The 223,917-nt window shown below is 45.5% G+C and overlaps 2 protein-coding genes across 5 annotated transcripts; one reads left to right on the plus strand and one right to left on the minus strand.

Moving 5' to 3' along the window:
• Positions 1 to 46,383: 46,383 nt before the first annotated feature.
• LOC119951298 (prospero homeobox protein 1-like) lies at positions 46,384 to 121,388 on the minus strand. 2 transcript variants are annotated; one of them, XM_038774377.1, is made up of 5 exons: positions 121,294 to 121,388; positions 82,778 to 84,534; positions 74,216 to 74,323; positions 62,492 to 62,686; positions 46,384 to 50,414 (listed from the first exon to the last, which is right to left on the minus strand). In XM_038774377.1, the coding sequence occupies exons 2-5, from the start codon at positions 84,371 to 84,373 to the stop codon at positions 50,229 to 50,231; spliced, it is 2,085 nt and encodes a 694-aa protein (XP_038630305.1). In that variant the 5' UTR covers positions 84,374 to 84,534; positions 121,294 to 121,388; the 3' UTR covers positions 46,384 to 50,228. The 2 variants fall into 2 exon arrangements, with proteins under 2 accessions (XP_038630305.1, XP_038630315.1); XM_038774387.1 differs by lacking the exon at positions 121,294 to 121,388 and having other exon boundaries at positions 82,778 to 84,575.
• A 441-nt stretch (positions 121,389 to 121,829) lies between these two features.
• Positions 121,830 to 185,377, plus strand: dlst (dihydrolipoamide S-succinyltransferase). 3 transcript variants are annotated; one of them, XM_038774418.1, is made up of 16 exons: positions 121,871 to 121,988; positions 124,334 to 124,400; positions 138,922 to 138,955; positions 141,982 to 142,030; positions 156,594 to 156,655; positions 157,676 to 157,750; positions 164,085 to 164,140; positions 165,966 to 166,077; positions 166,936 to 167,085; positions 167,852 to 167,931; positions 169,237 to 169,334; positions 176,995 to 177,125; positions 178,912 to 178,985; positions 179,370 to 179,453; positions 181,083 to 181,250; positions 182,870 to 185,377. In XM_038774418.1, the coding sequence occupies exons 4-16, from the start codon at positions 142,005 to 142,007 to the stop codon at positions 183,002 to 183,004; spliced, it is 1,251 nt and encodes a 416-aa protein (XP_038630346.1). In that variant the 5' UTR covers positions 121,871 to 121,988; positions 124,334 to 124,400; positions 138,922 to 138,955; positions 141,982 to 142,004; the 3' UTR covers positions 183,005 to 185,377. The 3 variants fall into 3 exon arrangements, with proteins under 3 accessions (XP_038630327.1, XP_038630346.1, XP_038630336.1); XM_038774408.1 differs by lacking the exon at positions 124,334 to 124,400 and adding an exon at positions 128,811 to 128,892 and having other exon boundaries at positions 121,887 to 121,988; XM_038774399.1 differs by lacking the exon at positions 124,334 to 124,400 and having other exon boundaries at positions 121,830 to 121,988.
• The last annotated feature ends 38,540 nt before the right edge of the window (positions 185,378 to 223,917 follow it).

A 223,917-nucleotide genomic window follows, 5' to 3' on the forward strand; every position in this document is an offset into this window, starting at 1 on the left:
TTTGGTTTCACCCCTCATATACCCCCATTAGCTTCTAATTCTCAGCTGAGACCTCCTGGTTTGGTCAAATGAATGTCTGTTACTTAGTAGATGATTTGTTAATCAAACATTGGACATTACTTAAGATTGACTGGTGCTGATCAAAACTAGCTCAGTGTCAGCTTGTGCAGCGTTAGGAAAATTACTGGCTATGTTTCTCATGCCACAGCTTGGCCCAGAGACCTTGCTGTAACTGATTAGTTGATTAGACCGAGAACAATACATTCTCAGCGCTGAATACAGTGGCTAATTCATTATGTGAAACATTGACTGAAACAATGACTGGATTCCCACAGTCACGACACTTTTAATAATTTTACCTCTCAGCTACACGCATTCAGTTAGCACCTAAAATTGTGAATAAATCAATACTCTTATCAGGAATCGGCCTTCTTCCCTGCTCTGGCCTACATGTGACTCCAGACACACAGCAACGTGATTGACTCTTAACTGGCTTCTGCAATGCAAGCCACTCAGTTCAAGGACTATTTAGAATGAGCAACAAATGCTGGCCTTTCCAACGATGCCCACATTCTATAAAAGAATAATGAAGTAGATAAATACTTTTGGATCTGAAAAGACATTAACGGGAAAATATATATTTTTTTAATTTGGGTGCGACCAACTGAGCAGGGCTGAAATAAAGGGGATGCCATTCAACCAGTTGTAACAATTTCCACCTCAGCAGCTTTACCCGCACCAATGCATTCAGCTACCAAGATCCTGAGCTCTGGAATTCCCTTCCAAAATGGCGTCTCCTCTTGACTTCGCTTTCATCCTTGAAGACATTCTTAAATATTTACCTCCTTGACCAAACCTTTGGTCACGGCGCAGTGGTTAGCAATGTTGCCTTAGAGCATCAGGGACCCAGGCTCAATTCCACACTTGGTTGACTGGAGTTTGAACGTTCTCCCCGTGCCTGCAAGAGTTTCTTCTGGGTACCCCGGTTGCCTCGCATAGTTCAAAGATGTGCAAGTTGGGTGGATTGGCCATGTGAAAGAATATCACCATGCCTAAATTTTGTGATGCTATGACACACGCAGATACTGGGAGAATGTGCAAACTCCTCACGGACAGTGACCCGGGGCCAGGATCGAACCTGAGTCCTTGATGCGGTGAGGCAACAGTGCTAACCACTGCACCATTGTGTTGCCCTCCCATCAGCATGCCTAACTAACTGGCATTATTGGCCCGTAACTTCCTCAGAGTGGAATCACCAGCAGATTGCCACTCTGTAGGGGCTTACCCTTGTTGAAATTCCAAAGTTCCTATCTCGTCCAATCTTTCTTTCTCACACTGGGTGAGAGAGGCACAGCAAAATGCTCCGGCTCCACCAACACCGGGAGATTTAAACCATCCTCCACCAAGGAAGCACTATCAGCGGGTAGAAGAAGAGACAACTGGACGTCTCTGGGGGGGTAAGATCCTGTCCCCTCCATCCCGGGCAATGAGAGGGGAGTTCTGACTCGCAATGGTCTGAGCAGAGTTGGGAAGGGAGTTCAGAACTGGGGGGAGGACCCGAGAGGGAGGGTTTGGGATCAGGAAAGGTGGGAGTAGAGGGGAGTTCCAGAGTGTGTGAGGAGGTGGTCGAGTTTTGGACTGGGGAAGAGGACAGGGAGGGAGCAGGTTTTGGACCGGCAAAGTTAGGGGTGGTCAGACTGGGAAGAAGGGGTGGGATCGGGAGATGGAGCCAGGAGGTCCGGCAGGGAGAAAGGTGGGATCTGACCGGAAGAGAGGGAGGTCGGACCTGAGGGAGGGATTGTCAGACCAGGGTGTGTGGTTGGTTGGAATTATGTTAGCATCCACTGGGGTGGGGAGGGGTGTCCCATACGTTTGTTTTTGTTCTAAATAGTTAGTCTGGAGTTAGAGGTAGTAACTGTGAGGGTAAAACTGGCAGAACCATCCAGAGTTAATGATTTAAATCGCTCTTTCAGATGATTCCTAATCCAGCTCAATTTCAGGGGAAGTTAGTCCTTCTGGACAATTGCTGGGTAAACCCCTACGTGCGATTCCCCAGCGCATCATTAGGGTACCCGCCAAATGCAGTATTGGGGAACTAGGAAGTTATGAACCATTATCTACCCTCTGATCAGGCCCATCCAATTGTTGCTGCATGCTACTGTGATTGTTTTGATGTAATTCCTGAAGGTTTCCTTTGCAGTCCGAAACAAAGTCTTACAGGCACTCACGATGCAAAATTATGAAAACTAGCCATTTCCTTTCCCATATTACAAGCTATCCAAGTTACTTGCTTTCTCCTTACTTTGCAAAACCATGAACCCCTTCTTCCATCTCCCTAATTTATCTTTTACCACACCACACTTTTTTTCCGGGGACCCATTTTTACCAACCGGCCGACCTTCAGGACCCATGCCGGCTGACCTTCGGGACCCACGCTGATCGACCTTTGCGGTCCATGCCGGCCGACCTACGCGACCCACCATTTTCTCTTGCCATGTTTGCTGCTGACAAAATGGATGAATCGCATTGCGCCCAAAGCATGTGACAATGACGTTCGGGAGGCTTGACCTCTCTGCCTCCCTTCAGGCAGGAAGGTTACATTGCATTTTTTTTTTTAAATTATGTTTCTCCGATTTGTGCAAACCTATCTTGGCCAATAAATGGAAGGGTTCCTGATGCCTTCTTAACCACCTTAGCAACCTGTCCTGTTACCTTCAGGCATCTGTGGACATTCACTCCAAGGTTCCTCCCTTCCTCTGTACTTCTCAGTATCCTCCCATTTATTGTGTAATTCTTTGCCTTGTTTGACCTCCCCAAATGCATCACCTCACACTCCCCTGAGTTGTTTTTCATTTGCTACCTTTCTGTCCACCTGGCCAGACCAGTAGCTGCTTCATATTTTGAAAGACACAAGGGATAAAGTATTTGCTCCTGTATCTATTTGCATTTCATTCAATTCCAATGTGTGGGCTGATTGGCTGGCCAGAATGTTCTTTTGGTTCTCTACTTGTTTTCTCTCATTAATGAATAGTGCCTTATGCTCAATTGTGTTCCGAATCAAGCAAAAATGTTGACATGGGCTAGTTGGCCGAATGTGGTGGTATATGCAATGCAATTAAGTGTAACACAGGATTTGGCTACTTAGGTGCTGGTATCTCGGTCGGTTTTGGGATCAGAAATAGAAAATAAATTCTTGACAGAATTAGTAAAAAAAGTACCTTCACATTTTCGGTGAAATCTTGCCTTTAAATGCTAGCTGATCAGTGTTCTTTATTGGAGCTTACAGAACCACGCCGTTCTGCGCATGAGCGGGCACTCATGCGCAGTGTGCCCACATATTTTTTGTATGGTCGCGGCCGTCATTTTGAAGCCGCACGCAGTCGGCATTGTTAAACGCCGGCTGCTGCGGCTATTGCTCACGGATTTGCACAATCAGGGGCTCCACGATGGACAACTTCTCGACCCTCCCGACACCCACCCACCCACGACCCACCAGCGGATCGCAACCCCCACTCTGAAAATGCCTGCTAGAGAGCAAGCAAGTAATGTGGTTCTTCAACACTTGCTCGATAGACTTGTGAGAGGTATGCATGAGAACATATAAAGGTAAATCTTCCACGTTTTGATCTCCACTCTTGTTCCACTCCACCATACTCCCTGCGGGAATATAGTTAAGATCTTGTTCTTTCTACCACTTCATGGTGTCAACTCTTTGCATGCTATCGTACATTATCTGATTTGATTTATTATTGTCACATGTATTAGTATACAGTGAAAAGTGTTGTTTCTTGCATGCTGTACAAACAATGCATACCGTACATAGGGAAGAAAGGAGAGACTGCAGAATATAATGTTACAGTTATAGCAAGGTGTAGAGAAAAGATCAGCTTAATACGTGGTAGGTCCATTCAAAAGTCTGATGGCAGCATGGAAGAAGCTGTTGAGTCGGTTGGTACGTGATCTCAAACTTTGGTACATTACCTAACTTCAAATAGCAACTTCAACCTTAGTAATAGTGTCAGAAAAGATAGAATGGGAAAAGCTCATACCACCCAGCATGTCCATTGTTTGCATGCTGTTATTACTGATTGGAGTCAATCCAGTTGACGCCCTGAGGAAATGTCTTTGAAAAATAAGTTAAGTAGAACAACAGGAATATCCCTCTGGCCTTATGTCCTACCTAACTTGTACTTTACTAGTTTCCATTCCTAATATTAACAAGAAATCTATTCCATGCAGTTGGTTCTAATTTCAAATCTAATTTAAGATTTCTTTTAAAACTTGATACTTGCACATCCTTTAGTCCTGCACTCATTAACCAGTTAAAATTGCCCCATTTGTACCAGTATTTTATGACAAAATATAGTGCTTTTTTGAGCGGGGGGTATGGAACAGTAGAACAAGCAGAAGAATAATAGACAGGACAGTACATCAGGATAAATATTACTACAATTAAAAGTCTTTCTTGGTGTCTTGAAACTAAGCTTTATCTAATTAAAATGAGTGTGATTTAATTCATGGAGAACAAGCTTTGAGTGTGACTTTATTTAGTCAATGGGGCTCACTATCAGAAGTAGATCACAATTTGTGTATCATATGTGCAAGTTTATATTTATAAAATACCAGATTCTTAATGCAGAAATCACCTAATAATTTGTCTTATTAGTCTGAATTATCAGATTATTGTATTACTCCGAGATCATTATTTTTTTACATAGAATTTACAGTGCAGAAGGAGGCCATTTGGCCCATCGAGTCTGGACCGGCTCTTGGAAAGAGCACCCTACCCAAGGTCAACACCTCCCCCTATCCCAATAACCCAGTAACCCCACCCAACACTAAGGGCAATTTTGGACACTAAGGGCAATTTATCATGGCCAATCCACCTCACCTGCACATCTTTGGACTGTGGGAGGAAACCGGAGCACCCGGAGGAAACCCACGCACACATGGGGAGGATGTGCAGACTCCACACAGACAGTGACCCAAGCCGGAATCAAACCTGGGACCCTGGAGCTGTGAAGCCATTGTGCTATCCACAATGCTACCGTGCTGCCCTTATGTGCCAGGTTTACTATCTTGGCATTTACTGTAAAGTCTTCTTATTATCCAGCCTGTGCAGGGCATGGATGTTGCCAATTTACCAAAAATGGTGGTTAATGGAGATTAATACTTGTTGTATGAATTCAAATACAAGTCTCAAAAAGTTAGTAACAGTATTATTTTTACTTTTAATGACCAAGGAAGCCAGTGGGAGGAAGAAAAATATTTATTTTATTCATAGCAATGGTCTGCCCACGGCAGTAACTATTTACAATAGTCCCCGTTGGGATGACCCTGACCTGGACAGCTTTTATGTTCAGTTCTAACAAGCCCCAGCTGGGTGGCCTGCACCACCCCTACCTGGGAAGCTCGTATTCCTCGAGCCCCACGGGGAGATCAATAATGATTTCCCTGTGGACCTGGTGGGGGTTATGACATTTCTAATCTTCAACAGCACATGAAAACATAAACTGAAGCATAAAATAATATATTTTACAGGTACGGGTCCTGGATAGCTTTGTAATTGTTTCCGGTTGACAATTTGCATTAGGGAAACATCAGAAATTACGGTGAGTAGAGAATTCCAGTTCATAGAGTTCTGGATAACACAGGTTTACTGTACCATTCCAGTAATTAAATGACTGCGTTCGTTTCATATGACTGTTCGAGGTGAAAATGGAAGGAGGTTGCTAATGTCCTGAAATAAGTTCAGGAAATAAATGAAAGCACAGTTTCTGCACCAACTAAACCTCTGGTATATATGTGCACAAGCTTTTGGGAATCCCAGAGGTGCGATTTGTTTTCTTTTATTTCAGTGTTTGAACTTTCAAAATTCACTATTCAAAATCTGAGTTGCAACAAATTCCAGACTAATTTGTTTACAGACTCCTGTCTGAAGTGGTTGCTTTCAGCCCTCCACTGTGATGTAGTATAACTCTCTTTCAGTACCCTTTGTAATTATGTACCTGATCCTCAATTTTGTGTTCCTGAGCTAGGATGCAATGGTAGAGCTTAATACAAATGATCTGTGAAAGTGACATGATAACCATCTTCTATTGCTCTTTACACCACAAATTAGCAAAAGAAGCTCTATTGTGGTTTTATGTGTTGATGTGTCAGATATGGGTTTCCATTTCCCCCAATACGTTCCTTGCCAACATCCACCCTAGCATTCAAAACCAGACTTCCCAGGTAAAAGATGATCTGATGTTGAAAGGGAAAGAAATCAACAAATCATGGAAGTCATTAGGTTGTTGAATGCCCATTTGCCCTGTATCCCCACAGTCCAAGATACGCAGACTTCAAGATTCCAGAAAAAAGGAAATAGAAATATTTTTACCCACATAAACAGTACACCTACTTTAGCAGAAAGGACGAGTCAATGATCTTTCCACCCCTGTTTCTACCAATGCTGCTATGATCAGTTGTTATGACTTGTCAGATGTCAAGACAATGGATCATAGCCCCAACTTATTTTCAGGCCTGTTGAATTTTAAGACCTATGATTTTTTTTTTAAATGCATACAAGCAAAAGATGGCTGAGAATGTAAATTCTGAGAATGTAATTCAGTGACTGTCAAATAATTCCCTGTGTGGATTATACTCAGTCCCGAGAGAGAGACCATGGAATATTGAAACTGGAGGGTGTCCAGGAGATAATGAAGGTTGATTACCATCTCAGCAAAAACCATCCCTTGTGAGCTATATCCCATACTGTGCACACGATGTGAGTTGAAAGAAAGTGGTTTCTGGATGAAAGACATGTTTGTGTTTTCACCTTTCAGGAATACACAAGAAAAATGATTTTTAAAAGAACTAGCCTGGTGTTGTAGTTCTGGTATGCTAGTGTGTGCTGTGAAGGTCACAGCTGAAGAACATCCCCACATTTACAGATAAAGCCTCTCATTCTGATTCCTGGAAGCAAGTTAGAAAAACCACAAAAAGGAAACCAGACAACCCTTATGAGCTTTACAGAACCAAGAATCTCCAAACCAACTGCTGAATTGCCAAATTCAGGGATCGCCCAAATTAATGGCTGCAACATCTCACCATCTTCTCCTCCTGGACAAGCCAAAGATTGATTGGCATATAATATTTAACTTTTAATTTTGTCCTGCTTCTCATTTCTAAACTCTGCATGTGTGTTGCGTCCCCCGTCCCGTCGTCCTCCCCGTCCCGTCGTCCTCCTCCCCCACACACCCCCCCCCCCCACACCCCCCCCCCCCCCCCCCCCCGACCCCGTGTTTTAATAACTAATAAACTCATTCTAACTCCAGAAAAAACTGGTTACGCTGGACACTTTTGGAGCATAGGCATATTTGGACTGGGAAAAGGTGACCACGAGGGAAGGGATCCTTTTTGAACTAACCTTGTCGTGACCAACCAAGGGGGTTGAATAAAGGAGGGGAGCTAGTTCATCCCTCCTCACCCAGGAACAATATGGGAGTATCTCGACGGGAATCGTACTGAACTAGGGGGCCTCGCCAATGTGACAAAAGTGTATTCTGATAATGAGCTTCCATTCCCGTTGGGTGGCATTTGATTCCTTTCTGTCATAGCCTGACTGGAAATGTAATTCACTTTACTGAAGAACAAAGTTGCACCTCAGTTTGTCATGACTGCCAGAATTGACAAGTTGCATCTCTGGTTCGTCACTTGGTTAATTAGATCAGCTACAGTCTGCTATCTTTTATATTTTCTTAATATTGTTCACATTGGGAATCTACCTTCAATGCACACCCATCTATAGCATCATATATATTTGATGGAATTTACCTTTTATAATTGGCATCCAAAGTACAGTAACCTCGGGTTATCGGTCAGGGATTTAAATGTTGAGAGAATTTCTGTTTGCTCCTGTCATAGAATTAAGACATATTTTGAGAAACACTGTCATGGGCTGAATTTATTAATGTTTTAGAAATGCGGTGGCAGTAAATTTTAATAATTTGATTTGAAAGTTAAAGTGTTATTAAAAACAAATCACAGAACAAAGATTGAGGGCAATCTGGCTTTAAACCATTCCTTTTATTTTATCAAAGGCAACAAAGAATTAACAAAAATTTTCATCTTTTTTGTGTCTGTATGTAATGTATGTAATTTATGGTGATCAAGCTGAGGGAAGGTGATATTGGGGAATGGTATTAGACACTAATCACACTGAGCAACTTCTGACAGCATTAGGAACTCCAGATTTGTTATGGCTGGGTAAGAAACAAGACCGAACCTCTACAGAATCCCTCTACGCGAGCAGTGCGCCATTTTTACCATTACTGAGTCAGATTCATGACAATTGATGCTGTGGGCCTATGTCCACTAAAAGCTGTTGACATCGTCCAAACCTATTTCACTTAGGATTTATATCCCTGTCAGAGGAAGCAAACATCTTACCAATCTGAACTGCAATTCTGTTTTCTTGCCTCGACGGTGCCATGGAAACACAATGGAAGCAATGTTACGAATTGCTGCAGCAGTGGAAAAGCACCACTTTGACTTTCAATGTAACATTAAAGTTTGTCTTACTCATTCAACGTGATGATTCATGTGGAACCAACATTACTGAAATCCCATTTTGTTCCAATATAATTCCGCTTGCTCCATGAGTTGTATCGCTGTAAATTTAGTCCTAATCTCATGTCGCATGTGTAACTTTTTTTTACAGGAGTCAGTTGGTAAAAGATAATAATCCAATGTAAATGGATAATGGGGTGGCATGGTAGGACTGTGGGGCGGCACTAGCACAGTGGTTAGCACTGTTGCTTCACAGGGCCAGGGACCCAGGTTCGATTCCCAGCTTGGGTCACTGCTGAGTCTGCCTGTTCTCCATGTGTCTGCGTGGGTGCTCCGGTTTCCTCCCACAAGTTCCGAAAGACGTGCTTGTTAGGTGAATCGGACATTTTGAACTCTCCCTCAGTGTAACCAAACAAGCGCCGGAATGTGGCAACTAGGGGAATTTCACAGTAACTTCATTGCAGCGTAATGTAAGCCTATTTGTGACACTAATAAAGATTATTATTATTATTACTAAAAACAAGAGTACTTCAGTGTTTGGAATGAGGGCATTGCACTGGTGGGCACTCTGCAGCTGTGGTGATTGTGTTCCAACTTGCCATATTTTTCCATATCGAAATCAGACCTGCCCTATCCTCTGCCACCTCAGCTATTCACAATTGCTCCACATCTCTTAAACGTCTCTCTTAATTGATTTTATCATTCTATTATCTATCATCTCATATTAGTATCAGTTCAGTTATTTAATCACACCCCGTCTTCCTTTTAAGAACCTTACATATTATTCTACATCATCCTTGCCTTTTTCTGTCCCTATGATGTGCCATTCATTTAATGTTTTCCAATCTGATGAAGAGTCTACACCTGAAAGTAACTTCTCTATTCTCTCCACAGATGCTGGCTGACCTGCCTGCCAAGTGTCCTGAAGTTTCTGTCTTTCTTCCAGTTTCCCCAACATTTGCTGATCTTTGTTTTTGCTTTTTGTTCAATGTACTTTTGTCTGCTGTGTTAAGTTCCAAAATACACTTTGCAAGCTATAATGGTGTATTTCACTCCCCAACGACCTTGAATATTGTTGGAAAAATTGAGCCGTTCTGAAGTTTCAAATTCTAAACCGGAAATCGTGTAAAAACTCCCTGTTTTGCCAACACTCAGGAGCCAGCCAATTTGTAAAGGTTTCAGTGCTTGTAACTCACATGAAAAATGTAAATACAACATTTTAAATTAGAATTTCCCCTGTGAAGCATATGCATTACAAAAGTGTTCGCAAATTATGGGACTGGCAAGTAATGACAGTGCTGTGAAGTTCTTTGTAAAACCTGTGAATTACTGTATAATTTAATCAAAGTAAAATACTTTTGAATGTTCACTTCACAAGTTGAACATTGCAGCTTTTGTTCTGCATTTTATGAAGATGAAAAGTGATGAAGTCAGAGACATTGCAAAGTTTTTCAGAGCGTTGGCTGGCCATGTTGTACAGAGGGTGCAAAGACGGGGCAGTGGGAGATGTAAACCTTATGATTATATATTTTTTAATAACACTACTTTAGCCAGTGCAGACAGTGAATTGTGACAACGAAACTATGTAAAATCATATAGCATTTAAAAATCTGTTTCCTTAGGTAATTTGGAGTCAGGGACTGGACATCGTGGAACATGGAAGATGAAACAGGTATGTGGTAAAGCCAGATATATTCCAGGAAAGAGCGACACGGGTTTTGAAAGTGAATAAAATTTATTACATGGCTTTACACTCTCACCCTCACAATTGGAGTGAAATTGACAGTGATAGACTGCATCATGTAAATTTGTTTCATTTGAAAGAAAATGCATAGTTAGGTACAGATCCTGTTTAGTGGAAATATTCCAACACAAACTGAACCAAACTGGCACACCCATTCTACTAAACAACACACGCACACATTTATGTCAATAAATTAATACCAAAGTTAATAACTCCATTGTACACTTGTCTTTCCTTTTGAAAAGCAATTGGTTTATGGGGACCATTAGCACATACCAGTGTTAGGTCACAAATAGCAGAGAGACACTGGATCATACCTCAGCCCACTCCTGAACTTCCAATCTCACTGCACAGAAGACTACAGGAAAAGCAGATAAGGTGACCCCACCTAAGCTGCTATTGCATATGTTTCAGCATCCAACTAAAAGCATCAGTGGTTTGGGAGGTCTTGTCTGCTCTGTCCTCATTGTTACAGAGAAACTGCAGAGGAGGGAGGCTGCCTGCTGTTGGGTAAAGAGTGAAGGAAATATATGCTCTTTGTTGCAGTAAAAGATTGCCTCAAGATAGTTAAAACACCAATGTCCAGTGGCAGAGAATGATGGAATGTGGGAAAATACCCATGGCCCCTTCCCTTACCCATATATCACAGAGTTCCTGACCTTGGATAAAATAATGTAATGGAGGGATGTTTAAAATAATGAAGGACTTTGAGAGAAAAGGTAAGGAGAAACTAGGCTCCAGTAGCAGAAAGGTCAATAACCAAAGGTTACAGATTTAAGGTGATAACCAGATGCAACATAATCAAAACATTTTTTAAAATCAAAATTCTGATCTAAAATGCACTGCCTGAAAGAGTGGTGGAAGCTGTTTCAACAGAGAATTGTATGAAAACTTGAAGAGGAAAATAAACGTATGGCTATGGGGAATGAGCAAGGAAATGGTTAATTGGATAGACCTTCCATAGAATGATGGACCTAATGGCCTCCTTATGTGCTGTTTCACTCCATGATTGTATGAAGCTGCCAGGTGAAATCCAGGAACTTTTCCACAGCAAGAGTTAGAAAATTGCACACGCTGCTCTCTCGTACCTCAAAAAGACCAGAGCAGTATTGGCAGAGATGAGAGCAGAATGCTTCCCAATCCTTTCGTTAACACAGTGCATAACTTGGGATGGTAAAGACCAAAGTATTAAAATCCTACGCAATGAATAACCGTTTTACTGCTGTCTGTGAAATACCGTAATAGACAAATCTTAGTGATCTCAAAGGGGATTAGTTGGTTAATATGCGGCCCTCAACAAGAGCCAACTTCTTAATGGAGATTGAACAGGCAGCATTCATCCTATTTAACAGGATCTACTTTATGGCCCTTGTAATGGATACTGCACCCCAGAGGATAGAAACATGCACATATGCAGATTATAAATATTTTTTATAAGACTAATTAAATGCAAATAGTTTCTTTATAAGATCACAGTAATATGTGTAGTTGTAAACTCAGCCCCCGCTCCCTGCCGAATGTGATCATGAACTAGCAATACAAGGCACACGGTCCTCAATGACAAAAAACAGTAGCAGATACAAAATGCTAAGAGAAGTGCTCAAATTTGCGATTGGTGGGTTTTTATTCGTCATGAGTCATTATTAAGGATCATGCAAGCAAGGTGGGTAGATGGGCTTAAGATACATGGCAAGGTACGACATGTTCGAATTGAACATGGAACAGGCTCAAGAGGCTAAGTGGTCCCTGTCCCACGTTCCTCACCTGGATATCCACGGAATTATTCTCTGTAACTTGCACTGAATGTTGGACATTGTTCTGTCATTCATCTATTGAATTTGAGATCGGACCTGGGCTGTAAACGTTCCAAGTTTTAATAACAATTTGCATATTGTGTTTCAAAGAAGTCCAGATTTTTTTTTTGAACTTTGAAAGCACAGTGTAAAAGTTAATTCTGTATTCTGCAATATGAAATTAAAAAATTCTACAAGAAGCTTAGCCTGTCTTTTCTTTATCTGCAAATATTAAGTTCTGTGATGCCTCAATGACCTTGAAGGATTAATGTCATTCAGAGTGACGAGTACCAAATTTTTGAGGCCAGTTACAGGTACACATTGAGCCTGTGCAAGACATTTCGATGATATTCTTGCAAAAAATAAGAATGTTTCTAATTTACATCTGTGAAGACTTAACACTGCCACAGACCTCTAAATATAGTTTGTTGTAATTCTCTTGAAGTTGCTACAGCAGTACATTGCCATCTGGAGGACATGGCAAGGAATGGCCAAACATTTCTGCTCCACAACACGTGTCAAAAAAGGAACCGAAAAGTGGGGCCATTTCCACTGTCCTTTCACAACTTCCAAAAGAGTTGCCCATGGAATGTGGTTACTAGGTTCTGATATGGGGTGTGGTGCGGTCAGAAACTGCAATGGTATTTTTTTTAATTGCGTGAAGCACCAGTTTGCCGTCGATTTTACAGTAATTGTTTTGTAAAAAAAGAAACTCTTGGCAGAATTCACCCTGTGTGAGAGTGGCTGAGTGGGGCCTGTTTGTCAATTCAAGAGTGACATTCACCTGAGAAAGGTTGCCTTTCCCACCTCCGCATGGACTTTGGGGGAGCACCTCAGTTATACACCAACCCCCTTGAACCACCACGGGATCCACCGTGTCAGGGTCACGCTTGGGAAAACTTTGCACCAAATCTCGCCGGGAGGATTCCCCACTGTGGGGTGGGTGCACAACTTGAGGGGGCTTCCAGCCCATTAATCAGATGCAAATGGGTGCAAATCACTGATTTGCGACCTCTTGCCGGCACAGGGCGTGTAGCTCGCTGCTACCTTCGGCGTGAGACTGGAGCATCAGAATTGGTGCCCCGCGCAGATCCCGTTTTTCGGCTGACGATCCATTCTCCCTCAGATCAGGGACACCCGTTACTGGTGTCAGGCAATGGAAAATCCACCCAAGAATATCTTGACACAGTTAACAGTACTTGTTAGATCTTTCCAAGCAGATCTTGGCTTAAATAACTTCCCCTCTCTCCCCCCCCCCCCCCCCCCACCCTCCATTAAATGGCAACAGCTCTTGTAGATTTTCTAACCTATAAAATTCCAGTACCTTTACTACACAATGCCCTGCGATTCTTTGGTATTCTCTGAGGGTGACAGAAAACTCATTCTCCGGGTCTGGCCTTGTCCACTCTCTGTCCTGAATGAGATTTTCCCAGCCAATATAGAATCCCTCCAGTGCAGAAGGAGATTATTCGGCCCATCGAGTCCACACTGACCATCTGAAAGAGCACTCTACCTAGGCCCATATCCCCAGCCTATCCCTGTAACCCCACATAACATTTGGACACTTAAGGGCCAATTTAGTATGGCCAATCCACCTAACCTGCATACCTTTGGACTGTTTGAGGAAACCAGAGCATCCAGAGGAAACCCACGCAGACATGGGGAGAAAGTACAAACTCCACACAGTCACCCAAGGCTGCAATTGAACCCAGGTCCCTGGCGCTGTGAGGCAGCAGTGCTAACAACTGTGTCACCGTGCCACCACACAGTCTCCAGGTTTTTTGCTTTAGGGCTACTATATTTAAAAAGTAAACTTGGGCAGCACGGTGGCACAGTGGGTTAGCCCTGCAGCCTCACGGCGCCGAGGTCCCAGGTTCGATCCCAGCTCTGGGTCACTGTCCGTGTGGAGTTTGCACATTCTCCCTGTGTTTGCGTGGGTTTCGCCCCCACAACCCAAAGATGTACAGGGAAAAATGCCATGCTAAATTGTCCCTTAATTGGAAAAAATAAATTGGGTACTCTAAATTTATAAAAAAAAAGTAAACTTACCCTATCTTTCCTCCTCTGTTTACAATCTTCCAAATATACGTTCCCTTTTGAAATACAATAGCCACTTCAAACCACCTCTTTCTTTGTCTTATGTAAATTCTTCCCTGTTCACTCACCTGATGAAGGAGCTACGCTCCGAAAACTCATGATCCCAAATAAACCTGTTGGACTTTAACCTGGTGATGTAAGACTTTTTACTGTGCCCACCCCAGTCCAATGCTGGCATCTCCATATCGTAAATTCTTATGTACGTTCTCCTTGCACTCTCGGTTCATCAACCTATCAGACCACTTGCCTTCACACCTTTCTTATTGATGTTTGTCTTGCTAGGCTTTCTGACTCTAACCCCATTGAACCAGTCAACCCCCCCCCCCCCCCCCATATAAATTTGTATAATATGACCGTGATATTCCAAAAGCAAGAAATATTAAAACTCCTTTTTCCTGACATTACCATCACTGAATCCCCCACTATCAATTTCCTGGCAGTTGTTATTGTTCAGAAGCTGAACTGGCCCCGCCATATAAACACTGCAGCTACAAGAGCAAATCAGAGGCTGGAAATTCTGTGGCACATAATTCACTTCCTGACTCCCCAAAGCCTGTCCACCATCTACAAGGCACAAGTCAGGAGTGTGATGGAATATTCTCCACAAGCCTGAATGAGTGCAGCTTCAGCAACACTCAAGAGGTTCGACACCATCTAGTCCAAAACAGCCCACCTGACTGGCATCCTATCACTACCTTAAACTTCCAATCTCGCCACCATTGATGTACAGTGGCAGCAGTATGTATTACAGAAATCCAGAAAAAAAATAAAAGCAGGAGGAGGCCATTTGGCCCTTCGAGCCTGCTGCACCATTTGTTGTGATTATGGCTGATCACCTGACTCAGTAACCTGTTCCCACAATCCCCCACACCCTTTACCCCCAAGAGGCTTTTTGAAACATACAGGGTGAGATTCTCCGCCCCCCACGACGGGTCGGAGAATAGCGGGAGGACCTTCCCGACATTTTTCCCGCCCTCCCGCTATTCTCCCCCCCCCCCCCCAAATCCCGACACGAATCGCTGCCGCCGTTTTTTTACGGCCGGCAGCGATTCACAGCTGATAGATGGGCCGAAGTTCCAGCCCTTTACGCTGTTTTTACGAACGGCAAACACACCTGGTCTGGCCGTTCGTAAAAACGGCAGGAACAACTCGCTTTATATAAGCATGGCACCGATTGGCACGGCAGTACCACGGCCGTGCCAAGGGTGCCATGGGCCCGCGATCGGTGCCCACCGATCACGGGCAGCGGGCCCGATGCCCGCGCACTATTTCTCCTTCCGCCGCCCCGCAGTATCCATTCGCGGGGCGGCTGAGGGGCATCCTGGCCCGCGCATGCGCGGGTTTCGTGCAAATACGCGATGACGTCATCCGCGCATGCGCGGGTTGGAGTCTTCCAATCCGCGCATGCGCGGCTGACGTCATATGACGCGTCAGCCGGCGCTAACTCCAGCAAGCGGGCTTAACGAAATTCGTTAAGCCCGTGATGCCGGAGCTTACGGCGTCGGGCTGCTAGCCCCGACCGGGGACCAGAATCGGTTCCCGGTCGGGAAGGGGCGCGCTGGCGTCAAACCCGCCCGGGTTTGACGCCAGCCTTACGATTTCTCCCGTTTTGGGAGAATCGCGCCCACAATGCTTTGGTCTCAACTTCTTTCTGTGGTAGAGAATTCCACAGGCTCACCACTCTTTGGGTGAAGAAATTTCTTCTCATCTCGGTCTACCCCGTATCCTTAGACTGTACCCCCTGGTTCTGGACTTCCCCCACCATCGGATACATCTTTCTTGCATCCAGCCTATCTAGCTAGTCCTGTTAGAATTTTATAGGTTTCTATGGGACCTCCCTCATTCTCCTAAATTTGAGATCCCCCTCATTCTTCTAAACTCCAGCAAATATAACCCTAACCGTCTCAATCTCTCCTCGTACATCAGTCCCGCCATCCCAGGAATCAGTCTGGAATCTACAAGATACAGTGCAACAATTTATCAAGGCTCCTGCCACAGGATCTTCCAAACCTGTGATCTGTACCACCTAGAAGGACATGCACAGCAAATCCATGGGAGCACCATCTCCTGCAAGTTTCGCTCTAGGTCACACACTATGCTGACTTGGAAATACATTGCTATTCCTCCAAGGTGGCTAAGTTTAAAATCCTGGAACTGCCACTCTTCACAACACTGTGGGTGTACCTACACCACATAGACTGTTACGATTCAACAAGCCAGCTCACCACAACCTTCTGAAGGGCAATCGGGGATGGGCAATACATGTTGACTTAGCCAGCGATGCCCACCTGTGAAAGAATACCAAGAAAATTATCAAAGGAATTCACATGTGATCTTCATGAATATATGAAATATTTCACTGGAATTACATCATCTATTTGGAATCCTAACTTTATTTTCTACGTAGGATAGTGATGATGTACTTGCTCCTGTAGAGTTTGAGTTAATCTAGTTCTCTGGTTAAAGAATATGGGTGTGTGGTTAGCCCACATCTATTGATTGCAATGCATGCAAGGCACCAACGTTTTGCTGCCTACATATTTCCATGACTTCTGCATGCAGCAGCACTGCCCACATTATTAATTGCATCAGCAGGAAGCCCAATATCGTGAGTGACTGGCACTACTTGGATAATAACATGTACCTCTTAAAGAAAAAGTACATTGCGACTGTTGGAGGTGTTGAGATCATTGAGAACAGTGTGCTGTGCAAAAATCTACATTGACTGACCATCGAGAGGGCAAGCACTAAGATACTGGACTGGATTTTTTTTTCAGAGATGGGGCAATGGCCCTGTATTCTCAGGCCCTCGCACGTCAATGGTAGTTGATGTTTACCAGGGGTATAGATCCCCAGAACAGGGATGGAGTGAAGGAAGCTTAATGACCTTATGAGTGGTCAAGGTTAGTGAATGCATCTCGAGAGACCAAATGGCCAACTCCTGCTACTAATTTTTGTATGTTGCGATATCTTATGAACTATACTTATAGTCTCAGCCACTGCTTCATTCACCAACCCCCATTCCATTTTAACCAAGCCCTACCATTAAGAACTTTTATCTAACACCTTACTCTTCCAGACTTAGCATTTTTGCAAGTTGCAAACCCACATGTCATAGCTTGTACGCACTGGCAGCTGCTCAACCGTGACAGTCACATCTTCCAAACAAATTTCACAACACTTGTAGATGAGCTTCCCTCTCTCTTGCAGGACAAAGTCACCAACAAGCGGAGGCAGCAGGAGTAACTGAATGTTCTAACCCCATGAAGTAATCAATGTTGGCATTCTGAAAAGGGCTGAAACTCTGGCCCCGGCAGGGCTGAAACCATTGAAAATTACTGAATCATCCTTCTCTCATCCCACTTCTCTCTCATCTCACAACCTCTCCTGACTGCACAGCTGGCGATGGTGTTAAGTGTGCACTTCTTACTTTCTCCCCTCACCATAACTCTACACTTGTTCCTTTTTCATTTCAAATAAGCAAGAACCGCAACCTGTCCAGGCAGTGGAGAAAAAATAAGACAGTGAGAATGAAGGCACACTGATATTACATTTCACAATCACAACTATGAGCCCAAATACTGACCCATCGTTTAGAGAATAGCGCAGAGGTGGAATCTGCACATGATGAGACACTGGAAACAAGGGTACTACAGCCAGAGGGTATCAGGTAAAGGTAGCACAGGTACCAGCTAGTCAGAGGGTGAGATCTCACACTGAAGACGACTTTGACAGCCCATATTCAGAAGAAACCTGATCAGGTTTGCAAGTGCACTGGAAAGCATGCATTCAGTGTTAAGGAGCGTGGAGGAGTTAAGCACCAACCTAGCCCAGCATTTTGCAAGAGATTGGAGAACATCCTTTCCAACATACAATGGATTGTTACCTCCAGTGCACACCTCTAAAATCAATCACAATGAAGCGTCTGATAACCAATGTCTTAACTCTCACTGCAGCACAAACAGTTTCCATCAAAAGTCTTGAATGCTGCAAAGGAATCTCAGTCTGCTGACGTGCAAGCTTAAAAACTGCTGCCATTATGGCTCTGGAAACCACTGCTCCAAAGGACTTCCAGTGTGTCAAGGCATGCCAGCCGTATGCCCTCCTACAACAGACTTAAGATTGCTGAGGTGCCACCCTGGGAGAATGGCAGTGAATCCAAGGAGTACATGCTTCCTTTCCTCCCTTAGGATGACAGCATGTTAGCTCCGTTACCATGCCACTCCTGCACCATGCCACTCCAACAGTGCTCTTGCTTCTGCCTGTCAGCCAACCAACCTGATTGCTATTCTGAGATGACACCGTCTGCAGTCTGGGCTCCTGGGGCCCAGATTATATCAAAGACATCTGTAGCCTTCTCCAAGTAAAGACAACAGCTTTCCACCAGCCATGGTGTAGTCATTGGGCGTTGTACCTCACAGTAGCACTCGGAAAGGCACAGGCACAAGGAAGAGACACGAGGAAATAAACAGAGGTAATTGTTTTACTTTTGTGTAATTTAGTGTATCGACTTGGGATTGGAATGTGTTTTTTGTTACAAATTTAAGTTAACTTTGTGGGAAGGTAAGGCGCGTGGGACTGCTGGTGAACAGGAAATTGTGGTTGAGGTTACTGGTATCACTTACTAGTTATTCACTGACCTAGAGTCCAGGTGGAAAAGGGATATTCAGGTTGTAACCTCCATTCCTGCTCCTCCCCACATGCTACCGCTTCTCAGCTACTCACCTGCTAGCCATTTGCAAAGACCTTTCCCTCATAATGTGCAGCAAGCAGAATACCAAATCTTGAGATCCCCTAGGGTTTCCGTAGAGTGGGCCTGGTGGTGGGATTGTTGGTATAGGAAGCCAGTGGTCTCATCTATAAGATGCCTTGTGGTAGCATGGCTCTCGTATGCATCCTGTGCACTTCTGTGTGGATTATGGACTGGAGTTGTAATCCAAGATATCGTCAAGCAATCTTCTGGTCCGGTCGCCACCCTTTGGTTTGCTGTAGCGGTTGAAATGGAGTTTGCATAAAGCACTGATAGAGAAGGAAGGCACCATAACTGCTGCCAGGATACCAGGTCCTGACTTGCATGATTCCCTGCTTGTGATCTCACACCAGCTGCACTGATATCACAATCCCAGACCAGACCCCAACAGTGCTAAGGATACTGGACTGAAATCTCAATATTTAGGTTTATTTAAAAGACTGTGTGGAAAGCATGATTCACTCCAGGAGTGATTGCATAAAGAAATAGAGATTTGGTATTTTTAAACCAAAACTTTATTATGAATACAATATTGAACTCTTCAACTTCACACCCACAAAGAACAGCTCACAATTACCCCTTAAACACTACCACTCAATTCCTAGTAAACAACAGCTCTCAATCCATCTTAAAGTCAGCATAACTTAGAGTAATACTTGCTTCGCAAACTCCTGTTAGAACCCCTTCAGACTCTGGCTGAATATATTCAAAAAATTTGGTTCACCTGGCGTGTATCAGCTTCTTCCTTGTTCTCAGACAAGATGGCTCTGCTTTAAATATTATTACACTTTTTGCAACTATCCTACTGTGAGAGAATTGTGGACTCGAGTGTCAGACAGATCAGACTTCAACCCTTCTCCAAAGTTTTCTCCAAAAGTGCCTCTGCATTCCTTAGCTCCATCCAGCAATGACCTCATCTCCCCAAGCTGAAAAACAAATTAACTGCCTTGGTAGGTCACGCCCCCGAATCCTAGGGCTGGTCTTGGTGCCATTATTGCGAGCTGGCTGGGGTTGGCTGAGCAAGTGCAGCTTAAGTGCTGTTCCGACTTGTTAGCGGGGAGCTGACAAGCACGGTCCCGGCAAATCAGCTGGCAAGCCGTCATTTGCGGCAAAAAGCCCATGAGGCCTCGTTAAGTGGACCAATTAACGTTGAATTGCGTTGCTGCCTCGTTGGGCCGGGAAGCTCGCGGCAATTTCCACTCGCTACCACACTTAGAGAATCGGGCCCCAGATATATGCTGTGCGACTAAAAAAAAATGTGATAACTATTTGCCAACTTCAATTCAGAGCTTGTGCAAAGGTATAACACCCACTAGGTGGCAGATTGAACCACCAAATTGTTCATTGTTTCCCATTTTTCTTTGATACCAGCCCCACATTGAAGGAAGTAGATGTGTCAATAGTACTGAGGTATTAACTTTTAATGCTAACTAGTTTTTTCTTCTCTACCTACACAGAAAGGGGAAGGGAGGTTCTACTGAGCAGTTTGCCAGTGTATCTGATCCGGTAATGCCAGATGCTGCAACAGATTGCAAAATTTAGAACTAGTATTCTTCAATTTGATTAAAACAAATGTTAACCTACAAACGAGCCAGAAACTTAACGTTAGATAGGTGGAGAGTCAGAACATTTTGAAAGACATTCTATCGAAGGCCCTCTTACTGGTGGGCCCCTCCCCTGAAGGCCTAGTGACCTGCGGAACTCTCTTCCCCTCCCTCCCTTCCCCCATTCCCACCCTGGCCTATCTCGTGACCCCTAAGGCTTTCCCTACCTTCCCTATCCCAGGATCCCTGACACATAGAATCATATCTGGGTCTCCGGTTTCCAGGGAGTAGGCTGGAAGTTCCCAGTCGTTACCACCCAGCAAGCGCCGGCGGCGGCGACCCCCCCCCCCCCCCCCCTCTCTTGGGTGGTACTCCACCCAGTGCTTTGGCTTGTTTTGGTGACATCATGTCTTTCTTTCATTTGGAGAAGGTTAAGTAGACCATTAGAGAGTCGTTAGAAGGGCTCTCCCTAAGATGGCAGCCAATCATTTCCTTTTTTAAGGAGTCAGTCACCGTCAGGTGTTAAGGGGTGTAGTTAAAAAAAAAAATTGGGGGGGGGGGGGGTTAAGCTAATATGTGCTTTTGCTTGTTAATCTCATTATTTTATTGTGTAACTTTGGTGAATAGTTTAGTATGATTTTGTTGATTATGAAAAATTTTAATCGACAATTTTTTTAAAAAAACATCCTGCGAGCTACCATTGACTAAACTGAACTGGGCCGGCCGTATAAATACTGTGGTTAAAAGACCAGGTCAGAAATTAGGAATTATGTGGTTAGTGACTCGCCTCCTGTCTCCCTGAAGCCTGACTATGATCTACAAGTCATATTTAAGGAGTGTAATGGAATGCTCTTCACTTGCCTGGGTGAGTGCAGCTCCAAGAGCACTCAAGAAGCTTGATCCCATTCAGTCCAAAGCACCCCATTTGACTTGCACCCTGTCCACCACCGTAAACTGGTTTACGTAAACTGTAAACTGGGTTACGGGTATAGGGTAGATACGTGGGCTTGAGTAGGGTGATCTTTGCTCGGCACAACATCGAGGGTGGAAGGGCTTGTTCTGTGCTGTACTGTTCTATGCTAAACATTCACTCCCTCCAGCACTGACACAGTGGCAGCAGTGTGTACCATCCACAAGATGCAGTGCAGCAACTCACAAAGGCTTCTTTGAGAGCACCTTCCAAACCTGTGACCTCTATCACCTAAGTATAAGGGTATCAGATGCATGGGAACACCACTACCTGCGAGTTCCCCTCCAAGACACATGCCATCCTGACTTGGAACTATATTGTTATTCCTTCACAGTCACTGGGTCAAAGTCCTGGAACTCCCTACTACAATGTGTGCCCCTGCACTACATGAACTGCAGCGAATCAAGAAGGCGGCTCACCACCAGAATCTCAACAGGAATTCGGAATGGGTAATAAATGGTGGCTTGGCCAGTGATGCACCCATGAAAAGAATGAAAAAGCAACATAGGCACATTAAGAGTGTGGATTTTCATTCCTCAATTGTTTTTGAGTCAGAGGCTTGTGAGCTCAAGTTCCCCTCCAGGGATTTGAGCACAAAATCTAAGCTAGCACTTCATCAAAATCATCATCATCTTTATTAGTGTCACAAATAGGCTTACATTAACACTACAATGAAGTTACTGTGAAAATCCCCTAACCGCCACACTCCAGCGCCTGTTCGGGTACACAGAGGGAGAATTCAGAATATCCAATTCACCTAATAAGCATGTCTTTCGGGACTTAGGGGAAACCAGAGCACCCAGAGGAAACCACGTGGACACGGAGAACGTGCAGACTCCACACAGACAGTGACCCAAGAGGGAATTGAACCCGGGACCCTGGCGCTGTGAAACAACAGTGCTAACCACTATGCTACCGTGCCACACAAATACTTCAGTGCTGCACTGAAGGAGCACTAAACTGTCAGAAATACGCCTCATGGATAAGATATGAACCGTGACCTCTCCATCCTTTCAGATATATGTAAGAGATCCAACGGCAAGAACAGGGAGGTTTTCATTGATTTTCTGACCAATATTGATCCCTGAATCAACTAGAGTACCTAAAACAGATTAGCTAATTCTCAATTTAATTCATCCTAGCTTTGAGACCTTGCTGTGGTGGTATTGGCTGCCACATCTCCTTCATTATAGTAATGACTTGACTTGTGAAAGTAATTAATTAGTTGGCAAAAACTTGGGGATGGCCAGATTTGTGAAAGATGCGATTAGAAATGAAAGTCTTTCTTTAGGTGTGGGAAACATCCAAGCAGGTTTCATAAACCAGATAAACCTTTGACGGCTAATGTTCACCCAGTGGCTGAAACTCTGGACTGCCCCTAAGAAGTGCTGACAGTAAACCATGCTGTGGTCACAAACCAGTTGCATGTTCAGAGGATAGAACAATTGTACCTTTGGATCATTTAATGATTGGATGTAGATTGCTAGGTAGGCAGACTGGGACCTCAAGTAATTCAGCAGCATAAAAACACAAATAATTCTACCCCTGGGGGCCATTTTGCAGTAAAGGACAAATTCAGGGATAGAGGTAATCCAGACGCTTCCATTGTGAAGTGCAAACCTCTCGCAGACAATTCTTGGCTGGACAGTTAATAGGTGTGATATGTCTTTATGCTCTGTATCTGTTTTTCAAACTTTTTTTTCTTGGACCCATGCCGTCCGACCTTGGCGGCACACATCACTCTCACTTACCTTTAACGCGACAGACGAGCCTGCTTGGTCCTCAGTATGATTTCACTACAGTTAGGTTCACGGGTGGAGAGGGCAATGCGTATATCAGGTGCAGAGTTCAGGGGTTCCTTTGTGCCATCTTTATCTTTGCGAGAACGGATAATCTAATCCCGTACATGTAGGTCATCATGAAGGTCAATAGCAACAAAATGTTTGTTTTATTAAGCCCTGGATACATCGCGGAGATGCTACTCCAGAATGCTGACAACCTCATGGACTTCTGACGTGTTTTAATGTGCTGTCGGATATCCGGCACAGAAGTTCAATCTCCACATTTGGAGTCAGTTGTAAGTTAATAATGGACTCTGGGGTCTTAAACTTAAAGGGATCTTTCACCCACCTCTTTCAAAATCTGAAACTTCTCTTCTGGAAAGTAGCTACAAAAGCAGTTGATCAGCACAGCCAGATGCAACTGAATAAGGCTTGCCAGTCTATTGAGAGTTCCCTTACTAATACTCTTTTCTTTGATATGTCGGAGCAGTGTGGAGAACATGTAGTAGTTTTGATTTTGTACTCGCACTTGCCAAACTTGACCTTTTGAAAAACATCTATTTCCTCATCATGCAGAAAGAAATCATCATTCTTCCCTTGAAATTTGAGGTTCAGTTCATTAGAATTGAAAAGATGTTTCCAAGGTATGACATAGTTAACATCTAAGGGCACGATTCCAGTGGCCACGCTCTACCAGAAAAGTAGCTCACCACGGCACTATGTGGCCGATGAAAGCTGAGACACCCCCCTCCCGGGATCTGCCCAGCTCAACACGCCTCACAAGATCCATATGTGATCTCGTGAGACGTTGCAATGTAAACCCTGCCCATTGTGGCCGGGATCACTTGTTGGAAAATCTGCATATTAGAGCGAGGCAGTTAGCCTCATTCTAATGTGCAGATTGCCAAGGTACCTGAGGCTTTGGGATTCATCCCCTTCACCTCCGAGACCTCTGACAATTGCCATTCAACACTGGTCCCCACAAACGGGGACCAGACAGAACAGCATTCGTGGAGGTTTCCCCAGGGGATTGGAGGTGAAGATATGTATCCTCGGCCACATGTTCTCTGTTCAGGCCCTTAAAAACTCAAGTCGCGTTGAATAGCCATATGTTTCTCGGCACTACGAGCGCTCACTAGAGGACTTTGTTCCCTTTTTGGAGAATCGTACCTCCAGTTTCATCACCAAATGAATCAGCCAGAGGAAATATTTCTCAAGGAGGAAAGTGTTGATTTCAGACCTCAATTCACAAACTCTGCCAAGCATCCAACCCCTTGACACCAAAGTGCCTTGTGTGGAACAATGAATATTTGTGAGCGGCCCCCGTATCAGAACACAGAGCTTCGAAAAGCCTGGTGTTGAGTGCGCTGCATTCAATGAAATTCACAATTCCTTTCAACACCGCTTCAAGATCTTAAGGAATTTCTTTTAATACCAATGCCTCATGGGTGAATAAAGCAATGATTCCAAACAATGACCTGACCAGCTTCATCCTTAATCCTTATTATAACTCAGCTGGTTTTCCAAGTTACGATTGCTGCCCCGTTGTTTGTGATTCCGCAGCAACGAACCAAGTCGAGCCTGCACTTTCCAACCACATAACTATTGAATGCTTCAAAAATCTGTGCGCCAGTCATGCTGGTTGGTAATGTCAAGCAGCACATCAAATTTTCAACAAATTAATTGTGCCAAATATACATACCTTTTTAAAAGAGTACCCAATTAATTTTTCCAATTAAGGGGCAATTTAGCATGGCCAATCCACCTATCTGGACATCTTTGGGTTATGGGGGCGAAACCCATGCAACCACGGGGAGAATGTGCAAACTCCACCCGGACAGTGACCCAGAGAAGGGAGCAAACCTGGGACCTCGGCGCCATGAGGCAGAGTGCTAACCACTGCACCACCGTGCTGCCCCGTCCAAACATACATACCTAATGTAAACTAGCAACTAGCAAACTGGAATAGATAGGATAGATGCAGGCAGGTTGTTTCCACTGGCGCGTGAAAGCAGAACTAGGGGGCATAACCTCAAAATAAGGGGAAGTAGATTTAGGACTGAGCTTAGGAGAAACGTCTTCACCCAAAGGGTTGTGAATCTATGGAATTCCCTGCCCAGTGTAGCAGTTGAAGCTCCTTCATTAAATGAAGTGGGATGCATTTCAGTTTTTCCATTAACCTTTTATCTAGGACCATGCAAGCCATGTCTAATGCTGCAGGGAGAATTAATCTCTCTGGTATAGTGCGGAACATTTTCTCTTTAGCTACACAGTAAGCTACCATGTAAGAGGCTAATTGTGCTTATTCAATGTTATGTTTCTGCTAAGGACGTCAGTTGATTATTTAAGGTTAAGTTCTCACTGCATCCTTTGGTGAACAGCCTACAAAAACTTAAATTGGGAGCAAAGCAGTACAAAGATGATTTCTTGAGGTATGGTTTTGTTAATTGTGCCAATGCAAATCAGGATGCAAAGCCCATGTGTGTTGTGTGCAGGAAGTACTGGAAAGTCAGTTTAAAACCCTAAAATTTCAATGGCATTTCTGGGCAACATGGTGGCACAGTGGTTAGCACTGCTGCCTCACAGCACCAGGGACTTGGGTTCAATTCCAGCCTTGGGTCGATGTCTGTGTGAAGTCGGTACGTTCTCCCCAAGTCTGCGTGGGTTTCCTCTGTGTGCTCCGGTTTCCTCCAAGTCTGCAAGGGTTTCCTCTGTGAGCTCTGGTTTCCTCCCAGAGTCCAAAGATGTTCAGGTTGGGTGGATTGGCCATGCTAAGTTGCCCCTTAGTGTCCAAAAGGATTAGGTCAGGTTATGGGCATAGGGGAGGGCGAATGGGCCTAGTTAAGGTGTTCTTTTAGAGGATTGGTTATATAACCCGCAAATTGCTTGACCAAGGATCAAATGGATTTGGGATTTGATTTTGCAGCATGCAGGCAGTCCTGTATCAGGGAAAGGGTTAAGGAGCTTATGAGAAGGTTTGAAATTAAGAAAACAATGTTGACTCTATATGAAGTCTGTTGTCCTGGGAGCTACTGAGTCTATTTGCTTACCTTATGCAATTTAATGTGACTTATGCAAATTCAGTAAAATTGACTCCAGCTCACAGCTCCTGGTTACTTCTTTGCAGTTCGGAAGTTTTCTGTTGAGGTGGGGGAAGATTGGTAGAGTGTATACTGGAAATTGAAATTTCCCTTTATGTTATCCTCTTAAGTAAGCCAAAGTAAGCTCCTGGAGGCTAAAAATCAAGCCATTTAGCACTCCTGTTTTCGGATCTATGCAAACAACTAAGATTTGAAAATGGGTCCCAACATGCACTCCACATAAGCAGGAAACCATATTGTGAAGAGCTTTATGTGTGCGCCTATTGACTGCCATGCTACCTAGAGCCACAAGGTCATAACATGGATGAATGTGCAATGCTAATTTAAAGCCCGTGCCACTATTTTGCAACTACAAACTCCAGCTAATGTCCTGTCTTAACCTCCCACATCTGAACACTGCATTAAATGAAAGACCCACCCCCACTCACCGTTACCTTTTAAAGGAATTATGAAGTACTCACAGGTTAGTTTCCGCTTTATGTATTTTGGAGGTTTCTTATATTCACATATTCAGCCATTCTTCAGTACCTCACTGTACGTATGCAGCCCACAAAGGAAATTGGTAATTTACTATAGCCACATTGCACTTGTCACCCATGATATTGGGTTCCCTGCTGATGTGTGCAGCTATACAAAAAACAGCACAGGTGGCACTAGCTTGATATAGTAATCGTATAAAGCAGAAAGCAACACAAATTTAACATGCTGCCTGCTGTGTAATACGCACGCTCAATTGTCTAATTAGATATCGGGCAGTAGAGGCACATCCGCAATCATGAGATGCTGGGTCCATGTAGGTACGTAGGGCTGAATTTGACTCACTGCTACATTATCATTTCAGCACGTCGAATCGAGTGTCAGCCAGCCAATTAGAAGACAGCCAACAGGTGGCACGGTAGCACAGTGGTTAGCACTGTAGTTTCACAGTGCCAGGGCCCAAGTTCGATTCCCAGCTTGGGTCACTGTCGGTGTGCAGTCTGCACATTCTCCCGTGTCTGCATGGGTTTCCTCCGGGTGCTCCGGTTTCCTCCCACAAGTCCTGAAAGGCGTGCAGGTTAGGTGAATTAGACATTCTGAATTCTCCCTGTGTACCCGAACAGGCGCCAGAATGTGGTGACTAGGGGCTTTTCACAGTAATTTAATTGCAGTGTAAATGCAAGCCTACTTGTGACAATAAAGATTATAATATCAAACGTTTAGCATTGTGAGGGGAGGGGGTGGGGGGGGGGGTGGGGGGGCCCAATCGAACATCTAGATCAGGATATCCAGCGGGAGAGGTTCAGGCCGTGAATCAGAAGTCGGTCCTTGGCCACCAATTTAAAGACTTTCTTCCCTCACACTGTCTCCTCAAATGCTACGTCAGCTTATAAAAACTTAACAAAGTCTACTTACAGCCAAATACTCCCACCTTCAGCACCAGACTATGCTGCTAAATACAGCCATGATCCTGTTTGCAGGCATTTTTACCCACCCTGTGCCACTTCCTTGTACCTGGCGCAACTCACTCCCAACATTTTTTCCTTGTGACTTCCAAACCATGGAGTGGGCAACAAAAAATGGTCTCAATTCGCCTTTTGGTTTTTGCATAAGGATGGAACGGCTTCTGATTTCGGCACCTGCTCGCCTTGCACATTATTGTAGATTAGCGGGATGATTTTGGATTGCCGACCCAATAACATCATGTCATATTTTATATAGGTGCGACAGGGTGACTTGTTTGATTTGTAACCATAAAGTCAAGCCCACAGAAGCAGGAGTCAACCAATAGGCTCCACAAGTCTATTCTGCCATTTAATTTTATCATTGGGGACCTGCGTGTTAATTGCATTTATCCATCTTTTCTCAATATCGCTTGATATATCCCCAACAAAAATCAATCGATCTCAGTCCACAAACATTTGGAAAAGGTGACTTCCAGACTTCGACCATGTGTGATAAAGTGCTTCCTGATCTCACTCCTTAGCTCCTTGTTTTAGATTCCTCCACAATGTGAAATAGCTCTTCAGATCTATTTCTCAAATCCTTAAAAACATTTTACAGATCTTGTTTGGCTCACCCTTCAACCTTCTAAATTCAAAAGTTTAGGAAAGATGTTCTCATAGTTTAACCTTTTAAATTTCAGTGTCACTCTTGTGCATCTGTTCTATATTTATTCCGAGGCCAGTCATCATTTCTGAGGTTTTTGTGTCCAATGGGACTAATGGGACTAATCCCAGTCCCTGAGATAGAGGCTGACCAAGGTTCTTTAAAACTAAAGCATCACTTCTTCAGTTTTGAGTCCAAACCCAGTGAGATGAAAGTTAACATTACATTTGCCCTTTCTGATTACTTGTTGTGCCTATGCACTGACTTTTAGCAATTTGAGGAGATAGACACATACATTTTTCTATTTTTCCGCAGCTGCTGGTCTTTTCCCATTGTGACTTTGTCTTTCTTAGATCCAAAGTGGTTGACTTCTCACATTCCACACATTCAACTCATTGTTTTGCCTGCTCAATTAATCTATGTCCATTTTTAACTTTCTGTTCCCATCAGTACAACTGGCTCTGCCCCATAATGTAGGGTCATCTGTAAATTTGGATATCCAATTCTCCAATCCAAGTCATTTATTATATATGTTGAAAACCTGAAATCCTAGTGCAGATGGGGTGGCACAGTGGTTAGAACTACTGCCTCACAGCTCCAGGTTCAATTCCAGCCTTGGGTCATTGTCTGTGTGGAGTTTGTATGTTCTCCCAGTATCTGCGTGGGTTTCCTCCGATGCTCCGGTTTCCTCCCACACTCCAAAGATGTGTGGGTTAGGTGGATTTCCCATGATAAGCTACAGGGCTATGGATAGGGTGCAGGAAGGTGGGAATAGAAAGGGCACCTGGTTGTCCTCGGGCTAGCATGGACAAGATCGGCCAAATGGCCTCCTTCGGTGCTGTAACTTTTCTATTTCTAGACTTTAAAAAAGGGAGAGAGACAGTCGCCGAGGTTAACCTACCAACGGTCGGTGAAGCTTGCTTAGGAAGAACAGTCAGTTTAGCGAGGTACCAGAGGGTCTCTAGCTCTAATAAATACTTATTTAAGAATGCGTCTGACGGAACTTCCGTTGGAGACCATGGAGTGAGTGGTCGCATGTGTGGTAGCTCCCGCTTGTGGTGGTCTTTTCATGCCCTTCACTCCGGTTTGCAGCAGGAATTTTGGAGGAAAAAGTTGTAGAAGTGAGAGCAGAAGAGATCGGCCACTTAGTTTATGGAGCAACGGACCAGAAGTGCCCGAAAAAGAGCAAACCAGTTGATTGAGACGGGTGAGATGCTAGCAACACACGCGGTGATGGCGGAGGGCAGGGCTTACCCTGCCGGCTCAGTGGTCGATGGAGCAGTTGGTGAACTTCTTGAATGAGAAATTCACCCAACAGCGGAAGGAAAGTCTGGAGGACCTGGCCTGGGCGGTGGACTCGATCAAGATGGTGGTTGACCGCATTGAGACTAGACTGGCAACCCAGGGACAGGCAATCCAGAGGTTGGAGGAGATGGCAGGGGAGCACAAAGAACAGTCCACCTTGATGGCAACAGAGATGGGACTGATGGGAATCAGCAGAAGCGACTGTTGGAGAAAATGGAGGACCTGGAGAACCGATCTCGCAGGCAGAACATTCGGATTGTGGGTCTGCAGGAGGGGAGCGAAGGAACAGGTGTTGGTGCATACGTTGGGAAAATGATGGAGAACCTGCTGGGGGAAGGTGCATTCAACTGGCGATTTAGAGGTGGGTCGAGCCCACAGGGCACTGATGCGCAAGCCCCAGGGGGGCAGGCTGCCGAGGGCGATGGTGGTGCAGTTCCTTGATAAGGAGCATATCATGAGGTGGACCAGGCAGATGAGGCGTTGCACCTGGGAAGGTGGCGAGATCAGTGTGTACCAGGACCTAGGGGCAAAGCTGGCAAAGAGGAGGGCGAGCTTTAATAAGGTCAAGTCGGCCCTGTACAAGAAGGGTGTAAAGTTTGGACTTCTGTACCTGGCTCGCTTATGGGTGACCTATGGGGGCCGGGTGTTATACTTCGGCTCGGCAGAGGAGGCAGTGAACTTAATGAAAGAGCATGGACTGGCAGGAGAAGGAGGACATTGAACTTTGATGGAGGAGAATTGGAAATAATGTACTGTATTGTGAAAAACCTTGTTTCTGGTGTTCGTTTTTCTTTTTTCTGTTTTTCTTTGGCTTCAGGCTTGTTTACTGTTCTTTATTAAGGGTTATGGGGTGGGTCTCTGTGTTCGGGCCTTGGAAGGGATTGTTTGTTTGTTCTTACTTCGTGCGTTTGTCTTGATTGATTGCACTAATGTTAAAGTGGGGGGACGGGGAACCAATGGGGGTAGGATACGAGGCACCTTGGGCAGGGGCTGCCAGGCTAGCTGGGCAGGCTAGTTCACGGAAGCGCAGTGGGGGTGAGCTGAAGATCAGTTGGGGGGGGGGGTTCGGAGTGGGAGTTGGTGGGGGGGGGGGTCAGTATTGCTGATGGGGAGGAGACTACCAAAGTGGAGGAGAAGGAGGGTGGATGACGATAGTTGCCCATTGATGAGACCATCAATTCACGCGACACGTGGTTAGAAGTGAACAGTGGTTTTAATCGTCTTACAACAGAGCCTGCCTGTGGCAAGATGAACTCCAGATGAACTGGCAGGCAGTCTCTCAGCATCAACCTTTATACTTCCAGTTAGGGGGAGGAGCCGTGGGTGGAGCCCAGTACAAACTCCTGTACACTCCCAGTGCATCTCCCCCTAGTGACAGAGCAGCGCACTGCTCGTGTGCCGAGCTTACAGAGACATAGTACAACATGTGTAATACAGTGTGAATTACACTACTGTGATTCACCACACCGTGGGCGGGCCAGGGGAGGTATGGGACATGGGCGAAGATTGGCCTAGGAGAGGTGATGGCTGATTGGCAGGGGAGGGGGGGGGGCGGGGTGCCCCGACCAGGCTGGTCACATGGAACGTTCGGTAAGTGAATAGGCCAGTCAAAAGGGCCCGCGTGACCGCACACTTGAGGCAACTGAAGGCGAGTGGCCATGCTGCAGGAGACACATTTGAAGGTGGGGGACCAGATTAGCTTGAGGAAGAGATGAGTTGGGCAAGGCTATTAGGATGCTGGTGTATCAGTTGAGGAAATAGGAGGCGGCGAAAGAGATAGGGAAAGTGAGGGACACAGGGGTGAAGGTGGTTCTGGATCCGGCATGGGTGAATGATGGGTTTCGGGAGTTTTACAGTAAGTTGTTTAAGTCAGAACCCCAGCCAGGGCGAAGAGGATGAAACAATTTTTTTGGGGGGGGCTGGAGTTCCCGAGGGTAGATGAGGAATTGGTGGACGGTATGGGCACCCCACTCGGGGAGGTAATAGAGGGGTTGGGGGTGATGCAACCAGGCAAAGACCCGGGACTGGACAGATAACCGGTGGAATTCTATGAGACATTTTCCAGGTTGTTGGGGCCGCTTTTGGTAAAGGCTTTCAATAAGTCAAAGGTGTTGGGAGTGCTCCCCCCAACGTTATCGCAGGCATCGATTTCCCTTTTCTTGAAACAAGATAAATATCCGGACAGCTGTGGATTGTATCAGCCAATCTCCCTGCTAAATGTGGATGCAAAATTGTTGGCAAAGGTCCCAGCTACACTGATCAAGGACTGCGTCCCAGGGGTGATAGGGGAGGACCGGACGAGGTTTGTTAAGGGGCTACACCTAGTGACCGACATTAGACTGCTCCTTAATGTAATAATGATGCCTGCAGGGCATGTTGAGGTGGTGGTGGCCATGGATGCAGAAAAGGCCTTTGACCGGGTGGAGTGGAAATATTTGTCGGAGGTCCTGGGATGATTTGGGTTTGGACAGGTATTTGTGTATTGGGTCAGGTTGCTATATCAGGCACCAGTGGCAAATGTAAGGACAAATCGGGTGTGGTCGGAATATTTTGGCCTGTGTTGAGGGACGAGACAGGAATGTCCACTCCCCACTACTGTTTGTCCTGGCCATAGAGCCTTTGGCAATGGCACTGCGAACATTTGGCGGGGGATAGTGCGAGGGGGTGTGGAACACAGGGTCTCGCTTCATGCGGACGATTTGCTACTTTATATAATGGGCCCGTTGGGGGGGATTGCAGGATTATGGGGATACTGGAGGAATTTGGCTGGTTCTCAGGTTATAAACTGAATATGGGTATCGGAGAGAGAGCAAGGTTTTTGCGATCCTGGCAAGGGGGAAGGAGAAGAGATGCTGTTCAAGGTGGTGGGAGGGAGCTTTAGGCACCTGGGTATTCAAGTGGCATGGGACGGGTCAGTTTCACAAATTAAATTTGGGCAGATTAATAGAGCAGATGAAAGGGGACTTCCGAAGGCGGGACGTGCTCCCGCTGTCTCTGGCGGGGAAGGTACAGACTGAAAATGACAGTCCTCCCGAGATTGCTGTTTGTTCTTCAGTGTTTCCCAGTTTTCATCCGAAAGGCGTATTTTCAGATGAATGCGGCATCTTGCAAGGGTATGAGTCTGAAGGCTGTGTTGATGGCACTCTGCCATTTTCGCCGGCTCAGTACTCCACAAGTCTGGTGGTAGTGGCAACCCTGAGGGGACAATGGAGGCAGGACATGGGACAGGAAGGGGCGTCGGTGTGGGCACCGATATGTGACAACCATCGGTTCGCTCCGGTGGGACTGGATGGGGGCTTCAGGAATTGAGGGATTCGGAGATCTTTTGATTGAGGAGGGCTTCCCGAGTTTGGAGGAGCTAAAGGAGGAGTTTGAGTTGCCAGTTCTTGAAAGCTTCCAGCCTGCTGCAGAAACATGTCCGCCTTCCTGGCCTGCACAGAGTGTCTCCATGGTGGCATCACTAAAACAGGAAACTTTTCCTATCCAGCGTGTCTTCCTCCTCAACACAGAAATGGGATTATCCAGCAGGCATTATAGTGCATTGCTCCAATTTCCCTACAATGCCATTGTAAACTTAAAGCTACCTGAAGCACATGGTTTATTTGCAATTCCCCTCATCCACTTGTGGTACACCAGCAGTGAATCCAGGACAGCATAGAGTTGCTCAAGGCTATGTGTTCAAAAGGCAAAGGTAGTTTTAAGGGATTTATATTTGTATTGGTAACCATTAGAAATGAGGTGTAGGTTTAATTTATGTTTCTGTGCCTGGAAGGGTAAAACCCTTAGTTAGATTCAAGCTGCACAAAGATATTAGTGTGGGGGTTTGTTAAGTTCCAACTGTGTTTCTGTTGTGCTTAAAGAGGACAATGGTGTGAAAAATAAATAAAATGCATAAGCATGTGAAGGTTGCTTAGCATCTGGAAGACATTGTAAGGATTAAAAAAAAGTGTTAGTTTTACCTGAATTTGTGGACAATTGGAGACGGAGTGAACATTTCCCAAATCTGCCAGAGTAAAGACTGCAGAGGACGGGAGCTGCAAAGAATCAGGCTTCGTAAGGCACAAGTTACAGTCCAGATAACTAGGGAATTGGGACAGAACTAGGGAATTGGGACAGAAATAGTGTCTAAGTTGACTGCAGTTAAGAGAACAGAGACCAAAGCATTGCTCAAAAGAATTCAAGGAAGAGTAAACAAAATGTTCTGAGTTAAACAGACAATCGCAGTAACTAGATTTAAAGTGGGACAGCAGACTTCAGAGGTAGTTGAAACGATTGATAGAATTTTAATACAGTCTGGTAATCTATAGTTTTTAAAAATAAATTTAGAGTACCCAGTTCTTTTTTTTCCCCAATTAAGGGACAATTTAGCGCAGCCAATCTACCTAGCCTGCACATCTTTCAGTTGTGGGATGAGATCCATGCAAACACAGGGAGAATGTGCAAACTCCACACGGACAGTGACCCGGGGCCGGGATCGAACATCATCAGCATCACGAGGTAGCAATGCTTAATGAGAATCTAGAGTTAAAGCAATTGTGAGCAGTTTGCACAGCAGTCAAAACAAATACATTATTTTGAGTTGAGTTGAGTTCAGTCTGCAGTTTGAAAGAGAGAAGGCAAAATCGGATGTAATGGTGTTACAGTTAAATAAAGGTAATTACGAGGGCATGAGAGAGGAACTGGCGAAAATCGACTGGAAGCAGACCCTAGTGGGGAAGACAGCAGAGCAAAAACGGCAGGAGTTTGTATGCATAATTGAGGACACTGTACAGAGGTTCATCCCCAAGAAAAGAAAGATTATCCGGGGAGGGATTAGACAGCCATGGCTGACAAAGGAGGTCAGGAACTGTATCAAAGAAAAAGAGAGATCCTATAAAGTGGCCAAAAGCACTGGGAAATCAGAAGATTGGGAAGGCTACAAAAACAAACAGAGGTTAACAAAGAGACAAATAAGGAAGGAGAGGATCAAATATGAAGGCAGGCTAGCCAGTAATATAAGAAATGATAGTAAAAGTTTCTTTCAATACATAAGAAACAAACGACAGGCCAAAGTAGACATTGGGCCAATTCAAACTGATTCCGGAAGGCTAGTGATGGGAGACGAGGAAATGGCTGGAGAACTTAATAAGTACTTTGCGTCTGTCTTCACAGTGGAAGACATGAGTAATATCCCAAAAATTATAGAGGGTCAGGGGGCTGAGTTGAGTATGGTTGCCATTAAAAAGAGATGGTGCTAAAAAAGCTAAAAGGTCTTAAAATTGACAAATCTCCTGGCCCCGATGGGCTACACCCTAGAGTTCTGAGAGAGGTGGCTGAAGAAATAGCGGAAGCGTTGGTTGAGATCTTTCAAAAATCACTGGAGTCAGGGAAAGTCCCGGACGATTGGAAGATCGCTGTTGTAACCCCCTTGTTCAAGAAAGGATCAAGCCAAAAGATGGAAAATTATAGGCCAATTAGCCTAACCTCGGTTGTTGGTAAAATTCTAGAATCGATCGTTAAGGATGAGATTTCTAAATTCTTGGAAGAGCAGGGTCGGATTAGAACAAGTCAACATGGATTTAGTAAGGGGAGGTCGTGCCTGACGAACCTGTTAGAATTCTTTGAGGAGGTGACAAGTAGGTTAGACCAGGGAAACCCAGTGGATGTGGTCTATCTGGATTTCCAAAAGGCCTTTGATAAGGTGCCACACAGGAGGCTGCTGAGTAAGGTGAGGGCCCATGGTGTTCGAGGTGAGCTACTGGCATGGGTTGAGGATTGGCTGTCTGACAGAAGGCAGAGAGTTGGGATAAAAGGTTCTTTTTCGGAATGGCAGCCGGTGACCAGCGGTGTCCCACAGGGTTCAGTGTTGGGGCCACAGCTGTTCACCATATATATTAATGATCTGGATGAAGGGACTGGGGGCATTCTAGCGAAGTTTGCCGATGATACGAAGTTAGGTGGTCAGGCAGGTAGTGCTGAGGAAGTGGGGAGGCTGCAGAAGGATCTAGACAGTTTGGGAGAGTGGTGCAGGAAATGGCTGATGCAATTCAACGTGAGAAAATGTGAGGTCTTGCACTTTGGAAAAAAGAATCCAAGCATAGACTACTTTCTAAACGGTGAGAAAATTCATAATGCCAAAGTACAAAGGGATCTGGGAGTGCTAGTCGAGGATTCCCTAAAGGTAAACATGCAGGTTGAATCTGTGATTAAGAAAGCGAATGCAATGTTGTCATTTATCTCAAGAGGGTTGGAATATAAAAGCAGCGATGTGCTATTGAGCCTTTATAAGGCTCTGGTTAGGCCCCATTTGGAGTACTGTGTCCAGTTTTGGGCCCCACATCTCAGGAAGGACATACTGGCACTGGAGCGTGTCCAGCGGAGATTCACACGGATGATCCCTGGAATGGTGGGTCTAACATATGATGAACGGCTGAGGATCCTGGGATTGTATTCATTGGAGTTTAGAAGGTTAAGGGGAGATCTAATAGAAACTTACAAGATAATACATGGCTTAGAAAGGGTGGACGCAAATAAACTGTTTCCGTTAGGCGAGGAGACGAGGACCCGTGGGCACAGCCTTAGAATTAGAGGGGGTAAATTCAGAACAGAAATGCGGAGACATTTCTTCAGCCAGAGAGTGGTGGGCCTGTGGAATTCATTGCCGCGGAGTGCAGTGGAGGCCGGGACGCTAAATGGCTTCAAGGCAGAGATAGATAAATTCTTGATGTCGCGAGGAATTAAGGGCTACGGGGAGAATGCTGGTAGGTGGAGTTGAAATGTCCATCAGCCATGATTGAATGGCGGAGTGGACTCGATGGGCCGAATGGCCTTACTTCCACTCCTATGTCTTATGGTCTTATTATAAAGGGGTTGGTGTGAAATCCAGGACTGAATTCGCTGTTCAAAGTGGAATCAAAGCTTTGTTTAAAAGTGTCTGGGTTTCGGAATTCAAATCATTAAGGGGAAGCATAATTCTGACAGGAGATTTTAAAGCATATTTTTGGGAGTAGCATTTGGAAACTCGCATGTGCCGGTCATCAGAGGGGGGGGGGGGGGGGGGGGGGGGGGGGGGTGTCTGAGGAGGTACCCCGTAACAGTCATTTGGCGTTCAGAGTGGAGAGTGTATTTGCCCACAGTCATCTGATATGCTTAAAAGGGGCTTTGTGTGTTAATGAGACATTGTAGCTTAAAATGCACTTTGTAATCCGTTCATCTTAAAAACTGTGTGTCATTATTAAGATAAAGGGGGAGTAATAGTTTTTTTTAAAATATTTTTTATTCTCCTTTTTCACATTTTCTCCCAAATTTACACCCAACAATAATCAGTAACAAATGTAATGCCAATCCCCATATCAATAACAACAATCCCATCCTCCCACCAAACCCCAGACATTGGCCCGCATGTTAACATAAACAAATGACAAAAAGGAATCAGGAATCACCCATAGTCACCATTAACACATACAATCCCCCTCCCCGCAACCCTCTCAGCCCCCAACCCCCCTAATATTCGATGTGATCCAATTCTCGAAAGTGCATAATGAATAACGCTCATGAATTGTAGAACCGCTCCATCCCTCCCCGAGTTCAAATTTGACCTTTTCAAGCGTTAAGAATTCCAGCAGGTCCCACCGCCATGCCAGGGCACAGAGTGGAGAGGTTGATCTCCATCCTAACAGGATTTGCCTTTGGGCGATAAACGAGACGAACACTACAACATCTGCCTCCGCACCCGTTTCCAACCCCAACTGGTCCGACACCCCGAATATGGACTCCTGGGAGTCCGGGTCCAGTTTCACGTGCACCAATTTAGAGATTACCCTAAACACATCCTTCCAGTAATCCTCCAGCTTTGGTCAGGACCAAAATATATGAACATTGTTTGCGGAGCACCCCACCCCCGGCAACGTTGGCGGGGGAGGGGGGAGGATTAATAATAATCCAATCTTTTCATATTTAATAAATGCTTTTTTCTTTGTTGTTAAAACTAAATAGCGGTCCTGTGACTCTATTTCCCACGGTTTATTAAAAAAAGTAAAAGGTGCGGTCTTTTGAGCCAGGTTTCCACTCTGGATCTTCAGGATCAGGCAGCACGGTGACACAGTGGATAGCAGGGACGTGGATTTAATTTCGGTCTTAGGTGGTGGTCAAAGTGTAATTTGCACTTTCTCCCCGTGTCTGCGTGGGTTTCCTCCGGGTGCTCTGGTTTCCCTTCACAATCCAAAGATGGGCAGGTTAGGTGGATCAGCCATGCCAAATTGCCCTTTACTGTCCAAAAGGGTAGGTGAGGTTACTGGATAATGGGGATAGGGATATGGTGGGGGCCTGACCCCAGGTAGGGTGCTCTTTCAGAGGGTCGGTGCAGACTCGATGAGCCAAATGGCCTCCTTCTGCACTGTAGAATCAAAGAATTTATAGTGCAGAAGGAGGCCATTTGGCCCATCGAGTCTGCACCAACCCTGAAAAGAGTACCCTACTTAAGCCTACACGTCCACCCTATCCCTGTAACCGAGTACCCCACCAACCTTTTTTTGGACACTAACGGCAATTTAGCATGGTCAATCTGCCTAATGTGCACATCTTTGGACTGTGGGAAGAAACCAGTTGCTGAAGACAAGCAGGCAGTAAAGAAGGCAAATAGTATAGAATTTACAGTGCAGAAGGAGGCCACTCAGCCCATCGAGTCCGAACCGGCCCCTGGAAAGAGCACCCTACCTTAGCCAACACCTCCACCCTATCCCTGTAACCCAGTAACCCACCTAAACGTTTGGACACTAAGGGCAATTTAGCATGATCAATCTGCCTAACCTGCACATCTTTGGACTGTGGGAGGAACCCAGAGCACCCTGGAGTGGTGAAGGAACTGTGCTAACCACTGTGCTGCCCCATAGGGATTCTATGTTCGATGTAACATATGTTGCTGTTCATATGTTACATAGAACATAGAATCCATATGGGGCAGCATGGTAGCACAGTGGCTAGCACAGTTGCCTCACAGCTCCAAGGTCTCAGGTTCGATTCTCGGCTTGGGTCACTCTATGTGTGGAGTCTGCACGTTCTCCCCGTGTCTGCATGGGTTTCTGCCAGGTGCTCCGGTTTCCTCCCAGTGAAGTGAGGTGGGTTACACAAAGTGTACATGCTGCCCACTTTGTTTTCAGCGGGCAGAGGCAGTTCGTGAGTTACAACCCTGCAGCCGAAAATTGGGACACATGCACTTTGTGTCCATTATGTCTGAATTTTCACAGATCAGTGCCCCTATCTCAGTCATTTGCCTGTTGAGCCAGTTGCTTTGAGGCATGTAACAAGTTTTCTTCCCGTTTCTCCTGTTCTATTAGTATGTTGCTGCCCTTATAATAACACTGCAACAGCCACATGTAAATAGTAGTGCACACAGTCATATTACTGGATTAAATACAGAGATCTGGATAACTAATAAACTAAAGAGCTTGAGATCAATTCCCACCATGGCACTTTGCGAATTTGATTTCTGCTTGTAAGAAAGTTAGTTGAAATAAACCGCTGGCACCTGTATCCATGAAGTTCGCCAGTTAAACCTGCTGTCTGGCCTTTGTGACTCCAGCCATTGTAGTTGACTCTTAACCCCTCAGTTGTAAAAAATAGAAGAAGGCCTGCCTCACCCTTCTCAGGGCAACTAGCATTGGGCAGCAAATGCTGGCTTCCTTAGCGAAATCCACACCCTGTGAATCAATAATAAAGGAAAGTTGTTCAAAGTATTTTCCATTTCTCACCACTTCACCCTGATTAGTACAATTATTCTTGTTATAGTGAGAACATTTTCACTGTGTAGTAAATCGGGGGAGGGGTTACTTATTTTCGATGTAACTCCACTTCTCTTGACAGGACAGGCGACCAGAAACGTTATCAATGGATAGACTCAGATACTGGTGAGTGACCTTTTAATACCTCCCCCAAGTGTTTCCAGAACAGCATGTCCTTACTGCAGTGTCACACTCCATCTAGACAGTGTAGGCTGCCCATTGCCAACTGTTTGATTTTCATGAGTTGATCAAGTAGTGGCTGGATGGCGAAATGTGCGTTTGTTGTTTTATCTGATCATAGTTTTAAATCAAAATGCATCAAGCTTCTTTATTGAGCACAAAAATTACTTTCAGATGGAGTGGAACTACCAGGTGCTTGGAATGCACAGGTGTGGCAATAGAGCCTGCCCTGTCTGTGTCTCTCATTGTTTCCCAAATTTGCAATCCAAATATACAGTCAGTCTTGTCAAAATACAATCCAGTTGTTCCGGATCTGTTTCAAATTCAATTCTACTCTCTTACTTAAGACGTATCACAAGATAAATTTTCAGTGCATCCCCTGGAAAAGAAAAGATGAATTCTCCCATTTAACACTCTCATGTGTAGACCAATTGCAGGCCACTGACCTGTGTCCATCAACAGGAGCAGTGTAGAATACTGCTTACACTGCTTTTTTTATACATTGCAGTTTTAAGGTCATGCTCGATCGTGTGTTAGTTCTGTAGAGTGGGAACACTTTCCAGTTTCAGCATGCAGAGTTAAACATCAAATACGCAGGTCAAATGTCACACAAGTCAGATACAGAATAAAGGCCCTTCTAAGCAGGGGTGCCCAATTTATTTTCTATGGTGGTTTAGGCACTCCGGATGGGCCATCTGCAAAAGTTATTCGGACACACAGGAATAGAAATTGGTATGCTTTTTGCCTGTCTTTTTGCGTGTAAAACAGGGCATTGTGTTCCAATTTATGGCCATATGGATTCAGCACTTGCGCTGGAGGCATAACCACAATCATATTACTTCCAACTCTTCATTAGACATCCCTGGCACCTGCCAGAAATCAGCATTACATCAATTTAAATCAACAAAGAAGAGGACCATTCTGCAAATGTGTGAAACATAAGGAGCAGCGTGCTATGCAAGTCCTGACTAGTTTTTTTTTCAGTTCTACTGTAGCCTAAGTAGCATTCCTTAAAGGGCCCATTGGAAGTTGCTGAGTGGATGATGGGGGAAAAAGTGGAGTTCCTTATGTCATAGCATCACTGTGGGTGATATTGCTGAGCTCAGCTCTCCTAAATGGCCATTTTCCAGGACAAATCTGATTCCTACCACCTAGTGGGAAGCGGCAGTGTGAAGGGTTCTATTATATAAATGAGGCCTAAGAGGTCTAATTTTGGATGAGCTTCTGGCTTGGAGTTAAATAGCCACCCTATTTACTAGGTTTTGGCATGCAGCTCGTTAAAAATTCTCACTCTGAAAATGACTGATGGCACAGCGATTTCAGGACCAGTCATTCCTGGTGCACCGGTTTCCTCCCGCAAGTCCCAAAATACGTGCCGTTAGGTGATTTGAACATTCTGAATTCTCCCTCTGTGTACCCAGACAGGTGCCGGAATGTGGCAACTAGGGGCCTTTCACAGTGGCTTCATTGCAGTGTTAATGTAGACCTACTTGTGACAATAAAGATTACTATTATAGCTACTTCACAACAGAATCACGTGGTTGGTTTAGCAAACATTTATTGCTGATTTTTAAGCAATGATATTAATTAACTTTACATAATTTTCCTGCATACTTTTAAATTTCTCACCTTGGTCTGTTGTTTTTTTTCTCCTATTTCTTTCCTATCTCCTCTCATGCCCTCTGAGCTCATCTTGTCCATGAGACACATTTCCTGCTCTCCTGTGCCAAACTACTGACTACCCAACTTCCCTTCTTGGATCCCACGTTAGCTGACAGTGTTAATGGTTCTCTCTCCTGAGGTGTTGTCCTTCTTGATGTGTTATCTATGTTGGTCTAACATCGACTGCAACTGGATGCAGTAAAACGAGAAATAGGCTTCCGACACAGGAGATGGTCCAACACTGTTTTATTGAACCTGTTGATTGCTGTACATAATCTCCTGCGGGTTTACACTTTATTAACCTAACTGATAACCTCCTACTGGCTTGACCAGACTAGCTCTCTATCACATGGTGATGATGTTCATTGGCCTGTGCACTGCAACTATCTGCCTGGCCGTGTCCTGTGAGAGAGGGAGAGCCTTAATGCCCTGTGGGCTTTATAGTGGTGGTGTCCTGTCTGGTGATTGGTTGTTGTGTGTTCATTGGTTATCCTGTGTGTCAATCACTGCCTGTCTGCATCGCATGAGATACATGAGTGGATATTATGACACTTCTCTCCTTCATATCTACTATCAGCACCCCTCCATCTTCCATTTTCTCTCCAAAGTTCTTGAAAATGTTTTCACTTGCCAAATTCATGCCCATCTTTCTCCGAACTCCAGGTTAAAAGATCGCCCATTAGGTTCCACCCTACCAAGAGGTCTCTTATCAAAGCCACAAATAACAAAGGCAAGTAAACCCTCCTTGACCTTTCAGCCGCCTTTCACATGATTATTCAAACACCCCCCTCCAACACCTCCACCATTGTGAAGCTGGGTGGAACTGCACTCACCTGGCACCACTCTTATCTATCGAGTAACAAAAGCAAAATACGGCAGAGTCTGTAAATCTGAAATAGAAACAGAAAATGCTGGAAAGGCTCAGCAGGTTTGGTAGCTTTTGTGCACAGAGAGAGACTGAGTTAATGTTTTGATATGTCCCTTCTGTTAATGTTTCAATATGACTCCTCTTCGTTGTGCTTTTGACTCATTTGTAACAAAGGAACTGAAGCTGGAATTTTCATAATTGTTTTTCTCAAGTGAATTAGTAATGTGGTTTAGTTGAGGGTAAATTATGTACTTTATTTTTGAACTAAATAATTACATTTAGATTTACCCTCGGCATCAGTAAAATTAATAGACTGAAGAATAGAGACGTCTTCCTCTTCAAGGTGAATTGATTTATATCATTAGAATGACAACAACCATGACCATCTCCCCCTTCAACTTTATTTCCACTCTGCATTGTTATGATGAAGCCATTATAATCGTACTTTTGTAACAAAATCACCAACAAATTAGTATTTTTTCCTCGTCAAACTCTTCAACTCCAGTATTATGTAAATTAATCATTTGTTGAGGTTTCCACTTTGACCTCTGGGTTCTCTTTTAAAAGATGCATTTTTTTTGCTTACTTGTCTCCAGTTATTTCTACCCAGACTATCCTGGGCATCCTTAACCTTGCTCTACAAATTCACCTTTTCCTTTTCATACTTATCCAAATCAGGAGAGGAGGAAATTGCTTGGGAGTGTCATATGCTGCCTTGCTGATATACTGCGTAATAATGTGCTCCCTTACTGTATTGTTGGATTCAGATTTTTATCATCTATTACAGAAATAATTTACATCTGGAGCCAACAAGATAACACCAGAGAACTAAGGCTAATTTGATTTTGTAAGCAGGGTATGCAAGATTGCTGCACCCCAAGAGATAAAAACCAAATCCATTCACGTTAAGATTGCAAAAAAGATATTCAATACATTTTGCTATCATTCCAAACATTTAAAACCAGAAGAGTGCAGATACTCCTCAAAAAGCAGATTGCAAATGTGTTTTATGCCAAGACGTCCGCCCTGATTCCATAGTAGCCCTCCAGTCAACTGTTGTCAGTTCAAAACTGATTCCAAGATTTGGAACACATAACCATTGCTGCATTGCTTTGTGAATAAGGCATTGTTTGCCCTCTGAAGTGAATGTAAGGGCATGATGAAATGGCAGTATTTGAAAGAGAGTAGGGGAGTTATCCCTCATGCCCTGATTAACACTTAACATCTTACCCAATGCCACTAAAGTAGTGTAATTGATCATTTATCTTGTTACTGTCTGTGGGATCCTGCTGCACACAAAATGATCATGTTTCCTAGCATGGCAACAGAGACCATGCTTTGGAAAGTAATATTGGCTGTAAAGCACCTTGGGATGCCCCGAGTATATGAATGATGCTATATAAATTAAGTTCTTTCTTCATGTACAGATCGAGTAATTCCCCAGATTGTGCAATAATATGTAAACAAAAGTATTACAGTTACTCTTCACAGAAGTTATAGTTCTTGATAGATAATAATAATCTTTATGAGTGTCACAAGTAGGCTTACATTAACAATGCAATGAAGTTACTATGAAATTCCCCTAGTCGCCACACTCCGGCGCCTGTTCGGGTACACTGAGGGAGAATTCAGAATGTCCAATTCACCTAACGAGCACATCTTTCAGGACTTGTGGGAGGAAATTGGAGCACCCGGAGGAAAGCCATGCAGACACGGGGAGAACGTGCAGACTCTGCACAAACAGTGACCCAAGCTGGGAATACATTGGCCCTTGAGGAACTTTCCCGTTTAACCAGTAACTGACTTTCTAGTGTGTGCATATTAAAGTTTAGCACACACTGTAAATCCTAAGTGAGGTTACAAGTCTGAATACTGCGTGGACTTTAAATTCTGATAGGTACAATAGAAGTGTTGGTTTGAAACTGGAGTCAAGGCACAGTTTTGGGGGTGGTGTAGAAATTTTATCCAACCTGCTGTAGAAAATCTGAAACGAGCAGGCTTGCCCATGCTACACTGAACCCAGAAAGTAAAGGTGAAAGAATTACTCAACCACAACATCCTGCAAGTGTTGATAGGGGAATGAGAACATGGATATTTCACTAGAATTTGCCTATTCCATTCTTGGGTGACAGAGAAGTATACACCTATTGTGCTTTCTTTAACACAAGCTATATTGGGAGCTAAAACAAATACTGTGTGCTGAAATCTAGATGAATACACACCTTGATTTGTGCAGTCATTATTTATTAAAAAGAGAACGTGGGTCAAGATGATTTTGCTGAATATTTCTGCAATCTTTGTAAAGACTCGTTGATCTATCCGGTGTGATGTGAGTTACAAATGAGAAGATCCCAACTTTGAAATGAAAAAGTAAAGGCTTGCATTTATGTAGCAACCTTTCCCACCCTACTGGACATTTCAAAATGCTTTCCAGCCATGAAGTACTTTTTTATAAAAAGTGTAGTCACTTCATATAGGAAATGTGGCAGCCAATTTGTTGATTCCGCTAATAAAAATACAATAATGACAAGATAAGTTTTTCTGATGTTGACGGAGATACAAATATTGGCCAGGACATTATGCTTCTTTTATGTCTACCCGACAGGAACATCCCATCTGAAAGACAGCACCTCTGACAGGGCAGTGCTCCCTCAATATCGCACTGGAGTGCCAGCCTAGATTGTCATGCTCAAGTCCTGGAGTGGGATTCAAACTCACATCCTTCTGACCAACTGAGCCACAGCTGACATCCAAATTTGATTTCTGTTTTTTTTGGTGAGTTGGCCAATCCTATTAGTCACTGGTAAATTGAGAAATTTGATTAGTTTCTGATGAACAGATCAATCTTATTTGTCTCTGGTAACGTTTTCAAATCTCATTGGTTATTGGTGAGTTAGACAGTCAGACTGACTTCTGGTTAGTTGGCCGATTCTATTGAGAGAATATGGAGATTTTTTGTTTTGAAAAAAGATTGGAACAATTCCATTGCAGCAGGACCCTAACGCCTACAAACCATTCAACACTCAATAAGCAGTCACAAAGGCACAACTGTGATAACCAGTGGAACTCAGAAATGGCTCACTGATGCAGTGGTCATTTCTAGAGGTGATGGGTTGCAGTATATTATTGGAAAAATAAAGGGGAAGATTTCTTATGCTTCTATCATATCTGAAACGGTGTGCCTATCTTCATCACTGACATCAAACATAGTCATCAAATTATGTACACCTCTTTCAGATAAAATCAAAGCAATTGGCTCACCATTCCTCTTTCAGATAAATAATCAACAAAAATAATATCCCCCAACAGTAAGCAAGGACAAAAAGATAATGAGTTTGGTTAAATTCACTTTATTTTGCTTGGTACTCTAAATTCATCTGTACATTGACTTACTAGCTGCAAAAAGGTAAATTCACTCAAGGCATGTTTAAAAATACAAAATAACCATGTAAAAAAACACAAGCATTTTGGAGAGGGGGGTTAACTTGGTGCTGTGTGTATATAGAAAAAATAAACCTCAGTGACTAGCCAGGTACAAATAATCAAAGTCAAATATTTATGACTTCCTAGAATATTGTAATTCCTTGATTCTGACCTTCCCTGACTTTTATTTCAGGAATTTGTGAACTGTTCCTAGTATGAGATGTAAATCATGAAATTATTACGCGCTCACTCAATTTCAAGGTGCAGCTCTCCCACAACCGTCAGCTCACGAGAAAAGCAACAGTAGTTTGCAAACCAAAAGAATAAATATGTCGAAGAAATCTGTAAGGAGTTGCATCCAACTTGAATCTAAAGTTTTTTTCTTTCATGGGCTGTGGGCATCGCTGGCGAGGCCAGCATTTATTGCCCATCCATAATTGCCCTTGAGAAGGTGGTGGTAAGCCACCTTTGAACCACTGCAGTCCTTGTGTTGGAGGTACAATCACAGTGCTATTAGGAAGGTCACTCCAGTTTTTTTGATCCAGCAACTAAAGGAATGTCAATAGGTTTCCAAGTTTGATGGGACTGGTAGGTGGTTGTTTTCCTTGATTTTCTAGGCACGTTAAAAGGTGCTGTCAAAGGAGCCTGAAGGGGCAGCACGGTGACGCAGTGGTTAGCATCGCTGCCTTACGACGCCGAGGTCCAGGTTCGATCCCGGCTCTGGGTCACTCTCTGTGTGGAGTTTGCACATTCTCCCCCTGTATGTGTGGGTTTCGCCCCCATTACCCAAAGATGTGCAGGGTAGGTGGATTGGCCAGGCTAAATTGCCCCTCAATTGGAAAACATGAATTGGGTACTCTTAAATTTATTTATTTTTAAATCAAAGGAGCCTCAGCGCGCTGTTGCTTTACACTTGGATAGTACACATTGCAGTCACGTGCGCATGTGGCAAAATAAATTAATGTTTACGATGATGGTTGCAGGGCAGCACGGTGGCCCAATGGTTAGCACTGCTGCCTATGGCACTGAGAACCCGGATTCGATCCCGATCCCAGGTCACTGTCTATGCAGAGATTGCATATTCTCCCCGTGTCTGCCTGTGTTTCGCTCCCACAACCCAAAGATTTGCAGGTTAGGTGGATTGGCCATGCTAGATTGCCCCTGAATTGAAAAAAATACCATCTGCTGCCAGAGATCAGAATGATGGTAAGGAGGAAGTCAAGAAGAGGTTTAAACAGTAACTTACCATCACCCTCGATGGCCTCAGTAATGTCAGGTGTCATACACTTTGTCACAACCGGACTTATAATTTGCAGCACCATCTTCTCAGGCTCAATGGATGGAGCAATGCCTTGCTGTTATTGGCAACCTTGTCCTTGAAGGATAGAATGTTAAAGATTGGGTGGCTCTGTGTTTGGGTGATGGAACTGCCATAGCTGAATAATTATGTGGAGGCAGCAAGACGTAGGTGTGAGGGTGGCATCATTGGTGGACGTGTGTGCGGGTGTGATGTAGTATGTGAATATTAGGTGTGAGCCTTGAGCGTTAGTGAGTGTTAGTAATGGGGGTCTGGTGCAATGTGTAACATGAGACCAGATGGTTTGATCAAGATGCATTCACTGATCTTGACTATGAATGGGAGGTCATTAAACTTCGTTTGGCACTGGTCCTCGAGGTCAGACACCAGGCTTTGACCTCCTTTGTTACCTGCTCTCATTCCCTTCGGATGGTCTGCCAAGGGCCACCTGGTTCCCCATGGAAACTTGGTAACTCTTCTTCTGTCCTATTCTCTAATGGCTCCTGTCCCTGGCCTGGTGATCCATATTCCTTGCTCAATATTCCACAAACATAAATCTGCAACAGCATTCTGTTATCCAATACACAGTCACTTTCAGATGGATAACTCTTAAATAGTTGAAATCCAGCAGGAGCACATAGTATCCTCCTGTTGAGTGTGCAGCCAGCCTACAAGGTGGGCCTCTCTGGGTTGCATGCTCCAATCATTTCACCGAGGAGATACCATGCAATTTGCAGATGGTGGGCAGGTCACAAACAACACATTTGCAAATACTCCAAGTAAACTTTGTGAGGTTGGGGATGGGGTGGTCAGAGAGGACAAATGAGATCTCCTTTTCCTTCTTCAAGTGAAAATGTTATGTGTTTATAAGGTAAATAATAAATCCAATAAGGAATTCAGGTGAAACTTCTTAAGTGGTGACTATGTAGAACTTGTTACCTTAGAGTAGTTGAGAGGAATAATAGGATAAATTGAATAGAAAGCTAGATACATAAAGAAGAAAGATATAGATGGATAGGTTTATTTGCTGAGATGAATGGAGCTTCCTTTAGTTTGTGTGGAACATAAACACAACAATGATCATTTGTACTTATACAGCGCCTTTAACATCGTAAACCATCCCAAGGTGCCTCATAGGAGCCTTGTCAAACAACGCCATGCCACAGAAGATGTTAGTGCAGGTGACCAAAAGCGTGGTCAAAGAGTTAAGTTTTAAGGAGAGAAAAGTAGAGAATCATAGTATCTGTACAGTGCAGGAGGAGGCATTTTGTCCCTTTGAGTCTGCACCGATCTTTCGAATGAACACTCTACTCTATCCCCATCACCTGATAACCTAACCTGCACATCCCTGGTCACTAAGGGGCAATTTAGCATGGCCAATCCACCTAACCCACACATCTTTCGACTGTGGGAAGAAACCGGAGCACCCGGAGACACGGGGAGAATGTGCAAACTCCACAAGGACAGTGTCCCAAGGCTGGAATTGAACCTGGGTCCCTGGTGCTGTGATGCAGCAGTGCTACCCACTGTGTCACCATGCTGCCCCTGTAGGACCTTGGTGGTGAAGATATGGCCATCAATTGTGAAGAAATTAAAACAGGAACGGTGAGCTGAGTGGCCTGTTTCTGTGCTATAAAATTCTATAGAATAAAGCATGAGTTTTAAATTTTGCTACACAAAATGCATACAGAAAATCTTCATTATGTAACGAAAACGCAGCTGAGACATTTTAACAGAAAAAGTAAACAAGCAAAAAATGATGATGCCTCTACCTTTTGACCTCTCATGTGCCATCAAATGAGCGACAGCCAGAAGTGGTTGATCATGTGCCACAAACTATCTGCATCTAATCAATTTAAGTAATGAATCTTACTGCCCAGCAATAACAACAGAAATCAATAAGTAAATGTCAAAAGCGGTCCAAAGTGCAATGTTCCATCAGGGAGTTTGATGAGACAGTATGTAGCTGAACACCTCTGATTACATTCTCCAACACCCAGTGCAGCCAACATGATTACAGCCAGTGCAATCAGAAAATCCCATGCATGATGCATGCTATTTCCTGACATCGATAATGCAGACTTCTTTGTAAGAAGTTGGTCAAGAACATGTTCACCCCTTTTGTTTAACCAGCTCTATAACATGCCATCAAGTTGCAGATAAGAGCGGTACAGTGGGAGCCAGGGGTTTATTATCGAACTCAGCTGTGATCGTTCCATCCCTATTGGGAAAGTTTGTCCTCCGAGTCTTACTTTGCTATATTTTTACAACATCACTTCTTTTTAAAACTATTAATATTGCTGAGCATAGCTCTCTACCCTCTCACTTGTTTTATATCTTCACACACTATTTAATTTCCCTTTGGGGAGAAATGTCGGAAGATTTAGCAGGCTAATTATCCTCCTGTTTAACTGAATCATGAACGCTTCTTCCATGGTCATCAAGTTCTGGAGTGTGACTTGAACCAAGAGCTTCTGACTCGGAGGTGGGGGGGGGGGGGGGGGGGAGGTGCACTACCTATTGAGTCATAAGACCTCTTGCCGAGCCACTGCTGAAAAGGCATGTAATCTTGGATTTCCTCCCTTTGTGTCTGGAGAGCCCCTGCTTGGCCCCCAGTTTCTGAACCACAGAGTTTGGTGAATAGGCAACCTGCTTCAAGACTTCTGGAGCACCCCCTTTGGTTGATGATGATATTCATGTTGAATTTCTTGCCCCCCTCCAACTCCTCCAATCTCACTCAGCAGGGCTCCGATTTGGAAAGCAGTGGGATGGGGTTTGAGTTGATGTCCTTCCATTTTGTGGTACCGTACACCAATTCTTGAGGGCACAGCACCCTCCAACAAAAGGATTGCATTTTCTTTAGCAAAGAGGTTGCCAATGTTAATCATTATCAACTGCGGCAGGTTCATATCTATAATGTCTGACCTGAATGAGACCACTAAATTATTCTTTCCACAACCAGGAATTCTCATCCCATGTAAGAAGAGGAATTCCGATTGATGTAATCTTCAACATGCAAAAAGCTTAAATGACGCAGTGGGTGAGAGGCAATGGAACCCACTATTGTACCTTTGAACATAGCAATAGCAGCAGGCCATTCATCCCCTTGAATCTGCTTCACCATTCAATTTGATCATGGCTGACATGCACCTCAACTCCTACACCTGCCTTAACTCACACTGCTGGTACCCTTAAGAAAAATCTATTGATCTCAATTCTGAAGGTTCCAATTGTCGGCCAGTATCAGAATGTTCAAGTGCTGCAGATTGTTGCCCCTCTCGCTCTTTCAGCGCCAGAGGCTGGTGCAGCCCATAATCCTAATTGTACAGGGCATCTTGGAGGCTCCCCTGAGAATTAAATGCCTCGGGGACCTCGCTGTCCAGTTTACAGATCACCTTATAAATGCTTTTCTTCCAGGAAGGGTCCGAGTCTTTCCCGGAATAGATTGCGTTAAAAAATTCTCGAAGTGTCACCTCCGCAACTTCCAAAAACTGCTTGGGAATCTGAGGGAATAAAAAAAAGAATAGCAAATGCAAGTATGATGATTCAGTCAGTGACAGTGAGCCCTACAAAACAACAGCCACTTTCCTGCCAGCAAAATGTGGAATAGAATGTATCTTCAACCCCCTTTCATTTGTTAGATAATTTCTTTATTTCCCTTGTGGGGCAATCTAGAATGAGAGGCCACGGATATAGATTGAAAGGCAGTAGATTTAGAACTGGGATGAGAAGGAACTACTTCTTGCCGAGGGCGGTGAATTTGTAGAACTCACTGCCCCATAGCGTGAGGGAATCGGAATCATTAAATGGTTTCAAGAAAGAGATAGTTATATTTTTGATTTAAAACAGGTTAAAGGGATATGGGCGACAGTTGGGAAGGTGGATTTGAGACCAGGAAGAGATCAGTCATGATCTGATTGAATGGCGGAGCAGGCTCAAAGGGCTGAAATGCCCACTTGTCCTCCTAATTCCTATGTTTATCTCCCTCTAGGCTCTCAATGGTTCATAGTGTGTTACCAATGCAGTCCTACACCACAAGGCAGGGAGGTCACAGGACTGATACTCAGCCTAAGCAAAGATAGATGGAATAGCATTAAAGGTGCTAAAATGTGTCCTTCCTCTCTGCCATTCTCCATTAACTTGAGCTCATCCAAAACTCCGCTGCTTGTATCACAGCAGGTCCCACTCACCCAATACCCCTGTGATTGCTGACCAGTGTTTGCGCCCGGCCTATCAACACCTTGATTTTTCAATTTTTCATCCACATCTCAAATCCAGATTAATAACATTGAAACTCCACCTGATCTACAATCCTCTGAGATCACTACCCCCGACCAAGCCTGGTCACTTGAACAACCCCAATTTTTATCCCCACCATTAGTGGCCATGACTCGAGCTTCCTGAACCCTAAGCTTTAGAATTCCTTTCCTAAACCTCTTCACATATTTATGTCGCTTCCTTTCAGATTCCCCTTAAAACCCAACTCTTTGACCAAGCTTTTAACCTGATATTTTCTTATGTAGCTCAGAGTCAAATCTTGATAGCTATCCTATGGAACACCTTTGGACATTTTGCCCTGTCAAAGGTGTTATAGAAATGTGTTGTTGCTGTTAGTTTGTTGAGCTAAGAAGATGGGGAGGAGGGCAGCACGGTGGCCTAGTGGTTAGCACAACCGCCTCATGGCGCTGAGGTCCCAGGTTCGATCCCGGCTCTGGGTACTGTCCGTGTGGAGTTTGCACATTCTCCCCGTGTCTGCGTGGGTTTCGCCCCCACAACCCAAAAATGTGCAGAGTAGGTGGATTGGCCACGCTAAATTGCCCCTTAATTGGAAAAAATAATTGGGTAATCTAAATTTATTTTTTAAAAAAGAAGATGGGGAGGAACAAAATCAGCAAATGTTTCTGCTCCCAGTCACTATCCAGTGACAGATGCCAGAGAGGCCTGTTTGGATGTTGCAGAGAACAGGGTTACAATTGGTGGTGGTGATTTGGAAATTATGATGGAAAAGTGGGGCTGTATTTGAGAGGGGAGCAGGTCAAATAGGACAGGTGCCCACTCCATCACATACCCGCCCACCCAAACATATCCCCCAAAATAGGCAACCTACCCACCACATTCAAATAAGTAATCAAATGTCAATTAGCCTTGTTACCATGCCAATTGACCCCGATTAATAAAAGCAAAATACTGTAGATGCTGGAAATATGAAATAAAAACAGAAAATGCTGGGTAATCTCAGCAGATCTAGCAGCATCTGTGAGAGAAAGAGAGTTAATATCCTGGGGGGGGAGATTTGTTAGTGCTCTTTGGGGGGGGTTTAAACTAATTCAGCAGGGGCATGGGAATCTGGGTTGTAGTTTTGGGGTACGGGAGATTGAGAGTATAGAGGTCAGGAGCACAGATTTGACTTCGCAGGAGGGTGCCAGTGTTCAGGTAGGTGGTTTGAAGTGTGTCTACTTCAATGCCAGGAGTATACGAAATAAGGTAGGGGAACTGGCAGCATGGGTTGGTACCTGGGACTTCGATGTTGTGGCCATTTCAGAGACATGGATAGAGCAGGGACAGGAATGGTTGTTGCAGGTTCCGGGGTTTAGGTGTTTTAGTAAGCTCAGAGAAGGGGCAAAAAAGGGGGAGGTGTGGCGCTGCTAGTCAAGGACAGTATTACGGTGGCGGAAAGGATGCTAGATGGGGACTCTTCTTCCGAGGTAGTATGGGCTGAGGTTAGAAACAGGAAAGGAGAGGTCACCCTGTTGGGAGTTTTCTATAGGCCACCTAATAGTTCTAGGGATGTAGAGGAAAGGATGGCGAAGATGATTCTGGAAAAGAGCGAAAGTAACAGGGTAGTTGTTATGGGAGACTTTAACTTTCCAAATATTGACTGGAAAAGATATAGTTCGAGTACATTAGATGGGTCGTTCTTTGTACAATGTGTGCAGGAGGGTTTCCTGACACAATATGCTGACAGGCCAACAAGAGGCGAGGCCACATTGGATTTGGTTTTGGGTAATGAACCAGGCCAGGTGTTAGATCTGGAGGTAGGTGAGCACTTTGGAAACAGTGTCCACAATTCGGTGACCTTTACGTTAGTGATGGAAAGGGATAAGTATACCCCACAGGGCAAGAGTTATAGCTGGGGGAAGGGCAATTATGATGCCATTAGACATGACTTAGGATGTGTAGGTTGGAGAAGTAGGCTGCAAGGGTTGGGCACACTGGATATGTGGAGCTTGTTCAAGGAACAGCTATTGCATGTTCTTGATAAGTACGTACCAGTCAGGCAGGGAGGAAGGGGTCGAGCGAGGGAACCGTGGTTTACCAAAGAAGTGGAATCTCTTGTTAAGAGGAAGGAGGAGGCCTATGTGAAGATGAGGCGTGAAGTTTCAGTTGGGGCGCTTGATAGTTACAAGGAAGCGAGGAAGGATCTAAAGAGAGAGCTGAGACGAGCAAGGAGGGGACATGAGAAGTTTTTGGCAGGTAGGATCAAGGAAAACCCAAAAGCTTTCTATAGGTATGTCAGGAATAAAAGAATGACTAGGGTAAGAGTAGGGCCAGTCAAGGACAGTGGTGGGAAGTTGTGTGTGGAGGCTGAGGAGATAAGCGAGATACTAAATGAATACTTTTCGTCAGTATTCACTCAAGAAAAAGATAATATTGTGGAGGAGAATGCTGAGACCCAGGCTATTAGAATAGATGGCATTGAGGTGCGTAGGGAAGAAGTGTTGGCAATTCTGGACAAGATGAAAATAGATAAGTCCCCGGGGCCGGATGGGATTTATCCTAGGATTCTCTGGGAAGAGATTGCTGAGCCTTTGGCTTTGATTTTTAGGTCATCATTGGCTGCAGGAATAGTGCCAGAGGACTGGAGGATAGCAAATGTGGTCCCTTTGTTCAAGAAGGGGAGTATAGATAACCCCGGTAACTATAGGCCGGTGAGCCTAACGTCTGTGGTGGGTAAAGTCTTGGAGAGGATTATAAAAGATACGATTTATAATCATCTAGATAGGAATAATATGATTAGGGATAGTCAGCATGGTTTTGTGAAGGGTAGGTCATGCCTCACAAACCTTATCGAGTTCTTTGAGAAGGTGACTGAACAGGTAGACGAGGGTAGAGCAGTTGATGTGGTGTATATGGATTTCAGTAAAGCGTTTGATAAGGTTCCCCACGGTCGGCTATTGCAGAAACTACGGAGGCTGGGGATTGAGGGTGATTTAGAGATGTGGATCAGAAATTGGCTGGTTGAAAGAAGACAGAGAGTGGTAGTTGATGGGAAATGTTCAGAATGGAGTTCAGTTACGAGTGGCGTACCACAAGGATCTGTTCTGGGGCCGTTGCTGTTTGTCATTTTTATAAATGACCTAGAGGAGGGCGCAGAAGGATGGGTGAGTAAATTTGCAGACGACACTAAAGTCGGTGGAGTTGTAGACAGTGCGGAAGGATGTTGCAGGTTACAGAGGGACATAGATAAGCTGCAGAGCTGGGCTGAGAGGTGGCAAATGGAGTTTAATGTGGAGAAGTGTGAGGTGATCCACTTTGGAAAGAATAACAGGAATGCGGAATATTTGGCTAATGGTAAAATTCCTGGTAGTGTGGATGAGCAGAGGGATCTCGGTGTCCATGTACATAGATCCCTGAAAGTTGCCACCCAGGTTGATAGGGTTGTGAAGAAGGCCTATGGTGTGTTGGCCTTTATTGGTAGAGGGATTGAGTTCCGGAGCCATGAGGTCATGTTGCAGTTGTACAAAACTCTAGTACGGCCACATTTGGAGTATTGCGTACAGTTCTGGTCGCCTCATTATAGGAAGGACGTGGAAGCTTTGGAACGGGTGCAAAGGAGATTTACCAGGATGTTGCCTGGTATGGAGGGAAAATCTTATGAGGAAAGGCTGATGGACTTGAGGTTGTTTTCGTTAGAGAGAAGAAGGTTAAGAGGTGACTTAATAGAGGCATACAAAATGATCAGAGGGTTAGATAGGGTGGACAGCGAGAGCCTTCTCCCGCGGATGGAGGTGGCTAGCACGAGGGGACATAGCCTTAAATTGAGGGGTAATAGATATAGGACAGAGGTCAGAGGTGGGTTTTTTACGCAAAGAGTGGTGAGGCCGTGGAATGCCCTTCCTGCAACAGTAGTGAACTCGCCAACATTGAGGGCATTTAAAAGTTTATTGGATAAGCATATGGATGATAAGGGCATACTGTAGGTTAGATGGCCTTTAGTTTTTTTCCATGTCGGTGCAACATCGAGGGCCGAAGGGCCTGTACTGCGCTGTATCGTTCTATGTTCTATGTTAACGTTACGAGTCCATATACCCCTTCTGTAGACTGGTTTGCTCCAAGAATCCAGGGGCTGCCTTTTCTTGCAGTCCCGGCAGCTGCCATTGACGCAGTCTGAACTGATGGAGCTATCGACCAATCGGATTGGCTGGCAGTTCCAGAAGGTAGGACTTCCTCCCCGCTGCACTGCATTGCATTATGGTTGTGGGAAGAGATGATGTGGAGTATGTCATCTCCATGTTGACTCTACTTCTGGGGTTAGTGTATGGGGGGGGGGGGGGGGGGGGGGGGGGCGGGAGGGTTCGAACCAATCGTTCCCCCCTCACCCCCATATTATTCAGTGAGTGATTTTTGTTAGGCTGGATTGCTAAATATTTCCATAATTTCCTCCCCTCCCATATCTCAATCTGTGTTTGCACGTTGAGAGCCAGTGCAGCCAATAGTCCCACTATTCCTCTACATCCAGCCACTGAGCAGTAGAAGCTCCACGGCAAGCTCATAATTAAACCTCTTGTCTCTCACTCTCTCTGTGCAGGGAGGTGCATGTGGGCAGGTAATAACAAGATAGTTCGGGTGTGACACAAATCAGTATCTCAACATCAAACCATAGATCCAATATTCCTTGCCAACAGGCCCTCTTTCACAGAATGCATCCCAATGCAAATGCTAACAATCAGAACAAAACAATTAAATGCTGGGAATATGTGACAAGTCAGCCTCTGAAAGAGAAAGACTAACTAAAGTGTCTGACATCACCCTGGATAACATCCATACTGATGATTAAAGATTCCATCCAGAACGTGAACCTTGACTGTCAACTGATCATCTTTATATCACCAGAAGTTTTGATTACACATGCTGGAGGTAAGGTTGCCAAATCTCTACTATGTCATCCCCACTCTCACCAGGTCACAGAAACATAGTAAATAGGAGCACGATGAGGCCATTCAGCCCTTCGTGCCTGCTCCACCATTCATTATGATCATGGCTGATCATCCAACTCAAGGAAAAAGCATACAAAGTGGCAAAGATTAGTGGGAGACTAGAGGACTGGGAAATCTTTAGGGGCAACAGAAAGCTACTAAAAAAGCTATAAAGAAGAGTAAGATAGATTATGAGTGTAAACTTGCTCAGAATATAAAAACAGATAGTAAAAGTTTCTACAAATATATAAAACAAAACAAAAAAAGAGTGGCTAAGATAAATATTGGTCCTTTAGAGGATGAGAAGGGAGATTTAATAATGGGAGATGAGGAAATGGCTGAGGAACTGAACAGGTTTTTTGGGTCGGTCTTCACAGTGGAAGACACAAATAACATGCCAGTGACTGATGGAAATGAGACTATGACAGGTGAGGACCTTGAGATGATTGTTATCACTAAAGAGGTAGTGATAGGCAAGCTAATGGGGTTAAAGGTAGACAAGTCTCCTGGCCCTGATAGAATGCATCCCAGAGTGCTAAAAGAGATGGCTGGGGAAAATTGCAAATGCACTAGTGATAATTTACCAAAAAATCACTACAGTCTGGGGTGGTCCCGACGGATTGGAAATTGGCAAATATGACACCACTGTTTAAAAAAGGAGGTAGGCAGAAAGCGGGTAATTATAGGCCAGTTAGCTTAACTTCGGTAGTAGAGAGGATGCTGGAATGCATCATCGAGGAAGAAATAGCGAGGCATCTGGATGGAAATTGTCCCATTGGGCAGGCGCAGCATGGGTTCATAAAGGGCAGGTCGTGCCTAACTAATTTAGTGGAATTTTTTTAGGACATTACCAGTGCGGTAGATAATGGGGAGACAATGGATGTGGTATATCTGGATTTCCAGAAAGCTTTTGACAAGGTGCCACACAAAAGGTTGCTGCATAAGATAAAGATGCATGGCATTAAGGTAAAATAGTAGCATGGATAGAGGATTAGTTAATTAATAGAAAGCAAAGAGTGGGGATTAATGGGTGTTTCTCTGGTTGGCAATCAGTAGCTAGTGGTGTCCCTTGGGGATCAGTGTTGGTCCCAGAATTGTTCACAATTTACATAGATGATTTGAAAATGAAAATCACTTATTGTCACAAGTAGGATTCAAATGAAGTTACTGTGAAAAGCCCCTAGTTGGAGTTGGGGACCAAGTGCAATGTGTCCAAGTTTGCAGACGACACGAAGATGAGTGGTAAAGCAAAAAGTGCAGAGGATACCAGAAGTCTGCAGAGGGATTTGGATAGGTTAAGTGAATGGGCTAGGGTCCGGCAGATGGAATACAATGTTGCCAAATGTGAGGTTATCCGTTTTGGTAGAAATACAGCAAAAGGGATTATTATTTAAATGATAAAATGTTAAAACATGCTGCTGTGCAGAGAGACCTGGGTGTGCTAGTGCATGAGTCGCAAAAAGTTGGTTTACAGGTGCAACAGGTGATTAAGAAGGCGAATGGAGTTTTGTCCTTCATTGCTAGAGGGATGGAGCTTAAGACTAGGGAGGTTATGCTGCAATTGTATACAGTGTTAGTGAGGCCACACCTGGAGTATCGTGTTCGGTTTTGGTCTCCTTACCTGAGAAAGGACATACTGCCGCTGGAGTGTGCAGAGGGGATTCACTAGGTTAATCCCAGAGCTGAAGGGGTTGGATTACAAGGAGAGGTTGAGTAGACTGGGACTGCACTCGTTGGAATTTAGAAGGATGCGGGAGGGATCTTATAGAAACTTATAAAATTATGAAGGGAATAGATAGGATAGATGCGGGCAGGTTGTTTCCACTGGCGAGTGAAAGCAGAACTAGGGGGCATAGCCTCAAAATAAACGGCAATAGATTTAGGACTGAGTTTAGGAGGAACTTCTTCACCCAAAGGGTTGTGAATCTATGGAATTCCTTGCCCAGTGAAACAGTTGAGGCTCCTTCATTAAATATTTTTAAGATAAAGATAGTTTTTTGAAGAATAAAAGGGATTAAGGATTATGGTGTTCGGGCCGGAAAGTGGAGCTGAGTCCATGAAAGATCAGCCATGATCGCATTGAATGGCGGAGCAGGCTCGAGAGGCCATATGGCCTACTCCTGCTCCTAGTTATGTTCTTGTGTTCAATAGCTTAATCCCCTTTCGAAGTTCCAACATATTAATTGCTTGAAGTGTTACTGGGGATTGAAATGAAGAGCCCAAAAATGGGCATGGTGATTGTGATGTGCAATTAACCCATGCCCATTGATTGAAATGCAGGCTGTCTGATTGTTTGAAACATTTCTGCTTGTAGCAAGTGTTGAATTGTTGATTGGCCACATGCTTCTGAAGGGGAGTCAAAATCATAAAACCTTAGCACCATTTAAAACTTGCCTCACCTTTATTTAGGAAAACGCATGTGGTTGCTGCAGGTGCCAGGAGTTGTGTCGGAAATGAATCAGTCTTGGGAAACAGTGCAGAAAAGGAGAGATTGGTCTCCAAGAAATTTAGGTGCTATACTGGTGGCCTTGATGGAGAGGAAGAGAGATGTTCTGTATTTGCAAAGGGCCCTCCAGACAGGATCAATAGGCAGGGGCAGCAAGTAGCCATAGAGATCAATGTCGTGTCAAGCCACAAGTACTTGGGACACAGTACCGCAATAAGTCCTACAACCTCATACAAGTGATCAAAGGCAGTGAATCCATCTTCAAATGCCATGTTCCACCAACTGTACCAGTAGCCTCAGATACTGTTGAATTCATCAAACCACTTGCTAATTCCACTTCAAGTCACAAATCGTGTTATCTTGGAACTATATCACAGTTCCTTCACTGTCGATGTCACTGGGTGAAAATCCTGAACTCCCTCCCTAATGGCACTGCAGATATACCTAACCCACATGGACTGCAGCAGTTCAAGAAGGCAGCTCACCACTATCACCTACTTAAAAACAATTAAGAGTGGACAATAAATGCTTGCCTTACCAATGACACTCACATCCCAAGAATATATATTTTTTTAAAACGTGATTCATTTACCAACAGTCCCGAACAAAGAAAAGTACAGCACAGGACTAATGTCTAACATTCATATCTTCACCTTACCATCACACACTTCACACTGTGGAAACCTCAGATCCACACCTCACAACTTGCACGCCCTGCCAACTATTCAGCTATGACAGCCATATCACTCAGATTGTCTGACACACTCTCCTCTCCCCTGCAGGAAGAAATGGTGCACAAGCACACAACCAGGCACAGGAAACATTCCGAAAGTGGCAGTTGTCTGAAGTCCTAACCCAGAAGTGTTTTCCATTATTGGTATGGTCGTTACTGAGCCGAGAGCTGATGATATTGAGACCAAAGATGACAGTATCCTCATTACTAATCTTCCTTTTCACACCCCATTTCCTCTTCATCTCACAAACCCTTCCGATTTACAAGCTGCAGACAATGTAAGCATGCATTTCTTATCCACACGGAGAGTCACCCGGGGCCGGGATCGAACCTGGGTCTTCACGTCTTGAAACAACAGCGCTAACCGCTGCACCATGGTGGCGGCCCTTCAGTGTTTTTTTAAAAATAAATTTAGAGTACCCAATTCATTTTTTCCAATTAAGGGGCAATTTAGCCTGGCCAATCCACCTACTCTGCCTATCTTTGGGTTGTGGGGGCGAAACCTTCGCAAACACGGGGAGAATGTGCAAACTCCACACGGACAGTGACCCAGAGCCAGGATCGAACCTGTGACTTCGGCGCCGTGAGGCAGCAGTGCTAACCACTGTGCTACTATGCTGCCCACCCCTTCAGTGTTAAGGAACTTGGAGATAGTGAGCAACAACTTGGTACAAGGCTTTGCGCCGACCTTTGGGCCATCCTTTCCAGCATCTAGCGGTGGCTTACTCCATTCATACCTTGCGGACCCAGCCATGATACAACATCTGATGGCTGATGTCTCAGCTTCCACAAGCACCAATCAGTCAATACCTGGGGACTGTCGTTGAAGTACAGATTGATGTCCGGTAGGGTTAACTTATTGCTCTGCAAGCTCTCACAAAATGAAATGCGATAATAATCTGTATTTGTGATATTGATTAAGAGATAAATATGGCGTAGGAAAACTCCCCTGCTCTTCTTCAGAACAGTGCTGATGGGCTTTTTCCTGACTACAAGACTCGTGTACAAACCACTACCACTACAGAACTGAGCTGCCACGTGTCATTAAATGTAATAACTGCTCCTTCAACAGAGCCTCAGTGACTACCCTTACAGAACAGTGGACAACAGACGGCAAAGTGTAACAAATATCTCCAGTTTCAACCCTGGAAGGATCCCCAGACTCATAAAAATTAATTGCCATAGACACCCCAGCCACTGGCAATGCCGTCCTCACTGCGCCCTGAGGCTGTAATTGGGGCAAATTTTAGTGAAGGCATCTTTCTTAATGTTTTGGTGTCTCACACATTGTTCCTCACTTAGGTTCAGGTGGAGAATTCCTCCCTGCACACCCTAACCGATATTTGCCTCCTGCTGAGAACCGTGCGTCCCACCACCTCCTCCACCTTCCAGCAGCTTGTCCCAATCTGTGCAGTTTCTGTCATTCTCCATGTCAGGATATATTCCAAAAGAAATGCTGACTACTGAACCCATGTCTCAGAACAATGGTTTGTACACGAGTCTTGTAGTCAGGAAAAAGCCCATCAGCGCCTGCCACTCAACTCCCTATAGAGATTGCCAAACACAAACAATTGTAGCACCAGTTAGAATAAATCAACTAGTAATGATGCATATAGTTGATGATCTCTTTAAACAGGAGCGGTGGGGTGGGGAAGTCCTGCTACTTCATTCACCCTCAGCTGTTTAGGTTAAGTGATTATGTTGGCTGGTGTATTGAGCTCCAAAATGGCACAGCTGGTGTCAAATCAGCATTGCACGCTCACTGATTTAATGATCTGTGTGCTCTGCATCGTAGCATCACACTAAACCTCTCACCAAGATGTCACCCAGCAAAGTGTGTGCATGCTCATCAGATGCCATTTTAGTCCCCAAGCGCAGTGTCCAAACAACTGGTGCTATGAAGTCCAGTTTTATACCCAGTCTCTGTTCTTTACAAAGCAGTGCCTGGGAATGGAATGTCTTAGCGTCGAGTTAAAGCAAACACTGCTAATCTCTGCCTGCAATCTTCCCACTGTAAGAATGCACAGAATCATTTCTCAGCATCCTGCGCCAATCCAAATTTCAGTCTCACTCAGGCGTGTACATCACTTAATCCCCAGTTGTTTTAGTGTGATCGCGTGACTTCCGATTCCCACACTTGCTTGATGAGTATATCATAGTGAGTGAGTTACCTTTGATAGGCCTGATACCAGAGAAAAGCACAACGAACGCAAGTCTAGCAATGGACAATGAGATTTGGGGGAGGAGGGATGCCTTGCAATTGGACACTTGACTTGAAAAGTGGAGAGGAGGGGTGGAGCGATAACTTTTCCGTTTGCCTGTCCGAGGGGGGGGAGAAAAGGAGTGGGAAATCATACAAAGTGCCATTGTTAAACCAATGCTGTATGCTTGCTGGAGACTGACCAAACTTTCCTGTGCTCTTAACTACCTAGCACCAGAGGTATTGGAAGGATTTGCAGGCTGAAAATCAACCTGTTAGCCATGCTATGAACACACCTTCTGTGGCTATCAAGTCCTGAAGGGGGTCTTGGGTCTTGAACGTAGAGCTTCTGATCCATAGGTGGGGACACTACCACTACATCACAAGACCTCCACCATGCCATTTTAGGTTGGTTTTTTAAAAAAAGGTGCAGGGCAGACTCGCCAGATTACCAGGGAGGAGTGGCCACAGTGATGGAGAATTTATCAGATGAGAAGATTAATTCAGTGGCCGAATAAAGATTCTCAGGATTATTAGATGTTATAGTAAGGTCAACAGTGATAACTGGTTGGGGAGATGGTAACACATTTAACGTAATCATAAAAAAAATGAGAAAAAAAAATCTTGCACTCAACTTGATTAGAAATAGAAAGTCCGTTCGGCCAGATATTCGTTGATACAGAATCCTCAAGTTCTTAAAAGAGAGGGTTAGATAGTCGCTTGAAAATAAGTATGAAGTGAATGAAGAGGGGAAGTGGGATTGCAGCCACACGGGGAAGCATTAGTGAAAAGCTAAAGCCAAATGGCCTGTTCCTTTGCTCAGACATCAAGTAACCTTGTTAATAAAATTATTATCCTTTACCAATGAATTACTGGGTTTCTATGATGGCTCTGTGGGTAAATGCATTGTGTGCTCGCGAACTTGAGCCAGTAGAATGTAACACAATCTTCAAATAAATATAAATATACACAGATGTCTTCAAAGTGGGATGCAAATGACTGACCTGAAAATCATTGGCTTTGTTATAGTGCACATTGAGTGCACGGTAAAGTTCAGAGTCTCTCGTGACTTTAAGGTCATTAGCGTTGGTTGTGCCATCGTTGACTGCCTGTCGGGCAAACTTCTCCATCTGGATGTAGTAAAACTCTCGAAAATTGCTGAACCATTTGATGAGTTGAGATGTGATGCATCTGTTAAACTGGAGGTGGAACAGATTACAAGGGAACTGGTTATTATATCTGGGTCTGCCTCTGCATCACACAATACATTTTTAATTTTTAAAAGTTATTGAATTTATAAAAGAAATATATGAGATGATGGCACAGTGGTTAGTACTGTTGCTTCACAGCTCCAGGGTCCCAGATTCAATTCTCGGCTTGGGTCACTATCTGTGCAGAGTCTGCACGTTCTCCCCATGTCTGCGTGGGTTTCTACCGGGTGCTCCGGTTTCCTCCCACAAATCCCAAAAGACGTGCTGTTAGGTGAATTGGACATTCTGAATTCTCCTTCAGTGTACCCGAACATTCGCCGGAGTGTGGCGACGAGGGGCTTTTCACAGTAACTTCATTGCAGTGTTAATGTAAGCCTACTTGTGACAATAAAGATTATTATTACAAAATACAGTATCAAATAAACTTTCTTGAATTGTACATCTAGGTAATGATCTCATACATGATGAATTATATATTATCCATCTGAAATATATTTAAGGCCTTTTTCATATCCAGCACACCCTATGTTGCACTGCCTGTAACACTTTGTTTGAAATATTGTGATCAATATCATATTCTCTGACTCACCTTACCAATGTCACATGAGATTTTCAACTAATGCAATTGTATTTTAATATATCATTGTATTGCAGCATGTACGTAGATGCTACATGTAGTCTCGGATTACAATCCTCCTCCCATTTGTTGCTTGGTTTCCATACAGATTCTGTGGGTAAATGCACAGTGCGGGAATCAAGTAGATCTGCTTGGACTCTGAGCTGAGGGTGAGCAGCTTTGGAGGGCAGTCTAAACTCCAATAGGTTAAAATCAGCACAAATTAATGTTGCATCAGAGCTTTAGAGAGGCGACTTGGGCACTTCTATAGTGATATTGTGCCATCAGTCACACCCAGTACACTTGTCACCACTGGCACACTGGTATATAAAAGAGGAAACTGTTACAACCCCAAAGTGTCAGGTATTGAATTTCTCCTAGGTTTCAAGAACAGTCACTGGAGATGTGGAAAGCAAATGCTTGTTTTCTGATGGCCCCATTTAAGTATCTGAGACCATTCGCACAAGGACAAAGTTCAAGGGGGAGAGCAATGTTCAGAGTTCACATAATTTTGCATCTCTGCCTCTTTCCTGGTACACCAGTTCGCAATGTGAAATTCCTTTTCATCGCACTGATTTAGAACTACCAATTGACGCAGACTGAAGTTACAGCCTCATTTATCTCTACACTCCCAAAGGTACATTGAGTAAACTAATAATAAATTAAATTCTCTTGGGTTCAGTGCCTCTCGCATCGCCATTCACAGACTCCACATTCCCTATGAGCAGGAGTTAACCTTTACTGTCTGATATTTATACAATAGTGTAACACGCGATTTCATAAGAATGAAACCCTCTGAATCCCGAGTGTTGTAATCTCACAAGCGTTATCACAGGTGTCCCTCCAGTTTTCCAGAAAGTAGATTGATGAACCCTCTATTGACGTGAGTGGTAAACCAACAAGCTGGCTTGTTTTTACACACAACACTTTAGCACGGAATCAAATTTTACGAAGTGTGTTATAACATAATTGTAACATTTTAAAAAAGCAAAACACACCACCCTTAGTCCTCTTCATATAATAGTCATTCTCAGGGTGTGGGCAAGGCCAGCATTTATTGTCCATCCCTCATTGTCCTGAGAAGGTCGTAAAGGGCTGCCTTCTTGAGCCTCTGCAGTCCATGGGGTTCGGCAGTTTGGTATAACTGATACTTGCTCAGACACGCAAGGAAGTAGTTAAGAGCCAAATATGCATAGGCCAGATCAGGTAAGGACACCAAGTTTCCTGCCCTGAAGGTACGGTACTGTTCGTCGTTATGCAACTAGTAGGTGTGGATGAATAATTTATGAATGACAGGCAGGTTGAGCATTTTAACTCTGTTTATAAAAGGGTCTCAAAATAAAATAGTGGCATTAGTAAAAGGAAATATGGCCATGATTACTGGTTGAAAGTTTCCTACAAGGAAACAAATTTGGTGTCTACTCAATCTGGCCTATATGAAACTTTACTCCCAGATCAACATGGATGACTATGAACCTGCCTTTGAATTGGCTTAGAAGGATTCCAAGTTTAGGATATCAATACAGCTTTAACTATTTCCTTTTCTCCGGACAAGAAGCTAGAGAATTACCCTTTTAAGCTGTGAACCTTCCAGTTCTGCATCTGATCATATTGGTGTATTAGCCAGTGAGCAGGCAATCAAATTGATTACCGCTGTCCAAAATGTGGCTACCCAGTCAGCTACCCATTTCTTTTTCCTCCACCCACCCCATTACCATTGGACTCCTGTGGATAAAGTTATTCCAACACATCAATGCTACTGTTACTGTGAATGCTTCTGGAAAGCCTCAGAAAACCTCGCTGCCGCAAATAATTGTGGCGTGTGAAAAATACCAATTCTCCAGCTGCTTTGTGTGGATTTGAACTAAACAGCATTCTCTGGGCTGGTTTAGCACAGGGCTAAAGAGCTGGCTTTGAAAGCAGACCAAGCAGGCCAGCAGCACGGGTTCAATTCCCGTACCAGCCTCCCCGGACAGGCGCCGGAATGTGGCGACTAGGGGCTTTTCACAGTAACTTCATTCGAAGCCTACTTGTGACAATAAGCGATTTTCATTTCATTTCATTTCATGAACAGTGCGTTAAGTGGATTTAATTCATTGTGAATTGCATTTACCCCCATAGGGGCATCATCTTAACATAAATTAATTGTTTACTATTAATACCGTGGAAACAGCCTAACTTCAGGCTCTTTGCAAGATATCAAAAAAAGCACACATATAAATCCAAAGGCACAAGATGACAACTTAATTCTGAACAACTTCCCACCTGCAACACAGGTTGTGGGTATTACACCCACCTCATCAGCATTACTCGTTTCAGAAAGCAACACAAATATCTCTAGTCTGGGGCCCACAAAAATGTGAGTGCTGATGGTTGAGGGCTTCATAGGCAAAAGATATTGGTGCTGCTGCCTGAAATAACTTGACAGAGAACGGTGGCTGTCTGAGAACTTCAGAATCAAAAGGCACAAAATCACTTTGTTTTTAGTTAAATCTCGGGTTAGGATGAATTGTAAACATTCTTTGCTTTTTGGTGATTTCCCTCCATTTTGTTTTCAAATATAAGCAGAACTTAATTGACATTTTCCAATTGCAAAAGGTTCTTCTCACACTTTGTAATCTGCATGTGATTCGGGACACTGATTGTAGCCTGCTACCAAACTGTGGAAGGCATCACAGACAAGTCCAATCCTGCTTGTTTCCTGGAACCCTGACTTCTCTCACCCTGCCTTACACAGTGGTACGCTGGCCAGTTGTAGCATTGCTAGTGATATCAGCTGTAGCTCAGTTGGTAGCATTCTTGTCTCAGAGTTAGAAGATTGCGAGTTAAACTCCAACTCCAGAGACTTGAACATAAAAACTTGAGCATAAAAAATGATGCAGCATCATACTGAGGGAGAGCTGTACTGTCAGCGGTGATATCTTTTAGCCAAGGCATTAAAGTGAAGTCAAGTCTGCCCTCTCAAGTGGAGTATATGAGATAGAAAGAGAAGGATATTCAGATAGGACGAGATTAGGTAAAGTGCGAGGAGGCTCATGTGGAGCATAAATATCAGCACTGACGATTTGGGCTGAATGGTCAGTATCTGTGCTGTAAATACCATGTAATTCTAAGAGCAAAGGAGTGACCCTCAGTGTCCTGGTAAACAATCGTCTCTCAACCAACATCAGTGAAACAGATTATCCGATTGTTATCACATTGCTGTTTGTGGGTCCTTGCTGTGGTCATATTGGCTGACACATTTCCTACAATGCAACAGTAACTACAAAACAATTTAATTGGCTTGTAAAGCACTTTATTACACGCTGAAATTGTGAAAGGTGCAATATAAATGCAGGACTTTCTAATGTTACTTGGACTAATTCAGAAAATTAATCTATTAGTTTCCTCATCTGAAACATTTGGTGTCACGTCAAGTAGCGCATCAAAAAGAAAGACTTTCATTTCTCAAGAGCTCTTTCATGACCTCAGGATGGTCCAAAGGTGCTTTACAATCGGTGAAGGGCTTTTGAAGTAAAGTCACTTTGTAATGTCAGAAATGCAACAGCCAATTTACACACAAACAGCAAAGTGGAAATGACCAAATAGACTACGTTAATGATATTGTTTTGGATTAAATATTGACGAGAACAGAGGGGAGAACTTCAAAATAGTTGGTTGGGATCGTTTATGTCCAATTGAGTGAGCAGACAGGACCTCAGTTTAATGTTTCATCCGGGCACTGGAATATCAGCGTAGATTCTTTTTGCTCAGGTTCTGAATTGATGCAGCAGAGAGAGTTCTCAGAGGAAAATTATGGCACAGAAACATCTTGATCCACTTCATGTGCAGTTCTGACCGATGTTCAATAAGCAAACAGGGCAGTCATTTTGCTCCCAGCAAGATCCACCAATGTGATATCTGTGGTGGTGGTGATAGTCAAGAGAATAATTCCTCACTCTTCTTTCGTGTTTAATCCCCAATTACCATTACCCTATCCCAGCTGAATGATGGGTAGGGGCAGGTTTCAGGGGGAGGTGGTGGTGTAGTAGTATTGTCGCTGGACTAGTAATCCAGAGATCCAGGTAATGATTTTGGGATCCTGGTTCGAAACCCATCATGGCAGGTAATGAAATGTAAACTCAATTAAGTATCTGGAATTAAAAGTCTGAAGACGAGCATGAAACCATTGCTGATTGTCGTAAAAACCATCTGGTTTGCAAATGTCCTTTCGGGAAGGAAATCTGCCATCCTTACATGGTCCGGCCTACATGTGAATCCAGACCCACAGCAATGTGGTTGACTCAGTTGTACAAGGACAACAAAGGAATGAAACTGGACGGACCACCCAGCATCGACGCAGGAACCGGAAACGACAATAGCAAACCTAACAAAGTCCTCCTTACTAACTCTAACATCTGGGGCTTGTGCCAAAGTTGGGAGAGCTATCTCGGACAAGTCAAGCAACAGCCTGATGGAAGCAATCCATGTCATACTCACAGAATCATACCTTACAGACAATCAACATTCCTGGGTATGTCCTGTCTCACTGACAGACAGACCCAGGAGAGGTAGCAATTACCGTCCTATCAGTCTACTCTCCATCATCAGCCAAGTGATGGAAGGAGTCATCAACAGTGCTATTATAGATCATGGAATTTACAGTGCAGAAGGAGGCCATTTGGCCCATAGGGTCTGCACTGGCCCTTGGAAAGGGCACCCTACTTAAACCCATGCAGGATAATATGCTAGGCCCAACCATTTTCAGCTGCTTCGTCAATGACCTTCCATCATAAAGTCAGAAGTGGGGATGTTTGCATATGACTGCACAATGTTCAGCACCATTCGCGATTCCTCAGATAATGATGCAGTCCATGTCTAAATGCAGCAAAACCTGGACAATATCCAGGTTTGGCTGACAAGTGGCAAGTTACATTTGTGCCACACAAGTGCCAGGCAATGAGCATTTCCTACAAGAGAGTATCTAACCATCGCCCCTTGATATTCAATGGCATTCCCATCATTGAATCCCTCACAATCAACATCTGGGGGTTACCATTGGTCAGAAACTGAACTGGACTAGCCACATTAATACGGTGGCTACCAGAGCAGGTCAAAGGTTAGGAATCCTACAGCGTGTGACTCACCTCCTGACCCTCCCATAGCCTGTACACCATCTACAAGGCACAAGTCAGGAGTGTAATGGAATACTCTCCACTTGCCTGGATGAGTGCTGCTCCAACAACATTCAAGAAGCTTGACACCATCCAGGATAAAGCAGCCTGCTGGATTGCTCCTCCTTCTGCAAACATTCAAACCCTCTACCACTGACGAACAGTGGCAACTGTGTGTACCATCTACAAAATGCACTGCAGTAACTCGTCAAGGTTCCTCAGACAGCACCTTCCAAACCCACAACCAGTACCATCTAGAAGGACAAGTGCTCTTTGTCTACTATGGACGTACTGTGTCCGTTCCCTCGGCCACAGAAAAATACTTTTCACTGTACTTCGGTGCATGTGACAAAAAATCAAATCAAATCAGCAGATACATGGAAACACCACCTGGCATTTCCCCTCCAAGTCACTCTCTATCCATACTTGGAAATATAGTGCCGTTCCTTGACTGTCGCTGGGTCAAAATCCTAGAACTCCCTACCTAACAGCACGGTGGGTGCACCTACACCTCATGGGACTGCAGCGTTTCAAGGCAACTCACCACCACCTTCTGAGGGCAACTAAGGATGGGTAATAAATGCTGGCCTAACCAGCAACGCCCACATCCCATAAATGATTTTTAAAAAATAACAAAAACTCTGAATCTAAGGAATGCTATACCCGAGTTTTTCATAGGATGCTATTTTTTTTTTTAAATTAAATTTAAAGTGCCTGTGGTGATATGCATCAGTGTAAATACACAAGGGGTTAATGTAAATACACTATGACTAAGTAAACACTAGAGGGAGCACCAGAGACGTCATGACATGCAGACATACAGCTAATGAACACATAGAATAGGACACGGCCAATGGGCAGTCAAGATAACCAGAGGTGACACTACCACAAGGGGGCATTACACAACCCATATAGAACAGGGCACACATGCTCTGTCTCTTTCCATAGGCGACACTTAGAGAGTAGGACACGGGCTGATTAGACGCATCACACCCACCACGTGGCTTAGAGCAGACTGGTTAGTTAGACTGAGTTACTATAGCAAGATTAGCAGGAGAGTCAAACTCATAAAGAACTGTGCTAATGATTCAATAAATCACATTGAACTTACTTCAAAGTCTGGAGTATCTTTTGGTCACAGCTGCATCGAGTTGCAACCTGTGTCATCCCAAAGTACATAATACAACAGTGCCCAATTCTTTTTTTCTTCCCCCAATAAAGGAGTGTGGCCAATCCACCTACCCTGCAAATCTTTGGGTGGTGGGGTGAGACCCATGTAGACACTGGGAGAATGTACAAACTCAACACGAATAGTGACCCAGGGCCAGGATCGAACCTGGGTCCTTGGCGCCGCAGCAGTGCTAACCACTCTGACACCACGCTGCCCTGTTATTAGGATGCTATGACAGGAATCTATAGTCTAGAATTGAAGGGGCTGCATGCCTGTTGAGTGGGTTGCATTGACTGCTGCTGTGTAGTTCTCCCAATATCAACTGCTGCTCATCAAAGTAACAACTTGTAACTGTGCTGGCAGTGTGGACTGGCAATTCTCGGGTGTCTTGCACTTTTCCGTCAGAGCAACTGGTTCCTTTATGGCCTGCTAATCCGTTTCAGAGAGTCAGCAAGCTTGTGATGTGAAGCCAAAATACCTTCATAAGCGCTACAATGCTGACACATGGGGCTGACTCACCAGCAAATTGTAATTAAAACAATTCAACGAACAAAAGAAATCTCACCCGGTTATCTCTAATGACTTTTCAAGTTTAGTTTGGAAAATGTAACAGGTAGCGAATTCAGAATCTCTGCTCATGCGATGTTATTGAAGAGCCAGTTCCTGAGCGGCTGGCAGGCTATAGGAAACTGGTGGTATCAAAAAATTTATATTGATATAGCTCACTTTTTAAAACGCAGTCACTGTTGTAGAAAACATGCAGTTAACTTTCACAAAAAGTCCCACCAATAGTAACAGATAACTGACTGGATCATCTATTTTAATGATAAAAAGCAAATTACTGTGGATGCTGGAATCTGAAACAAAAACAGAAAACACTGGACAATTTTAGCAGATCTGACAGCATCTGTGGAGAGAGAAGGGAGCTAATGTTTCGACTGGTTGAAGGATAAATAGTGGCCAGTGCATTCTGCCCTGCTTATTTTTGAAATAGTGGCACAGAATCTTTTATGCCAAAGTGGGAGTCCAGATGATGCCTCGGTTTAACATCTTATCTTTGATAGCACAGCACTCCCTCAGTACTGGCACTGGAGTGGCAGCCTAGATTATATAATTGGTCTTCTGACACTGACGCACTGAACTACAAGTGCCTGAAGTTCTACCAAACTAGGAGCGTTTGAATCGGATTCTGGGCAGATATGGATGAATTGGGGAACTTTCAGCTCTGGTGCTCCTGGTATTGGCATCATTCGCCTTGATTGATGAACAATTTCACCCAAGATACGAAGAAATTAAAACCGAATCAAGGTGGTTAGTCCGCTGGAGCAGGCCTGATTGGCTTTAGTCGTTATTCCTCAGACTGCTGACATGTAGGGATGCTCCAACCAGAGACAGGACTATTCAACACACAGGTTAAGGGGAAGAGAAAGAAATGTAAGAGGGAGAGTCTCCAGGCTTTGATCTTGTGTATTTGTAAAGATACCGTCACCCTGAGAAGAGGTTGGCTGTCTGACCTCTCACACAGGATTAAATAATAGCTGAAGAGTGCGAATACAGCCATACACTTCAGAGAAAACATCATATTCATGGGTGAGTGAGCAGGTCTGTGTCTTTCCTGGGAGATACTCTCAGGAGATTAAGGGATGAGTTTTGCTCGGGTCACTGATCACCCTCTGATTTGATTGCCCGTTCAGCTGTCAGCTCCTGTCCTCTCAACTGAAGCCTTTGCTATTTAAAACTTCAACCCTTTACCACTCAGCGCAATTCCCAAATTAAAATTTCAGCTATCCTGTTGATTGTAGATTACCCTGATGGGGTTAAATGAAGAGAGTTGGGAAGAGGCTTCTGTGGAGCAGAAGCACTGTCATAGACCAGCTGGGCCGAATGACCCGTTTCTGTGTTCGATGTGAGAATTTATCATCCTGTCATTACCTTTACAAAACCCTGGAGCTGCAAATTGTATGAGACTCTAGTTCGGCCTCATCCGGAGTACTGCGTCCAGTTCTAGGTGCAAAACTTGAGGAAGGATGTGAAGACACTAGAGAGAAAATTCACAAGACTGATTCTGATGATTATGAAGATAGATTGGAGAGTTTGGGACTGTTCCCTGGAAAAAAGAAGGCTGAACGGTGACTTGATGGAGATAATTAAAATCCTGAGGTGTATTGTCAGGGTAAATAGTGAGGAACTGTTCTCACTGAAGAGATCATCAAGAACTAGAGGGCACAGGTTCAAATTATTTGGGAAAAGTGATGACATGGGCATCACGGTAGAATTGTGGATAGCACAATTGCTTCACAGCTCCAGGGTCCCAGGTTCGATTCCGGCTTGGGTGACTGTGCGGAGTCTGCACATCCTCCCCGTGTGTGCGTGGGTTTCCTCCGGGTACTCCAGTTTCCTCCCACAGTCCAAAGATGTGCAGGTTAGGTGGATTGGCCATGATAAATTTCCCTTAGTGTCCAAAATTGCCCTTAGTGTTGGGTGGGATTACTGGGTTATGGGGATACGGTGGAGATGTTAACCTTGGGTAGGGTGCTCTTTCCAAGAGCCGGTGCAGACTCGATGGGCCGAATGGCCTCCTTCACTGTAAAAATCTATGATGAATCATCACCCAGAGAATGTTTGGAGTCTGGGACAAACTTCCTGAGAGGGTGGGGGAGGCTGTTCGATCGAGGTAATCAAAAAAGAATTGGATTGCTATCTGAAAAGAAAGAATGTGCAAGGATCCGGGGACAAGGCAGGAGAGTGGAACAAGATAGGAAGCTCTTTTAGTCTCTACATGTGGAACCCAGCTCTTTTTTCTTGTTTTTTCTGTAACTGTTACTTGAAATACCAATAAAAATATTTTGAAATAAAAGAATGTTCTTTTGGAGAGCCGGTGCAGACTTGATGGGCTGAATGGCCTTCTTCACTGTAGAGATTCTGTGCAATGGGATATGAAACCAAGGTAGGGTCCATAGAGCAAGGATACAGCTCAGTCATGATCTAATTTAATGAAACAACAAGCTCAAGTGACTGAATGATATCCTGTTCCTATGCTGAGAACTCTGATCCGCGATGCTAAAGCAGCTTAGTTTAGATCCCTCAGCGAGCACTCTCTAGGTTGGACAATTGTATCAGAATATATAGTGAGAATGGGAAAGCAGGGAGGTACGGCGGCGCAGTGGTTAGCACTTCTGCCTCACGGCACTGAGGACATTGGTTCGATCCCGGCCCTGTGTCACTGTCAGTGTGGAGTTTGCATGTTCTCAGTGTCTGCGTCGGTCTCACCCCCACAATCCCAAAAAGTTCGGATTATGTGGATTGGCCATGCTAAATTGCCCCTTAATTGGAAAAAAAGAATTGGGTACTCTAAATTTATTTTTAAAATCCAACTCCCCATCCCCTTCCGATGTAACCTTTGTTTGCAATCACGAGGGAGTAACACCTGCCTCTTTAAAAAAAAAAGAGAGAGAATGGGAAAGCAGTGATTCAGACTTCAAAAACTTCTTTAAGTAAAGTGTTCCTATAGACACTGAAATATTCTTCATGATATAAAGAAGTAGAGAAGTAAACAGCCATGATGGAATTCAGTCAGACACCCGGGATTAGTTTCCCATTGTTCTTGAAGATTCTCTCACGCTGAATTGCAGGAATCAGGAAGGGAAGTGAGTTCACTAAATGACCTAGCAGTGACCTCGGGGATCAGTGATGCAGGAAAAGAGGGTTCACAATCACAAACAGGAAGCAAAAAGGAAAAGACCAACAAGATCAAATAGTTGGTGCAGTTATTTTGTTAAAAAATAATTTCTAATATTTAGTCACGAAATTCAAGGCTGTTCTCAATGATCCATAGGACTGCCCATTTCCTGTCATAGTCATAGAATTTACAGTGCAGAAGGAGGCCATTCAGCCCATCGAGTCTGCACCGGCCCCTGAAAGAGCACCATACCCAAGCCCACACTTCCACCCTATCCCCGTAACCCAGCAACCCCACCTAACATTTGGACTGAGGGGCAATTTAGCGTGACCAATCCACCTAATCCACACATATTTGGACTGTGGGAGGAAACCGGAGCAGCCGGAGGAAACACACGCAGACACAGGGAGAACGTGCAGACTCCGCACAGACAGTGACCCAAGCGGGGAATCGATCCCGGGTCCCTGGCGCTGTGAAGCAACAGTGCTGACTCTCATACCTTTCTCATAACTTCTCCTTTATCCAAATCCTTTGGGGGGGGGGGGGGGGGGGACCCTGTTCTCACGAAGCCCCATCACTGCTGCCTTTTGCCATTTGTCAGTGTGAGAATAGTAGCAATGTCCCTGTCAATTTCCTGCCAGTCTCCAGCCAATAGGTTTCAACCTGGGTTGCAAACCATCAAAAAACCATACATGGATGCTCCAGTCTATTGCACCACTTTACGTGCATTCCCTAACATGCATCCACATGTACCCTTTCTGTGAAACATCCTTTCTCCACAATACACTCCTCGTGTTTCTTAACACTTTAACAGTCACACAAGTCTATAAGACACACTTGCTGTGTGTCCCACACCTGTTATTGACCAGAGAATAAGTTGTAATTTTATTTTGCTTACCTTAATATCAGGGAAGTATGTTTTCAGCGTGGCTGAGCTGGGGTAACGGGTATAAAAGAACATCAATTTGGCTTTCTTCAGGTGATTTGGTGTTAGTCCCTCCTGAATGTGAAGACTGGTTAAGGAAGGACATACCAGGATGGTCAACTCTGCTGTGAAACATTAAATGACCCTGATCCATGACAGCCAAACCAGAGAATAACATTTAGTAATTAACTATTTTACCACTTAAATAAATGCCACATTAGATGAATTTTTAAGATACATTGTCAAGGTAATACATTATAAAATGTGTTTTTATACATAACCCATTTTCTTCGCAATGTGAGAATAAAAAGAAAATTATATACCTCCTTAATGTGCCGGGAGTGTCCAGAGAGTAATATGTGGCGCCCGGAAATTGAACAGTCTGGACCAAGAAACTCAGTTTTGCGTGGAATTATATATTTTTTATGTGTTGCCTTGTCCTGTTCAAATGGCAATGGTCTGGAAGTTTAGAAAGAGCTATTCTTGATTTGCTGGGTTGGGTGGTGGGCAGGTATGGGAAATCAGGTGCGAACTTAAAAAAAATCAAACTCGCCAGCACAAACCAACATTGAAAGTCTCCCAATGGCGGGTTGGTCATCCCGCTGGCAGGTAGCGCAAATACTATTTCCATTAATTTACATCTCATGAATTCTCATTAAAACAGCTGCCTGCCGGTGTCCTGTTAGGCCTTCCAATCGTGCGTCACGCCAGCAGGAAATCACGTCAGCATCAAACCCGATTGCTAACAATTTACATGGACAGGACGGTTCCCAGTTGGCAAGAGCCTTTGAGGTGAGGAGGGTTGCCGTGAAGGTGCTGGCCTGATAAAGACAAGGGGGCAAAGTGGAAGGAGGGCTGTGCAAAGAGGAGGAATAGGGCGAGGGTTCATGATAGTAGGCAGTGGGTCAAGGAAGTGGATGAAAAAGATGAACAGTGGAAGGCAGAGGGAAGACTGAGGCGAGGAACACTGGACCCCGACAAGCCTGCATGAGAAGCTCACAAACAAGAAGATCAAAGGGACTACCTCATTGTTTACCAGAAGGGGATGGATGAAGAGCGCAATCCAATGACCAAAAAGCAGCTTGCTGTGGCACAGCATGGCCGATAAAAGCCGGGAGACCCCACTCCCAGGAGCTACCCGGTTCACAATGCCTACTGAGATTTAACGCGATGACGCGAGGCATTGCAATATAAATCTCACTCATTGTGAGCAGGATTGCTCTTTAGCAACTGTGCACATTAAAGCAACCAGCTAGTCTCACTTTAATGTGCAGATTCCCGAGGTGACCAAGGTGCTGGGATCTATCCCCTTCGCCTTGGAGACCTCAGCTGAGCGCTGTTCAGCACTGGTCCCCACAAATGGTCACCAGAATGAATGGCACTCATGGAAGTCTCCCAATGGATTGGAGGCCCCAGGTTCATATACTTTTAGATTTTTTTAGAACAGTACAGCACAGAACAGGCCTTTCGGCCCTCGATGTTGTGCCGAGCAATGATCACCCTACTCAAACTCACATATCCACCCTATACCCGTAACCCAACAACTCCCCCTTAACCTTACTTTTTTGGACACTACGGGCAATTTTATCATGGCCAATCCACCTAACCCGCACATCTTTGGACTGTGGGAGGAAACCGGAGCACCCGGAGGAAACCCACGCACACACTTTGGGCAGAGTTCCAGCCCGGCACTGCCCAGGTGGCACTACCAGCACGCATGGGCACTAAGGTGCCAGGCTGGCATTTGTTTTTTTTTTCATGTTTTTTTTTTTTAAATTTAGATTAGCCAATTATTTTTTCCAATTAAGGGGCAATTTAGCGTGGCCAATCCACCTACTCTGCACATTTTTGGGTTGTGGGGGCGAAACCCACGCAGACACGGGGAGAACGTGCAAACTCCACACGGACAGTGACCCAGAGCCGGGATCGAACCTGGGACCTCAGCGCCGTGAGGCGGTTGTGCTAACCACTAGGCCACCGTGCTGCCCCTCTGGCATTTGTATGCTGGCGATTGGGCCAGGGGTGCCCAGGGTAGGTGTTGGAAGGGTGCGGCAAAGCCATGTACGTTGGGACTGGCGGGGATGTCGAGTATTGCGTTGGGGGCCTCAGAGATCGGGACATGTCCCTATCTCTCTCTAAACTGAGGGGTTAATGTAGAAAATGGGGCTATGTGCAGCCTCCCCACTGAGGCCCCTTATTTAACCTGAGTAGCACTGTACAGCCGGGAAACATGTAGCTATGCGTGCATGCTATGAGACTTTGTTCCCTTTTAGTTGAATCATGCCCAAAGACTCCATCGGCAAGGTAGAGGCCCAAGTGAAGCATGGGCACCTCGTAGGTGATGGGCTCGGGGGAAGGTGGTTGAATTGAGGAATAGCCTTCTGCTTGAGGCTGCTAGATTTTTCCCTTTGCATTCCTGATATCCTGCATGGTCTGCCGAAGACAGATGGCTGGAGAAAGTGATAGGAGTGTGCTGGACTGGTATTTAAATATGGCGCCAGGATCTTCATATTCAGCAGCTGAGGGTGCAAGGACAATTCAGCTTCTAGCCCACCAGGAAAGTCAAAGGGCTTTGACTTAAGGGTATAATTAATGAGGTTCCCACCATTCTGGTCAGAGGGACAGGCACCTTGGGGGCCACCCGTCACCACATTTAATCTCAAAATGGGGAATTCTGCCCAAAGAGATTGCAAAGGGATAGACAGGAGTTAAATGGGTGGCCAAAAAAACTGGAAGATGGAGTATAATGTGGAAAAATGTGAGATGAAGAATAAAAGCAGAAGATGATTTAAATGGAGAGATACTGCAGAATGTTGCTGTACAGAAGGATCTGAATATCCTTGTACATGAATCGCAAAAACATTTACACCCAGGTACATCAAGTCATTAGGAAGACAAATGGATCTTTTGCCTTCATTGCAACGGTTGATGAATATAAAAGTTAGGAAGTCTTACTACAACTAAACAGGGTGTTGGTGAGTGAGACTGCACCTAGAGTATAGCACACTGTTTTGATTTACTTATTTAAGGAAGGATATGCTCTTCTTACTTTGGAGGTAATTCTGAGGAGGTTCACTCAATTGATTTCTGGGATGAAGGGGTTGTTTTAAGAGAACAGGTTGTGTAGGTTGGGCTTATAATCATTGGAGCTTAAAAGAATAAGAGATGATCTTATTTAAGATTTAACATTTAAGATTCTGAGGGGGCTTGACAGAATATGCAATATAAGAAATGGAAGCAGAAGAAGGCCATTCAGCCCCTTGAGCCTGCTCTGCCAGTCATTAAGCTCTTATGGTGTAGCCTTAGCTCCACTCTCTTGTCTCATTTGACCTCACCAAAGTTCTAAGGCTGTATTCCCCTCATTTCTCATAGATGGAAGGATGCCAATCTTAATCATATGCACAAGCAAGTTTGTGGAACAGCAAAAAGAGTTTGGCACGGTGCCCAGTGTTTAACTTAATACATGTTTTGGCTGGGAACCTTAACATTCAAGCTCGCTCAGGTGTTGTATTTTCCCTCTTCTTCCAAAAGAATATTTTTGCTAAGTTCTTTTCTCATCGTACTTTCAAACGCGAGACACAATAGTGGCTGGAAAATGGAAAACTGTCAGATTTCTTTACTTTCCATTGGACCCTCGGTAGCCATCTTTAGGCTCTCTTGGGTGCGAGTGCTAAAACTTAGAGTCTGGTGTCGAACTCAAGGCCGCTGTTTTGCACTCTAGTTTGAAGATTCATTTCCATTTAGAAGCTTTCGACAGAGCCATCAAACCAGGGAAATTCTAGGGGTGAGGTTTTCAACGGTGATGGGTGACACAGGCTGAGAACCCATTCAAGATGTGGGCCAATTTTCTGAATGAGTGTTTCCCCCCCCCCCATAAAAATGAGCCTGGTCATGCTAGGAAAACAGGCTGGACAAATTCCATCACATCCATTAAAATCAACGGACAGAAACTTGGGGAACTCAATTGTCTGCCCTGGATCTGTTGGGCAGATCTCCAGAGCTGGAGCAGTTTGAAATAAAGATGTTCACCTATTGATGCTGTTTTTATTTTTAGGGGTAAGAAATAACTTGTGTTTATTACATTTTTAAAAATATGCAGCATAGGGACAGGCCCTTTGGACCAACTGATCTATGCTGGCGTTTATGCTCCACAAAAGCCTCCTGCTAATCTCCGCCTATCAGGATAACCTTCTATTCCTTTCTGCGTCATGTGTTTAGCCAAATTCCTCTTGAACGCATCCGGTTTATTCGCCTTATGTTGACTTAATTCACAGCCTCAGGACGTCGCAAAGCATTTTGCAGTTGGAGTAATTGTGAAGTGTGGTAATGCAAGAAGTGTTGCATCAAATTAGGGTCACATCTTTAAAAAAAAGAGTAACCCTCACTCCAAATAGTGATAGCCACGAAGTTTGCACTTACTGCCAGCTATGAGAGGGCACTTTCACTTCTTCATACGGAGCTAAATGGCTGCCCCACCCAGATGCTGCAGACTTCTATCACAATATTATAAAACTTGCAGCTTAGTCAAAGGACAGCTGGTGCTAATTTTTTGGGTCAAGAGGAAGGAAGTATGGAGGACACTGTAAACATCAGACAATTAAGGGAGTTGGGCACAAGCTGTTTTGTGTCATATCGAGATCTCACGTGGCGGGTGCATTTTACTCGTTTCTGCAAATCGATATTAGAAATGCTCAAATGTTCACATGCTGGTGATGTCAGAAGGGTGTCATGCCAATAAGCAGTAAGCACTGCTAACGCTTTGCAACAGTAAACTCTTAATAGAGGATTCTCAATGACAGTCAATTGGAGTGCTCTGCACCACAAAATGCTGACAAATCAGCAGTTTAAATTGCAGTGCTCGGAGCTTGTAAAAGATGTTCTGCCAGTATGTGTTCTCTCTCTCACACATACATACACATATAGGGCTGAATTTGATGGCCCCGTCATGGAGGGACTGGGCTGGAAAATGTGGTGAGCCATTCAAAACTCCCATTACTTCGGCGGGAACGGAAAATGCAGTCGGTGGGAAATTCCCCCCATAGTATATATGTGTGCTGTACATCAGGAAAAATGCTCCTTGTCCATTTTGCATATTTCATCATCTGCAGTGTCTGCCTTTATCAAGTCTTAATTTCTCTGCACTTGCTTCTCCACTACCCATCTATTTCACTTTTGACTGCATATTGGAACTTTACCTGAAAAACGCTAAAGGATGCTCTAGTGTTTGCTGGTTACACCTGTGACCACCGCAGTCACACTCCCTGTGCACCTTACTTGCTGAACACTCAAGTAAACTGGCTGCTCTCACATCATTTGAATAACATAAGATAGGCATGTCAGATTGCAACCTACCCAACCAGTTTGTGGCCCTTAGTATAAACGCTGCAGACTACAACTGAAATTATAATTTGAAAGGCATACTTGCCTTTTAAAATGAAGAGACATTCACTTTATTGTGATCAAGCATGTAAGAGGATGTTTGCAGCTGGGAGGTAGTGGATATTGCATGCATTAACATCAGAAACTCTCTGGAACAGTGGGCCTGGCGCAGCGAGTGGCAATGAAAGGCTCGCAGGTACTCAGCTTTCCTGGAGTATTATTAAGCCTTATTTAAATCAATGCACTCCAATCATTTACAATTCCCCAGCCCGCCTTAATTAAAAAGACCTCTTTACATATTAAGCAAGCAAGAAAACAAAAGACAGTCCAATTTTGTTTGAGGACATAATTCACTTAATGGGTTTCTGTATCAAGTTGCACTTCTTTCCCATCTCTTCATGTTTCATTGCCTTTGTTTTCTGTCCGCAACACTTGGGATGGAGAGTGGTAGATGGCTGTGGTAGGGAACAATGTTGGTGGAAGTGGAGATCAAGGTGGATGAGAAGAATCTATAAAGGGCACTGTCCCATTGAAAGAAAAGTTTGTTCACCCCAATAGTTGTGTTCTCCTGGAAGCACATCAAGTAATTTGGTATGTGCATCGTGAAATGTCATAATTAGTTGACGGAACAGGAGTTTGCTGGGAGTTGTTTTAGCAGCATGGAATTTGCTCCACCCCAGCTCCATCATGACTGATAAGTTGCCACTGGACTCGTGAGTAGTGCCCTCAGTGCACTGCACTATCCGAGAGAGGTCACGGAACCAAATGACCATGATGCTGTCACCAGCCTCGATAGTGTTGCAATGGATCATCTAATTTCTGGACTGTTATGGACCAACATAACCAGCTCTTGTATTAAATTTCCCTCAAGTACAAGGCTAAAATTTAACTGGATGTTCCATCTGAAACCTGCTGCCCTATTTCTCTGACCGTTTACAATTTCATTTTCACCCCACTGGTGAAACCCCATTGCATGCATGAACAAACCTTTTTTTTTTACACTTGAGGGTAATAAAAAAGCCAAATGGGCATAATTTTTATCATAATCTAAGCACGAGTATTGTGGCCAGGTATTTTCTTTGATTCACATGGTCTTTCAAGATCAAATGACATATCTCCAGCCCAGAAATTTTTGCCCATTCATTTTCAAGAGTCACGGACTGAGATAAACAATTTGCAAGGAACACTAAAATTGGAGAGCCTCTGCTATAAAGGCTTGGAGATGTGCTACAGAGGATTGAGATATCAATACATATCTGCCACCCTCTGTGTTGAGCTGTTCTCTGCCTTGCTGTGGTAAGCTGGTCTCAGAAACATCCGTCTTCCCACAGAGGATGGAAGGACAATCTTGGCTGCCTGGCCACATGGAGCCATGGCATTGGCGGCTGTGCCTTCAGCAGTCTCAATCTGGAGTTCTGGAATGCCCTCCCTCAATCTCTTCAGCTAGCTACCACCCTCTCACAGAAATCATATAAATCTACAAGGTCATTCAGCCCACTGTGCCTGTCAGTTGACAAGTAGCCACCCAGTCTGATCCCACTTTTAGCTCTTGGTCCATAGTTATTTAGGTTACGGTACTTCAAGCGCATAACCAAGTACTTATTAAATGTTCAAGGGTTTCTGCTTTGACCACCCTGTCAGGTAGTAAGTTCCAGATCCCTCAATTTCCCCTTGAATCTCCTCTAAGCCTCTCACATCTAACCCTAAAATGATGTCCCCTGCTTACAGACCGCCTAAGTAACGGGTAAGTAACTATTCACTCTATCTGAACCACTCATAATTTTATACACCTCAACTAGGTCTACTATCTCCTTTCCGACATTTCTTAAAACTTACCTCTTTGAATAAGCTTTTTCTACTCTGTTAATATTTGCTTATTTGGCTTGATGTCAATTTGTTTTGTCTGATAACACACTTGTGATAGGCTTTGTGGCAGTTTGCAATGTTAGAAGGTTACAGGTGTGCTCTCCTCCATTCCATCGGCCAAGAAACTTACACCCAAGACCGACAGACACTACCTAGAGAGTCAGTTGAGGTAGAGAGGGAGAGAGACAAACTTCTACATCCTGCCAACTTTGCCAGAACCTTACAACATGGGAAGTATTACTGGGAAGGTCTCGGACAGATGGACAAAAGTATTGAAGTCAATGTTAAATGAATTTACATGCTTCAGCTATTTGATTAATAAAGTAGCTGATATTTCATCGGGAAAAAAAAGATTACAAATGCAAGTTATTGTTTTTGAGTCAGTTTCCGACCACTGGCAGTGATGCAAAGCTGAATCTGGTGCTTGAGACATTGTATAAAGTTTCAATGAGGAGGGAGATGGTGGTGTAATGGTAACATCATTGGACTAGTCATCCAGATGCCCAGGTGATCCTCTGGGCTGGGGGGGGCATGGGTTCGAATCCCACCATGGAAGCTGGTGGAATTAAATTCAATGAATAAAGTCCAGAATTGAAAGCTTCAATAATGGTGACCATGAAACTATCATCAATTGTAAAAATGTATTTGGTTCACTCATACTCTTCAGGGAATGAAATCTGGCCTTTAGTCACCCCAGACCCACAGCAATCTAGTTGCCTATCATCTTCCCTCAGAAATAACCTAGAAAGGCTCTCAGTTGAGGGGCAATTAGGGATGGGCAACATATGGTGACCGTGTCAGCGACGCCCACATCGCATGAAATAATAGGTTTGTAAAAATGCGATACAGTGATATACCAAAGTGTAATTATTTATGCAGCCCAGCAGAGGATTATGATAGGTTGTCTCAAGAGAGTGGTAGATTGGCCAGATTATATAATCTAAAATCTAGTTCCTGAGCTTGAATATACACAGCTGATGAGATGAAAGTCTCCTCTTATTGCACCGTTTATGACAAGTAGTCTAATTCAGTTGCTGTCTGTTTGGGAGGCCAAAGATATTTTGGAACTATTAGTACTGAACATGCACTACAATTCAGAGACACCCCTCCCCCTCAGGGATGTGTGGAGGCAGTGGAAAAGGAATGGAAATCTTGTACAAGTGCAGAAGAAGATGGTTTTCTGAGGAGGTGCTTTACTCTGTGGGTGATGTGTTATATTTGGCTTTGCAACACAACAGAAGGTTTTTGCAATATTCAGCAAGTTTACAAAGAATTACTTCGAAAGGATATGTGAATTGTCTTGTATGGAGTGACATCTGCCATGGAATGCAAGTCTCCACATTCAGACTTGATGCGAGAAAGACAGAGATTCTCTGCTGGATTCTGACGGAAGTGTGAGTACTGCTGACTTGCTGTATGATGTGAGGTAACCTTTGATCTCTGTTTGACTGTGTCCCATGAAAGGTGTGTTGATTCAGAAGACGCAGTGTCATTCTCGGAGAGGCTATGTCCCCTATCATTTTGCATTCCATATCTCAATAGAGGTGCAGGCAATTCCATCAGAGGCATCTGCGAACCTAGAGCTAATGTTAAAGGTGTCTTGATATTAGGCATGTGGCAAGCTTGTGTAATAACTGGGCTCACAATGTTGGGTTGGTTTTGGGATGATTTCCTCACTACCAGTGGTATTGCCTCTGTCTGATCCTGAATGTCAAAGGTGTGGGAGTTTCGAGAGTTGTCAAAATATCTGTGCATCATCACTGAATCTTCAGGGCACTGAAACTCATGATCGGCAGTCCTTAAGTTTGTGTTGGGGTCATTGGGTGTATCAGTCTTGGGGCGAGAGACTGGCAGGCCTTGAAATGATTGAGAAGAGATGCTTGAAGGTTTAACAGAGAACAACTGCACAGCTGAGTCTACAATGTGAGCCACTGCATTGGTTAATTCATATTTAAGGGCCTCTGCAAGATATCCACCCTTGACAAGAGAGAGAGAAAAATGATTATGATTGTTAAATTTTCTGTCCATATCTTGATATTTGTTCACATCCTTGCCAGTTACCAGATTTTCCTTTTGGCCAAATGATTGAACACGGTCACCAGAGAAACCTTGGTCCATATCTGAAAGGAATCTTTTCGGAGTATTTTCTCCATTCTCTGCACTGCAGTTGGGGCCATCCAAGTGGAAGCTAGAATCAGATACGTCCTCCAGGTCTTCATGTTCTGATTCACTGGCATCATATACCTGGAAGAATTTTTCCTGCAGTTCAAGAAGTTTCCCCTGCATATCTTGCAGCTGCTGCTTCAACCTATAGCACTCATCTCGCCTGTGCTCCTTGAGGGATGAAGTTAATTTGGGAAGTTTCCTGGGATTCGCCTCCTGCCTCTGCTGCTGTTGAGGAAGCCTCTGCTTCCGTTTGTTCTCTTTGTATTTGTCTCCCAGACCTGCATGCTGTTGGCCGCACTCCCTCTCAAACTCACTGTTGAGGAGGATGGCATTTGGAGAACTGCTCATCCCTCTAATGATGCTCTCTACTCGTGCCCTCTTCGCTTGCAAGTGTTTGTCGAGCAGACGATCCCCTTCACTGTTGTTCATGGCGAGGTGTTGACTGAAAGGTGAGCCCAGTTCCTGTGTACTGTCTCTGGAGCTGCTATCCTCCTGATAAGATTCTGCGGTGGAATGGGGCAGATTCCTTGAAGAAAAGAAAAACTCTTGATCTGTTGGATTATTTTTCTTGGTAGCTTTGTCCAGAAATTGAGAGACGATGGCCCTACTGGAGTAGGATGACACCGAGTCTTCAAAGAAGTTTTTTTTCAGGCGCATGGGGGGCTGATTTGTTTTGTCGCCTTCTCTGTAACAGCTCTTGTGAATATCCTGCTCAGACATATTCACTGAGCAGACCGAGGGTGCCTGGGCACACAGGAATCAAAGGGGTTTCTGACTTTTGAATAAAGTTTAAAGGACAAAAATGTAACAATACCAGTGATCAGGCATTCCCACGGACTCAAAATCCTACTGCCGCATCCTTTCAAAAGCAGCAAGAAGACCTGGGTAGTAAAAGAGGAGAATGGCGTTACTTTTCTCAGAGAATTTATTTTGCATTCACATCAGGGTATGTGAAGTGTACAGCACGGGAACATGCCATTCCACACAACAGATCCACTGCCTTTATGCTTCATAAAAGTCACCTTCCATTTTACTTTATCTCACTCGATCAATATATCCCACAATTCCTTTCTTTAAAAAACAATTTTTATTCAAATTTTTAACATTTGAAAAACATTACAAAACAAACCCCCCCCCCGGCCCTCCCAATGCACCCCACTCACCCCAACAGTTGCCAGTAATTAGCTCTCCAAAATGCAGAATAAGCAAACCCCATCTTTTGTGGAACCCCTCATTCACGACTCTCAGGGAAAATTTCACTTTCTCAAAATGCAGGAACTCCATCAGATCCCCGAGCCACACCAAGGCAAGGGTGGAGAAGCTGATCTGCGAGCGATCAGAGAGGTGAAAGCTAACTCCGCCCCTGTAACCGCCTGCAACTCCGACAGGTCTGACACCTCAAATATGGCCCTAGGGGTCGAGGCTCCAAGTCCATGTGCAAGATTGCTGACATGGTGCTGAAAAACAACCTCCAAAATTTATCTTCAGGCAGGCCCGGAACATATATACACATGATTAGCTGGCCCCGCCCACACCTTTCACAAATATCCTCTTTCGCCCGCAAACAACCGGCTCATCCTCTGCTTCGTCAGGTGGGCCTGCGTATCACCTTTAGCTGCATCAGTCCCAGCCTCGCACAAGAGATTGTGGCATTCACTCTTCGCAGCACCTCCTACCACAATCCCTCCTCTAGCACCATCCCCAGCTCCTCCTCCCGCTTGATCTTAACCCCCTCCGGAGACACTTGGGCGGGATTTTCCGTTGGCTAATGCCAAAATCGAGAAACGCAATTGGGCGGAGAATAGGTTCCGACGCGAATATTGCGACAGCCGCCGATTTGATGCCAAATCACGATTCTCCGTCACCTTGACAGAGGCATCAATGCGGTCCGGAACGCACGTACAGTAAACACCGTTTGCATATCATTAGTGGGCCAGTCCCGGTATTCTCCAGGGCCTCCGCGACGCTCTGCCTCCAATGGGCCAAGTTCCCAACGGCAGGGTTCACTTGTGTTTTTAAAAATCGTGAAACCGGCTGTGGTGATCTACCACTTGCATTATGGGATGTAACAGTACCTATATTACAGGTTTTCCGGTAAGCGCCTGCCGGCTAGCTCCGCCCACAGGGAGCTGCAGCCGAAGGAATAGCATCTCATTAATAAAGCCTCTCTTGTACCGATTCGAGTCTTTGTGTGCAATTGTTAGCGCCACAATTTATTACAGTGAGATTTTCCAACATCATGGACATCAGAATTAAGCCTGATCGCCTGCAGCTGGATCCGCAGTCGCCGCACGCCAGGAAAGACTTTAACCACTGGCTGGCTGTTTTCGAGGTCTACATCACCTCATCGGAGGCTCAGAAGGTACAACTCCTATACTCACGGTTGAGCTCCAGCGTGTTCCCGCTGATTCAGGACGTGCCTAACTACGCCCGGGCCATGGAACTTCTCAAAAAGAATTACGCCCAGTCGACGAAAACTCTGTTTGCGAGACATGTACTCGCCACTCGCGTTCAGCAACCGGGTGAGTCGATTGAGGACTTCTGGCGGGCCCTTAACCCTCTAGTACGGGGCTGCGACTGCCAGGCCGTCTCGGCCGCGGAACATTCGAATCTCCTCATGTGGGATGCCTTTGTGACGGGTATTGCATCGGACCCCATCTGGCAACGACTGCTGGAAGGGGCCGCTCTCGACCTTGCAGCAACAAAGACTTTAGCGCTCTCAATGATGGCCGCTTCCCGTAATGTGCAATCCTACCCCGCCCACCCATCAAACTGCGCGGCCCACCCATCCTACCCCTCGTGGACCCCAAAACCGACCCCCCCCCGACTGGGGCCGCTCCCGTGCAGTATGCCTGCGCTGCTCGCCTCACCGCGCACCCTAGGGGTCGCCGCTGCTACTTCTGCGCTCAGCAGAAGCACCCCAGCCAGCGCTGCCCGGCCCGCACCGTGACCTGCAAATCCTGTGGCAAGAAAGGCCACTTTGCAGCGGTGTGTCAGTCCCGCGCAGTTGCCGCTATCGCGCCCTGCCGTTGGGAACTTGGCCCATTGGAGGCAGAGCATCGCGGACTCTTCGGTCGATCGCCCGCTACTCGCCTCCATGACGCTCGACCAATCCCGTCCTCGCAACCTGGCCACCGCTTCTACGGCGGTGCTTGTCAACGGCCATGCGACCTCCTGCCTCATCGACTCCGGGAGCACGCACAGTTTCATCCATTCGGACACGGTAAGACGCTGCTCCCTCGCGGTCCATCCCGCCGACCTGTGGATCTCCCTGGCCTCCGGATCCCACTCTGTCCTGATCCAGGGCTTCTGTCTCGTCAGACTCACCGTACAGGGCGTTGAATTCAACCGTTTCCTCCTGTACGTTCTCCCCAACCTCTGTGCGACACTTTTACTGGGCCTGGACTTCCAACGTAACCTCCAGAGCCTCACCCTCAATTTCGTAGGACCCCTATCTCCCCTCACCGTTTGTGGCCTCACGACCCTCAAGGTTGACCCTCCCTCCCTCTTTGCCAATTTGACTGCAGACCCATCGCCACCAGGAGCAGACGGTACAACACCCAGGACAAGACCTTCATCAGGTCCGAAGTCCAGCGGCTGCTTCGGGAGGGTATTATCGAGGCCAGCAACAGTCCCTGGAGAGCCCAAGTGGTGGTGGTTAAAACTGGGGAGAAACACAGAATGGTCGTGGACTACAGCCAGACCATCAACCGGTACACGCAGCTCGACGCGTACCCTCTCCCTCGCATATCTGATATGGTCAATCAGATTGCACAGTACCGGATCTTCTCAACAATTGACCTGAAATCCACCTACCACCAGCTCCCCATCCATAAATCGGACCGTCCCTACACTGCCTTCGAGGCAGACGGTCGACTGTATCAATTTCTTAGGGTTCCCTTTGGCGTCACTAACGGGGTCTCGGTAATTCAGCGAGAAATGGACCGAATGGTTGACCAGTACGGACTGCGGGCCACGTTTCCGTACTTAGACAATGTCACCATCTGCGGCCACGACCAGCAGGACCATGACGCCAACCTTGCAAAATTTCTCCACACCGCATCTCTCCTCAACCTCACAAGGAGAAGTGAGTGTTCAGCACAGACCGCTTAGCCATCCTCGGCTACGTTGTCCAAAACGGACTACTGGGGCCCGATCCCGACCGCATGCGCCCCCTCATGGAGCTCCCCTTCCACCACTGCCCCAAGGCTCTCAAACGATGCCTGGGGTTCTTTTCTTACTACGCTCAGTAGGTCCCACAATACCAAAGACAAGGCCCGCCCACTGATCTAGTCCACACAATTTCCCCTCACGGCCGAGGCACAACAGGCATTCGCTCGTATTCGCTCAGACATAGCCAAGACCGGGATGCACGCAGTAGATGAGACACTGCCCTTCCAGGTAGAGAGCGACACTTCAGATGTCGCCCTTGTCGCCACTCTAAACCAAGCTGGCAGACCCGTGGCATTCCTTTCCCGCACCCTCCATGCCTCCGACATTCCTCTGTTGAGAAGGAGGCCCAGGCAATCATTGAAGCGGTGCGGCACTGGAGGCATTACCTGGCCGGCAGGAGATTCACTCTCCTCACTGACCAATGGTCGGTAGCCTTCATGTTTAACAACACGCAGCGGGGCAAGATCAAAAACGACAAAACCTTGCGGTGGAGAATCGAGCTCTCCACCTATAATTACGAGATCTTGTATCGCCCCGGCAAGCTCAACGAGCCCCCAGACGCCCTATCCCGAGGTACATGTGCCAGCGCACAAGTGAACCAGCTCCGTGCCTTACACGAGAGCCTTTGCCATCCGGGGGTCACTCGATTGTACCATCTGGTCAAAGCCTGCAATCTGCCCTACTCCGTCGAGGAAGTACGGACAGTCACCAGAGACTGGCAGGTCTGTGCGGAGTGCAAGCCGCACTTCTACTGGCCAGACCGCGCGCGCCTGGTGAAAGTGTCCTGCCCGTTTGAACGCCTCAGCGTGGATTTCAAAGGGCCGCTTCCCTCCACCGACCGCAACACCTACATCCTTAGTGTGGTCGATGAAATCTCTAGGTTCCCCTTCGCCATCCCATGCCCGGATATGACGTTTGCCACCGTCATCAAGGCCCTTCATTCCATATTCGCTCTGTTCGGTTTCCCCGACTATATCCACAGTGACAGGGGATCTTCGTTCATGAGTGATGAGCTGCGTCAGTTCCTGCTCAGCAGGGGTATCGCCTCCAGCAGGACGACCAGCTACAACCCCCGGGGAAACGGGCAGGTAGAGAGGGAGAACAGGACGGTATGGAGGGCCGTCCAGCTGGCCCTACGGTCCAAGAACCTCCCAGCCGCTCGCTGGCAGCAGGTCCTCCCTGACGCGCTCCATTCCATTCGGTCACTGCTGTGCACCGCAACAAACAACACACCCCATGAACGTGTTTTTGCCTTCCCTAGGAAGTCTACATCCGGGGTGTCGCTCCCGACGTGGCTCGCAGCTCCAGGGCCGGTCCTTCTTCGTAGGCATGTCAGGCTCCACAAAGCAGACCCTCTGGTGGACAAGGTATGCCTGCTCCACATGAACCCCCAATATGCCTACGTGGAGTTCCCCGACGGCCGCCAGGATGCAGTCTCGCTCAGGGACCTGGCTCCCTCGGGTGCCGATCCCATGCCCACACTCCTCCCTACCCATGCGCCACCCTCCTTTTCCCCGGCGCCCCCGATTTCAGCCCCACCAGGTCCATCACTTGTTCCCCTGCCCACACTAGAGGACATGGAAGATTTTGGCTCGCTACCGGAGTCATCCAGCCACTGGCCAGCACCAACACCGCCAGCACCAAACCGCCAGCACCTACGCCGTCGACGCCGGCACCGCCTGTGCAGACGTCGCCACCACTGCTGCGTCGCTCACAACGGACCGTACGACCGCCGGTCCGACTCAACCTGCGACGGGCACCGGGTTGCCCGATGGACACTTGGTTCTTTTTTTTTCTCCCCCCTCTGTAAATAGATCACGTTTATGTATTATAGTTTCACGTCACCCCCGCCGGACTCATTTTTTACAGGGGGTGAATGTGGTGATCTACCACTGTATATATATGTGTGTGCTTGCATTAGGGGATGTACGACAGTACCTGTATTACAGGTTTTCCGGTAAGCCCCTGCCGTCTAGCTCCGCCCACAGGGAGCAGTATAAATATTCGTAAGTTTCCCTGAGATGCCATTCTACAGCTGCAGCTGAAGGAAGGAATAGCATCTCACTGTAATAAAGCCTCTCTTGTACCCATTCGAGTCTTTGTGTGCAATTGTTAGCGCCACACCAGCGTCGTGGCTGCTGAGGGAGTACGGAAAATGTCCAACATCGCCATAGTTTGCTGACAGTTGTGCTGCTCATTGGGGGTTTCTGCCAGGGCCAGGGGGAGGGCGGAGGAGTAGCAGGGGATGGCCAGGAGGTGGGCTGTAGGGTTGGGATGGACGGACATGGAACACCATTGCCACAACCGGAAAGGCAGCCATGCCGCTGACAGCCCACTATGAACCTAGAGCCACTGGTCATATAGGTGTCCCTCTAGGTGATCTCTGCCTCCAGCTGGCTCATCAGCTGTATGGGCATGCTCCAGCACAACCAGTGCCAGCTTGTTGGCTGGGATGAATGTGTCTGCGGATTGTAATGTGTATCTGCAGCTGCAACTTGTCATCCTCCTGAGTGTCGATCACAGACCCGGCGAATCCAACCATCGTTTTTCATTGGAATCGATTGTGTTCCAGGTAGTGCCAGTGCTAGCCCCTCCACAGTTGCTGAATCGATCCAGTTTCACCACTAGTTCTGCTGTCATGGAAGTCCATGAATTCTGCTCCAGCGTCAGAAACGGAGAGTACTCTCCTCATCTTTCTCCAAAATCCTCCCATAAATTTCTGAGATGGCCCATCCCCCAACTTATCACCAACGACACCTACTCCAGCAGCAAGGAGAAGGAGCTACCTGAAAGGACGGAAAGACCTTTTTCGCAAAGTCCCGCACCAGCATGCACCTAAAACCCTCCCCACACAGGAACCCAAACTTCACCCCCACCTCCTCCAAACTTGTGAACCGCCCTTCCAAAAACAGATCCTTCATCTCCATCACCCCTCTTTCCTCCCATCCACAAAACCGCACATCCATCCTCCCAGGATTGAACCCATGGTTCCCTCGGATCAGCATCAACCTCGACCCCGCCCCTAACCTAAAGTGCTGCCAAAATTGCCTCCATATTTTCAGCATTGCCACCACTGAAGGACTCTTGGGGTAAACGGGAGCAGCGCAGTTGCCAGCGCCCGCAACCCCGACCCCCTACAAGAACCTAGCTCCATCCTCACCCAGAAAGCTTCCATCTCCCTACTCCAACCCCACACCTTCTCCGTCTTTGCCACCCAGTAATAGTACAAGTTTGGAAAGCCCAACCACCCCTTACTGCCACCCCCTGACTGCCACCCTCTCTGAAGTACCATCTTCCTAATCCTAGCCACCTTACCTGCCCAGGCAAACAACAAAACCAACCTGTCCACCTCCTTAAAGAACGACTTCGGCAAAAAGATCGGCAGGCACTGAAATTGAAATAAAAATAAAAACCGCGGCAAAATATTCCTCTTCTGGAGTTTGTACATTCTCCCCGTTTGCGTGAGCCTTACCCCCACAACTTGAAAGATAAGCAGGGTAGGTGGATTGGCCGCGCTAAATTGCCCCTTAATTGGAGAAAATGCATTGGGTACGCTAAATTTATTTTATTTTTTTTAAATATTCATCTTCACGCCTGCACCCGACAGGCCAACAACAGGGGAAGACTATCCCACCCTGCAGACCTGTCTTAACCATACATATCAATGATTACCTCATTCATATGGGGAGGGAAGGTGGCCAGAATTAGAAGTTTCTACAACAGAGAGGTAGGCAGGCAGGGGACATGGGTCTTCCGAACCTGATGTATTATTACTGGGCAGCGAATGTGGAGAAGATACAGAGCTGGGTCAGAGGGGTTGACTCCCAATGGGTCAGAATGGAGGAGAGTTTGTGTAGGGGGTTGGGATTGAAGGCGCTAGCAACAGCGCCGCTCCCAACGGCCCCGGGGAGATACTCAGTGAGTTCAGTAGTAATAGCTTCGTTGAGAATCTGGAGGCAGTTTCGCCAGCACTTCGGGTTGGGGGCAGAGTCAAGGGAAATGCCGATTCGGGTGAACCATAGATTTGAGCCAGGGAACTGGGATGGAAAGTTTCAGAGAAGGGAGGAGAAAGGAATTAGGACACTAAAAGATTTGTTTCTTGGGGGTCAGTTTGCAGGATTGAAGGAGCTGGGAGCGAAGTATGGGCTGGAGCAGGGGGAAATATTTAGATACATGCAGGTTCAAGACTTTGCCAGAAAGGAGATACAGAGCTTTCCAGTAGAGCCGGCTTGCACAATGCTGGAGGAGGTGCTGACGACAGGGGCACTAGAGAAGAGGGTAGTATCGGCGGTTTCCGGGGCTATTTTGGAAGAGGAGAAGGCGCCGCTGGAAGGGATGAAGGCAAAGTGGGAGGAAGAGTTGGGAACGGGTATGGAGGAGAGGTTCTGGTGTGAGGTGCTCCGGAGGGTGAACGCCTCCACCTCGTGTGCGAGGTTGGGGCTGATACAGCTGAAGGTGGTGTATAGCGCGCACCTTACAAGGGTGAGGATGAGCCGGCTCTTTGAGGGGGTAGAAGATGTGTGTGAACGTTGCGGAGGCGGCCCAGCAATCCACAATTATATGTTTTGGTCCTGTCCAAAGCTGGAGGATTACTGGAAGGAGGTTTTTAGGATAATCTCTAAAGTAGTGCATGTGAAACTGGACCCGGGCCCTCGGCAGGCTATATTTGGGGTGTCAGACCAGCCGGGGTTGGAAACGGTTGCGGAGGCAGATGTTGTAGCCTTCGCCTTGTTGATCGCCCGAAGGAGATTCCTGTCCCCTGGCGTGGCGGGGAGACCTGCTGGAATTCTTGACTCTTGCGAAGGTCAAATTTGAACTGAGGGGAAGGATTGAGGGGTTCTACAATTCATGGGCGTTATTCACTATGTATTTTCGAGAATTGGATTACATCGAACATTGGGGGGGGGGGGGGGGGGGGGGGTCCTGTGTGTGTTAATGGTGACTATGGATGATTCCGGATTCCTTTTTGTCATTTGCTTATATATATATATATTTTTTTTTTTAATTTAGATTACCCAATTATTTTTTCCAATTAAGGGGCAATTTAGCGTGTCCAATCCACCTACTCTGCACATTTTTGGGTTGTGGGGGCGAAACCCACGCAGACATCATTTGCTTATGTTAACATGCAGGTTAATGTTTGGGGGTTTGGTGGGAGGATGGCATTGTTGTTATTGATATGGGGATTGACATTGCATTCGTTACTGATTATTGTTTGGTGTAAATTTGGGAGAAAATGTGAAAAAAGGAGAGAATAAATATATTTTATAAAAACCCTACCTATCAGACTCGAAGTTCAATTTACGAAGCCGGGCCCAATCTCAGACCATGCACACACCCAAGTACCTGAAGTGGGTTGTTGCCACCCAAAATACCAAACCCCCCCCCCCCCCCCACCTCCTCTCCCCACTCCGACTCCCGCCCCTGGAGAAGACACCATAAAACTCACTTTTACCCAAGTTCAGCTTGTAGCTTGAGAATGCCCCAAATCTCCCCAACAGTTCCATTGTATCCTTGTCTTATATTTATGACTTCTAGTTTTGAACTCTTCCCTCATCTGTAAACATCTTTTCTACATCAAACTTTTTCATCATCTTAAAAGAACAATACCTGGTCACCCATCATCCTCCTCTTTTTCGAGTAGAGCCCCAGCCTTTGGCAATAAATATATATTTGCTGTACTGATATCATCCTTATGATTATTACTTTACATCATCTTTAATCCTTTTTGTTTGATATTCTGGAGATCAAAACAATCCACAGTAACCCATTACAGTCTGCAATATAGGTTTTGCATAACTTCTGCGTCTTTCTATTCAATTCCTCTCGGAATGAGCCTTGTAATGTTAGGTGTTTTTTTATGGCCTTATTAACCTACACCACTTGTTTCAGGGATTTGTTGATTTATAAACCCAGATACCTCTGTTCCATAACCCCATTGGAGTGTATTATTATTGAAGCTGTCTGTAGCCTCAATCTTCTAACTAAAAAGACCGCCTCACGCTTATCCATACAGAAATTCATTTCCCAATTATATGATCATTTTACAATTTATTAATGTCTTCTTTTATTAGTAAAGTTAACCTTCTTTCTTCATTTGTTACCAGGTGGCTGAAACAAGGAGGTCTGAATGTACGGAAACAAGTGGAGATATACATCCAGGAACAGTCACAACTACCCCCTCCGTCCTCCACCCCCTCAGCAACAGGCAGCAGGAACCTTCTGCAAGAGTGTGAACACATAGATTCATATGTTCCCCTCTGCAGTGATGGTAGATCGAAAGCTCCTTTCCTCACTCATTCTGCCAACTCTAGCAGACTCACCAGAGTACTGTTGAACTCCAGGATATTCCCTCCCCCATTTCTCACATACTCCCATGGCCATTTACCAATGTTTGCAACCTTGGTGACTCTTGAGATGAGTTTCTGACCATATATCCATCACGGAGACCAAAAAGAAAATACTGGGCAATCTTAGCAGGTCTGACACCATCTGGGGAGAGAAAAGAGAGCTAATGTTTCGAGTCTGGATGATTCTTTGTCAAAGCCATCCAGACTCTAAACGTTAGCTCCCTTTTGTCCCCATAGATGCTGTCAGACCTGCTGAGATTGTGCAGTATTTCCTGTTTTTGTTTCAGATTCCAGCATCCACAGTAATTTGCTTTTACCATCACTGAAACCACCTATTTCCACCTCCGTAACATTGGCTGTGATGTGGAGATGCCGGCGTTGGACTGGGGTGAGCACAGTAAGAAGTCTTGCAACACCAAGTTAAAGTCCAACAGGTTTGTTTCAAACACTAGCTTTCGGAGCACTGCTCCTTCCTCAGGTGAATGAAGAGGTATGTTCCAGAAACATATATATAGACAAATTCAAAGATGCAAGACAATGCTTAGAATGCGAGCATTTGCAGATAATTAAGTCTTTACAGATCCAGAGATAGGGGTAACCCCAGGTTAAAGAGGTGTGAATTGTCTCAAACCAGGACAGTTGGTAGGATTTCACAAGTCCAGGCCAGATGGTGGGGGATGAATGTAATGCAACATGAATCCCAGGTCCCGGTTGAGGCCGCACTCATGTGTACGGAACTTGGCTATAGGTTTCTGCTCAGCGATTCTGCGATGTCGCGCGTCCTGAAGACCGCCTTGGAGAACGCTTACCCGGAGATCAGAGGCTGAATGCCCTTGACTGCTGAAGTGTTCCCCAACTGGAAGGGAACATTTCTGCCTGGTGATTGTCGCGCGATGTCCGTTCATTTGTTGTCGCAGCACCTGCATGGTCTCGCCAATGTACCACGCTTCGGGACATCCTTTCCTGCAGCGTATGAGGTAGACAATGTTGGTCGAGTCGCACGGGTTGTCGCGCGAGACCATGTAAACGCTGCGACAACGAATGAACGGACATTGCGCGACAATCACCAGGCAGGAATGTTCCGTTCCAGTCGGGGAACACTTCAGCAGTCAAAGGCATTCAGCCTCTGACCTACGGGTAAGTGTTCTCCAAGGCGGCCTTCAGGATGTGTGATAACGCAGAATAACTGAGCAGAAACTTATTGCCAAGTTCCGCACACATGAGTGCGGCCTCAACCGGGATCTGGGATTCATGTCGCATTACATTCATCCCCCACCATCTGGCCTGGGTTTGTGAAATCCTACCAACTGTCCTGGCTTGAGACAATTCACACCTCTTTAACCTGGGATTACCCCTATCTCTGGATCTGTAAAGATTTAATTAGCTGCAAATGCTCGCATTCTAAGCATTGTCTTGTATCTTTGACTTTGTCCATATATATATGTTTCTGGAACATACCTCTTCAGTCATCTGAGGAAGGAGCAGTGCTCCGAAAGCTAGTGTTTGAAACAAACCTGTTGGACTTTAACCTGGTGTTGTAAAATTCTTACTGTAACATTGGCTGACTCGGTCCCTGACTCAAATATTTATCTGTGCCTTTGTTCCCCTCTACATTTGGCAATTTCAATGCACCCCTGGTTGGCTCTCACATTCCAATGCCGTAAACCTGAGGTCATCCAAAACTTTGCCTCACTTTCCTAATTTGTCCTTTTCGTCTTCCCAACCAAAATTGGCTCCTGGGATTAAGCAGTAACTGGATTTTAAAATTCTCATCCATGTTATCAGATCCTTCCAGGGCTCACCCCTCCTTTTCAAAGTAATCTGCTCCAGCCCTGCAACCTCCCAGATCTCTGCGCTTCTCCAGTTCTCACATCTTGTGAATCTTGACTTCAATCACCTCCATCTTCAACTGCCAAGAGCCCAAGCTCTGAAACTCCCAGTCACCCCTCTTCAAGGATGATCCTTACAACCTACCTCTAGGGAGACTACTGGTCACCTGCCCCAATAACTGCTTATGTGGCTTGGTGTCAAATTTAGTTTGATACCACTCCTATGAAGGGCTTTGGGACATAGAGGCAAGATATAAATGCAACTTGTTATTGTTACTAAGGTACGGGAGCATCCCAGTTTCTACCAGATCACAGGACTGTCTCCAGGTGCATCCCATTCTCCCTCTGGTTCCACTCTCTCACCTTTACCCCGAATTCACGCAACTTGCAAGATGCAACTTGCAACTCTAAAGATCCAACTGGTATTTCCTGTTGAAAGTTGAAGTAACATTAAATGAAGGAAGACACACACACTCACTCCCCCTTTCTCTTCAATCCTCGCCCTTCTCTCCCTCAAATTAATATACTTCCTAAAGTTTACAGAACTCATTAAAACTATAATAAGTTATGGGCAGCACGGTGGCGCAGTGGGTTAGCACTGCTGCCTCATGGCGCCGAGGTCCCAGGTTCGATCTTGGCTCTGGGTCACTGTCCGTGTGGAGTTTTCACATTCTCCCAGTGTTTGTGTGGGTTTCACCCCCACATCCCAAAAGATGTGCAGGCTAGGTGGATTGGCCACGCTAAATTGTTGCTTAATTGGAAAAAAATTAATTGGGTACTCTAAATTAATTTTAAAACACTATAATAAGTGTATAATAAAAACACTGTCATTGTTTCCGAGCACCCAAAACATAGATGCGCAAATGTGTCTTTTTTAAAAAAAAGATGTTAACGTTTATTTTACCCTAGCAAACCTTTTGAAATATATCAGTTCCCTTGGCTCCAAGCTCTGTAATACTGTACCTGACCTCTTCATCTCTACTCTACAATCAAGCTTTTGTCATCTGCCCTGATATCTCCTTATGTGCCTCGGTTTCATATTTTGTATTAGTATGTTCCTGTGAACCTTCATTATGATAATTCATAAGTTATAGGGGCGGCACGGTGACGCAGTGGTTAACACTGCTCCTCACGGCGCTCAGGACCGAGGTTCGATCCCGGGTCACTGCCCGTGTGGAGTTTGCACATTCTCCCCGTGTCTTCATGGGTCTCACCCCCACAACCCAAAAGATCTGAAGGGTAGGTGAATTGGCCACGCTAAATTGCCCTTTAATTAGAAAAAAAAAGAATTGGATACTCCAAATAGAAAATAAATAAACATAAGTTATTGCACCTTCTTATTTTAAAACATTAGCTGGAATCAAAGCTACTGAATAGAAGTTTGGGAAGTTAATGTAAAGCATTCCATCAATACAACTCATTGACTGATACCGGTGCATACGATGCAATTAGATACATTTGGCTGGGTTCTCCATTTCTAAGTGTTGACGTCAACGGAGAGTCCGTGGACTTCCAGGACAGAAAAATCGGTGCCACACCTGCACCGAATCCATTACCACTAATGGGGTAGCACCGGTGCCACGTGGAACACAATCAATTCTAATGAAAAACAGTGCCGGATTCACGATCTCCTCTGTGTAGTCAGGGTGAGTTGGCAGCACTGTGCCCCTGGCACTGACCCCCACCCCACACACACCTGTAACCCACCCCCTCCTCCCCCCCGGATGGACGGCCGAATCTCAACCCTGCCCCACATGCCAGCACCCATTTCAGCCGCCATGGCCGGGTGCCCTGGCCACTGAGGCCATCAGCTACCCACCCCAGGGCTGCATGGGTCAGACTGTCCAACAGTGTTGTTGTATGACCCCTCCAGAAGGCCGCGCACAACCGCCGGGAGCTGGAGAAGACGGGAGAGGAACCACCAGACCTGCGGTCCCTCACCATGGCCGAGCAGTGGGCCCTGGACATGGCTGGCGGCTCGTAGGAACGGGAGGTCGCCGTGGTGGAGTGCGGTCACTGGCGAGGAAGTGAGACCCCGCTGAATTGCGGTTCCCCATGACACGTGTGTGGATACCTGTCCCTCACCCACAACTGACAACAACCCCACTTTGGCCCGCGGTCTAATCATGCATGCTGTCTTGTGTCTTGCAGGACTTGCCGGAAATGGGGCGGGTCCAACTGGTGGCCCCAGCCAGCGGCACCTGGTGAGCCAAGCAGTGACGAGGAGAGCAGTTCGGACACCAGTCCTCCGCCAAGACTCTGGACACCCCGGAGCTCGGGTCAGAGGTTGACAGTGAATTTCCATCACAGCTGTCTCCAACATCCTCCACCATCCCAGAGACATACATTTTGGTTGGGCACTTTAGTGAAGAGGCTCCTGGGACACTATCTGGTGCTCACCACACAGTTGATCTGGTACAGCAGGTGGAGGTAGGAGTCCTCGAGGAGCCAGGCAGTCGGTGGGCAGGCCGACCCCAGGAACTAGCTTCTGTCCAGACGGATCCCTGGCTTCTCAAACATCCAGTCCCAACAACCATGAAGATACGGTGAATACACGAGGGGATGTCAGCGAGCATCCAGCACCTGCCGGCGCACCGGCACAGCGCAGGGGCGTCTGCGGTGGAGGCATTGGGGCGACAGTTTCGGCTATGGGTCAGCATGGCCAAAGCCTGGGGCACTCAGTGCAGGCACTGGCCGATGCCCAGGCCAGAGCCAGCTGGACATTGTAGCGGCACTCCTCAGCGTGGCCCAGTCACAGCAGGCCATGGCTGGAACTGTCGGCGGCATTGTCCAGGCGCTGGCCGGCGTGGCGCAGACACTGAGGGAGGTGGCCCAGTCCCAGAGGGAGGTGGTGCAGTCACTGGCTTATGTAACACCGACCCAGAAGATGGTGGCACAGTCGCAGCGTGATGTGGCGCAGCCCCAAACGGAGGTGGTCCACTCCCTGTACTCCATAGCCGCGAGCGTGCAGACGCTGGTCGAGACCAGAGCGTGTCTCCAGGTGGAGGGGGAGTAGTGCAGGCCGTGTGGGTGGCCAGTGCTCCCCCACCACCTCTCGCCCGCCCCACGACTGTCGAACACTGCCACCCCAGGGATACTGTGCAACCGTGCAAAGGAATGGCCAGCCCGCCTGCAGGGATTATCAAGGTGGATGGTAAAGCCATGGGCACGAGTCAGATATTGTCACATGATGCGGAGCACCAGGGCTCATCGCATAGGGGTTGTTATCGCCCCCCCCCCCCCCCCCCCCATCCCATGGACCAGACCTGCTGTTACTGCCAACCCAAGGCCCCCACCCCGTAGTGCTACAGGTATGTATCACGGAATGGGTGCAGGTGGGGGGGGGGGGGGGGGGGGGTTGGGATGTGGAATCCGTGCGTCTGGTCAACTCCGCTAGCGTCAGTCTGTGGCTGCTGGATAGGTGTCATCAGCCATGGCTGCAACGGGTAACCCCTGTCACCCAAAAGCCAACCCTCACCCAGGGCTCTCAAACATGTCAGGAATCGCCGACAGGGCAGCACGGTGGCCTCGTGGTTAGCACTGCTGCCTCACAGCGCCGAGGTCCCAGGTTCGATCCCAGCTCTGGGTCACTGTCCATGTGGAGTTTGCACATTCTCCCCGTGTCTGCGTGGGTTTCGCCCCCACATCCCAAAAATGGGCAGAGTAGGTGGATTGGCCACGCTAAATTGCCCCTTAATTGGAAAAAATAATTGGGTAATCCAAATTTATTAAAAAAAAGGAATCGCCGAGTGTGCCAGGATGAAGGCATCATGCACACGGCCCAGGTATCGGGCACAGACGTGTACGATATGCAGCTGATGGTTACAGACCAGCTGAACGTTCATTGAGTGGTTCTCCCTTGCGGCCGGTTACCACAGGTACCCATGGGACGACTTGCATCCTGTCGATCACCCTCTGGACCCAAGGCATCAAGGCGATACCGTCAAACCCCGCTGAGCAGGCATCCTGGTGGGCTCGGTCCACGTCAAAATGGATGTATTGATCCGCCTGGGCATATAGGGCCTCCGTGACGCCGTGGATGCATCTGTGCACCGAGTGATGTGAGACCCCGGACAGTTCCCCACTCGATGCCTGGAAGGGCCCCGTCGCATAACATTCAGGGTGGGAATCGCACTCCACCTCGGCGACCTCCCGTCCTTACAAGGGTGCGAATGGGTGACCTCCCCCATTCCCCCGAGGTGCCAGGTGTGCCATCATCTGGCAGATATGTCACATTGTCTCTCTGCTCAGCCAGAGTCTTCAAAGGCATGCCCGGTCCAGCAGGTCCTTGAATGTCAGGCCTCAAGGACCTTGGTACCTCCACCCCCTCGGCCTTTTACCAACCGGCTCTCCAGCCTGGGAGGCTGCCCCTCTGCTGCATGCTCTGCTGCTGCCCGCTCCGCCGCTGCCCGCTCCGCCGCTGCCCGCTCCGCCGCTGCAGCTTCCACCTCCTCTTTGAGCGGCTCCGGCTCATACGGTCGCAGGGCATCTCGCAGAGCAGCAGTGACCACCAGGGCAGCCACCATTGCTGATCGAACTCTGAAATCCATTGTCTGCAGGGAGTGAAAGGCCAACATGTTAGCATGGTGAGTACTCCCGTGCCCAACCAGGTTCAACGGGCTTCACGGTGGCCTCGGTGGATGGCGGCCAGTTGGCTGGAGCGTTTGAGCTGTGGGGGGGGGGGGGGGGGGGGGAGGCACACCCATATAGCCAGTGTCACTATGCAGGGGGGGGAGGCACACCCATATAGCCAGTGTCACTATGCAGGGGGGGGGGGGGCACACCCATATAGCCAGTGTCACTATGCAGGACCAGGAGCCAAGGTGGGTGGTCAGTCGATGCGCAGAAAGATAGGCGCCGTAATGGCAGCCATTGCCTGAGCACTGCGCCACTCCAATGGGGGGGGGGGGGGGGGGGGGTTTAAACCTCGGATGCCAGGCCTATTCCCAATCCCCTGGTAGGGCCCCCCCAGCCAGCATGGCCAGTGTCCAGGCCAGCAGCCCGTGGTCGCTCCTTTCTGTGTCCTCCCTCCTCTCTCTCTCAGCAGCCACCAGGTCTCGTTCACAATTTTTGAGAGCACACGTGGACCGCGCCGTCGGTTACTCGACCCATCGGAGGCAAAGAATCGTGAGTGGGCCCATTAATGAGATGCGAACGCATTTAAATTCCGCGCAGTATATTTACGCCATTTTCGGGCTAACGGAGAATTGCGATTTGGCATCAAACCATCGCCTGCCGCGATTTTGGCGTCGGAAGCTATTCTCTGCCCAGTCGCATTTCCCGATTTCGGCATCGCCCGACAGAGGATCCCTCCCATTATATCTGGTCAGATTGTATAAACCAAATACAACTCAGAGCCACAGCTCTGGGAAAAAATATTAAGTTCAAGCTCAGGCTTTTGGTGGAGGCTGACATTTTAAAATATAGAAGAGAACTCGAGTTGCTAAATCTATTCATGTCATCTTCATGAAACAGTCATTTTCTAATTTATTTTTTTTTTAACTTTGTTGATCCCCTAATTTTGGCATTAAAATTTTAGTTATTGAGAAAAAAATGGCAATTGAAAAAAATATTCAGAAACCATTGAGTGATTTGTTGGAATGCAGTCGCTAAATTGTACAATAGTAGCTGCGAGTGTACTTTGGCAAAGTTTATTATAAATCTGAACATACAAATTTTGCAATGGTAGTTCTTAAAAAGTGTGATAAAACAAGATAGGGGAAATGGCATAAACATTTTAAAATACTGAAACACACCCGGAACGCCCTGGACATGCACACTCGGCCGCAGTGGACACCACTCCCCCTACAGACCCCAGACTCTATACCCCAGACACAACTTCACCTGGACCGGGAGCTGGTCCCCTCTCAGTGGCACTTTACACACCCGTTGGCCGTGGACATGTTTTTGGAACTATGTCCCAGCCTCTGGGTATTCAGATGTTGGCTGCTGTGTGTGTGGTGTTGCCTCCCGCAGTGTTCAGGCACGGTGTCCAGACATTGCGGTCTTATTCGGATGCTGGGCAATTATTCCCACATGCTACATGACCCACGGGAATCCACTTGGGTTGTGTGAAGTGCTTACTTAACCACGATTGCCAATTCTCTAAAAGCAATAGCCTTCAGCCACATGGCCAGAGGCCACAGCAGTCGATGGGCATTATGGGTGGTTGGTGGAGGGCAGCACGGTGGCACAATGGTTAACATTGCTGCCTCATGGCGCCGAGGTCCCAGGTTCGATCCCAGCTCTGGGTCACTGCGTGTGGAGTTTGCACATTCTCCCCGTGTTTGCGTGGGTTTCACCCCCACAACTCAAAGATGTGCAGGTTAGGTGGGTTAGCCACGCTAAATTCCCCCTTAATTGGAAAACATGAATTGGGTACTCTAATTTTTAAAAAGAAAAATGGGTGGATGGTGGGCAGACGGGCAGGGAAAAGGCTTACCTCCGGAATGAGTACATGATCCAGGGGTTGCCCGCCACAGCGTCTCCTCACCCCTACGGAGGGCCCCGACCCAGCCGAGGGTCTTCCAACCCTGCTGAGCACTGGGGCGGCAAGTCCAACACCACCGGGCTCATTGCCTGTGAGCAAGGATGGCTATTCACCGCCTTGGCTCCCTGCAGCAACCCTTCCGCCAGTTTCACCTTTTTAAAACGGAGTACTCATCGGCGCTATTATATTACCTTGTGTAATATAGCATATTACTCTTTTGAACCAGCCGAGTTGATGAAATGAATAATAGTCTTAGATAAACTAATTTATTGAGTAATATAAATAATATTTGTGAGTCCTTTTTATTTAATACACAACTAGTAAAGAAATAAAATATAGTAACGATAGCCAACTAACTATACAATGTAATAATGAAATAACTTATAATTTCTCTCTCCAGCTATTCTATGTCTTGTCTGTTCACTCTCCTGAAGCACACACTCCCCCAGAAAGAGCGGGAAAGACCTTTTTATATCACCTGATAGTGAAACATCTAGTGTTGAATTGACTGTACTAGTTTTACATACATTGATCATGTATATTGATATACAGAGATCACTCGAGGCTCCAGCGTGACCACTTGCTGGGGAGGCGGTTGGATCATGGGAGGCCTTTTGATATGGGGCAGCTCCCGGTAATGGTATGGAAATAGGGCTTAAATGGTGATAATTGGTTTCTCGCCACACTGCGGCGAGATCCTGATTTCTCCAACAAGAGCGGGCCGGTTGCATCACAAATCTGTTTAGCACCTGGAGCAGTTCTTGTTTTCGGCCTCACTGTTATTCACCGGCCTCGTTTAGTTCGAGCAAGAGCACAATGAAGTTGGAGAATCGCGCCCAGAGTTAGGTTGATAATCTTTCATCAGACAAAAGTCATGGTGCTGTGCAGGCAGATAACACAAAGACAGCACAGAAGGGGAGATGGAGGGAGTAATGGATGACCAGAGGGAGGGACTAATTGCTATATTAATCAGGATCTATAACTGCCCACAATCCCTGATTGGGAGTGCAGTTAATCTGTTCCCGTACTTTTTTTTAAAAATTGAAAATTGTGCCCTCTCTCGAGCAGCAGAGAGAGAGCCAACTCAGTGCCTTCTGGCAACAGTATGGTTCTAATTGTTTGGAATGAACCAAACTTGTTGACACTAAATAATATCATCTCACTTTGTGAAGCTCTTTTGTTACAACCATCAGTAGTGTTTAATTTCTCTTTTAGAGTGCCTGTTTAGATCAGTCAAAAAGGATTAGGAATCCATTTTACAACTGTTATTTTGTGCTACTCATAACTGTTGCTTTTGTTTTGTAAATGTGATCGTCTGTTGCACTATGTCTGTTTGAGGGTAAAAAAAGAAAAAGCTCATTTGTCCCATTGACACTCACTTTCCTGTCTCTCCTGGTCTGGCTCTAACTGCATTAATCAGGGCCAAATGTGCTTATTTTTATTAGTTTGACAGACAGATTATTTCAATCATTTAATTACATTTTGACTAAAGAAACTCTTCCTAATACATACAGATTTCAAATTTATTTTATGATGATTTACATTTGCAGCCTTTGGTCCCACCAGTCTAGCTGATTTTCAAATAATATTAGGGTTTACTCTAATCTATGCCATGTGGTGAGTTATATATCTAAATGAGATCCTTCCCTTATTATGTCTCAAATATGTTTTCCACATGTGCCTCTCACAAGTTCACATTTCCTATTATCCAAATTGAAGTTTTAAACACAAAGTAATAATCTTTATTAATAATATTTTTTAGTAACACAAATAGGCTTACATTAACACTGCAATGAAGTTACTGTGAAAAGTCCCTCGTCGCCGTACTCCGGCCCCCGTTCGGGTACACTGAGGGAGAATTCAGAATGTCCAATTCACCCAACAAGCATGTCTTTCGGGACTAGTGGGAGGAAACCGGAGCACCCGGAGGAAAGCCACGTAGACACGGGGAGAACGTGCAGACTCCACCCAGACAGTGACCCAAGCTGGGAATTGAACCTGGGTCCCTGGCGCTGTGAAGCAACACCGCTAACCGAATAATGTGGAACATAGCAGCAAAGCTGACCAATAAAGCATGTTTATTGCTGATAAATGCATTGATAATAATATGTGCTGCCTTGTACTCGGAATCGTTTGGATGGACAAATATTTCAGCATGCCATCTATAAATGATGTTTATTACAAATATTAATTAGAAGAATTAACTAAAATGGAAGATTTTGCTCCATTACACGACCTCATATAATCCCCAATGTCTCTTTTCAAACCATAACAATTAGGACTACTTTAACAGTCCTCTGCAGTGCTTTACACAGTATATTTCCTTGCTAAAATATTTTAGGATGAGAGAGAGACAAGCTCACATTTGCCCTCACTTCAGTGGTGATACAGCAAATAGGTGAAAGTGGTGTGACTATATCCTTCAATGGTAGGCGCAATAAAAAAATATATTTTTGGATGGTCAGAAACTGGCAAATGCTTGCTTTTAGAGCCCCCCCCCCCGGTGTCCTCATATACGAATCACAGAAAGTTAACATGGGAGGAAGCTACAGCAAGAAATGAAGAAGACAAATGATATGTTCGATTTTGTTACAGAGGAGTTGGAGTATAAAAGTAAAGAAGTCTCACTATAACTATGCAGTGCATCGGTGAGGTCACATCTGGAATACTGAGCACAGTATCCTTACACAAGAAAGGAAATAATTCCCTTAAGAGGGAGTGCAACGAATATTCCTCGGATAGTTCTAAGATGAGGGGATTGTCCATTGAGCAGAGATTGCATAGAATAGACCAATATTTCCTGGAGCTTAGATAATGGGAGAAGTTCTAATTGAAACATAAGGAATTTTTAAGTGGTTCGACACGGTAGATGTTTCCTCTGACCGAGGAATCTAAAACACGGGGTCACAGTCTCGGAATAAAGTGTCAGCCACTTAGGACTGAGGTGAGGAGAAATTCCTTCACTCGAAGAGTTTCGTGTATTTGGAATTCCCAGAGGACTTTTGATGCTCGGTCACTGAGTATAATTAAGAAAGAGGCTCATAGACTTTTGGATAGTCGGGGATTTATGGGATTTGGGGCACGGCAGGAAGGTAGAGTAGCAGCAGAAGATCAGCCATGATCTTGTTGAATGGTGGAGCAGGTTCAAAGAGCCAAATGGTCCACTCCAGCTCCAGTTCAGGGTGGGAGATATAGGAGGGATGTCCGAGGTAGGTTCTTTACTCACAGAGTGGTTAGGGTGTGGCATGGACTCCCTGCTGTGATAGTGGAGTTGGACGCTTTAGGAACTTTCAAGCAGTTATTGGATAGGCACATGGAACACACCAGAATGACAGAGAATGGGATAGCTTGATCTTGGTTTCGGACAATGCTCGGCACAACATCGATGGCCGAAGGGCCTGTTCCGTGCTGTACTGTTCTACGTTCTATGTCCTTCATTAACTTCCGGCACTGAACACGTTCTGCATCTAATAAACAGAATGCCTACTGAGATAGCCACCTTTGCCAGACTTGACGCAATAACTCAAAATAGATTTAGAACCAGATGCAGGTCCAAATTACTTGTATCAACTGTGTGAATTTTAATTGCTGTTTCACATAGAACATACAGTGCAGATGGAGGCCATTCAGCCCATTGAGTCTGCACCAACCCACTTCAGCCCTCACTTCCACCCTATCCCAGTAACCAAATAACCCCTCCTAACCTTTTTTGGTCACTAAGGGCAATTTATCATGGCCAATCCACCTAACCTGCATGTCTTTGGACTGTGGGAGGAAACTGGAGCACCCGGAGGAAACCCACGCAGACACGGGGAGAACGTGCAGACTCCATACAGTGGCCCAGCGGGGAATTGAAACTGGGACCCTGGCGCTGTGAAGCCACAGTGCTATCCACTTGTGCTATCATGCTGCACATATTGAAGAACAAAGTGATTTTTAAAAGTCCAATTCTAACTGTGTCCAGTTTACATTTTTTTATGTATAACTGATAATTTTAGAGAAGAAAAGCCCAGAATCCCTCGGAGACCTTTTCCAAATTTACATAACAATGTTCTTATGTTTTCTTATTTCCTAATGATATCGACCTCAAGTTTTCTTATATACACTCAGCAATACCCATTAGAAACTGGGGTTTTCTCTGTATACAGTTTCCTGGTGGCTGAAAATTGATGTGCAGAAACATCCAAATTTCTAATTGATATACTTATTGGGCAAGGCTCCTTCAGATAGCACAAAGTTGAAAAATTACTCCTTATATTAGACACAAGATATCAACCTTGCCCCTCACCGGAGGTGTGGTGACCCTCAGGTGAAATCACCACCCGTCAGCCTTCAAAGGGGAGAGCAGCTTATGGTCCTCTGCGACTGTGGCAACATTTACAAGACACAGGTCTGTATGCTTAACCGACCAGCCTAGTTGATTCCATACTTAATCAATTAACATGTTAATGTAAATAAAGTGAACACAGCTATAAGCTTCCCCAGAGAAACATCAAAAATGGGGCCTCCAGCAAAAATGAAAAATACCACATCAAGATCTGTCACACTTCATCCTTAATTATCTTTCCCTCTCTGAGGATCTCGAGCTCTCCAATTTTCTTCTCTGGTTCATTCATTTTCCACTTATGATCATTCTATTTTCTGCACCCACCCAATCTCAGGAAGACCCTTTTTGTGTGATTGTGACAGATTTAAACACACTACTTCAAGTATGATTTGATTACAATAATTCTTTAGCCTAATCCTCTGTCAACATTTACTTTGTTCTGATGATATATCCCAGAATTCTATTTCCTTTTTAAAAATAAATTGCTTCATCACATTATCATCGACATTGGAAGTGTTGGGTTAATGGTTACTGCCATTACACCCACCTTCCTTTGAGTTCTGTCTCGTGAAAGCATGTCTTTATTGCAATCTCCTGGCTCCCACCAATCACTGAATTTCTACCTGCTCCCGCTGTTGCGCCCCCTCTACTCCGTATAGAATCCATCACCTTTCTATCTCTCCATAGCTCTGAAGACGAGTCATATGGGACCGAAACTGTCCACAGATGCTGCCAGACCTGCTGAGTTTTTCCAGCATTTTTTTTCAGAAAGGGCCAAAGGATAACTGAGGAAACTATAGAACTGTCAGCTTGACATCAATAGTGGGAAAACTGATGGAGGCCATAATATAGGACAAAATAAATATACACTTAGAGAAAAGTAAGTTAATACTAGACAGTCAACATGGCTTTGTCAAGGGCAGGTCATGTCTGACTAATTTAATTGGGTTCTTTCATGAGGTGACATAGGTAGTGGATGAAGGAAGTACCGTGGATGTTGTGTATTTGGATTTTCAGAAAGCATTTCATACTGTGCCACATGGCAGGTTGGATAGCAAATTCAAAATGTTTGGGATTGAAGGGTCCTTGGCAGCAGGGATTAGAAGTTGGCCAAGAGAAAGGAAATAGAGGGTGTATAGATGGGAATTTCTCAGACTGGAGACGAGTTGAATGTGGTGTTCCCCAGGGCTCAGTGTTGGGACCCTTGCTCTTTCTGATTTATATAAATGTTTTAGAAGTGGGTTTTGAGGGCAAAATCTCTAAATGTTCAGGTAATACTAAGCTATGGAGAATAGTGAATTGTGGGGATGATGCTGAGCGACTTCAGAGGGACATTGACAAGTTTGGGCAAATGGACAGACAGCTGGCAGATGAACTTCAATGCAGTAAAATATGAGGGAATGCATTTTGGTAGAGGAAACATGGGGAGACAATACAGACTCAATGGTACAACTTTGAGGAAGGTATAGAAGCAGAAGGATCTTGGAGCTCAAGTGCATAATTCTCTGAAAGTGGCCAGGCAAGTTGAAATAGTTGTTAAGGTGTCTTATAGCTTCCTTGGGTTTATAAATAGAGGCATAGAGTGTAAAAGCAAGGAAGTGATGCTACACCTCGACAAATCATTGGTCAGACCACATTTGGAGTATTGTATGCAGTTCTGGGCATCTTATTTAAGGAAGGATGTCAAAGCCCTGCAGAGAGTGCAGAGGAGATTTATTAGAAGGATACCAGGAATGAAGAATTTTAAATACAAGGAAAGATCGGAGAAATTGGGCTTGTTCTGCTTGGAGCAGAGAAGATTAAGAGACAACCTTATTGAGGTGTACAAAATTCTGAACAATTTTATTGTTCATGCAACATTATTTCTTCTCTATTTTTACAACATTGTTTCAGTTCTCTGGCTGAGTGTTGGAACCAACAATTCTACAGACACGTGCTTGTAGGATTAGAATAGCGGTTTTAATATACTTACAACAGAGCCAGCCTGTTAGCCGTTGAACTTTGGGTGAACTGGCAGGCTGACCCTGTGGCACTGATCTTTATACAGCAGCTCCTGGGGGAGGAGTCCTGGGCGGAGCCAAGGGAGAAGCCCCGTACAACTCTCAAGCATTCCCAGAGCTACTCCCCCTGGAGGTCGGATAGTGCTACTGCACTTACAATATAGACACATGGATATACAGGTTATAATCCGGTGTGAACCACATTCACCCCCTGTGAAAAAAATCGAGTCCAGCGGGGGTGGTGGCTCAGAGAGTTAGTCTGTCCGGTGGACGAATTGTTCTATTTGATCTGCGGAGCACCGGGGTTGCAGCCTCTTGCAGTGGCTGGGTGGGTGTTGAGAGCTGGGGTACGATGGCAGACTCCGGGGCGGGTCTCGTCTGAACTTTATACACCTCTGGCTCGACCGGAGACTGGGGGCGGGCTGGTTCTGGCGCGTGGAACCGTTGGGGTGAGCTTGCGGGATCGGGGGCGCGAGGGGGTGGCAGCATTGGGAACGGGGTAAGGGGTTCCTCAGGGGGGGCTGGATCCAGCGGGTGCCAGGTCCTGAAGGGATACTGTGTCCTGGTGACCGTCCGGGAACTCCACGAATGCATACTGGGGGTTGGAATGGAGGAGGCGCACCTTTTCAACAAGGGGGTCAGTTTTGTGCCCCCTGACGTGCTTCCTCAGGAGGACCGGGCCTGGTGTCCTCAGCCACGCTGGAAGTGAGACTCCCGTGGTAGTGCCCCTAAAACAAATGAATTGATTTGTAGCTGTACAGAGGAGGGATCTGATAGTGTGGAGCGCGTCTGGGAGGACATCTTGCCATTGGGAAACTTGGAGTTTTCTAGACCGGAGGGTCAGCAGGACGGTCTTCCAGACCGTCGCATTCTCCCTCTCCACCTGTCCGTTCCCCTGGGGTTGTAGCTGGAAGTCCTGCTCGAGGCGATGCCCTTGTCGAGCAGGTACTGACGCAGCTCGTCGCTCATAAAGGACGAACCCCAGTTGCTGTGCACGTAGCTGGGGAAACCGAACAGAGTGAAGACACTATGCAGGGCCCTAATGACTGTGTGGGAGGTCATATCAGGGCATGGAATGGCAAAAGGGAATCAGGAGAACTCGTCGATGATGTTGAGGAAATAGATGTTTTCGTTAGTGGAGGGGAGTGGCCCTTTGAAATTGATCGCAAGACGTTCAAAGGGCCTAGAAGCCTTGACCAGGTGGGCCCTGTCTGGTCTATAGAAGTGCCATTTGCACTCCGCACAGATCGGGCAGTCCCTGGTGACCGCTTTTACCTCCTCGTTGGAGAAAGGCAGGTTTCGGGCTCTGATTTAGTGGGCGAGCCGGGTGACCCCTGGATGGCAGAGGTCCACGTGGATGGCTTTCAGACGGCTGATCTGCGCGCTGGAGCATGTCTCGCGGGATAGGTCATCCGAGGGCTCGTTGAGCTTCCCCGGTCGATATTTAATATCGTAACTATAGGTGGAGAGTTCGATCCTCCACCGAAGGATCTTATCATTGTTTATTTTGCCCCTTTGCGAGTTGTCAAACAAAGGCAACCGATCGTTGGTCGGTGATGAGGGTGAACCTCCTACCTGCGAAGTAGTGCCTCCAGTGACGAACAGCCTCCACGATGGCTTGCACTTCCTTCTCGACAGAGGAGTGTCGGAGTTCTGAAGCGGATAGAGTACGGGAGAAAAATGCAACGGGCCTCCCTGCCTGATTTAAAGTGGCTGCTAGAGCTACCTGAGGCGTCGCTCTCAACCTGAAAGGGAGTGCATTCATCCACCGCCCGCATGGCTGCTTTGGCGATCTCCTCCTTGATGCAGCTGAAGGCCTCAGCAGACAGGAGAAATCGTGTGGCCTTAAAGAGTGGGTGGGCTTTATCCGCATATTGAGGGACCCACTGGCCGTAGTATGAAAAGAACCCCAAGCACCGTTTGAGGGCCTTGGGGCAATGAGGGAGGGGGAGTTCTAAGAGGGAGCATGCGGGCCGGGTCTGGGCCCAGGACTCCGTTCTCCACGACGTAGCCGAGGATGGCCAGTTTGTTTGTGCAGAAAACGCATTTCTCCTTGTTATAAGTGAGATTTAATTTCTGTGCCGTTTGGAGAAAACGGTGGAGGTTGGCGTCGTGGTCCTGCTGATCATAACCGCAGATGGTAACATTGTCCAGATACGGAAACGTGGCCCGCAGCCCGTACTGGTCTACCATTCGGTCCATTGCTCGTTGGAACACCGAAACCCCGTTGGTGACGCCGAAAGGAACCCGGAGGAAGTGGAAGAGGCGGCCATCGGCCTCGAACGCCGTGTAGTGGCGGTCCTCTGGGCGGATTGGGAGCTGGTGGTATGCAGACTTCAGATCCACCGTGGAAAATAGCCGATATTGGGCGATCTGATTAACCATGTCTGCAATTCTGGGGAGGGGATACGCATCTAGGAGCATAAAGCGATTTATGGTCTGGCTATAGTCGACGACCATGCAAAATTTTTCCCCGGTCTTGACGACCACCACCTGAGCTCTCCAGGGACTATTACTGGCTTCTATGATCCCCTCACTGAGCAGCCGTCGGACCTCCGAACAGATAAAGACCCTATCCTGTAGGCTGTATCGCCTGCTGCGAGTAGCTACTGGCTTGCAATCTGGAGTGAGATTGGCGAAGAGGGAAGGGGGGGGGGGGGAGATGCGCAGCGTGGCTGGGCTGCAGATGGAGAGAGGGGGCAGGGGCCCGCCGAAGCCGAGGGTGAGGCTCTTGAGGTTGCCTGGAAATCCAGGCCTAATAAGAGTGGCGCGCAGAGGTCGGGCAGGATGTAAAGCTTAAATTTAGAATAACTAGCGCCTCGAATTGTGAGCGTAGCGACGGTGCATCCTTGGATTTGGACTGAGTGGGAGCCCAAAGCGAGGGCGATAGTTTGGCTCACCGGGAAAATAGAAAGCGAACAGCGTCTTACCAGTTCTGGATGTATAAAGCTCTCGGTGCTCCCGGAGTCAAAGAGGCATGGCGTGCTGTACCCGTTGATCTGGACCTCCGCCATCGAACTTCGTAGGTGCTTGGGGCGGGATTGATCCAGGGTGACCGCGTTGAGTTGCGGGCCGCGTGGTGAGTGCCCGAGGAAGTCGTATTCTTCAGATGAGCTTTCTGAGCATGCCGATGCAGATGGGGCCCGCGGATCGCATGTGGTGAGCGGCGAGGAAGATGGCGGCCCCCATGAGTCGCACGTGGCCGGCCGCAGGGTGGGGGTTTGCCAAGATGGTGGCCCCCATGGATTGCACGTGGCGGGAGGGGGCGGAGTCGGGGCGTAGGCCGCAGCGTTTCGGGCCCCGTGGGCCCGCTGGTGTTGGGAGCGATTTGTTCTCTCTGCAGGGGAGTTAAGAACTGGGGCCCTTTTCACGAGGCACACTCTGGCATAGTGGCCTTTCTTCCCGCAGCTGCTGCAGGTCACGGATCGGGCTGGGCAGTGCTGCCACGGGTGCTGGCTTTGGCCACAGAAATGGCAGGCTGGGGCAGCTGAGTAGCTGGCTGGAGCAGCTGAGTAGCTTGCTGGGGCAGCAGAGTAACTGGCTTTGGCAGCGTGGTAGCTGGGGGGCCGTGCGGCACAGGCCTGGGGGGACTGTTGGTCGGGGGTCCACGATGGGGACGCGGGGTCCGCGGGAAACGACATGAGGCTGCGTAAGGAAACCTCCATAGTGGTAGCAGCCTCCACAGTAGTGTCTAAGTCTTGGGCCCCCTTTTCTAGCAGTCTTTGGCGCACATAGTTAGACCTAAGGCCCGCTATGAAAACGTCCCGCACAGCAAGCTCCCTATGTTTAGCCGCGGTAACGGCTTGATAATTACAGTCATTGGAAAGGTTGTTCAATTCCCTTACAAATTCGGCGAGCGTTTCTGTAGGCCGCTGTCGGCGAGTTGTAAACAAGTGGTGTGCATAGACCTCGTTAATGGGCATAACGTACATTTTTGTCCAGTATTGCCAGCGCTGCAGTGTAAGAACCAGCCGGATTCAGCTGTGTGGAGATTCTGTGGCTTACCCTCGCGTGCAGTAGGCTGAGTTTTTGTTCCTCCGTTCCAGCGGTGCTGGCTTCTGCCAGGCAGGCAATGGGAAAACATTTCCTTAGCCTCTGCATCCTGTGGGTCGAGTTCTAGGCGTCCGGGCTTGAGGGCTGCTTCCATGATTTCTTCGACTGTTTCCTAAGTATATTAAATTGTTGGAACCAACAATTCTACGGACATGTGCTTGTAGGATTAGAATAGCGGTTTTAATATACTTACAACAGAGCCAGCCTGTTAGCCGTTGAACTTTCGGTGAACTGGCCGGCTGACCCTGTGGCACTGATCTTTATACAGCAGTTCCCAGGGGAGGAGTCCTGGGCGGAGCCAAGGGAGAAGCCCCGTACAACTCTCAAGCATTCCCAGAGCTACTCCCCCTGGAGGTCAGATAGTGCTACTGCACTTACAATATAGACACATGGATATACAGGTTATAATCCGGTGTGAATCACATTCACCACACTGAGGTACATGAAACTGCCTACCCATTTATTTTACAGTACATTGTCATTTTGGTACAATCGTAACTTTCCCTCCATTTCTCAGTCAACTTTCTCCCTGTTCTGTGACCCTTAAGACCATACCTACTGACACCCAGAGCCGTTGAACAGGCCTAGCCTGGTGCAAAATATTGGTCAACACATGGCCTCCTCACTAATGGATCCTATTGAGAGTTAAATGGTGGGCAGGATTCTCCGTTAGCCAACGGCGAAATCGGGAAACATGTTTTGGCAGAGAATCGGTTCCAACGCCAAAATCGTGGGGGCATCGATTTGACGGCAAGTGGCAATTCTCCGTAGCCTCGACATTGGTGTCAATGTATTCCGGAATGCACATACAGTAAACACTATTTGCATATCATTAGCGGGCCTCCGTGATTCTTCCAAGGGCTGAACTCCCAACAGCGAGGTTCACTTGTGCTTCTAAAAATCGTGGAACCAGCATTGTGGCTGATGAGGGAGGGAGAGGGAGAGAGAGAGAGAGAGAGAGGGGATACGGAAAGTGTCCAACATCACCATAGTTTGCTGACAGTCGTGCAGCTGACTGGGGAGCTTCTGCAAGGCTGGGCCCTGGGGGGGGGGGGGGGGGCTGGACAGAACACCATTACCACAATCTTCAAGGCAGCCATGCAGCTGCGCAAGCTGCTGACTGCCCACTTTGAACGTGCCAGGAGTCGTATGGGTCTCCCCCAGGGCACCCCCCCTAGGTGCCCTCTGGCCCCAGCCAACCCAACAGCAGGATGGGTGCACTCCAGCACAACCAGTGCCATCTTGTTGGCTGGGATGTGTGTGTGTGGGGATTTTAATGCGTATGTGCGGCTGCAGCTGGTCAGCCTCCCAACAATCACGGACCCGGCGAATCCACACCGTTTCTCATTGGAATTGATTGTGTTCCATGTGGCACCAGTGTCGGGAAAACATGACAACATTTTTGAATGCCGTTGTCTGCATTGAATTTAAGTATAATATGCAACTAAAAGACATGTGCGAGTTTTGTAGTTGCTGCTGAGTAAGTATTGCACTTTATTTATTCACGCATCTACTAAACACATTGAATGTGAGTGAGGCCCAAGGAGATTCACAGTCAAAACATGACACTGAGCTGCATAAGGAAATAATAGGGCTAGTGGTCAAAAAGTTGATAAAAGAGGTAGGCTTTATGAATGCCTTAAAAAGGAGTGAGATGTGGAATTCCGTGCCTAGACTACTAATGATGTGGAGATGCCGGTGTTGGACTGGGTTGAGCACAGTAATAAGTCTTACAACACAGGTCAAAGTCTTGTTTGTTTGTTTCAAACACTAGCTTTCCGTGCTCCGAAAGCTAGTGATTTGAAACAAACCTGTTGGACTTTGACCTGGTGTTGTAAGACTTCTTACTACTAATGGTACAGCTGTCAAAATGGTGGTGATGAAAATTGGGGATGTGCAAGAGGTCAGAGTTGGAAGGGCACTGAGATTTCTGAAGGTTTGGGTGAGGTTACAGGGAAAACGGTGGGAGGGCGGTGAGGCTATGCTGAGATTTGAACACAACAATGAGAATTTTAAATTAATTTCCTCTCACTACTAATAAAAATCTTTATTAGCACCACAAGTAGGTTTACATTAACACTGCAATGAAGTTACTATGAAAATCCCCTAGTCACCACACTATGTTCGGGTACACCGAGGGAGAATACAGAATATCCAAATCACCACGCCTTTCGGGATTTGTGGGAGGAAACCGGAGAACCCGGATGAAACCCAAGCAGGGATGGGGAGAACATGCAGACTCCGCACAGACAGTGGCCCAGGCCGGAAATCGAACCTGGGTCCCTGACCCTGTGAAGCAACAGTGCTAACCACCGTGCTACCATGCCACCCATACTGTAGCAAGCTAAATTCAATGGAAACGCATTTAGCAATAACTTTGCACTTGTATGAGTATTCTGGTGAGCTTATTGATGAGGCAGGAAAATGATTCTGATAAAGGGACCAATGTTAAATAAACCCTTTTATATTATTGCTCCAGAAGACTTTATTCTCTGTGTAAACTATGCAGGTTATATTCTGAGACACTCCTTAGAACCTACCTTTTTGATCACGACTTAGTCCTCTGCCTTAATATCTCCTTATGTGGCTTACTCAAATTTTATTTGATAATGCTCCAGTGTAGCATCTAGGAATATTTTACTTTGTTAAAGGTGTGATATGTTGTTAACAATATATTAAAGGTGTGATATGTTGTTAACAATATATTTGGCATATGACTTCTTGCTGTAGTTTTCCCTGGTCTTTTTTAGGATCCTAATATGCAGACTCCCAACAAAGTAATGTTTATGTCTGTCTCAATCCCTCTCAAATCACTCCACAGTTAATGGCTCATCCTCTGACACGTTATTATTACCTTAGTGGTTACACCAGCCCCTGAACTGTTTCCATTCTGTTCATGCTTAACATCAATGATCTCCTCAGACCATCATCTAACGCAGTCTGTTGCTGATGACTCCATTCTAGATGCCTCAATATCCAGCTGGCTCATATTTGAACATAATTTGAATACTGCTCACATAACTCAGGAGGTTTTCCCAATCCATCACTGTCACTCCTGGAATAATCGAATGGCTGTTGCCTCTTTTGCTCTCACTCACAGTGCAGTACTGAGGGAGTGTTGCACTGCTGGAATTGTGTTGGATGAAACATTAAAGCAAGGCTCTGTTTACTCTCTGCTGGATGTCAAAGGTTTCACGGCACTATATTGAAAAGGATCAGGGGAGTTATTTTGGATGTCTTGGCCAATAATTATCTCTCAATCAACATCACAAATATAGATCATCTGGTCATTATCATTTTCTGATTTTGGGAGATTACTATGAGTAAATTTGCTGCCATATTTCTGACATTACAACCCAATGTACCCACACAATGGGTTTATTCTCATAAATCATTTCTGCACCTTCTCTAAAGCCTACACATCCTTCTTAAAGTGTGGTACCTGTAATTTGGATGCAATACTCCAATTGAGGCTGAACCAATCTTTATAGAATCAGAGAATGTACAGTGCAGAAGGAGGCCATTCGGCCTATTGAGTCTGCATCAGCCCTTACAAAGAGCACCCTACTGAAGCCCACGTATCTACCCTATCCCCGTAACCGAGCAACCCCTATTTAACATTTTTTGGACTAAGGGCAATTTAACATGACCAATCCACCTAACCCGCACATCTTTAGATGGTGGGAGGAAACCAGAGCACCCGGAGGAAACCCATGCAGACTTGGGGAGAATATGCAGACTTCACACAGACAGTGACCCAGCCGGGAATCGAACCTGGGACCCTGGAGCTGTGAAGCAACAATGCTTACCACTATGATACCATGCTGCCATTCAAGGTTCTTCTTTCAAGGTTCGCCATAACTTTCTTTGTTTTTGCAATTATATCCCCCCCTACACAGTTCACAGCACTTCCAAGTTCACATCATCTGCAAATTTTGAAATTGGGGCTGTACACTCAAGTCTAGATCATTAACATAGATCAAAAAAGCAGTGGTCATAATACCAACCCATGGGAATATTTTCTTCCAGTCTGAAAAGCAACCATTCACCAGGACTGGCTATTTCCTATCACTCAGTCAGCTTTGTATCCATACCATCTTGGTCTCTTTTATTCGATGGACCTTATGCTTGCTGACCACCTGCAATGTGGCACATTATCAAACATCTTTTGGTAGTCCATGTCAGAACATAAACAATCTTACCCTCATCAACTCTCTCTCTCTGTTGCTTCATCAAAAAATTCAAGGGTGGCATGGTGGCACAGTGGTTAGCACTGCAGCCTGAGGAACCGGGTTCAAATCCCGGCCCTGGGACACTGTCTGTGTGGAGTTTGCACATTCTCCCCGTGTCTGTGTGGGTTTCACCCCCACAACCCAAAGAAGTGTAGGTTAGGTGAATTGGCCATGCTAAAGTGCCCCTTAATTGGGAAAAAAAACTATATATAAATAATTGGTTACTCTAAATTTTTTTATTTTTTTATTCAATTGAATTATTTTAACAAGTGCCCTTAATAAACCCATGCTAGATTTCCTTTAGTAAGCCCACACCGGTCCAAGTGACCATTCATTTTATCCCGGATTATCATTGGTAAAAGATTTCATAGAAACAGAAAATAGGAGCAGTAGGCCATCCGGCCCTTTGAGCCTGTTCTGCCATTATCATCATGGCTGATCATTCAACTCAATAACTTGTGCCCATCCTTTCCCTCATATAATTTGATCCCTTTAGCCCCATGAGCTATATCTAACTCCTCCTTTAAAACATAATGTTTTGGTCTCAACTACTTTGTGGCAGTGAATTCCACAGGCTCACTGCTCTCTGGGTGAAGAAATTTCTCCTCATCTCAATCCCAAGTGGTTTACCCATATCCTTAGACTGTGACCCCTGGTTCTGGATTTCCACACCACTGGGAACATACTTCCTGCATCCACTCTGTCAAGTCCTGTTCGAATATTATATGGTTTCCATGAGATTCCCCCCTCATTCTTCCAAACTCCAGAGAATATAATCCTAACCAACTCAATCTCTCCTCATACGTCAGTCCCACTATCCCAGAAATCAGTCTGGTAAACCATCACTGCCCGCACTCCCTCTATAGCAAGAACATTCTTCATCAGATAAGGAGACCAAAACTGAACACAATATTCCAGGCGTGGTCTCACTGTGGCTCTGTATTACTGTAAAGACCTATTCCCACTTCTGACTGGCTGCTGATTTATCTTTACACCTCCTTTAAACAAGGGTTTGAAACGTGTAATTCCCCAGTTCTCGGAGTCTACCCTCTATCCAAAAGTTGTTGTTAAGGGCTTTGGGTCACCCAGTGAAAGACGCTGGTAAAACACCTTTGTTCTTTTTTGTTGCAATCTTCCTTCCAAACAGGAGACTGAAAGTTGCTCAGGTTTTATTTTTTTTTGATCCTATCCTTAAAGTTACTAAGTCAATGTGCAAAGTGGACAGGGCAAACCCTTAATCAATCTCATTGCTTGCTCCAAAAAGCAATAAAAATTGAATTCAATTCATGGTCTCCACAAGAGAGATATGCAAGTTGACAAGAAAAAGCAATTAATCTTGGACTTGATCTTCCAGTTGCATTGTGAAGCAGATACTGAACTATTATACCAGCGTTATAGTCAATTAAAACACAAGGTTTTGTTACTTTGTTCAGGTTTTAGCTCATTATTTGGAAATATTTCTTTCTGAAATAATCGTCTGTAGGGAGTGTGGCTGGGCTCGCGTGTTAGAAATAGGATACAGGAAAAGTCTAAGATAATGCAAAGGGAAAAAAAACGACACTTTTAACAAAGTGGGTGATGGGACCATTCTCTCAACTTCAAAGTCCAATGTAAAATGGGGCGCCAGATAAAATAATCGGAAAACTTTACAAACAATTGCCTCCACCTAAAAAAAAGTAATTTAGATTAGAAAGCCAATGCAAGAGAGCAGCCCTTTGGCTGATGGAGTTTCTCCCGGCCAGGTGTTGAGCAATGCAAAGTAGGAAGGTTTCAGTCACAGGAAAGCAAAATACTGCAGATGCTGGAAATCTGAAATGAATACAGAAAATGCTGGACAAACTCAGCAGGTTTGGCAGCACCTGTGGAGAAAGAAACAGGATTAACTTTGAGTCCCATAGGACTCTTCAGGTTTGATCCTTTGGCTTTTTTTTGCCATTACGTTGGGCAGCACGGTAGCACAGTGGTTAGCACAGTTGCTTCACAGCTCCAGGGTCCCAGGTTTGATTCCCAGCTTGGATCACTGTCTGTGTGGAGTCTGCACGTTCTCCCGGTGTCTGCGTGGGTTTCCTCTGGGTGTTTCGGTTTCCTTCCACAGTCCAAAGACGTGCAGGTTAGGAGGCTTGGCCATGCTAAATTGCCCTTAGTGCCCAGAGAGGTTAGGTGGGGTTACGAGGATAGGGTGGAAGTGTGGCGCTCCTTCCTGGGGTCGGTGCAGACTCGATGGGCTGAATGGCCTCCTTCTGCACTTGAAATTCTATGATTCTATTATATCATTCTATGATGGGAGTTGGGAACATTACAATTGATCTTCTGCACTGTTAGGTTTGAAGGCACAGGCTGACCCCTATATTGAACCTCGCTGCAAAGTGCTCCTCTGTCCAGTGGCCAGCTTTGCAATTGCGCTCCTCCAGCTCCTCCAGGCTGAAGTCGTCTGCAGACACCCATTATCAAAGGCTGACACACATGAAGAAACATTGCGGTAATACACCCGAAAACCCATACTGCAGGAGGCGACTCAGTGGTAGAGAGGAGGGGAGAAGAAGAGAGCAAAAGGTTGGTGGAAAATAATAAATAATCTAGACTGGAGGCTTGTCCTGTATCCTGTTTAAACTCGAAGTTCGAACTCGCGCACCCAGCCGCAATCCCTATTTGAACAGAGAATTCCATGAAGAAATATTTGCAAATAATGAAATAAAACCTGAATAAAGTAATACAATCTTATATTTTAATTGATAATATATAACGCTGGGATAAAAGTTAATCCCGCATTTCGAACCCCATTCTGCAGTGCAGCCTTAAACTTAATCCAAATGTTAATTTCAAATTACATGAAGATCGCAGCACATCCCATGCGTTTATTGGCGAAAATACAATACTTTAAAACAGAAATATAATATGTAATTGAATTCTTTATAGGGGAAAGGGAATGTAATATATAGTTATGCAAACGTTTACTAGATTAGATTAATTATTTAAAATAAGGAAATAATATATTTGCACGCCTCTCCACGCGGACTGTCTTTACATTAAAGGGTTTGGTTTAATTTCTGACACTCTTCTTCTTAGTGTCTGATTACACTGTCACTGTACCCAACTTGCGGGATAACATCAGAGTTCTGTATTTTAAAAAAACACATCGATTGTTGTCAAAAACCTACTCTTGATGTCTTTGCTAAATTCAAGAAACATCTCCAGACGTGAAAGCAAGTAACAAAGTGTGCATCACATTAGCAATTTAAACCTGCAACAGCCAAACGAGATTTCGAACCAGTTGAAATAATCGCCTTCCCACACTGGCCAGTTAACTATATTGATCCCATAAAAAAATAATTATTCCCGTTTAAAAAAATATCAACTGGATGACAATTAGAAACGACTTTGTTCAATAGGAGGTACCAAAGGTGCATATTTCGAAACAGGTAAAATCCAAGTGCTGGAAAATGGGATTAGAATAGATAGGTGTTGGATGTCCAGTACTTACACGATGGGCGAAGGGCCTCTTTCTGTGCTGTAAGACTATGAAAAATGTGCGAACAAAAAAAAAACATTCCTGGCCAGGAATGTTGCTTTGCATTTTCTCTATTACCAATGGACGAAATTTTAAGCATCCGAGGTTTACTTTTAAGAACATCAAATATGGAGTTAAATACCATCGAACAAAATCATTTCATTGCTGTATAAAAGGAAACAACTTTCTGGTCATTCCTCATTTGCCATTGATACACTCGCACAAATCTGGTATGATGATACCTACGCCAAAGAAGAACTTTTTCCTCATAACCGCAATTCAGAAAACTCAACACTCCCAGGAACAATCTGACTTTTAACACCGCTTCAAAACGAGATAGCCCACCAGCTGAGCCCACCCTAAATCCTGCCTAAAAACGAAAGCAGGACGATACCTGAGAAATTAGGAAGGAGGACAAGCACATCAAGATATCTTCATGATCGCGAACACAGAAAGTCGGTCAATAAAGCGCACTTCAATTTCCTTTATAAGATATTAGAAATAAGGCGAAAATCTCACGGTCATCCTGATTCTCACACACACACAAACAAACCTGCCAGATATATGAGGTGGAGATTCCCACCCCCGGGGCATACAAACGCGCGCTATTTCCCAGAATTAGAAGTATTTCAGCAATAATTAACACGAGATATTGATAGTGAGGATGTTCACACTCACGTTGCTGCTGCTGACCTGTTGGCTACACACTGTGGCTCAGCACCTGCCAGCCCTGCCTCCACCTGTCCTCAGTCAGCCCCATACCTTAAAAGGAGAAAGGGGGCGGGCCGCCTCCAGCCAATCCCAAACAGCGAACCCACCGTGATTAACATATATGCAAATAACAGCACCGGTGCAAACCACTCAGGTGAGGAGGAGACAAATTTTCAAATCGTCAGAATCTAAAGGATGCCGCAGAACTATTACAAATGAACACATAATTGTTAATGTACTTCATACATATTTTTATTTCCTTTAAAATTGTTTCCAAACCATCGTTACAGATAGGATTTTGAAATTATGATTTAATTTAAGCCCATCCCTCTAAATGTGAACATTCGCACAGTCCAGCGGTACAATGGACCAAACCATTCTTGCAAGATAGGTGAAACATGACGGTTCAACTCAAACATGACGGCGATGCTTCCTGTCGAGTGTGATGTGGCCTGAATCTCTACCCCCCCCCCCCCCCCCCCCCCATTTCTCCACACTCTCATTCCCCCCGCTCCTCTGCCGGGTTGGTGTGACCCAGTTGGTTTCCGCTCTGGGCTTCACTCGCCGCCCGAGCCGCCGCTGCTGCCATGTTTTCCCGTTCCCGGTGCCTGGGCCGGAGCCTGAGGCGCTTCACCGTCAGCTGCAACCCCGGGGGCCGGCAGGTAAGGGAGCCGGAGAGAGAATCCCTACCCGGCGGTGATTGGAGCTCCTCCTGGGGTGGGGGAGAGGGCAGGCAGAAAGCCCGTAGGAGGCCCGAGGCCTTGGCCAAGGACAAGCTGTCACCCCAAGCTACAGGGGAGGGAGGCCGCACAGCTCGGAGCCCCGGGTGTGTGTGTGTGCAATGCCCCCGAGCTCTCACTCACCACCACCTCCCCATAGAAAAGTTATAGCACAGAAAGAGGCCATTCAGCCCATCTTGTCTATGCCAGCCCGTGGACATCCAGGTGCCCTTTCTAATCCCACCTTCCTGCACCACACCCATAGCCCTGCATATTGCAGCACTTAAAGTGCAGATCCAGGAACTTTTTAAAGAAGAGTTTAGGGTCCACCACCAACTCGGACAGCGAATTCCAGACTCCCACTACCCTCTGTGTAAAAAGAAAGTTCTTCCTCGTGTCCCCTCTACACCTTCTGCCACTTTTCTTGAATCTATGTCCCCTGGTTCTAGAATTCACCACCAAGTGAAAGAATTTTATCCTTTTTAAGTTTAAAAAAAATAAATTTAGTGTACCCAATTTATTTTTGTTCCAATTGAGGGGCAATTTAGCGCAGCCAATCCACCTACCCTGCACATCTTTGGGTTGTGGGGGCGAAACCCACCCCAAACATTGGAATAATATGCAAATTCCACACGGACAGTGACCCAGAGCTGGGATCGAACCTGGACCTTGGCGGTGAGGCAGCAGTGCTAACCACTGTGCCACCACAGTGCCTCCCACCCGGCTTACTCACTTTTCCAACTTCTTCCATCGGGCAGGAGATTCAGAAGTCTAAGAACACGGACGAACAGACTCAAAAACAGCTTCTTCCCCACTGTCACCAGACTCCTAAATGACCCTTTTATGGACTGTCCTCATTAACACTACACCCTGTATGCTTCATCCGATGCCAATGCTTATGTAGTACATTGTATATATTGTGTTGCCCTATTATGTATTCTCATGTATTTTCTTGAATTCTGTTCAATTCCCTTTTCTTCCCATGTATTGAATGATCTGTTGAGCTGTTTGCAGAAAAATACTTTTCACTGTACCTCGGTACACGTGACAATAAACAAATCCAATCCAATCCAACCATGCTGCCCCAGAACAATTTTATTCTGTCCACCCTATCTCTTCACCTCATAATTTTATACACCTCAATTAAGTCACCCCCTCAGTCTTTGTTACAAGGACAATAGCCCTAACCTATCCAATCTCTCCTCATAGCTAGACTTTTCTATCCCTGGAGGTTTCTTCTAAACCTCCTCTGCACTCTCCAGACCAGTTACATCCTTCCTGTAATGTAGTGATCAGAACTGCACACACTACTCCAGTTGTGGCCTGACCAGTGTGTTATCCAATTCCATCATTACATCCTTACTTTTATATTCTATACCCCCCCCACCAATGATGGAGCGTATTCCATATGCTTTCTTTGCAACCTTGTCTACTTGAACTGATGCCTTTAGGGACCTGTGTACTTGTACGCCAAAATCTCTCACTTCATCTACTCCTCTTAGTATATTCCCATTTATTGTGTACTCCCTATAACTCTTTGACCTCATTAAATGCATGACCTCACCTTCCTGTCCTAAATTCCATCGCCCACCCCAGCAAGACATATCATTTTTGAGATTATAGCTATCCTCTGCACTGTCCACTACTTGGCCAATCTTTGTATCATCTAAATTTCCAAATTGTATCCCCCATGTTAACATCCAAGTTGTTAATATATGAAACAAACTGGTACATGATGTGAGGGGCGGGCTAGCACACATACACTGGGGGGGGGGGGGGGGGGAAGAGTACACACACTGATCTGGGGGTGGAAATGGGGAGAGTACACACCGACCTTTGGGGGTAGGGGGTTGGATGGGGAGAGAGTACACAGACTGGCGGGGGAGAGCGCTGAATGACGGGGTGAGTATACACAGACTGGGTTTGGGGGGGGGGGGGGATGAGGAGAGTACACACACCGAGGTGGGGGGTGCCAGTACACACACACCTTGTGGCGGTGGGTGGTCACCCCATATCCCCTGGATGTGTGCAAAGTGCCCCCATTCCCTTAGTGTGTGCAAAGTGCTCCTGTCATTCCTTGGGTGTGTGTGAAGTGCTCTCATCCCCTGGGTGTGTGAAAAGTGTGTTGCATATTGGACAAAAGCTGTTGAATACTCCAACAAATGGTGTCAAGCACCCTCTAGTTATAAATTGCTGTCATGCCTGATTCCACTCGCTTTTCATCGAGGTTATGTTCCTAATCCCACTTGTCCCTCCCTGTTCTAAAATGAGGATGTTTGTATTTGCAGTTGCAAGCCATGTTTTTGTAGCTCTTGAGGATAAATACTTGAACAGTCAGATACCGAGGGGGAGGAGGTTAGTTGGATTTATTTTTGCATTGCTCCAGAAACTCGTTATCAAAGACCTGTCAGCCCACAATGTCTTTCTGTGCAATCATTCTGTATTTTAGTAAAATCGTAAGCTGGAGCAGCCCCTGATCGCGTTTTCTTTAGCTTTTTGTTGGACACCGTTTCATTTTCAATTTGACTTATTTGTTGAAATAAAGTACTTGAATGATCACAGGATTTTAAGTATTTTTGGCCTTTGTAGTCTTCTGTTAAAAATCATTGATTTTAGAAGTGGTTAAAGAACATAAGCTACTATGTACGTATGTCTTAATTATGATGGATGCTGCTTTCTTGCATTGCAAAATAGTTTGTGTGATTGTAATATATCACGCAGACATAATCTCAAAATTCTATTCCCAAAATACAGATCGGAAAGTATACCGGTTCAAATTAGCCAAGTGTTAGTTGGCTAGTAAGTTTTAATTGTAGATTTTATTTTGATAGTGCCATTTTGATTTCAGTGCTGCATGCTGTGTATGTTGAGAATGCGGTGGTCTGCCGTGAGGCTATTACAGATGCTGCTGTGAAATCTTCTCTATAATCTCCAAATTAGTTCTGGGACTGACTTTATTTGCCTATTGGTGTGATAATAATAGCTTATTGTCACAAGAAGGCTTCAATTAAGTTACTGTGAAAAGCCCCTAGTTGCCACATTCCGGCTGTGAAACGCCCCTAGTCGCCACATTCCAGCACCTGTTCGGGGAGGCTAGCGCGGGAATTGAACCCGCGCTGCTGGCATTGTTCTGCATTACAAGCCAGCTGTTTAGACCACTGTGCTAAACCAGCCCCTGATAGTCTGCCCTCTGGCAATTTGTCTAGAAGCACAGCTGAGAGAATGAACGATGTCTGGAGGGGTAATACTTGGGCAATAGATAAAGCACCGGGGCTGGTTATACTCTTTCTGTGCCCTCTCTTTCTTGAATTGATTAGGTGTAGAGTAAGCCACTGCTTCCCTGTCACTAATTGATGTAATCAATGCCACTGTACATTTTGTTAGCATTATTGCATAGGTAAATAGCACTATGGACCACTATTTCCAACAGCTGACATTGTAGGTGGTGTGCTTTCGTTAACTCCTCAAGGCACTTAATTTTGATTCTGATGCTTCTAAGGGTTATTGCCAACATTGTGGAATAATTTTTAAACTGCTTGGTTTATATTTTCTGTGGCTCAGATAGTGAGCACAACTTGCCGGATCATCTCTCATGTTATTTTCCATCAGTGAAGAATGCCTTTACATTGTTTTTTTTTGTGTTTATTCACAATGGGAGTGGATGATTATAGGCGGTGAATGAAAATCAACCTTCATAGCTTGGTTAGATCTTTCAGTAGTATAAAATATGCAGTAGTGTAACATGCGCTAAAGGTTGAAGGTTGTTTAGACATGCAGGCTTTATAAAATGCACGGGAAGTTTAGAAGTGGAAGGGTCTTGTGCTATGTTGGAAAATCGGTCAGTTTTAAAGTTTTTTTTAAACTCACTTCAGCGGGCTTGGCTGGGGCTGAAGAGGCCTCCGATGGTAAACATGACATAGGTGATGGTAGGAGAGTTGAAAATACAAGTAGTTTCTTCGTTCAGATTTGTGCCATTTGTTTGAAGGTAGTCACACTTTTGAGGAAAGTAATTTTCAGCTATACCAAGCAAGAAATCAGAAATGATCACTACCGGTTAAGCTCAATAGAAAGAAAATTGGAGGAATTTCATTTGTATCACTTATTGCACAACTGTAGGATGTTCCAAGTGCTTCGCAGCCAATTAAGTATTTATAGAAATGGAGTCACTATTGAAATTTGGGCACAGTGCTGTCCAACAGATAGCAGTGAGCAAAATGGTCATACTCGTTTTGTGATATTGGAAGGATAAGTGTTCGTGAGGATATTGGGGAGTACTCCCCTCTGCTTCAAAAATCTTCTGCGTTGGTTTAATGCATCATCTGAAAGGGACTAACTAAAGGAAGCTTTTGTCCATATCTAGAGATACCTGTGGTTCGGCAATGTGGTTTGATCAGCTTGATCAAATATTCACCTCACCAAAAATATTTCCACTTGCAACCCTCATCAGAAAGAACTTGCTTTTAGTGCTTTTATGACTACCATATGCCTCAGCACTTTTGCAGCTAATGTATTTTTGAAGTGTTCATTTGACCAGATAATCTGCTTAGTGATTTTATTTAGGGGATAAAAATTGCCAGCAGAATTGGGAAGAACTCCTTTGCCCTTCTTCAAAAGAGTGCCATGGGATTTTCTGCAGATGCGGCCTCAATTTATAATGTCTCATTCGAAAGACAGCGAACAGTGAAGCATTCCTTCATTACAGTACTATGCTGGTGTTTGAGCCCCAATACTTTGACAGAGCCTTGGGAGTGCGACTTGAAACTTCTGACCTAGATGCTACCACTAAGCCACAGCTGACAGACCGTAGTCTATGTGATCTGATTCAGAGTCAGCAGCTGCTCAGGAAGAACATTTTTTGTTTATTGAAATTCTGGTGTTTTGAGGAATCCTCATTGAGTTAATTCAGTGAATAGTTGAGCTATACAGACTAGAAAGGTGTTGGGTTCAATCTCCAGCCTCTGCTGAGTAAGCTACCTTTAGAGAGGGAAGCCTTTACAGTAAGTTTTCTGGCCTCGGTGCTCCATCGCTGAGTAGTAGATAAATCAGTCAGGATTCAAGTAGGTTTGTGAACCTTAAATGCGAACCAGAGCAAATTGGCTGTGAACCTTCTCCGATTGAATAAGCTTGAGTGTGCATATGCTTGTTAAAGTTACAAATACATAGGGTGTGGTGCTGAAACTTTCCTGGCGTTTGTGAAAAGTGGAAGAACAACTTTCATTTCTATGGTACCTTTATTGAGTCTGCCGATCACACATTGAACTTGGTCACTCAAACCAAGGTGGCAGCAAGTCATCCTCAATCGCGAGGGTCTGACTTAAGAGCTGACCTTCAACATAAAAGTCAGAATGGACTTCACAAATGGGTATAAGGAAAATGGATACCAAACTCAGAAGAGAGAGGTGAGGACGGTACTGGATGGTTCTTCAGAGATGAGTCTCGGAAGATTTTAAAGGTGGTAAAGGAATTCCCCTAGAGCTGAAAGCTCTAACAGCAAGTGAGGGAAGGAGAATGATGGCAGAATGCACTCAGAGCAGCGAAAGAGCACAGAAAAACCCTATGGCATTATTGATTGAGGAATTCAGGGTCCCAGGTTCGATTCCAGGCTGGGTCACTGACTGCACGTTCTCCCCGTGTCTGCGCAGGTTTCCTCCGGGTGCTCCGGTTTCCTCCCACAGTCCAAAGACATGTATGTTAGGTGGTTTGGCCATGCTAAATTGCCCTTAGCATCCAAAACGTTGAGATGGGGTTATTGGATTATGGGGATAGGGTGGAAGTGAGGGCTTAAGTGGGTCGGTGCAGACGCGATGGGCCGAATGGCCACCTTCTGCACTGTATGTTCTACGTAATCTATGTAATTCCCTATTCCCTGTACTTAGTGAGTCAGAGCGGCTGAGGGACTTGGTTTCAGCAGAGTGGGTGTAGCAGTGTTTTGGACAAGTTGCAGTTTATGAAGGGTGAATTATGGGAGGGCAGGAAGGAGAAAGCTAACAGAAATAGTCTGGAAAATATAACGCAGCAGGAGTAGACCATTCAGCCCTAAGCCTGCTTCTCCATTCAATAAGGTCATGGCTGATTCTTGGCTTCAAATCCACTTTCCTGCCTTTTCCCCATTTCTGCTGGGTGTGCGCGATGGTCATTACTTGGCACCTGTTTGACACCTCCATTGATTCCTGCAGGTGTCCATTCAAGGCTCACTGTTCCTTTCAATGTCTAGGGATGTGTCTTTGTCTTTTAATGCTACGGTCGTTTTGTTCAGATTGGTCAGATGCAGCACTAAAACGTGGTCCTCATCAGAGGCTAAGCAGGCAGTGTCATGAAGTTGAAAGTAAAGTAAGTTTGGTGAATGATGAGCTCAAGGTCAAAAAAGTTGTTAAAATGGCAAACGGCCTTTTTATTGTGAATAGGGAAGGGGAACTAAATTCTTGGGAAATGAGCATAGTTTAGGGTAGTGGCTATTGATGATGAACTTCCTAACAGTAGTATCTGAGCATAAAATAAATACATCCGAGGTGGCCAGGTATTTTCTGGAGCCATTTTTTAATCAAGTCTGCGTGTGATGCTTGTGTGAGCAGAATGCAGTGAGCATGCATTAAATGTGTTGATTTGTAACACTCCCACTTAGCCTGGCAAACATGCCAATCAAGTTAAACAGAGTAAACCAAGACTCAAGTTTTCTTCTGCATTCGGAAATTACTTGTGGCCAAGTTTAGGGTCAGACTTGATTGACAGGGAATCCCCTGTGATGCTGTACTAATCTAATTTCAGGGAACCAAGGAAAGGAGTACTGGATCTTTAACCCTCTCATTGTGAATGCTGGATAAAGATCCCCATATATTACTCTAAGGAGGTGGGTATCAGCACATCTATATTACCAGTTTTGGTTAGCAGAAACTACATCCTTCTTTCAAGGTTATGGTAAGCAGAGCTTGTCGCAATGGTTAGTTGAAATGTTTAACTGACTCAAAAGCATGAAAAGTCCTGTAAAGATAATGAGGTATATTTATATTGTCACCAAATATTTTAGCTCTCCTAATTGTTGGCTGCCAGTTCTGATTGGTCGAATAGGCATCTGAAGAAATTATCGCCGATTGCGGGTAAAAGTGTGAGGTTGGATGCACAAGAGGGCCAGAATTGGCCAAATGCAGAATTGAAGGAATGTTGTGGGTCTGGAGGAGGTTATAGAGATGCGGCGGGCAAGGCCCTGAGAGACTTCACCATTTTCAATTTGAAGCATTGCATTGGAAGGAATTGTTACAATTTTGGACCAGATCCCCAGGTTTTGGTATGATCTGGTTATGGGCGATTAATTTTTTTGTTGTTGAAAGTAAACACAAGCTTGTGATCGAAGATATTTGCTCAGAGAATAAAGCCACAAGATTGCACGATTTCTGAACAAATGCACTAAACTTTACTATACAAAATCAGAAAAGTATACAATTCACAACATCTGTTTTATACATCAGTCCAACATTCAGAATTAACACGAGGTACATGTGAATTAACAGGCAAACTGTGGTGAAACGCACCTTACTGCACAATAAAATTGGGGCGACACAGTAGCAGAAGGGGCGGCACGGTATTGCAGTGGTTAGCTCTGTTACTTCACGCGCCAGTGTCCCAGGTTTGATTCCCAGCTTGGGTCACTCTGCACATTCTTCCCGTGTCTGCTTGGGTTTCCTCCCACAAGTCCCGAAGGATGTGCTTGTTAGGTGAATTGGACATTATGAATTCTCCCTCAGTGTACCTGAACAGGTGCCAGGGTGTGGCGACTAGGGAATTTTCACAGTAACTTCATTGCAGTGTTAATGGAAGCCTACTGGTGATGATAAAGATTATTATTGTTAAAAGGCAGATACGACCAGGATAAACTCACCCCAATGTCAACACCCACTGGGAGTTACGCAGTCTAATAAATAATCTTTATTGTCACAAGAAGGCTTACATTAACACTGCAATGAAGTTACTGTGAAATGCCCCTAGTCGCCACATTCCAGCGCCTTTTCGGGTACACGGAGGGAGAATTCCTAATGTCCAAATTATCTAACAAGCACACCTTTTCAGGACTTGTGGGAGGAAACCGGAGCACCCGGAGGAATCCCACATAGACGCAGGGAGAACGTGCAGACTCCACACAGACAGTGACCCAAGCTGAGAATTGAATCGAACCTGGGACCCTGGTGCTGTGAAGCAACAGTATCTTGTTAACTCTTCTGCTAATGTGATTAACCTAATCTTAGTTAATTGTTGCAAATCACACAGGGAGAAATCGTCCCTCTGTAATGACAGACAAAGTGGTTCTGCTTTTCAATAAGTATTGAAAAATTCATCATGTAAATCTTACCAACCTGAACCTTAGCAACACCCAGCACTCATTTATCTGTGGATTCAAAATTCTGCAAGAGTCCCCATTTGTTATGATTCTGGACCAGACTCCTGAGCTTTTGGTACGATCGAGGTGGGACCAGTGACCTTTTGTTTAAAGTAGGTAAAGTTTGAGTTCCAAGGTATTTGCTAAGAGAATTAAAACACAAGATTGCATAATGTTTGAAGAAACAGAATAAACTTCACTATACAAAGTCAGAAAGGAAAACAATTTACAAAATCCATCTTCAGAATTAACAGGCAAATTGTAGTTGAACACACCTCACTACACAATAAATGGCAGATGCGAGCAAGACACATCCCACAAATTTCTCAGCAACTCACCCAAATGTCAGCACCCACTGCAAGTTACGCGAATTCATTAAAGCTCTTGTCGCCTTTGCAAGGGAATCCAAATTTTTCATGTTTGACAACAAGTCTCTGAATCCCCTCAAAGCTGCTCTGGCGTGGACTGCATCAACTGCTTACTTCCCAGGGTTCCTCCAGATCCCGACTCTTTCTCTGGGATCTCTCCTTGTCCCGGGACTGCCCTGGTTATGGTGCCCAATTCCGGGGTCCAATGATTGGGCGTTTGTGCCTTTTTCCCCCTACACAGGCACGCTGGGTACTTGTCCCTGATGCAAAGATCACTGAAACCGTGGATCGCGCATGTGCAGCCTGATTCCGACATGCTCATGTGGAAACTCCAGAAGCAGTGCTGGGACTTGCAGTTCCTGGCCTCCACTCAGGAATCCGTTAAATGGAGATTCTTAAATCAGATGAGGGTTCAGTTGAGATCACAATCGGGTATGACCATTACACCCCAGATTAAACTATTGTATAACTACATACTAGGCCATTCAGTCACATCCCTCAAGTCAAGATCCTCATTGCTTACATATTTGACTGCCACTGGCGCAGCGGAGAAAATATGTAGAGCAATACTATAGAATTGTAATTGAGGCTGTATTTCCTTATGGTATTGAAAGCACATGACTGCATGTACCATGATAGCAGAAACCAGGTCCGGCTAGGTGCAGAAACTCCTGGAGCATGTTTCCCAAGTAGAATTGTGCCTGTCTCGTATGATTGTTGTGCTGAGAATGCACTTGTTATGCTACTGATTACACCAATTTCCATTGGTTCATTGTATGAAATAATTAAACGCAATAACGTTAACTTCATAAATAATGAATTAGTTATTCAGGGGATGAGGTTTTCAATGAGTTGCATAGAACATACAGTGCAGGAGGAGGCCATTCGGCCCATCGAGTCTGCACTGACCCACTTAAGCCCTCACTTCCACCCTATCCCCGTAACCCAATAACCCCATCTAACCTTTTTTTGGACACTAAGGGCAATTTAGCATGGTAAATCCACCTAACCTGCACATCTTTGGACTGTGGGAGGTAACCGGAGCACCCGGAGGAAACCCACGCAGACACTGGGAGAACGTGCTGACTCCGCACAGACAGTGACCCCCAGCGGGGAATTGAACCTGGTACCCTGGCGCTGTGAAGCCACAGTGCTATTCACTTGTGCTGCCCGCATAGGAGGGGAGGCCAATTTAAACTGCCCTGATTTCCCCCATTCCACCCGACAGTAAACAGGAAGGTGTTTTTATTATTCTGATTTCCCTCTTTATACATGATGTATTTTCCTCAACACTTAAATGTGGAATGTCCCAATCCTCTGTTAATAATGTGCCCAGCAAACTTAAGGTAAAACTGAATTAAAAAGGTTAGTTTATTTTTATGCGCACGTGCAAGATGGGTTTTGAAATATCTACCTCTTTTGCACTCTCAATAAATGGGGTATAGGGAAAAAGGATGAGGGTTCAGGGCACACCCACAATAAAACACAAGTTGGGGTTTTATGTGTCCAGAATCCGAAGTTAACTGAATCTTCCTTCCGAAGGTAGGTTGACTCATTGTAGAGGGATCCGTTTTTCCAGAGTGAGCCTTCCATGATGTAAGAAGGCACGTAGAGTGAGTTAGTCTGGAGCACAAGTTTCAAAGTTGCAGAAGTTGTCAGGTTTGATGAGTTCTTTCTGCTGCCACCAGTTTGACGGTAGACAGCATAGGCTGTTGCCTGGAGGTCAACATATTCCACCGTACAATATCACTGTGCAGCTTGGGAGAGGTCATGTGACATATCTCTGTTCGACAAAGGATGGCGGGAATCTTTTTTCGTTTAAAGAAACATTCCAATTAAGGGGCAATTTAGCATGGCCAATCCACCTACCCTGCACGTCTTTAGGTTGTGGGGGTGAGACCCACGCAGTCTTGTGGAGAATGCACAAACCCCACACGGGCAGTGACCCGTGGTTGGGATCTAACCCGTGGCGCTGTGAGAACATAGAACATACAGTGCAGAAGGAGGCCATTGTGCCCATTGAGTCTGCACCGATCCACTTAAGCCCTCACTTCCACCCTAACCCAGTAACGCCTCCTAACCTTTTTGGACACTAAGGGCAATTTAGCATGGCTAATCCACCTAACCTGCACATCTTTGGACTGTGGGAGGAAACCGGAGCACCCGGAGGAAACCCACGCAGACACTGGGAGAATGTGCAGACGCTGCACAGTGAGGCAGCAATGCTAACCACTGCACCAGAGTACCACCATGAATGGAATCTTAAGGTGTTTAATTGGAGTCAGAATTTACTTTGTTCTTGGAGACACTGGTTTCAGTTTAACTAAATGAAGCCCTTTTGTTGAAACCATTGCATCAGAACAGTTAATATTTAGGCAATTAGCACCATTATGGGAGATTAAGACCTGCAAAAGATTACCTTTGTTTGAAGTTGGCTGGAACAGAACAATCATCCACGGGTCGTTGTTACTTTGAAACTGATGGAAAACATCATGTAATAATAATAATCTTTATTAGTATCACAAATAGGCTTCCATTAACACTGCAATGAAGTTACTGTGAAAATCCCCGAGTTGCCACACTCCGGCGCCTGTTCGGATACACTGAGGGAGAATTCAAAATGTTCAATTCACCTAACAAGCACGCCTTTCGGGACTTGTGGGAGGAAACCAGATCACCCGGAGGAAACCCACACAGGCACGGGGAGAAGGTGCAGACTCCACACAAACAGTGACCCAAGTCGAGAAGCAAACCTGGGACCCTGGTTTTGTGAAGCAACAGTGCTAACTACTGCTGCTGTGCCGCTCCCATGGTGCTACCGTGACCAGCTGGAGACATAATTTCAGCTTGGCAATTGTCTATTTTGAAAAGCACAAAAAATTACTTTATAAAGTAATTCAGCTAATGGAATTCATATGATATATTTTTTCTTCTTTCACTCCTTGACCAAGCAATTTGAAGCTGTCAGCCATCTCCACCTTGGCACCATTGATGCAGACAGGCGTGTGGGATACTTTGCTTAAGTCAATGACCAGCTCTTTAGTTTTGCTGACATTGATAGAGAGATGTTACACCACCCCACTCTAGAATCCAATTCCTAACCAATGGAAAAAAGAATTGGTGAAAATATATATATTTTCTTCTTTCACGTCTCGACCTTGACATTTATGAACTTGCTATTTCGCTTCTTTCCATCTTGGAAATAAATGAAAACTTGCAACATTTTTTGACAGTTCTGCTTGAATAATTGCTCCAAATTCTTTTCCTTTGGGTATGAATTGGATTCTAGATGGAGATATGTAACGACAACAATCTCTCCCTCAATGTCAGCAGAACTAAAGAGCTGGTCATTTACTTCAGGAAGCAAAGTATCATACACACCCCTGTCTGCATCACTGGTGCTGAGGTGGAGATGATTGACACGTTCAAATTCCTAGGTGTGCACATCACCAACAAGGTATCCTGGTCCACCACATTGACGCTACGACCAAGAAAGCAAAACAGCGCCTATACTTGCTCAGGAAACTAAGGAAATTCGGCATGTCCACATTGACTCTGAGCAACCTTTACAGATGCACCATAGAAAGCATCCTATCTGAATGCATCACAGTCTGGTATGCCAACTGCTTGGCCCAATGCCGTAAAAAGCAAGAGAGTCGTGAACACCGCCCAGTCCATCGCACAAACCTGCCTCCCATCCATTGACTCAGTCTACACCTCCCACTGCCATGGGAAAGCAGGCAGCATACTCAAAGACCCTCCCACCCCACCCGACTTACTCACTCTTCCAACTTCTTCCATCGGGCAGGAGATACAAAAGTCTGAGAACACGCTCTAGCAGGTTCAAAAACAGCATCCCCGCTTTTGCCAGATTCCTGAATAACTCTCTCATGGACTGAATTGATCTCTTCACACATCTTCTCTACTGAGTAATACTATACTCCGTATGCTCACCCGTTGCCTGTGCCTATGTATTTACATTTTGTATTTATGTATGCCCTATGTTTTCTTTATGTGTGGAATGATCTGTCTGGACTGTACACAGAATACTTTTCACTGTACCTCGGTACATGTGACAAAACAAATCCAATCCAATTGTGTGGAAGCAACTTGGGGAAGATATGCCATCCAAATCTTTCTTTTTTATAGGATATAAGTACAGATTTACTTCATGGTTTAGCCTCCAGATGCCTAAATTAAGAATGGAAACTTGCTATGTTTGGAGTTATGGTTGAAGCTGGTACTTTGATATTTTGGTCAGCGTTGAGCAACACCAGTAATAATTTGATTTTTTATAATTCCATCAATGGGATGTACTTTACAGAAGAAAAATTGAATAATCACTAAGTTGTAGTGGGAGAGTTCTGAGATAGATGATTGAGTATTTAGTTGCAAAGATCGATTTTGTTTTTTATGAAGATTTTTAAAGATGGAGAAAGAAATAGTGGAATATTTGTGGAGGAAGTCGAAGGGTTCTAACTAGTGGTTCAGCCGAGTGAGGAAGATGCACAGAAGGCTAGAGTTGGTACGAAGGATCTGTTGTTACCTTCTGCCTCATAAGATGATGGTTAGTGCAATGGTGGTCAACTCTGTCTTAGTAAGAAGTCTTACAACACCAGGTTAAAGTCCAACAGGTCCCTGGTGTTGTAAGACTTCTTACTGTGCTCACCCCAGTCCAACGCCGGCATCTCCACATCATAACTCTGTCTTAAGCATTGCCCAGCGTGATTCAGAAGCCCCACTCCAACATAGCTTTGTTTACACTGTAGAGGACATGGATAGTTTGTAAGGCTATGTGCAGATATCTGCCCTACCTTCTCAACCTTGCCTCTCGCATGAGGTGTGGTGACCTTTGGCTTAAATCACCACCAGTCAGCTCTCCCCCTCAAAAAGGGAAAGCAGCCTATGGTCATCTGGCACTATGGCAACTTTACCTAGCTATTTGTCAAATGCAATTTAATATAGATCATTTTCTAGTGAACACAAATGCAAGGAAATGTTGACATACAGGGCAACGTTAAGGGCACACTTGCTGTATTGTGTGCTGTTCTGGGGACCCCATTATTAAGAGGATTTTAGATCCATGAAAGTATCATTGCTAGGTTAAGAGAACGGATAAGAGGCTGACGTTATAATGATATTTTATATTTAAAACAAAATAGGGTTGTATTTAGAGAAGATTAAAGCAAAGGCAGCACGGGGGTACAGTGTTTTGCACTGCTGCCTCACAGCTCCTGGGATTCAGGTTCAATTCTGGCCTCGGGTGACTCTGTGGAGTTTGCACTTTCTCCCCGTGTCTGCATGGGTTTCCTCCATGTTTTCCGATTTCCTCCCATAGTCCAGATGTGCAGGTCAGGTGGATTGGCCATGATAAATTGCCTCTTAATGTCAAAAGGTTAGGTGTAGTTACTAGGTTATGGGGATACGGTGGAGGTGCGGGCTTAAGTAGGGTGCTCATTCCACGGCCGGTGCAGACTCGATGGGCCGAATGGCCTCCTTCTGCACAGTAGGGATTCTATGAACTAATTAGTTTCAAAATTACAAATAGGGTTGAGCACTTGCAAAAGATGATTTCCACTGATCATAAATTGATGAGCACAAGTTCAAGATTAACAATACAAGAAAAAAGGAAGAAAAATATTTTACTTCAGTGCTTTTCACAACCATCATGTCACAAAGCACAGCTAATTAAGTACTTTTGAAGTGTATGTGCTGTTATAGTGTAGCAAATATAACTGCCAATTTGCACATAGAAGCTCCCAAAAACAGCAGGACCAGATGATCTAATCAAAGGAAGCTCAATCCTATTTGTATCACCTATGCTCCTCTTCAAAATATTGCCATGGGATCATTTACATTCGTTTTCATAGAATCCCTACAGTGCAGAAGGAGGCCATTTGACCCATCGAGTCCGAACCAACCCTCTGACAAAGCACCCTACCTAGACACACACTCCTACCCTATCTCCACCTGGCCTTTTAGACACTAAGGGGCAGTTTGTCATCGGCAATCCACCTAACCTGCGCATCTTTGGATTGTGAGAGGAAACTGGAGCATCAGGAGGAAACCCACGCAGACATGAGAAGGACGCACACACAGTCAACCCAGGCTGGAATTGAACCTGGGTCTCTGCCGCTGTGAGGCAGCAGTGCTAACCATTGTGCCACCGTGCCGCCCTTTTGACAGCAGGTCAGGTCCAGCTTAATGTCTCATCTGAGAACCATGAACTCTGACAGTGCAACACTCTCGCAATACAGTGCTACAGCATCAGCTTTGATTTTTGTGCTCATGCCCTAGAATGGGACTTGAACCTGGAACCTTCTGACTCAAGTGTAAGTTCTGCCAACTGAACCAGGCTGACAGTTGAGATTGAGGGGAAAAAAACTTGTATCTTTCACAGTCTCAGAATGTGCCAAAACACTTCACATCCAATTAAGCACTTTGAAACAAAGCAAATTACTGAAAATGGCTGGAAATCTGAAATAAAAACAAAACAAATGCTGGACATATTCAAATCTGGCAGCATTTATGGAAAGAGAAACAGTTCGTGTTTTAGGCCAGTGTCCTTTCATCAGAAGTACATTTGAAATTTTCACTGCGTTTGCTTTAGTGACAAAACATACTAGAGTATGTCGTTGATTACCACAATAGATTGCTGAAGCTGAATCAACTGTGACTTTAAGAATGAAATACATATTCAAGAAAAGATGTGAAGGAATCAAAGGGAATTGCTGAATTTGATGTGGCAATGGCACAGTCTGCCTCGTTTTCCATAGTAAGAAGTCTTACAACACCAGGTTAAAGTCCAACAGGTTTGTTTCAAACACGAGCTTTCGGAGCACAGCTCCTTCCTCAGGTGAATGGAGAGGTATGTTCCAGAAACATTTATATAGACAAAGTCAGAGATGCCAGACAATGCTTGGAACGCGAGCATTTGCGGGTAATTAAATCATTACAGATCCAGAGATAGGGCGTAATCCTAGGTTAAAGAGGTGTGAATTGTCTCAGGCCAGAACAGTTGGTAGGATTTTGCAAGTCCAGGCCAGATGGTGGAGGGTGAATGTAATGCGACATGAATCCAAGATCCCGGTTGAAGCCCCACTCATGCGTGCGGAACTTAGTTATAAATTTTTGCTCGGCATTCTGCGTTGTCGCGTGTCCTGAAGACCACCTTGGAGAATGCTTACCCGGAGATCAGAGGCTGAATGCCCTTGACTGCTGAAGTGTTCCCCGACTGGAAGGGAACATTCCTGCCTGGTGACTGTCGCACGATGCCCGTTCATTCGTTGTCGCAGTGTCTACATGGTCTCGCCAATGTACCACGCTTCGGGACATCCTTTCCTGCTCATGGACCTCTATCAGGTCGCCCCTCAACCTCCGTCGTTCCAGTGAGAACAAACCGAGTTTATTCAACCGCTCCTCATAGCTAATGCCCTCCATACCAGGCAACATCCTAGTAAATCTGTTCTGTACTCTCTCTATAGCCTCCACATCCTTCTGGTAGTATGGCGACCAGAATTGAACACTATACTCCAAATGTGGCCTAACTAAGGTTCTATACAGCTACAACATGACTTGCCAATTCTTTAACTCAATTCCCCAGCCAATAAAGGCAAGCATGCTGTATGCCTTCTTGACTACCTTCTCCACCTGTTTTGCCCCTTTCAGTGACCTGTGGACCTGTACACCTACATCTCTCTGACTTTCAATACTCTTGAGGGTTCTGCCATTCACTGTATATTCCCTACCTGCATTAGACCTTCCGAAATGCATTACCTCACAATGTCCGGATTAAACTCCATCTGCCATCTCTCCACCCAAGTCTCCAAACAATCTAAATCCTGCTGTATCCTCTGACAGTCAGAATTTCCAACTCATGGAGAGTTGGAAATTTCAAGACCGAGTTAACTCTGACACCTTCAGACATAATAGTAGTATGGATGCAGTGTAGATTACACTTTGCACAATTGTTTGCTTCAAGATTGATTGAAATGATGCACAAAGGACTAATAAACATTAATTTGCAAATTTCAGCCTTGTAAATCATGTATTGGCATTTAGTTGTTGGTTTAGCAATGATGTGAAAAGAATCTGATCTGAGAATAAAATGTTTTCTCTTTCCATTTCTCCCTCACTGCAGAATAATGGCTCACAAGGGTGCAGAGGTATCTCTGGTGAGTTTGTTTTTCAACTATAAAGCTTTACTGTCTTCTCCTGTTTTTATAGTGTCGCAAATGAATTTCACTCTGCTTGCTCTTGAGAATCCTGCACCAGTGTTTATGATCAGCTGAGATCTTAAAGGCAGAAAGATTATTTTTAAATGAAAAATATTTTGCATTTCTGGAAAAGGTGCAAGTTAAAGGGAAAAGATTTTAAAAAATATATATTTTTATTAAAGTTTTTACATTTTATACACGGTACACTCATTAAAGATAGATGCAACAGTTAAAATTTAAAAGTCATTTTTTGGTACCTCCTTTCTTTCGCTGTTTCAGGGCCCTTTACTTCACAGTGGTTAGTTGTTTGGTTTTTATATGTGCACAGTGCCCCCTGCCTGTTTCTGAGGGTTGTCTATCACGTGATCTTGTGTTGGGCCCTCTGGTCTTTGACTCCGCCACTTTCTCGCCTCTCCCTTATTGTTTCCTCTGGTCTCTCATTTATTCTCCACCTCCAGAAATAACTTGCTCATTCGCTCTCTTGTCCAGTGTTCTGTGCGCCACTTTTAGCTGCATGAGGCTTAGCATTGTGCAGGAGAAGGTGGAGTTGGCCCTGTTCAGTGCTTCGCTCCGGAGTCCCCACTCTATTTCCGCCCCTAGCTCTTTTTCCAATTTTTCCTTTGTTTTGTCCAATGGGGAGCGTGTCCTTTCTAAGAGTCGTCCATGCAGGTCCTCCGCGCCCAGTAACCTCTCTAGCATTGTCTCTCTCTGGGTGCTTGGGTACGTTGTCGTCTCCTTGTGGAGAAAGTGTTTGACCTGCAAATGTCAGAGTTCGTTCCCGTTCAGTAGTTCCATCAGCTTTACTAAGGTCGTTAGTGTATCTCCTGTGTAAAAGTCCCTAATCATCAGAGTCCTCCCCATCCTGTCTCCACCTCTGAAAGGTGGGATTGAGCATGGCTGGTGGAACCTTGTGCTTGCTGCAGATGGGGGTCCATGTTGGATATCTCGGTTAGATCGAAGTGCTGCATCATCTGGTTCCAGGTTCTCAGGGTTGCTACCATCACTGGGTTTGTAGGTGGGTTTGGAAGTGCTGCCGAGGGCCCAGAGAGTCGTTCCTGTACAGGAGGTCTCCTCCACCCTCACCCATTCTGTGTTTGGTTCCTTCACCCATCCCCTCGCTCTTTCAACCGTGGATGCACAGTGGTAGTATTGCAAGTTCGGGAGGGCCAGGCGAGTGCTTTTTCTCCTTTTGTAGTACTACTTTGGAGAGGGGTTTTAAGGTACGTTCGAAAAGCCTGTTATGAAGATGCTGAGTAGACAACTGACAGTATGATTTCTCCAGTTTGTGTAGCTCAATGTGGCTTTTAGGTGAAGTCAAAATGGTACTTTTCACTGCACTTAATAGCGGTCATCTGGGATGCCATCAACCTCACCGTGTGGTCTAATAGAGCTGATCAGAAAACCTTTCTCGTAAACAGGTTCTATTTAAAACAAAACTCTGAAGTGGTTAAGGAGTTTTATTGACACCAAGAATTAGACATTGTATTGAATTCCTTGTGTGGAGAGGTAAACATCAAACTGAAATGGGTGGTGGAGGTTGAAGCATGGCAGATAGTGGGCAAATCTGGTAGGTTGAACTGGTTGGTTTGGTACTACTTGTTCATTGTTTGAGAAGAGCCAAGATGAATGTTTCAGCATGTAATCGTATCTAACATATTTGATATTGTCTATACTCCATGTAACTAGCTCTGAAATAGATTCACATTGATCAAAGTGGTGATTGAATTATCTTAAGTATGAAATTCCTCCGTTTTCAGGATAAATGTATGATTTGTGATGCAATATTTCTTTAAAATAGTTGTATTCCTAGCACTGATTATTGGGTAACATAATGAATTGCAGCTTCAACTTACTTTGGTACTAAGAAAATACAGGTTCATGCTCACTGAGAGATTCATCTGTGCTCTGTGCTGGGGTAACCTTTCCAGTTCAGTGGAAGTGACTAGAGGCCATGAGGACAGAGCACTTGCCATATTAGCATATAGTGCATTGTCTCCATGATTCTGAAATGTTCCCCATCCACAATGAGTACTTTGAGTTTGCACATTGTTTTGTTTTTGATTCGTGCATAAAGATTTTCTTGCATCTTGCTACACCATAACCATTTTGATTTCATGTAATAACGTTGTGGAGATGTTTCCACTTGTGGGATAATCTAAAACTAGGAGCCATAAATAGAAGATAGTCTCTCATAAATCTGATGAAAAACTCAAGAAACATCTTGATGGAGTTCTTGGAATAGGAACTTGCGGTCACATGGAGTAGTTGAGCAGAATAGGATGGATGCCGTTTCTTTTTTTAAAATTTAGAGTACCCAATTCATTTTTTCCAATTAAGGGGCAATTTAGCGTGGCCAATCCACCTACCCTGCACATCTTTGGATTGTGGGGGCGAAACTCGCGCAAACAGGGAGAATGTGCAAATTCCACACAGACAGTGACCCAGAGCCGGGATCGAATCTGGGACCTCGGTGCCGTGAGACAGAAGTGCTAACCACTGTACCACCATGCTGCCCTATGGATATCTTTTCAGAGCAAGCTAGATAAGTATGTGAGGAAGAAAGGAATAGAAGAAAATGCAGATAGGATTGAATGAAATAGTGTAAGAGTACCCTCTTGTAAAGCATAAACAATGCCAAAGACCATTTAGGTCCAGGGCCAGCTCTGGGCTGTAAATTCAATGAAAATGTGGCAGCATCTTAGCAGCATTAGTCGTATTTATTTTCAGATCCCTTACATTATCTGTTCCAATTATCAGGTTGTATTCACATTTCGATGTATTGTAAAGCATGTCTTATAGCAAGTCAGAAATCTACATGGCATTCCACATTATTCTAAAATGAAGTAATGCTTGAAATAATTACTGCCTGAATGTTTAACTTGATGAAATTAATGGCTGAATGTTCTCTCAACAGTGCCTCCTCCATTTTGTTTTGTGTTTTATTACATGTGAAATCTGACAGTAACCAAATATGTCTTTTCTAGGTCTTTTGGTGTACTATAGATCAATGTATGATAGAAGCAGGCAGCTTCCGTAAGTACTGAGATTTATGGAGTTTATAAATTGAAAATATGAGCAGTAAATTCCGGAGCGCAGTGATTTTAAAAATTTCTTGGTACCATTTTTTACCGGGACCCTTTACCTCACCTTAAGATTGTACAAGGTAGGAAAAAAAAGCTAAAATCATTTAAGACCCAAATACTTTCACCCATTTTCTTAATTCATATCTTGTACCGTTTATAATTTTATTGTTTTTACATAGAATTTACAGTGCAGAAGGAGGCCATTCGGCCCATCGAGTCTGCACCGGCTCCTGGAAAGAGCACCCTACCCAAGGTTAACACCTCCACCCTATCCCCATAACCCAGTAACCTCACCCAATACTAAGGGGAATTTTGGACACTAAGGGCAATTTATCATGGCCAATCCACCTAACCTGCACATCTTTGGACTGTGGGAGGAAACCGGAACACCCGGAGGAAACCCACGCACACACGGGGAGGATGTGCAGACTCCGCACAGACAGTGACCCAAGCCGGAATCGAACCTGGGACCCTGGAGCTGTGAAGCGATTGTGCTATCCACAATGCTACCATGCTGCCTCAGATAATATGTCCTTCCCAAAAGCCTTTTACCCGTTGCTTAGGTTTTTGAATAAAAGAATGGAAATATAGGGACGCTTTGTCCCGATAACGTGGATGCTTTAGGATGCTATTCCTCAACAATATAGCAAAGAGGTATGATTCCCAGAACAGTATAGTAAAATAAAGCAAATGGTTATGCACTGTCATTCACATGTTCACTGTCACCGGTTGTTCATTGTCATGTTTCTTTTTTTATTCGTTCATTTTTAATTTGTTCATGGGATGTGGGTATTGCTGCCTGGGCCATCATTTATTGCCCATTCCTGAGGATATTTAAGAGTCAACCACATTGCTATGGGTCTGAGCCACATTTAGGCCAGATCAGGTAAGGATGACAAATTTCCTTTCCTAAAGGGCATTTGTGAACCAGGTGGGTTTTTATGACGATCAACAAAGGTTTAATGGTCACCGTTAGACTTTTAATTCCAGATTTCATTCATTGAATTCAAATTTCACCATCTGCCATTGTGTGATTTGAACGCAATCCCCAGAGCATGACTCTGGGTCTTGGGAATACTAGTCTAGTGGCAATATCACTACGCCACTGCATTAGCAAAAGAGTAAATGTGTTCAAAAAGAGGGTGAGGTGGGGTTAAGAAAGATAGTCTGCTCTTAAACGTAAACTGTTTAAGAATCGGAGGCTGCATCATGTTTCGTGGTTACCGTTCTGATTGAAAGCACCATTTTTTAAAAAAAATAATTTTTATTGAAATTTTTTACAGAAAATATAAAATATAACAACAAACAATAAAATGCAACAAAATAACCCATAACAACTGTAACCCCCCCTAGACCGCCTCAACGCATGTATCATATCCCCCCCCACCCCCCCAACCCCAACAAAAGAACTTAAAAATAAATTTAAATTAAATAAACAAACATAGTCATCGTCCCCCTCCCCCCCCCCCCCCCCTCCCCCCCGGGTTGCTGCTGCTACTGTCCCAGTACCCTATCGTTGAGCCAGAAAGTCGAGGAAAGGTTGCCACCGCCTAAAGAACTCTTGTACCGATCCTCTCAGGGCGAATTTGACCTTCTCTAGCTTAATAAAACCCGCCATGTCATTGATCCAGGTCTCCACGCTTGGGGGCCTCGCATCCTTCCATTGTAGCAAAATCCTTCGCCGGGCTACTAGGGACGCAGAGGCCAGAACACCGGCCTCTTTCGCCTCCTGCACTCCCGGCTCCACCCCAACCCCAAAAATCGCGAGTCCCCAGCCTGGCTTGACCCTGGATCCTACCACCCTCGACACCGTCCTCGCCACCCCCTTCCAGAACTCCTCCAGTGCCGGGCATGCGCAGAACATATGGGCATGGTTCGCTGGACTCCCCGAGCACCTGACACACCTGTCTTCACCCCCAAAGAACCTACTCATCCTCGTCCCCGTCATGTGGGCCCGGTGCAGCACCTTAAATTGGATGAGGCTAAGCCGCGCACACGAGGAGGGAGAATTAACCCCCTCCAGGGCATCAGCCCATGTCCCGTCTTCAATCTGTTCCCCCAGTTTCCCCTCCCACTTAGTTTTCAGCTCCTTTACTGACGCCTCCTCCACCTCCTGCATAACCTTGTAGATATCAGATATCTTCCCCTCTCTGACCCACACCCCCGAAAGCACCCTGTCACTCACTCCCCTCGTGGGAAGCGAAGGGAATCCCTCCACCTGCCGTCTAGCAAATGACTTTACCTGCAGATCATAGATCTTGTATCATAGAATTTACAGTGCAGAAGGAGGCCATTCGGCCCATCGAGTCTGCACCGGCTCCTGGAAAGAGCACCCTACCCAATGTTAACACCTCCACCCTATCCCCATAACCCAGTAACCCCACCCAACACTAAGGGCAATTTTGGACACTAAGGGCAATTTATCATGGCCAATCCACCTAACCTGCACATCTTTGGACTGTGGGAGGAAACCGGAGCACCCGGAGGAAACCCACGCACACATGGGGAGGATGTGCAGACTCCGCACAGAGTTCCTGGCCCAAGCCGGAATCGAGCCTGGGACCCTGGAGCTGTTAAGCGATTGTGCTATCCACAATGCTACTGTGCTGCCTTCAGATACCTGAACATGTTTCCCGGGGAGCCCAAATTTCTCCTCCAACTCCCCGAGGCCCGCAAACCTCCCATCAATAAACAGGTCCCTCAGCTGTCTGATGCCCGCTCTGTGCAAACCCTGAAATCCCCCATCAATGTTCCCCGGGACGAACCTATGGTTCCCCCTTAACGGAGCCTCCATCGAGCCCCCCACTTCTCCCCTATGTCACCTCCACTGCCCCCAAATCTTGAGGGTAGCCGCCACCACTGGACTCGTGGTATACCTCGTAGGAGGGAGCGGCCACGGCGCCGTTACCAGGGCCCCCAGGCTTGTATCTCCACAGGACGCCCTCTCCATCTGTTTCCATGCTGCCCCCTCCCCCTCCATCACCCACTTGCGCACCATCGACACATCGGCTGCCCAGTAGTACCCCGAGAGATTGGGTAACGCCAGCCCCCCCCCCCCCCCCCCCCATCTCTAACCCGCTCCAAGAAGACCCTCTTCACCCTCAGGGTCCCATGCGCCCAAACAAAGCTCATGATGCTGCTGGTCACCCTTCTAAAAAAGGCCCTAGGGATAAAGATGGGCAAATACTGGAAGAGGAACAAGAACCTCGGGAGAACCGTCATTTTGACGGACTGCACTCTACCCGCCAGCGATAGCGGCACAATGTCCCACCTTTTAAATTCCTCCTCCATCTGCTCCACCAGCCTGGTAAAATTAAGCTTATGGAGAGTCCCCCAACTCCTGGCCACCTGCACCCCTAGATATCTGAAACTCTTCACTGCCCTCTTAAATGGGAGCCTCCCAATTCCCTCCTCCTGATCTCCCGGGTGTACTACAAATACCTCGCTCTTGCCTAAATTTAACTTGTAGCCCGAGAAGCCCCCAAATTCCGCTAACAGCTCCATCACCCCCGGCATTCCCCCTTCTGGGTCCGCCACATACAACAGCAGGTCGTCCGCATACAGCGATACCCGATGTTCCTCCCCACCCCGCACCAGACCCCTCCATCTCCCTGACTCCCTCAACGCCATAGCCAGAGGTTCAATCGCCAGGGCAAAGAGCAAGGGGGACGGGGGCACCCCTGCCTGGTCCCACGGTAGAGCCTGAAGTACTCCGATCTCCTTCCATTTGTAACTACACTCGCCATCGGAGCCGCGTAGAGCAGCCTCACCCATTTGATGAATCCCTCCCCAAATCCAAACCGCTCCAGCACCTCCCACAGGTACCCCCACTCAACTCTATCAAACGCTTTCTCTGCGTCCAGCGCCACCACTATCTCCGCCTCCCCCTCCACTGCCGGCATCATGATAACGTTTAGCAGTCTCCGCACATTCGTGTTGAGCTGCCGTCCCTTGACAAATCCTGTCTGATCTTCGTGTATCACCCCTGGCACACAATCCTCTATCCTGGTGGCCAGGATCTTTGCCAGCAACTTGGCGTCAACATTGAGGAGCGAGGGCAGCACGGTGGCCTAGTGGTTAGCACAACCGCCTCACGGCGCTGAGGTCCCAGGTTCGATCCCGGCTCTGGGTCACTGTCCGTGTGGAGTTTGCATATTCTCCCCGTGTCTGCGTGGGTTTCGCCCCCACAACCCAAAATAAAAAATGTGCAGAGTAGGTGGATTGGCCACGCTAAATTGCCCCTTAATTAGAAAAAATAATTGGGTAATCTAAATTTATAAAAAAAAACATTGAGGAGCGAGATAGGCCTGTATGATCCACACTGCAAGGGGTCCTTATCCCGCTTTAGGATCAGAGAGATCAGTGCCCGCAACATCGTCGGGGGCAAAGCCCCCCCCTCCCATGCCTCATTGAAGGCTCGCACCAACAGGGGGCCCACCAGATCCGCATACTTTTTATAGAATTCCACCGGGAACCCGTCCGGCCCCGGCGCCTTACCTGACTGCATTTGTCCAATCCCCCTGACTAGCTCCTCCAACTCTTATCGGCGCCCCCAGCCCCTCTACCAGCTCCTCTTGAACCCTTGGTAAACATAGCCTGTTCATGAAGCTCTCCATCCCCCCTCTCGCTATCGGATGTTCCGACCGGTACAGTTCCTCGTAGAAGTCCCTAAAGACCCCATTTACTTCTGTCCCCTTCTGCACTACATTCCCACCCCCATCCGTCACTCCACCAATTTTCCTAGCAGCATCTCGCCTACGGAGCTGATGCGCCAACATCCTGCTCGCCTTCTCCCCATACTCATATACCGCGCCCTGCGCCCTCCTCCACTGTGTCTCCGCCTTTCTGGTGGTCAACAAGTCAAATTTGGCCTGCAAACTACGCCGTTCCCCCAGCAACCCCTCCTCCGGTGCCTCCGCGTATCTCCTGTCCACATCCAGGAGCTCCCCCACCAGCCTCTCCCTCTCCCTCCTCTCCCTCCTTTCCCTATGGGCCCGGATGGAGATCAGCTCCCCCCGGATCACTGCTTTCAGAGCCTCCCAGACCATCCCCACACGGACCTCCCCCGTATCATTGGTATCAAGATACCCCTCAATACTTCTCCGGACCCTCCTACACACCACCTCATCAGCCAGCATCCCCACATCCAGGCGCCAGAGCGGGCGCGCCTCCCCCATCTCCAGATCAACCCAGTGCGGAGCATGGTCTGAAATTGCTATGGCCGAATACTCGGCATCCTGCACCCTCGGGATCAATCCCCTGCTCAGGGACGAAAAAGTCTACTCGTGAATAAACCCTATGGACATGGGAGAAAAAGGAATACTCCCGCGCTCTCGGTCTCCCCAACCTCCAGGGATCCACCCTTCCCATCTGGTCCATGAATCCCCTCAGTACTTTGGCCGCCGCCGGTCTCCTACCCGTCCTTGAACTGGACCGGTCTAGTGGGGGATCCAACACTGTGTTAAAGTCTCCCCCCATGATCAGGCCCCCTGCCTCCAGGTCCGGAATGCAGCCCAACAAGCGCCTCATGAAGCCAGCATCATCCCAATTCGGGGCATATACATTAACCAGCACCACCTTCTCTCCCTGCAGCCTACCCTTCATCATAATATATCTGCCCTCCTTGTCCGACACCACCTCAGCCACCTCGAACGCCACCCTCTTCCCCACCAGAATCGCCACCCCCCCCGGTTCTTCGCGTCCAATCCTGAGTGAAAAACCTGCCCCACCCACCCTTTCCTCAGACGAACCTGGTCCGCCACCTTCAGGTGGGTCTCCTGGAGCACAGCCACGTCCGCCTTCAACCCCTTCAGATGAGAAAATACCCTAGTTCTCTTAACCGGACCATTCAGCCCCCTCATGTTCCAGGTAATCAGCCGGATCAGAGGGCAACCCGCCGGCTAGCCATAGCTTGTCGACTGCTCGCCCCAGGCCAGCTCGCCCCGCCCGACTGTTCCCCATGGCGATAACGCCTCTCCTCTACCCCCCTGGCCCACACCAGCTCCTTCCTGACCATTCCAGCAGCAACCCGGTATCCCCCCCCCCCCCCCCCCCCCCCCAAAAGTCTAGGACCCCTCCTAGCCGCGACGCATCCTCCATGGTACTTCCGTGAGTCAGCTGACTTCTGCTGACACCGGCAGCTCCCGCCAAAACCTATCTCCTCCCGGCATGGGGTCATCCCCCTCTTGCCACACCTCCTTGGCACCGCTTCAGCGCGGGAAAGAAAACCAGTAGAGGCCACGCCCCCACCGCCAGCTCCGCCCCCCTGCCCCGCAGCGCGGGAAACCAGAGGAAAGCCCGCGCTTTCACACTGCCACACCCCACCCTTCTGACGCAGCTCCCCAAAATCCAGTTTCACCCCAACCCCCAGCCCCGTACAGAAGAGAACATATAAAATACAAACCCCCAACATTCCCCACATACCCCACACCCATACCCAACAAACAGACCCACCCGGAAACGGAGCAAAAAGAAAACCAGCATAAAAAACACACATGTCAAAGTTAAAGAACAGCAACAGCGAAAACAGCAACAGCCATAGTGTGTCCCCAGGCCCTAGTTCGAGTCCAGCTTCTCCGCCTGTACAAAGGCCCACGCCTCCTCCGGGGACTCAAAGTAGTGGTGCCGGTCCTTGTATGTCACCCACAGGCGCGCAGGCTGCAGCATTCCAAATCTGACCTGCTTGGCATGCAGCACCGCCTTCGTCCGGTTGAACCCGGCCCGCCGCTTAGCCACCTCCGCACTCCAGTCCTGGTAGATTCTCACTACCGAATTCTCCCACTTGCTGCCCCTCTCTTTCTTGGCCCAGCGCAGCACACACTCCCGGTCGCTGAATCGATGGAACCGCACCAGCACCGCCCGCGGGGGTTCATTTGCCTTAGGCCTCCTGGCCAGCACTCTGTGAGCTCCCTCAAGCTCCAGGGGCAAATGGAAGGACCCCGCCCCCATCAACGAGCTCAACATCGTGGTCACATACGCCGGTAGATCCGACCCCTCCAGCCCCTCCGCCAGGCCCAGGATCCTCAAATTCTTTCGCCTCGTGCGAACGTCCAGCTCCTCCAAGCGGTCTTGCCACTTTTTGTGAAGTGCCTCGTGCAACTCCACTTTTCCCACGAGGACCGCGGCCTCCTCCTCCCTCTCAGCGGCCTGCTGCTGCAACTCCCGAATGGACGCCTCCTGGGTCCCAAGCAGCTTGTTGGTAGTCGCATTCAGTGAGTCCAGCAGCTCAGCCTTCAGCTCCGCAAAACAGCGCAGAAGAGAGGCCTGCTGCTCCTGCGCCCACTTCCACCAGTCCTCGGGTGTTCCGCCGGCCACCATTTTGTCTTTCTTCCCCCGCTTTTCTTGGGGAGCTGCTGCAGCTTTTTCCTTTGCCCCACTCCGGGTGAGCACCATAAATTATGGGGAATGCTCCTCTAGACATCTTCCCCCACCAGGATTCGCCTAAACAGTGCCGTTTGGGGCCCTCAAATCGGCCCAAAAGTCCTTAAATAGCGGGAGCTGCCGAACGTGCGGCTTAGCTCCGCATAGCCGCAACCGGAAGTCCCTGATTGAAAGCACCATTAACAAATAATTGCAGGACTTGCTATTTGTAAGCCTTCCCTCCTATTTCCACTGCCAATCCCCATGCCATCCCGGCCATATCCCCCCCCCGCAATGTCCAGAGATATAAAGGGTCTGTGGAATGAGAGCTGAGTCATTTTATTGGAACTGTAATAGTTTTGAAGCCAACTTGTGACAATTAGCAATTATTATTTAAGATTTCCGTGGATGCAGCCTGCCTCCTCAGCTGTGGGCCAGCATACAGCTCTCTTTCTCGCCATATTCTTATTGCACCCCCCTCTCCCTTTGTAGCTGCCCCATCACCCTTCCCATCGACAACCTATCGAAGTGCCTCTGCAACCTCTTCCTCTCTGCCAACAACTCTTTAATGGGGGCCCACATGTATCTTCTGTCAACCTCGACTATGTCATCCAATCACTAACCATGCTCCTTCTTAACCCTGCAGGGATAAACCATTCCTAATCGTTCCGTAAACCGTCCCAGCTCCTTCGACATACTCGCTCTTCCCATCGACTTGGGGCTGGACATGTCCACCCTTGGTTCCATCACACAGTTAAAACTTCCACCCATAATCAATTGGTGCGTTTCCAGATCAGGGATCACTCCCAGCAAACCTCTCAAATTCCACATCATCCTAATTCGGCACATTTACATTGACTAGCTTCTGTGGCGTCCCCTCCAGCATTCCACTCACTATCACATATCTTCCCCCAGAGTCCTGCACTTCCTTAGCCCCCACAAACCCTGTTCTTCTTTTCAACAAAATGGCCACTCCCCGCGACTTCGAGTCAAACTCCGAGTGAAATACTTGTCCCACCCATCCCATCCTCAACTTAACCTCGTCCTATAAAAGGATCACCCCCCGCCTTCAAACACCTCAAATGCGCAAAAACCCAGGGCCTCATAATCGGCCCATTTAATACACGGATGTTCCATGTTACAATTCTTACCGGAGGCTTGCGCCTCCACTCCATTCTAACGTCCGCCATCATCCCCCTCCAGCTCTGCCTCCTCTAATACCACCTTAAATCAGGTCCACCCAAGATGGCCCCCCTCTCTGTCCATTACCACGCTCAGTCTCCAACTCTGCCATGTCACAATCCCCCCTCCCCCCACCCAACCACCTCTTGAGGCCTCCTCCCACACCTCGCCTTCGTTCGCCAGCATTACCTGCCAGCGTGGCAGCTCTTGCTCGAAGGCCCCCCTGCGCCCTCTCCCCCCACCCACCTCCACTGGCCCCTTCTTTGCCTGTGCAAGCAGCCCCCCAGCCACCTGAAAACCCCTTAACCAGCAACCCCACCCATTGGGCCCCACCACACACACACCTCTATCCTTAAAGAAAAAATACACAAAGTCGCAAATAGCCCCCTTGAAAAAGAAAACACTACAGATGGCGGGAGATGGGTGGATGGTTACCCCCGTACATACTTACAACTCCCCAAAACAAAAAGAACAGGACAAAACCCCCCACCCTCCAGCAACGTACAATAACTGCAACCTCCAACCTTTACAGATGCAGCTTCTTCATCTCACACCAACTCTCAGTTCCCCCCAGTTTATAGTCCCTTATAAAGTCATTGGCCTCTTCTGGCATTTCAAAATAGTACTCCTGGCCTTCAAATGTGACCCACAGTTTTGTCGGGTACAGCACCCCAAACCGAATCTTCCTTCGGTATAACACCGCCTTGGCCCTGTTAAATCCAGCACGCCTCTTTGCCAGCTCCATACCAATGTTTAGAACATAGAACATAGAACGATACAGCGCAGTACAGGCCCTTCGGCCCTCGATGATGCACCGACATGGAAAAAAACTAAAGGCCATCTAACCTACACTATGCCCTTATCATCCATATGCTTATCCAATAAACTTTTAAATGCCCTCAATGTTGGCGAGTTCACTACAGTTGCAGGTAGGGCATTCCACGGCCTCACCACTCTTTGCGTAAAAAACCCACCTCTGACCTCTGTCCTATATCTATTACCCCTCAATTTAAGGCTATGTCCCCTCGTGCTAGCCACCCCCATCTGCGGGAGAAGGCTCTCGCTGTCCACCCTATCTAACCCTCTGATCATTTTGTATGCCTCTATTAAGTCACCTCTTAACCTTCTTCTCTCTAACGAAAACAACCTCAAGTCCATCAGCCTTTCCTCATAAGATTTTCCCTCCATACCAGGCAACATCCTGGTAAATCTCCTCTGCACCCGTTCCAAAGCTTCCACGTCCTTCCTATAATGAGGCGACCAGAACTGCACGCAATACTCCAAATGCGGCCGTACTAGAGTTTTGTACAACTGCAACATGACCTCATGGCTCCGGAACTCAATCCCTCTACCAATAAAGGCCAACACACCATAGGCCTTCTTCACAACCCTATCAACCTGGGTGGCAACTTTCAGGGATCTATGTACATGGACACTGAGATCCCTCTGCTCATCCACACTACCAAGAATTTTACCATTAGCCAAATATTCCGCATTCCTGTTATTCTTTCCAAAGTGAATCACCTCACACTTCTCCACATTAAACTCCATTTGCCACCTCTCAGCCCAGCTCTGCAGCTTATCTATGTCCCTCTGTAACCTGCAACATCCTTCCGCACTGTCTACAACTCCACCGACTTTAGTGTCATCTGCAAATTTACTCACCCATCCTTCTGCGCCCTCCTCTAGGTCATTTATAAAAATGACAAACAGCAACGGCCCCAGAACAGATCCTTGTGGTACGCCACTCGTAACTGAACTCCATTCTGAACATTTACCATCAACTACCACTCTCTGTCTTCTTTCAACTAGCCAATTTCTGATCCACATCTCTAAATCACCCTCAATCCCCAGCCTCCGTATTTTCTGCAATAGCCGACCGTGGGGAACCTTATCAAACGCTTTACTGAAATCCATATACACATCAACTGCTCTACCCTCGTCTACCTGTTCAGTCACCTTCTCAAAGAACTCGATAAGGTTTGTGAGGCATGACCTACCCTTCACAAAACCATGCTGACTATCCCTAATCATATTATTCCTATGTTCTGGTATATTCGGACATGATTGCCCTCCCATTCACAGTCCTGCTTCTAACTGACACACTGTAGAATCTTTTCTTTTTCAACAAATCTGTGTACCGTGTAATCACCACCAGTGGCGCCTCCCCTGCTCTCGGCCTCTGCCTTTAAGATCTGTGGGCCCTGTCCACCTTTGGGGCCTTCTCCAGTATCCCCTCCTCCACCAGCCCAACATCCTTGATACATATTTTGTAGCACCTGTTCCTTCCACACCCTCTGTCAGCCCCACAATCCACAGGTTCTGCCACCTGGACCTGTTTTCCTGCTCCTCTACCTTCACCTCAACGACTTGCACAGGTCCCCCAGGACTTCCGCTTCAAAGGACACAATCTGATTGCTCTGGCCGGACACCGTCATCTCCACCTCTCGTATCTTTGCCCCTTATGCCTCAAGGCACTTCTTTACACGGTTTGGCAGGATAGGGCTGGTGAGCTGGTGGTGGCCCCGGAGCGGATTGGTGTTTTAGTGGCATTTGTACAAGTCGGAACCATCAGAGCATGAGCGGGAGATGAGGGTGTTTTGGGGGATGTTAGAGTGCCCAAAGGTGGGTGAAATGGAGGGCTGGAGGCGTTGGTGGGGGGAGAGGAGATGAAGTCGGCAATTGGGAAGATGCAGACGGGAAAGGCGGCAGGGCCGAATGGGTTCCCAGTGGAATTTTACAAGACGTTGAAGGATAAGCTGGCGCCATTACTGGTGGAAATGTTCGAGGACGCGATGGTCAGGCAGATTTTGCTCAAAGGGATGGGACAGGCCTCCATCTCATTGCTGCTAAAGAAGGATAAGGACCAGGTGGAGTGTGGGTCATACAGGCCCATATCTCTGCTGAATGTGGACGCCAAGATATTGGCAAAGGTTCTGGCGTTAAGGTTGGAGGTGTGCCTTCTGAAGGTTATTGGGGAGGATCAGACGGGATTCGCTAAGGGCAGACAGTTGTCATCGAATATGCAGTGGCTGCTGTATGTGATGCTTTCCCCGGCAGAGAGATGGGAGTTGGAGAAGGTGGTGGCATTGGATGCGGAGAAGGCATTTGATCAGATTGAGTGTAGTTCTCTGATTGCAGTGTTGGAGAAGTTTGGGATTGGGCCTAAGTTTGTGATGTGGGTGAAGTTGCTGTATAATCTTTATTGTCACAGGTAGGCTTACATTAACACTGCAATGAAGTTGGTGTGAAAAGCACCTAGTCGCCACATTCCGGCGCCTGTTCAGGTACACACAGGGAGAATTCAGAATGTCCAAATTAACCAACTGCACATCTTTCGGGACTTGTGGGATGAAACCAGAGCACCCAGAGGAAACCCACGCAGACGCACAGGGAACGTGCAGACTCCACACAGACAGTGACCCAAGCCGGGAATCGAACCTGGCACCCTGGAGCTGTAAAGCAACAGTGCTACCAACTGTGCTACCGTGCTGCCGATAGTGAGCGCGCAGATGAATGATATGAATTCAGGGTATTTTGTGTTGTACCGGGCAATGAGGAGGGATGCCCCATATCCACCTTTCTGTTTGCATGAGCAATAGAGCCCTTGGCCATGGAGCTGAGGAGTTCGGAATCAAGGAAGCGGGTAGTGAGGGTGTGTGTGGTGTAACAAAGGATGATTTGGTATATGTTTCGGAGCCAGGCTCCTCGGGGGGGGGGGGGGTGTTTTCGAGGTACAAGCTGAACTTGGGACAAGTGAGTATTTTGTGGTTTCCGCTCCAGAGACTTGGGGGGGGGGGGGGGTTGCCATTTTGGGTGTCTGGGGGTGCAGGTTGCTCATGACTGGGCAGGTCTTCGGAAGTTGAATTTTTAAAGTTTGGTGGGGAGGGAGAAGGCAGATTTGTCGAGGGGGGATAATCTTCCTCTGTCGTTGGCGGGCCGGATACAGGCGGTGAAGATGAACATTTTACCGCGGTTTGTTTTTATTTCAGTGCCTGCCAGTCTTTTTGTTTAAGGCATTTTTCAAGGGGGTGGATAGGCTGATTTCTTTATTTATCTGGGCAGGGAAGGTGGCCAGGATAAGGAAGGTGGTACTGCAGAGGGGATGGCAGTCCGGGGAGTTAGGCCTCCCGAATTTGATACATTATTACTGGACGGTGAATGCAGAGAAGGTATGGGGTTGAATTAGGGAGACGGAGACTTTGTGGATAAGGATGGAGGCTGGTTCATGTAGGTGGTTGTGGGTGTTGGCAACAACGCCGCTCCCATTGGCTCCAGGGATGTAGTCAGGACGTCTGATGGTGGTGGCCACGCTGAAGATTTGGAGGCAGTTCCAGCTGCATGTTAAGGTTAGGAGCGGGGTCGAGGATGCTGCCGATCAGGGTGAATCACGGATTTGAGCTGGGGAGGATGGATGCAAGTTTGAGGGTAAGTGAGGAGAGGGGGATTAGAGAGATGACGGATTTGTTTCTGGGAGGGTGGTTTGCAAACTTGGAGGAGTTGAATGAGAAGTTTGGGCTGGCGCGGGAGGAGAGTTTCCGGTACATGCAGGTGCGGGACTTTCCATCCTTCCCGATAGTGCTTGGTTCTTCGTTGAAGGAAGTGCTGCCAGCAGGGAGTTGGAGAAGAGGGGTTGACTCTGTAATTTATGGAAGTATTTTGGAGGAGGGTAAGAAGTCCATGGGGGGGAGGGGGGGGGGGTAATTAAGGCTAAGTGGGAGGAGGAGTTGGGGGCATCATTGGAGGAGGGATTGTGGCTTGGTGCTACATAGAGTGATTGCCTCAACCTTGTGTGCGAGGCTGGGACTGATACAGCTGAAGGTGGTGCACAGAGCACATCTGATGAAGTCAAGGATGAGCCAGCCGTTTGAGGGGGTAGAGGACATCTGTGAGTGGTGTGGGAGGGGTCCTGCTAATCATGTGCATTATGTTCTGGTCCTGCCCGAAGTTGAAAAGGTTCTGGAGTTCAGTTTTTAGCACCACCTCAACGGTGATGTCGAGGCCGGTCCCCTGAAGGCCATATTCAGAGTGTCGGACCGGCTAAGGTTGCAGACAGTGCGGAGGCAGATGCTTTAGCCTTCACCTTGATGAATGCTGGCAGGCGGGTCCTGTTGGCACGCAGGTCAGCTTCTCTAGCCTGTGGCATGGCAGGAGGACCTATTGGGGTTTTTAGCCCTGGAGAAGGTGAAATTTGCCCTAAGGGGGGGCAAATGAAGGGTACGACAAGAATGAGGGTTTGTTCATTCTGCATTTTGGAGACTTGGTTACCGTCGACTGTTAAGGGGGGGGAGGGGGGGGATTCTTATTGAGTTGTTGGGTTTTGTATGTCGGATGCGTTTATTTTGTAAAATGTAAAATGTTGAAAATTGGAATAGAAATACTTTTTTTTTAAAACTCTGTCCGAGGGTATAGAGGTACATGCTCAGATCTATGTTTCTAGTATGTAAGGGAGAACAAATTTATTTTTAAACATTAATGGGTAAACCACTGTTGATGGGTAAACCACTGTTTCACCCCCACAACCCAAAAGATGTGCAGGGTAGGTGGATTGGCCACATTAAATTGCCCCTTAAATGGAAATTTAAAAAAAAGAACTTTGAAACTGTTAACTCTATTTATTTCTTTGTTGTTAATGTGGTTAATTCTGTGATTAAATTAAAGTTTGGTATGTGGTACCATTTCCTCATGGTTTTACAAATTGAAAATAGCTGGGTTCTCATTCGGGGTCCTAACAAATTCAAAAACAGGATAATATGTAAACAGATATCTCTCTGTCATTGACCTTTCCTATCCATCTCCGAACATTTAACCCTGCAAGTAGTACATGCTAAGGTGTGCGGATCAAAAATTACTTCAGAGGATTGTAAAGCAATTTGCATTTATGTAGGCTGTAGTTGAGAAAGCTTGAGTTTTTTAGATGATCTGTCCCCTCCGTGTAATGTATGGTTCTAATTATGATTGTTTATTTGCAGAGAAAATGTCTCTAAATTCAGCATCTTTCGCATCCGACATTTTAGGACATCAGCGGTCTTTAGTAAGTATTGGATCGTTTTATGTGAAGTGTTATTGTCAGACCATTTGACAGTCTGTTTGAGCCATTAGCACTCTCATTCTAACCAGATATTAACTTGACCCATTAGCTGTGGTACAATTGTATTATTGGTGAGGTATTTTTTTAACTGCAACCAAATAACATTATGAAATAAAATATTGCACCGAGAGACACAGTATCATAGATGTTGAAAATACACTGCATTTAAGACTGCAAAGTAGATAAATTATTTCACGTTTTTATTTCATACCAAGAAACAAACTTGTTTTTAAAATGGGTTCTGGGCTGAAACAGCTCCAGTGCACATTTTTGTTGTTTGAATTGGGTGTTTGCATGACACCCCAGGTTACTGTACAGCATAAATACTTATTTACCATTCTCTATTAAGTATATTCCATTTCCTATTAAGTATATTCTATCCTTCAACTCTTTTGAATCCTGCTTTGACAATAGTGCTGCCATTAACATTGTTGGAGCAGGAAGCTTTGACTTGTGTTGTCTGTGACGGGTAAGCCCTCCGTGCATTAACATATTGGACATTTAACAACAGAAAGTTGTTAAGTTCAGCAGCAAAAAACGTTACTTTGATTAACACTTCATATACATATTAGATTTTTTTTGTATATTTGCTTTGTTTTGTTCAGTGCATCACCATCAAACCCCATCACAGAAAAAAGTTAAGCACATCCAAATTTAAAATTGGACATGGAAAAGAAGTTAACATTTTTGTTGTCCCTTTTGTGATTATATATGAGCATGACCATATTATTTTGGCTGCTTTGTGGTTTGACTTGCAATTAAAAAAGTCAAATGTAGTTTGTAAACTTTAATATAGATTACCAGTATACAGCTTTGATGCTACATCTATCAAATTTCTCTGCCAAATTAGACATCTATGTGTAAAGCATTTTTTCTTAAGCTTAAGAAGATCTTAAGCTGCCCAATTTGCACTGAATTCCTTTTTCATGCTCGTTTTTAACATTTTCTGTCTTGTTTTCACAGATGATGAAGTGCTAATAGTGAATACGCCAGCGTTTGCAGAGTCTGTCACAGAGGGAGATGTCAGGTGGGAAAAAGGTACAATGCATTTTGGAGGATTATGAATTAATTGTTAGAAGGATTGAATATTTGTAAATTGGTGGGATCCAGTAGATTGTGTTTGAGAGGATCTATTTGACATCCACTTTTTCTTCAATCACATTGTCGTTGGTAACTGTTAATTTATTTCTTAAAAACATATTAGCAGAAACTTTTGTGGAAAATTCCTAGTGTATTTGGGTGTTGGAGACTATTTTAAGTAAATGGTAGATGAACAAATGAAAATTATGAAATTAATTCCTATCAAAGTACATATGTGACCTTGACTATTGTAAACTATCTCTCCCAACCTTCTCAACCTGTCTGGAGTATTTGATATAGTGCACCATCCCACACTCCTCCTATGCCTTTTTTAGGTTATCAAGCAAGGTGGGACACGCCCTGGTTCCAATCTTATCTCTCCAGCTATCACTTGCAGTGTAATTTCTTCCCACTCCTGCATTCACACCACTGGAGTACCATAAGCATCTATACTTGCACCCCTTCTATCTCTTATCGACATAATACCACTCAGTAACAATAGCAGTAATCTGCTCACTATTCTCTGTTTAGGTTCCGCCAAGATCATTTGTTAGGATATTGTCTGTCTGTCCTGTCTTCCCATTTAATGCCCGTCCTGCTTCCTGTTCTGATCGACATTCTTCAGGGTAACTGCTACAAAGTTACTGCACCCATTGGGATTTCTGTTTAAATTGTAGCCGTTGACACTGGAAGCCCCCCCTCCCAGTTCTGATGGGCTGGTCCAAAACCATCCCCTTTAGGTTCCATGGCAGAATCCAAACCATGATGTCGTTTGATAGACTTGGCAAGCAGCCAATGTAGGATTTTCAGCCAGCTACTATTGTTGCCTGTGGTTGGTGAAACAAGCCAGTCAGCAACTTTCAGGGAAGAAGACAGATTTTCAGTTTGCTTAAGCAGCCAGCAAGTAAGGACCCTGAAGACTCCCTCGGATAAAAGAAAATTACTGTGGATGCTGGAATCTGAAACGAAAGAGAAAATGCTGGAAAATCTCAGCAAGTCTGGCAGCATCTGTAGGGAGGGAAAAGAGCCAACGTTTCGAGTCCGATGACTCTTTGTCAAAGCTAACAGACAGAGAAAGTGGGAAATATTTATACTGTGGAGTGAGAATGAAAGATGAGTCATAGCCACAGAAACCCAGGGAAGCAGAGGGCTAATGGCCACAGAAACCAAGGGAAAAGAGTGCTAATGGCAGTCCCCAAAGAGAACAAAAGATGTGAAAGGTCAAACAGCAGAGAAACGAACATCAGAGGATGAACTGTAGATTAGGGGAAAGAGAAAATGCTGGAAATTCTAAGCAAGTCTGGCACCATCTGTAGGGAGAGAAAAGAGCTAACGTTTTGAGTCCAATGACTCTTTGTCAAAGCATCATGCAGATGTGGGGGGAGGGGAAGGGAAGCAAAGAGGAGAAAGGTGAAGGAAAGGTAGTTAAGATTGCGGGGGGGGGGGGGCAGAATTTAAATGTATATTAAGAAAGAAATGGTAAAAGACAGTTAAAATGAAATGAAAACAAATGGGTCGAGGTGGGGTAGAGCTGATCATCTGAAGTTGTTGAATTTGATGTTGAGACCGGAAGGCTGTAGTGTGCCAAACCGGAAGATGAGATGTTGTTCCTCCAGTTTGCGCTGATCTTCACTGAAACATTGCAGCAGGCCAAGAACAGACATGTGGGCATGGGAGCAGGGTCTTTTGTTAAAATGGCAAGCAACAGGAAGGTCAAGGTCCTGAATGCGCACAGACCGAAGAAGCTCAGGAAAGTGATCACCCAGTCTGCGTTTGGTCTCTCCGATATCGAGGAGACCACATTGGGAGCAGCGAATGCAGTCGACCAAATTGGAAGAGATGCAAGTGAAACGCTGCTTAACCTGGAATAAGTGTTTTGGGCCTGGGATGTTAAGCATGGAAGAGGTAAAGGGGCAGGTGTTACACCTTCTGCGATTGCATGGGAGAGTGCCATGATAGATGGGAGAGGTACTGGGTATGGTGGAGGAGTGGACTAGATTGTCTCGGAGGGAGCGGTCTCTGCGGAATGCTGATAGAGGGAGTGAAGGGAAGAAGTGTTTGGTGGTGGCATCACGCTGGAGCTGGTGGAAATGGCGGAGGATTATGCTTTGCATGCGGAGGCTGCTGGGATTAAATGTGAGAACGAGGGGGACTCTATCCTTATTCTGGGAGGGAGTGGAGGGGGCGAGGATAGTGGCGCGGGAGATGGACCGCAGACTGATGAGGCCTGTCCACAACTGTAGGTGGGAAATCACGGTTGAGGAAGAAGGAACACATTTTCGAAGCACCGTTTTGGAAAGTGGAATCATCGGAACAAATGCGACGGAGGCGAAGGAGTTGAGAGAAAGGGATGGAGTCCTTGCAGGGTGTCTTGTTTTGCTCTTAGCGTAGCATAAGCAGCTTCCTTGTGGTGCACTTGACAAAGGAAGGTTCAGACGTGGAGATAACTTCAACACATTTATTAAACTATTTACACTTCTCCTACTTGGGTTCACCACTACTGTTAATCCTATAGCTACTCAGACTGACTAACCACTCTGTTTAGGTGGTGGGTGTAATATTGAATCAACCCTGTGTCTCTACTCATTGACTGTCTCCACTGGAAAGAGGAAGATCATGTGTGTTGTGTCCTTTATATATGGGTTGGTGTAATGCCCTCCTGTGGTGGTGTCACTTCGGTGTGTATCGTGAATGCCCATTGGTCATGTCCTATCTAACTGATCTATTGGTTGAGTGTCTGTGTGTCATGTATCTGGTGCTCCCTCTAGTGTCTAGCTAGTCTACATGTATTTACATGAACCCCTTGTGTATTTACAGTGATGCATATCACCACATAGGGTGCGAAGAGCTGTAGTCCAGATAGCAGTGGGAGTCAGTGGGCTTGTAGTGGATAGTCTATTGCCGGAAATGGAGACAGAAAGATCAAGGAAGGGGAGGGAAGTGTCTGAGATGGACCAGGTGAAAGTGATGGAGGGGTGGAAACTGGAAGCGAAGTTGAAAAATGTTTCCAGGTCTGGGCGAGAGCATGACGTGGCACCAAAGTAGTCATCAATGTATCGGTAAAGGAGTTGTGGGAGGGGGCCCGGATAGGCCTGGAACAAGGAATGTTCCAACATGCCCCATAAAAAGGCAAGCATAGCTATGACCCATGAGGGTACCCATTGCTACACCTTTGATTTGAAGAAAGTGAGATGACCAAATGAATCACCTGATGAAGGAGCAGTGCTCCGAAAGCTAGTGTTTGAAACAAACGTGTTGGACTTTAACCTGGTGTTGTAAGACCTCTTGCTGTGGTGGTAGAAAGGCAGAAGTGCACTGAGCATCCTGAATACAGCACCATCTGGTGGCCGGCGACAAGAACTGCACCGATCTGAAAACTCCGGACTTAGCTCCATCTGGTGGCCAAAAAGCGGAATTGTACCGACCTGGAATTCTTAGGTGAAACACCATCTGGTGGTCGAAGGACAGAATTGTGCCAATCTGAACCTCTCGAGTAAATCTATTTCCCAGAGGTTGCAACCACAGTAGTGCAGGCTCATCGCAGACCTACCCCTTTAATCCCTGTTTTTTTTTTATTCCTTGCCAACCTTTACTGTGGGTCTCATTCAGTATGTGGATGGCCCGACCGGAGAGGGGGCAAAACCTGACCTCCTCTTGGGAAATAAGGAAGGGCAGGTGACAGAAGTGTTAGTGAGGTATAACTTTGGGACCAGTGACCATAATTCCATTTGTTTTAAGATAGCTATGGAGAATGATAGGTCCCGCCCAAAAGTTAAAATTCTAAATTGGGGCAAGGCCAATGTTGATGGTATTAGGCAGGAAGTTTCAAAAGTTGATTTGGGGAGTCTGTTGGCAGGCAAAGGGACGGCTGCTAAGTGGGAGGCCTTCAAAAATTAACCATGGTTCGGGCTAAGCACATTCCTTTTAGAGTGAAGGGCAAGGCTGGTAGAATTAGGGAACCCTGGATGACTCGGAATATTGAGGCCCTGGTCATGCATAGGCAGCTGGGATCAAGTGGATCCCATGAAGAGTATAGAGGTTGTCTGCGACAGATGAGACAAAGGAGAATCCAAAGAGCTACAGATACATAAATGGGAAAAGAGTAACGAGGGAGAGTGCAGGGCCTCTTGAGGAGCTACAAGATCATCTATGTGTGAATCCACAAGAGATGGGTGAGATCCTAAATGAATATTTCTCATCGGTATTCACTGTTGAGAAAGGCATGGATGTTGGGGAACGTGGGGAAATAAACAGTGATGTCTTGAGGAGTGTACATATTACAGAGAAGGAGGTGCTGGAAGTCGTAGTGCATCAAGGTTGATAAATCCCTGGGACCTGATGAAATGTATCCCAGGATGAGGTTCGGGAGGAAATTGCGGGTCCCCTAGCAGAGATAATTGAATCGGCGACAACCACAGGTGAGGTGCCTGAAGATTGGAGGGTAACAAGTGTTGTGTCTTTGTTTAGGAAGGGCCACAGGGAAAAGCCTGGGAGCTACAGACTGGTGAGCCTAATATCTGTGGTGGATAAGTTGTTAGAACGTATTCTGAGAGACAGGATCTACAGGCATTTAGAGAGGCAAGGAGTGATTAGGGACAGTCAGCATGGCTTTGTAAGTGGAAAATCATGTCTCACAAATTTGATTTGAGTTTTTTGTAGGGGTAGCCAAGGAGACAGATGAGGGCAGTGCAGTCGACGTTGTCTACATGGACTTTAGCAAGGCCTTTGACAAGGCACTGCATGGTAGGTTGTTGCATAAGGTTGATCCAAGGTACAAAATTGGCTTGATGACAGAGCCAAAGGGTGGTTGTCGAGGGTTGTTTTTCAAACTGGAGACCTGTGACCAGCGGTGTGCCTCAGGGATCAGTGATGGGTCCACTGTTGTTTGTTATTTAAATAAATGATTTGTATGAGAATTTAGGAGGCATGGTTAGTATGTTTGCAGATGACATGAAGACTGGCTGCATAGTGGACAGTGAAGAAGGTTATTCAGGATTGCAATGGGATCTTGATCAATTGGACCAGTGGGCCGATGAATGGCAGATGGAGTTTAGTTTAGATAAATGTGAGATGATGCATTTTGTTAGATTGAATCAGGGCAGAACCTACTCAGTTAATGGTAAGGTATTGGGAGAGTTATAGAACAAAGAGATCTAGGAGTAGAGATTCATAGCTTCTTGAAAATGGAGTCACCGTGAACAGGTTGGTGAAGAAGGCTTTCGGCATGCTTGGTTCCAGAACATTGAATACAGGAGTTGGGACGTCTTGTTGAAGCTATATAAGACATTAGTAAGGCCAGACCTGTAATACTGTGTGCAGTTCTGGTCTGTTGTTAACTTCACTCTTAAACTAGAAAGAGTGCAGAAGAGATTTACGAGGATGCTACCGGGACTTGATGGTTTGAGTTATAAGGAGAGCTGGATAGACTGGGGCTTTTTCCTTGGAGCGTAGGAGGCTTGGGGATGATCTTATAGAGGTCTATAAAATAATGAGGGGCATAGATAAGGTAGATAGTCAACATCTTTTCCAAAAGGTCGGGGTGTCTAAAACTAGAGGGCATAGATTTAAGGTGAGAGGGGAGATACAAAAGGGGCCAGAGGGGTAATATTTTCACACACAGGGTGGTGAGTGTTTGGAATGTGCTGCCAGAGGCAGTAGTAGAGGTGGGTACAATCTTGTCTTTTAAAAAGCATTTAGACAGTTATATGGGAAAGCTGGGTATAAAGGGATATGGGCCAAATGCAGGAAATTGGGACTAACTTTGTGGTTAAAAACTGAGCAGCTTGGACAATTTTTTTAATGACTTGGTGGGCCGCAGAAATACCTTTGGCGGGCCGCATGCGGCCCGCGGGCCGTAGTTTGCCCACCCCTGATCTATAAGGACAAGGGCAACAGATACTTGGGAACATTACCACGCCACTCATTGTCCTGATTTGGAAATATAATGCTGTTCCTTCTCGAGGCCAATTGGGGATAGATGCTGACCGAGCGAGCAATGCCCGCATCCCATGAATCAATTAAAAAAATTCCAGGTATTATTTTGGTAAAAACAACACTGCACTCCCTGGCCAGTACATCCTTCCTAAGGTGTGGTGCCCAGAACTAGAATACAACTAAAAAGAACAATAAACTCTAGTGATTACAAGGCAAAAATCTAATTTTGGGATTCAGCTGCTAGTGAATTTATATAACCGTACTCTTTTTAAAGAATATCCAGTCCCAAAATTAGTTTTGATTTTGCATTTGGTATTTTCATGCAAAATACTCCAATCCATTCCGTGTTTCATTACAGCTGTTGGTGATACAGTAAGTGAAGATGAGGTGGTGTGTGAAATTGAAACTGATAAGGTTAGTAACATTTGATTCTGACCAGCTACTTTTTTCTTTGTTTGGTCTCTGTACTAAATATGGCTGAAAGGGTAATTGAGTCTCTGGTATGGCTTCTGTATAACTGCTGGCAGTTAAATAATAAGTGATCACCAGGATGTCGCAACTGCATAATATTACCCTTCCTTGCAGCATCTTGTTTCTCTTATGTTGAAACCCTCTGTTTCATCTTGTGTTGAGGTACTGCTCAAGCTCCGAAATCTGTAGCTTTTTAAAAAAAAATTTAGATTACCCAATTATATTTTTTCCAATTAAGGGGTAATTTAGCATGGCCAATCCACCTACACTGCACATTTTTGGGTTGTGGGGGCGAAACCCACGCGGACACGGGGAGAATGTGCAAACTCCACACGGACAGTGACCCAGAGCCGGGATTGAACCTGGGACCTCAGCACCGTGAGGCGGTTGTGCTAACCACTAGGTCACTGTGCTGCCCATGAAATCTGTAGCTTGAGGTGCTTCAAGTGATGATACTTTCACATGTTGCCCAGGACAAGAAGCATCCCGACGTTCCCACAGGTAACAGGATATGCACTCCGTGGGACTGAGGTGTTCTGCCCCGAGACCAGCAGAACTATGCTCACCAATCTACCCATTTTTCTCTGCCTCCTGAAATTATTTCTACCCTTTTATAGCAACCATCTGATTGCCCAGCCACTTAAAATGCTGCCTCTTGGGTTAATTTAAGAAATTAATCCCAGCAGTGGGCCTCGCTTGTATGCAGCAAGTGCTAATGTTTCAGATGCATGACAGTGTGGATGTGGAGAGGTTGTTTCCACTAGTAGGAAAAACTAGAATCAGAGGGCGCAATCTCGAACTAAAGGGATGATCCTTTAAAACAGAGATGAGGAGGAATTTCTTCAGCCAGAGGGTGGTGAATCTGTGGAACTCTTTACTGCAAAAGGCTGTGGAGGCCAAATCACTGAGTGTCTTTTAGACAGAGATAGATAGGTTCTTGATTAATAAGGGGATCAGGGGTAATGGGGAGAAGGCAAGAGAATGGGGACGAGAAAAATATCAGCTATGATTGAATGACGGAGCAGACTTGATGGGCCGAGTGGCCTAATTCTGCTCCTATATCTATGGTCTCATTTTTTTAAAGGTTGCTACTGGGAGTGCGATTTTGTAAAATTAGCATTAATGCATAATTTTCTTACTTGGCCTAATCAGTTCTCCTGTTTCTTGCACTAATTCGAGATCTTTCATCAGTCACCATTCTGGTCCAGTTAATTATTGGCATTATCTATAATGTGATAATGCAGTTACTTCAGTCACTACATTACTTTCGCATTCAGGGTTCCAATTTCATATCTGTAAAAATGCTGTGATATGAACAAAACGCTTAACTATTCCACTTCCTATTACAAGATTAGTGATATTAAATGTCTATGAATCGCTGCCTTCAACTTCATAAATTATTTTCAGAATATGTAAGAAAATATGTCTTATTTCCATATTGGTACCAACATCCTTGTCGGATTGATGATTTTGTGATTAGCATTTAATCTTCCTTTCAATGTTTCATTGCAATGTGACAAACTTAATTGATCCATCTTCTGTATCTGCAAATAGCACTAACATTGTGCCATGTATTGTTCATTTTCCATTGACCTCGAATCCAGTGTTGAACCAGCCATTATCTCTCATTCTGTGATGTGAACCTTAAAATTGCTGCTAACTCCCCATTGACAACCAATGTTGTATAGCAAACAGAGGAGTTATTTGCCCACTGTGGAATACATGCTGCTGGGCTATAATTCCTAAAATTAATTCTTCTTGATTCCAGACGTCAGTACAGGTTCCTGCTCCACATGCTGGTGTCATTGAGGAGCTCCTGGTCCCTGATGGGGGTAAGGTAGAAGGAGGGACCCCTCTCTTCAAACTCAGGAAGACAGAAGGTGGGTTCCCCTATGCTTGCTGATCTACATTGGCTCTTAATTAAGTGAAGCTATGATCTTAAAGTTCTCATCTTTGTTTTCAAGCTCCTCAGAAACAGGGGAATTTATAATGGGGAACAAAGAAATGGCTGACCAACTAAGTACATACTTTGGTTCTGCATTCACAAAGGAGGACTCAAATAACATACTAGATATGTTGGGGAACACAAGGTTTAGTGAAAGGGAGGAACTGAAGGAAATTCGTATTGGTAGGGAAATAATGTTGGGGAAATTGATGGTAATGGAGGCCGATAAATCCCCAGGGCCTGATAATCTACATCAGAGTACTTAAGGAAGTGGCCCGAGAAACAGTGGATGTGTTGATGGTCATGTTCCAAGATTCTATAGATTCTGGAACAGTTCCTACAGATTGGAGGGTAGGTAATGTAACCCCACTATTTAAAAAGGGAGGTAGAGAGAGAACAGGGAATTATAGACCAGTCAGCCTGATGTCGGGAGTGGAGAAAATGCTAGAGTCCATTATAAAAGATTTAATAGCTGAGCATTTGGAAGACAGTGGCCTGAAGTACAGGAACAGGGTTGTCTTGCTGCAATTATACAGGGCCATATCCACACCTGGAATTCGCTGCCACAGAAAGCAGTTGAGGCCAAAACATTGTATGTTGGGACGAAAGGGATCAAAGGATATGGGAAAAAGCGGGAACAGGTTATTGAGTTTGATGATCAGCTATGATCATAATGATTGGTGGAGCAGGCTCAAAGGGCTGCATGACCTACTCCTGCTACAGTTTTCTATGTTTTGGAGAAGTCACATCTCAAGCCTGGTTAATTATGTGTTTATACTTTTTGCTTTTCCAGCCGGTGCTGCTAAGCCAAAACCAGAAGCCCCTCCCACCCCCAAACCAGAAGCAGCATCACCATCACCACCTGCAGCCACAGCAGGCACAATTCCTACCACAATGCCACCTGTGCCACCGGTAAATATTCAGGCCATCGAAAGTAAACCTGGTGAGTAAAATAAAATGACTTCCATTTAAAAAAGCTTCTGCCAATATAGTGCTTTATAAAATGTCTCAAAACGTTTGGGTTGAATTGTAGCAACTTGTTTATGCATGCCACGTTGGCCATGTTGTGCACCATAGAATCCTACAGGCAGCAATGAAATACTTTATTGCTGGCATTGATTAATGGATGAATGTTAGATATGGCACAAGATGATTCCTGCCCTTGAGATAGTGATGTCTTTAATAGGCAAGTGGGGTGTTGCCGTACCTGAAGCACCTCCAACAAAGCTGCACTCCTCCTATCTTTTTCTCTCTCTCTTTCCCCACCCCCGCTGTACTACACAGACTAGCAACCTAGACATGCATCCCAACTCAACTCTCATAAGGTTTAAACCCACAACATTTTTGACTCCAAGGCAAGAGTGTTATCGAGTAAGCTAAACTGACACAAACAAAGAAAATAGTGGAAACAGTAGATTATTATTAATCTTGGATGGTTCAGCAATCCTTTTGCTGTACACGACTGTTTTTAACATTCTTTACGGTCATGGGTCTGTGACTTCTAACCAGTGCACTTGCTATACTCGTCCTCCATTGTGTGCGCATAATAGCTTCAATGGTTACATTGTTGGCAGGTAATCCTCTTATCTTGTTTAAAATGGGGATTTGCCAGAGGCATCTACAGAATAGGAGATGATATGAATAGGATAAAAATGTAGATTTTGCATATCCAATTCCTAACATTGCCTTGTGTTCTGCTTTTATTCCAGTATCAGCAGTGAAACCTGCTGTTGGACACTTGGCCCCAGCTTCAGATGTGGGAGTGAAGGGTATCAGATCGGAGCATAGGGTAAATATGAAGCAGTAAATGGCATCAATTACAGCCTGCTATGTATGAATTTATTGTATAGAAATAATATTGTGTATATTTTGCTTCCAGAGCTTTTATTCTGGACTGATATGTAAATACCAGCGATCAGATTTAATACAATTTTTAGCTTTCCAGGGAAGGGGCTAGAAAGGTAAAATCTGGTAAACTGTAAATAACCATTGTAGTTTCCCACTGCAGAATCATGAAAAATTGACATTTTTTATCTTTACCCAGTTATTATACAAAAGTGTTAACATTTTGGATATTAAGATTAAATAAAAAAAATTTAGAGTACCCAATTATATTTTTCCTATTAAGGGGCAATTTAGCGTGGCCAATCCACCTACTCTGCACATCTTTTTGGGGTGTGGGGGTGAGACCCATGGGGAGAATGTGCAAACTCCACACAGACAGTGACCCGGGGCCGTGATTGAACCCGGGTCCGCGGCGCCATGACGCAGCCTTGCTAGCCACTGTGACGTTCTCTGGATGTCAAGATTGGTGGTTAATCACATTAAGCATTATTTAACTGCAGGCACTGGTCGAAACTGGGCTGCACGGTAGCACAGTGGTTAGCACTGTTGCGTCACAGCACCAGGGACCCAAGTTCAATTCCCGGCTTGGGTCACTGTCTGGGCGTAGTCTGCACGTTCTCCCCGTGTCGGTGTGGCTTTCCCCTGGGTGCTCCCGTTTTCTCCCACAAGTCCTGAAAAACATGCTTGTTAGGTGATCTGAACATTCTGAATTTTCCCTCCGTGTACCCGAGCAGGCGCCGGAATATGGCGACTAGGGAATTTTCACAGTAACTTCATTGCAGTGTTAATGTAAGCCTACTTGTGACAATAATAATAAAGAAGGGGTATGCCGTGCCCTGTTATTCGCAGGAATCTAATAGTCTAGCATCAATGTTAGGGATCAAATAAGACACAGCAATGCAAAATTTTTGAGGGTTGGCTAGTTTATTCCTATGCTTCTTTGCTCTGACCACAAAAGTTAATAATTCTGCATCAGTACCTGTGGAATAATTTAGATTCTCTATCACCAGAAACATGAACCTGACCATTTTGCATGTAAACATTCAGGTATCCTGCTGCGTTCTGTAATGTCGTGAGGATATCATCCTTTGCATATGAGGAGTAAGGGATGATATGATTTGATAAACTTGCTAAAATATTGATGGTAGTCGTTTGCAGGTATCAAATATTCTAGTAACCTCTTAATTAACCTTGAAGTTTAAACTTGATTGAGATAGACTAATTTTGTAATTGGCTTCTGAATGTTTAGGTTAAAATGAACAGAATGCGAATTCGAATTGCAGAGCGGCTAAAGGAGGCTCAGAATACTTGTGCCATGCTGACTACCTTCAATGAAATTGACATGAGGTAAGGTGGATTCAACAGCTGCAGAGAGATTCACAGATCTATCAAGACTAGCCATGATTTTGTGTGTCTCATTTGGTTATTGGGAAAAATGGGGTGTAAACCCATTCTTATGAATGTATTCTACCGTGCGTTCAGTTGGGGTCAAAACCGTCTGCAACAAGAGCAGTAGCGAACTGAAATATTTCCATCCTGTTCCCGTTGAGGCAGTGGGAGTCTGCATAAAGTGACTCGCCTGCAGGCATCAGTCAGAACTACTAAAATTGTTAATTTCTTGCTTTGAAAGAACATGTTGAAAACTTGTTGCATTCTGTTGGGGTGTGGGAGTGAGTGACATACTTATGTTTTGTTTTTTCATCCCTTCATCCTTCCCTGGGTCTCCCAAGTCACAATTATTTGTAGCAAAGATTCAAATAGCCGCCTCCAATGCATGTCTGGGACAAGCCAGCTGTCAGAAGGCCCTTCCTCCAATTGTTCCTTCCCTATGCTGGGGTACAATGAGATTGACAACTTGAGTGTATGGGTAATTACTGCTACAAACCCATGCTCCATCATTGTGGCCCTTCCTCATGATCTGTTCTATTTCCCAATCTTGTTGCTTTCTCTCCTACTTGCTCCTTTTCTTTCACACTCCCACCACACCCAACATTTACTGGATATTGAATTGATTGCAGAACTCTAGTGAAAACCTCCAAAGCTAAGCAAAGAGAAGGCATGCAAGGCTTTTAAATTGGAAGTAACTAAGGCTACATCTTGAATTATCAGCAGGAAATTTCTCTCCAAATGCTATTTGAGCCCTTTGGTAAACTGAAACATCATCTCCACTTAAAGACAGACTACTGTAAATATTTGTTCCTAATGTGCTTTTGTTGTAAGATGGGCAGACTGAACAATATTAATTTAAGGGAAAATATTTGACTCTTGTGCTGGAAATGATGCTTTTAACATTTTGTTTAAGGGGCTAATATGCCAGTTTTGGTTTACATCTCTTCAGGATGTTGTGTGCTGTAATAATACCTATTTAAACAGATTAGCTAAGAATGCACTTTACAAGACTGACATATGCCTGGAGACTGAAGAGAAGGAGGGAAGAGATGGGGCAGAGAGATAAATCCTCGAGGGAGAAGCTTGGTCTTTGAATGAAAGCAGTTTAATGATGAGGCAATGAAATTTTGATATAGTTAGACTGGAAGATTTTATCATTCCTGGCTCCTTTTCTGGTGTTCTTGCATCTTGGGGATGCCTAATGGCGTTAGGGAAGTAATCCTAGAGTTAATGAGCTTAAGTGCAGGAAAACAAACAGGGTTAAGGGGAAAACACAGACATGGACACCTTTTATCGGGTCAGTGAGCACACTATCCACTTTCGCTGGCCTTTAACTGTTTGATTGCTAGTTTCATTTGAAACAGATTCCCACTTTTAACGGTCACACTAGCCATCTCTCCAGAGAATTCTGCATTCACAGGGAAATTTAAGATTTCCATTCAGTGCTGTGAGTTGGAACACCTTTTCCCAATTTTGGTACCAAATATGTTATCATCAATAATACAAGTGCTTCAAGATCAGTTTTTATTCGTACATGGGATGTGGGCCTCTGGCAAGGCTGGCATTTATTGCCCATCCCTAATTGCCCTTTAAAGGTTGGTGGTGTGCTGCCTTCTTGAGCCACTGCAGTCCATGTGGTCTAGGAGCACCCACATGGCTGTTAGAAAGGGAGTTCCAGGATTTTGACCCAGTTAAAACTATGGGTTAGATACAGAGGGAAGACTGCTCCCAACATTGTGTATTAAATAAGATTATATCCCCAGTTGTAACATGTCTAATCTCTTTGCAACGTTAGTAAAGGAAGACTGAAACAAATCTTTCTGGCTCATAGCAAGAGCTCCTCAAGTGTGCACTGCATTCGTAAATAAACACTTACGAAATTCAGTATTTTCCCCTGTGTGGTGTGTGTGTGTATATATCTATATTGTAAATAATCTATAAGTATCTAAATGTATGCTTCACGTTGTCCTACCCTATTTGCACTGCCTTTAAATTATTTTTAAAGGTGGAACCTTGGAAGATAGCAAAGCCTAATGAAAAACCTGTTTTGCTTCTTTTTACTTCTCTGGAGGAATTCTGCAATGCATGCAATTTGAATTTGAATGATTAGTGAGGGAGGTAGATGTGAGGATAGTATCTTATGGGATCATATTTGACTCCCGAGATTATTTATGACATAGTCGCACAATCATGGTGGTGGCCTCTCTTCACCTCCCATAATATCGCCTGACTTCACTCCCATCTCCGCTCATCTGCTGAATCCCTCTTGCATCTGTTCCTGTAGGCTCGACTTGTCCAGCTGCACTCTTGGCTTGTTGCCCACATTCTACCTTCAGTAAACCTGACATCATCCAAAACTCTGCTACCTGTGTTTTAATGTGCACAATATTCCATTTTCCTATCACCCCATACACTCACTGACCTGCATTGGCTCTCGGTCAAGCAACACCACAGCCCTTCAATATCCACACTAACCCCGTGAGCATCCATGATTTTGATCACTCCACTGTTGGTCTGTGGTGGGTGTTAGAATCATAGAGAACCACTGAAGTCCGCTCCCCCTCCTTATCCCCATAGCCCCACTTAACCGTTGGACACTAAGGGGAAATTTTGCATGGCCAATCCACCTAACCTGCACATCTTTGTGACTGTTGGAGGAAACCTACGCAGTCACTGGGAGAATGTGCAGACAGTTCACACACAGTCACCTGAGGCCGGAATTTAACCCAGGTCCCTGATGCTGTGAGGCAGCAATGCTAACCACTGCCACCGTGCCGCCCATGTTCTGCCAAATTTCCATTCATTTTTGTACTTGCCTAGTTTTTCAATGTAGTTTTACTGTAGGCTAGAAGTGCTTCCAGCGGTGGACTGATGAATGAGAATGTGGCTTTCATTTTCTTGTTTGCTGTCAGCTAATCTCAGTAACAGTAACCATGAAACTATGATTGATTGTCATAAACCCATCTGGTTTTCTAATGTTTAGGGAAGGAAATCTGCCGTCTTTATCTGGACTGGCCGACATGTGACCCCAAGCCCACAGCAATGCAGTTGATTCTTAACTGCCCACTGAAATGGCTTTGGAAGAGGGTGAAAATAATTATCATAATGAAATGAAAAATGAAAATCGCTTATTGTCACGAGTAGGCTTCAATGAAGTTACTGTGAAAAGCCCCTAGTCGCCACCGGCACCTGTCTGGGGAGGCTGGTACGGGAATTATACCAATTATACCAGGGATGAAGGGCTTCAGTTATGTGAAGGGGACAGAGACCCTGAGATGGTTTACCTTAGAACAAAGATTGTTAAGGGGAAATATAATAGGTGTCTCAAGTTATGAAGATGTTTGTTAGAGGAAATGTGAAACAGTTTCCAGAGTAAATAAGGAGAAACAGTTTCCATTGACAGGAGGATTGGTAACTAGTGAGCACAGAAGGAACAGGGGGGAAATAAGAATTTTTTTAGAGTGAGTTAGATTCTGAAATGCACTGCCTGAAAAGGTAGTGGCAGCTTTCAAAAAGGAGTTGGATCTGAGAGAACTTTCCAGGACCGTGAAAAGATCGCTAGAGTGGAACTAATTGATTAGCTCTTTCAAAGATTTGACAGGTGCAAAAGGCTAGATGGCAGTCTTCTTTGCTGTATGATTCTCTGATGATTTCAAAAGTGAGGAGTAAACTGTTGTAGTTGCAAATGATAGTAGGATTCCAGTCCACTGGGGCAGCACGATGGCGCAGTGGTTAGCACTACTGCCTCCGGTGCCTAGGACCCGGGTTTGAACCCAGCCCCGGCTCACTGTCCATGTGGAGTTTGCGCATTCTACCCGTGTCTGCATGGGTCTCACCACCACATCCGAAAGATGGGCAGGGTAGGTGGATTGGCCACGCTAAATTGCCCCTCAATTGGAAAATAAAATTGGGTACCCTAAATTTTTTTTTTAAATGAGAAAAATAGGATTAGTAGTCCACTTAAGCCATAGAGAGTTAAAGGGACCATGACTTGCACCAACACAGTTTAGTTACAGGTATTGTAATTGATCATGTTGGAATGTGAGCTTGTGTATTTTGTTGGATTTCTGCACTTTCTAGCATCCTTATTCAAAGCATACGCAAGTTCTAAGCATGCGTGCTACTTTAACTGCACTGTTTAGAAAGTCAATAAGTAACAACAGCAGAGGGCTCAAAGCAGCAGGAGCTGCAGGCAGGTCTGAAGTCTGCATGTCAGTATCTGCTCACAAAAATACCTTGTCAACCTCACAGGTGGATACACATGTCACCTTCCTGGACCTGCCAGAAGAGCAGTGCTGCAGGCGATTGGACATGCTGGTGTATTTGCTGACTCCCTATAGTATACTGGAAGAATCATAGAATTTACAGTGCAAAAGGAGGCCATTTGGCCCATCAAGTCTGCACCGGCCCTGGAAAGAGCACCCCACTTAAGCCCACGTCTCCACCCTATCCCCGTAACCCCACCCAACCAATTGGACACTAAGGGTAATTTATCCTGACCAATCCACCTAACCTGCACATTACCGGAGCATCCGGAGGAAACCCACGCAAACACAGGGAGAACATGCAGACTCCGCACAGACAGTGACCCAAGCCGGGAATCGAACCGGGGACTCTGGAGCTGTGAAGCAACTGTGCTAACCTCTGTGCTACCGTACTGCCCCGAAGATCTAGACTGGGAACCATTTCACACGAGTGCCCGTCAGCCTGACCTATTATGCCTCTGGATGTTTCCAATCTGCTTGGGGTAATATCTCAGTTGTCTTTCTGTCCATCGCCTAGAATTGGGGAAACAGACAGGTCACCGATGTACTTGCTGAAGTCAGAGGATGCATCACTTGGGAGAGATGTGAACTATCAACATTAGAGGACCATGGGTTTTGCTCCTATGTCTGATTTTCTGAGAGTGTAGGACATGAGTGATTGTACGCTTGTAGTACCAGACCACCTCATGACCAGCCAGGGGCATTTATCAGTGGTCAGGGATTTCATTGATAAATTTGTATCTTGTATCAAGAGGTTCATGAAAAACTGTGCCCACTATGTAATAAGATACCCTGATTTCTTTTTTCCATTTTAAGGTGTTCCAATATTCCAGTTTCTCTAAATATGGGACGAGCTGGATTTAAAATTGTGTTTTTTATGGGTAGCCAGAACATGATAAGCTGGCCAGCTTGCCAGTCTTGGGGAAATGAAACCTGCCAGTTAAAATTGACCAGGTCTCAACATTGTTCTCATTTGTGAGTGTGTTGTATGCTTTGGGTTTTTCTTAGTGTTCTTGTTCGCAGGCTCACATTTTAACCGGAACATCTACGTTGCACGGATGATCTTTAAACAATTTTCTCAGCTTGTTCAGTTTTAAAGGAAAGTTTAGTTTGTGATTTTATAGTTGATTCACCAGCGTCCACTGTTCTGTAATTCAATGGTGTGCAATTTATACAGGATTAATTTTCCTGAGACATACTAAAATATCTGATAGTTTTCCAGGTCAAGCTGTGGTGCAGCAAGTTTTATATTGCATATTGTTGCTCGATGTAAAGTTCTGTCAAGTTCAAACATTTGGTTCCCTATGTGAAGAATATTTGTGAGCAGCACTCCCCTGTCCCCTTTCCTCTTGATTTGCAATTTGCCTGTTGCTCATTTACAACAGAACAGTAATAACAGCACTAGGCAATTTGGTGATTGAAACTATACTAGTGAGACATGAAAGGAAACGCTTTGGTGAGAAATAAAATCAATCATAAGTGGACCTATAAAGACATAAAGTTTACGGTTAACAGCTGTCGCATGAGTAATGTACATAGGTGACAATAAATATTTGTCTTGAGCAGCTGGAAAAAGCTGATTTACAGTGCAATTCATTGTGTGGCAGCAATACACGAATTCCGCTTAGGTCAAACAGATGGAAGTTATCGCACTGGAGTGGCCGTCTATGAATCAAAAGCCTTAAGCTGATTTCAGTACTATGACTTGAAAAGTAAGGTAGTTCAAACAATTACAGAAGCCATTCAGATTATAATCAACAGAGCACAATGCTATCAAATGCACAGATTTGTACTGAGCTATAAGTATTTTGCATAGAAAATGCTATTCAGCTTCCTCGTCACAAAAGCTTAACATGATATTTAGTGATGTGAGATATAAGGTAAGTAGTCTTAGTGTAAGGGTTGAGTTGCCTCTAAGTGAATGTTTGTAGAGTGAAACTGAAAGTTATTAATGAAAAATAAGAGCTAATAATAACTGTTTATTAACGTAACTGAAGAAGAGAATGAAAGGAGATGTCATTGTGCTTTGTATTGAGAAGCCTTCCGTAACTTGAAAGCCCAAGATGAATGCGTGCTTTTCACTGATAGTTGCCTACTTCAATGTAATACTATAATAAATGGCACAAATAAAAATAAAATAATTGTGCAGTACTTAGACCGGGAAAAATTTAGCGTCATGAAAAGAACTGGAGAGGTTCAAGTAGGAAGTAAAACTTGAAAGCAGAAAATACTTAATCTGATGCTTTTCAATGTCAGAGGCCTCTGTATATTCTCCACATTTGTTTACCTGTACATAATCCACATAACACTCAATCCTGTTTCTAAGCAGCCATGTGTATCGACTCTTTAATGCTGGTAATTGTTATGGGAGCTAGTTCAATTAAATCTATAATTTCCGTGGGTTTGGAGACGAAAGGAAATGCCTTTGAATCTTAAATCTTACTGAGTCATTACTTTTCTGCTGGCTAAATAAAACAAAATAAACTTACTGCAATGTTGTCTGAACCCTGTTTTAAAACATACATAAAATCTTTCTCCATTGTCATTTCTTTAATGAAGTACAATTGTGAAAGAACGTAATGCAAGAAATACCCAGCAGACAGCATATACAGAGGGAACAGATAAGTAAATGTTTTGGGTGCTAATATTTAGGTCTGGCTGTTGAAATAATCCACTCGATATGGAACAAGCATAATTACAAGGCTAACTAGTACTGGGATATATCTTGAGGGCATTTGACTGAAATGTCAAAAACAAGTTATTCTAATGTGCAAGCATTGGATACCCTTCAAATAAACCATTGATAATTTGGGATGTAAAGACCTGAAACATTGATGTAACTGCTTTCTTCTCAATTTCTGACTGCCTGTTTCCTACATTAAAGATGCAATGTAAATGCAAGGTTTCAAAAAAAAAAACTGCTTGGTACTAGCAATGGCAATGCTTTGCATTTGTTCAATTCTCAGTGTATGTTCTGCTGAAATCAATCTGATCATTCCTCCCAGCTATCAATCTCGCTTATCAATGGTCTCAATTTTAATTTGGTTTTTAGGAAGTACCTGCCTCCATTTCTAAATAAAACCTTCTAATTGTCTATTTCATATATGTGCATGGGCGATAAAGGAGGACCCAGCAATTGGGTTTTTGTTTAGGAAAACATGAACTAAAGTTAAGTTTGAACTTGTGATTGACGATTGAATCGTTATTACCGTGTCACAAGTTGTGTATTCAAATCCACCTCCCGCTGTTTACAGCATTGATGTGCTGACATACTGTGATACTGTACAGCTTTTCTCGGGAAATACCTGCGCTCTGCAAAGACTGTTGATGATTTTTTTTCTTTTCCCTCACAGCAACATCCAGGAAATGAGAACTCTGCACAAAGAAACCTTCCTGAAGAAGCACAACATGAAGCTCGGTTTCATGTCTGCATTTGTCAAAGCATCCAGTTTTGCACTGCAGAACCAACCAGTGGTAAATGCTGGTATGTAACATCAAGGATAAGACCAAGTCCTGCCAATAGCTAGTTGAGTAGAAAACAGTATTCCAAGTTTACTTCTCTACCCTAGAGAGCAGCGAAGGCTCGGTCATTGAATATGTTCACGGCTGTTGAAATTTTTCATCGACAAGGGAGTTGAGGGTTACATGGGACAGGTAGAAAAATGAAGTTAAGGCCACAAATAACCTATGATCTCATTGAATAGCAGAGTAAGCTTGAGGTGCCTCCTCTTCTAATTGTTTAACATTCTTCATACTTCAAGAATAATACAGTGATGGTAAAATCAAGGGTCTACTTTGAGACGAATGTGGTTGCGATTTCAAGAATAAAATGAAATGAGTATTTCAGTGACCCTTAGTGAATGGAGTTTTAACAAGGAATTGATAATTAATCATTTTTGTTTCCATATTTATCCAACAGATTATTAGATTATCATAGAATTTACAGTGCAGAAGGAGGCCATTCGGCCCATCGAGTCTGCACCAGCTCTTGGAAAGAGCACCCTACCCAAGGTCAACACCTCCACCCTATCCCCATAACCCAGTAACCCCACCCAACACAAAGGGCAATTTTGGACACTAAGGGCAATTTATCATGGCCAATCCACCTAACCTGCACATCTTTGGGAGGAAACCGGAGCACCTGGAGGAAACCCACGCACACACGGGGAGGATGTGCAGACTCCGCACAGACAGTGACCCAAGCCGGAATCGAACCTGGGACCCTGGAGCTGTGAAGCAATTGTGCTATCCACAATACTACCGTGCTGCCCACAATGATTAGCTAATCATTTTGCAATATTTACTTGGATTTCATTTTTTGCTTTGTATCTGTTTAGCACAGGGCTAAATCGCTGGCTTTGAAAGCAGGCCAGCAGCACGGTTCGATTCCCGTAACAGCCTCCCTGAACAGGCGCCGGAATGTGGTGACTAGGGGCTTTTCACAGTAGCTTATTTTGAAGCCTACTTGTGACAATAAGCGATTTTCATATCATTTCATCTGTGTTGAAGATTAAATGACCCAATTTTTAAAATATTAGTCTCGTAAATATTTAATAAATGGGCCTTCTGGCATACGAAAAGCTGCCAGGATTCAACAGTGGGAAATCCTTAATGAACGTGAACACTCGTGATTTATCCCTGTATGATGGGAAAACCACCATAAAATAGCTTTATTTCTTGAAGAAAATTAAAATCTAACCTGATTCAAACCAGTGCTTTGTAGCAGAGTATTTTTGTCATTTCTCTTCATATTCATTAACATAATGTAAAATAATCTCAAAGGTCTTTTGTGTTCCCAAGCAAAATTAAGTTGAGGCGATGTTGCTACTTTTAGGGGAAAATTAGGTCCATATCTATCCTTCTCTTTGCTTGAATCCCTCCAGGAATTGTTAAATTAAATTACGTACTGTTCATAACTTAAGAGTGGTATAACAGGTTACGAGGCCTTCTCTTAACCAAGAAATTGGAGTGTGAAAAATGGGCTGTTGTTTCAGGACATGTTGCTACCTCAGCTGGGAAGTGACACAAAGGAACTTAATTTTTAAAACAAAAGACTAAGAAAGCAGCAAAACAACAAAACTTCCATAAAGAGAATGCATTTGGAAAAGGACATTAGTAGTTAGTGCAATTTGGACGGGAAATATTTAGATGCATTGTGCAGTAAGATGTCTTGTCCATAGCGCTTGATTCCACTGCAATGTCAGGACATTATTTTTGAATTTAATTACTAGTGCAGGCTTTTGAGTGGTTTAATTTGTTTTTCCGCACAGTTGTCGATGATACAACCAAAGAAATCGTCTACCGAGATTATATAGACATCAGCGTGGCTGTTGCAACACCAAAGGTCAGTATTGTGCAATATTCACTGATGGTAACTCGTATTTTAATTTCTTTCATCCTTCATGGAATGTTAACTTCACTGGCTGTATGTATTGCCCAAGAAAGTGATGGCGACTTGCCGTCTTGAACTGCAGTATTTGTGATGAAGGATCTTTCTAAGGTGCTGTTAGGTCGGGGGTTTTGACAAAGCAATGATGAAGGAACAGTGATATATTTCCAAGTCGTGATAGTGTGTAAATTGATGGTGGAACTTTTCTTGTCAGGTTAAAAAATATATTTCACTGATTACTATGCATTCCCTATGTCTCCTCTGAAGCAGCTTTGGCACATTTTAGTGCATTGAAGCCATTACATAAAAGCAAGGTGACAATTTTATTTTCTTCCACAGGGCTTGGTAGTTCCCGTAATCCGAAATGTTGAAACAATGAACTATGCTGACATTGAGAAAACGATTAATGAGCTAGGAGAGAAGGTAATTGTTCTTCGTGTTAGTTATGACCGTTTAAGGTTTTGGCTCCTATTAGTGCTAATTACTTGTTGGTTTGAGCTGTGACTGTCTGTATTGCTGCTTTTTTAAGCTCTTACAACAGTGCCCAAATTGTTTCAGTACAAATTTTGTTGTGTTAATATTTTGGGCGCGGGGCGCATGTTTGTGGATTAGAACAGACAAATCAAAGCCTTGTGGCAAGGCAAAAAGTTTAATTATTACAGAATTAATGTAATTCTGTAGGAGCGAACTACTTTTTATACAATGGAAATGAGACTTAAATGGAAAGGTAGTATATGCAAAGTATATACAAGGACAGAAAATAAGGACTAATCTTTGTATTGCCCTTAGGAGAAGAGTCATTAGAACACAGAAGGCGACCATTTGGCCCATTAAGTCCATGCTCACTTTTTTTGCAGCAAACCAATCAGTCCTGTGCCCCTGTTCTATCCCCATAAGCCTGTTCAGTTTATTTTGCTCAGTGGTTAGAGCTGCACCTCACGGTGCCGAGGTCCCAGGTTCGATCCCAGCTCTGGGTCACTGTCCCCGTGGAGTTGGCACGTTCTCCCCATGTTTGCGTGGGTTTCGCCCCCACAACCCAAAGATTTGCAGGCTAGGTGGATAGGCCACACGAAATTGCCCCTTAATTGGAAAAAATGAATTGGGTATTCTAAATTTATATTTAAAAAAAAGTTTATTTTGCTCAAATGCCCATCCAATTTCTTTTCCTGGGCAGCGAGTTCTAGGTTATTACTATTTGCTGCTTAAAAACGTTCTTCACATTTCCCCCTGCACCACTTGCCCAAAACCTTAAGTTGTTGTCCTCTGAACCTTGTAAAATCAGTTAATGGGCACAGCTTTTCTTTGTTCATCTTCTCTAAAATCTATCATAAACTTGTAGCTTCTCCAACCTAACCTTGTAGCTAAAATGCCTCATCCTTGGAACCATTCTGGTAAATCTCTTCTGCATTCCTTCAAGGACCATCACATCCGTTCTAAAGTCTGGTGACCAGAACTGGAAGCAATACTCAAGTTCTGGTTAGGCCACAACTAATATAGGGTCAGCATAACTTTTCTGCCTTTGTACTCCACTTTATTTGTGAAGCCCATATGGCTTTGCGAACAGTTGTCTCAACATGCCACTACCTACAGAGATCTATATACATGAGTCCCCAAGTCCCTCTGACCCTGTACATATTTGTAGGATTGTGATAATTTGGTCTGTATTGTCACTCCCTATTCCTTCTACCCAAGTGCATAATTTCACATTTTGTGTGAAGGGGTGCAGGGTGCAAAATGATGCCGAAGTAAAGTTGCCATAGTCCCAGACCTTAGGCTCCTTTCTCCTTTGAGGGGGAGAGCTGATTGGTGGTGATTTAATCCGAGGATCACCACACCTCAGGCGAGGGGCAAATTTGAGAAGGCGGGGCCTTCATGAATAATCTTAGTTGGTACGGGAATTGCACCCGCGCTGCTTACCTTGCTCTGCATCATACACCAGCTGTCCAGCCAACTGAGCAAAACTGGCCCCAGGATACAACTGTATTAGCATGATGGAAGAAGTTCTGACACTTGAAGGACCTAACACATTTTTGTTGAATTGTCTTTCTGTAGGCCCGTAAAAATGAATTGGCTATAGAAGACATGGATGGAGGTACTTTCACTATCAGTAATGGAGGAGTGTTTGGCTCAATGTTTGGGACACCGATTATCAACCCGCCTCAGTCTTCCATCCTAGGCATGCACGGTATCTTTGATAGACCAGTTGCAGTCAAGGGGCAGGTGAGTGAAATCCTGTCTTGTTTTCAGGTTTATTATCCCTGTTGTAAATATTGCACCTTTTCTTTGTGACTGAACAGATTGCAACTTGCTGTCAGCAGTGTGAAGTACATTTCGCATATTTTAATACTTCTCGCAATAGATCTGTCTCATTTCCTCACACCTTCAAGTTGCAATGCTGTAATTTTCTGTCTCTGAGGAGATCTTTTAAACTTTATATTTGCTAGCGTGTTGTGGAGAGAATTAATAAACACATTACTTTCAAGCTAGACTCAGAGTCCCACTTGACTGACTGCATCTATTTACAGGGGTGTACAAGTAGAGCACAAAGTGAAAAGCATAACTATTTGTACAGAGAACCACATGGTTGTGTAAATCTGCCGGACAATCAGCTCCACGAGCACAAATTCTCTTTGGCCATTAGTTTTGTTTAGGGAACTGATCGATCTTCCTTCCACCTTCATCACTATACTTGACATGTTTATAATATTTAGGGAAAAAATATCCTCCCGTGGCACATTTAGTGATGTTGAAATCAGGATTTTCACTTCAGCCCGTTTTTGACATTGAAGCTATAGCTCAAGCTAATAAACACATGAGTGGTGGCATAGTGCCATTGTCACTGGACTAGTAATCCAGAGACCCAGGATGTAGATCTGGGGTTCTAGGTTCAAATCCCACCAAGGCAGGTGATGGAATTTAAAAATGCAATTAAATCTTTGGGGGCAGCAGGGTAGCATGGTGGTTAGCATAAATGCTTCACAGCTCCAGGGTCCCAGGTTCGATTCCCGGCTGGGTCACTGTCTGTGTGGAGTCTGCACGTCCTCCCCCTGTGTGCGTGGGTTTCCTCCGGGCGCTCCGGTTTCCTCCCACAGTCCAAAGATGTGCGGGTTAGGTGGATTGGCCATGCTAAATTGCCCGTAGTGTCCTATAAAAAGTAAGGTTAAGGGGGGGTTGTTGGGTTACGGGTATAGGGTGGATACGTGGGTTTGAGTAGGGTGATCATGGCTCGGCACAACATTGAGGGCCGAAGGGCCTGTTCTGTGCTGTACTGTTCTAATGTGTTGTATTTGTGGCCTATCTGTTAATCAAGTTTATGATAAGAATTCACATGAAATTACCTGTTAAAAATGGCTTCATGTTTAGATATGACTGTCAATGAGCTGCATTTCCTCAAGCTGACCTCATTTTGTTGTGCCAGTTTTGCTGGAGTGAAGGATGAATTAATTTTTAAAATTTATATCCACATTAGTAGCAATTTGACGAGGTTGCATTGCACTGGTACAGCTGACAGGCCTGTGCTAGATCTTGTAAACATTCCCTTATCTTGGTGTAGTGAGTTGTCTTATGTTGGTACTGGTGGTAACTGCAGAAGCATTGTCTCGCACTGTGAACCTTCTGATGACCAGTGAACAAGTTGTCCTGTGATGGTGATAGGCTTGTATCAGCTCGATCAGGATGTATCTTGTATTGGTGATGCACCTTTGGCTGGTTGAGTGCATTGCCCTGTTTTTGAAGGTGGTCTTATGATAGTTGAATGAACTAGTGGCGCAAAGTTCCCATTTAAAGGGACAACTTGTATCCGCTGTCAGCATGTCATGCATGTTTCCCTCTTATTGCAGGTTGTGATCCGTCCCATGATGTATGTGGCCCTAACCTACGACCACCGCTTGATCGATGGCAGAGAAGCAGTACTTTTCCTCCGAAAAATTAAAGCTGCAGTTGAAGACCCCCGTGTGCTGCTCCTTGACATTTAAACTCTAATAGTTATTTAAAAAAAATACTCAACACATCGTATACATTTTCCACATATTAAATGTTTGTTCAACCTTTTTGGATGTTTAAAATGATAAATTAATGTTTTATGGACAGATTGCAATTGTGTAGGAATGATTTATGATGGAACGACATTGCATGTCAGAGACTTTACAACTAATTCATATTTTGAGTGATCATACTAACATTGCTAACTCGTCACTGGTCATGTTTTTGTTGAGGGAAGCAGCTTCATAATCTTGATTTAAACATGCATAGAACTTGGAGTTACACTGAAAGAAATCCCAAAGATTGACTGGTGCAGGAGCTGGAAATGTCAGACTAATGTGTTAAGATTGCTCGTCTGTGATTGCTGCTGAGGCAAGTAGAGAAACCTCTAACCGATGCTGTTATTAATTGGGGAGTGTTGCACAATTGTGGAGCAGGGCTGAAATATCTAATTGCACACCATTTACAATTTTTACGCTGATCAGAAAAATGCACTGTCCCAACAGTGAATACTGCAGCACTGTAATTCCCCAACCACTCAAAAGTACAGCTAGAAAGTAAATGCATTGTGTTTTTTATTTTATTTTTCTGGGACCTTTTGTTGAAAAGGTGTTGCAGTTTCTGCAGCAAAGTTGCCCCAAGTCTGAAGCATAAATGTACTATATGAAAATGTTGTGTTTCCACTTGCACTAAGCCTATTTAGGTTTTTCCTGTTGCTACATCCCTGTACCAGATTCATTGCTTTTTCATTCTCTCCTTCCTTCACCACCTCTTTCCAAACAGCTCAACTAAACCTCGGGACTTAAAACCACCTTTGCATCAGGAACGTGAGTCCCTATGCGCCACCCTGCTGTGCAGCATGCCATTAGTCCAATCCTCCAAACATTGCACCTTGGGACCAGGCCACTACTTAGTTGGGTGAAATCAAAATTATATCTTTCTAATCAAATATTGCTTCCTCCACATTGAAATTACTTACTACCTTCAGAATTAAACTGGCTTCACACATGAATAAATATATACAACCTTTCATCCTCTGGAATGTCGAGGTCTACAGACAGTATTAAGATTCGTACGATAATAGGGTTGGGCAACTTATTCACCAAGTCCGGTATTACTTGAACAAACAGATCTGTGGATCTTTCTGAATTTTTTTGCCATACAGAAATATTCCTGCAGCCCTCGTTGAACTGAGTTTGTTTTTTAAGTGATCATTAGCTGTAAACTACTACCTGACATGCACTGTTCTTCTCACGCAGATGGATTATAATTGTACAAATTGATAAAGTAGTGGAAGTCAGTTCTGAAATGTAAATAAAGGCAACAGTCTTCTATTCCTATGGAGGAGATAGAAGTCAGTCAGCAGGGATTTGTCAATCTTGCACTATGGTGCACAAAGATTGAAAATGACAGTCTGGGTGGAAGGAGTTGACACTTGGAGTTATGTTGTTTGATGGTGGGGGTGTTGGTGGAAGGAGAATGAGGAAAAAGGTTAGCATTAAATTTTAGCTTACATGGTAGGCATGTCCTCTTTGTCATTACTGGGTGTTTTCTGAAAAAATAGCCAAATCCCCAGCTGTCATTCTTTTCCTTGATCAGCACAAATATACACAATCTCAGAAATGCTGCTCCCACAAATTCACACAGATTTGCACATAATCAATATTACTTCCCTCAAGCTACACCACTTTTAAATATTTGATACATGGTTTGGGCCATATTTTCACTTGTGAGACAATCTACTCTGTTGTAGTCCTGGCCATGGGAGATGGTTACATGTATGTGTATTTTTTAATTACCTGCACCGCAGTGCGGTCATTGGGATGAAGGAAGTCAATCTGTGAGTGAGAAATAGACCTGTTAACCAAAAAGTGTAAAGAACAAACTACATGTGGGTTACTGTGGACTTGCTGCCATGTAAACGGAAACTCTTGCGTGCCAGCTGGATGCACCAATATGCTGGTTCATACTTAATTGTACCATTTGATCCTCTCCTAGTTGGTGCTTTTTCTGATGCGACTTTCATGATAGTTGGGATGCTTAGTGTTGCCTTGCACCACTCAGTCAGTTACTAAAATTCCAAAGAGATCTAAATTGATGAGCAGTAATGAGACAGTAAGTTGGAATGATACAAAGGAGAAATTGCTATGTAATGGTAATATTGAAAATAAAAATAAATGTATGTATCTGTTCAAATATTCTTGTAGCTGCTTTAGGTACTTAGGAACAAGAATAGTAAGTGGGACAGTCTCCCTTCTGCTTTGCCTTTCACCCGCCATTCTTTCTATTATATAGAAGTCCGGTGTGGTGTTAGCATGAGTTTGAATTCTGTGCTTGTCCTATATTAAACGCAGTCCTTAATTTTCTTTGCAGTGATTGTTGGTTGTTCGTGGGGGGAGCAGTAGAGGAGTGGGGGGGAGAGGAGGGTATGTTGGTGGGGGGGGGTCAGGGGTATGAACCCCTGTGTTCCATATGCCATATGCCAAGTGTTCCATATGCCATAGTTCTGCTAGATGTCTACTTTAACCTTCTAGAAAACAGCTGGGGCCTGTTTACAATGGATTACTGCCAGTTGAAGGGTTTCTGGATCAGCCTGGTAAGGGGAAGAACCTCTCATCCCTTGTAAGACCATTGGGACTTCTTCATGGGAGTTCGGTGACTTGATGTATCGCTGAAGGTCAGGAGATCAACTGAGAAGAAACTTAGTGGCCACAGATCGGTACACATGTGTCTAGGTGAGGAGTGTGACACCGGAAGTTCTGATGAAAGAAACACATTTTTTGAGACAGAGGCATTGATGGGGAGGGGATTGTGTACTGACCCATTTCCTTCCCAGGTGTTCCCTGCTCAACCTTAAGTTATTTAATCTCAACTGGGTAGCAGCTCATAGAATCCCTCCAGTGCAGAAGGAACCCATTGAGTTTTCACCGACCCTTTGCATGAGCACTCTACCCATGTCCACTCTCCTGTCCGGTAGCCTGCCTGTGCCATCCCCATAACCTAACCAGGACACTTAAGGGTCAATTCTAGCATAGCCAATCCACCTAATCTGCACATGTTTGAATTGTGGGAGGAAAATGGTGCACCCGGGGAAAGCCCACGCATACACAGGGAGAACATGCAAACTCCACAGTCACCCAAGGTCAGAATTGAACGTGGGTTCCTGGCACCGTGAGGCAGCAGTGCTAATAACTGTGCCATGCAGTTGGAGTGCTACTTTTGGCGTCAATGCGGAGAGCCAGGGAGTGGGCAAAAAAAGGCTGGTTCAAAGTTCTCTTGATCTCTATAGTATATTAGAAATACAGACAGAAAACAGGCCATTATAGAGTGAAAACAAAGTAATTTTCCTTCTCTCCACAATCTTCATTTCTGAATGCCTGGCATTTTGCACATATTTGGTGTGGTACACTAGATTTGCGCGCAAGTCCTGAAGGACAATGTGTTCTTGTATCGTGATGCTCGAGCCTGATTCATCCAATCTACAAATGCATACTGATGCATGCACTGTGAATCTGCCTTTCTCTCTCACGCCTGTATGGTGCAGGGATTTCTGTATTTCAGATTTCCAACATTAATTTCAACTTTGTTTATTTACCATTCAGTTTAGCTGATTTTACAGTTCATACCTTGGTAAGGTAAGTAAAATGTTAGTCAAGTTTAAAAGTTTATTTACCAACCTCACCTCCCTCTTCACTCCTCCTCCGCCCTCACCCGAGGGAAGTTTTATATAGAACATACAGTGCAGAAGGAGGCCATTCGACCCATCGAGTCTGCCATTTTAGCGGGCATTTAAGAGTTAACCATATTGCTGTGGATCCGAAGTCACATGTAGGCTACACCAGCTGATTGGATTAGATTTGTGGTACAGTAAAAAGTATTTTTCTGCATGCGGCTCAAACAGATCATTTGTATATGAAAAGAGAATACGTAATAGGGCAACACAAGGTACACAATGTAAATACATAGACACCGAGATTGGGTGAAGCATACAGGAGTATGCACCGACCCACTTAAACCCTCACTTCCACCGTAACCCAATAACCCCTCCTAACCTTTTTGGACACTGAGGAAATTTAACACATGGCCAGTCCCCCTAACCTGCACGACTTTGGACTGTGGGAGGAAACCGGAGCACCCGGAGGAAACCCACGCAGACACAGGGAGAAGGTGCAGACTCCGCACAGATAGTGACCCAGCGGGGAATCGAACCTGGGACCCTGGTGTTGTGAAGCCACAGTGCTGTCCATTTGTGCTACTGTGCCCAAAAATATAGTTACTCAGTTAAATTAGAATGGTTGATTCTGCTGCTTTCTGATATAGGCCATTGTTGTACACATTGACTCCTCTAAATAAATCCTCAAATGCTTAAACCCAGAGGTATGATGGTTCACTAATGGCCTTTAGGGAAGGAAACACTCCAGTATGCTTCACCCGATGTCGGTGTCTATGTATTTACATTGTATACCTTGTGTTGCCCTATTACGTATTCTCTTTTCATGTACAGATGATCTGTTTGAGCCGGACGCAGAAAAATACTTTTCACTGTACCACAAATCCAATCCAATCAGCTGGTCTGGCCTACATGTGACTTCGGATCCACAGCAATATGGTTAACTCTTAAATGCCCTCCAAAATGGCCTGGCCATTTGTTCAAACCGCCCCAAAGTCAAAAATTAAAGAAACTGGACAGACCACCTGCTACAGACCTACTAGGCACAAGAAGCGACAATGGCAAACCCAGCCACGTTGACCTTGCAAAGTCCTTCGTGCTAACATCTGTGGATTTGTGCCAAAATTGGGAGAGCTGCCACACAGACTAGTCATACTCTAGCCTGATATAGTCACACTCGTGGAATCATACCGTGCAAATAACATCCTAGACACCGCTATCACCATCCCTGGGTGTGTCCTGTCCCACTGGCAGGCCAGACCCAGCCGAGGTGGTGGGAACAGTGGTATACATTCAGGAGGAAAATGCTTTGGGAGTCCTCAATATCAATTATGGACCCAAGGTCTCATGGCTTCAGGACCCCATGAAGTCTCATGGCTTGAGGACAAACATGGGCAAGGCAACCTACTGCTGATTACCATGTGCCGTCCACCATCAGCTGATGAATCAGGACTCCATGTTGAACACCACTTGGAGGAAGCACTTGAGGGTGGCAAAAGCACAAAATGTACTCTGGGTGGGGGACTTCAATGTCCATCACCAAGAGTGGCTCGGTAGCACCTCTCCTGACTGAGCCCTAAAGGATACAACTACTAGACTGGGTCTGCGACAGGTGATGAGGGAACCAACAAGAAGGAAAAGTGTACTAGACCTCATCCTCACCAACCTGCCTGCCACAGATGCATCTGCCCATGACTGTATCAATAGGAGTGACAACAGCATAGTCCTTGTGGAGCCATATATATTCCAATGTATTGTGTGATGCTACCGCCATGCTAAATGGGATAGATTCAGAACAGATTTAGCAACTTCAGACTGGGCATCCATGAGGTGCTGGTGGGCCATCAGCAGCAGCAGAATTGTATTCAACGACAATCTGCAACCTCGTGGCATATCCTCCACTCTACCATTACCACCAAGCCAGGGGATCAACCTGGTTCACTGAAGTGTGTAGGAGGGCATACCAGCAGCACCACCAACCACACTAAAAAAAATCAGGTGTCAACCTGCTGAAGCGACAACACAGGACTACTTGCATGCCAAACAACATGAGCAGCAAGTGATAGACGGAGTGAAACGATTCCACAACCAATGCATCAAATCTAAGCTCTGCAGTCCTGCCACATCCAGTCATGAATGGTGGTGGACAATTTAAACAACTCATTGGAGGAGGAGGCTCCACAAATATCCCCATCTGCAATGATGGAGGAGCCCAGCACATCAGTGCAAAATGCAAGAAGTGCCAATCCATCTAGATCTCCAGAAGTACCCGGCATCACAGATGCCAGTCTTCAGCTAATTTGATTCACCTCACGTGAAAATGGCTGAAGGCACTGTATACAGTAAAGGTTATTGGCCCGAACAATATTCCGTAATAGTACTGAAAACATGTGCTCCAGAGCTTGCTGCGCCCCTAGCTAAGTTTTTCAATACAGCTGCAACCCTGGCATCTACCCGGTAATGTGGAAAATTGTGCTGCTATGTCATGTACATAAAACACAGCTCAAATCCAACCACCCTATCCGTTTACTCTCGATCATCAGTAAGTAATGGAAGAGGCTATCCACAGTGCTATCAAATAGCACCTACCTGACCTTCAGTTTGGATTCCGCCAGGGACTTGGCTCCTGACCTCATTATAGCCTTAGTTCAAACATGGACAAAAGTGCAAACTCCAGAGGTGAGGTGAGTGTCACTGCCCTTATCATCAAGACAGCATTTGACCGAGCATAGCATCAAGGAATCCTAGAAATATTAGTCAATGGGAGAGGGGGGGGAGGGACTCTCCACTGGTTGGAGTCATACCTGCACAAAGTTGTGGTTGTTGGCAGTCGGATCTCTCAGTTCTGGGACATCACTGCAGGTGTCCTAGATGGTAGTGTCCTAAGCCCAACCACTTTCAGCTGTTTTTCAATTACCTTCTTCGAACAGGTGGTCAGATGTGGGGATGTTCACTGATGATTTCAATGTTTACAGTTAGAGACTCCTCAGACACTGAAACAGTCCATGGGCAAATGCAGCAAGGCCTGGACAATACGTAAGCTCGGGCTGACAAGTGCCCAGTACATTTGTGTCTCACAAATGTCAGGCACTGACCATCCCCAATAAGAATCAAACCATGGGCCCCTTGAAATTCAATGGCATTGCCATCACTGAATCCCGAACTAGCAACATCCTGGGGGTTGGCATTGATTAGAAACTGAACTAGACTAGCCATATAAATACTGTGGCTACAAGAGCAGGTCAGAGATTACAAATCCTCTAACCTCACCTCCTGACTTCCCAAAGTCTGTCCATCACCTACAAGGCACAAGTTAGGAGTGAGATGGAATGCACCCCACTTGCCTGGATGAGTGCAGCTCCAACAACACTCGAGAAGCTCTACACCATCCAGGACAAAGGAGCCCGCTTGATTAGCACCCCATCCACAAACATCCACTCTCCACCACCGATGTGCAGTGTGTACCATGTACAAGATGCACTGCAAGAACTCACCAAGGCCCCTTAGGCAGCACCTTCGAAATCCACGACCATCTAGAAGGACAAGGGCTGCAGATAAATGGGAACACCAACGCCTGGAAGTTCCCCTCCAAGTTGCTCATCATCTTGACTTGGAAATCTATCGCTGGGTCAAAACCCTGGAACTCCCTCCCTAAAAGCACAGTGGGTGTACCGGCACCCCATGGACTGAAGCAGGAGGCAGCCCGCCACCACCTTCGAGGGATTTTAGTGATGGACCACAAATGCTGACTAAGCTGGTGAAACCAACATCCCATAAAAAAAAATCATGTGGTACTGAAAATTAATTATTAGGTTGAAATAGATGCTAAATTTATCTTGCATCGTGATCTCTGGCACTTGTTTTCATGGGATTTCTCTAAAGTTCATAGAATCTACAGTGCAGAAGGAAGCCATTCGGCCCACCAAGTCTGTACCAGCACTTGGAAAGAGCACCCCTTAAGCCCACTCTACTTAAGCCTCAGCCCTATCCTCAGTAACCCCACCTAACCTTTTTTATTTGGACACTAAGGGCAATCTAGCACGGCCAATCCACCTAACCTGCACATCTTTGGACTGTGGGAGGAAACCAGAGCACTCGGAGGAAACCCACTCAGACACGGGGGTGGGAGTGTGGGGCACATGCAGATTCCACACAGTGACCCAAGCCGGGAATCGAACCTTGGAAGCAACAGTGCTAACCACTGTGCTACTGTGCAGCCAATATTGATAATCGTGATTAACCCTCACTAATCCTGTGCTTTAATGCCCCAGTCTGAGTCATGCATCTAAAACTTTTTTGCAAGGTGACACTCAACTATGGCAAAACTTGGAAGCAAAGTTTTCTTCCTTAACCCACTGCACCGACTCCCCCTTCCCCCAACTGCCCCCAAACCAGCAAAAACATGTCAAGTGTACGCAGCTGTGATGGTGAGCTGAACCATTTAAAAAAAATTGACAAAGTATTCAAATGAATCCTTTTGTCTTGTCACTAGGGTCCACACTGCTCCACGCACACAATGAATTGGCAGATAAAGAAAGAGTCGCCATTCATTCGGCCCAATATAGAGATGAATGCTCAATCTGCATAAGAATAGAAGTAGTTCTGATATGGACATGTGGAATGAACAATGTTTTTAGCTATTTCAATTCCAGCCTCTTCAGGTTCCATTAGCAAGGGGGTGGTAATTAATGTGGTTGTTGCTGCTTAAGGTGTTTTTGATACTAATTATTTATTTACACATCTGCGTTCTTTCTGAATTTGGCACCAAGGTGGAATATTGCATAACCTATTTCTTTTTAAAAAGAACCAATCTAATAATTCTGTTTTCATGTGCACTTCTGTAGAAAGTATCTGGTTCTGTTCCTGCCAAATGGAAGATGTAAAACAATAGCAGTGAAATTGTTTGCAGTTAGTGCTAAAGCCTGGCATTATGCAAAGTTTAATTTTGTTGCAACAAGGTGAACAGTGGCCTTTCATCTCTTTCAATCCAGATGAGAATCCATCCAAGGCAAACAAGATGAAGGTCTTGCGTTGCTAAAGTGATACAATGGGCATAGGACACTGATCCTTCATCTCTCAGATCTATCACTGTATATACACAAGGGGTTAATGTAAATACGCTACAACTAAATAAACACTAGAAGGAGCACCGGAGATGTCATGATATGCAAACATGCAGCTAACGAACACTTATGATGGGACACAACCAATGAGCAGTCAAGACACCCAGAGGTGGCATTACACAACCCATATTAAAGGGCAGGGCACACATGCTCTGTCTCTTTCCACAGACCAACATCTACAGAGTGAGACAGGGTGTATCCTCAGCATCACATCCCAGCACGTGGCTTAGAGCAAGGCTGGTTCAGTTAGACTGAGTTATTACATTTAGATTAGCAGAGAGTCAAACTCATTGAGAATTGTGCTTTAAAACACATTGAACTCACTTCAAAGTCTGGAGCATCTTCTACTCAAAACTGCATCAAGTGGCAGCTTGTGTTATTCCAAATTACATAACACAACATGATACCAGGAGTGTTCAATCTATTTAGTTCAACTTGGCAAGTTTCGTGACAACCAGCAACAGCACCCAGGCAAGATGATCAAGATTCCGGTTGCTCAGCAACTCGGGTACCATGGCAATCTTAGCGGCAACTGGCGTGCATTCAAGCAGAGATTTCAGCTTTACCTGGAAGCAGCCGACCTAAATGGCGTGGCCGATGCTAAAAAGATAGCACTTCTACTCACCATTGCGGGTGTGCATGCAACAGAGATCTGCAACTCTTTCAAATACTCAAAGGGCAGAGAAGGAAAATGACTTCTAGACAGGCCTGGACAGGTTTGAAAACTACTGCGAGGTAAACACAAAAGAAATTGGTAAAACTGGCGCCTATACTCACCATGAGGCGAGGTAGGGATGCAACAGAAGCAAACAGCATTTTTGATTGGCTGCCATCTTGCACGTATCCAGCCGGCCCAGTCCGCACATGTGCCATTCCCCAGAAGACGCGAACCGGCAAAACTGTTTTGTGCATACGTGAGAAGCCGCGCATGCGCAGTTGCAAAAAGAGCGCACAGTAAAGGAAAAGCAATTTGCACATGCACAATCCATTCCTACGCTTTACGTCACGAGTGTCATGATGTCAGAGGCCCCGGACCACACCCACTTAAAGGGGAAATGTCTGAAAATGGTGAAGAAGTTTTAATGACAGAAAACACAATTCTTTCACCACAAAAGACAACACAATGCCTGAAATTCGACCAGTAGATGAAAATAACCTCCGCAGAACCCTGCAACAAGCAGTTAGCACCGCCCAAAGAGATGATTTGATACTTGAAGACTATGACTTAGAAGATGATTTCATCATTGGACGTATCGTGCTGGGCTGGGGATCGTGAGAAATCCGAACCGCAACAAGATGATTTGTACATTGAAGCATCCTACACAAACATGGATGAGTTCTTCGGATTTGAGGATCCCCAGCCCAGCACAGACGACATCCTGACCCATGAGTACAGGATTCTGCTGTGGCTTGACACCAAGAGACAGAGAGTGGTACAAGCCCACAGAGAGCGGCCTGACGCCACACCAGTGGTCCATGCACCATGAAGAGTGGTACACACACCACGAAGAGTCTCCGACTCCAAACAGAGAGCGATGAAAGACTCCACATTGAGACCACTGCACGACTCCATTGAGAGCGCACAGATCGACTCCACAGCGAGACCATTGCACGACTCCACACCGGGAACGATTCCAGACTCCACAGAGAGAGTGATACAAGCCTTCACAGTGAGCTCGTTGACAGACTCCACAATGGGAGCAACTCAAGACTCCAAAGCGCAGTCCATGCATGAACAAGACCATGAAGATCTAGCCACCGTATCTGAGCAACCAGCAGCAGACGATGCAAGTCTGCCACACTCTTGTGAACAACAGAAATACTATGACAGTCTACCCAGATTACTTGAGTCACCAGAAAAAGACTCTGACAGTCTACCCAGCTCATCTAACCAACAAGACGACACTGAAGTTCTACCCACTGTATGTGAGACAAGTGACGAAGGCATCACAATTCCCATACAAGATGTGTAACATCACAGCGAGACTGACAGATCTCAGCTCGTATGTACTGAGGCACTCGACAATCAAAGTGAGACTACTAGTGCGTCCAGTGTGACCACGTCAATTGAAACCTCATCCACTCGAGCCTCTCCACAAGAAAATGAAATCTTGAACATTTTGACTCCAGATGAGGAGCATCAAGAAACCAAAGATGATTCAAATGAACCTGAAATGACTCCAACTGAGGACCATCAAGAAACCAAAGATGATTCAGGTGAACCAGAATGGACTCCAGACGGGGAGCATCGACAAACCAAAGATGATTCCAGTGAACCGGACATGACTCCAGACAGGGAGCACCGAGGAATCAAAGGCGAAACAATGCAACAGCAGATGCCACAAAGGACACTGACACAAGTAACTTTGTGAAGGAGTCGAATTGTCCACTCAAAATGGTCATTAAGCGCAACAAACACAATAACAAAACCTACAAAAACAACAACACAAGACAACAAGAAACGTACCAAAAGCACCAACGTCAACAACAAGCACGACAAAACCAACAACACTGGAACAACGACTGGTACAGTTCTGCAAATGCAGGAGACTGTGACAGCACAACTCAAGACAATGGCAAGTGTGCAGACATACCATTGCATGATAACGCATCTTACAAATTCACGTTTGTTAGACTACAAACAAGCAGACCAGCTTTCAAGGCAGCTGACATACGGCATCAATAACGCAAACACAGACACCAGTCCAGGTCAGACAGGAAAGATGACATCAAGAATCGCTACCACAAGCAGCGAAAAAAAAGTCCAAATCAGACAACGAAGTGATTTGACCATTTGAACACCTCCCGATGACTTCTTGGTTCCTTAAGCACAGGGATGCTGATGGCGTTCACAAGGAAATGGCAACATCAACATTGACACTTCAATAACAAAACAAGAAAGCCACTCGACCATATAAATTCATGAACTTTGGACTCATAAATATTATTTGGTATTGTATAATCATCACTGTCATCATGACTTGTACATATCATCACTTATCTACCTAATTTGTTCAATTTTCTTTTACCAAATATAGAAAATATGTAACACAAAAAAGGGGGGAATGTGGTGAGATGCATCACTATATGTACACAAGGGGTTAATGTAAATACACTACAACTAAGTAAACACTAGATGGAGCACCGGAGATGTCCCGATATGCATAAAATACAGCTAATGAACACTTAGAATAGGACACAACCAATGAGCAGTCAAGACACCCAGAGGTGACATTACCACTGCTAATGGTTCAATAAAACACATTGAATTCACTTCAAAGTCTGGAGCATCTTTTACTCAAAACTGCATCAAGTGGCAGCTTGTGTTATTCCAAACTACATAACACAACAGGGTATATTGTCCTTTCATCTCTAACTGGGGCAGGGGGATCTGGTGGCAAGATGCTGTTATCATGGCATCTTGGTTCCCCAGTGCAAAGTTAAGGGCTACTAGATCCTAAATCAAGTATAAACTCCCTGAACTAGCCCCTAACTAGTTATGAGTTTGTAACATGAAATTACCCATACGTTGTTTTGCTGTTTGACTGGACGATTTTGACAAAGGAGGAGAATGAAAAATAAATTGGGAAAGTTGATTGTCTCAGCTCTGCTCAGAGTTTGGTGAAAAGTGAACGTAGACCTTGAAGATTCCCGAATTCCAATCTATTTATTCTTTCCTGTGATGTGGACATTTCCAGCACAACAAGGACTTTTGTTCATCCCTTGCCCCGAGTGGTTTGCGAGTCTATTTCAGAGGTCAGTTGAGCGTCAACCATGTTGCTGTACGCTTGGAGTCGCATACAGGCCAGACCAGGTAAGGAGGGAGGTAAGTTTTTGCAACAATTGATAGTTTTATGATCACCATCACTGAGACTATATTCCAGATTTTTAAAAATGTATTACATTAAAATTTATCAGCTGCTGTGGGATTAGAATCCATGTTCCCAGGGCATCCAGTGTGGACCCCATCACTACACTACCATCTCCCATGACGCAAGGTAGTCGGCGCTATAATCTTTTGGAATGTATACGATGAACTCCATCCGCCCCATACTCACCTTTTCCCTTTTCCTTTGTATCCCTTTTGATCCGGGGTATCTGGTGGGTGCATTACCAGCAGCTGCACTGGGGAGCTCCCATTTTGAGGAGTAGGATTTCTGTCTCTGGGTCCTTAATCCATGGCAAGACATGCTGCTGGCCACTTAAGTGCCTGATGGGCCTTCCCCAATGTAAGTAAAGTACACCGGCTCTCCAGTTGGCAAACAAGGCAAAGATCCCATCATGTACATGAGCATTTGTCCATTGTTTTTCTTCCCATTATATTTTTCAATATATCAATTATATATATGTAATCAGAGCTACTTCCTAAAATGTTAAAAATTGGTCAAAGATTTACAAAGGCTGAAACCATAACTGCCTGTAACCCTGAACAAAAGTAGCTTTCAGGAAACTGACACCTTGTTATCTCTGAAGAGATGCTAACAATACTGTGGGCCATTACGACCAAATTCAAAAGGAATGATACAAAAGGCCACTGGAGTCTCCTTCTCTTCTAGGAGAAAGAATCCTGCAACCCCCTTTCAAATTCTTATGGTTAGGACATTAACAACCTCAGGAATCAGCACAAAGGGATATATGCCCTTTTTATATGACCCCCGGACCCCACCCCACTCAGTCAGCTGGATGAGCCTAAACCTCAGCATTGTAGAGCTGCAAATGTCAGTTTGCGGGTTTCCATCTAGTAAATGGTAGCTCAGGAAAAGGATCTGTTTAGGATTGAATGCCCTCTGCCATCTACATTATTTTAAAATAAATTTAGAGTACTCAATTCATTTTTTCCAATTAAGGGCCAATTTAGTGTGGCCAGTCCACCTACCCTGCACATCTTTGGGTTGTGGGAGCGAAATCCACACAAAATTGGGGAGAATGTGCAAACTCCACACGGCAGTCTCTCAGAGCCGGGACCGAACCTGGGACCTCGGCGCTGTGAGGCAGCAGTGCTAACCACTGCTCCACCTGCTGCTTTAACCAGCACTTTGTTGCGTTTACCAGCACTTCAGCACTCTATGCCATTGCCTCCATGACAGATTTATCTTTTGTGTGCCTATCTCATTGTGAAAGCCATCTCTACCGGAAAAGTGAATTATCCAGCATCAGTTTTCAGCCTGCTGAACCCTGTGAAGGGATGCAGCATTAAACTTTGATTCTGGACTCACGTGAAAAAAGAATTCTTTGCTCTCTGCTTCTTGTCCTGTGCTCTTTGCTCTGTAAATCTTTCTCACCCTATTGTATGAATGTACCAAGGGCTATGTACAGGTGCATGTGCGCATTAAAGTGTGCAACTGTGGAAGTCTGTGCATATGTGGATATATAATTGTGTTCATACATATGTCTAGTATATTCACATGATGTATATGGATGTGGATGGCATGATTTAGTAAAGTGTATGGCGAGTCTCCATATCCTGTATGTGCATTCCTTAAGGAATTTAATAAACAGCAGGGATAGACACCAGTAGTGTTATGGGATTTAGTCCTGATAGACATTTAGTAAATACAGATTCAGGCGTGGGGCATAGCAATAAAGTAATTGGCAGAAAAATTAGGGGAGTTGAGAAATTCTTTGACCCCCAGGCGGGTTGGGGATCTGGAACTCTGAAAGGGTAAAAGAAACAGAAAATCATCACTTCATAAAACACAATAGGTTGAATAGCCATAAATGTTTGATGGTTCTATGTTTTAACCAGTTGCATTTTAACTTCTTGGCATTGTAACACATTTTAGATTTCCAAACGGGGTTGCACGCAAACATTTTTTCTCTCGAAAGGTGTCAGTGTTGTATATTGTGTGCAGTTCTGGTCGCCATATCACAGGAAGGACGTTATTGCTCTGGAGAGAGTGCAGAGGAGGTTTACAAGAATGTTGCCAGGGCTAGAAAAGTGTGGATACCAGGAGAGTTTGGATAGGTTGGGTTATTTTCCTTGGAACAAAGAAGACTGAGGGGTGACTTAACAGAGGTGTACAAAATTATGAGGGAAAGAGATAAGGTGGACAGGAAAAAATTGATTCCCTTGGTGGAGAATTCCAAAAACAGGGGACATAGATTCAAGAAAAGTGATAGATGGTATAGAGAGGACATGAAGAAGAACCTTTTTATGCAGAGTGTAGTGAGTGAATTCGCCCGAGGTGGTGCTGGAGGATGAGACCCTAAACTCTTTTAAAAGGTAGCACTTTAAGTGCTCTAAGCCAGTGCTTCTCATAGTGTGGTATGCGTACCGGTGCCGGAACGCGAGCCATCGTCTGCCGGTACTTGGAGTGTTTCCAGAAAAGAAAGAGACAGTAATCCTGGATTGGCTTGTTTCGCTCACCGGTCCCTGGCACATTGGAAAAAAAAAACTGGCGGTCCGCCACATCAGATAGTTTGAGATGCACTGCTCTAAGCCATAGGGCTATGGACTGGGTGCAGGAAGGTGGGATTAGAAAGGGCACTGGGTGTCCTTGGGCTGGCATGGACAAGATGGGCCGTACGGCCATCTTCTGTGCTGTAACTTTTCTATAGTTCTACAAGTTTTGCATCCAATGTCAACAACAGCTTCCCCACAGCACCAACCCCCTTCAGCTCCAGCAGGTCAACTGTACTGATTGTTGAGTAAAGCTCCAATAACATACCTAACCTAAATCAATAACTGCTTGACTTTATATAGCACCTTTAATGTAGTAAGATGCCCCAAGACACTTCACTGCTACAAGTATCAAACATTTTTTAACTCGAACATTCCCCCTCTTTGACTTAGATTTTTTAGCTCAAATAACATTTTAAATGACTGTACAGGCATCAGCCAAGCACAATGACTGCATCATTAGTACTTCCATTTTTCAGGCCAAGTTACTGTGACTGCTCAGGGTGAGATCATACATTTTGTTCTAATTTGTATCGAACTGTAGCTAATTATGTGTTGCGAACGTGCAGAGTGACAATTTGGTTGAGACTTGGCCAAATGTAATCATACCGAGCATCTGCAGTCAGCAGAGGGTGTGCAGCATGGACTTTGGGATCAAACTGGAGTCCAAGAACTCGTAACACACATCACCTAATTCCACAGGATCAACACTGATCATTTCTGCTTTGCTGTTCTTTCTGAAAACTAAATCATTAGCTAGTTTTTTTTAAAGAAAGGAATGGGTTATGCAATATTCCACCTTGGTGTAACATTTTTAAAGAAAACACATGTACACGTTTTTAATATAGAATATGGTTGCAAATTGATACTTTTTGGTATCGGAATGATCCTGTCTGGAAAAACTGAAAAAAATTAGATCCTTTGATTTTAACTGACACTTTAACATCACCAACAGTTTCAGTGAACTATAGTATGAATTACCAGTATATCTTCCAAAGAGTTGTTTATGAATAGATGTAACAGAAGCAGGGAATAACTTCAATTTTGTAACTTTAGGATGTCTCTAAGCATGATCGAAACAATAGTGCTTCCATTTTTTAGGCTAAATTACAAGTTGCCGAGGGTGAGATCATACATTTGGTTTTAATTTGTACAGAACTGTAGCTAATTACGTGTTCCGAACTCTTAGTCAATTTTGTAGCATGGAAACATAATTTCCACAGAGCAATGTCCCACAAAGAACAATGTTATAATTATGCAATAATGACCTTGACTGAGGAATTCATTTTGGCCCAGACATCAGCGATTAAACCCCCTGCTCTTTACTTGGATAGTACCATGGGTTCTTTTAAGTTCAAATAAGATCGTGGATGAAGGCCACTTACTGTTTAATTGGAAAGATGGCGCCACCTCCACTTGTGCACTGATGTGTCAGCCTAGGTTTTGTGCTCAGTGTTTTGGGGTGGAACTTGAATTAGGATGAGTGAAGTTTCCGATTTGTAATAATAACAAACACCTGAGTCTAGAATGAGTTTTGGTTATTATAGGCCGCATTTTATTGCCAAGCAAATGAAAAGGAAGCAGACGTGGTTATTACACTCCAGGTTGTGCAAAGCTGATGTCAGATGTCCAAAACACAGAAGACAATGGCAGGAGCTGCAAACAAGGGCAAATCCGTGAGCAATGAAAGGGTTTGTAGGCATAGGCATTGTGAGGAGAATGTGCACTTGAGATCAGTGCTGTTTGGAATAACCTGGGTTCAGTGATTGATTGATATTTATTGTCACATGTACCAAAGTACAGTGAAAAGTATTTTTCTGCGGCCAAGGGAACGTACACAGTAGACAAAAGAATGATGTTAATGTATGAATGACTATCACATAAGGAAAATTAATTCAAGGTTGGAAAAAAATATAGTGGGCCACTTAAGGAAGCAGAGTCTCGGTTTAACATCTAAAAGATATTGAGGATTTTCCATGCATCCCACAACGACGGAATCTTTGGTCCTGCTGTTGTCAACGGAGTTTCCTGTTGAATGCATCCCTCAGCACTGGGAAACCCATGGCAAGGGTGTGCCATTGGTGGGACTAGAAGATCCCACCAACGTCAACAGCTGGAAAAGTCTGACCATATGATTTCACCTCGTAGCGGCTTCCTCAGCAGGAGTGTTAGGTTACCACTGAGCCATGCCTGACAATGAGTAAGAACAAGTTAACTTTGACTTCCCTCATCAACTCATTAATTTTTTTTCAGCTCTGTATTACAGTACTTAAGTTTAATGAGGTTGCAATGAATTGTACAGGAACAGGAAACAGCTATTCAGACCCTCCATTCTGTACTTCATTCTGTTAGTCCGGGGATTCCCTGTGTCCCGACTCCATTTCCCTGCCCTTGCTCCATTTTTTTTGATCCCATTAAATAATAAAATATATATATCGATCGCAGGTAAGAAAATTTCAATTGGTCCAACAGCCACAGCTTCTTGGGGAATTGATGTTTTCGGTTTGTGTTATTCTTTGTCTGATAAAGTGTTTCTGATGTCACTGCTGCGTGGCTTGGCTTGAATGTTATACCTTTGGATGCTTTTCTGCTGCTGACCCCAACAGTTCACATTTCCAGTTCTGCATTATATTAAAGCACAGATCTGACTCGGACAAATTTCAAATACTTCATTTTCCAGATGTTTACACTGGCATCCTCAGTAGACAATCTGTAATCATTGTTCAGTGCTAGCATTAACCCTTCAAGCAACATACATTATATTCTGCTGCTATGCACAGTTCTGCTTTCAATTGCTCCACCTTTGGTAGCCATGTCTTCAGCTGCTTAGGCTCCAGCTCTGGAATTTCCTCCTGAAACCTCATTGCCTCTTTAACCCTCATTCCTCCTTTAAAGAAGGTTCTTAAAACGTAATCCCTTGAGAAAGCTTTGATAAACTGCTTCTAATGTATCCTCTTATATGACTTGTCAAATTTTGTTTGATAATGCTCCTTAGGATTTCTTACTACAAGGTACTATATCAATGCAAATAGTTGTGGTTATTCCTCACCCTTCCCTCACACACCAACCTGCTTCAGTTGGCAGAAGAAACATGCTCTCTCCATGAGAGTTATTGAACAAACTGACAATCGGGGCGAGAAGAAGTAATGAGGATTTAGGCTGGAGCATGGGGACTGACACTGCAAGAGTTTTGTGACTTTGAATATCTAGAGCAAGGGCTGCAGTTGCATGGGGACACCATCACCTCCCAAACATCCCTTCAAGTTAAACACCACATTGACTCAAGACATAGCAACAATATAGGAATAGCAAACTACACCCAAATTCAGCAACTCCTCATCTAACAGCACTATGGGAGTGCCATCACCTACTTCAGAGTAAAACAGTTCAACAAAATATCTCAGCACTACCTTCTGAAGGGCACATGCGGATGGGCAGTAAATCTAGTGATGGACACATCCTAATTTTTTTTAAATCAGCTCTGTTAACTAGTCTTTACTTTTCAGAGGGATTGATTCCTTCCATAAGGAGGGGGGGGGGGGGGGGGGGGGGGGGGGGGGGGGGGGGGAGAAGAGTGGAATTATAGATATCATCAGCACTGTCTTAACATTAGGAGCCCTTTTAAAGTGGGACTCACTCACTTATATTTTGCCTCCTTAAAGAAAACTTATGTTCCTAATAGAAAAATGAGCTCTTAGTATTAAGGCAATTTGGAAAGAGTCTGAAAGGCAAGTCCCTATTCTCACTATTAGAGAGAGAAAGAGGGGATGGGACAGTCAGTAGAATGGATGGTTAGAGTGGATTGAAGCATGAATGAAGGCTAATGAAGGGGAAAGGAAGAAGTTGCAAGGTCCTGGAACTCAGAGTCAGTTTTGACCATTGCTTGTTTGTGTGTCATTGACTCACTATGAATGGATGGGAAGTGTGCAGTGACCTCTGCTGGTAAAAGAACAAGGTTTTGGTAGTACAGATTGTGCCTTGGGTTTTTCAGTTAATTAAAAGTGTGTGACTCCTAAGGCTCAAAATTGTAGAAGAGAGTTTGAGGTAAATCAAGGAGTCAAAGTTGGATGATGTCAGAAGCTGCAAATTGTTGGAGTTAAAGAAAATAGAGGGAGTGCAAAGATGCCTTTCTGTGGAAGATGGAGTTCCAGTAAGAGAGGTAGTTTTAAGGGTCCAATACAGTGATCAAATTAAATGAGGGAAGAGCCGGTAAAGCATTATAGTTTCAGCATAGGAGAAACAGGAGGAAAGAAGCATTGACCACATCAGTATCAAATAGTAACAAGAAAATTAATGGAGAGTGCAAGAAACTGGAAGCCAGGCTGAGTGAGGAATTAAATACTCTCAAATCCCAAGGTAAAAGAGTAGACTCGGGCTTAATAGAAAATTATAAGTTGTCCAAACATCTATAAGAATTGGGAAGAGTAAGCCATTTGGCTCTTTGAGCCTCTTGCACCACTCAATGAAATGAAAATCGCTTTTTGTCACAAGTAGGCTTCAAATGAAGTTACTGTGAAAAGCCCCTAGTCGCCACATTCCGGTTCGGGGAGGCTGGTACGGGAATTGAACCGTGCTGCTGGCCTGCCTTGGTCTGTTTTAAAAGCCAGCCATTTAGACCTGTGCTAAACCAGCCCCATTAACCAGCTCCATAAAGATCATGGCTGATCAGATTGTGGCCTCAAATCCACATACCCTATTAAACAATTCAAATAAATCAACTAAACTAAGGGATAAATTAAAGGGATATTGTCTTAAACAAATCACACATGAAACATCAAACCAAAATGTGACAAAGAGGGCTGATAAAGAGCGACATGGTGGCACAGCGGTTAGCACTGCTCCATCACAGTGCCAGGTACACAGGCTCGATTCCAGCTTTGGGTGACTCTGTGACATTTGCACTTTCTCCCTGTATTTATGTGCGTTTCCTCCAGGTGCTCTGGTTTCCTCCCACAGTCCAAAGATGTGCAGGTTAGGTGGATTTGCCATGATAAATTGCCACTTAAGAAAAGAGTTGATAAGGCACCTCCAAATCTTTTCTCTTTGTGGAAAACTTGAAGACTTTAAGAGAAAACTGTCAATGAGGATTGCGGAACGAAAACGGAAATGCTGAACAAAAAAAACAATAGGTGGCGACAGCCTCAAGAAGGGAAGAGATTCTCAGGTTGGGATTCTCTCACGTCAGGTGCAGCAAGCAGCCGATGGATTGGATTGGATTGGATTTGTTTATTGTCACGTGTACCGAGGTACAGTGAAAAGTATTTTTCTGTGAGCAGCTGAACAGATCATTAAGAAGATGGGGAAAAAAAGGAAATAAACGAAAATACATAATAGGGCAACACAAGATATACAATGTAACTACATAAGCACCGGCATCGGATGAAGCATACAGGGTGCAGTGTTAATGAGGTCAGTCCAAAAGAGGGTCATTTAGGAGTCTGGTAACAGCAGGGAAGAAGCTGTTTTTGAGTCTGTGCATGTTCTCAGACTTCTGTATCTCCTGCCTGATGGAAGAAATTGGAAGAGCGAGTAAGCCGGGTGGAGGGGTCTTTGATTATGCTGCCCGCTTTCCCCAGGCAGTGGGAGGTGTAGATGGAGTCAATGGATGGGAGGCAGGTTCGTGTGATGGACTGGACTGTGTTCATGACTCTCTGACGTTTCTTGCGGTCCTGGGCTGAGCAGTTGCCATACCAGGCTGTGATGCAACCCGATAGGATGCTTTCTATAGTGCATCTGTATTTCTATGGTGTATCTGTAAAAGTTAGTGAGGGTTAATGTGGACATGCTGAATTTCCTTAGTTTCCTGAGGAAGTATAGGCGCTGTTGTGCATTCTTGGTGGTAGCCTCGACATGGGTGGACCAGGACAGATTTTTGGAGATGTGCACCCCAAGGAATTTGAAACTGCTAACCATCTCCACCTCAGCCCCGTTGATGCTGACAGGGGTGTGTTACTTTTGCTTCCTGAAGTCAATGGCCAGCTCTTTAGTTTTGCTGGCATTGAGGGAGAGATTGTTGTCACTGCACCACTCCACTAGGTTTTCTATCTCACTCCTGTATTCTGACTCGTCATTATTCGAGATCTGAAGGTTTTTAAGAAAAGAAAATCAACCACAACCGTGAGTAAAGGAAATGACAGTTTGAAAACTTGCTTGCCGTTGAAGTGGGTAGAGTACAAGTTTCAGAGACCACGCCCATGGTGAAACAAAATGGGCTGCGAGAATGGGGATTTGGAAAGCTTCTGACTCTGTACAGGCAACTACTGAGGTAGGTGGGTGGGTGTGGAGTCGAACCACAGTCAGGCAAAAAGGAAAAAAATTCTAAGCTGCATTCTGGATAAGAGGATCACTTGTGCCACACATCTAAAAGAATCGGAAGGGAGGAAGTTGGTTGGAGTAAAGATCCTTGAGCCGGGATCCGGAATGTCGGGCGAAAACAGGCACCATGGATGAATTTGAAGAATTTGAGGCTTGGAACTCATAAGATTCCAAGTACATATCATAGTGAATCAAACAAAAGAGGACCTAAAGGTTGCAACCTTTCTCAGTTTGTCGGGTGCAAATCTTTTATGCTACTTACAAGTTTAGTTCACCCAGCAAAACCAAGGGTTCGGGAACTAATGAAGATTTTAGAAGGGCATTTCTCACCTCGATTATTAAATTGCAGAAAAGTTTTGGTTCCACTGTCATAGTCAGGAAGAATCTGAAAGCATTTTACAACTTGTAGCAACTTTAAGAATCCTTACAGCACAGGAGGCCATCATTTGGCCCATCAAGTCTGCACTGGCCCTCTGAAGGAGCACTCTACCTAGGACTACTCCCTACCCTAACCCCACCTAAGCTTATATCCAATTCTTTTTCTTTCCAATTAAGGGGCAATTTAACATGGCCAATTCACCTACCCTGCACATTTTTGGATTGCGGGGGGGGGGGGGTGTGTGTGAGACCCACGCTGACATGGGGAGAATGTGCAAACTCTGGACATGGGGCCAGGATCTAGCCTGGGTCCTCAATGCTGTGAGGCAGCAGTGCTAACCACTACACCACCATGCCGCCCACAATCCCACCAAACCTGCATATCTTTGGACACCATGAAGCAATCTTAGCATGATCAATCCACCCAACCTGTACATCTTTGGACTGTAGGAGGAAACTGGAGCACCTGAAGTAAACCCAAGCAGCCACTGGGGGAAAGTCCACAGTCACCAAAGGCTGAATTGAACCCGGGTGCCTAGCGCTGTGATGCGGCAGTGCTAACCACTTGCCCCAAATCAAGGTTAGCAAAATACTTTTTTTTGCAACACTTGATGACACCCTTCGATAAGCTCGAGGAATCTGCTTGCTGGAAGCGATTTAACACTCAAAGCTTCTGTGGAAGTTGTATAACTATGAAGCATCTGCCTTTAAAACCATCAAATGAGATAATAAGGACATAGACAGATGTGGTTGTACCATTAAAAGGATGCATTATAGTAAAAATAAATGGACAGACAGCGGAGATGCCTCTTCATGTTTCTGTGGAACTTTTCCTGCTTTATTTGGTAGAACATGGCTGACAAAACTCTCAACTGTGGAGCAGTAAATTGACTAGTGGAGCCCAAGAACAACCTACAACAACTCCTGAAGAAGTAGGAGAAGGTGTTTGAAGATTCACGAGACTCATCCAAACAGTACATCAAAATGTCTCGAAGCTAGAACCGTACCATACGCCATCAGGCCACAAGTTGAAGAAGTAGAAAGGCGAGTCCAAACACACACACTGACACACATAGGTCTGTTTTGCGATAGAAAACTTCCTTTTGGAACAACATCTGCTCCTGCTCTTTTTCAGAGGTCTGTGGATCAAAACTAAGTGGGCTAAATGGGGTGCAATGTTATTTAGATGACATTCTAATCACCGGTTCGAGTGAACAGGACCATTTGAAGAACTTGGAAGCTACTCTGAACATCCAAGTGTGACTTTTTCAAGATATTCATAAATGATTTGGACCACATCAGATGGCGTACACAAGGAGCCTTCTTTGGCAACATCTTAGAAGCACCACATCCTCAAAATGGGTCATTTTTAGGATTGATCAATTATTATTGTAAATTTGTGCCAAACTTAGCAAAATGATTGAAACTTTTAGCCTTATGTGCCAAAAAAAGTTTGGCACGGGTCAGAAGAATTTGAAAGTGCTTACAACAAGGTACATGGCGCCTTCTAACTTGGTTCACTACAATCCCAAACTGTAGTTACAACTTGCTTGCAGTGCGTCACCCTGTGGGGTTGGTGCAGTTGTCTCGCATATAATGCCTTCAACAGAGGAATGACCAATAGAATTTGCTTCACAAACTCTTACTAGCGCAGAAACAAATTACGTTCAGCTAGAAAAAGAGGTTTTGAGCATCATTTTTGGGGTAAGAAGGTTCCACCACTACCTTTATGAACATCATTTTACTTGACAGATTATCGACCCTTGATGACAATCATTGGACCATATAAAGGTTTCCTTCTTTAGCAGCTAGTAGGTTCCAGAGATGGTCTTTGATATTGTTGGTACACTCATAAGATATCCAATGTCATAAGTCAGAGCAACATGTCAAGATTTAGACATGCTTTGTCTAGATTGCCGTTACAAGTCAAACAAGAACCTGAAGAACAGTTTATCAACATCTTGTATTTCTCACTCATGGATAAGGTACGTGTCACTTCATCTCAAGTGTACAGAGATATACCAGAACCTACCCAATAATGGGGAAGGTGATGGACCGGATACAAAAAGGAACAATGTCAGACGCTCATTGTAAAGATCCAGACCTCAAGCTCTACATCACACAAAGACTTGAGTTGACAGTTCAGAATGGAACTTTATTATGGGGAATGTGTGTGATCATTCGTCCCTGCTTTAGTAGTAAAGTTCTTGACCAACTGCATGAGGGACATCCTGGTGTGGTGAGGATGAAGGAACTGACATGTAGTTATTTTTGAAGGTCAGGATTAGATGCTCAAATCAAAGAGAAAGTGAGGTAAAGTCAGTCCTGTGCAGAAAGAAAAAACACTCCATCACTGCATCAATACATTTGTGGGAATGGTCGACACAACCATTGCAGAGAATTCAGAGACTATACTGGTCCAGTGGAGGCTCACATATTCCTATGATTGTGGAAACACACTCTAAATGGCCAGAAGTCGTGATCATGAAAGCCACAACAATCAAATAAACCATTGCGAAGCATGGGGAAGCATGATAGTACAGTGGTTAGCACAGTTGCTTCACAGCTCCAGGGTCCCAGGTTTGATTCCCAGCTTGGGTCACCGTCTGTGCGGAGTCTGCACATTCTCCCCGTGTCTGCGTGGGTTTCCTCCGGATGCTCCGGTTTCCTCCCACAGTCCAAAGATGTGCAGGTTAGGTGGATCGGTCATGCTAAATTGCCCTTGGTGTCCAAAAATGGTTAGGTGGGGTTACGAGGATATGGTGGAGGTGTGGGTATAGGGAGAGTGCTCTTTCCAAGGGCTGGTGCAGATTTCATGGGCCGAATGGCCTCCTTCTGCACTGTAAATACTATGTTTCAAATTCTATGATTATAGATGAAACATTCACAAGTTTTGGGACACCAGAGTATGTCGTAAGTGACAATGGTATTCAGTTCACTTCAAAGGACTACTTAAGAGGGAATCGTATATAGCACATAAAATCAGCACCTTCCTGCAACAATGGGTTGGCCGAATGTTCCTTCCAATCATTGAAACATTTCATCATGGCCTTGAAGGACCAAAGTACATGAAGAAGAGTAAACAAATTCTTAGTGTCTTACTGGAACACCACATACTTAACAACAGAGTTCACCAGCAATGCTGCTGTTCAGGAGGTAACTGCAAACACAGTTTGATTTGTTAACTCCACCTAATACTTCAGAGATTGTCAAACAACAACAAGCAGAGATTGTTAGGAGAGAACAAAACTCTAAAAAAGCGAGTATTCAATCAAGGAGAGCAAGTGCCACCCAGAAGCTACACCACCAACGAGAAATGGGTACCTGCTGTGATCCAGCAAAGTCAGGTCCAATGTCATACACTGTACAGCTGGATGATGGAAAGAATTTGGCGGTGTCATGCTGACCAGCTATTAGCTTCACAAAGTGAAATTGCAGATACTTCTCAAGACGTATTTCTGTTGGACAATGTAGACAGCGATATTTCGGAAGAGGCCAGACACAAAGACAAGCTCAGATTTTGTTTCTGAGTACTTCCCGATGCCGATAGAGATGGAACTTCCCAGGAACTGGGAACTGAGATGGAACTGCCTACTGAAGGAAAAGAAGACACTTCCAATATCTCGAGTAACCCAGATTCCAGAAGGAACTGTCTTACGGAGTTATAAATATGAAGATTATAAAGAGATAATGCATAAGTGGGTCTGTTGTAAAAATGTTAAGCAGTTGTATTAAAGAAAGGGGTGTTTTTAATCAGAGAATGCAGCCCTGCTGGTGAAGCATCACGTGATTTGTAGTGACTTCAGCAGTGTTTACGTGGGCTTCAGTTCTCCATCTTAGATTGTATAAGCAACATCCCTGATTAAACCTCTCATCGTGTTTGTAAGAATCCAAAGTGTGGGCACCTCCATACCTTTTCTCTTTGTGGCAAACTCAAAGATGTAACAGGTACGGAGTGCATTTCCATGAGATGGCTTGGGCTGTGAGGCATCGGTTCCCGAGGACAGGTTAGGACCAATGTGAAATACACTCCACATACCCTGGATAACTGGTTGGTCAAGAATCCATCTCTACCTTAAAAATATTCATTAACCCTACATCCGCTGCTCTTTGTGGCTGAGTGTTCCAATGATTCACAACTGGGAGATTTCCAACCAGCCAAGCCCGTCAGGAGAAAGCACCCCATCAACCACTGCTGTTCTCATACCACCCGATGTGTGAAGATCATCTTTTATCATCGCATATAAACTGCACTTTCTGACTCAAATTGTCAAGCACACCTTTTGTGTGGTCATTTTCAGGGAGAAGGCCCATCATGTCATACCCCAGCCAGCAAGTCAGACATTGCGGCTTCTCCTGGACTCATCCAATTGGCTCGACCACATTACAGCCATTCTTACTCAATATTGTGCAAGTATCTGTGCACTGTAATTGTGCTTAGGACTGGGTTATGGATGACTTAATGGCTGACTGCTGTGGGGAATGATTAGATTATTTTAAATCTCGAAAACCATAAACTTAGTTGAACTGTTCAAACCTCATCTGATGACTCCTGGCACCTTGTGGAATGCCTAGCTTGCGGGCATCATTTACTTTGGACCTGTAATCCTTGCTCACACTCATGTTGACCAAGAGGGCAGAGTAAAGGAATTGGGGGTGCAATTCTCCCATCGGGAGACTACGTCCCGATGCTGGAGTGAAAACCGGAGTGTTTCACTCCGGCGTCAGAGGCCGCTCCCAGCCCCCTAATCTCTGGCCCCCGGGGCCCTTGGCGCCGTGTAAAAGCGGCGGCGCATAAATGACGTCACCCGCTCATGCGCAGATTGGCCAGTGCCAACCCACGCATGCGCGGTTGCCGTCATCCCCGCAGCCGCCCCGCAAGAAGATGTCGGATGGATCTTGCGATGTCGAATGGATCTTGCGGGGCGGCGGAGGAAAGGAGGTCCTCCTTCAGAGAGGCCGGCCCGCCGATCGGTGGGCACCGATCGCGGGCCAGACCTCTTTTGAGGCCCCCCCCCCCCCGCCAGACCTCTTTTGAGGCCCCCCCCCCCCCGCCAGACCTCTTTTGAGGCCCCCCCCCCCGCCAGACCTCTTTTGAGGCCCCCCCCCCCCGCCAGACCTCTTTTGAGGCCCCCCCCCCCCCCCAGCGTTCCCGTGCTATTCCTGCCGGCAGCGACCAGGTGTGGACGGCGCCGGTGGGAACCTGTCGTGTTGGGCAGGCCGCTCGGCCCATTTGGGCCGGAGAATCGGCGTTCGCCCGTTACAAACGGCGAGCGGCGATTCTCCCAGCTGTGAATCTCATCCCGTCGGTTGGTGGGTGTGGGTGTGGGAGAATCGCATGCGGATGCCGGGGCGGCGTGGCGGGACTCGCTCGGTGCCCCGGCGATTCTCCCACCTGCCGTTGGGGGGGGGGGGGGGGGGGGGGGGGTTCCGCCCAGGGACTATTATACGGCTTGGATACAAGAAATTAATTTAAAAATTGCTTTCCAGTAAAACCTACAGCAAGCTGTATTTTCCAAGAGCAAACGCATACATAGTCAACTCCCTTCACATCAAGGTGGCATTGCTGATAAAGGTTGCACATAGCAAGTAGCGACTATCCTGTGGGTCCTTACAATGGCAACTTGCACTAAAGTGCAATGCTGGCTTGGATCAATAAAATGACTATCAGATAAAGGAACACTAGGCGCCAAGTTTTATTATATTACCGGACTCAATATGTCGACCAGTGGTTTGGCCAGCATGAAAGAATAAGATCAGAAAAACATTTCTTAGAAATTGGATGAGCAGCTTAACTATAATAGGTGGGTCTTCTCTCTTCATGGGCGGGATTCTCCGACCCCACGCAGGGTCGGAGAATCGGCGGGCAGCGGCGTTATTTCCGCTCCCGCAGGCTTTTTAAATCTCCCACCGGCCAAAAACCGGCGTTGTGCAAATCCCGCCGGCAGCCTCTGAAAACAGCTGGCGCCGGCGGGATTTCATTTTTTTTTTAGTGTCCACAAATCTCCGGCCCGGATGGGCCGAAGTCCCGCCGACGTGGCCACGGGTCACGTCGGCGAAAATCACAGTTGCTTTAAAACGTAGTCAACCATTGATGATGGTTGACGCCGTTCAGTGTCGGGGGGGGGGGGGGGGGGGGGGGGGGGGGGGGGGGGGGGGGGGGGGGGGGGGGGGGGGTTTGGGGGCAGCAGCGTGCAGAGGGGGGGCGACGGATGCCCGGGGCCAACGCACCGTCGCCCCCCCCCTCTGTACGCCGCTGCCCCCTACCCCAACCACCCCCCCCTCACCACCCCTACCTCCCTCCAACGCCCCTACCCCCCTCCCCACCACCCCTACCCACCACCCCTACCCCCCTCCCCAACCCCCCTCCAACGCCGCCCCCCCATCCCCCCTCCAATGCCGCCCCCCATCTCTCGCAACGCCGCAACCCCCCCTCATCGCCGGGTCCCCCCCCCTCAACGCCGGTACCCACACACCCCCCCTCTCTCCTCCTCCCCCCCTTCCTTCCTCCGTTAGTGGGGGGGGTGCGGCGTTGGAGTGGGGTAGGGGTGGTAAAGGGGGTAGGGGTGGTAAAGGGGGTAGGGGTGGTGAGGGGAGGGGGTTGGGGTAGGGGCAGCGGCGTGCAGAGGGGGGGCGATGGTGCGTTGGCCCCGGGCATCCGTCGCCTCCCCTCTCTGCCCCTGCCGCTGCCCCCATGCCGGGTCCGCTCTCTCTCCCCCCCCCCCCCCCCAATGCCGGGTCGCTCTTCTCCCCTCCCCCCCCCATGCCGGGTCGCTCTTCTCCCCCCCACCCCCACCCACCCCCATGCCGGGTCGCTCTTCTCCCCCCCCCATGCGGGTTCGCTCTTCTCCCTCCCCCCCCCCCAAATGCCGGGTCGCTCGTCTCCCCCCCCCCCCCCCCCCCATGCCGGGGTCGCTCTTCTCCCCCCGCCCCCCCCCCCCCCATGCCGGGTCGCTCTTCTCCTCCCCCCCCCCATGCCGGGTCGCTCTTCTCCCCTCCCCCCCCCCCATGCCGGGTCGCTCTTCTCCCCCTCCCCCCCCCCCCCCACCCCCACCGGGTCGCTCTTCTCCCCCACCCCCACCCCCCCATGCCGGGTCGCTCTTCTCCCCTCCCCCCCCTCATGCCGGGTCACTCTTCTCCCCCCCCCCCCCCACCCCCACCCCCCCCCATGCCGGGTCGCTCTTCTCCCTCACCCCCCCCCCCCCCCCCCCCCCCCCCCCATGCCGGGTCGCTGTTCTCCCCTCCCCCCCCCCAATGCCGGGTCGCTCTTCTCCCCCCCCCCCCCCCCACCCCCACCCCCATGCCGGGTCGCTCTTCTCCCCCCCCCCCCACTGGGTCTCTCTCTCTCCCCACCACACAAACGCCGGGACTCGCCACTTCCGCAGCTGGAGAAACTGCCGCCTATCGCGTCAGTCCGCTGCTGGCCCTTCCGGGAATGGAGATTGCCAGCTTAAAAGAAGGCCCGGACGCCGGAGTCATGCACACCGCTTTTTCCCGCCGGAAATGGGCGTCACGTCGGTCCGCGGAGATTTTCGCCCCAGGGGTGATAATGAGTAGGGGTGGCCTATTACTTAATGAATGAACATCTTCCACACCACCTATTATTTATACCACGCCAAAAATTCATTCTAAATATCTCCACAAAGTTTGAATTATCAGACTTTGTTAGAGAGTCACCTCCACAAGAGATCCATCCTAACAAGTTTCACACTCTTGAGATCAAAGTAAAAATTACTTCACTCGATATCCAATCTCTTTCTGTCAGCGTGAATCCCGCCCCCGCCGTCCTCCCAATTCTCCCGCCCCCAGAAACCAGCCCGGAGTGAGTCGCGCCACTCGCCTTGGAGAATGGCGGGGTCCGGCGTGACTCAATGGGCGCCGGGACCGCCCCGAATTCTCCGACCCGCGATGGGCCGAAGTCCCGCCCGTCTGTAGCCAGTCCCACCCGCGTAACGTAAGAGTAGGTCCCTTACCGGCGGGCCCTGGCGGCGCGGGTGCGCTCCGGGGTTCCTGACGGGATCTGGCCCCAGGAGGTGCCCCCACGGTGGTCTGGCCCGCGATCGGGGCCTACCGATCCGCGGATGGGCCCGTGCCGTGGGGGCACTCTATTTCTCCCCATCGGCCGCTGTGGTCCTCTGCGATGGCCGATGAGAAGAAGAACCCTCCTGCGCATGCGTGGGGATGACGTCAGCATGCGCTGGCGCTCCCGCACATGCGCCGATTTGCGCCGGCCGGTGGAGGCCCTGTCGGCGCCGGTTGGCGTGGCACCAAGCCCCTATCCTGCCGGCCGGCGGGGCGCCAATGACTCCGGGGCGGGCCTAGCCCCTGAAGGTGCGGAGGATTCCGCACCTTTGGGGCGGCCCACGCCCGAGTGGTTCACGCCACTCCGTCCTGCCAGGACCCCCCGCCGGAGAATCCTGCCCACATTGTGTCATCTAGGACTTCCGGCGGGGGCCATGAGCTGAGCGGTCGCCCTAAAGGTGGCTCCCGCCTGGAAACCTCTTTTTTGACCGTTTTAACCCGGGGAACAGGCACCAAACCTATAAATACAAACCAATCGACTCCCTCCGCACCTGATCTGGAATGCCGGCAAACCAACAGACAGGTTACAAGGGGAGCAAATGCAGAGAAAGACCCTGACATCAGAGTCGGGTGACCCACATGGCAACGCAAATCCAAACATGGTGGATCCGGTACCCAAGTTTGGGGTAGGACCATAACATGCGGGTGCGGTTGGCCGGGCCTCCCTGGCACCGTTCACATTTGTCCTCCACCTCTAGAAAGAACTCGCTCATGCATGTTCTGGTCAAGTGTGCCCAGTACACTACCTTCAGCTGCCTTAAGCTCAACCCTGTGCATGAGGAGGTGCAATCCGCCCTATGCAGTGTTTCGATCCAGAGTGCTCCCCTACCTCTGTGCCCAGCTCTTCCTCCCAACTTTCCCGTGTCTCGTCCAGCAGGGCCCTCACCTTCTCTAACATTCGTTCATACATGTCGGTGCAGTTACCGTCCCCTAATTCGTCCAATGCTAGCAGTCTGTCCAGTAGTGTGTTGGGGTAACTGGGGAAGGAAGTTCCTCAGTTGTAGATAATGGAGCCCGTTCCCTTTTGGGAGCTGGAGCTTTTCTGTTAGATCACCTAGGGTCGTTACTCTCCTGTCTAAGTACAGATACCTTACTGTCAGTACTCCATTGTCCTGTCTCCATGTTTCCCTTTGTCCTGTCTCCACATTTTGAAGGAGGAGTCTCGTTGCCGGATGAACGTATGATTTTCCCAGATGGGGACGTCAGCGGACATTGCACCAGGATTGAAATGGTGCCCGAGCTGGTTCCAGGTCCTTCGTGCTCCCTTGGGTCCGTCACCATTGATGCGACCATCAATTCATTCGGAGACTCGAGTCAAAGTAAACAGTGGTTTTAATCAGCTTACAACTTTGCCTGCCTGCGACTGGTACATTACTGAAGGCGGTCTCGCCGGTCAGCTGCTCTTATACTTCCTATAACGGGCAAACCCATACATGCTCCACATCTCCCCCTGTGGGTGAAGCCACACAGTGGCCCATAGATGGAGCCCACAGGGTTAATGGCATGGCATAATGCAACACAGTTTACTGGTGAATTACTAGTGCTTATACATTCACCACAACCATTTTTGTCGCCATCTTTGACGTTAAACGCAACACATATTCTTTCAAGGTACATGACAAACCACATTGTACTTTTGCCACTATGGCCCTATTAAACCTCACCTGGTGTTTGGCCAGGTCAACTCCAGATTACCCAATTATTTTTTCCAATTAAGGGGCAATTTAGCGTGGCCAATCCACCTACTCTACACATTTTTGGGTTGTGGGGGCGAAACCCACGCAGACACGGGGAGAATGTGCAAACTCCACATGGACAGTGACCCAGAGCTGGGATCGAACCTGGGACCTCAGTGCCGTGAGGCGGTTGTGCTAATCACTAGGCCACCGTGCTGCCCTAACCTACACATCTTTGAACTGTGGAAGGAAACCGGAGCACCCAGAGGAAGCTCACATGGAGAACATGCAAACTCCACAGTCACCCAAGTCCGGAATCAAACCTGGGTCCCTGGTGCTGTTACTGTGCAGCTCCAAAATTTCTCATCTGTTTGAAATGGGTGACACCTCATTTTGAAACAGTGATGAACCCATGAAAGGAAGCATCCTCGCCTACTCTGAAAAAACTCCACTGGATCTGATATTGTTCAATCTCTCTCTTGTGCTTCTTCGCACCCACAATGTTTTTTTCTACCTATCGGGAAATGATGGAGGTGTGGGGAGGTGAAAGGATTTCCAAGCTGATTATCACATTGAACGCTCCTTCTGTGGCCAAGTCCTGGGGATGGACTTGAATCTGGAGTTTCTGGTACAGAGGTAGGGATATTACCCACTGCGCCACAAGACCCCTCTGTTGGCTCTGATTGATAACATTGAGATTTTGTAAGTGGACCACCATAGTCTCCTGAATAATAGATTCCAGCAATTTCCCTACAGATGCAAAGTTGACTGGAAGATAAAAGCAAATTACTGCAGATGCTGGAATCCGAAACAAAAACCAGAAAGTACTAGACAATCTCAGCAGGTCTGACTGCATCTGCGGAGAGAATAGGGAGCTAACATTTCGAGTCTGGATGACTCTGTCTTTCCTGATATTGGTCGCTTTCCTTTCTTGAATAAAGGAATCACATTCATTATTTTCCAGTTTGATGGACCTTTCCCGAATAGAGGGAATGTTGGAAAATTAAAACCAATGCATCTACTATTTCAGCAGCCGCTTCTTTCAAAACCCTAAGATTCACAAGTCTCTGACTGCAGGAACTTCTCAAATCGTAAATGTTCAACCCTTTATCGTGAGACTCTTATCCTAGCTCCAGTCTCCAGATCCCCTCAGCATCTACCCCATCAGATCAGAGGTAAAGATCAACTCTGGAATAAAATATAGTCATATTAACAACGTTGAAACTACCAAATTGTCATAAAACCCAGAATGCTCTTCTAGGGAGGAAGCATGCTGCTATGAACATGTTTAGCCTTCATGCAACTCCAGATAGCCACGTCAGTGACTCTAACTGCCCCAGCAAGTCACTCAGTTGTAGAACTACAAGAGTACTGTGGTATACCTTAACCACATGGACGGCAGCAGTTAAGGCAGCAGCTCACCACCATCTTCTCAGGGGCAAATACGCAACACTCGCTTCCCAAGAACAAAAAGAAAATCTGCAATAACACTCCTCCTGGCTCCCCACAACCTGTTGATGATCTACAAGGTATAAATCAGGAGTGCAATGGGATACTCTTCACTTGCACGGATATGTATAGCTCCTACAGCACTCAGGAAGCTTGACAACATCAAAGACAAAGCAGCTGCCACCGTAAATCATTCATTCCTTTCACCACTGGTGTACAGTGGCAGCAGTGCAGACCATATAGATGTGCTGCAGCAACTCACCAACTATGACAGCCCTTCAAAACTGTGACCTCCACCACCTAGAAGGACAAGACATGGGAATACTACTGCCAGCAAGTTCTGCTTCAAATTACGCACCACTCTGACTTGGAACTCTATATCTATTTCTATTTCTTCACTGTCGCTGGGTTGAAATCCTGGAACTCTTCCTTAACAGCATTGCGGCAGTACATACACCACATGGACTGAAAACGTTCAAGGTTGTTGCTCACTACCACATTCTTGGGGGAAATTAGGGATAGGTAATAATTACTGACCTTGCCAATGATTCTCATATCCTATGAAGCAATAAAAAAAATGTAATCACAGGAGAGGAAGGATGCCAAACAGCTCAAGAATCCTAATACTGAATCGGGGATTCACCAAAGTTAACTGAAGCAATACCCCTTTCAAGCAGAAAACAACTGAATTCAAAAGTGAAATCCCAGGAATAGAGTTTCTTATTCAGGGTTTTAAAGTAAGTGGCAACATCGCAGATGCTCTAACTATAATCTTCAACAGTTATTTCTTTAAAAAAAAAATTTAGAGCACCCAATTCATTTTTTTCCAATTAAGGGGCAATTTGGCCAATCCACCTACCCTACACATCTTTGAGTTGTGGGGGCGAAACCCACGCAGACACGGGGAGAACGTGCAAACTCTACACAGACAGTGACCCAGAGCCGGGATCGAACCTGGGACCTCGGCTCCGTGAGGCAGCATTGCTAACCACTGCGCCACCGTTCTGCCCTATCAACAGTTATTTCTCTTGGGGAAATATTCATTTAGATTGGAAAATTGTTCAAGTGACTCTGCTATTTAAGAAAGGAGTGTGAATTCAGGGAATCATAAATCAGTTAACCCAACATCTGTTGTCAGAAAATTACATGAGTCTATAATTAAGGATAGGCTGACTGAACCACCCAAAAGCTTTCTGCTGAACAGGCCAACCAGCATGGACTTGTAAATGGAAGGTCATGTCTGATTGGATATTTGAAAATACAGCTATAGCGGACAGGGGAATAGCTATGGATGTCATTTTTTTATAAGATTTCCAGAGATATTTGATGAAGTCCCTCATAAGAGGCTGTTAGCTAAAGTTCTTGGAATTGAGGCAACTTCAGACCGAGCTTGGAAATTAGCCGAATAGCCCAAGACAGGGAATTGGCATAATGAGCAGATTCTTGGTGGCCCACTACATTGGGACCTCAATTATTCACCATGTTTCTTAATGAGTTCGCTCATGGACTCGAAAGCTACAGCTCTAAATTTGCCAATGGCACAAGTGTTAGGCAGCATTGCAATACTGTAAATGAGAGCATAAAATTAAAGATGTTAAAATAAAGATATCAAGTGAATTGGAAAACTGTGGCAAATGGATTTCGGTATAGACAAATGTGGGGTGATCAACTTTGAATCTCAAAAACATTGAACAGGGTACTTCTAAATGGTGAAAAGCTAGAAACTGTGGAGGCCCTAAAAGACTTAGGGCAGGGGTGGGCAAACTTTTCCGTACAAGGGCCACATTCAGAAATTCACAATTCACAAAGGGCCGCATAGTATATTAAGTAAAATAATTACTTCACCCGGTTATGATTCTGGGCGCCTCATATAGAACATAGAACAGTACAGCACAGAACAGGCCCTTCGGCCCTCGACGTTGTGCCGAACAATGATCATCCTACTCAAGTCAACGTATCCACCCTATACCAGTAAGTAACCCAACAGCCCCCCCCCATTAACCTTAAAAAAAAAATTTAAAAAAAAAAAAATTAAAAATTTTTTTTTTTTTTTAATGACTTGGAGGGCCGCAGAAATACCTTTGGCGGGCCGCATGCGGCCCGCGGGCCGTAGTTTGCCCACCCCTGACTTAGGGGGTCCATATACTTAAATCAATAATTGCAGGTGACTGGTAAAGAAAATAAACAAAAAGACTAAAGGAATGCTGGTCTTGATATGTTGAGAACTGGAAAATAAAGAGGTAGTTATACAGAGCCCTTGTTGGACCCCACCTGGAGTACTGTGAGCTGTTCTGAACAACACACTTTAGTAATATATGCTGGTCTTGAAGGAGTGCAATGTAGATCTCCAGGATACCTGGGCTCCACAATTGGGAGATAGCGCAAATCAGGATTTATTCCCTGGAATTTTGGTCAAAGGATGATTTGATCAAATGTTTTAAGGAGAATACACTGAGTAAAAAGGATTTGAGGGGGATAAATGGCACAGATCTTTTCCAATGTTCCTAGAGCAAGGCTCTTGATCTTAAATAACTGGAATCCTTTAAAAGGTAGGAATACTTCTTGTAGCTTTCCTATTGACCTTTGCCAAGGCGCTCAGAATTAGCTTAACTTTACATGCAAAAAGAACCTGTATTTGGCAACAGCTTGATTAATATTCCAAAACCTTTCCTCAGCAGCAGGGGGCACTACACACTAAACAATCACATCCGCACACAGGGAAGTTTTTTCTTTGTTGAACCCTTTTACTGAGCCTCAGGTTTGACGATATTACTACTTTACAGGTGCGTTGACACATTAACTCATTGTTGAGTTAATGAAAGCACAGTTTTTCCAAAATCATTAATTGCCTCTTTGAATCATAGAATGTGTAGGGTCGGTGACAGATATTACACTGAAAAGATTTTCATGTCACCTTTGGTTCTTTTGCCAAGCACTATCAATCTGTGTCCTCTAGTCCCCGACCTTGCCGGGAATGGTACCAGTTCCCATCTCCTGTCAGCCTTCTCTAAGAACCACCCCAGCTTCTCCAAATTATCCATATAACTGAAATCCCTTATCCCTGGAATCATTCCCATAAATCTCTTCTGCACTCTCTCCAAAGTCTTCACATCCTTCCTAAAATACGGTGCCCAAAATTGAGTTGAGATCAAACAAATACTTCTGTTATGACTGTGCAGTTTTATAAGATGATGTTGTTTTAAATGTAAGATAAAATGAAAAAGTCAGGTGACCTGCTACAAATTGACCCAACAAGCGTGCTTACCATGGGGACAGGGGTGCAAAGAGCAAGATGCAAAATCTTCACACCTGAAACCAAGGCAACAACGGCTGGGGTAACTTTGTCTCAGTTATTGTTTTGGACACCGAGCGAGATCTCAAGAGAGTCAAAAGGCTGTATATCTGTGCTGCCTTTCTATAGACTACAGGCAGAATGTAGAAGAAAACACAACCTCTGGTTAAACAGCCTGAGAGAATAAGGAGGATTTGGGTGCATGAATTGCAAAAGGTTAGTAGGCAGGAGAAATGAATACATGAGTAAGAGAGATTTTGTTTCAGCTATACAGGGCATTGGTGAGACCACATCTGGAGTACTTTGTACAATACTGCTCTCCTTATTTAACGCAAATGCCTTGGAAGAAGTTCAGAGAAGGTTTACTGGACCAATATCTGACGGGTTGTCTTATGAGGAAAGGTTAGACAGGCTAGGCTTGTATCTGCTGAGTTTAGAGGAGTAAGAGACAATGTGATTGAAACATTCAAGTTCCTGAGGGGTCTTCACATGGTGGATGTGGAAAGGATGTTTCCTCTTGTGGGAGAATGTGGAATTAGGGGTTACACTTTAAAAATAAGAGGTCACCCATTTAAGACAGATTAAATATTTTTTCACTCAAGAGGGCCAAGTGTCTTTGGAACCCTTTTCCTTAAAAGGCGGTGGAGCAGTCTTTGAATATTTTTTAAGGCCGAGGTAGACAGTTTCTTGATAAGCAAGTGGGTGAAAGCTTATCAGGGGATAGGGAGGAATCTGGAGTTGAGGTTAAAAGTCATAATTCCCATGACTTTATTAAATGGCAGAGAAGCCTCAAAGGACCGCATAGCCTACTCCTAATTTGTATGTTCGGTTACTCAAATGTTACAACTTGGTGGACAACGGTTGACACAAACATTATTGTAAGCCGGGAGTGATATTGGATTGGTTCCTGTAAAAACTGCAACTCTATGCAGAGTGAGCAATGAAGTATAACTGTGGCACTGGGCTTTCAGTCTTGTTAAATGTTAGAGGGGGGTATCATATATTTTCTGTCATTTAGAGTACCAGTTGCCCAAGTAGTGTTTAGTCAATGTTGCTTTTAGTTTGTCAAAATCTTAAAACTTCATCATAACTTCCCTGCCTGTGTGCTCTATTTGTCAAGTCCAGAATTTAGGGCCCGATTCTCCGCTGCCCACGACAGGTCGGAGAATAGCGGGAGGGCGTCCCCGACATTTTTCACGCCCTCCCGCTATTCTCTTCCCCCCCCCCCCCCCCACAGCCGCCCCACGACACAAATCGCCACTCGTGTTTTTTACGGCGAGCAGCGATTCTCCCCAGGCCGATGGGCCGAGTTCCCAGGCCTTGACGGCCGTTTTTACGGCAGCAAACACACCTGCTTGCTGCCTTCGTAAAAACGGCCGCAACATGCCCGTTCTGGGCATCCAGGGCCCCGATTGGCACGGCCGTGCCAAGGGGGGCATGGGTCCCCGATCGGTGCCCACCGATTGCGGGCAGTGCGACCGTAACGAACGCACTCTTTCTCCCTCCGCCGCCCCGCAGGATCAGTCCGCGGGGCGGACGAGGAAGATGACGGCCCCGCGCTTGGGCGGGTAGGAGCCGTCCAATCCGTGCATGCGCGGCTGACATCATCGTGCGCGTCAGCCGGCGTGACGCTTGGCGCGCGGACTTAGCGACGGTCGCTAAGGCCGCGATGCCGTGCTTCACGGGGCCCCGCTGCTAGCCCCGCCCGGGGGGGGGGAGAATCAGGTCCCGGGAGGGGGCGCGGAGGCTGCCGTGAAACACGGCCAGTTTCACGGCAGCCTTTACGATTCGCCGCATTTGCGGAGAATCGCGCCCTGAAGATGCCATTCAAACCAATTTCTCAACTTGCCCTGCCCCCTTCAATAATTTGTGCATATACTGTCAGGTCCCTCTGTCCCGCACTGTTTGGAATTTCTAGCCTTTTATTTTATATTGCCTCTACTCATTCATCCCAGAAAATGCAAGACCTCACATGTCTCTGCATTAAATTTTGCTGGCCATGTCCCCACCTATTCAATCAGCTTATGTCCTGGCCATAACAATCCTATGCACTGTTCATATTACTTCAAGTTCTCGGTCATCTTCTAGATCATTAATATGGATCGAGAGAAGCAGTAGTCTAATATTGTTCCCTGGGGTGCCCCAGTATATACCTTCCCCCAGCCTGAAAAACAACTGCTCATCATCCCGATCACTCAGCTAACTTGCATCCATTTTTCCTTTTAATCCACTGGCTTCAACTTTGCTGACACGCCTATCATACGTCACTTTATCAAACAACTTTGGGAAGTTCACATACATAGCAACTGCATTGCCTTCATCAACTCTCTCTGTGAACATGATTTGCCTTTAACATATCCATGCTGGATATCCTTAATTAATCCAAACTTGTCTAAGTGACTTAATTTTGTCACATTATCGTTCCCACAAACTTGTCCATCTTGGAGATAAACTGCCTGACCTGTAGTTGCTTAGTTTATCCTTGCACCCTTTTTTGAAGAAAGGTGGAACATAGAAAATAGGAGGTGGCCATCAGGCCCTTTGAGCCTGCGTCTCCATTCATTATGATCATGTCCAATCCTTTTCAACAGCCTAATCCCACTTTCCCCCATATCCTTTGATCCCCTTCTCCCTAAGTGCTATATCTAACTCAGGGGTGGGCAAACTACGGCCCGCGGGCCGCATGCGGCCCGCCAAAGGTCTTTATGCGGCCCACCAAGATCAAGTCATAAAAAAAAAATTTTTATTTAAATTTTTTTTTATTTTTAGGTTAATGGGGGGTTACTGGTATAGGGTGGATACGTTGACTTGAGTAGGGTGATCATTGCTCGGCACAACATGTGTTTCATGTGAAGTTTCTACTTTAAAATATTAATTAATAAAAATTAATTGCTTTTTTTTTCTTTAAAAACCTTTTATTTTGGCTATTTTAAATATTAATTATTTTACTTAATATACTATGCGGCCCTTGCACGGAAAAGTTTGCCCACCCCTGATCTAACTGCTTTTGAAAACGTACAGGGCTGGATTCTCCGCTGTTGGGATTTTCTGTTGCGCCAGCAGCCCGGGGATTTGCTGACAGCGTGGGGCTGCCCACAGTGGGAAACCCCATTGGCCGGCTGGTGAGACGGAGAATCCCGGGGGCACACCACATCAGTTTATGGTGGGACGGAGAATCCTGCCCACAATGTTTCGACCTCAACTATATCCTGTGGTAACGAATTCCACAGGCTCACCACTCTCTGCCCAAAGAAATTACTCATCGCTGTCCGAAATGTCCTCATGAGTGCGACCCCCTGGTTCCAGACACACCCACTATCAGGAACATCCTTCCTGCATCAACCCTGTCTAGTCCTGTTAGCATTTTATAGGTTTCCAGGAGATCTCCCTCATTCTTCTGAACTGCAGCGAATACAATCCTAACCGATTCAATCTCTCCTCACACATTGGTCCCGCCATCCCAGGAATCAGTCTGGTAAACCTTCGCTGCACTCCCTCTAGAGCAAGAACATCCTTATCCAAATAAGACTACCAAAACTGCACACAATATTCCAGGTAACTCTTCCCAGTCCTTTGGCACCATCGCCTGTACCCAAAGATTGGAAAATTATAGACAGTGCCTCTGCAATTTCCACCTTCTCTCAGCATCTTGGATACAGATCTGGGGCGAAATTCTCCAACCCCACGCAGGGTCGGAGAATCGCCTGGGGGCGCAGGTAATCCCGCTCCCGCCATGTTCAAAATTCTCCCACCCGCCATAAAACGGCGTTCTTCAAATCCCGCTGCCCGCCTCGGAGAACGGCTGGCGCCGGCGGGATGCCATTGTTTATTGAGGCTTAATTATTCTCTGGCCCGGATGTGCCCAAGTCCCGCCGCTGGGAGGCCTCTCCCACTGCCGAGGTTTAAACCACCTCTGGAACGGCGGGATCAGCGGCGCGAGCAGGCCCCCGGGGTCTTGGGGGGGCGGGGGGTGATCGAACCCGGGGGGTGCCCCCACGGTGGCCTGGCCCACGATCGGGGCCCCCCGCTCAGACTCCGGGCCAGTGCCCTGGCTGCACTATTTTCCTCCGCGGCCGCCACGGCCTTCGCAATGGCGGAAGCGGAAGAGAACCCCACATCGCGCATGCGCCGGCAGTGACGTCAGCGGCCAGCTGGCCGCTGACGTCACTGCCGGCACATGCGCGGACCGGTGGAGAGAATTCCCCACTTTTGGGGAGGCGCGACCCCTGAGTGGTTGGCGCTACTCCCCTACTCCGGGACCCTCCGTCACGCCGGGTAGGGGAGAATGCCGCCCCTGGTCTTAGTGACGGTCAGCATTTCTCCAATTTTTACGCCTGTGATTTCAATGGCCTCCTCTTTTACCATGAGTTAAGAGACATTTTCTTCCTTGGCATAAACGGATATAAAATACTAATCTAATATCTCAGCCATGTCCCCTATTTTTTTTCTCTCTGGGGCAACAGATTTTTCTTAGTGAAGTAGGGTCTATGGAAGACATTGGAAAGTGAAAATATTCATATT

This window comes from Scyliorhinus canicula, chromosome 2 (assembly GCF_902713615.1).
Source record: "Scyliorhinus canicula chromosome 2, sScyCan1.1, whole genome shotgun sequence".
Classification (NCBI taxonomy): Eukaryota; Metazoa; Chordata; class Chondrichthyes; order Carcharhiniformes; family Scyliorhinidae; genus Scyliorhinus; species Scyliorhinus canicula.

Coding starts and splice junctions, on each gene's coding strand:
- LOC119951298 (XM_038774377.1), bottom strand. CDS start 84,373: ATGTCTGAGCAGGATATTCACAAGAGCTGTTACAGAGAAGGCGACAAA. Junction 62,687..74,215: donor CATACTTCCCTGATATTAAG/GTAAGCAAAATA, acceptor TTCCACCTCCAG/TTTAACAGATGCATCACATC. Junction 50,415..62,491: donor ACAAAGCCAATGATTTTCAG/GTCAGTCATTTG, acceptor TTATTCCCTCAG/ATTCCCAAGCAGTTTTTGGA.
- dlst (XM_038774399.1), top strand. CDS start 121,914: ATGTTTTCCCGTTCCCGGTGCCTGGGCCGGAGCCTGAGGCGCTTCACC. Junction 167,932..169,236: donor GTATCAGATCGGAGCATAGG/GTAAATATGAAG, acceptor CTGAATGTTTAG/GTTAAAATGAACAGAATGCG. Junction 181,251..182,869: donor CAGTTGCAGTCAAGGGGCAG/GTGAGTGAAATC, acceptor CTCTTATTGCAG/GTTGTGATCCGTCCCATGAT.